Source organism: Leptosomus discolor, chromosome 3 (genome assembly GCF_034619465.1).
Source record: "Leptosomus discolor isolate bLepDis1 chromosome 3, bLepDis1.hap2, whole genome shotgun sequence".
Classification (NCBI taxonomy): domain Eukaryota; kingdom Metazoa; phylum Chordata; class Aves; order Leptosomiformes; family Leptosomidae; genus Leptosomus; species Leptosomus discolor.
Window position 1 is genome coordinate 72,275,961 of NC_141393.1, and position 288,358 is coordinate 72,564,318.

The 288,358-nt window shown below is 37.9% G+C and overlaps 5 protein-coding genes and 1 pseudogene across 11 annotated transcripts; 3 read left to right on the forward strand and 3 right to left on the reverse strand.

The window, feature by feature from the left end:
* Nucleotides 1–7,071: 7,071 nt before the first annotated feature.
* UCHL5 (ubiquitin C-terminal hydrolase L5) lies at nt 7,072–26,819 on the reverse strand. Of its 5 annotated transcripts, none has more exons than XM_086462561.1 (11): nt 26,734–26,819; nt 25,153–25,216; nt 23,313–23,418; nt 15,517–15,642; nt 15,373–15,434; nt 15,158–15,288; nt 13,482–13,545; nt 12,274–12,376; nt 11,697–11,807; nt 9,923–10,021; nt 7,072–7,683 (listed from the first exon to the last, which is right to left on the reverse strand). In XM_086462561.1, the coding sequence occupies exons 1-11, from the start codon at nt 26,813–26,815 to the stop codon at nt 7,639–7,641; spliced, it is 993 nt and encodes a 330-aa protein (XP_086318687.1). In that variant the 5' UTR covers nt 26,816–26,819; the 3' UTR covers nt 7,072–7,638. The 5 variants fall into 5 exon arrangements, with proteins under 5 accessions (XP_086318687.1, XP_086318686.1, XP_086318690.1 ...); XM_086462560.1 differs by having other exon boundaries at nt 11,697–11,810; XM_086462562.1 differs by lacking the exon at nt 7,072–7,683 and having other exon boundaries at nt 9,922–10,021; nt 11,704–11,810.
* Nucleotides 26,820–32,299: 5,480 nt separating this feature from the next.
* RO60 (Ro60, Y RNA binding protein) lies at nt 32,300–39,549 on the forward strand. Its single transcript, XM_009956591.2, has 8 exons — nt 32,300–32,879; nt 33,388–33,608; nt 33,865–34,011; nt 35,459–35,596; nt 35,908–36,024; nt 37,369–37,482; nt 37,949–38,095; nt 39,397–39,549. The coding sequence occupies exons 1-8, from the start codon at nt 32,300–32,302 to the stop codon at nt 39,547–39,549; spliced, it is 1,617 nt and encodes a 538-aa protein (XP_009954893.1).
* Nucleotides 39,550–45,692: 6,143 nt separating this feature from the next.
* On the reverse strand, nt 45,693–50,166 carry GLRX2 (glutaredoxin 2). Of its 3 annotated transcripts, none has more exons than XM_086463476.1 (4): nt 50,111–50,166; nt 49,448–49,517; nt 47,808–47,984; nt 45,693–47,276 (listed from the first exon to the last, which is right to left on the reverse strand). In XM_086463476.1, exons 1-4 carry the CDS (start codon nt 50,164–50,166, stop codon nt 47,157–47,159), a joined length of 423 nt encoding a protein of 140 aa, XP_086319602.1. In that variant the 3' UTR covers nt 45,693–47,156. The 3 variants fall into 3 exon arrangements, with proteins under 3 accessions (XP_086319602.1, XP_086319603.1, XP_086319604.1); XM_086463477.1 differs by lacking the exon at nt 50,111–50,166 and adding an exon at nt 49,943–50,008; XM_086463478.1 differs by lacking the exon at nt 50,111–50,166 and adding an exon at nt 49,729–49,884.
* A 2,805-nt stretch (nt 50,167–52,971) lies between these two features.
* Nucleotides 52,972–168,066, forward strand: CDC73 (cell division cycle 73). Its single transcript, XM_086462567.1, has 17 exons — nt 52,972–53,134; nt 59,129–59,234; nt 60,234–60,303; nt 61,309–61,371; nt 61,458–61,510; nt 63,293–63,381; nt 66,177–66,393; nt 80,304–80,402; nt 84,027–84,105; nt 94,692–94,756; nt 149,130–149,187; nt 152,299–152,334; nt 152,707–152,794; nt 159,889–160,050; nt 161,934–162,034; nt 165,224–165,365; nt 166,610–168,066. Exons 1-17 carry the CDS (start codon nt 53,004–53,006, stop codon nt 166,644–166,646), a joined length of 1,596 nt encoding a protein of 531 aa, XP_086318693.1. The 5' UTR covers nt 52,972–53,003; the 3' UTR covers nt 166,647–168,066.
* On the forward strand, nt 59,284–59,729 carry LOC104341876 (ubiquitin-conjugating enzyme E2 D2 pseudogene; annotated as a pseudogene).
* B3GALT2 (beta-1,3-galactosyltransferase 2) lies at nt 119,440–120,708 on the reverse strand. The gene has a single exon (XM_009958446.2). It carries the CDS (start codon nt 120,706–120,708, stop codon nt 119,440–119,442), a length of 1,269 nt encoding a protein of 422 aa, XP_009956748.1.
* Nucleotides 168,067–288,358: the final 120,292 nt, after the last annotated feature.

The following is a 288,358-nucleotide window of genomic DNA, read 5'->3' on the forward strand; positions in this document are numbered from 1 at the left end:
TCACACAGGCAAGAAGAAGTTTTCTCACAAGTATGTAGACAATATTAAGTAATAGTCTCTACCAGTTCCTGTCAAAGGGACAGTAACGTCTGTCTCACTTCCATGTATCAACATTCAATTCTAATGATTTTTTCTCCTTCATGTAATCAAGCAGGTAAAGCAGCGAGACAGATAGAAAACAGACAGATAGAAAAGTACATCCCTCACTCTCCTTTTACTTTTTACCAGGGAGTTGGGAATGAGTTTACATGAGGGAAAAGAAAAAAGTTCAAGGGCAAACTAGTGTATCTTCTCATGGCGGTAACTTTCAACAATATAAATAGTCTCTGAACTGAGAAAGCAATGGTTTGGAGGGAGACAGGAGTCACTGTAAAGATATCACTTCTTCCCATGCTGGAGCGTCAAGTTAAAAGATAAGATATATGAACATAAATGCTTTTGTCATCCCCAAGGCTATTGGGACAATCTACATTTCTCTTTTCCCTCTATCACTAGAGCACTTCCAGGATTAAAGTTACAGTCTGTTCCGCCGGCTATGCCTTTCTGATAAAGGAAATATCACTCACAGACATACACAGTTCTAAAGACATATACCCAATGATGCTTCATCACTTTAGCAGCAAATCCCTGCTCTCCTGTGAGTGGGGATGTGGAGCTGGAGGGCAGGGTGACATTTAAAAGATGGAACACAGAGAAAAAAGAAAGAAAGTGGCTGAAGAAGCTTCACTTTGAAATCTCTTCTTTTTCCCCCTTAAAACCAAACTGCATTTTCAACAGTAATCTAGGAATCTGTAGGCATGTTTAGATCACCTCTTAGTGCTACCACTTTTAGACTTCAAAGCAAATACTGAGCACAAATGAAATGCTGTGTAGATTTCTAAGTCATTGGGAAATGACCAAAGCATTATGGGGAAAAATAAATAGTGGAATGAGAAAGACGTGGTACAAGGAAAAGCTCATAACATCCTCTTCCACTATTGAAAAATGATTTTTCTGTTGAGAAAAAAAAAATCCTAAGACATGATGCTGTTTTATGCTTTGAAGCACACCACATAGTAACCATGATGAGTCAAGTCAGATGTGTCCGGACTGTTCAGGTTACTTTAAATACTATCAGCAGAATTTTGCACACGTTTTATTCCCTGAAGACTTACTCTTTGCATCTCCACCAACTGTAAAATCACAATAGCTTAATAATATCTTAACAGACTTGACAGGGAACATCCAACTACAAACTGTTTGGTCTTAAGTAGTACAATATTCTCCATTAAGGTTAAAGAGATCTGACTTGTTACTTCAAAAACTGTTTTTCAGGATTTGCTGTGAAGAAATGGTAACTCACATACACACTTGTGCACACATTTGCAGAAAGTGTTTCAAATAAGAGGTTGCTACTGGATGTTCAAGTCAAAATACTTTTATGAGAAACATCTTATAGTTTTTCCATGTTTTCTTGTTTAAATTGGGATACAGCAATTATCTTGGTGCCATACTGTCATCAATAATGTTAGCAAAAATTAATAAAAATATTTGCTTAAAAGTACACTCTTTTTCATTCACTGAACTGTAAATATCCCATACTGATAACGATGCAGTTGATTACTTATTGTCAGACGTAACCCTAGCAATTAGCATCGTGTATAGTTAAAAACAGAAGTCAAATATTAACATGATCCCCAATTGATGTAACTAAAGCATAAACAAACTGTGCAAAATATGGAAAATACTTGCTTATCATAGCAAAACATTTAAATAGACTTGCAAAGTGCCTTCGATATAACAAAACCTATTAGATCTTACTTAATAGAGGGAAGTGAGATTATCCAGATCAAACAAAAAGGTTCCACAGCTAAACTGTTTTTTGCAACATTTGCAGCTATTACACGTAATGGAGAAGTCTACCTCAACTTCACTTAACACTGTAATTGTAACTCTGTAGGAACAACTCTGCATTATTACCACATTCGCTAAATAAGAGATTTCTTGAACACAAAAGATGGAGAATGCTAGCAGAACTTACTGTGAGCTACGTTGCTATTTTTTGCTATTTGTGTGCTAGTTTTCTATTATCTGCAATGTTGCTATTTGTACGCTATTTTTGATCTTAAGGGATAAAAATACATTAAATGAAAAAAGCTACCCCCTGTATACAATGACTGATCTAAATATCCCTATCAGGCATTCACCAAACAAAAGAAAAAAAAAAAGAAAAGAGAAAAAAAGAACTACAACATATAAACATAACTATTTCCCTGACAGCTGTTTCCCTAAGTATGTACTTCTATTTATAATTTATTTCATGAGAACACTCAGGAACCTCAGAGAAAATCTGTACTTTATAATTGCACAGACTGATCAGCCACTTACCAATAGAAATATACAACATGACTGAGTTTAGGGTGAAATGTGAAAGGTTTATTACCTACCACACAATGTTTTGGAAATGCCTAGAATATAGAATTGTTTCCCTTCAAACCCAGTAGTAAGGCAACGTTTGATGAAGCTGCAGGATAATCAACTAGAAAAGATTTCAGCCATCCCAGGACGAGTTGGAGGGATGTATAAGAATGATTTAGTTTTTTACATTTATCAGGTCTAATCACAGAAACAACATAAGAATTAACATGAAACTCTGATTTACTGATATGATGTTGGGATAAAGAACACAGATCTCGGTCCATGCTGGAAATTCACACCTGAAGGCTGACAAACATGACACACACAGTAACGCGTGCCTCGTCTTGGGCAGGTAAATACTGTTATTCATCGCACTAATAAGTCCTATATCACTAGCCAAAATGACAGGATTTTTCTTTTCTGGCAAATGAGTATAACCTGAAAGCAGCAATAGGTGATTTGGTAGTTTGACGGTTTTGTGCCAATTCTATTACTTGGTCAGGGAATAAGGGAGAGTATCTCGAAGTTCGCAACCAGCGCTGCTGAGGAATGCTGCTTCTCAGCCAGTCGTCTAGAAATAAATACAGGTCTGCCGTTTCTGTGGCTGCACTACACAAACCACAGTAATCGCTCTTAAAGCTCAGGTTCATAGTGTCACTATTACGAATAACGTGAGCTAACACAATTATTCATGTATATTTTCCTTAGCCTGTAACAAATGCAAGGTAACGCGCTTTTACAACTTTCCTTAACAATGACAAACGCAGCTGTGCTTAAAGATTTCATTACTCACCGCAGTTAAAACACCAACTCGAATTATCATCATGTTGTCAGTTGTACAAAACTTCTTACAAGACAAGAACATTTCAAACAGCTCCTTCACTTGCTGATAATCACCCATTTTATGTAGTGCTATGACAAGACTGCCAAAGCCAACAGAAGATGTTAGAGAAAAATAATTTTACAAATCTTAGGGATAAAAAAAAATTACTCAGCTTAGTCCCATATGGTTGAAATAAATACACACTACCTAGTCACCCTTTCTGGAGTATTTTTCTATTTTTAGTCTCCATTTACTTAGTTTTCATAACCTCACTTGCCCAAAGGTCTGATCTTTGGAATATACACCACTACCTCAACTAAAATAAATTAAAAGCTTATTTTATCTGTTGCTCATTCACTCTTATGAGTGTACCAACACTGCAGATTTAACTAAGTCACTAGGACCGAAAAGTCTTGCAAAGATAAGGACTTCTAGCACCTTAATCCTGGAAACACAAGGCTAAATCCATTGTTAACTAATCAAGGACCTTCAATTATTATCCTGCAAGGTAGTAAGGTAACTCACACGCAGCAGAAGTTGCAGGAGGGAAGAAGGATAGCTTCCTACATGGAAGTTTTGAGGAAGCACAGAGAGGATTTATGAACATTATCTTAAAATGTAGGTTAAAGATAAGAATTTGTCACTGAAACTGACAAATTTCAAATATCATTAAAGATTTGTTGAAATTTTCCATGTTAAAGTAAATTTCAGAAAACATTCCAGAAAAGATATTCAAAAGGAGAATTTCGTAGAAATAAGTGAATCTATATAATACATTTACCATCTCCAAGGGGTTGGGTTTTTTCGTTTTGTTGGGTTCTTTTGTTTTGTTTGTTTGGTTTTTTTACACCTTTCTCTCCTTGAATTTGTGTGTGTTGGGATGAAACGTAATAATTTTCCTCTACCTTTTCATGGATAAATAAAGATTTCTCTATCATAGCAGTTGATCTAAGCCATATTCCCCTTTCATGTCTAAGAGATGAAAGTCATTAAGCACTCACTTTCTGGAGTGACCCTTTTTTTTTTTTTTTTACTGATTACATTCAGATAAATTGTACAGAAGTACCTATAGACTCCATATCCTCCATCTTCTACCTGTACAGCATCATGAGAACAAACAAATCTGCAACTCAATCTGACATTTGAGAAGCTGATATACATACGTCCAGACAGCATGATCATTTTCCCTGCCATGCCCATTTATTAAAAGCAGTGTCATGAACTTTAAAGAAAACCCAGACAAGCTCATTTCCACTACTAATGAACAGCCACTAAAGAATTATTTCCGTAGAAGTTTTAGATGTTGCAGTTCAGACGGAAGAACTGCCAGTAACAGGTCATTTTCATGAACAGATATAAACAAGTAAACACCTGTTCTGAAGATACAAAACCATCTCCCTGTCTCCTTTCATAAAGCAGACTGTGTCACCAGTACCGCAACCACCTGGAACCAATCTTTGCTCTAATACCTTGCTCTGCTCAGGGGTAACAAACTTCTGGTGCAACCTCATTCTATCTGACTTCTCTGTGACCAAGATTTTTTTTTTTTTTTAATTAGGAAAACCATATTTTTCTCTGAAGCAAATGCTTAATGAGTTTAGTGGTATGTCTTACCCCTTTCTCCTCACCCTCTTTGCCAAAAACCAGACTACTGCATTTTCATGTATCTTTGGTCAGCTATTCACTCATAAATCAAAACACTGTTGAACATGCAAACTTTATGTTAAATTTCTATCTGTACACCAAATTTGTATTTTAAAATAATTAATGTACAAAATATAAAATGTTACCCTGTGAAGGAAGAAGTCGGGCTACATCAGGATTCTTACATTTTTATGTCCTATGTTAAAACTGGCAGCCAGAGAACAACACTGTCAGATCACAACCAACTTTTACACTGGGATTTTATGTTAACAAACTTTTAGCAAATGGAAGACATACTGACCTCTTCTGGGCAACAGGAAGCAGCAGCTTTATGGCAGAATTCTTCACAGAAACTCAACTTATTGTTTATTCTTATTATACCCAAATTTCAGTTCTGACAGCTATGACAAACTGTATGTTTATACAGTAGAAAGCAGTAGCCCTTGAAATAAGTCAGAAAACACACTTTTCACCATTCTATATACAGCAGAATACAGTATCTTAAAACTGTAAGATGGATTAAGGCCCAAATCTCTATTTTGATTTTTTTGGCACCTTTAATTTGGTAATTCATCAACTGCATATACAGCTTTACATTCATGTGACGCTGTCCTAAAAGGAGGCACACACAAATAATTGCCTTTAAAACCAAGACATACATTACGAAAAATGGTTTTAAGCTTGGTGAAAATTGTCGAAAATTAGCAAATGGGTTTTGGTCAGGGGAAAAAAAGATTCTAAAATATAACAAAGTACACTAGTTTTGAGTTGTCCTACTTCTGCATTAAATACACCTTTTTTTTAAAAAAAAAAACCAACACATTTTTCACTCACACTTTGGACTAACAAATTTTGTTAAAACTTGATCTTTACATCCATTCTCTTTTTTCATTCCACAGATCCTGATTTGCTTGCAATATAAATTACTCTAATTAAAAAAAAAAAAATTGCCATTAAAGTTTGTTGAAAATTGCAAAAAGAATTTGCTGCTTTAGCAAAATGCCTTTTCCTCCTGTACCTGCCCAAGCATGCAAGTAAAAGGAGAATGGAATGACTTCAGCAGAACTTAAGTTGACATCTACTATGGAATAGCAACATTTTATTCTAGAGAACACAAAAATTCTCCAAGGCTGCCAGGGTGCAGCAGAAGTCATCGGGCTACCACTTAAGATAGTAAAATCTTTTAAACAGGTTGAAATGGAGTTTACAGTATAATTTTAAGATCAGAAATGCCTTTTACAGAGGCAGAGTCTTCCCCCTCCCCTGAACAATACCGCTGCAATGAATTACTCAAGTAGGGAACTCTCACCCACAGTTTATGTTCTCATCAACCCCATCAGTTCTGTACAAAAGACACATGGATCTCATGCTCTTTTCTAAAACAGATCTTACCCTTCCAGCCATAGCAATGACTCGAGTGGGTCCTTTCAGCAGTAGAAGAATATAGCATGTTTTACTTCTTCGGCCAAAATTTATCCTGTCAATATATATGAAGCACCAACAGATAATGGAACTGGTTTCATACCGGGTTGCAAAAAAATTCTCTAAATATAGCACAGTCTCATCATACAAGCCTACAAGACCGAAGGACCTCACAGTCCCATGAAGTATGCCTATAGGCAAAGTAAGTGAAACAAACATCTTTCACTGCTTTTAAATCTCTTCCAAACAATGCAAGTTCTTTTGTTTGTTTTTCTATTTCTTGTCCTAGTCTTTTAGGAAGAAACTGGAAGTTTTCTAAACAAATTTATATACACTATACACTAACAGTGTTTCAGTAATTCAAATATTATCTATTGTTACAATGGCCTGTTACTATCCTTACCAAAACAATCTGCTTATTCATACTTCACATACGAGCAGCACTAAAAAGGTGGGATACCATGTAAGCTCCATTCCCCTTTGGTCCATGGAAGACAGTTCAAGCATCTTCCATTACAATGTTGTTATCAACAACAATCTTCCATACACATTTTTTCTTACGCTAAACTATCTGAGGTCAATTAAAAAGCATTATTTTCAAGACTCAAATTTAACACACTCTGGAACAGTACTACCTTATATCCAAGAATATTAACTCCCCAAAACAAGAGCGTGCCTTCTTTCTAACCCAAATTTAGACTGCATACGCTCCAAGTCACAAAGCTGATGACAGCCAATACATATTCTAATCCTCTTATCCAATAATAAAATACCACAGAAGAACGTTTGCCAAAATAAAAATGGGAATATTTATTATCTTTTCTACTAAAGCAATGCAGATCTTTTGAGATTATACATTGGTCTTTGCAAATGTTTCTACAACTAAATTCATACTTTTAATTTTGTAAAAAAATTAGACACATACTTCATAAAAACAAAGACACAGGGCATGTCACTGAACAACTGGATAGTATAATTGTTAGTAGGGATGAGCAAAGAAAGCTCATGCTTATACTTAAACTCTGGCATTTGTATCATTATCATATATTCAAGTGGGACAAAATGGGTACATTTTCCTTGCACATTTTTAGGTCCACTTCCCAAGCTTTCAGAAATCAGATAGACTGTTAAATACTGAATTTGACCAAGAGAACCTAAACATTACTTAGCAGTACCACATGCACAAGATGCAGGGGAAGGAAGAAAATTAGACCCGTGCATACAGTACAAGACAAACTGTTACAACTGTCAAACGTGCGCTGGACAAAATTTAAAGTTTATGAAAAGTTTTATTTGTTGTCACGAAAATAGTTTCAGAAGCACATAATTGTATATATTTTGCAAAGTCATCTTCACTTGGCCTCCTGAACTTTCTTGGCATTCTGTTTTTCTTTTGCCTAGAAAACAAAGGGAGATTATGTTAAGCTCTGATAAGACAAAGATCATCTTTTTGGAGCTTTGAATGACTACTCACTACATTTTTGAACATTCAACAAAATATGCTGTAGAAACAGACATTTAAAATGTAATTTTAGACTCTTCGTAAGTACCCTATTTTACTAGGTTCATACACAAAATCTTTTAAGAATATATATAGTTTTAAATATATAACATGGAAGAAACTGTAACATTAGGTAACTTCTGTAAGGGAAAAGGAGAGGTGAAAACCAGCACTATTCACAGAATGGTAGGAGTTGGAAGTGTCCTCTGGAGATCATCTAGTCCAACCCCCCTATATTTAAAACATAATTTAACTTCCATTTTTCATACCTCCTTATTAATTTAACATAGAAATAACTCTTCCTAATTAAAACATTTTATGTCACAAGAAAACACTACATTCAGATACACTGATTATCACAAATTAAACTTTGAAGGCAGCAAGATCTTAGTTTTTTAGATCTTTCAAAAGACCACAGTGGGAAAAAAACCCACAAGAGTTCCTGCCCAGGTATTTGTGAACAGATTCTCACGTATCAACTGACAGATAGTTCAAATTGATAGAGAACTAGCATTTACTTCTGTATTAAGATTAGTCAAGAAGAGGGGACAACTGTGAAAAAAGATGAGGCAAGAAGAGGGGACAATTCAGATGCAAGAGTAGCCATCTTTCTGTCAAAACATTTGTTTATTCTGAATCAATTTGCTGCTTGTTACCACTTATTATTGAACAGAACTGGATCTAATTCAGTGAATTAGAATTAAGATCTGTTATCACCAGCCGCTTGGGGCCACTGGAAAAAAAAAGCTTGGCAGTGTTATAAAAAACTCCTGCTACCATGAAACTGGATTAAAACTCCACAAGTTACCCAAAGAAGGAAAAGATTAAAAACCAAATCCAAAAGTTACCGTCTTAGAAACAACTGGCCTGAAAAAGTACTTTCCTTAAGTAAATTCAGCTGAAGAATGTACTCATTAAATAATATTTCGCTCTCTTTTCATTATAGAGGTTCTTTTTCAGTGTGAGTTCAAAATTATGGATACTGTCTACGGCACATGAGTAGATACGCAAGCCAGCACTGATCTTATTACAACTGAAATACTTGATTAGCCATCCAGTTTAATAACCTTTCCACAGTGACAGACACATTTTAATAAACAGGCCTTAATACAAACCTTAATAGTAAATCAAGGTTAATAGCTAGACACCTTAGAAGGAGGAAAACAGTGGGCCAGTAAGTCAGCATAAGAACTGAGAAAATAAAGAGAACAAGTTTCAAGCTACCGAAATACCAGAACCTCTGTGCACAGGTTGCCATCTAGTGTTGACGGTAGATAAAACAACAAAACAGTATTAAGAGTCCAGGTTGGCAAAACTGATCAATTTTAGAATCATAGAATCATTTAGGTTGGAAAAGACCTTTAAGATCATCAGGTCCAACCATTATCCTAACACTGCCAAGCCCACCACCAAACCATGTCCCTAAACGCCACATCTACAAGTCTTTTGCACCTCCAGGGATGGTGACTCCACCACCTCCCTGGGCAGCCTGTTCCAACGCCTGACCACTCCTTCAGTAAAGAAATTTTTCCTAATATCGAATCTAGATCTCCCATGGTGCAACTTGAGGCCATTACCTCTTCTCCTCTCATTAGTTACTTGGGAGGAGACCAACACCAGCCTCACATCATCTGTGTATGTTCACATTTAAATAATCTTCAGTTCAAAAAGGGATATGAAGAAAGTGTGGGGAGCTCTTCCACATATTAATTGGAGCTACACATCACAATTTTAATAGGACTTCTACTTTCCTGTGTAGAAAAGCCCAAATCACGTGTGTCTCACTGTAGCACCTTATACCCTGTAATGTGACCATTTAGCTAATACTGAATTGCCTCTTCCTATACCACCATTAGAAAAATTTGTTTGGGTTGTCAAAGGGGAGATACAGTTTGCCTTTGCATAACAGTGCAAAGTTGGTTGGTCCCACATCTCCAGTCTCCACTGGAATTGTGCCTCTTGAGAAGTGCAAGGGACTATCAGGTAAATCAGCAATATATCTGAGTGTAGTGGTTTAAATAAACCCATGCCATTTATGCTTCCAAGATATTGGACTGCATTTTTAATTTTAAGTAGGAGGTATGAAGAATTATAGTAACATACTGTTTCCTAGAAGTCAGCTAGGAAATACTCACTTTTTCTACTAATGGTATTAACTGTTGGTGCTCTGCTAGAGTCTTTAATAATTCCATGATGAAAGGCAGGTAGTTATGTTTTCTTCTAATATTTTCAATCTAAAAATAAATTAAAAGCATTAACAGAATTACTATACGGCTAAACGGGGATTCTTCCCCTCCCCGTTGTTGTGTCTGTTGTCATGTCCCCCCACCCCCAGCCCCCTGGAGCTGAGTTTTTCTTTACATTTCAGATAGCCAAAAATAAAATTGAAGCAATAAAACTCTGAGCACACGGTGAGAAAGTATATGCCAAATTAATTTACTGTTTAGGGCAAATATTCTCCTTATGGTCTTCTCTCACAGCAGTTGAGCCGCCCCCCCCGCCCCCCCCCCCATGATTAAGTAGGTTATATGGTTTAGCAATGCTTGTCAGTGTTACAGCAGTGACCTAAACTATTCACTTTTTTCTCAACTTAATTTGCAGTTCAACCAACATACTTTTACAGTCCCTTGCATGGCTGTTGCCTCAGCCTAGACTGTAGGCTTAAAACGTTTTCGTAAGGCAAACGCGTAACTATTTTTGCTACGCTGAACACTTTGCAGCATCTACAGCAGTTCAGTCCTTCAGAAACGCAGGAGATGGTTTGGTTTTTCAACTGAGAGGAATGACCTTCATAGACCCCAAGCAGATACCCTCACATAAAAAAATGTGGGCTTTTAAGGAGTTTCCACAATATTTCTGTATACGATTATGAACCTCAAGGTTTTTTGCACCCCAGCTTTCATTTGTTTGCTTACGGTCATGCTTGGTAAAGCACATGCTTTGCTGTTGTGGGGTCTTTTTGTTTTGTTTGTGATTTTTTTTGTTTTGTTTTGTTCTTGTTTTTAATAGTTTCTTGAATTGCTTCCTGATATGCTGGGGAATAGAATGTAGTGACGCTGCTTTAGAGACAGATAACAGTAACACTTTATAACTTAATACATGTACTGCAGAAATATATTTGAAATTATCTTTAGAATTACTGAAGTCTTGGTCTGTACCTTCTAGAAACTAGTGAAAACATCTTTCATTTTTAGTGAAAACCCACAAAAACTAGTGAAAACATTTCTTTACCTTTTGATATATACAACTTCTATTTTAAAACTTATTTTTAATCTAGTGACTTACTATACCCCCACTTTGCCCCCAAAATAAGTTAAGAAATAAAAAAAAAAAAATGTTACCCAGCTTTTTTTCCCCTCAAAACATTCCTTTAAAGTATTAGGGAATTATCAAAGAACTTGCAAATGATGATCTCAGAGAAATTTTCTCACATCTCATTTTCACTAAAACCAGGCGTCATTTCAAAGAATGATACACTTTCAGTGCACACACAAAGTACTCATTTAGGAAAAAGCAGAATATGCCAATTGTGCCTTCACTGCTTCTCACTGTTACATACAGCAGTGACAGCACATTAGCAACTCCAGCAAGAAAATGCTGATCAGCCTTCTGGGGCACATAGAGCAACTTCTTTTAAGAGTTCTAGAACTCACTGTGCTTAAAACATATTTTAAGGTGAGAAAGGGAGCTACGGATACAAGTTACAAACTGACTTTTAAACCTTATGCTAAAAGGCAGCAAACTGGTAATTAACCCATCAATTCAGCAATGTAACACAAATTTATTTAACTCTTTCTCATATCCATCCAATTCCTTCAGATTAATTGCAACAGCCTCCCATAAATATAAAAGTTGGCTTTTTCTTACAACTTTCCCAATAATTTCATCAGAAAAACAAAGGCTACATACCTTATACCTTTTTAACTTTTGGTTCTCTTCTTCAATTAACATCTGGTATTTTGCAACTTCTGATTGTATAGAGCTTAACATATTACTGCTTTGATCTGTGTCCATAGGCTCCTCCTTCCACAAAACACAAAGAGTGAAATGGATGACATTATTGCATTTTTAAATTTTTTTTTTTTTTTAGATTAAAATAAGCCTTGTCTTAAGAATATTGCTATCACAGAATGATCCAGTTTTGCTTACAGTTATAGGAACATTCAAGGAATTTGCGGAGTTAATTACAGGCAGCTCAGGTACTAGGAAAAGAATTGTGCCACTACCACAGCAGATTAGTCAAGACAGAGCCCCACAAGGACACAGTCATACTGTACCCAGTGCCTCAAGCAGCTCACTCGAACTAACCAGAGCCGCATCGGTGCATCCACAACGCCCTGCCCTCTGCTGGACAGGTATGTAGCAATCCTTCCCTGCTTTTTTTAGTGATGCTCCATGTGGAGCAAGGAAAGAAGGATGTGAGTAATAAAGAGAAGATGCAGGACACTCAGAGAACTACTTCAGTAACATAAATACCATGGCTTACCTCTGCAAGTTGCTGCTGTAATTCAGCAATTCTCTGCTCATATATCATCTTTCTGTCGGACACAATAGCCATCAAATTAAACCTTATCTCACCTTCACTGTACCTAAACGAGGAACAAAAACCAAAACAAACAACCAAAAAACCCACTTTCAATATTAATCATAAACATGACAACTCAAAAACCTCCTCCATGATTTCATTATAAAGGAATGCATTTTGTGGAAAAAACCCTAAATGGATCTATTAAATTAAGTTGTGCTACAGATCCAATCTTGCCACAAAATAAAATCAGACCTCAGATGAGCACTATCCAACACGTAACTCCTAACAACCTTCTCTCCCTAGACATTACTACTCCTGTCCGCGGTCACAAAAAATATATATTGAAACTTTCCAAAAAAGAAAACAAAACATGATATAGTTGACAAAATTGCACAAGACTGCTGCACACACTATTTTTTTTTGTATTTTAAACTTTCGCATTACTGTTACTTGTTAGAAAATATAGGCGACTTCTTCATACAATGTGAGAAGTACATTCAACAATTAGACTAGCAGGCTTTTCAGAGTTTAAATTCTCCGAATGCAATTTGGCAGTAATGCTTTGCTTAAAGTCTTCAAGTAAAAGACTTTGAAAATTATCTTATAAAAATGGGATAAAATAAAATTTGTAACATGTTAGGGGCTGCAGTTTGGGGTGAGAGCTAAGAAGTAGGAAAACTTCTATAGTATGTTTTTCTAAGTTAAATTTCTAAAACAAGTCACATACCCAAGGAAAACTTGTTCTCTGTAAATACGAGCTATATGGATATAGTTATTATCTGGTATTTTTAATTATAAATGCACACCCAAACTTTATCCACGGTAATGGCACTCAGTTTTCACTCGCAAAGACCCACAGTTGTCTAGCAGAGTTAATAATCTTGCTCTTCCTTTTTCTGAGTACTAATAGGATCTCTCTTCACTACACAGATACCTACTTTGATTAATCACACAGGAACACAGCGTATTTGAGACTTATCTATCATCACATTTGGCTCATGTTGGGCAATAGGTTTGAAGTCACACAGTGATATGCACATAAAAATGGTGCATAAGCGTCATTCCTTAGCAATTCAGTTGAAAGCCTTTAATTGAAGGAAATTAAGAGTAAGGAATTTTTAAACATATATAAGGTGCTGTATTTTAAAAGCATCATGACTATTTACTTTTGTATACGTTTCTCTATGACAGGCCGTACAGCACTTATCCAGTCATCTTGATTGCATGCACCTAGAAAAAAACCACAAAGAAAAAAAATAATCTTCTTTGCAGAATTTCTTGCAAATTCAATACTTGTATAATTCAGGTTTATGCAGTATCTTCAGAGTATGTAACAAGTTTTTCCTTGGCCACTACAGTCTCAAATTACTTCGGTGATTTTTTTTTTTTTTTTTTTTTTTTGGAGGTGGAAGACTTTTTTTAATAAAAAAATTGAAATAGTGTACTGGGCAAGCACTGGTGCAAAAATAAATTTTAGGGGCATAAGCATCTAACATTTATTTTGTTGATTACAAGAAACAACGAAGGGGGGAAGAAAAGTATGTTACATAAGATTTTTATGACATAAAAGAAATTAGTTGGTACGACAACATAAAAGTAGACAGCAAAAGTATGAATAGTTACAGCTGTTCCACTTAGACAAAATAAGGAGTTAATACTATGTAGATGCAATACAATGTTAAAAAGAAAAAATATAAAAGCACATATGATAATGATTTTAAGATAAGCGAGAGAATAATTAAAGATGATTTTGTAAATTGATAAGGCCTCTTCAACAATTTCAAGACCTTAAAGCAAATTAAGACACTTGTGATCTTGTGACCATAAAAGGTACATTACTGGTAGGTCTGCAGGCTGTATAGTCTCTCTAGCCAAACTAAAGATGAGATTTAGCAGCAAGCCATTACTCCTCTTAAAAGTAAATACAACTGTCAATAAAATTGGGAAAACACTCTGGAAATGAAGTGTGGAACATACTGAGATTATACCAGACTCAAGAGAAAAGTGCAGACACGTGACAGGCACTGTAGAGCTTTTCGGGACACAAGACAGTACACATACCTCAAGTTAAGAAAGATTACAAGACACAAAGCAGGAACAAGACCTACAGAGGATAAAACCATGCTAAAAGTAGCTTTTTTTAAAAAAAAAATCATTGTGAAAATATTTGCTATCTAAGAAGAAAGAGGGCAGTGTGTAAACACCAGCCACGTAACGTATAAGAAGTGTATGGAGTCAGCTGTATACATGCTCCCACAGAAGAAACAAAATGATAAAATAAATGGATAGTTTATAATCCATCTGGAAAAAACTAGCTCTGAAAACATGACATGGGAAGTGTCTTGGGTGACAATACCACAAAAAGACAGACATGGGGAAAAATATTAGCAAAAGAAATTGCATGCTATCAGTAAGGAAAGTCAAACAGATGACAGAGTTTCACCAGGTTGTTAGAGACAGCTCAGAACAATAACACATTTCCTCAGGTAAGGAGAACAAACATGCACAAGAGGTGGGTTATGTAAACTTCTCTGTTGCAACAAAACTATTAAGGTATCAGAAGCCCACTGGATTGCATGACCTGTTCATTTGGTTATGGAATAGAAGGAGGGATAGTCAGAAACATGAAGGAAGCGGGGAGAAAATTGCATTATCAGACCAACAAAAATTAAAAAATACTTATGACTGCAAAGTAGTAAGAGCCCGAATAGCACATTAAGAAAATCTTAAAGATATGCTTTATTTTAATAAATAACTTGGTTTGACCTCTAACATACAACCAATTTGTTGCAAAAAGCTGTTTTCAAAATGAAGGATGTTCAGAAAAAAGATTTGATATTACCTAAATCAATTGGTCCTTCCCTTAAGCCATCTAGTTCATATAGCCGTCCATTAACAGGAACATAGCTTACAAAGTGAAATGCATCTTCTTCTTTTGCTGAAGACTTTGCGTCAAATTCAAACATCTGTTGTCTGCAAAAGAAAATTTAAAAAAAAAAAAATCTGAGATGAAAAAGAAATTGCTCAAATTTTGCCTTGATTTAAAACTCATGTTACCTGGCAAAACTGTTGTGAACTTGCCGAATCACTTCCGAGTTGCTTAGCGCTAAGCCTTTCATCTGAAAGTAACAAAATTGAACTGTAAGCCAACACACATATAACACTATAATACTTAAAATACAGAAAATAGTAGGTACTTACCGCAGCATCAAAACTTTGTGAAAATTCTTTAAATTCTGACAAAGTCTCTCCTAGATGGATATCTTGATGAGCACAATTTAATAGCACACTTACTATGGCTTGAGTTGCACAAGCATTATTAATTACCTAGAAAAAAAGTGTTGAGAATTTGTTTAGCACTGGCGATACAAATTTAATTTAAGCTGGGTAATTACAAACACACTGTCTACGGTGACTGACATTAGAGCTTCACTCTAAAACAGGCAGGAATTCTAGTCTGTGTAGCCACAGAAAAGCCCTTGCTGTAGGAGACTGATAAAATGAACACTGGATGGCTGTCATATACAATTCCTTGATAAAACTGGTATTTCATACCTCTACAGAGAAATTCTGTCATTCTACTGCTTCACCACCTCCCTAATGTGATTAATAAAGGACACAGAAGAAATACAGGAACCCTCTGATCTGAGTGGAAAAACAAATAAAGTACTATTCAAAGCAAGCTGCCCAGACGATGTCATATCTATGGTCTCAAAACAAAAAAGTAAACTCCCCCAAACAGAATGTCCTTCAAATAATCAAAACTCCTAGAAGCAGTAGGAGCTCAACAAAAATATTAATTTGAGGCAATAAAGCACATTATGGAATCTAGAAAATGTTCTGTTGGACAAAAAAATTCAAATATCCTAGGGATAAATGTTCCAATATGTAAAGATTTTTTTAAAAGATGGTTTGCTGAATAATAAGCCATATGAAATTTTAGATTTTTCGCTTGTTTCTTAATTTATGATACACCTATCCTTTTCAACCTAACATTTAAATTACTAGTTTATGTGACACTGTTCCTTAGACTTAAGCATTAAACATTCCGTTTTTAGAAAATATAAACAACCCCCTTCATACTACAGCCATGTCTTTAATGTTGCTCAGTAGTACCAAACTATTAGTATTTAAAGACAGGCACTACAGGATTATTAAAGACAACGTAAGATTTAATTAAAGGCACAGTAATTAAATGGTATAAGGCCATAATACAAGAAAGACTTCATATTAGCAGTTTTTTTCCTCAGTGAGCTATAGGCTAGGAAAAATATTTTATCTTCAGTCTATGAGACTACATTGCAACTGAAAATACTACTTAGGCATTAGGACTGGGAGAGAGGATGTTGATTTTGCATTAAAAAATGAAAATTAGTTCAGGGCTGTGAATGTGAAACCACTTCCAACAAGAAAGGAGAAAGAAAAAAAGAAAAAAAAAACCCCACCAACCTCTTTTACAATCAAAGCTAGTCCCTAATAAAGGAAAACCTAATATGTTAATGCTGTAAGCCACATCATAATTTTATATATACTTTTAACTGTTCTCAGTTCAGATTATGTCTGTATAGTGCAGATGATAAAGAATAACAAAGCACTTGAAGAAAAATACAATATAGTTGACTTAAATTTTAACCAAGGGAGTCAACTACACATAGAGAACAGATTACAGCAAACAAACTCAAACAACCTGCAGGCACAAAAGCTAAAGGCTAGAGTTCACACAATCACAAAATAAAGGACATAGAAGGAAAATCCATCAAGGACAGCAAAATAATGAACAGTGGCAGAAAAATTAAAAACCACAGACTACTAGAATGACATAATTTGAGAGAATCAATACTATAACATAGGAAAAGGAACCAAGAACTGAAGATTCTCCGAGAGGTGACTAGGGCATGGTATCAGAGACGGTTGTAAAAGTAGTACTAGGATAAAAGCAGTGAGATCTTAAGTGGATTAGAGTGGGCTAACTTGAATTGTTTGTTATAAACATTGTAATTAAGGTGATAGAGAAAGGAGAGAAACCTGCGATGAAGAGCTACTAGAACAGTGTTATTACAACAAAGGGAAGGCCACCACAGTGAACTGCACTTGTTAAATGATAACTAAAACAGGACATTATAGGGAGAGACAGCACTAAGTGGTAACTATTTTTACTGCAAAATCAAGAAGGAACAACCAGTCGCTCTGGCAGACCACCAACCCAGTAACGGCTTCAAAAAAGGGAGAGAAATTAAGCGATATTTTGTGCCTAGAGGCAAGATCAACACAGAAACTGTGCTGGACCAGCTAAACAGCAAAATTAGGAGGAAAAATTAAACTTGGCAGGGAATTGCTCTCATGGTCTCATCAAATATTTGCCTTTCAGCATAAATATATTTTTGTATTCCAACTACAGTATGAGAGGAGTTTGTTTAAGTACATAAGGACCAAGCTAAAGAATCTTGTCTTACTGCTGGAAAACAGATGCAGATCTCAAACCAGTGGCCCCAGCTGCTGAAATGGAAAACCATTCTAGAGCTACAAATACTCCTCAGAAAGTGAGAGGCAGAGGTAAGGAAAAGGCAGCAAGAACAGTCCTGCAGCGGAGGAATACAAGCAAGTGCAGGTGATATGCATAACACCGTGTGTTCCTGGATCTAGATGACATGAGAGCACTACCAAGATGGAAGGAGGAGGTACCTAGCCAGTGGGTAGCTCACGGGCAAGGTGAAAAGCAGGTGACTGCAGTACCAAATGTAGGTGAGTGTAAGGTTTATTTGTCACACAGTCACAGCATCCTATCACTGCACACGGCCAGTCCAGCACTGCTGTACACATAAGCTAGTGAGTCCAAGGGGGACAAACTGGTCAGGATACCCATTTACCCTGATTTCCAGCGTGCCTCTTATTTAAGGTGTTTCAGCGTTGGCAGAAAACATTTTCTGCATTTATATAGCATGACAATATATGCTGGTTGTCCCAGAAAGATTTTTATTTTGACTTGAGGAAACTTAAGGAATATTTTCTGTATGTGTCCAGAAATCCTAACATTTGCCTGTATATTCCTGTCCAGGAAGTCCTGGTGAGATATTTGATTGATCAATATTCAGGACTCCAACTTAAAGCAGATACCCATCCTTGAAATATTTTGCTAGCAAAGCTACAAGATCTGTTTAATAACATTTGAAAGAAAATAATATTTATGTGCACATAGCGAGATCTCAAAAAAACTGAGAAGACTACCACATCACCAAGTGAAGCCTAGCTTAAAACAAAGGAACCAGTTGAATAGGCTACTCCGGCACACTCTTCATAACTTCATAATCATGCACCTTTCCCTAAGGGTCCAATCTGAGCTTCTGGATCAACTTAAGGCTGAAGCACTTTATGTTCTTCCCTTGCATCCTCTATCTGATGTATTAAGTATTTTGCTTTTCAAACTGTGGACAACTCTGTGCTGCAATTGGTAGTATGACCAGCAAATCTCCACGATTCACTTACTAGGCATCCCAGCATTATGAAACGGTTGGCTTTGCAAAGCTCAACGTGAAAAATTCAGTATTAGGACAAAGTTCCAAAGCTTACTCTTGTTGAAAATTCCTATTTTTATTTACCTTATTCATTTGGAACGAAGATATAATCTTCCTATAGTGACATTCAATTACCGAAAGTCTCTTTCTGACTTCGATTAGATGTGTTGCAAGTTCATTTTACTTCTTATCAGTTATATGTTATCCCAAGCTTTAGCTTTAACACAGGTATCTGTTCTATCTTAATGTTACCAAACCTGAAAATGTCAAAAATTTGAGTTTGAAATCAAGTGAAGTATTGGAAATGTTGAAAACCCCACATATAATATGCTTCCATTAGTGGCACAAAGATAACTAATGACCAATGTTTTGTTATTAACAGTATCTGTTAGAAAATCCTCCTTCTGAAGGTATATAGAACTTATTTTCAATTAATGAAGTTAATGTTTTATTATCACAATTGTAATGTTCTATCATCTTAATGCAGCATAAAATAAATACATGGCACAAAACAAAGGCATGACACCGATACTTCAGTAATAAAACCTGAAAAAGTTATTAAACTAGAAAAAAATTAGTTCAGAAGTCTGCAACAAGGGCATTCTTTCATCAAGAGACACTTCCACTTCTGCAGTGATCAGCACAGAATACAGCTATTCAAAACAGTGCTGAAGACAGCTGAATACATTGAGTGGTACAATCATGTAGCCACTGTGTGTAAAAATAACAGCAAGGGCCTACTTAAGCAACACAGAAATCAGGAAATTCAGAGTTAAGGCTGAAATTGTATCCTTAACTCACCTTATTGAGCCTACGTATCCTAGCTCAAAGGGTATGTAAGATCATCCAGAGTTCTGTGGCCTCAAATAGAGGACCAAACCATACCTAGGCATAACAGGGAGGCCAAATTTAACATGAGTGCACATAAAAGTGACCATTAAAAAAAAAATCCTTTAACACGCATACATATTAGACAGACTTTAAAATTCAACGCCCCCAACATACTTGTGATTTAACTTTGGACAAGATCTGGTTGTCGTTTGGAATTCAACTACAGCATTGCTATGGAAGTGGATACGAGTAAAACGTTAGCATGCACAAGCTTCCTAGCAAAACTGTTTCCTAATGCAATTTTAAAGATGTTTTGCTAGACACAGTTCGAGAGCTGCAGCCTTTACATCTAACTGAACTTCCCCCCCACCATGAACCAATTTTTAAGATGGAACATTTAATTAAAATTGAAATGAAACAGAGCCATGCTGCAACAGCACCATTTATTTCCCACAACAAATTGTTGTCACATAGTAACAGCCTTGCTCACACCGGATGCAGAAGGACACTCTGAAACTTCTCTGCAGTAAAATGGATTGTATCAGATCTCTTTAGATGGTAACATTTAAAAAAATAAAATGTATGGGAAAGGAAAGAGAGCCAAAGACTTCTTGAGATTTTTAGGGCTCCAGTGTCACGTCAGTTTTGAAGATACAGATCAACAGACCAATAATCCTAAAAGTCAAAAATTTTGCTAACCCAGAAGATATCTATTTGTTCTGGGGTTCCAGCCTACAAATGAACACATGGCTATTTTATTCATCACTTTTGTAATTAAGAAAGAGAAGAAGAAGAAGAAAAAAAAAAGTCTTGACATTTGAGAAAGATTCTTGAAAGATAACAAAACCCCATTCTCAAAGGCACCATAAATTGGACTTAAAACATGTATAAAGAAAATAAAAAAGGCACATGAGCCCAGTTGCATGATAGCTGGGAGGAGTTGCTATTTTACAGTAGAAATATTTAATATTAACACTTGTCTTCTCTTGTGCTCCTGGGTGACTCAGAAGGCTGCAGACTGCGGTTTCAAGAAATGCAATAACCTCAGCACTGCTATAAAGAAACTTCTGTTCTCTCTCACTTACCTTTTACCAGCTTCAGCCTGTACATACCCACTGAACAAACACATCTCACAAGGCAGCAGAAGACTAGCCCAGAAAATGTGCACAGAGAATCTACAAAAAACCTGCTGGCTGATGAGCTGCACTGGCTCATGGAAGTTCAATGAGCAGCGGAGCTATTGCAAGAGAGGAACAGAACCATGAAGTCGAAAAGAGACAGGCTGGGAGGACCAAGACATCTTGCTCTCATCATCATCAAATCATCAGATCAGCCATTTGCTTGAGAAAACACTATCAGTCCTCAAAACAGCCTGTCAAGTGGCATCTGTAACTAAGGCTAACTTCCTCCAATGTGAAAGTCACCAGAGCTAAACTGGTATTACAAATCCCCCCACAATATCAAAACTGCTGTCATTTATCCGTTGACTTCTAATTTTAATTTCTTTAATTTCACTAGTCGTTCAGTCACAATACTTCAGTCCAGATAAAACTGAACCGATGTGAAACACAAGCATGTATGTCTACAAGAAATGTTTCAGTTTTGCTAAGCCACTGCACTTGACAGACAGACAACACTAAAACATGAAAAAGGTATTCTAACTTTAAACTTTTTGCAAGTTACTTTCGAAACATATATTCCACACCATTAAGTGCCATAACTAGGTACTACTATTTTAAAATAATAAACACTTCTAGAAATTGCTTACCATGCTGAAATTAAGGAATCTTAGAGTCACTCCAGCACACCCTCCTTAAAAGCAGCAGGTGAAGGAGGAGGAAGATTAGAAAGTTCCTGTGCCTCCAAAGAGGTTTCAGACTTAAGAAAACATTAAATATAAATGCTTCAAAGCAAGCTACAAAATAAAGACTTTTCATTGTTAGCCCTTAATTTTCTGTTTTTATTAGCAAGTCTAACATGATCCAAATTCTCTGACGTACATTCTGCAATCCAAACTTAAAACTCAATAAAAGTCCTCTCAGCTACATGCTTTTAAACACAGCGTCATGCTTCAAAAAGGTAAGTGGGGAGTGGAAAAAGCAAAAGAAGTGGAGCAAGCAGAGAAATGCTTTGAAACTTTTCAGCATCCATAAGAACAGCAATTCTGGGGGAACCTCATCTACTCACAGGAAACAAGAAAGAGGAAATCCCTTGAATGAGGCTTAACCTGCCTTGATCTCAGGAAAAAAAATTCTCTAGATTCATATCAGAGTAATTTCCTCCTGCCACATAACTAACTTTGAGGGTTATATCAAGTATTTTCTTTGCATCAAGGCTATTCTGTACCCATAGCCTACTGATCACTAACACCATGTTTGATTAGGTAGAAATCACAACCTAAACCAGTGTCTATCAGACCTTTCAACCCATGAAGACACTTGGCGAACACCTGCTGATCATTGTATCATAAGAATGGCAGACACTGCTTGGCAGGACTCGAGAGCTGCAGCAGGGCAAGAATGAAGAAAACAGTATTAAAAAAGACCAGGGAATAAAGTCACCCACAATAGCATGAAACAGTAAGGCTATTATAAAAGAAACAAACTAAAGATGATTGTCCGCACAACAGAAGCACATGTATAGAGTAGCCAGAAGAGCTATAGATCCACCTAATGCTTCCATTGCTTTCCATCTTTCCATGCTTTTAGCTAGAAGTGTGTGGAGACTTATTTATATCCCGAAGTTTACACACTAAACACTTCTGCCTTCGTGAAAAAAACCCCAACCAACCAAAAGAAAACCAACAAAAACCCCCCAAACCCCGAAATAACAACCAGTCTATGTGTCAGTCTTCATAGAAAGCCCAATAATTTGCCCTTTGGTATGAATGCTTTGTAATTAACACATGTAGGATTATGCTTCTTGTTCGGACTGTCACATTTATCACTGTTTGAGAAGCAGGTCTTGAAAAAGAACAAAACCCATGTTTTTAGTATTAAAAACTCCTACTTTCATTCTGGTTACCTTCTCTTGCTTTTCTGCTTGACAAAAATATACACAGCAGCTTGTCAAAGCTAACACAAAATTTCAGTACTACTTGCTATTTAATAAAACACCATGGATTACACTAGCAGAAACACTTTTTCCTGTGATTTCTAATTTACACTCACCTTTCTGATTTAAATACTTAAAACTTCCATGCCAAAATGGTCTGCAGACTCTTAAAGGTATTATCCTAGAGTTGTACAGCCCTGGCTGCAAGGCATTTGAGACACAAGAAATAAAAACCAGATCAAAATAAACATTTCTTCCTAGAATTTGTTGAAAGTGGTTTCAAAAATGTAATTTGCTCATTCTGCTGAGAACATCTGCCAAGTAATTCCTTATTGCACAGAAGAGTGAGTTACTCTTATAGGAGAGGGCTGACAAATAAACAAGAGCTTCGCTCTTCCATACCTGATGATATTTTTGTCTAACTTGCTTTGTTAATCACCTTTTAATACATAGTTCCCACTCTCACAGAACGTTAGAGTTATTTCACCTTGTAAAATGTTGGGCTTTATGTACATATTAAAAAAAACCCCATAGTTTATTTTTTGGTATTAAAAGCTACGTTTCATGACATATCCAAGAACAGTACTGAACTTGCCGTACCTGTTTAGCAAAAAATATTGTATCCAGTCTGGAATCCTGCACAACAGAACCTGCTGGTTCCTCCCCAGGCTGCCACTTGAAGAGGAAGATCAGCCCATGCACTGGTCTAAAAAATAAAAAGGGTTAGGAAAAAAAAAAAAATCACCTGTACTGATAAAAAACATCAGCCAGAAATCTGTGCTGTAATTTAACTGTATGCTGGTAGAATATTTGTTAATTATTTCTTTCTAAACACAGGGAACTTGCACTGAAACTTTCAGATATGGTCTTTAATTAGGCAGAACATCCTTTAGGCTTCTCTCCGTATATGTTAAACAATCCCAATCTGAATTAGCATTTAGTCAGCAATTTTCGTAAGTCGGGACCAGTTTTCCCAGTTACTGTAACTATTACAGTTGCATAATGCTCATTTGAATTTGTTAGTGATAACTAGCTATCAAAACATTTGTCAATCATATACAAGAGCTGGAATTAAAGTTTTGGTAATCCTTTTAGGCTTAAATGGAATGAAATACTCAAAAGGAGGCCCTTGTGAAACTTCATGCTTTGAGTTATCTCTTTGACAAGCAAGAGAAACCCAGTTTTTTCTTCTAATAAATCAAGTCTTGCTTTTCAGACTGCATGTCTTGCACAGTAAGCAGCATGTTGCAGCGTACTTAGTGTTCCCATAAACCAAAATTAATTAGTAAAGGAAACAACTCTTACAAAATCTATAGCTACATAAAGCAAAAACTTACTTTTCACATCAACCTGAATTTAAGGTCATTGCTACAAAGATGCCACCAAAGGTTTATCTACAAAACGTAAACATAGTACTGTACTGCATAAACTGCTGACCAAAAGTCTGAGATGCCTTTTTAAACAGTGGGTCCACTGAGGGAATTTGAAAAACACTATGTGTTATTATATTCTTTTAACTCTTGGTGTTTAAATTAAAATACTGTACATGTGCCCGGGAAGGAAGAAAGCTGGCCACCACTCAAGACTAGAAAGATATACATCTGACAGTACAAGCAAAGCTGTTACTTTATGAACAAAACAGGAAGAGTTCTGATGAAATACCATATGAAGTACATAGTGCAGGCAGCAAATAAACGACCTAACATTTCTGTCATTCAGGTGTCACTTGACAAACACCTTCAGTCAGACAAAAGCTCTAAAACTACATCTTCTGTACTAATTACTACATCTTCTGGAAGATTAATCGTACAAGAGTAGGATATCTGCACAGGAATAGAATACGGTCTGGATTAGACGACATTTTCCTCTTGAAATCTTGTCTGTGAACACAGATTAACACTTAATGTATCACGGACAAAATGGTAAAAGAATCAATATTGTCTAATGAGGACAGAAATTCCATATGATTATCAGTCAGTGTCAGTTGTAATGAGACTATTTGCCTTCACATACATATGGAAGTGGTTCTGCAGGAAAAACAAGTTACAAAAGTATGTAAGTACAGTAAATTATTTAAGGCAACATCATGTTATGTGAGGAAGAAAGGAGATAAAGCAAGGAACAGAAGTTTGCCAGAGAATTTGTCAAAGGATACAACGCAAGCCAATGAGAAAATCATTGGGAGTTATTGTCACATTCTAGCTGCTATTAGCAACTCTTTACAAAACCAGAAAAGCTACATTAAGTATCAAGGCATGAACAAAAAGTAATTTAATTGCCAGTTATTCAATTAAATCGAAATCCTAATGAACTTCTTGTAGAAACTGAAAACAAAACAAACAAACAAAAAATTGCCATCAAAAAAAAATCCAACACACTCTCTTTGAGTGACTTCAGACACGTGTGAATAAAAATCATGCAGATTAGAGAAGTGCCTTACTTCAATTTTTCAAAGTTTTCTGGTTCCAGACTCCATATTTCTTCAACTTGTGCTCCTCTACAACCTGAAACAAGGAAGGAATCAGTTTTTTTCAACTACCTCATTTAAAAGGAACGCAGCCAGTAAAAGACAGACACACGAAAGAACTGTGGTAACATTTACAACTTGTATGTCCGGGTTATGGAAAAGTCTATTTAGAGGCTCTACGTATCTTCATCAAAATCCAAACAAGACAGGTCAAGATAAATTATTTCAGGAACTTCTCCTGTGTACGGCAATGTCTTTATAACACAGCTGCATCAGAGGAGATTAATATATCTTTGGTCACCTCACATACTTTACTCAAAAGAAAATAATACTGTTTTTAAAGACATTGTCACCTAGTCCAAAGCAGAGCTTAACACACCTATATCCAGAGAAAGACCCACGGTAATAGACTGGAAACACTGTAAACAATACACTCAAGCAAGACATTTGCATAAGACAGGGCCCAAAAAACTAAAATACTTAAGTGCGTGGAAGATTAATCTATCAATTAAACAGAAACACGAGCAGAGAAGCATTCTTGGACTCCACTTATGAGGAAAAGACGTGACAGAAACTGTAAGTCAATGTAACCTAACATAAAATCATTTTGCTTCTTTGGCCAAAACCCTATGTAGACTTACTTGTCGTTATAACCATATAATCACAGTATTACCAAAGATATTCAATGCAATTCAACGCAAAATTTAACATTCTAAAAGCCAAAGCAGCCCCTGGAAAGCCACCCAGCCTACTGCCAAGCACCATAGCCCAGCTTGGTCACAGCCCTCTCCCATAACGTCCTCTCCCCGGGAGGCTCCGTAAGGGAGTCAGCCGGCACACGACCCGAAGGCGCACCCGGTCCTCTGCAGACGCTGGTACCCCTCACTTCGTGGCATGTGCTCCCCGAGCCCTCCGGCAGGCGCGTACGTGTGCCCTCCCTGGGCGACAGGACGGGCTCCGTTCCGCAGCCCGCCCCGCGACTGGGCACCCACCTCCCTGACAGCGGGCACGGCTGGGCCGCGGCGGGGCCCCCGCAGCCCCCCCGGGCCGCTGCCCGCCGCCGAGGCCCGCGCAGGCTGCCCGGGCAGGCCGGCGCTGCAAAGCGGGAAGCGCTCGGCGCTGCGAGCGCGGCCCCAGGCCGGGACGGCCGCGCAGAGGTCACAAGAGACACGTTCGTTTCTCCTCGCGTCCGTTCACCGTCACCTTCCACAGGAGCGCGTTTGGTGACACCCCCGCGGCAGCGCTCGCTCCGCCGGCGCCGGCTGGCGGGACGCGCCGGCCTCCGGCCCCAGCCTCCCCTCCGCCGTGCCCCACGGCCCCTTCCCCACCCCGCCGAGCCGCAGCCACGCCGCAGCGGGGCTCAGCCTACCGGAGCCCCGCGCCCTTCATCAGAGAACCGGGCAGCGCCCCGCTGGAGGCAGCCGGCGAGTGGGCCGGCCTTAGACCCGGGCGGGAACCGCGGCAGCCACCTGCGGGGCCGAAGCCTCAGAGCCCCCCCACCTGCCCAGCGGCGCGACACCAACGCCCGGCCCCGCGCCCGCCTCTCTCTCTTACCGAAGCCCTTGATGAGCTCCGTGAAGACGCCCGGGTCGCTCTCCATGAGGCACCACTCGCCGGCACTGCTCCCTCCCGACATGGCGGCGGCCCGCGCGCTCCCTCAGGCTCGGTGCCGCCGCCGGCCGGTTAAGCTGCGAGGCCCAGGCACGCCGCTCCCTTCCCGGCAGGCCCCGCGGCCCACGCCGCGCCTGTCATCTCTATGGTGAGGCGGGGCGGGAGCAGGAAGCGGCGGCAGGGACTGGATCCGGGGCAGCCGCCCGCTCCTGGCGATGGCACCGCCCCGACCGCGGAGGGGCCGCACCTCCGCCCTGCGGCTCCACGGCTGTGGCGGCGGAGGAGCGACGGCCGGCGGAAACGCCCCGCGCCGCGGCAGGGAGCGGTTCCGGCTCGGCGGCGCGGCTCCATCCGGGCACTGGGGTGCAGCCGCGGGGGGCGGTGGGCGCGGCCCCATCCGGGTCCCGGGGATGCTGTCAGGGCGCTGGCGGGGCGGGGCTGGGCTGGGCTGGGCTGCGGGAGACGCGGAGCCTCCGGCGGCCGGAGCGGGACCCGCCCTGTCCGTCCCCCGCGCTCGGAGCCGCCTCCACCACCGCCCGCCGTCCCGGGCGCCCTCCCCTCCCCATAGCCCGGCGGCCGCCGCAGCTCTCTGGGGCTGCGCCACTACTCGGCGTCGGAGGCCGCGCTGGCCCGGGCAGGCCCTGCCCCGCGGCCCCACCCAGGCCGCGGCCTCGCAGGCAAGTCGCGCCTCCTGGGGGAGCGCGGAGAGTGGGGGGAGCGGGCTGGGCCCGGCCGGGTAGCCCGCGGGGCGGCGGGGGGGTGGTCAGCCCCGGCGGGGAGCGGGCGGCCGCTGCGGAGGGGCTGGCACAGATGCTGAGGGGATCCAGAGGCCATCTCTGTACATGGCCACCTCCTGCTTGGCACCTGGGCGGTGGAAACGCCGTGAGGGGATTAAAGGGCGTGTCCTTTGGGGTCACTCGTCTGCTTCGGCGTCACTTCTGTTTATCACAGTGGAAACCGACCGCTCAACTCACGAGTTTTCGGGTATCAACTTTAGATGCTTTTTCCTCATAATTTTGTTCTACATCACCTAAACTACCTTTTCCCTCCAGTCAATAAACCTTTGAGCAAATTCTGTAGTAGATTTTTTTGAGCAAGTATGTGGTTCGTCTAGTCTGATATCTCCTGTGCAGCCGTCACACTGGTGCTGGTGCTGATTGTGGTTTGGCGAATGGTCTCCTAGCTTATTTTCTGAAGTATGAGGGTTAACGTTGTTGTCAGAGCTCAGATGTAGCGCGCGTGGGTTTTATTGCAACCATAGCTCAGTGTGATGGTTTTAGTCTCTGCTTGGTAAACTAGAAGACATTCTTTATATCTTCAGTTTAATGCTTATACAAAATTTTGGGAGCAAGAGTGGGACAATGCAGTTTGTTATAGAACGAAGTGTGTATGGCTTTGAAGAATTTGAAGACCGTTTGAAGTGTTGTCTTTAAAATATCAATGCATTCTTATAAAAGATCAAAATTTAATTCTATATGTTTTCACTACAAAGTCGATTCTTCATTGTTAACATAGCAGTTAAATTTAAGAACTTAAGTTAGAACCTGTAGTTCTATTAAAGCTTTGTGCTTTTATTTTATTTTTTTTCATATGTATCTGAAACTTGTACAGTAAGACATTTTGTTTCTTTGGAAAACCAGGGGTGAATTGTAAAAGTCAGAAAATAACAGGTTAACTCAAAACTCAATCATGTTATATTACAGCAACACAAAGATGCTGACTTACCAATCAAGATGTGAGTACTATATAGGCTGTTTCAGACCAGTCAAAGCCGTATTTTACTTATAGGTTAATCTATATGGTGTTTGGAATATAAAAAAAAAATCCCTTAATGTCTTTTCCCTTTCATTAATAATGGTGAGCAGCCATGAATTTTAGTTCAGTGGTTTTCCTTATAAGTTATCTAGTCTGTGACTTTCAAGACTTTTCACGTTGCTGTTTGCATTCAGATAGCTCAGAAACTAGAAATGCTTATGGACCCAGAATATCACTGATAGATCCTCTTTGAGTATTTGAAATTCAGGCTCAGTGCTGCAGCTCACCAAATGAAGAGTAGGGTTATGGTAGAGCATACATTAAATGCGTATTTGCATTTACCCATCTGCGAGGGTGACAGTTGTCTGTGTTGTAGAGGTGTTAAAGGAGAAAATAAGCTTGCGGTCTGGGCAGAGGAGAGGGACTGGTTAGAGGGAGGGAATAGATTTGAAAGCTTGAGAGGCTGAAATAGAAAACAGGAGTTAGAAATGGCCAATGTGATTTAAATAGTTCAATGCTGAATAAGTGCTTTTCCAGTAGGTCCTGGCAAAGTTTAAATTTGATCCTTCTAGTGTGGCTGTTCAGTAGTGAAATTACTGGTTTGCATCAGCTGTTGCAGATTTCAAGGGTAATTTTTGAATTTGTTTTAAAGAATTTGCAATTTATATTAGGATCCAAAAGATTATGCTGGTTTGAAGCTCTTTTTAAATCCCTGAGGCAGCGGTAAGCTGTTTGAGATAAGCCTGTTTTGTATCCTAGATTGCTTATCAGAAGGCATTAATAACTTTTTTTAAGGTTTCAGAAGACTTGTTGTAGGCATTTTTAATGAGATAAGTACTGCAGGTAATTCATTGCATTGTGAATTATACCATGTTCCATCTGAGCAGAGGACTTTGAGGGCTGAGTGAAAATAAAGCTTTACAAAAGGTGGGAATTGTAACAGCATCTGGTTTTGTAGCTTGTAGTATGTTCCTAAGAAGGCAAATTAAAGAGCTAAACTTCAGAAAAACTAGAAGTAACTTCAGAAAAACTAGAAGTATACATTTGCAACTGTCTTTTAAAATATGGATGCTAGCACGTACCTCCTTTCAGTGCTATCAGTCCGTACAAATATAAACATAAAAATTATCCGTTATTAGCATGTGTAAGTTAGGTTTGTTACATGGTGTAATGGAGAAGTGCAGCAGGAGAATTTTTTCTCTGATGGTTAGCTCTAAACTTCTTTAATACAATACAGTCACTGTCACACTGCATATCCACATGTAACAATGAAGTAGTGAACTGTTTGCCTTTCAGGATGATAGCTTTGGTGGAAATACTGATCTTGTGTTACAGTGTTTTATAAATAAATACAGATTTCAAACCAGATAAGCAGTAGTTGTAATTTTAGAAATGTGACAATTATTTCGTTTAGGTTTTGTTCCCATTCTCAGGGTGGTGATGACAATGGTGGCTAATTTGTGTTAGTAACTGTAAGTGTGTGAGGACAAGTGAGACTCCCCAAGAGAGAATTAAAATAAAATGGACATATCAGATGGAACCTGTGCAAATGGAAAAATGTAGGAGAAAACTGTAAAATAGTCAAAGTAGTGCTAGTATTTCTTAATTTAATCAGCAAAGTAGATCATAAATGTTTTGTTGAACCAAAGGCATGGCACTTGCAGATCGGTTTAAGTCTCTGTAATCCATAGGTGACTGAAAAGATTTTTCCCATTATTCTCATCTTAATGTAGAAATATTTGTTAGAGCAGGGGCATGAGAGATGCAACAAGAAATGATTCTCAAGATTTCATACATATGGAGATCTTGTTACTCATGAATGATCCTTTATGCTTCTCATTCTTATTTTTCTTCCAAGATAATGGTGTTTTTCAGTATCTTCCCATGTACCCTTTTTTTTCTGATAAATAAACTAATGGATGCGGACTGTGATTGCAGGATTTTTTGTTTGGGTTTTGTATGTTTATTATGAAACATTACCTACTGTTTAATGAAATGAGCTAATTGAAATGTGTTGTAATAAATGTGTTTAGACATTAAAACATACTGATACGGTATTCATGCATTGCAAATACCACCCTTGTTGTTTTCAGTGTATTTGCATGCTTCAGATGTCAGTGAAAAAGTCAGCTCAACCATGATGTGTATTTAAATTGGTTTGGCAGGAAACATGGTGACAGTATTTAAGCACTAGGAAAAATAGCTGAGCGGTGAATAATACAATGAAAGATATTTCTTAGTTATTTTTTAACTGAAAAAAAATGCATTATTAAATGAGATATCAGCATATGGCTTCTATTTTTATGATCTTAGCAGCATATAGAATATAATGTGAGCACTGTTGGTTATTTATTATTTAATCTGGGTGCACACAGCACATCGCTGCAGATAAACAAGAATGGAGGAAGGGTACATTTCTAGTAGCTTGCAAAGAAAGGAAAATTCTGTGTCAAAGAGAAAGTAGGGAAGTTGTTTGTAAATCAGCATGTTACCTAAACTGCGTGGGGGGAAATCTGTCTACATTAGTGACATATAGTTGTGCTAGCTTATCCTGGTAAATGAAGCAAAATGGCTTTTATCTTCAGTATCCAAACAACCATGTCAAAAGTAGGTATCTGCAATACTTAAATGTTAAGTGGCTTTCTCTGAAATGTCGTTTTTGTGTGCTCAGACTTCCATGTGTGCGTATTTTCGGATCTGTACGCGCTTTGATGGAGCAGAGTATTGGTGCACTTTTTTTTGTTTTTTTTTCTTTTTTGAAAAAAAGGACACCTGGGTGCTATTTAGTGTCTTTTTATTGTTTGGTGAGAACTGAGAAAACTGAATTTATTATTGTCGTATTAATGTTTTGGAGATAGTGATGATGATCAATTTTCTTCCCCTTACTCTACTGATTTAATTTCACCTGCATTTATTTCAGTTTAAATGTTACAGCTTGGATGTCACCATGCTCTTACTCTTCCTCAAGTAAGAGCAATGTTGTTGCCTACAAGTATTACAGCTGGATTCTCTTGTAACTCAAGAATGTATAAATACAACCACCTGAGAGATTGTGAAGTTTTGTGCTGTTTTTTGCTGCTCAGCCTCAAATTTAAAGCAGGACAGAATTAGTTGTTACGTCGGTGTGTTTTCATGGATCTCATTTGAAACAGCAGACTATTTGAGCCTATAACAAAGACAATTTTTTCTTGAGCTACTGACAGTTGTTAAAAAGCTGTTGTCTAAGCCTCACCAAAACCCACCATATTTAAACTCTCACAAAGTCTTCTGACTAAACAGTTTTTCAGTATTTCAGTTCTTTATTTTAGCATCGTGCTTCTTCAGTTGATCAGTATTACCAAGTCTTCAGCGAAATAGAATAGGGCAAGGTCTGAGTTTTGAGCAATTTTGTATGCAATCCAAAAATCTACCTAAGAAAGTGATGTAACATGTTAGTGGCAAAAGGACATAAACCCAGCCATGTTTTCTGTGTGCCACTTATTTGGGTTAAGTAGCTTCTAAGTTGGTTTTAAGGAAATAAATTTGTCACCATTGTAACTCAGAGGGTTTTTTTGTTTCTTTTCCCCTAACTGTTATGTATCATTGCGCACTTAGAGTACACTCTTATTAAATTTAGGAAGGAAAAATTACAAGTGGATAGATAAGATGTATGTACTTTGCTAAGAAGGGATAAAGGAGTAGAGTGATCAGATTTTCACAGTAGTTCTTAATAAACTTTGTTATTCTTTCAACAGACCTCTTGGAGGTGTAAACAATGGAGAACGAGGAAAACCAAGTGCAGCTCCTGAACGAAAAGCAGGTGCCAAACTCTGAAAGTGGTTACGTGTGGCATGTCACCGATATGAATCGACTGCAACGGTTTTTGTGTTTCGGTTCAGAAGGTGGTACCTATTACATCAAGGAGCAGAAGCTGGGTATTGAAAATGCAGAGGCTTTAATAAGACTGATTGAAGAGGGTAGAGGTTGTGAAGTTGTTCAAGAAATAAAGACATTTAGTCAAGAAGGCAGAGCAGCAAAACAGGAGCCCCTGCTTTTTGCTCTTGCAGTTTGCTCACAGTGTTCTGATGCAAAAACGAAGCAAGCGGCGTTTAAAGCTGTTCCTGAGGTGTGTTGCATACCAACTCATCTCTTTACTTTCATCCAATTTAAAAAAGATCTGAAGGAGGGCATGAAGTGTGGCATGTGGGGCCGTGCACTGAGGAAAGCTGTTGCAGATTGGTACAATGGGAAGAGTGGCATGGCTGTTGCTTTAGCAGTTACAAAATATAAACAAAGAAGTGGTTGGTCTCATAAAGATCTTCTGAGGTTGTCCCACCTAAAACCTGCCAATGAAGGTAATAAATTTTTATTTACCTGAAAATACTGTGTTTTAAACCTTTTATATTTACCGTGGAACTGTTCTGGAAACCCAAGTACCATTGTAGACTGATGATTTCTTAGTGATGGTATCGTGTAATAGGCACCTTAAAAACCTGAGTGGTCATGTCAGAAATTAACCTGTTTATCTTCAAGGTAAACAGAGTTTGTTCCTTCTTTTTCTTCCTTGTGTCAAGAGAAGATAAAATGATACAATTACCTCAGTTTGTTCCTGTTTGCTTACAAATGATGAAATAACACTTTCTTGTTATTTGGGAAGATGTTTCTAAATATGTATGGTTCCTTCCTTCTAAGGAGAATAATACAGTAATTAAAACTGCTGCTCTAAGTTGTGTGTGGCTGACCTTTTTTATAGCTGGTTGGCAGGTCTGAGAATGAAACCTATGAACACATTTGCTTGCTAGAATGATAAATACCGGTATAAAGATGATAATCCTGCTTGGAAAATATTTTTCTTTTCAATAGGGATTGCTGTAGTCACTAAATATATTACCAAAGGGTGGAAAGATGTCCAAGAGGCTTATAAAGACAAAGCAGTTTCTGCTGAGACTGAAAAACTCTTAAAGTATCTGGAGGCTGTGGAGAAAATAAAACACACAAAAGATGAATTGGAAGTTACTCATTTAATAGAGGAATATGGTCTAGTTAGAGAGCATCTCCTGACAAACCACCTGAAATCTAAAGAGGTAGGTAAACTTCATTAGCTCATTAGCTTTGTATTCTCTTTAGGGTAACGCTTTTCAGGGTCTTAAGTCTAGATTTCCATAAAAAATAGCCCTTATGCAGTTTTTCAAGTTATTTACCCAAGTAGCTAATGTAAAATAATGACAATCTTCACATAACTTGTATGCTTCTTTTATAATACACTTATTTAATGTACAGATATCAGTTCTTGTAGTTTGGGAATCTCATCTTTTTTGTCCCCTTCTCCTTTGATCATAGGTTTGGAAGGCATTGCTGAAGGAGATGTCCATTTCTGTATTGTTGAGAAATTTGGGAAAGCTGACAGCAAATTCAGTGCTTGAACCACGAGGTTCAGAAGTGGCAATAGTATGTGAAAGACTGAGAAATGAGAAACTGCTAAAAAAGGTAAGAACCTTTTTGTAATCAGTGCCAGCCTTTGTGGTTTTTAATCTCTTCCTAAGCTGTATTTGTTCAAGCAACCTCTTTACAAAATAAAAGCAATGTTCTTTGAAGGAAATATGTAGTTCATTCCTTTAAAAAGATGCAGTGGAATACCTGCACCTTTATTTTAAAAGTTGTATTTATAATTTCTAACGTGATTTCCCCTGCCCCTGTTTCTGAAACTTTTCTACAAACCAAGTCTATTGACAGCTAGAGTCTTTTCTTAAATTAGGGCTGTGGCAAGCTTTGCCTGTTGGGTTCATCCATTGCTTCTGAGTCTTGTAGTTTAGAATCAGCAATACAAGCTTAAAAAGTGGGTATAAGTCACTTGTGTGGGATCGTAGGAAGTGAGTGAAGAAACTAACATAGCAGATAAGAGGAAAAGGAGACAGAACAAGGAGTCTTCTTTCAGATTGCTTTACTATCCATCAAAGAGGTAAGAAAGTAAGAGGGAAAAGAGAGTTCCCCAAAGGGAGAACAAAATTTTCAGGAATTTAACGATAGAGAAGACCAGTGGCTTTTTCTCATCGTTTTTTGAGTTGGGGGGATTAAAATTAAGACACTTAACTTCTTCAAGACCACAGCTGAATTGAAAAGACCAACAGTAGATCCCTTTTTTCCCATCCCATTGCTCTTCACTTTCTCTGGTTGCTGCTTCAATCTTACGTAGTTACTGAGGCACTGAAGAAGGGAGAGCAAAGATGGTGGCACAATACTTTAATGGAAGAAAGGCAATGGACAGGCATTCAGATTTGCTAAGGTTTGCTGCTGGTAGTGATTAATGACTGAAACTCCCCTTGAGGAAGAAGATAACAGAGTATTAATAAATCAGTAGAGCAAAGATGTGGTTTGGAATACTTAGCACGTGGCAGCCATTGATTTGGTTTACGTAGGGAAAGCGGGGAAAAAAAAAGGAAGAAAATGTTTGGACTGTCGTCTTCTGGTAAGAGGAAAATGAATGCTGTATTCTGAACATAGTGTGATTGTCCAGTTTTAGTGTATCTGATACAAAACTAATTCTAAGTTTATTCTTTTCCTAGCTCAACTCCATTCCCCTCAGCAGGACAGGGGCTTTCTCTTACTGTAAGCCTGTGATAGAAAATAGCACTGGACAGTCATAGGTAGAGCTGTGAGATTTCACCAAAATTCTGGTGGTGGCGTTAGCGATGAATTCGTTGGAGGATTCTGGAAAGGGAATGAGGTTCATTACCAGAAACTGACAAGTATCGGTTCAAGCAACAGCTGTGTGAAGTCTGCAGGAACTCTTCAAATGTAACAAATTTCAAGTAAAAATATACTAAACCAGAGATTTTTTTAGTAGGAACTTATTTTTAGTTTTAGTTTGTTACTTTTTTTTTCTTTTAGGAGTTCAGATTTTCAAAAACTTACTGTTGATTTCTTTTGCCTGTAGGGTAGAATACATCCATTCCATATTTTGGTTGCATTAGAAACCTATAAAGCTGGACATGGAAGCAGAGGGAAGCTTTGGTGGCGTCCTGATGAAGACATTTTAGAAGCTTTAGATGCCTCATTTTACAAAACTTTCAAGGTAATACACTTCTTCAGTTTGTTAAGCTTTTTAAGTATTCCATGTTTTCTGAAAGCTTATAAAATAATCAAGGAAAGTTTCTTGATCAGATAAGAATTTTGAAACTTTATAACAAAAATCTTAGGAATTGGGATTTTATTAAACAAAGAATTTAAACTTTGTGATATATTCAGCTTTTGGCAATGTTATTGTTCTAACATTACCCCAGAAAATAAAAAAAGCCCCACTTCTGGAGTTGGAAGCAGAAGAAGGAAGAAATTAATATATTAATTACATTTACCTATTTTATTTTTTCTCTTTTTTCCTCTTAGACAGTTGAACCAACAGGAAAACGCTTCTTACTTGCAGTAGATGTCAGTGCATCAATGACACAAAAGGTTTTGGGCAGCGTGCTCAATGCTAGCACAGTTGCAGCAGCAATGTGTATGGTGAGGCATTAAACTTCTTTTGTTTATAACTATTTGCAGCTTGAGCTGCTCTTTTGATACAAAGGTGCTCTAAAGCTGCTTAGAAATCAAAAGGAAACTTCTCTAAGTCACAGAAGATGCGACCTTGTGCCTCACTGGTAGAGCAGATGCTTAAAGCTACTGGCAACCAAATTCAGAAAGGTCAATTGAGGAAGTTGGTTTCCAGTATAAATCAAAGTAGTCAAGACTGCTTTTTCACTTGTCTTAGTTGAAAATATATTTTAATTTTTTCAGAAGCATTCATAGAATAATACAGATTGCATTAAGAAATTTTGGGATAATTCTTGTGTGCATTTGAGTTAGCAATATGGCCTTTTGTCTTGGTTTGAAAGACAGGTGTCTGCGGAGGAAGGCAGGAGCCTCCCTTGAAATGGAAAGTGCAGCCCCCTTCCCTCCAAATTATTATAATTTCGAAATTAACGGGCCTTCAGGCAAAGATATGGGGAATAGGAATAACAGTTCTTTACTAATATATGTGTATATATATAACACAAGGCAGAGGAAAAAAAAAACAACCCACTGGTTTACACTGACAGAGTCAGAAATACAACCTGACACTTGTCCTCTGGAACTCCAGTGGGGGGAAAAGCTCCTCTGGGAATCCAGTGGAAGAAGGCTGCTAGGGTGTTGGAGATCTCCGTTTTTATTTGGCATGGACTGCTTGGCTCCTTCCCCCCGGGCGGAGCATCTCACAATGGGATGGGGAGTCGTGAGGCAGTTCCTTGATGGGCCATTAACAGGAGATAGCCCAGGAGCGAGTTATCGATGGGTCAGGCGATAAGGCATTGTTGTGCCCATTGACAGGAGATAGTCCAGAGGGGGGAGGCCGGGAGCACCGCCCCACCTGGTCTCAACAGCTCCTGAAGATGGTAATAGAATACTTTTTTTTTTTTTTTTTTTGGGCACATCTTACACTGTAACCTAGGACACCTTTGTATCACAATCACTTTCCCCTCAGGTTGATATTCTAAATCTTTTTGGGTATTTGTATGATAGAGGAGTCAACCTTTTGTTGGTGTTTAAAAATGTTTAGTGTTTTATGTCAGAGGGGAGGGAAGAAATATGGAAGTATCTTTAGTTACAGTAATTAGAGCAGTACTTTACCTCTGATTTTTTCAGTTTATGTGCAGTAATATTACAGAATATTTAAAGTGTAGAGTGAAGCACTAGTGCGTGTGAGGCACCATGGTAACTTAAATACAAGAGGATGTGTCACGTTGTGTGTTTGGTAAGGAATGCCTTGATTCTGACATTAAAAATTCTGAATAATATAACTAAATTATTTTTTGTCTTCCTCTTCCTCAGGTTGTAGCACGTACTGAGAAGGATTCCCATATTGTTGCATTTTCACATGAAGTGGTCCCTTGCCCAGTGACAGCTGATATGACGTTACCTCAAGTATTAGTGAAAATGTATGAAGTATGTAAAAAAAAAACAAAACAAAACAAAACAAAAACCCAAAAAATTAGGAATTAGGTGTTGCTAATGTCAGAGTTTAGAAGTCTCAGCAGTTACATTGTATTTTCTTTGTAATCAGTTCTAGTACCGTGTTTAGTCCATATCTGTAGAATAAAACACTGGATTTTTTTCTCTACCTTTTATTTAGAGCAAGTCCAGCAAATGTTGTTTCAACTGCCAGGTATTAAACATTGCAGTTTAGAATGGCAGCGTTAGGTCACAATGAGTTAGTTGGAAAAGAATATTAAAAAAATTAAACAAAAAACAACCCTGGACAAAACCTAAAATTAAATTAATAAGTGAACTGTTGTTTAACAAAGAAGCCTCTGTGTGTGATAAAACATGAAGTTTACGTAAAACGTAATTTTTCCATGGTTTATGAATTTCTGTATTAATGTGTTCCATGTATATATTTTTTTCTTTTAAGATTCCAATGGGTACCACTGATTGTTCCCTTCCAGTGATATGGGCTCAAAAAACTCAGACAGCTGCTGATGTCTTCATTGTATTTACTGATAACGAGACCTTTGCTGGAAATACTCATCCTGCGATGGCTCTTAGAGAGTACAGAGAGGTAAGTATGCTTCTGACTGAAAAATGGAGTACAAAACAAATACCAGTTCTAAAAATGCTTTAGAGGCTGAACTTATTGTGGCTTTTTTCAGTTATTGATTATATATTGTTAAAAACTTATGTAGTCTGCAGTTAAGTAGAATTAGTGCACATAGTGCAATTATTGTGCATATTTAAACCCACTGAATTGCCAAATGGATTTGTAAGTATCCTACTCTGATTGGTGTACTGCAATGTCAATGAAAATTCCGTTTGTTATTCAGGGAATATATGGATTTCTGCATTCTATGTATAATTGATTGAATAAGGTTTTTTATAGTTCTTACAGAATGAAATCTGGCTCACAGAATTAAATTTAACTTTGATGTCTGCAGTAGCTGATGCAAGTTTAAATGAAGTAATAATGAAGAGAAGCCTGTAGGGAAGGTGTCAGTAGGATGAGGTGATAGTGTCTTGTGAAGAAAGCTCATTATATTTTAAAGGGACTACTCTAAGCTGTGCAGCTTCAGAATTTTGAAACAGAACTAAGAAAGAAACCTTCTACAAGCACATTGCTATTAGAAACTTACTTAATCAGTAAACAATCTTTTATGCTTTAAAAGAACTATTTTTAAATTACAAAAAGTACTTTTTGACAAGCATGTATGTATGGATGTTAATTTTCATATCGTGTCCACCCAGTTGAAATTAATACCAAAAATCTTTGTTGGCCACTGTGTTTTAGTTTTCTTAGTTGAGATTAGCTGCCATTCCTAAATTTTTCTTTAAACAGAGTTCCTGCCCTCTGGCCTTCGTGCCACTTGCTTTGCTTTGCCTTACAGGTTACTAACGTGCAGATTCAGCTCATTGAGCAGACTTGTCCAGGCCACAGTTGTTGGTTTTGTTCAGCCAACATTTGGAAGTCCTTGCCTTGGACAAAAACATGCGCTTTGACTCCTATTAGATGATTTAATGATGATTATTGAAAGTTTTCTCTCCGAATGAACTGCAGAATAGCAAATGCAACATTTGCATTTGAAACAATCTATGAATCTTGGTATTGCAGGAAAGTTGTGCTAGTGTACCTCATTGTAGTTATTTCCATTTATCTAAATACTATCTACTGCAGGTTAAGTACAGTGTTTACAGGCAGACTGCAATTCTGGTTATGGCATATCTTGTTTCCATCAGTATGCCTATTCAGGCAATGGTTTATGCAAGGCAGATAGCAAGATTTGGCCCTCTGGCACGTTTATGTTGCTGTATATGTGTGTTCTGATTTCTTTTCTTTTTTTTTTTTTTTTTTTTTTATCCTTCCTCTAGAAGATGGGTATTCCTGCTAAATTGATTGTTTGTGGAATGACCTCAAATGGTTTTACGATCGCAGATCCAGATGACAGAGGCATGTTGGATATATGTGGCTTTGATGCAGGAGCTTTGGATGTTATTCGAAACTTCACTTTGGATTTGATTTAATTGTCTAGGCATCTGCTCTTCCCAGTGGGTCCATTGCTGGCAACAGACTTCACCCTGGGAACTCCCAGCCGAATATCCTTTATTAGAATATGGCACATTATATACATATCAGAATGTTACCTTGTTGTGAAGGGAAAACAAGAAAAGCAGATGAGAAATCCCTTTTCTTTTTTTTCCTGTTGCACACAATTTAAACCAACAGTGGGAAGTTCGCTAGAAGTAGCTACAGGGTTACACAATACATAATCTAATTTCATTTATAATAGATTATAAATACTGAGAGATTTTTAATTCCCCCCTACCCCGCGTTGCTGTGGAATGCTTGTTTGCAGTTGGTGAATTCCTCTTAGGATGGAGCAGGGAAAAAAGGGGGTTTGGTATTTTTACTAATGTCAGTTTAACAGCAACTTCATTGAGAGGGATTTTTCTTTGGCCTTTTTTTTAATCTTTATATTTTAAACAAGTTACTAAGGTTCAACGATTTCCGCTGTTACACTTCAAATCTACAAAAGAAGTATGTTCTGGCACGTATGAGACCATGTGACTGTGATGCAGTATAAAAGCTACCCTGTGAAATTTTATACTGATAAAACTGAAAGTGGAAGAGCTCATGCTAATCTTCTATCTAGATTATCATCTGGGTTTTCGGGAGTAAAGTGTAATTCTCTTTAGATTAATTGAGGGGCAGTTTCTGTGCAATGCAGATTCAGAAGCGCTATTTCAGAATTGATACGCTTTATAGGATGTTCTAAAAACTGTTTTTAGTAGAAAAAGAACTTGGAAACGGCTGGGAAGCCGTGTTCAGTCCATGTTATAACTTCAGGAACCTTCAGGACGCTTTCAGTGAGGAGGATCAACAAGTGCATGTGTCTTGGCCTGCTCTTGAAAACTGAGTGGTAACAACCAGAAACAAAAGCTACATTTTCTTCAAAAGAATGTATTCAATGATACAGAAACAATCTTCCTAACAGGAGAGTATTTCGTGTTTTAAAATCTTTTTGTAGATTAACGTTACTTCTGATTTCATAAATTAATTCAAGCTAACATTTTTCAAAACTACCTCCAGTTTATAGGGACCAATTCTTAAACTTTTATGAAATGTACAGTTTCCTCCTTCATGTTCTCAATCTTGTTTAGGAAGTGATTGAAACTGGATTTTTTAATTTTTTTTTTTTTGTTAGCCTGATAGTAAGAGTGCGAGTAAATAAGGAGAAAGCTAGTGAGTATCTTATCACTTTGGATGAGGAATTGATAGCAATTAATGTGTATATGTATTTAATTCTGTGTATGTGTTTTTATATATGTGTGTATAGGGGGGAAGTTAAAAGATCTCTTTAGTAGATCGCAATTTTAGAAGATGAGAAAGGTTGTTTTTTTTTTGGTGATGCTTTTACAACTTCCCTTAAGACATACGTCTGTCAGCCTCTTCTTTGCTAATTCTGGCTGTTTTAAACAGTGAATTTGATGTTAATTTGAAAATAATTATGATTTATAAAAATAACCCACTTGTGGTAAATGACATGCGAGACCGTATTTTTCTGCCTAAAACCGAAGCTTTTAAATGTAAAATTCAAGTTCATATTATACTTTTGATACTTGTAACACTTTTCATTATGCCTGGTACATACTGATTATAAATTCAAAGCTCGCATTCTGTAGGGTGGGTATCTCTCTTGGTGCTAGACCGTGAGGTTACATGTTGCTGAAGGTGTTCTGCTACATACTTATACTCTACCTTAATGAATAAATGAAAACAGTGAGGGAAGCCTGTTCTGACAATAAAACCATGGCTTAAAGAACTGATGGTGGGAATGTTACCTTTCAGTGGACATGAATGTAGTTACTTCTGAATTATCACTGCTCTTACGATACAGCTCTGAGAGAATGTTTGAAGAACACAGGACTGCCACCAGCTTGTGAGGTGACATCTAGAAAAAACAAGTGTTCCTACAAAAGCTGCAACGTAGCACTTTGAGTTTGAAAATTAGCCATTTCTTATGGAAAATTTCTTACCACTTGTAGTCTCCTTTCTAAATAAACACCGCGAATATGGGGAGTAAACTCATTTGCTCAATACACGTTAGAAATTATTTCAAGTAAATGCACTGATGTTTGGGTTTGGTTTTGGTAGTAATGTGTTTTAAATTACACAATAGTCAAACATCTGATTAGGTGTTTCCTTCTAAGCTAGAGATGTTGAAAATAACTGATAGATAAGTATGTTTTGCAAGTACTTTTTCTTATTTGGAGTAGTATTTGTGAAGTAATAGGAAATATTTTGGACTAAATATAATATGAAAACTTCAACAGGTATTTCATGTAACTGTGCAGTTAATTGCGTAAATTTACTGCAAGTAAGAGGTTAGATTAGTTACTAACAGATTGAATGAACGGTTATAGTGGTGTTGCGTCTTTGAAAGCAGTCCAGTTTAAAATACAATTCCTTGAACTAGAGTGTAAGTGAAGATGAACTTTTCCGTAGAACCTATAGAAAATGTAGCTCCCTGTATCTGTTGACACTGGATAGCTATGCACCATGTTAAAGATAGTCATCCATGCTGGAGTATGTAATATGCTCCTACATACTTACCGTATCTCTGTATTAAAAAATTCTGTTAGAATATTCTGAGTGGTTTGGTTATCCGGTGTAAAACTAGGACCAAGGAGATCATGTTGTCATTTGCTCCTCCTTTAAGATTTTCACAGAGAGGGGAAACTGAAGTACATGCTGACAGCTGAAACTTTATAGTGTGTTGACCTTTGTTTCTACTGTTTTCTGTCTAGTTTTGTTATTATCTTACAGTAAGGGGCATAGAGGAATGATGCTGCATATTCCTTTACCATAGACTGGATCTTTTTTATCTGCCCATATACTGCATTTTAGGGGACAGCATGACTCTCATGCCATAACATAAATTTGTCCTGATTTTTGTCTTTAGTTACTAAACTGATAATTTCCAAAACAATACCTGGACATGTGAAGAGGCAATAATTACTGTAATGTAAAACGAAAATAAATAAGTGAGCTAAGACAAAGTTGCTAAGCTTAAGCATTAGTTCAGTATCCAACAAATAACCTACCCTTTCACCGAAGAGGAGACACTGGCTCTTTCAAGTTAATAGTGTTGCTTCATTGGAGGAACACTGACTAACAAAACAAAAATGGGGTTATAATTGTGTGCTGCAGTTTACCAGTAAAAATTGAACAGGGACAAATTTAAAGATAGTTAGTTGTATTAAAAACATTAATTAAAAAAAAAATCTAAATGCAGAGTGCAACTGAAGACTTGGTGAATGCAGGTCTCCTGATATCTAACAGAATTAATAGGCTTTCAGTTTGATTGCCATTTCTCTGTGACCCTCTTAAAAATTCTTGAGTATTAGACTATTTTGTCTAAGACTGTAGTGTTCGGGCACTTAAGCTTTAAGAAAGAAGTTGTCATGGTTGGCAGCACAGCAGAGGTAGAGCAGCCTTCTGTAATGAAGGGCTGTAACGAATGGACGTCAAAGGTCAGGTTTCATTGTGGAAGGGATACAGTCAAGACTGGAGAGGGTAGAAGGCGCTCAAGATTTCTTAAAAATCATGCAATGCGTATGTCAGCATTGTGTAATAAATTGAGTAAAGACAGTAATAATTTTGCCAAGAAATAGAATTTCATTTCAGGAATTTTAGATGTGTAGCGAGGAGGAGGAGAGTTTGGGATGCTTATAGAGTTAGATTACAGGCAAAATATGGGTAGGTACAATCCTATGTGTTTAAAAAAGAGAAGTCTAAAAGTAGGTGTAGATCTGAAGTCAGCAGGGCCCACTCTGCGTGGGCCACTAATAACTGGCCCTAAAATATCTTACTGCTTAAAACCACCATTAGCCCTGTTTGTTAAACATAAATCATTAGGGGGCTTGTGTTCTTTTTCATTGTTAGTGTTTGATTGGGGCCCCAAAATGGGTATGGCTTGAAAAGGCTGTTCAAAGAATATATTCTTGGCTTAAAAAATACACCAGCTGTTTTGGAAATGTATTTTAATAACGGCACTCTCTGTAAAAACACTAGGAAAATGTTTTTCTCCGTTGCAAAATGCTGTGCTGCTTAATTCGTGTCTCATAGCCACCGTACCAGAAGCATTAGTATTGGTTCCATTTACTTTGTTTCTTGTATTACCTTTTGGCTTTGCTCTTCCTTTTCTCTGTTGGCTTTTTTTCCTCCTTTCCCATCTCCATGTCACCTCAGGCCTATACTTGAATCTCTTTTCACATACAAGCTCTCATCCATTCCTTTTTTTTTTTTTTGCCTCCATTCTTCTGCCTTCTTGCTGTCATTGAGTGTGCTAGCTTAGCTAAATAACTTAGACTAGAACTGGTGTCAAAGTATTCATCTTAATTTTAAAAAATTGGATAAATTTTTTCTTTAATTACGTAAATCTCTTATAAAACTTTTAATTTCATAGAACTTTATGTGAAGATGAGTGGCAAAGGTACACTTTGTTTACAAAAATCCAACATCTGCCTGTGAATGGCTTTATTTTTATAAAGTAGCCACTTAAAATTGGCTTCTCAAATGTAAAGTTTTTTTCTAGAGTTTGTTCATGGGTTGGAGCTTTCCATTCTGTTAGCTATTTTCAAGCTGCTGTTATATGCAGAATTAGGGAAACGTTTAAATGAGTATTCTCAATAAACGGGCAGCTTCTCTGCAGTATTGATTAGGGAAAATCTTCAAAGAACAGAATGGAAACGTAAACGTAAGCAAAGAATCATTTGTCTTGCTTGCGCTTTTAATCTTTGTTTTAAGCGTGTCATCAGTTTATAGGTTTATTTTGCTCTTTGCAGTGGTTTACAGTGGACAACTATGCTGTGGGCAAGCTGTTTTAATGACTTTATTGCTGGAATGGTAGAGATTGCATTTTACCATGATACAGTACCATATTGCTGAGTAAGCGTTACGGGGGAAAGGTGAAACACTAGGACAATGTGTTATGTATGTGCTGCTCTGAGCGCTCAGATTTCAGATTAGCTAACTTCAGCAGAAGGTGCGGTGTCTTTAAATATGTGTGCTTACATTTGGGTTTATAATTTTGATACTGTAAGGCGTGGTTTCTTTAGGTAGTTCTGCATTCTGAATTTAAGTTTAAATATATATATATTTGAATATATATATGTGGTATGTTGAGAACTTTCACAAATGCTTCATTAACAAATAATGAATATAGACAGCTGTTTTCCTAATGTTACCAGCTTCTTAGAGTTAAGCACAACTATTTACAAATAAAATGTCTTTTCTATTATGTTCTCCTCTAAAAGTGCAGTTCTACTCTTTAAAAAATAATTCTGTATGGAGAAGCAACAGATGGGCACGTTCACAGCTCTGTCTGCTTCGTTCAGTAACTCGATGTTTGGCTCCAGCTTCTCACGCTTCCTAGGAGCACGGTGTTGAAGCTGGATGAGCAGGTATGTCTTAAGTGTAAGTACAGAATCGTTTAGTGGATAATTTTTAACATTCAGGTCCCAGGGCAAGCATTATTTTAAGATTAACAGCTTTGTCATGTTTATCAGGACAATGCTAAGCAAAAAATACAGAAATTTGTAATGACTATTTTTGAGTACCTCCCTTTTTTTTTTCCGGAGTAGAACCACACTTTAACTGCTGTATCATGTTTAAATAACTTAAACATAATATGGCTTTGTGCCATCCAATAATGAAGGCACTGTCTTGCTGCTACTTTCTATGAAAAGATACAAAATTAATGAGAAACTATTTGGATGGGGAGCCTTAATATTGTTAAAAAGAAACATAATTAACCCTTTGAGTGCCTTAAGACATACCTTCTTTAATAAACGGGCACTCACTTGGATCTGCAGGCATACAGCGTGTTTTCTCAACGGTCGGAACAGAATATTGCCTTAAGTGACAATGCCCTGGGATTTCTGAAACTTAGAACTCAAAGGGTTATTTTACACTACTGGTTTGGGACTTTTTTTTTTAAATAGGGAACAAAATGAAAAGGTCTTTGAAAAATTCCTTTGGATATTATTGTTATTTTTACATGACGGATTGACAGGTGCAAAATTGTTACTCCTGAGAAAATATAACTGGCCTAAGAATTCCACACAGGGAAAAAAAAAAAAAAAAAGGAGTACTTGGTTACCACTGTATGTGCAAAATCAGTTGCTTTATTACATAGAAGTTTAGGGAGAGATACACATTTGTGTTTATCTTGATGAGTGTGCACTTGTAAACAAACTTGTAATAAGGCAGCGATGAAACTAGCAAAATACAGTCAGCCGCAGTAACAAAAGTGTAACAGGTCAGAGTGTTTAATTAGCTTACACGTTAAAGGTGCACAGTGCAGACACCTGCATACTGAAGGCTTTCTGCAAATGGCACGGTTTAAACTTCAAACCCGTGTCACAAAGTGAAGCTGTCAAATTTAAATGATGCTCTTACAGTCGTAGTTACCAGCAGCTGAAGATAGATGGGATGCTTTTTTTCCTTTGAGAGGAGAAAAAAGTAGTTGAGGGGCATGCAGTGCTGAAAGCAACGGAAGATGGGAGTCTTATTCACAAGAAGCAAGTAAAAATTGATTGACTAATATTTTTATTCTAAACTGTGCACCTTTAGTAGTGTAATGGTCCCTTTTACTGAAGAATGGGTTATAATGTTCTACTTGCATATGAACTTCCTTGAAATAACAGAGTCTTGGCATTGCCTGATTTGGCTTTGGATGTACATTGTACTGAAACTATTGAATTTTAGACATTTAACTGCAAGTTAAAATCGCTAGTAAACTGCATTCTGACTGTAGAACTTAAGTACTAAATAAACTCTATGCATATTAGACCCATGTTACTTGGCTGTACATTTTGTACTTGTGTTGGATTGTGGGTAATGGAGTTTGTAGCTGCAGAGGTTAGTGACAGCGAGCTGTCTGGCTCCCCTAAAAGGATATCCCTGAGTGACACTGTGTAGATGGAGACTTCACAGTGCAGGGTACAGAGGAAAGCAGTTACCCACCCCTCTGGAGCTGCAAGAATCATTATTCCCTTTTCTGTACCAACTGGACGTGCCATTTGGTAGCTGGGTGATCAGACACTGCAGTGCAGCAGAGGCAGACATACAGACAGCAGTACCACTACAGACTTGTTTGGCTTCCAACTTTCTTCATAATTACAATCCCAAGTTCAGAGAAGACTTAAATTTAAAGGAACCATTAAATTAAACTAACATTTATTTTGACTGTTGGAACAAAGCTAGAAAGCAAAGTAATTTGCAGCAAAAAAAAAAAAAACAACAAACCAGGATTCTTCTTGTACAGTCTATGCTTCTCCGGCACATAGTATTGGGATGTAATAGCAATAAAATGACATCACTCTCACACTTAGAGCTCCAAGAGTTACATCATGTTTTTTATCACCATTTTGGTTGTGGTGAAGCTGAGGCAAGGACACGAAGTGATCTGCCAAGTCCGTAAAGTCTGTGTCAGAGAATGATTGTGATTCAGAAATCCATGGCTTAACGTTGTTGAGTCCAGCTGATGCAGTGTACCTGTGTAATCTTCTAACTTGTCTGAAATTCTGTTTATACAAAGGAAGACTAAGCTAAGCTAGGTGGCTGCTCAGGACTTTGTTTTCACTTGACATTGATGAACTAACGGAAGCAGTTTGCCTTCCTCATGAAGCCTCTGAATATCTGTAGCACCTCCAACAAAAGTCCCATTGACAAACACTCTTGGGACCTTTCAAGAAAATTAAAGTCGCATTAGTTACTTCTTCAAAAAAAGATAAAAGCCTACGCCAGCCCACGTGGACTCCAGTACACACACACGAGTTAGGTTTTTACATATGCATATTTAATATTACTGCACAACTCACACTTTTCCATAGTATTTACTGAGATGGGAAACTTTGTTCACGTGCCCCTCAAAAGTGGGATAAAGTCACTGTATGGGACATTGTAATACATAAAATAATTGAGTCAAGTGAGACTATGTAAAATTAAGAAATTACAAGATAAGTGTTAAACACAGTGGATTAAAGATACCTATACAAATGAAAACAGTCTTGGATAGTTCAGTTATCTCAGTGGCAGTATGGAAAAGATCACCTCGGAGGGATAGCCAGAGGGCCTCAAGAGGAAGAGAGTACAGCACCCTGCTGCAGGACCTTGTCTTTAATTTAGGAGTTGTATCCCAAGTTTACTTGTCTCAAAAAACAATCAAGAACTTGATAAGCTCTTACTTTGCTTGTTACATGTAAGGAATACTTACTGTTCTGCCCCCAGTCATCTGTTCAAGAATGTCTTGGAACTGACTTCCGTTTGTATTCATGTCCAGTTCCACAGCTGTGTAATTTACATTCAGACCCTCAAGAAGTTTTTTTGCCATTTTGCAGTAGAAGCACGTTGTTTTAGAGAAAATCACCACACAGTTGTCTGAAATAATCTCCTGTATGTTGAAAAGAATGTTCAAGTCAGCGTGCTTTGTTTTCAAGCCAGTGTATTTTAGCAGTATTGAACAGTTAGGAAAACAAACACAGAAGCTAAAAATCGGCTGTTATGGTAACAAATACAGGAAAATTACTCTCTGTAAAAGGCTTTAACAGGGACAACTGAGGAGTTCCCAGCCATGCTACAGTGATAGCTGGCTACTTCTGAAGAATCTTCCGAAACACTGCACTTTATTCTTGTTTTTTAAGGTAAAGTGAAAAGCTTGTTTAGCTTATAAATTTTCCCTAATTCTAATTTAGAGCCACAAGAATCTTAAGGCAAGGAATTAACTACTACCCTTTAAAAACAAGGAGCAGAGCAGTGACTTCTCTCAAGGCATCTGTCAAGAAGATACCGCCCCCTGCATGGTGGGTGCGGAACAAGCCGACCCCACGTTTGTTCTGAAGACCTCTGTGGTGGCCTAGCGCCCCCTTTAGGGATGCTTCCCATCCTTTCACATCAGAATAAAACCTGCTTCCTACCTGCCTACCAAGAAACTCAAAAAGTGCAGCTGCACTTGGCCAGACCCCGAAGGGCATCAGCACGCAAGCGCGGTAGGCAGCGAGGCAAAACTTCCGCAGTTTGCAGGACTACATGGAAGATAAAGCGACTTCTCCTGCTCCACTTCAGCTGTTCAGTAAAAGGTACGCTCTAGTCTTTGAGTAGAAGACCTGGAATCAGTTAAACCTTAGCGGCATCTACCTTTCAGGAATGCTACGATCACCTTCTTGTGGGAGCAGAGAAACAGAGGAGAGCTGGCATTAACGATCTCCACCAGAAGCACTGCTGGCACCTAAGCAGCCGTGTGCGACCCGCACTCGACTCCAAACTGAGCAGAACGATTGTGGAGCACGTGGTATGACGGCCGTGCAACGGGGCCAACCCCAAACCCTCTTTTGCGCGGCAGCCGCAGACCTCCTCCGCTCTGCCGAACCGCCTGCATCTCCGTGAGTTACTCAGGACGCTCTCCCTGCCCGTAAGGCACACGGCATATGCTCGTGGCAAGCCGAGTGACACAAAGGGGTCTGAGTGGGAGAACGAAATACCCCTAGTGCTCTGCTGTAAATTCAAGTGATTTCAGGCTGTCGTTTAGCAGCAGTAAATTTTCATTAAAAAGAAAACTTACTCTTTAAATATTTACTTTACTTGATACCACTCATTTTACAAGGTTTAACCCCCAATACAGATAGCAGTACTGAATTTGAGTAGAGGTCTGAAAAAACATAAAATGGATGCAGCCTCGGAAGATCAGGTTCCAGGGCTGTAGATAAACAATGCCACCAGTATTACTTAATATAAGGTAAGAATCAGGTTCAACATGCAGAACTAGTTACAGAATTTCTTTGTATAAATCAGAAGAGCTTTTAAGTAATTATGGCTTTTAGAAAAGCTGAAAATACGTAGGAATTGCATAAATGTTACCTGTATTTGATTCACAGCAGCATCATTAGACAATCCTACAGAAGGAGGCAGACTATTCCCCATTCTAAAACTAGAAAGAAATTAAAAGTCAGATATTTGAGCTTTCAAACAAATGACATTTTATAGTTCACAAATTAAAGGCTGGCTTTGCAATGTTTTGTTTACATATTCAATGTGATTTCTCCAGTTTACATCAGCTGCAGTGCCTACAGCCGTGCTGGTTCTTACATGCCTGCAGGAAGACGAAAACAGAGATGGACCTTGCAGACCGTAAGACTAACCAAAGCGTCTGCCTTTACAAGAAACACACTTCCTTCTCCTCCCCAACGACACTGCAGATCCAAGTGTCCAATCTGACACTGGGCTGTACCACCGCCACCACCCGGCTCTAACAGAAGGGACCACGCTCGTTTCCATCAAAAGGCGTGCTGCTCCGAGGCCTGCACGTCCCGACGCCAGCCGGGCCCCGCTCCCAGCCCCGGGTGGCCCCGGCACCTGCCGCTCCGCGCCCCGGAGAGGCCGCTCCGCCGAGGACGTGCGTTCAAAAGGCACCAAAACGGAAAGCAGGCCCCGTCCCCTCGGGCTCGACCCGAGTCCAAGGTCCCGCCGCCGCCGGCGGAGAACCCTCGCCCGGCGCTGAGGGGCACCGACCAGCCGACCCACCCGCGCCGCAGCCGCAGCCCCGCCGCCGCCCCGCGCAGCGCCCTCTGCAGGGCCATGGCCGCCAAGAGGAAGGGGCGGGGCTTTCCCCGCAGTCCTCACGGCGGTCCGACGCCGCTCTCAGGCCCCCGCCCCGGCCCCGCCTCCCAGGGGAGCGCGGGGCTGCCCGCAGCGCTGCCGGTGTCCCGAGGCGCCAAGGGCCGGGCGGCACCGCCCCCCCCACCAGGGGGCGCGGCGAGCGGCGGGCAAGGGAGAGAGAGGGGCGGGGGGGGGGCGAGCGGCACCCGCCCTGCGGGGGCAGGCCCTGGGGGCGCCGGGCCGCCGCGGCCTCGCGGGCCGGGATGTGGGTGGTGACGGGGCGTTTTGCTGAGGAAAAACCGCTCTGCGTTGGCGACGCAGGGGTCGTGAAGGCGCTCCGAAGCGCGGTGAGGGGACAGGGGTGGGGTGGCTGTCCTGGAGGCCCCGGAGCCATGTCTGGGGCGGAGGGGGGTGGCGGCCGCCTCCTGCCTGTCGCGGCTGACTCCCGGGTGCTAAAGGCCTTTGGGCCGCGCCTGGGCTTTGCCAAACGTGACGCTGACTTTAAATCCCCTCCGTCAGCGTTTCGGTTGCCTGATTTTCTTTGCGTTTCTTTCCTGCGTTGCAGTGACTCAAATAGAAACAACCCCTTGAGGCAGGAGCGTTCGCCGATGACAAATGACCCATTGAAGGCAAACGAGCTCGTCCGGGTGTCTGGGCAGCTGCAGGAGCGGCGTGTTTGCCTGTAACACGTGCAATGTTTTTAGTGACTCCTGGGAAATTAATTTTCTTTTGCTAAAGATCTAATGAATTTGGAGTTTTTATTTTACGTGGGGGTGGGTGTTGGTTTTTTTCTTTCCCCAGACTCTCTAGTAAGAGCTGCTCGGCAATACTGTCTTGCTTCACCTCCACATGACTTGCTGTGGAGCCTGGATCACTGGTGGAGTGCGCCTGTCCTTGCAGAGCACACCGGCCGAACGTCCGCTGAGCCTCCCCGCTGCAGCAGAAACCTCTCTGCCCCTCTCTTTGTGGAGAGGAGAGGTTGTGCAGCGTTGTGCAGCATTGTGCCCGGGGTCACCGTGCGGTTGTCAGCCCTGCGTTTTAAAAAACAGCCCCAGGAAGTCAGCGAGTGCTGGGCTTTGCTTACGTACGTACGTATGGAAACGGATCTTGTGTGTTCAGATGTGGCACCTCTTGCTCCTCCTGTATTGTAAGGCTTGACCAGTCTTTCTTGGTTAATCTTAATGAACTTACCTGTGATGAAAAATCGCCAAACCTTGTTTTGTCTTTATTTCACGTAAAACACCAGCACGACCTGTTAGGACTGTAGTGCTGTTCAACTGGTCGTAAAACACAATCGGAACGTTGTACCTACGTGACATATTAGCATTTTACTGAACAGTAACGTGCTTTCTCGTTTCAAGTAAAGACTTGCTAGCCTCATCTCCTGTGATAAAACTGATAAACTCTCAGGTATCTAATGCCACGTGAAAGTAGTTTCTCTGACATCTCTTTCCAAGCCCTGATTTAGTGATAAAAATAATCTCACTCCCATCCCCAAAGCAAACCGCAGGAACTATTTTGCGAACTCCCATTTAAAACTTCTAATGAAGGCGTCCCCAAATGGAAAAGTGAACCAGAACTACCACGTCTCCTTGAAACATGAAGATAAATTTCTCTGCAGCCACGGGCTGCAGCTGGTTGTGCGCTGCGCTTCTGGAGACACAGAGCGCAGCGGAGCTGAAGCCAATGGCTTTTTGTGTTATTGTAGCATCATAACTTTGTGTCTTGCTGGAGAAAAGCATTATTTGTGGTCTAGCAGGCATCTGGGACGTGCTTCTGAAGAGGTAGTGCTGGTTGAGGTGATGCACTGGGGTTTTGGGATGAGGCGCAGAAACGGGACTTGGCCCGCTGGAAGCACGTCATGTTCCGTTCCAGGTTTTCCTGAGCTGTAGCTCCAGTGATCACCCCAAATGCAGTCGGAGAAACTATGTTCTGTTTGCTCAGTGCTGGGGTTGTCCGTCCTCAGCACACAAATGCTACTCCGTACCAGTTGAAAAATAAATACCGGAGGTGTAATTCACCCCGTTACTGGGCGGTGCGGTGTGTTTGTGTACCGGGCTGTTGCGGCTCCGTACGTGAGCTGTTACAAACACGCGTGCGAGGTTCAGCGTGCTGCGCGGCTCCGACGGGAGCGGTGACATCGCTAACGCCTTGCGACAGGAAATCGTGCCAACCGCGGGCTCTCGGTCTGTGCTGCCAGCCTCCGCGCGCGCTGCTCACGGGGAGGAAACGACGCCGTTTTGCCTGTTGCCGGTTCAAAACGGGATCAAGTTTTCTGGCAGTGTTGAAAAGCGTTTGGGAAACTCTGAGCGCGGAAGACGAGGAGAAGCCGTCCCGAGAGCGTTCTTCCAGGCCCGAAACCCCGGGGCTGGGTGTTCCCCGGGGGCTGCTGCTCCGTCGGCGCTGCTGGGGCAGGCGAAGCTCACCGGGAGCGCGGGGCGAGCAGCCCCGGCTGTGCGGGCAGGCAGCGGCCCGCCTGGGGAGCCCTGCGCGGCCCCGAGCACAACCTCTACCGACCGCGGCCCCCGGCCCCGCCAAGGCCGCTCCGCACCGTGAGGGCGGTGGGCGCGCCCCGCCCCGCCCCGCCCCGCCCCGCCCCGCCGGGGAGGCTCCGCCCTGAGGGCGGGGCCGCGCTGCTCCATGGCAACGGGTTCCGCGTCGCCCCCTGGAGGCGGCGGCGCTGCTGCTGCTGCTGCTGCTGCTCAGGCGTTCGCGGCGGGCAGCCCGGGGCCTGGCGGTTGGCGGCGGGGCCCTCGCGCGGCTGGCAGAGGGGCCGGGCCGGAGCGGAGCGGCGGCGGCCGGCGGCTCCCGAGCGAAGATGGCGGACGTGCTGAGCGTGCTGCGGCAGTACAACACGCAGAAGAAGGAGATCGTGGTGAAGGGCGACGAGGTGATCTTCGGCGAGTTCTCCTGGCCCAAGAACGTCAAGACCAACTATGTCATCTGGGGGTGAGCGGCGGGGCCGGGGCGGGCGGCGGGCGGCCGCTCTCCCGGGGAACAGACGGCGGGGGGCGGAGGGAGAAGTTGCCCCGAAGTTGCGGGGGAGCGCCCGGGGAGCGGGGAGGTGGGTCCCGTCGCCCTTCGCCTGCCGCTGCCGTGCAGGGAGCGAGGCGGGCGGGGGCGGGCGGCCTGGCAGCCGCCTCCCGGGAGGGCCCCTCGGGAGCGCACCGGGGCCGTGCGCCTCCCCTCCGCCTGGGCGCGGTGTCCCGGGGGAGGGGGTGTCCGGGCGGCCGGCACCTTTCGCGGCGGGGCGGGCGCTGTCCCCTCCTCTGTGCTGCCGGCAGCCTGGTCGGGCAGGGAGGTCTCGCCGGTCGCTTCGGGAAGGTTCCCAGGAGCCGGCCCGGTGAGCGGCCGGCGGGCGCCCCTGCTCGGGGCAGGAAGAGCAGCGGAGCCGGGGCAGGGCCGTTCCTCGGCTCTCGGTCCGTCCGTGCGACCCGGGCGGGGGGCTGGAAGGTCGCATCGGGACCGGGTCTCGCAGGTTCGTGCGATGAGATGGCAGGAGACAGCTTCTGGAAGTTTTTCAGGGGTTTGTGTGAAAAACAGGCGTTACGTACTTACTGCCTTGGCGTCTCCGGGCTGCTTCTCTTTTCCTGGGGCTTTGTCCTGGTGTGGAAGAGCCAGTGAGGGCCAAACAGGCGCTCCCTCCGTGGTCACCTGCGAGCCCTGTTGAACTGTGCGGGCGCTTTGCTCCTCCTCAGCCTACTCCTGGCTGAGGCCTCTTCCTGGGCCGGACCTGATTCAGGCGGTTTCCTAGTTGGTCTTGTCGTAATAAACAAGTAGAGGTAGTGTTTCTGTTGCTTAAAATGTTATATTAAATAAAATGCTGATTTTTAGAAAACTTCTGGAAAATGAGATTTTGTACCTGTTGAATTTTCTAGTGTGATATGTGTTTTTTACAGTGTGAGGGAGTTCTTCATTCTCCTTTCCTCTGACTTTAGCAACTGCTTACTTTTTATGTCCTCACTAGAAAGATTTCAATGAATCTCTTAAATCCAACAGAAAAAAACAACGCTTGTTATTAAATATCAGACAGCAAATGTTTCAGGGACTGATCAAAGAGAGTATGTTACCCTGTGAAGCTTGATGGAAACACAGAAGAACCTGCAGATTTCTGAAAAAAAAAAACCCAAACACTTGTAGTTCAGTCAATGACCAGGGATATATATATATTATTTTTTTTTTTTAGTTTTCATAATTTTGATATGAATGTAAGTATTGATCCAATATTCTGACTTCTGGTTTGAGACAGAAAGGAAAGAAACCTCTTTGTTCATGTTAACTTGTAGACAGATTTTTAATTTTTTTAAACTGATTTTACTTTGCACTGTTTAAAACTAGCAGTGTGCTATTTCATTACCTGCTTCAAGCTTTCAGAAACTTGTTTGGGATTTATTTGCACTTCCTGGCTGAGTGGTGGATACTGGTATAGACTGAAAAGGAAGAAAAATATTTGCATAAACAGTTTTAAAATTCTTGAAAAGTCTTGGTTCTATTTTTGCTGAGCAACTGTATAGACAGTTGTGGTAGTTTCCTTGCTACAAGTTGCTTTTCCCAAGCAGTAACAAGTAGTGGTTGACTAGACAGGCAAGTTTCATTGCTCTTCTGTAGGGAACAGAGAAACTGATGTGCCAGCCTAACTCTACTGCTGCTTAGGAGAGCCTGAATTAGGCCCAAGTTATTAACAAAAGGCAGCAGCTGGAGAGAAAAACTTTATTATGAACATTCAGGCAGTTTTGTCTTCATGATCAAGAAGGAACTGTGGGTGAACAGAGGATACTCTGAGCAGGACAGCAGCAGTAACCTCATAATAGTTGTTTGGGTCCTTGCCTCTTGTGATAGATGTTTTGTAGAATTTGGATGGGGTTTTGTTGGTTGGTTTATTTGAATTAGGTTAGTAAACCTTGGTTTAGAGCAGTGACTTCTGAACTTTTGGTAGGATCAGATTGCTGTCAATTCACAATGTTTCTTGTAAACCACTGTGGAGTTATATGTCTAATCATTAAATTGAAGATGCTGTAAAAATGAGACCAGTTCTGCAAGCCGTACTCAGTAGCTTTGATACCAGTTTAGGAGGTGTTAATTTATGTAATTGCTAGACTTATGAGGAACACTTTCAAAACTTTAAAGATTCAAAACCTTTTATATTCAGGTCACTTAACAGGATCCAAACTATGCTTGCACTGAGCAGTCGTTAGTGCCTTAGTCTTCCATGAAGCAAATCTTGATTCCTGTTTTAGGGGTCCACAGCACGGTTGCTGTAATTACACCTCTACTGCCAGTCTGGAAAGAGTAATGCAAGTCGGAACAGCGACGGTGGCATTCTGTCCCTGCTAGAATTAGAAGTAGTCTCACTAGACATTTAACACTGTGGTTCCTTGAGCAGCTAAGCTGGCAGAAGTTGGCAGTGCTGTGCTGCACGGCCTTCTCTCTATGCTAGCACAAGCGTCAGCCAAACAGTGAATTGGTCTGAGGAACTAAGCCAAGTTAAAAGTAACCGGGGTGGAGGGGGGGGGGGGGGGGGCAGCAGAAATTTATTTTAATCCAGGTTAGTTTCCACAAGAAAGCTGGAGAGGAACTTTTTACAAGGGCATGTAGTGATAGGACAAGGGGGTTTGGCTTTAAACTGAAAGAGGGGAGATTTAGATCAGATATTAGGAAGAAATTCTTGACTGTGAGGGTGGTGAGACCCTGGCACAGGTTGCCCGGAGAAGCTGTGGCTGCCCCCTCCCTGGCAGAGTTCAAGGCCAGGTTGGATGGGGCTTTGAGCAACCTGGTCTGGTGGAAGGTGTCCCTGCCCATGGCAGGGGGGTTGGAGCTAGGGTTGGAACTGATCTTTGAGGTCCGTTCCAGCCCAAACCATTCTGTGATTCTATGATAGTAGTTAAATGAATACCCCTGCTGGCACATGAAGGTGGCTGGATGGTCTAAGATTGTTTTGTGTGTTTTGATCTGATGGTTGATCTGTGGCCCCTGAAGAGTGATTATAGAATCTGTTTCAAAACTGAAGGAAGGAATTAGTCTAACAGAGAAACTTATTTGCTTTGTTTACCCAGCAGAGGGGCTTGTATGCACAGCTGAGAAGTTTTTAAATAGTGAGCAGCTGGTCATGGGTATTGTAATTGTGTGATACTCTGTGTGCCTACTCTTGTGTTTTTAAAGCTTACTGCTTTCTTTTGTGGATGAGACATGGGCCTTTAGTACCTCTATAAAAAAAAAATCATGCTTTGAAACATGAAAGAGGAAAAATGAATGAAGTCCTAGCACCCACAGGCGGAGGGTGAATGGATGAGCAGGAAATTTCTCGTGTTAAAAACAAGCAGATGAAACTTTGTCTTGCGTTATGTAAACATTTTCTCAATTTTTTTTTTAAGGTGGAGTTTTATTTTTTAAGAGCCGCAACTCTTAATGACCATCAAAGCAAAAATATAAGTACTGGACTTCTTGAGGTCTGAATCTTAACATTTTAATTTTTTTCTGAAGTGATTGATGCCATTACTAAATATGGGAAATAAGATAATTAATTTCTTTTGATACTTTGGATTTTTGTAAATTGGACAAAGCAAGCTACCTTCAGATCAGCTTGCTGTTATTTCTCTCTTTATTGAGGTGGTTCTCTCTGTCTGGAAAATCTGAAAGGAACACAAACTAATCCTGAAATGTCAGTTTCTACTTAGATTTTCTCCTTGCATACAACTGCTTGTCCATCTGACACTTTTCCTGTAATGTGCAATATCTTGTCCTCCTAATAAAATATCCCCTTAGAACCACAATGAGTGTGGGGATTTCTTGTGTGTGTGGTTTAAGTGATGAAGGACCAGCTGTGGCCTGCTGAGCTTTCGCATTGCCTCTGGCTTTGTAATACTGTATTTTCAAATTAATAGACAATAGTTCAGTGCTTGTTTTTCTAAATTATGTCGTTTATTGCTAAAAACTTGAATAGATGACCGGCTGGACTTTTTATATAATGTTCAGCAGATATGACATGCTTTAAAGAAATAATGAGTTATTCTGAAGTGAGATAATCTAAAAAGTTAGTTTTATAATGAAGTGATGACTGTATCATGTGACATAGACTGCAGTTCCGAGCCAAGGCTATGTGGTCTTCCATAGAAGCTTTTGTTTCTACCAGTGATCTGAATATGTTGAGATAACACCTTCTCAAAGATAGCAGTGAAACAGTAAAATAATCCGTTCCTTGCTAGTTCTGTTGGCTGTAATTGTGAAGCCGACTTTTGGCTTCTTAGCATTTGAAAGATACTGTGTATCTTCCCTTTCACCTTCAGCAGCTAAATGTGTACACTGCCCCCACACCGTGGGGATTACATTTTAGAAGAAGGACAGTGATAGAAGGATCCTGTATTTTACTGTTCTTCTGGTATTTTGTATCGCTTTTCTCTGCAAGTTATTCATGTATTGGTTTTCTCTGGCATTATTGTGAAATGTTTTCAACCTTACTGCTTGTAATGAGTTCTGAACAGGTTGTTGGATGGTTTCAGTCTAGATAATTTCAAAAAAGTAATAGCAAGAAAAGCAGTAGTGGAATTATGTCCACAGTACGGAGAAAACAGACTTACACTTCTGTTGCATTTAGTAGATGTTTTTGTAGCTCTTTCAGGTTCAAGAAAGTTATGATTGAGTATTTTTTATTTCCACACCATTCCCCCAGTGAGGTTGGCACTTCTGTAGTGTTTCCATGTTGACGGTGAGCCATGAGTAAAGCCACTGTACTTGGAGGGAATAACTCTTTCATATGGTTTTCATGGAAGTATTTCTTCCTGAAATCTGTGGTTTGATCAAAATTCTGTGCCAGTCTTAAATTTTACAGTTTTGGCCTGTTTCTTCTTGTGGGTCGCCTTCCTCAGGCTTTGAGGTGAGTTGACTGGTCGGGGCAGGGACTGGGCAGGGTGTAAGAGCCATGTCCTGCTTGGAGCCCAAGTCTGGGCAGTGGAGTCCCTGCTCTCCCTGATTTCCTGGTCCCACTGAGGGCTATGAAACTGATGGAAGGATCCATTTCTTAGAGCACTTGAAGTATTTGGGGAGCACGTTTTGTTTTGAAACTGGGACAAGCATTGCTTCCCCTACAGAGTCTTCTAGTAACAGCATAAAGGGCTGAACATGTGTGAGAGGGGAATTGTGTTCAATGCACATGGAGCCAAGCGGAAACTACAGTTTCTGTTTGGCCTTGTTTTGGGCAACTGTTTTTTTTAAATTGTTACACAGAACAGATTCCTTTTGAGACTTAAAAGGTGTCTATTTCAAAGAAGCTGGTTTGAAACTGAGATGGAACTTGATGCTGTCATGTTGCTCTGAAGTGGTCTGACCTCAGTATGGGAGTTCATTGTGATTTTGTAGTCTGTTTTGGTTTTACTATAGTTTTGCATGCAATTAGTTTCTAGTCATTCCTTCTTTTTATCTTTTGACACCATTTTGAACCTTTTGCTCTGTAGACTTTGTGGAATTTGTGTATTCCGAGTTCTTCACTGTGCTTTCTCTAAAGGTGAAAATTCTGTCCCGTCATACCTGAACAGCACATAGTGCTATTTTTTTTTTTTTTCACTTGCAGTTCAGTTACACCCCTCTAGCTGTCCCAAATAAGGTAGACAGTTCCTTTGATAATTGGAATAAATAAGTTTGAGATGTGGGAGAGTGTTTTCTTATAGTGTGCCAAATCTTGCTGCTTGTATGTGTTACAACCCGTCCAGCTCTTGTTTTGGACAGTTTTTATGATGCGTTCAGTAAAGAGGCTGCAAGAACAAATATCCCTTGCTCGTATTTGTTAACACAATTGATAATTCACTGGTTCGGCAATAGTCTGATAATGATATTACTGCTTGCTTTTTGAACTGTCATCTAGAAAGAAAAGAGAACTTTGCTAAAAAAGTGTGTGCATGAGACAGAGATGGAGAGGTTAAATGATAAAATCTTTGTTTTGTGATTTTACAGGACAGGGAAAGAAGGCCAACCTAGGGAATACTACACTTTGGATTCTATCTTGTTCCTGCTCAATAATGTGCACCTTTCACATCCTGTTTATGTCCGCCGTGCTGCAGTAAGTAGACCATATAAAATTTTACTTTGTCGTGTTTATGATAAGTAATATGTGCGTAGTTATCTTCAGGGAACGATAGTAGCATTTAAGCGTATGAATTTGGCTGGGGAAAGAGAAAAAGATATGCAATGAAGTGTGCATGTATGTTTTGAAAAGAACGCCTCTACAGAGGGATCAAGTGGCAGTCCCTATCAAGGTGGAAAGTTTTTCTTGACAATTCACTTCCTAAGTGATTATCCCTTCAAACCACCAGGTTGCATTTGCAACAAGAGTCTGTCACCTGAATATTAACAGTAATACCAGCATTTCTCTTGATGTTTGACGGTCAAAGTTATCTCCAGCACTAACTATTTCAAAAGTACCTTTGTCCATCTGGTCGCTGTTGTGCGATCCCAATCTAGATGACCCTTTAGTGCCTGAGGTTGCAAGGATCTACAAAAGAGAGAAAAGTACAGCAGAATAGCTTTGAATTGGACTCAGAAGTATGCAATCTAATTAAAGGAATTATTGCATAAGCTCTACAAATTAAGATAGGGGAACTCTGAAAGTCCTTTGATTTCCATTTGACAGTTTACTATGAGCCCATGCCTCATCTTCCCCTGTGCCACATGGTTGCCTGATACAACAGTGCTGTGTGTTATACAGACTTGAAACAACAAAATTGAAATACTCAATTTCTGCGTACCGGCATTGAGTCCTGGTAGAGAAGTGTGTGCGTGTTAAAAGCTAGTTCTTAATCGTATTTGCAAGTTTGAAGTGAAGGAGGAAAAAGGCTGTCTTCTCTTTCAGTTTTATAGTAGACAACTCGTTTCATTTTGTGTAGTTGAACGTTCTCTAGGAAGTAGTTGTATTTTTAAGCTTGATAGTTATGCTTTCTTGGGAGGCAGGACACATGTTCCTGTCTCTGTGTGAATGAGTAGTTTTCTATAAAAGTGAAAAATCTTCAGCAAGAGACTTTGAGGGAATAACCATTTGATGTCAAGTCTGCTGTCTTTTCAGACTGAAAACATTCCTGTGGTCAGAAGACCTGATAGAAAGGACTTGCTTGCATACCTGAATGGGGAGACATGTGAGTGGTGCTTTCTTTTAACTTAGACACGTAGTGCGCTTTACTGCTTCGTATTTATGGCACAAGTGAGGGGTAGGAGGGGAAGGGTGGTTAGCGATGGTCCGTTTGCAGCTTAACTGAATATGTTCAAACTTCTTAAAGTTAAGATTTATTTTTTAATTTTGTTCTGAAACTAACTGTTCTTATGGCGCTTAGATAGGAGCTGCATTCCTACATGCATGTTTAAAGTGATTTACCTTTTTATTATTATTAACATCCATTGGTTGATAGTTATGTGTTAGGATGCTTAGTGTTTATATTTTTTCCTTCTCTAGACTGTGAGGAAACTTACAGTAGTGTGTTGATCTTGATATACAATAAGCCTGTGGGATAAAATCTTCAGTATAGTGAAATATATGAAATGACTGCTTTGTCAGTCTGGCAGATTTGCCTAGTATTCCATCATCTTATAATTTTTGTTAACAATAGCCAGAGAAAAGAGGTTTCTCTGAGAGAAAGAGAAATATGGCTTGCTTTTGTAAGTAGCTCTGTTTTGTAGGTGGTCTTAGAATTTTAAGTATACTGGAATATGAGATTATTGCTGTAATATGAGCAGTAAACCATTTTTTATATGTATTTTAAAGGGACCAGCAGGTTGTCTTTATTCCAAAAACTAGACAAACTAGTAGATCTTGATTCCAGGTTATAAAGTAACTATCTATGTGACTCAGTTTTTCTTTTATGTGGTATAGACAGATCGTAGAATCACTGACTAATTTATGTTGGAAGGGACCACAGGAGGTCATTTGGTTCAATCCCCTTTTCAAAGAAGGGCCAAATGGCCCTGAGCAACCTGATCTAACTTCATGTTCAGTCAGGTTCTGAATATCTCCGGTTCCAATGTTTGACCACCTTTGCTACCTAATATCTATTTAGAATTTCTGTTGTTGCAATTTATGTGTCGTCCTTCCTTTTCTGCTTTTGCAAGTCTTTTGTACTTAAATGAAGTGTTGTGTTTGATTACAGCAACCTCATCAAGCATAGACAGAAGTGCTCCACTTGAAATTGGTCTTCAACGGTCCACTCAAGGTACAGTTTAACTAAAAAATAACTTTGAGGTTTATTTTGTGAAAGTCTACTACAATCTTACATTTATGTCCTCTTTTTTTTTGTAGTTAAAAGAGCAGCAGATGAAATATTAGCAGAAGCAAAGAAACCAAGAATAGAGGTAATAACAGTAACTGTCATCAATACAAATTGGGGGTGGTGGTAAATTGCAGTATTTATCTGTTTTTGTAGCAGTTCAGCTGGGCTACCTGTTCTCTGGGTGCACACCACGCTTCTGTTAGTGTGAACATGAACTGGCAGGAGTTAGAATTAAGCCTCTGACTTAAACTTTAAATTCTAGTTGCTAGATGTATGTTGTAGTTTGAAAGGGGAAGGCTTGACTACGTATCTGTAAGTACCTGTTGCATTATAACCTGTGTGCTAAGAGCTATGAGATTGGAGTAACGATGCTGTTTAATGACTGATTATGGTTATTTGCCATCCATGGGTTGGCATTATAACTTAATTGCCAGTCTTATCTCTGTCAATGGATACATATTTGTTTTACCTGCTATCATAGTCCCTTTATAGCAGTGTATGAAACTGTCCCTGTGATTACTATTTTCTGAAGCTATGTCTTAGGTGATTAATTTGACAGTGTATTTTCACAAGTGCCTCTTGAATAGAAGCAATGTGTCTAGTTATTACACATACTGTATTGCTTAACTCTCTCTGGTTTTAAAAACTGACTTTTTCTGATTTTTTTTTTTTAAAAATCTATATTTATCCAATTATCTTCTCTGTGAGTTACAAATCTGGCTGTATATATTTTCAGAGTACTGAGGCTTTAGATTTCTTCATAGAAGAAGAGTTATCAAAATACATAAAGTCCATTATTCAAGAATTGGATTTGAACATTGTTTGTGCTTAGCTATAACTGCGTAGGAATCATAAAAACGTTATGCATTCCTAATGGCATGTGAATAGATGATATCTGCAAGATGACCTATTAGTGATCTATAGATTTTTGTTCTACATTACCCTATGTGGTTGCGATGCCAGTATGTTTTGAAACTGTGTATCTTCACCATCATAATTTGGAGAATCAAGAATTCTGCATATGAGCTTAATGAGCTTATGGCCATCTTCTCTTTGCTTGTTTCCTTGCTGCTTCGGCAGCTCAGAGTCTGTAAAATCTGTTTTAAGTTATTTGGAGATTGGCTCGTGGTAGAGATTCCACGTCTCTCCTGATACATGGGTATGACTGGTTTTGCTGTGCTTCAGCCTTTCCAAAGAGCCTTTTAGCAATAGGACAGGCTTGATGCCCATTTAATTTTGAGGAATAAGACAGATTGAACACAAGTGGTACCAGCGTTAAGCAGCTGAAAAGATGGCATAAAATTACATCTCTCTTACTGCTTTCTCAAATTACACGTCTGTCTCAAACCTGTCTTGAGTAACTAGAGGCGTTCTTACTCTTGACTTATTTTTTGTACTTACTAGGAATGCCATTTATACAAGTTCTGCGTAAAGATATAACAGTTTGAACAGTTCTTTTCTTTTAAAACGTCACTGATTAAATATCTGGGTGAATTTGAGTGTCCGATAAATCTACCTTAAATATGTGTGCGTGTGTGTGTATGTATTGTCCTACCTGAATGTGTGCATTGTTTGCCAACTTTAAGTTCTCTGACTGATTTAGCTATTGTTCTCAATCACTGTCTGAGCAAGGCTCTTTACAAAGGAATGGTAGCTTCCTTTTCATTCTTCTAATTATACTTGTGGTTCTCAAGAGGAAATTTCCAATAGCGGTACAGTGCACAGATCAAAAATACTTGGAAATAAAGATTGTCCTTGCAAATTTCAAAGAAAAAAAAAAGCTTTAATTCTATTTGTACTTATTTTTTTAAAGAGAATGCACAGAAAATTAAACATTACAATTAAACTTTGCTGTTACTGCTAGGATGAAGAGTGTGTGCGCCTTGACAAGGAGCGGTTGGCAGCTCGATTGGAAGGACATAAAGAAGGTATCGTGCAAACAGAGCAGATCAGGTAGGAATACTTTTTTTTTATGGATAATCACAGAATGGTAGGGGTTGGAAGGGACCTCTGGAGATCATCTAGTCCAACCCCCCTGCTAAAGCACGTTCACCCAGAGCAGGTCACACAGGAATGCGTCCAGGCAGGTTTTGAATATCTCCAGGGAAGGACACTCCACAGCCTCCCTGGGCAGCCTGTTCCAGTGCTTTGTCACCCTTAATGTAAAGAGGTTTTTCCTCCTGTTGAGGCAGAACTTCCTGCACTCCAGTTTGTGCCCGTTGCTCCTTGTCGTGTCTCTGGGCACCACTGAGAAGAGCCTGGCCCCATCCTCTTGATACCCACCCTTTAGATATTTGTTGATAAGGTCCCCTCTCAGTCTTCTCTTCTCCAGCCTAAAGAGCCCCAGATCTCTCAGCCTTTCCTCACAGGAGAGATGCTCCAGCCCCCTAACCATCTTAGTAGCCCTCTGCTGGACTCTCTCTGATAGTTCCTTGTCCCTCTTGAACTGGGGTCCTAGAACTGGACACAGTACTCCAGATGTGGCCTCACCAGGGCAGAGGCGGAGATAACCTCCCTCGACCTGCTGGCCACACTTTTAATGCACCCCAGGATAACATTGGCCTTTTTGGCTTGGTTAAAGGACTGATAACAATTCTTGTGCTCAAGGCAGCCAGTTTTATTTCTGTCCAGCAGCTCTCAGTGGGAGCCTCCCTCACTTAGGTGCTATTATTAGTAATGTCTGAGGAGGCAGAACTTCGTGCCTGATCAGATTCCGTTCTTGAGTGGAAGTTCAGATGTCATGGCATGAAATTCAGTTTGTCTTCAGAAGTGAGTGGACAGTTGTCTCTTCCTCCCATCAAGTCTGCCATTTCTGCTTTCTTCTGCCATGGTGTTTATCTAAGCAGTTGAATACAATGAGCAGGACTGCAAGGGGTAGCTGATCATCTCTCTGTTTCAAAGAAAAATATCCTGTACTGACGAATGTCTTGCATATAAAAGGAGGAAGACATTGTGAGAACTGATCAAAGGGTGACACAACCTCTGTTTGACTCCCTACAGAGGTGAGCTGTTTGCCTCTGAAGAGGCAGTAGGCTACCAGAGGGTAACGCACTGTGATTGCCATAAGTACTAATCAGTGTTCAAGTGCTTAAAAACTTGCCCATCACCTTTCCTCTTCTGTTGTATACATCCAGAATTTTGCAAAGAATGAGTCTTTTTTTTTTTTTTTTTTTTTTGAGTTGTTTTGAGTCTTGCAGCATATCTTTCCAAAGCCAAGCAGAGAGGGAATGAAATTCTTGCAAGATCTTGTTGATGCTGGGGATCTTGGGCTTAACAGGATATCAGACTCTAGTGCATTTTGAAGTACCTGGGTTCAGAAGTCTTAAACTAAAGGCAGCTGCTTAATTTCTTTGGTGTGTCAGCTCCCATAATGTAAAATGGGAGTCGTGCTTCCTACAGTTAAGGTGTATGAGTGTGAATTAATGTACTGCTTTGTCTGCAATGGATTTTGTAGATAAGTAGTTTCACTTGATAGACCGACTGCATTCTTGAGAAATTTATCTCTTGAGCATAAACAGTACTGTGAATACTTGTCTGTCCTTTACTGGGATTAAATTTATACAGTTAGCCTTGCAACAATTAATATAGTAGAGTAGAGACATTTATAGAATCCATACTATACCTAACCACATGAAAAATACATATTTTGAATGTCTTCTTCCACTCTGTCTCTTGTATAGGTGTACTTAAAAGGAAACTATTGAAAAAAAAAAAAAAGAAAATCTGATTGTTATATCTGTCTTAAAATCAGAAAGTCTGAGGATCAAATAAATCAAACAGTACACACATTGTTTTGTATAATTTGGATACTAGCTTGAGTGTATCACAACTTTGTTTTGAAGTTGTGAGTCAGTGCTGCAGTGAGGATTACAGAGTATTATTTGTAATTATTTTGTGTTCTATATTTACAGATTTTTTTTTAATACTGAATGTAAAAGCCCGTGCTTTTTTAAAAAAAAAAGACAACATTTACAGGCAGTGAGTTTGAACTTTGTGCTTGTCATGTATTACTTTAACAGCAACACAATAAAAGTTCCCTTTCCAACAGCTTAGATGTAAAAGAATACTTCACCACCAGTACTACTTGTATTAATTGTTCAATGTAATCTCAACAAAAAATCACGTAAAATTGAATGGCTATGTGCAGTTAGGATTGTGCAATTCAGTCATTTTTTTTTCTCTTTGGCTCACCAGCAAAACAATAGGGTTTGCTGTTTGGCAACCAAATTCTGTATCTACAACTAAAAGCAAACAGATAAAGATGTTGCACTCTTGGACTGAACTGAGCTACCTCAGAGATTAATGTGGACAAAGTTACTACCATCTGTTGTTTGTTTGGCCTACCTGCTCTGAAAAGGTAACACATCTTCCAAGTGGCCAAATCCGTGTAACAGCACCTCAGCTGAAATTTAGATTAATGCTTTGAAAGCCTCAGAGCAGCAAGGGATTGGTTGACTGGACACAAAATTGTAATCCACTGAAAGTAACGGGGAGCTGAATGTTGTAAATGGTAGTGTCAGTCCTGATGCTTTACATTTGCAATCTTTACTTCTGCTTGTTATAGCTGGGATTTTTTGATGGTTTTTGTGCTAATACCAGGATAGAGTCTTTTGTCATGCCCAAAACAGCAATGCCAAGCTCCTGTAATCTTCCTGTAAACTTCAGGATGAAGTTACTCATTCACAGATTCTTTTGGAAGAATTGTTTGTGCAATTATTCAGTCTCTTCTGTTATTTTTGCTCATTTAGGTCCTTGTCTGAAGCCATGTCAGTGGAAAAAATTGCTGCTATCAAAGCAAAAATTATGGCAAAGAAAAGATCCACTATCAAAACTGATCTGGATGATGACATAACTGCTCTTAAACAGAGAAGTTTTGTTGATGCTGAAGTGGATGTAACCCGAGATATTGTCAGCAGGGAGAGAGTATGGAGGACAAGAACTACAATCTTACAAAGCACAGGCAAGGTAATGCTCTGGATACCAAGCTATTTTTATAGCTATTTTTATATTTTTTTTTATTTTTAGCTTTTTTTGTTCTGTATCTCTAGCTGGTTGACTACAGATGGCTGGGGGGATTATGCTTTGAGTTCTAGGTAAAGGTAGGCTTGGAGAGCTGTTGGCAGTGTGACAGAAGAGTTTGTTCTTACCTCAGTACAGTAAGTCTAAAATGTATTTCAAAATATTTGCTTCGGCCATTTAAAAGATATCGCTTAATTCCTCTTAAACAAAGCTGGCTTGAGCCCTACAGCTGGGAGGGCTGTATGAAAGTACCTGTGGGTTTGAAACGGACAAAAGTGGGGGGTAACTGGTAGAAGTAGCAACATGTGTACCTTGAAAGTCCAAAGGCTGCTAAACTGTGGAAGACACCGAAGAAGTAAGGAGAGAAAATGCTAGAATGGACAAAACCAGAAAGTGTTACCATGAGGAGGTTTTTCTGTATGTTTTTGTCCCTTCATACTCTTTTAACCCATGTCTTTAGCTGCACTTGGTTATGTGCCATCCAGAACATGGTTGCAAGCACAGCTGACAGCTCGCTCTCTTTGGACAGTTAGGCTTTCTTTATTGCAGTGATACTTGGCACTAAACTTCTCAAGGAAGCTGTAAGTCAGTTTCTAAAAGATAGCAAATATCTGTTCTGAGTTTATTGTCAAATTATGTCTGTTGCCTTCACTTCTTTAGGTACTGTAACAGGAAAACAATGTTTAGAAGTAAACTAGGTCCCAGTATTCATTTGTCTTTTTTAAACAGTATTTTACGTAGCACTCATTTTCACAACCTGGTCTCATGGCATTAGTGGTAGAGTAATTTCAATTGTGAGTTATCGGGTGATTCCTAGGTATGTGGCATCTACCTGCATGCTACATGCAGAGTGAGTGTTGCTGCTTTAGTCTGTGAGATTTGTATCAGTCTGTCTGGGTTTGAAAGACAGGTGTCTGTGGAGGAAGGCAGGAGCCTCCCTTGAAATGGAAAGTGCAACCCCCTTCCCTCCAAATTATTATAATTTTGAAATTAACGGGCCTTCAGGCAAAGATATGGGGAATAGGAATAACAGTTCTTTACATATATATATATATAAAAAAACACAAGGCAGGGAAAAAACAAACAACCCACTGGTTTACACTGACAGAGTCAGGAATACAACCTGACACCCTGTTAGGGTGGCAGTAGCAGTCCGATAAGATGCTGGCTGCAGTCCTCCTGAAGTGATGGGTGTAGTTCTGTTGAAGCAGCGATCAGGTAAAAGAGTCTGGTCTTCCTCCGAAGGTCCAGTGGTCGGCAGGTAGCTCTTGTCCTCTGGAACTTCAGTGGGGGAAAAAGCTCCTCTGGGAATCCAGTGGAAGAAGGCTGCTAGGGTGTTGGAGATCTCAGTGTTTATTTGGCATGGACTGCTTGGCTCCTTCCCCCCGGGCGGATCATCTCACAATGGGATCGGGAGTCGTGAGGCAGTTCCTTGATGGGCCATTAACAGGAGATAGCCCAGGAGCGAGTTACCGATGGGTCAGGCGATAAGGCATTGTTGTGCCCAGTAACAGGAGATAGTCCAGAGGGGGGAGGCAGGGAGCACCGCCCCACCTGGTCTCAACAGCTCCTGAAGATGGTAATAGAATACTTTTTTTCCTTTTGGCACATTTTACACTGTAACCTAGGACACAGTCTTGCTGCTGAGCAGTTGATATGTTGGGAAAATCCTTTAACGTTTTAGACATCGGAAATGTTTGTATGGAAGGAATCTGGGAGCTTTTCCTCCTTCAGCGAACCATTCATGGCATTCGTATCTGCACATGTCTTCCAAGGGAAGCTTGCGAAGATGCGAGGGAAAGAGTTGAGTGTTTTGTTATGGTATCCTTGTAATAACAGTGAGATGAAGTAGTCATTTTAAGCAGAACCTAGCCCGGGGAGAAAGACAAGAAACAGGAGTTCAGGTTTGTTCTTGGACTCCAGTGTGCAGTTACTTTGGCTAGCCTGATGGATGTAATAAGCATAATAGCAAGTCTTTGTGCAGAATTGCAGGAGCATTCTTGGTAGCATGGACAGAAATCATAGAATGTTAATGTTTATATTTTTGTACAAGTAGCAGTGAGAGTTAGTAGATGGGGAAACATCGCTTGTTACCCAGGGCTGTGATTTGTCCCAGAACAGCTCAGGGTTTTTTTGTTTGTAGGTCGGTTGGGAGGGTTTGTTTTGTTTTTAAAGAACTTTTTGTGAAGACCTTCTCAAAAGTTGTTAGGAAACTGAGATATGTTCTCTCAGGCAGATCATTCCTTATCTACTTGCCCTTTCATTTAAAGAATTTTGATCAGGGAAGCATGGTACCCCTCTCTGCAAATGCTGTTTTGACTTTTCCATGTGATACTTGGATTGCTAATGTGCTTGATAATTATTTTTTGGTGTACGTTTTCACTATCTTGTTGGTGTAGATTTATCTGAGTCTCTTGAGTCCTCCTAGAATGTTTAAAAACAAAACTGACTGCAACGGTAGTTTACATACCGTGTAGTAGCTGAATTTCTTAGGAACTCCTGGGTGAATGGTAACTAAGAGTGAGCACCCCAAAAATGTAAATTTTATTGTTTCTTTCCAAAAATTCCTTCAGTCTGAGGCAGCAATTCATGCTGTCTTCTCTGCAGAGAAAAACTCCTGTATGTGAACTTTCCTGGTGTTTTGCGTAGTAAATGAAGATAGAGAGAGAGCTTAAGATGCAAAAGCAAAATATTAGGAAGATCAGGCCACAATGAAAGAAAATACCCTATCGTCCTTACCAGCTTTCTGGTGGGTTTCCTCTGTTTTTGATGTGTTTGAAAAAAAGTACTGATTCCTCCAGCAAGATGCTCCTCAAAATTCTATGTAGACGGCAATCATCTTAACTATATTTATGGAGTATTTACTGTTTCTCATTTTGGACACGTTTTCTGATTCTGAAGTTTCCTTTTTGCTTCAAATAGCCTTTTTTGCTTTATAGAACTGTTCCAGGATTTTTATTAAAGTCTCCAGTGATGTAGTGCTCTTTTTTTAACATCTTTAAAAGTTTTCACAATGGTACTTGCATTCTGCCCTTTTAGATGCCGCTTTTCATAAATTTTTGATAGGATCTTCATTGTAACGTAGCTCCCTTGCTGAAATTAGTGGTGGATTTTTTCCTGGCTGTAGGCGTTCGTTGTTTTGTTTACAAAAACATTGAATTTGAGTGCGTTGTATTCCTGTTGTAGGATATTCTTCAGCAGCTACCTCTCTGAAGTAGGTACTATGGACTAAATAAAGAGGTGCTTTTCCTTTTGCGACTATTTTGGCCAGTTGCTCCAACAAACAGTTACTTGTGACAGCTAAAGAATTAATCACTGCGTTGCTTCCCTTCTTGACACTTATCCAACCTACAGAGTCTCTCATAATTACTGTTTTCTTCTTTGGAAGTGTCTATACTGTCCCACTCATGTTTGGAACTCACAGCCCTAGTGCTCTAATGATCTGGGACAGGTTATCACTCATTTACATTTCAAATTACAAACATTACAAACATTTCAGTTTGTCTGTCCTCTTTTGGTTTTAAGTTTTCTAGAATTTGCATTTGTCTGCTTGCTTACTTTTATGTTATACTTGGAACTTTTTCTTGAAGTATTTTTCCATAGTTTTCTGACTGATTGTTATACAGTTCTACATTCTCTTGGAAATACAGCGTTTGATTTAATCACTAGTGGGTGAGTCATCCTGAACTGGCTGTTTTAAACATCTGTTGGCCTTCCCCAAGTCTGTAGTGTAGTCTTGTAGATTTTATGAATAATGTGGCATTTTTATGTAATCACTTTTTGGAGCCAAATTGCATCTGTTTAGTCTAAGTTTTGGGTTTAGTTTTTTTTTTTTCCTCTTGTAGTAGCTTATTTTTAGAACTATTTGAGAGGATATATTGTTTAAAGCAATTTAATTCCAGGTTTGGCTAAAGGCATGCAACAGAACATTGCTGCTTTGAGCCAACTGACAGTCTAACCAATGGAGAATTTGGTCAGATTTCAAAAGCAATGTAAGTACTTGGTGCTAGAGCTGCTTCTGAATTCCTTTTACCGTTTTTTTAATAGCCACAATTGTTGGGGGCTTTAAGAAATTAATCTTCTGCTTGTCCTCACTCTTCATGCAGTCCAATTCTCGTTCTTCACAAACACGCACAAAAATCAGGGTAAGGGAATTGCTGTCTTCATACCTGGTACAGCTGGATATGCTGAGGTAGAGCAGCAGTACAGGTGTAGGGAGAGAAGTTTAAAGAGGAAAAAATTAAAATTATTTAATCTGTAGATTGATATTTGGAAAAGGTTTCTCGCTGCTGTAAGTGGTGGTCTTTTTTGTATAAAGCAGACATAATTTCAGATGCTTACTTACATCATGTTTGAAGGTATGAATGAATTCTTGATAACGTAGTCACAGCATTTTCTGTGGAACCTGTTTCTGGACAACAGGTTAAGTTTATCAGATTTTTATGTATGTTAAATCAGTTTGAACTGAAATGTTGTCTGGTGAAGATGTGTCAGTTAGTATCGACACTTTTGAAACTGCAAATCTTAGGAGAAAATTCTAACAAATACTATTTTTGTAACTTCTTTATTGAGAGAACATTTGTATATAGAACTGGATATCTTCTCCGGTACCATCATAAGTGTTTGGAGTGTTCAGTTTTGAATTACTGCTTTGCAGAGGTTTCAGTTCTGTTGTGTAGATGTTTTTAGATAAGTATCTGGCTGTTTTGTAAAACAAACCATTGAACACCTAGAAAAAACCCTGTGTTTAGACTGAAATTGATTCCTTCCTTTCATGTCCTTCCTCTATCTTTCCTTCCTGAATAATCCTTTGATTTTTATAGTCTCCCATAGCAGGCTTCAGCAATCTTTTCTGAAGGAAAAACCTCCTCATTACATCTCTACTGTAAATGTGTTTGTGGCACTTGAATTCTTCCTGTAGGAACAAATTAAAGTAGCCTAAGCAGGAGCTTCAGCATTCATAGATGTATTTGGAGGGAATATTTTTGTTGGTGACAGCTGATGTACTTGATTGATTTTTTTTTTTTTTTTTTTTTTTTAATCTCCCAGATTGCTCATAATATCTTAGGTAAGCAGCATGGTAACTGGGTGGTCTGGGTTGAACATGCTCTACTTGTGTGTAGAGAACCATTAAAACTGGAATCTTGGAAATGCACTAATAGTGGCCTTGTGAATTTATAACTTTTTGAAACTAGCCAGTGTTCCTGCAGGGATAATGAGCTCTGAGCATTTCTGATGTCTTCTAAAAAAAAAAAAAACCAAAACCTTTCATCCTTTTCTTTGTAGGATGTGGTGGGTTGACCCTGGCTGGATGCCAGGTGCCCATAAAGCCACTCTCACTCCTCCGTGGGATGGGGCAGGGGGAGAAAATAAGGTGGAGAAAACCCTTGTGGGTCAAGATAAAGGCAATTTAATAAAAGCAAAGGCCGCATGTGGAAGCAGAGGAAAGCAAAAAACTCTCTACTTCCCATCAGCCGGCGATGTCCAGCTGCTTCCTGGGAAGTAGGGCTTCAGTATGCGTAGTGGTTGCTCCAGAAGACAAAAGTTGTAAACAACGAATGCTCCTCCTCCTCCTCCTTTCTCTTAGCTTTATTGCCGAGTAAACGTTCATATGGTGTGGAATATCCCTTTGGTCACTTTGGGTTGGCTGTCCTGGCTATGTTGCCTCTCAGCATCTTGCCCACTCCCAGCCTACTAGTGAAAGGGGAATGTTGGAGGGACAGCCTTGGTGCTGTGCAAGCACTGCTCAGCAGTAGCCAAAACACGGGTGTGTTATCAACACCTTCCTGGCTACCACTGCGCAGCACAGCACGATGAGGGCTGCTGTGGGGGAAATGAACTCCATCTCGGCTAGGCCCAGTACATAGGGATAAGCTAGAGATAATTGCTAAAACTTTATTAACTCTTCAGTCATGTTTTCTTACGGTTGTGAGGATATTAGAATTACCTTTTCTTAAGTGAACTCTAACCCTACGTACAGATGAAATAACATAATCCATCCTGTCAAACATATGGGAAGTCTTAAAGGTTGTGCCACATAACCTTTCTTAAATCACTTCGACTAAGAAGCTGGAGCAGTGGCTCTACGTGCTGCGTGTACGTGAGTCCATACACAGACACATTTATGTATCTGGGTGCAGCAACAGCATGGGACTTGTCCGGCTGCTGCTTTTGTGGATTTTCTAGGCCTCTTTTAACAGATCTGTAAATCCCTTCTTTCCTCTCTTCCTTGAGCCTTGCGTTGGTCTTTTGAAGACACCACAAGGCGCTAGGAGTCCAGAGTGCCCCGTGCGGTGCCTTAACGTTATGGTGCACCTGGGTACGCTACAGGTAAAGGCACTGAAGTAGAACCGTGTGAGTTGGACATCAGAAATCTGAATTTGAGGTAAACATTTTTCTAATGGAATTAGCTGTGTATAAATTGGAAGAATGATCAGATGCGGTCTCCTTATGCAGGTATCAGTTGTTAACATAAAAACTATTTAGAGCACTAAAACTTGGTATGGGATCAGAGTTATGTAAAACTTGGTCCTTCTAGTTTCATAACCTTTGGATCGTGAAACTGTATCTCTTTGTCAATATAAGGTTGTTTCTTTATGTGCATATTACTTGCTAGGTCTAGGTTGAAATGTTGAAGCAAAGATCTCATTTATTACTTGCTGTTGCTTCACTTCTGCAGACTGACCAATTTGATTCTAGCATCTTAGAACAGTTTCCGTTGTAAGAGACCTCCAAGATGATAGAGTCCAGCCTTTGTCCTAGCTCTACCAACACCAAACCATGTCCCTAAGTACAACATCTACCCGTCTCTTAAACACCACCACCTCCCTGGGCAGGCTGTTCCAATGCCTGACAACCCTTTCAGTAAAGAAATTCTTCCTAATACCCAGCCTGAACCTCCCCTGGTGCAGCTTAAGGCCATTTCCCCTTGTTCTATCGCTTGTTACTAGGGAGAACAGGCAGACCCCCGCCTCGCTACAACCTCCTTTCAGGTAGTTGTAGAGAGTGATAAGGTCTCCCCTCAGCCTTCTTTTCTCCAGGCTAAACAGCTCGCAATCTGAGTAGTTAATCTTTTCCTTGCTTAATATTTACCAAAAAATTAAGAGAATATTCTCAAGTATGGCTTTTTTATATATAAAAGTTATCCTTTTTTCTTTTGAATTAAGTAGGAAGTAAGCCTGAATAAAATAAAATGTTTTTCTGCCTTAATCCTGGTGTTTTTTTATTCTCTGTTCTTATATGAAAGAGTTAGACTGGGCTATCCAGCACATATTTTTCTTAGTCTTTGTTTTGAAAACACAGGAATCTTATTTTGTATAACAAGCAAACTGTTTAAATAAATAACTTTTTTTTTTTTTTAAACTGTCATCATTTTTCAGATTTGATATCTTTTAGTTATTGCAGTCCTGTTTTAATATACTGGTTATCTATACTTTTCTTTGGAAAAAAAATGTTGATGGTGCCCAGTGTATCCGTAAAAAAGAACGTGAATACAGAAGGTAATGGACTCAGCTCTAACTTCATTTTATAGAGCATGACTGTGAGTTGTATGTATTAAATTCTGTAATCCTGATTTTATTTTCCTACCACCCCACCTGCAGCTTCTGGGTATGTTTGTGTGCATGGTGATGAGAAGTCCAGAACTGAGTAAGATGACTGGGGTTTATAGCTGACCTAGCTAGAGGGATTAGCGCTTTCCTGGTATGTGGCATTTACCTTGGATGTAACCCGCAATTGCAAATTTGTCTAATACGGTGTCTTCCTCTGAGCTATTTCAAAATGTTACTCCTTTGTGGTTTTCTGTATTTCTCTACATAAGTATTAAATAACTTTTCATTTTCCCCAAATGAGTCTCATCTTCATGGTGGTCAATATTTTTGGTTGTGTGTTGTCACCTGGAAAAAGTTACCGCTGCAGTTAGTATTGGTGTACTTCATTTTTTTAAATTAGTGTCTTTTATTTGTAGGGTTGATCCTTTTAACAGTAACGAACATATTTGAAGTAAATGCTGTGAGAAATAACTTTTCCAGTTACTTTCAGTTCTCATATTTTTATTCTGATACCTTTTGAGCATTCTTACAAGTGAAGTCACCTGTGAGGGTGTTAATAGTACAGTTATAATCAGAATTTCAGAAAATTTTTATATGATCTTGTAACTGGAAAACATTTAAATTAAAATAATTTTATAGCAAGAATAATAGCATTTTAATCATGTTTGACAACTAAAAAGTCTGAAGAGTAAAATTTTGGCTGTTTTCAAAAAAATTATTTGATTGTAAAAGCAACTTTATATATGGGCTCTAGGTGGCAGAATTGTTCTATGTGCCTGAAATTGACAGTAGTGGTGAACTTAATAGCAAAATTGAAAAGGCAAAGGTGTGCCAGGTTAATAGCAGCTAGTATCTTCATTAGTGCTTTCAAATGGAACAAGCGTATGGTTTTAAATGGCTGTGCACAAGTGTAATGGCATTGGTATAGCTTAAGTTCCCAGACTCCACTTTATCCTATATTAGCTTACTTGATAAAACTGGGAAGACTTGTTATATTGCTGCTGGGTACTAGTGTAGACATTTTGAATACAGCACTTGAAGGAAAGATGGGCCAGATTATAAACACTATATTGAGCAATAATGACTTCTGTTTTGTAAATGGGTACCTCAAGTTTGTCAGAAAAATCTGTAGTGTATTCTGCTATATTGCTGTATTGCATTGTTTCCTGAAAGAAAATCTTGGTTGGCTATGAAGTAACCACCACTCTTAGGCACTACTTCTATAACTATTAAAAAAATAGTATATCCATATACTGCATTCATAGGAAAAATAAACTTGCGTTATATGAGGGGGATTTTTGAGCAGATTTTATGCTGTCCTGTATCTTCAGGATATTACAGTGTTGCTGCTCTTTCATACTTCTGAATTACCTTTGTTCTATTTCAAATTAAATGTTTCAGTTGTCTTTCAGATAATACTCTTGCTATAAAGATTTAGTGAATATGGAACAAGTGAGAGTGGAACTTTTTACTGAATACATAGTCCACAAATATACAGGGCTAATAGCTATGTTTTCCATTAAGTACAGTTATACTTAACTATATATTTATACTTAAATGAATTTTTGACTGGAACATAACGAAATGTTATTTGATTCCCAGAGTAACTTTTTGCAAAAGCAAGTGTCTGATATTTATTTTTTCCCCAGCAGTTAGTACCAAGTTCAGTTTTATGAAAATTATTTTTAAGCTGTCAGATGAGGGAACCTATAAAAAACTAAAGTCTTGTACTCAGCTTCAGTTGGTTAGCTATATAAATTTCAGTACTTTATTGCGCATTTTTTAAGTAGTTTTGTCCTGAAAGCACAACTAAGACAACCTGTTTATTTAGGTAGTTCTTTTTAAAATTGTGTGTGTGGTAATGTGCTTGTTGTATGACTTAGTGTAGTACAGTATGTACCAGTCAAAAGTGTATGGAGAATAGTTTGAGAGGGACCATGAGCTCTCTGCAAACATGACTGCCAGTGCAGTTGAGCATCTCGTGCATTTTACGTGTTATTCAAATGAAAGTAAATAAGGAAAATGGGAGAGGTGTATGTGTATGTAATTCAAAAAGGAGGATTTACTTCATCACAACTATATAATTCGAGATCATGTTTCTAGCTGTAGCCTTTATCTGAAGGGTTCTGGTGTAAGGAGAAGAAAGATGCTGGCTCAGGAATTATGGAAATTTTTATGGTCTGAATATGCGCAGCACAGAGAATACCGATAGTTCATGTAGCCGTTCTACCAATGTATTTGCATGCTTGCAGTTGCTTGCGACTGTCCCTGAATCTCAGTCTTGCATATGTCCAACCTTTGATTCTGAGGGCAACCTAGTACGCAACATGAAATGCAGTGCTTTAGGACTATCTTTAAATTAGAAGAGCAAGGAGGAGAGGCGATCAGCTTCAGTGTTGGTGAACAGTTTAACAAGTTGAAGATACAGATTCCTAGGCATAGGAGAGTGATGCCTTAAATGAAGGACTCCAGATGTAAATCTTTGCTTTAAATTTAAACGTGCAAAATAATTTCTTTTAAATATACAGCTTATCAGTTCATGTTCCATATGTTGTTAATTTCTGCTGTACTTCTATAAGACCACCTGAATACTGTTTACATTTTTCATGTCATACGGTACATAGGAATTGCTGAAAATATGTGATGGGAATATTGCATTTCTGGGTCTGCATCATGCCTTTCAGTCTGTCGGTGCCTGCAAAGGACTTAGCAGTATGTCTGAGCACATCAAGTGAACATGTAAAGAAGTGTGGTAGAGGCTTGATTCTTCCTTCTCCAGCCCTACTAGAAGTTTGGACAATGTTCATAGCATTCTGCAGCTCTTGATCGTCCCGAGATGCATGTCCAACAAGAAATCGTTATTGTCAGCTCAAATAAGAGTTGATTTGAGTTTATACAGTTGTTTCTAGGCTCTTCTCTCTCTGCAGTGAAATAACAGAATGTAAAATCTTACTAAAAATTGGTTAAAACTTAGCTACAGGAAAGTTTTGAACCCTATAAGCCATGCTGTGTAACAGTGTATGTGCTTCTAGTTTAATCTTATTTTCGTTTAGATGCTTGAGATGAAATACACTTTTCTTTAATTTTTTGCCTCAAGAACTGTTTTCTATGAAGTTGAAATCAATATTTCTCCTTTATGATCATTGTTTGGAAATTTTTTTTTTCTTTTTTTTGCTAGCATGATAGAGCTGCTCTTGTAACTAGAAGTCTTTGTTAATAAGCATTGGGGTTATGGCTAGTTACGGAAATTAAAGACAGGTTGCAGAATGAATATTGCCGGTTTTTAGAATAAATTGTGGTATATTTAAATGGAAGTATTTTTATTACAAAAGGAGTCTTAGTGATGTAACTTCATTAAGTCTTCCCCAGCAGAGCAGGCTGATCTTACTTGCTCTGGCATTTCTCATCCAACAGCTTGGTGTTAAATTAACATCAGTGATAGTAACTTGACTTGGTGTATGTTAGTCACTATGTTGGCAAGGGACAGAGCATCTCTGCCAGTGAATTTTGAGAATGTACGTACTGTTGCAGGCTTTCCTAAAGAGCCTGTGGGATTCTCTTTCTGTAAGATGATTATGTTTATCTGACCATAGCTGCTGTTATTGATTGGTTTTGGCTACCATTGTTTTCCCTTCCAGTTTACATCTAGTGCATGAGCCTTCATTTTAGAGGTGGAATGAGGATGGGCAGAAAAATCTATTATGGTAGAGCTTTATTTAAGACAATATCAAAAGCCTGATTTGGTAGTTGCTGAAAAATTTTTCGAGGCCCCCCCCCCCTTTTTTTTTTTTTTTTTTTAAGACTTAGTGTAGAGAAGCAGGTACATTTTTTGTGTGTGTGTGTAATAAAAATGTTTTGCTTAGTATTAAGTTCGACTAAATCTAGGGCAGAAGCTAGTGGATATTCATATTCTGATCTCTGAAGGGATGAACAATCAAAACTTAGCAGTCTTGCAACTCTGCAGGGCTTTGTAAGTCCGTTCATAACTGCAGTGGACTTCCTGTTCCATCATTTTTCTGTCACAGTAATGTAATCCCACATCCCTGACCAAGCCAATGAACAGCAAGATGATGATACTAGTTCGAGTGCTTGTTAAAACACTGCTGTGTTTTCCCCTTCCGAACAGATATTAGTTGTGGCCTTGGGGGACCTGCATTTTCATGCTGTGGAAAAAAAGACATCAGCAAGAACACTTTGCAATTCGGTGCTTGTTAGTGACTTTTTTCAGCAGCTGGGAGAAAATCCCGTGGGTTTTTTTTTTTAGCTAATATAATTTAAAATTTGGTCCAGGACATGCAATTTCAAGCTATTAAAATCTGGGATGCTAAATGCCTCTGAAAAATTCGTAATTTGAAATTTAAGCTCACTTTAAGAGTATGTTAGCTGTAGGTTGTATGAATTAAATATGGTCATCGCTGGTTGTAGCTTGCTTGTGACTGGAAGAAGACTTGGCTTCTACATGGATAATCACTTTTATGAAATTCCTTCTCTTGTTATTGAACTAGTTTCTCCTCCTGAATTTCTGAAAACAGAGTAGCTTGTTGTTTCCAAGAGACAGTATGTGATAAAGCACAGCAATGACAAGAATTGTCATTGAGATGCTGCCCAGTCCACAGTTTGGGAGAAATCTCTGAGTTCCCAGTAAAAGCATGTAATTTAGACTTATTTTCTGAAGAACAGAGCTGATTTTGAGTATCCTCGTATAATTGATACGTACATGGCTCACAGCTCTTCAAAGGTGGTTGTTTTTTCTTTTTTTCAGGATTTTTCTGACTGAAAAGAACTTCAGATACATTTTGTGTGAGTTCTTTCAGTGTTTGTGAAAGGAACTGGATTTGCTTAAGAAATGCCTTTGCCTTTATAAGTGTTTTTTGGTGGTCTTCCAGTTCCTGCCCCTCTGGCTTGCAGCAGATTAACAACATGCTGACTGAGGTCAAGCGAACAAGCTTAGAGAAGCTTTGCATTACAGCTCTCTAAATGATTTCTACAAAATTCACCCCAGAAGTCTTTGTCTTGTAATTCATGCATTTGTTTTGTAATGCCAGTGGTGTTAATTAACACCACTTCAGTGTTAGTATACAATACTCTGGAAGAATCTAAGCATTTTGTGAACGCCTTATAATATTCTGAACCAGTAAAAAAGCTATTTTCCTTAATTGATAAAAGGTTTCTTTTACAGATTAACTGTTACTCAAAACTGACAGTAATGACAGACATTGTGTACATGTATCTCTATAGCTTAAAATGCCTATTGAGTGGTAGTGTAATAAGCATATGCCTTTCAAAAGTTTAATTAACGTTTACATTTTTGTTTAGAATAAAGCAGTCCTCCTAATATTACCACAACGGATGTGTTTTAAAAACCTTGATTGATATAATTTGTTCAGTTGTGCCTCAATGATTTGGTTATCTGACAAAACACTGCATGAAGTTATTAGAATTATCCTGGATCACTCTTGAATCAAGGATTTGTGAATGTGATTTCTGTACTTGCTTCCTCCAATTTAAAATTAAAGGCTCTACTGCTTAAATTACTTGGTGCCAAATGGAGTGAAGTTGTAATTCAAGATAAATATTAGAAGAACTGTACCACAACGTGACAGGGCTGTCCCTGTGACCTGTTAACAACCAGCTGAAGCACGTTCTGCTCTGCTCAAGAGCCTTGCTGGAAAGCGCAGGAGGTGGCTGCCTGTCTGCCTTGCCTCAGCTGCTCTGTGCAGGAGCAGGGGAAGCCTGCCGAGGATTTGTAAGGACTCTCCCCTAAGAGTAGTTGAGCATGCTTGGGTGGAGGAAAGCTTCTTGTGGCACAAGGTTAGGCAGACAGGGGAACTGTGCCTGAAGTATCTTGTCAGGAGGCCAAAAGTGAGCAGGCAGGCTCTCATTAGTGGATACACACCTGGGCCTTGGACATGAGGTTTGTTCTGGAAATCTTGAGTAAAAGGTTTTCCTTCTTACTACAGCATGAACAGTTACAAAGGGACAGTAAGGGCATGGTAAGCAAGAGGGGAGAAGGAGGTTACAAGCACTTTGTGAAGAGTTTGGTTTACCTTGTGTGTAATGAAGCCAGTTAGATGTAAAAAATTTGGGCCTTAAGGAATAGGGGGTAGCAATGATGTCTTAAAACTCTGTTTATGTTTGGATCCTGACACAGAAAAATAATCAGAAACCATCTATTTAGAAAATTGGTGCACTAGTTTTGTTTTCCTTTGAAGCACAGGTTAACCAAATGGTGTCTTCTTCCTGTGTTGTTATTACATGAAATGCAGATAGTCAGCAAGGTTCATGGGTATACAACGTGTTTTTCAGAACTTCGCCAAGAATATTTTTGCAATTCTTCAATCAGTAAAAGCCAGAGAAGAAGGCCGAGCACCTGAGCAAAGACCTGCACCAAACACAGCACCAACGGTAAGAGTAGCACTTTGAATATGAAGGCTGTGACACCAAAAGTGAGAGTCTATTGTCTTTATTAAATACAAAATTTGTTTTGGTTTAGTTCCAATGAATGTACAACTTTCAAACATAACTTCACAGATATTCTTTGACTTAAATTACATTTATTAGTATTTAAAGGGTTGAATGTATTCGTTTAATTTGTTCAATATGTTCTTACTTAGAGATTAAACTGCTAGTGCCAGCTTCTGCATCTGTCAAACACTAGCGACATCCTGCATCTATTTGCGAAAAAATGTATTAGATGAGACTACTGCCATTTCAAACAATGTCTTACTGTTTTTCTGACAGATAGGGTAGCAAATGTTTAAGAATCTGGAACATGACTCGTGAGTGGGAACAGCTTGAACCAGCTTACTTTTGCCTGTAATAAATCAGGAGGACAGACTTAGAGCTTTATTGTTTAAGTCTATCTAGGTATTAGACAGGATTTGTTTTGTATTGTGGTGTTTACTATTGAGTTCCATTAAACCTAATATATTCTTGAACTCAGTGGCAGTCTGCTATAAAAGCTATTTAATCATACTTGGATTTGTTTTTGCTGCTACTGCATTTAACAAAGAACTAAATTTAAATAGATTAATTCTAACATACAAATATTAGCTCTGTCTTGAATCAAGTCGGTTGTGCATGGGACTGTTCAAATCATAGAATCACAGAATGGTTTGGGTTGGAAGGGAACTTAAAGACCATCTAGCTCCAACCCCCGTGCCATGGGCAGGGACACCTTCCGCTAGACCAGGTTGCTCCAAGCCCCATCCAATCTGGCCTTGAAGACTGCCAGGGAGGGGGCAGCCACAGCTGCTCCGGGCAACCTGTGCCAGTGTCTCACCACCCTCACAGGAAAGAACTTCCTGATTTCTAAACTGAATCTCCTCTCTTTCAGTTTGAAACCATTACCACTCATCCTATCACTACTCTCCCTGGTAGAGTCCCTCCCCACCTTTCCTGTAGGCCCCCTTTAAGTACTGGAAGGCCATTACAAGGTTTTCCCGGAGCCTTCTCTCCTCCAGGTTGAACAACCCCAACTCTCCCAGCCTGTCCTCACAGGGTAGGTGCTCCAGTCCCCTGATCATCTTCGTGGTCTCCTCTGGACCCACTTGAGCAGGTCCATGTCCTTCCTGTGCTGAGGGCCCCAGAGCTGGACACAGCACTGGAGGGGGAGTCTCACCAGAGCAGAGTAGAGGGGGAGAATCCCCTCCCTCAGCCTGCTGGCCACAGTTCTCTTGATGCAGCCCAGGATACGGTCGGCTTTCTGGGCTGTGAGCGCACATTGCTGGGTCGTGTTCAGTTTTTCATCCGCCAGCACCCCCAAGCCCTTCTCCCCAGGGCTGCTCTCGATCCACTCATCCCCCAGCCTGTGTTTGTGCTTGGGGTTACCCTGACCGAGGTGCAGGACCTTGCACTTGGCCCTGTGGAACTCCATGAGGTTTGCATGGGCCCACCTCTCCAGCTTGTCAGGGTCCCTCTGGGTGGCCTCCCTTCCCTCCAGTGTGTTGACTGCACCACATGACTTGGAGTCATTGGCAAACTTGCTGAGGGTGCGCTCGATGCCCTTTTCCATCTTGCCGACTAAGATGTTAAACAGCACAGTCCTAGTACTGACTCTTGAGGAACACCACTTGTCACTGGTCTCCACTCGGACATTGTGCCATGGACGGCAACACTTTGAGTGCAACCAACCAGCCAATTCCTGATCCACCAAGCAGTCCATCAGTCAAATCCATGTCTTTCCAATTTAGAGACAAGGATATTGTGCAGGACAGTGCCGAATGCTTTGCACAAGTCCAGGTAGGTGACATCAGTTATGCTTCCCTTATCCACCAACACTGTCACCTTGTCATAGAAGGTCACCAGATAAGTCAGGCACCATTTGCCCTTAGTGAAGCCGTGTGTGCTGTCACCAGTCACTTCCTTATTTTCCATGTGCCCTAGCATAGTTTCCCAGAGGATCTGCTCCATGATCTTGCTGGGCACAGAGGTGAGACTCACTGGCCTCTGGTCAGATTGATTAGCATCCCTGGTCAGATGGAATTCTGTCAGGCCTTTGGCTTTCCTAACCTGATCCCTGGCTGCTTGGACAGTTCCTCTGTATTCCTCCCAGGCTACCTGTCCTTGCTTCCACCCTCTATAGGCTTCCTTTTTGTGTTAAGAGTTTGTCCAGGAGCCCATCGTTCGCCCATGCAGGCTTCCTGGTGGTTTTGCCTGACTTCTTTGTTGAGATGCTTCGCTCCTGAGCTTGGAGGAGGTGATTGTTGTATATTAACCAGCTTCCTTGGGCCCCTCCAGAACTGTATCACAGGGTGCTCCACAAAGCAGATCCCTGAAAAGGCCAAAGTCTGCTCTCCTGAAGTCCAGAGTAGTGAGCTTCCTGTGTGCCCTCCTTGCTGCCTTAAGGATCTTCAATTCCACTATTTCATGGTCCCTGCAGCCAGGGCTGCCCTTGAGCTTCACATTCACCACCAGCGCCTCGTTATTGGTGAGAAGAAGGTCCAGCATAACTTTTCTGTCACTTGTAGAAGGAAGTTACCATCAATGCATTCCAGGAACCTTCTGGAATGCTTATGCCCTGCTGTGCTGTCCTTCTAACAGACATCGGGGCAGTTGAAGTCCTCCATGAGGACCAGGGCTTGTGAACGTGAGGCTGCTCCTATCTGTCTATAGAGGGTCTCATCCACTTGGTCTTCCTGGTCGGGCAGCCTGCAGCAGACCTCCGCTATAATGTCTCCTGTCCCTGCCCTCCCTTTAATCCTGACCCATAAGCTCTCGGTCAGCCCCTCATCCATGCCCAGGCAGTGCTCCATGCACTCCAGCTGATCATTGACATAGAGGACAACTCCACCTCCTTGTCTCCCCTGCCGTCCCACCTGAAGAGCCTGTATCCTTCCATTGCAACACTCTGGGCACAGGAGCCGTCCCACCATCTCTCTGTGATGCCAGTGAGATCACAGCCCTGCAGGCGTGGGCACTTCTCTAACTCCTCAGGATGATTCCCCGTGCCGTCTGCGTTTGCATGGAGGCAGGCATCCCATTCCGAGCAGCTGTGAATGCAAACTAAGCCGTCCACAAAAAAAGAGTGAATTGGTGTTTAGTGTGCCTCTAGATTGGTGCTTTTTAAAAACTTTTTTCGCGGAATGCCTTTTTTCCTCCAAATTTGTTTTTATTCTGTAGGTTTAGCAGAATTTTAGGTTAATCAGGCTGGCAAGGAATGTTTTATGTGTGTGGCTGAAGACTTAATCATGAGTTGTCAGTTGACAGGTTTTTTCCCGCGCTAGTTCTTTAGACATTACAAAAAGTTAGTGATTTCGTAAACCTTACAGATTTTAGCTAATGTAGTTCACTACTGCTACTTTAGTTTTGCCTCAGGTGGTTGTTGCTTTCAGTATGTACTTCTAAGCTCTGTTTTTGTGAGATTCCTGTTGAAGGGAAACATACCAGAAGTTTTCAAATGCATTGAAACTCCTACAAAAAACGAAATAATTTTATACTCCTGAGCAGTTCCATGTAATATTTTATGAAGTTCAAAAACCTCCAAATATCTTTTAGTGTGTTTCACAAATCCTATTTAACCTGTTCTAGGATCCCACTTTACGAAATAAGCAACCTATTCCAGCTGCCTACAACAGATACGATCAGGAAAGATTCAAAGGCAAAGAGGGTAAGTTGACAGTAATGCTTCTTTTAAAAGGAAAAAAAAATAATTGGGTAATGAAACCGACAAGTTATAAAGCTTGGATTAGGGAATTTTCTATGCCATTACTTTTCAAACTTGAGAAAAGACTAAAAAAACCCCTGTAACTATGCCTAAAGATAGCTTTTCCAAGCAATAAAGTCTAAAAATATTATTTATTAGAAATTACTTCTTTCTGTCTGTTAGGAAGCAAACTGGAAGCTTAAAATCAGAACTTCTTATGAAAAAAAATAGAAATATGTGTTTGGGGAAGGTCATATCCAATTAATAAAAAAGCAGAACTGCAAATGCGACTGTCAGGTGCATAAAATGAAATAGATTGGCTGTCCTCAATCACAATTACTTCACAAGTTGCTTCCAGTAATTACAAATAAGTATTATTAGCTTGTTATGTCTCTTTAAATTACAAAGCAAACTGAGAACAGCAGTGCAAAATATTAGCTCGCTTCTGGAGAGAAGATACAAATAATCTGCAATATATAAGAATTCTCACTTATTTTAAAACAGGGTGGAAGGTTGAACTTGAGTGATGATTTGTCTAGCTCAAAATTTTTATTCTGTCCCTCTTGGTGTTTTTTTTTTTTAGCTTCTATTTTAGTAACAGTTCTATTTACTTCATGTTTGTGTCTTGCTGCATTTTTATTTTGTTAATCTTGTGTTTGTTGTAGTTGGATGTTTTTGTGTTTCTTGCAGAGGGCAGGGCAAATTTTGTTACGCTTCTGAGTTGCCTCTTCCTTCTAGTTCTCAAACAAAATCATTCTTTTCTTTAACGAAACTTCCTGTGCGTGCTTCTAAAGGCTTTATTTTCTGGCTGCAAGAACTCACATGCTGCTAAATGCCATTTTAAACTGTAGATGAGCAATTCAGCTTGCATCTCTTAGAGTATTTGGCTTTGCCCAAGTTAGTACTGTTTTTTGTTCAGGGAAACTGAATAATATTCATGTGCCGTGTATGTGAATTCTCAGATTTTATGGAAGTGGTGTACTGTAGCCAATTGAGCACAATTTTATATTGAAATTACTTGATCTTTTTTGGTATATAAATAAATAAAAAGCAAGAGTATGTTACGGTACTCCTTAGATATTTAGTTTTGATTGTAACTGGAGAATGAAAAGCATAAAATGTAACACCAAAGAGAACTTCACACCATAAGAAATTTGTGACGGTTATGTTTTCCATGCACCTCGTACTGGATGATGTACAAGAATTTCAGAATCTGACTGTAGCCATCTCTGAAGTTACTTAAAAAAAAAAAAGTTTTGTAAATGTGTGAATACATGCTTTAGATTTATGGGAGTTTGTGTGTGTGTGAAACTTACTACAGGAAATTTGGTCAGTTATTCTGTTACATCTTCTTGAAGTCTATTCCCTATTGGCCTCAATATACTTTTATTTCAGTGCAGTGGGTTTTATTTACATTGACAGTTGCATGGAGGGATTAGGAGAGGGAAAAAAAAAAAAACTAAGCAGGATATTTGCTAGCATTTTTCAGCATTGAAAAATAATCTACAAATACCATCCATGAAGAATTAATTGTTATAATAAGAGCAAAGGGAATCTGGGAAGGAAGGGAAAGAAGAAGAAAAAAACAACCAACAAACCAAACCAACCCTTCCATGTACATTTTTACTAGTAGTTTACTGGTTTTTACTACTGGTTTACTAGCAAACTTCTTCAGTTTGCTTCTGATAATATTTTAAATCTTCAAGTATTTGCCAAGTAGTTTTCTTTTTACTCCTATTTCCTATTAAGCGTTAAAAATAGTAAATATTTATCCTGGACAGTATGAAATAAAAAATGGAGAAAGAAATTAGTAGTGAAGTGTAATAGTTCAAGTGTACCAATGCATATAATTCGTTGCGGACTCTTTACAATAAGAAACTGAGTTAAAGGAATGGTCTGTGTCCTTTTAGATGACAAATTACATAGCTCTAGTAAACAACCCATGTGGACAACATCTGTACTAAACAGGTGGATGTATTTTGTGCTGGACAGGACTGCAGCTCTTGTTCCAGTTGAAAGGTTCCTTTGTGGTGTGGTGGTTATGAAATGCCTGAAATGGTCGTATTCTATCTGGGTAGTTACCATTAGCACTCGGCTTCTTTCTAGGACATGTTTATGTGCCTTACCTTTCCAGTTTCCTATGTTTGGTTTAGTCACATAGGGAGTTAATTTTGTATTTCAGTTTTTCTAGGTGTATTTAAAGAAAAAGGTAGTTTAAGAATAGCACTGGTGTAATATCAAGTTAGATAATTGTAGGCTAGCTTTGGAAATAAAAATTAGGTGTTTGAATGTAATTCAAGTACAAGATTGACTTATGAAAGGTACTGATACAGCATTTTATGGAAGTTACATAGAATTAGTAACTAACATCTGGATTTTTTGGGAGAGGACCTAGAGATATTCGAGATCTTCCTCAGCTACAAATTAACTTTAGAAAATAGCTGAGTATCTTATTTACTTCTGGGGTATTCTATTATAAAATCATACCTTTAAAATTTTAGTCCAACTGAAACTCACAGTGCAGGTAGCTGTCAAAAGCTCTAATTAGGTGTTAACATTTTTCTGTGCCATTCAGCACTGGTAATGTGATTCGCTTAAAACTGCACTATCCCATTGCTTGCAACTGTATCACAAGTGAACTCATTCCTTGAAGGATATTTAATTGCCCTCAAAATTAGTTTGTGGCCCCCAAATATTCAGTGCAGAAGTGAGATTGCAAGCGGAAGTGGTCATCAATAAAAGTGAAATAAGGCACTTTTTTGTTCCTTAAAGACTATTATTTTACAGTTACTCTAGTAAGAAATTTGCATTACATGTGTTTATGGAAAGCTTGCAGTATTGGGGATTTTGGGAAAGAAGTATGAAGGAAAAGGATCGTTCTTTAAGTTCTGAGTATCATAACTTGCAGTCTTTATACCATTGTATCCACGTTTATTAGTAATGATGGATAATACCTGAGATAAAGTTGAACCCATAGGTTTGTGTCACTCTGAAGGATTTCCACATCTTCCCTATATGACTGTGTATGTGGTTGGCTAGAGACTGTGGAAGGGAGGATTGTATGATGTGTGTAACGATGTGTGTAGTAGTGATTTTGGCTAAAGATTGAAACAGACAAAAGAGGCAATGTCTCTTAAGCTTTTGTCTTTGTGGCTTACCTGTTTGCTCTTTCCTCAGAGGTATTGAAACTGTAGGAAGGACTGACAGTAGTCCTCTCCTAGTTGCTTCATGACAGCAGCTTATTGTCTGTCTGCAGTTTCATATGACACTACAGTATTCATAAAGATTTTAAGTTTAGGCAGCAAAGAGGTGAACTGTTTTTTCTTTGAATATTTGTGTGGCTTAATACAGAATTTTTCCATTCAAAGTCTTGTTCTTAGTGTAAACAATTTAAAGCTCGTAAGGCTAGGGTAATAAATTTAGGATTTTTAACATGAGATGCATTAAGTAAACTGCTGAGTTGCAGCCAAATTTCTCTGCTGCTTGTGGCGGATCATTTTTTCTGATGTGGTGTATCAGGATGTCTCTCTGGTTGGCTTACTTAAAAGTTTTCATGCCAGATGGGACAGGCTTTGCTAGAATGGTTTAGATGCTTTAATAGTAAATGTGAGGGGGTTGGTAATTGCAAAGTACTATTCTTGAGGAGCAAATAATCAGTTACACCTGCAGTCAATGGAACTGCTTATGGAGCCCTGAGTCAGTAGGTGGTAGCTTTCTCTCAAATGGGTGTCTTGTTACTGCAGGAGAGAGAAATCTTTCTTTGACATTCTTAAACTTAAAGTTCTGTGAGATAGGCCATAGGGGGTGTAGTAGAATGTCTCTTGCAGTAGGGCTCGTACGTGCTAGATATTTCCACAGTGGAAGAACATGTTACTTGGCAGTGCACCCATCAGGCTGAGGTTCAAAAGGTTTTTGAGGTGAGGTGAACTCCCTGCAACTACTTCCGTTGACTGCGGTTTGTTTCCTGTTGGTTTTGTTTCTTTCATGCTGTCAGTCAGTGATGGTATCCTCTCTTCAGCAACGTAGAGCTACTTTCTGTGCTAAACTCTATTTTTCCCTTTGTAGCTTTATTCTTTTTCTTCATATTAATTCTTCTAGCTTTTTTTTTTACGCTTTACTGTCATTTATTAACGTGCATCTTTACTAGTGGTGTTTTGTTCGTGCCACAGACCATCCAGATGTTCAAACTACAGTCTGTCCTATCTTCTTGAGCAACATAATTTTGAAATCTTTTTTGGGATTTAAAAATCCTGTGCCCAGATGTCATTTGACACTCAGAAGGGTCTCGTGTCTTTTCCTGTGTGCCTCAATATTTAATATTTGATATTTAAAAACGTATTTATTATTGTATATGGTTTGTAGCTCAGCCAGTGGTATACTGAAACTTTGAGCTGATGTGATTGTTCTGTGGGACAGCCTATGTACTAAACTGGTTTGGATGCTATACCTTGTTTTTTTTCCCCATTTTTTGGGGTGGTTTTACCTGAGATCCTCCTTCTCACATGCTAGTTTCTTTGGTAATTCCAGAGTGTGAAATAGTGCTGGGATGATAATCTTGAAGATTGAATATTTTCATGATCCATTGAGTGCATCTCTCTGTATAGATGGCAAAGTTTTTCTGTGCTGTTCCAGGTGTTAGGTCTTTAAGGTGTGTTCCAGGACCGTTGCTCTTGTTTGCCTGCTATTGTTGTTAGCAAGGTTTCAACATAGCAGAAGCCAATTGTTATTTAAAAAAAAAACCAAAAAAACCAAAAAAAAACCCACCCAAAACAAAACAAAAAAACCCCTAAATTAAAAAAAAAAAAAACCAAACCACTCTTTTGGTCCTATTTAGTGTAAATTGGAGAGGGTCTTGCTGTACAGCCACATGATTTCAGTCTGTAATGGTGAAAAGAATATTGGTTGCCACATCCAAGTGTTTCTTTCAGGAAACCTTGCTGTTGACTTCCTGATAGTGTCGTTTTGTGTTTGAGTTATTCTTGTACTTGTGTTGGATTTTCAAACGTAGCTGCAGTTTCTCAGAAGTGTGCCTAGCATTCAATCAGTCATAAGTGTGAAGCCTGGGCAACAGAGGACTATGAAGTTCTTGAACTTGAGGTTACTCTGCACCATAAAAATTTTTCTTCTCTCTCCTGTGCATTGTTAAGAAAGTTACTTTATGAAGTATTTCTCATTATAAGTATTTTCTTTTAGATTGTGTGATTTCTGTTTACACAAGAATAGAGCTGGTAGCAGAAGATTCAGAGTTCTGAAACTCAACTGCCTTGTTCAACTTTTATTTATTGCATTCATTTTTAAAGTTACAGAATTCTGGTTTTTTTCTAGCAGAGAATGTGTGCAAGTATTCACATTTGGGAAAAGATTGTGGTCTGTATTTTCTGGCTTGATGTGACTGAGTAGTTTGATAACTTTCAGTACTGTACATTCATTTCAGTGCTGGGAAACACAGATTCATACTGTAATTTATTTTTATTGGTACTGTGAGAAACTCTTGAGAACTTGGTGTTAATTACTTGTAAGATTATTACTGAATTGTTCTATATGAACTGTGAAGAGAATTTTATAAACTAATTAGTGTAGCTTGGAAATGTAGGCATGAAACTATCTTTTACTTGTTGTAGTACTGAAGAGGAGTGTTCGGTAAACTCTTATGTAGAATGAAATTTGGTGTCAGTGATTTAATTACCATGAGTGTGAAGAAGGGTAGTGAATCATTTCCAGGCAGTCTGCAGAGCTGTTGCTATCTGGGGTTTGAAGACTATACAGCTGAAAAAAGTACTTATTCGATCTTATTCATCCACAATTCAAACCAAGTCTTTAAGTTGACCTCTTCAGTGTTCCAGAGACATGCTCCTTTATTCTGTGTCCATTTGCCTAGTCTTCCTTCCAGAAACTTAGGTTAATTTGAGTCTTTTTTTAAAGCAGTTATTGTTTTGGTAATGTATCAATGCTCAAGTTTGCACCTGGATTGGATGGCTAGAGCTGCAGCAGGTGTAGAAGCAAAATGTAGTGTGACCTAGATGGCCATAGAGCAGTGAGCTTTAAGCAGATGGAAGGCACTGTGAACATTAATGCTTGTATGCAAGGAAATGGAACATATGCCCAAATGGTGACAGAGAATACAATTAGTCCAATAAGCTGATGCATTAGGGTGCATATTTTCATTTCCAGGTCTAATTCTTTTAAATGAGAGAAGGCACTCAGATTGATGTTTGGTGATGCTAGAAAGGTAACTAGTGATGAACCACACTGGCAAAGTGTGCGATTGTTTTGACAGCCTTTGGGTCATTGAACTGTGAAATTGTGGTCACTTGCAATGAGCGGAGAAGAAAAGCTAGTCTTAATATTAACTGATTGTAGTTTATGTTTTTGAAGCATTAGAATTGATGATTCAGTACTACTTACTGTGCTTAGTCTCTCAAGATGTAGTTCTTAAGGCTTTTGTTAATGTGGGTGTTTTTAACAATGCTTATACGTTTATAAAATGCTGATTTGACAAATAGGAAAAGTTGCAATACAGTTCATCCAATACGTTAATGTTGGGCTTTGCTTGCTTTCTTTACCTCTGAGTGTCAGATCTGCATTTAAAGTATTTAATATGGACTGATTTTTGCCTAAAGGAAATGTGTACAACTTTGTAATTTTATTGAAAAATCCCAGTGTATTGAAGACTGTCAAGTAAGTTGTGGTTTTTTAAGAGTTCTGCATCTAATTCCAAGTTTAAAATTAAGTCCAAAGTCTTGCCATCATGATGTTTTTATTTAAAGGGCTCTTCTTCTTAAATACCCTTTTTTTAGTAGATGGCTTAAAATTTTAACTGCTTCCTCTCTTACTATCATTATTTTGAAACTGGAGTTAAAAAGTAATTCCTGGCCAGGCATTAATGTTTCACATCTGGTGAATGAGGTTCGAGGGGGAGGGGAGAAACATGTTGCTTTTGTGTTCTTAGTCAGAGGGTTTGATATGGCATTTGTGCTGATGTGTGCTGGGTGCATGTCCCCTGGTGCTCCAGGTTGCTCTGTGTTCTGATCCTCTCTGCTGTGCCCTGTGGTTCCTCTTGTATCCCGGGTCTGCTTTTGAGCAGCTGCATCAGGGTCAGCCACTGCCCTCGCAGAATGCTCTGGAAGAAGTGCATCTCTGCTTTCTATCCTGGTCCTTGAATGTCTTTTACAACCAGCTGCATTAACCTGGCTAACACCCTCAGTGATTTTTGAAGTGGGAATGCAGCTGTAACTGGGGAGTCCCTGACTGGGAAGCATTTGTTTTCTGCTTTGCACAGGCTCTATACAGTGAGTGGAGCTGAAGGTGCTACTGTATGTGGCCAAGTAAACAAACTGCTGAGGCCTTATGAAAAGGCACAAAAGTGGAAGTGGCAGGGCTCTCACTTGTAGCAGTGTTTATTTCTGTGAGAAAAGTTGAGTGGCTGACTGCTGGAATATCACATGGTGAATGTGAGAGGATCAGGTCAAGAAAGCTGTATTCCGAGAAGAGCTTCCGTGCTGTTACCAGTTAAAGGAGGGTTGCTGTGGTTACCTGGAAGCTGGCAATGCTTAACTCATTCACCAGTTGCTTGAGAGTTTGAGGCAGGAAATTTGAGAGCTGGTGGGCAGTTCGTGAGGTGGTTTCTTCTACTCATCCCGCCCTACGTGCAGGTAGCAGACCTTGTAGTGGCTGCAGTAACTGTTGGCAGGAATGCAAGTAGGTACCTACATTGTACTTTGACCCCTTATCATCTCATAGATTTACGTTAATAAGGGAAACTACTATGCCACTATTTACAGATTATCAGAACTGTTTTATTTACTACCTGGGTAACTGTTAAATATCATTGGAAGGCCTGTGTAGCTGCTGGAAATCTTCAGCAGTCAAGAGAGCCCACTTTAATGCTTGAAGCAACAGGTGGCTCTTTAGGATCAGAGTTGTTTGCCCCTCCTTCTAGGGAAAGGGTCAGCATGAGGCTGGGAGGAGGAAGCTGCTGAGAGCCAGAGCTTGGGTTAGTGGCTGTTGTGGCTTGTTAAATGAACCAGAACAGCTTTTATGAGAAACTTGGGGAGATTTTTGCAAAAGATCAAAAGTATTGGTGGTTGAGCAGAGCTTTGTTCCCTAACAGGTGCCTTTCTCCCGTTTGATTTACTTTGCTGGCTCTGTATGCCTTTATTCCCTTTGCAATGCTGATGGACACTTGGGTTAGGGTTTTCTAATTAATTGAGAAGGAATGCAAAGTTTTATTAGGAAAGAAGTAGAAAAACAGTCCAGTGGAAAGAAATAACTGAAACGGGGAACAAACACGTAGAACTAATTACAGAACCAGGATTTGGGCTGAAAGGAAAGAAACTGTGGTGGGCCAGGCACAATGGGAGATGCTGCTTTGCTGGTTTTATTGAGGGGTGTCTGTATTCTTTGGAGTTTGGGAAGAACTTTTGGTTGAAATAGTTGTAAGTTCTCCATGTCACAGGCAAGAGGAGTGCATAATAGGTCAGTCTGGAAAGGGGAAAGGTTCCTCTGTTGGTGACCTTCTGAAATTCACAAACATCTGTCAACCTAGATTATACACCTCTGATTTATGTCACTCCAGGTCAGCAAAAGCATCTCTTCAACTTAGGGGAGTTCTACCAAGTATTCTGCAAGGCTCCAGGCACCACCTGAAATATTAATATGCTCCCTGCCCAGAAACAGTGACCTATATAGTTGCAGAGAAAACTGTTATCCATGGAAGCATTGGTCAGGGGCAACTTCACTATCTTTAGCTGAAGTTTAGCTGTATGAGGCCTGAGCTAAGACTCAGTGCATAATTACATCTTGTGCTTGGGGGAAAGGGCAGTAAGGCAGTATCGATTTATAAAGGGAAGCTAGGCTTTGTTTTCTCTCTCTTTTTTTATTTTTTTTTTTTTTAATAGAAAAGACTGTATATGCCTGTACCTGCATTTTGGTTTCTCAGAATCAGCTCTGTGTAGTTCAGAAATGTTAAGTCTGGCAGAAGGGGAGGGATGACCTTGAGAAGCCGAGATGAAGGGCTGGAGCTGAGGTGACTCACATAGAACAAAACATGGTCAGTGACACTAGGCCTCTCCACTTGGTCGTTGGTGGTAGGTCTGGTAGTGTCATCGAGGGGCTGAGCAGGGGAAGGTAAAACCAAATACAGTGTTCAGAAAGTAGATAACTATATCTGTGGTGAGAGGAGTGTGATCAGTTTTCAACTCCTGGGTGTCTCTTCCTAGGCACTGGAGAGTTATTAAATCTGGGAAGCTTTTCTGCCTCATTTCCCACAAGTATCTGATAATCTTCCTCATCTAAGGAAGAACGGATGAGCAACCATAGATGCTTCTCAGAGCATCTGCATTGTTTTCAAGGTTGTCTGGGTTTCAATTTAAGTTAATTTACTCATGATAGGAGCAAGAAGCTCTAACAGTCTTGAAAATCTAATATTTTTCTTGGTCTTTTTGTAGGTTTAGGTATGAGCATTACTTTGATTCTGCATTATTTTTGGTCTATTATGTTTTTGTGCTGATGCATTGTATGAAGGTGGTGTAATAAATAGCAAAAATCTTCCGATTCCAAATAGCTGCTTCTGCACACTATCAGTTACCTTTTCCCAAGTCTGGTTGAAATAGCCCAAAAGTTGCTTAGGTGTAGAGACATGCTTGCTTAATGTGGTTTGACTGGTGATTATCGTGCCATCTTAAGTATTTATTAATTGGATCGTTGGTTGGTGGAGTCAGTTGAAGTAGATGCGTAGGCTAGGGAATTTACAAAAGGAAAAAGGTTTTCTTGCAAGTCCCGGTGACAATATTCAGGAACTGACTTTGATCTTAGAGCGCTGATAATAGGAAGACAGAGAAGCAGTGTTCAAAAGCAAACAGGCTAGTGACAGCAGGTTTAGTCACCAAGCACTTGCAGGCTTCTGGCACTTACTCAGCATAAATTCAATCTGATTAAAACTACTAAAAAGAAAAATCACTGAAACAACTGTTTTTATCACCTTTAGTCTGGTAGTGTGAATTTATGCAGATTCTATCCTCTGTATCGTGTGACAATGACATTGTTGCTCTTCTGCACTCCAGAAGTGAATTTATCATGTTAAGTGGCCACGGTTTTATAGTCAGCATGTAGAACGGTTTCTTATGAAGTATTTTTTTCCATTAATACAACTACAACTTGAGTATGTTGCATTATAATGCATTCTGGGAATATGAGGAACTTCTGCATTTTGTAGTAAAGAGAGTTTCTGAGACTATGTGCATGTTGTAATATATTTTCGCAAAGTTTTAAAATTATATGCTTTTTCTGGAGTGGTTAGAATGATTCCATGCAGTAGGAAAAGCTTACTCTGATTACAGAAAGCAGAAATACCAATTGGGCCTCTGTCTAAAGAAAAAACAGATTTCCTAATTACTAACCAGGTTTCGTATTGTGAACAAAACCTCAACCACTACCAATAGCAAGATGCGTTCTTTGCAAAAATGATTTCAAAGATACTTCCAGTGTGGTTCATCTATACGTGATGTCTCTATGTTCATAATTATTCACAAGAGCCTTTTTTTACTTTGCAGAAACGGAAGGCTTTAAAATTGATACCATGGGCACCTATCATGGAATGACTCTGAAGTCTGTAACGGTAAGCTAAAGGTCTTTTTCTTAAATATGTTTTATAGAAATGAAAGTGTCCATATCTACATCTATCTATCTATATATCTCATCAGCCTGGCCTAGGCTCTGGAAGGTCACTTTGGTTGACTAACAGAATTGATGGAAGTTCTTCTCTGTGAAAACATCAAACATGTTTTGATTTAGTCTGCATATTTTAGAGGTCTTTGCTCAAGGGATTTGTCTTGTGGTAAAAAGGTGTGCTGGGAAGGCTTTCCTGGCAGGCTCTTCTTGCAGAGGTGCAGCCTTTTTCTGCTCGACTGTGCTAAGATACTCAGAATTTTCCTAGTTTTATATATGTCTATGAAGGACTTCTTTCAAAATCATGCGTGATAAAACTATACTCACAAAACTGAAGTAATAAAGCTAGGCTTTGGAATATCGCTCTGTTTCCTACTCTGCATTTAATAACAGTAAATTTGCTCAGTGGTGGAAGAATTTGACCTCTGCATTACTATTAAAGCTTTCTGTGGACTTCTTTTGTCTGACAATGCTGTCAGTGGGAGTTGCTACATACACAGATGAGAGAGAGTCCCTCAAACAGATTTTTTTTTTTTTTTTTTTGGCCAATATTTGTCTGCTTTTATGGCAGTGGGTTGAATGCTGTCAAACAAGTGCTGTTTTGATCTGCTGGTAAGTAGGACAGATGCTACAAAAGTAATGTAGATCCCCCATTATGGCTTTTGCCATCTGCATACCTATACAAATCTGATGAATAGACGGCACTAAACACTCTCCTAAATCCATACACTACTTCCAGTTTGGACTCCTAATTTGAACATAAAATAATATCTTGAACGTAAATCTCTTAAAAACATTTAGAGATTTTCCTTGTTTGTTGAAAATTCTTGCCCAAGTCTTTCATTCCCAAACTCCTTTGGACTTAAAATACTTAAAAAGAAAAAAATAAAGGAAGAGAATATTTTAAGGAAGGAATATACATAGTTCTAAACAATGTTGTTTCTAGATTAATTCAGAAATTGATTGGGTGAAGGAAGAAAATAACCACTTATGTCCAAAGATTTGTTCTTGAACCTTGGACAAATTTAGGGCTGCTTTATGAGGGATCAAGCAGTGTTGTTGTACCAAACCCAGGTTTCTATGGTATAATGTATCTGTTTCGAGTGGTAGTGACTTGAAATGACTTAGTAAATAGGTTCTGTTTAAATTGCCCTGTGAGGAGGAAAAAGAAATCAGAAAAAAAAAAAGGCAGGATAACAGTGAAGTAGAAATGTTAAGAATGTTTTAAGCTTGTCAGTATAAAAGCTGTAAAAGTGAAGGGATGCACAGTAACTCTAAAAACTTTATTTCTTTTTTTAAGTTCATTAAAAAATAATTAAGGTTTTTATTCTAGGAATCCTAGCTCACGTATTCAGCATACTACCTAGAGTTTTGAGGTAGAGTTATTCAGCTGTCCTTTCTGGTTTCTTCCATTAAGAAAGAAAATATAACTGATATTAAATTACTAGTAAATCTTTTTGCAACATGAACTAGAATTTTTTTAAATAACTATTTAAGAGGTATTGCATGACTGCACATAAAGCATCATCTGGTGTTATGAGAAATATTAAAGCTCCATCTGTCATTTAGCTTTTTTCTAAGGAAGAACTTGTAAGAGATTTTTGGAGCCTTATTTTCCAGACTGTTAAAAAGGTGCCCTAAATGTTTAGCTCATTCATAAATTGCAGTGACATACTGATTTTGTGTTTCAGATGAAGGAGAAATTAATCTGTTAATTATGTGGCACAAAACTGTTCATCTGTTTTTGTCTAAACTTTGTCACAGTGATGGACCACATAGTTCTAACCGATGATTTTCAGATGTTTGTTTTGTATAGAATACTTGATCTCCTACCGGTTGAAAAACTTCGTGTTAGGCTTTTACTCAGGTTTTTTTTTCTGTGGTTTGTTCCTATTTTTTTTATGCTAGACAAAACTAGGGAGGAAATGGGAAAGTAATTTCTTCCCCTAGACATTTGATGGAAAAGTTCATTATACTCGTTGGCTAAATCATAGGAATATAGAGGACAACATCGGAATTGCATTCTGCCTACATGATATCACCTCCTGTTCTCACAGCATTGGTATAATCCCTTTTGTGAACTTATCAAACATTTCAAAGGCTCTGAAGTGTTACGTAGCTTGTTGTTGGAGGCTGTCTTCAAACTTCAGACCTCTGATTTCCAGATGAATGGTGAAATTTGAAAGGTTTATTTTTATGCCATTGTTCTCCTTGACTTTAGTAGCTCCTCTGTTTCTTCTATGGTGTTTGTTTCCATTAATGTGTCTATAGAGAGCAGTCATTTTCTCTTAAAACTTCTTGTTTTGCTTGTCTTAACAAGTCTTGTTGTGAAATAAGCTTTCAGTTCCCATGTCAGTTTTCTTTCACTAGCTATTCCAGCTAGAATTCCTTTTTTGAGCATGGAGAACTAAAATTTCATGGAGTCTTCTAAGTGAGATCTCACCAATGGTTTGTAGGAAGGCATTAAGAATGTCTTACTGCTTCTGAAATTATATATACTGCCTTGAGATGGGTGAATGATGTGTTTTACTCTATCTTCGTTCTTTATCACTTTTTCATATCTTATTTTTGCTCTACTTTCCAGTTTGGCTATGAGTTGCATGTTGGAAAAGGGTGTTTATCCTAGTATGGTAGTTCATTTAAGTGTTTAATTATTGGTGATACCATCTACCCCAACTTCTGTTCTCTCTGTGTTGATTCCTTTGGCTTCCTTGTCGCACATTGTCCTTTATTTTCTTTATCTGAACGAAACGTAGTTAGTTAGTTAGTCTCATCTTTAAAAGGCTGATGGAGCCATTAGCTTCCAAAAGTTTTGACCTTGTTAGAAATTAGAAAAAATTTTGTAGACGTATACTTCTTACCTGAAGTGTAAACTGAGACCCACTAACTGTAGTTGCCAACCTGCTTCTCGTGTAAAATTTGTAAGAAGTTTTTATTTGTTTCATGTTGTATTCCCTACATGTCTTCCACTTGCACTCTGCTTTACTGTAATTCTCTGTAATGTTTTTTATGAAATGTGCAAAACTTCTGGTTTGTGTTTGTTCTTGCTGAAATGTGAGTTGTCCTAGATGCTTGTTCTTTTTAACTGCAAAACAAAAACTTCTGCATCTTGACTGCTTTCTTTTCACCAGTGATGTTGGAAACTTTCTTAGCATTCAAAATTTGTGCCAGAACAGATGGTGAATGGTGGGCTTTTTCTGAAGTAATGTCAGCTAAAATAACTTGTGCTGCTGGCAGTTCTTCCCTGGAACAGGGTTTTTGCTTAATTGGCACACTTACTTTCTCTGAGGAAGAACTGACTTATTTAATGAATTTTTATTATGAAGGCATGATTTCATTATTCTGGAACTGGAATTGTTTATAACAGGACATCTTCCTCAGAAAGCCTTTTTTAATGCGTGTGACACCTTCTGTTTGCCTGGATTGATTGATGTTTTGGAAAAGAATAAGCAAGTGGTGATAGCTCTTGCTGTCTAGTTACCCAGCAGTTCATGTTGCAAATTGTACAGATGACTTTTAGAAACCTACATGTCTACCTGCAGGCTTCATTTCAAAGCATAATCCCCTGTATAGCAAGACAACTTCTTAGGAAGGTTTGTTGTTTGAGATGGATCAAATAAGAGCCATGGAAGATAACTTTGTTAGTATTTTTGTACCATGCAGGATGTGAGGGAATGCCGAGAGAGAATCTTAAGCTGATCTCAATGTGTTTGTTCTTACATGTGTAAATTTGACATGTTCAGGGCATTAGCCTTCTGCTTTTCTGAAGAGAAATGTTAACTTGGAGTCTAAGCCGGTGTCATCTAGTGAAAGCCTAGAAAGTGGGTCTGACCTTGTGTATATATAATGAAATTGAATTTTGGACTACTGATTTCTGTAACTAGAATATGTGAAGTATTTAACCGAAGTATTTAACTGTTACTATAGCTTGAGATGTCAAGATCAGAACAAACTAGCTTTCTGCACTTGTGTCAGGATACAGAAGAAGTTGCTTGTTCTGTGAGTGTCTGATAAAGCTGGCTGTTATAGATTGGTACTAAAGTGCATCTGCCAAGCCAAGGGCATGCTTTGTATCGACTGTGTGCACTTGCGAATAATACTTGTTTCTCTGTGACAATAATAATCATGTTGACGCTGGTTTTACTAACGTTTGTGGCTTTTTCTTAAGTTTTCATGTCTTTTATGTGAGAGAAAGGAATAGAGTGATAGCCTGTGGAGTCCTGTGGAATGATTTACTCTGAGTCCTGGCTGGTCGTGAGCTGCGATTCAGTGTGGGTATAAACTTGGGAGCAAGCAAATAAGATCTGCATAGCACTACAGTAGGCACTACAGTAGGCCCTTGTAGAAATTACCTTGTTGTCTTTTCTAATTGCTAGAAAGCTCTCTTGTTTTTTGACTTCTGGTCTTTTTTAGTATTCATTACTGCTGAAGCTCAGAAGCTTCCTTTGTCTTTTGTTTTTGCTGCTGGTAGTGGAATCTGTCATTGATCACCTGCACTCATAAGTGGCCAGAACTACTGTTGGCTTTTCTTTCTCTTACCGTTCAGTAAATAGGTGGATACAACAGTTCTTTTAGGTATTGAGATATCTTTACCAGATAGTTTGGGGCTACACTTGAAGAATCAGTGTAGTTAGTGATGGTTTCAGTTGAGATACTTTGCTTGTAGAAAACTCAAATGCAAATTTCTGCAGTGTATTCAAACATGTAAGTTTTATCTCTAGTAAGATGTTCTGTGTAAGTTTTCAGTGATTCTGAGTTTAGTGATAATGTTTTTCCTACAAATTAACAAAAGTGACATCCATCTTTCCAGTGTAAACTGCCAGGCTTTACAGTAATCTAAGTTGTAAAATTACCCTGAGTAAACATATAAGACTATCAGTAATGAAAGAAAACACATTACATTTCAGTCAAAACAAATACATTCCATAGTCTTTCAGAAGAATTGGAAGACTGCTTCTGCACCTCTGAGGTCAGCAGCATTTTTCCTCAGTTTATGGACAGTATTGGATTGTGAGCTTTGACTAATCAAAGGATGTTGCTGTTATTGCCCTTAATCTTTTGAGCGTGGTATAGTCTCAGTGATTTTAACTGAGAGGTTGTTTAACCTCGGATGTATTTTCAAAGGATTAGCGTGTAGTAGAATGAAGGGGAATGCAGAGTTTCTGGCACCTTAAAGACTGGGCCATTGGAGAGGAAGCATGTTGGGGCAGAAGCTATCAACATGGCATATGCACATATTTTATATAAAAAACTTCAGATAATCGATATGCTTCTGTGTAAGTAGGTAAGTACTTGAGATTTTTTTTTTTAAATTTATCATGAGGAATTGGGTTTGTGATTCAGTGTGAAAACTTGAAATGACTTTTCAGAAGCATGTGATGGAATAAGATGTTGTTTCTCAATATACTGGTAAGTTACCTTTAAAAAATAAATAAAAATTTAATATATCTTATGTATTAGATAGGAGAGAGAGAAAACTGGTGATGTGGATAAGTAGTTATGTGTCATGTCCTAATCTCATTAAAATATTTGAGAGCAGTGGTATTGAGGGAGGAGTCAACATAACAACAGACTCTTTGAAAGTGTTTGAAACAGGCTCTGAAGCAGAGCCTAATTTTCATGCAGTCTGTGCATAAACTGGTCATTATTCTCAATGCAAGTGTAACACCCGCCTGCCTGCACCCCCGCTCCCCTCCGTGGGCCAAGCAGTGTTCTGTGAACTCTACGTGTATGTTCAGTTTTTAACCATCAGGAGGAGGTGAGGACAACTGTAATAATGGTCTGTTAGAAGAGTGTTCCATAGATGATGCTGGAGGTAGAGACTTTCTGTTTTCATTTGTTTTGTAAATTTTTTTCGTGTTAAGTATATTTATCTGTAACTGTAATTCAGACATAACCATGAGGTTCTTGGTCCACGAGGGTTAAGGGCTAGAATATGATCACTATCTCTAAAAATCCTTGAGCTGGAAAAATGGCTGTTTCCCCAGAGGAGTATGCCAGCAACCTTACATGGCTCTGGGGTAACAAGACTAGAAGGCTTGGTGTGTCTGTATTTCTCTAATGAGAGGGGATGAAATGTAACCAAGTTTCTTAAGAAGTATTACTGTATCTTATATGTAAGGTCCACACAACAATTTCAGTGGTTGGCATTTCATTGCCTCAGTCCTGTTTCAAACATTAAATAAATTACTCTTCCTTAAAGAGTTTTAGTGCAAATAGTCAAGCTGATAGGGACCAAGGAAAATCACATACAAATGCTGCTTCCAAGAAAACATGTTGAACAATGCTGCACTTGTTTTCTCAGTGACTGTAAATCATGTACGTCTGTGCCAAGATACCTTGCCGTGGTACTGCATTATACAATAGAACTGCCTGTTTTGTTCCTTATAAGTTTAGTTTTGTTTTGAGACTGAGAACTGCAAATTCAAGAAAAGAAGTGGATGTTGTATAACCAGTCATGCATCTGGAAGTTAGGCATTGCTGTGTTGCCCAGTATGCTACTGAACAAAGGAGGGAGCAAGACCTGGAGCCATTGAGCTTTGTTACTGAATTAATGTGTCTGAACTCACTGTTCTGTGTAAAACTTGATTGTGTCAGCGTGCTAAGTGTGCTTGTGGCATGCCTGTCAGGTCCTTGAGTGGTTTAAATGGAAGAGTGCCAAGTATGAGAATCCAAAGTATTGCTGAGTATACATTGAAGTGGAGCTTTAGCCGTCCGGGGAGCTTTAGTTACAAAAGCTTGAGAGCCTTAAAAACTCTTGGTATGAATTTTAAGATGACTTGCTAGCCCTGTCTTGACATAAAGCTGAATGATTTGAGTCTATTTGCTAGCCCTATGGGTGTCCCTTGAGAAACTCATCTGCCATGTACACTGTGTGCTAGGACTGGGGTCCTTTATGAATGGTTCAGGAGTCACTCTCATTTGGAAACATGACCCCAAGTAAAAATGTCTAGGGAACTTCATTTGTGTTCTTTGAATTGGATGTACACTTTCTGCTCAAATCCTAGATAGGTGCTTAGGTTCATTTGTGTTTCTCAGGTCTTAAGATTTATGTGTAATACATATTAATGATTTTAGAGGACATTGCTCGATGATACCAGCTGAACTTGAGCTACAGATTTTTATACTATGTCCTAATGGTTCTGAGCAATCAAACATCATGTGCTTCACACAGCTTATGTGTTAAACAATGTTGTCACCATATTTCCCTCCACAAATTATCTCCAGACATCTACTGAATATGTAATAGCTGCATCTTCAACTGACAGTTCATCATCAAATTTCTTCTAATGGGGGAAGAACAACTTAGCTATTATGTGATGTCATAATTTATTCACAACTACTGAAGGTGGTATAAAGGTCTTACGGACCCAGTAGAAATGAGCGTGTTACATATGGGGGCCAAAAAGGCAGTCCACTTTAACATCCCTTCTCCCTGCAAGTTTATCCACTTTTGCCAACGTAATCACATGGGTAGCCATCCCATTGTCTTTGAATAAGAGGTTTAACAAAGTTTCGAAGGTTTCTACCACACTTTCCAATCGTGATACAGTAAATAAATCAAAGTTACAATTCAAGTATTTAATGATCAGCTGAGTCATTTATGTAACTATTCTGACATGACTGAGTAAAGATTTTCTTCTCTGTTCAGTTGTTGAGATTATAACATTTTCATTAGGCCATGTGACACTTTACTACTTGATTATCTGCTCTTAATATACAATTAATTATTTGTGGAAACAAGTTTTCTGCTTGGAGTACTTGCTTATATGTAACTTAGCATCATAGTTATACCTTTTTCTGAACTTGGAAGATAGGGTAGCTTGATTATTATCCTAGCAACATCCATAGGAACATGCCTCAAAGCCCAGCCTTGCTACTCGCTCGTGCTACTTACTGCTACTTACTATCGTTTACTTAAGCAGATCATATTCTCCTTTATGAGTTGTTTTTTTTTTTAATAAGTTCAGTACTTCATCCTTATTGTCAAGGCCTTCTTTGAACATTCTTAAGGGCCGTTGTTTCAATTTGTGGACTTTGTTCTGGAGTTGCTGTTTTAAAGGTCCACCTCCTTTCCGTCTTGCAGTTGTGGGTTTTTTTGGGGTGTGTGGTGTTCTCCCCACACACCCGCCCCCCCCCTTATACTGACCTGTCTTTCAGTATGTGGCTGTTAGTGTTTGGATCCATCCAGAGGGTATCTCAGTGTGGCAGACTTTCTTCACAGTTGTACAGTTATTACAACAGTGTGTTATAGGCAGGTGTTCTGTAGGTCTTGCATAAAAATGTGTAAAGCAAAGACAGTATTTTCTAAGCACATCAAACCTGCAGAGCTCAGAATTGATTCAGATCTTTGGAGGCAAATGTTAATGAAATGCTAAGGTAAGAACCCTGACTTTTGGGGGACAGATTATAAGTGATACCATTTAGCACTATTTTAATGTAGTGCAGCATCACTAATGAGAAGGTCTAGTTAGAACAGCAAAATAGATGATATCTTTAAGCCTTTAAGGTAATTCCTTCTTGCATCACTTAAGAAGGTAGTTGACTAAGGCTGTCTGTATTTTGGTCTCTAACTTTGTGATTTTATTGTTCCACCTAAATCCAGGTGGCAATCTGCCAGTGTCTTATGCAGACACCTGCAGTTGCTGTTGAATCTGCATCCTCACTATCGAGATGTTTAAACATGTTTTATTTCCCTTTGCTAGGACAATCTATAGGCAAAGCCCTCGTTTACTCAGGTTTGCTACTGGTGGTCCTGGATACAGTCTGTTTCAGTGTAGGCTTTCTCATTAGGTAAATGACTGTAAAGACTATATGATGAACTCTGCATTAGTTATGGCTCACTCAACTAGCATTTAGGCAATACTGATCCTACCTTCTGGAATATACCTGTGATTGCTATCTGCTGAGCTGCCATCTGGAGCTATATTTATGCTTTCACTGAGCAATATGCTATTGCGGAAACTGCTTGTATCACTGCTGCTGGAAGGGTGGTTTTTTGGTCTTCACTCATCTAAAACTCTCTTCAAGACACTGCTCAGCTAAGCTAAGCGAGTTAAGGGGAGACCTCTGTATGTATGAAAGTGCATATAGGTAGTTGTTGAAAGATGTATTGTCTGTTTTAATTTTCATTCACTACTTTGTTTTGCCTCTCTTTATTTCCAAAAGGATTATGGGATTTTTCTGGATGCTTTTGGTTCGGGGGTTTTCTAAGTCTCAGGAACCTCAGATATATATAGGACTTGTGACTTAGCACTGAAGGTACTGGTCGGGTAAAAAACCCATCTGGTTTCTAATCTTTGTGAGTCAATAAATACGCAGCATGAATGAATTTCTCTGAGATAAAACATTCTGATATCCTTTTAAAGTGTAAAAGCAATTCTCAGATTTTTGTTTGCCACTTTACGAACATATTAATCTTCTGTACTTACTATTTCAGATAGTAAAGGTCTGTCCAATGTACTTAAAATGTCAAATTTATCTAAAGCAGTTGGTAAATTGAAATAGATAAATAACTTTGAAAACTGTTTTTTTACAAATACATGTTTTGATTAGCTGAGTTATAAAACTTTTGGTTAGTCTTCATACGCCATGAATGTTAATAAAGCATGTTTTAATTTCACTTTATGTTACCATTGCACTTGGCAGACTAAGTTTTAGGATGTTGAACTATTCAGTTGTCTGCTGCTTTAGGAGACTTAGGATGTGCTATTGGAATGAAAATATCTTGCATTTTTGGCTCTTTGAGGTTAAAAGCAGGCGACACTTTCACTCCATAAAGGTGTATGAGTGGGTTTTGTGCATAAGTAACAGATAAGCTTTTAAAATTCAGTTAAGGTGTGAAGCAAAATTTTGTGTGACTAAGCAAAGTGATGTAGTGATGTGATAAGATTGCTTGTAGTTAGGTTTCGATCTAGTTGCTGTAATTTCATAGTACTTTTACTCTAGAATATTTTTTTTAAGTTCTAGGTTTCTTCATAGGGAATGAAAGTAATGTATTTTTTCCTCTATAATCACTGAAGTCTCTCTGCCACCTAAGTGAAGTGGGTATCTCCTCATACCCTCCCATGACCTGGAAGGAAGCGCAGTTGATGAGTTAGAGATGTTTGCTTTCGGGTAGCTTGGTGCTGCTGTTTTGAGGAGATAGAGAAAAAGTACTGCCTGCCTTTCCCTCCTTGGGAGCAGTAATTTGAGGGTTTAATTTCCCTGGCCAGCAATTTTCATAAAAAATGACAACGGCAATAACTTTTCTACAGGTTTTATTGAAATTGGAAAATAGGTTCAAAACATGCTGTGGAAGAAGGGAAGGAATCTTACTAAAGTAGGCTGCTGACAAATCTGTTTCCTGAGGGGGGGTAGGAAACACCTCTCCTTCTCCTGTGGAATAAGGAGACTTGAGGGTGCGTCATGCAGCAGTATTCATCAGTCCTACTTCTGGTTATCTTTGGAGCAGTTGAAGTAAATCAGGCAAACAGATTGCAGTATTACTGAAATTAAAATGGAATCCAGTTGTCATTAAAAAAGATAACCTGCCTGATTAATTCTGTTTTATTGTGGTTACTAAATAAAACAAAAGACTTCTGATTGGAGAGGGCTTTATAAGACCCTAAGACAAATATTTTGTAGCTAATAATATATACAGTATATTATAATATGCACAATATATACAGCTACCTCATTTGTCTATAAAATCCATTCTGTTTTAGGGGGACATTGTATGCTATAACAAACCATTGCTTTTATAGTAGGTTTCACATGTATAATTAGGTCTGGAAAATCATGTTATGAAAAAGCTTCCAAAAATATCTGGATGTGAACAGCAGGTAAAATGTAAATCGAAGTAGTAAAATACATATTAGGTTACTAAATGGATCATAATACTATCTTGGAAATTAAAATCTAAAGGGACTCTGGGCTGCCAGGTGTAACGTTGCATCTGGTTTTAAAGGGTAGTTTTGTAGTTGGCTGAGGTTTCGTATGTGAAATTTGAACGTGTAAATCAGCTTCTTTGTTCATACCTGAAAGTTTTTGAAAATTTTTTTCACTTGTTTGTTACAGTTGTCATTCAGGCTAATGAAAGAATAGCCTAATCAGGCAGTTTGCTCACCTTTATTTGGAAGTACTAAATATCTAATAAAGGCAACTTTCATATGCATGTTGTTGTACTATACAGCAAAACTACATATTCAAAACATTTCTTATATTCCTTCCCCTGGCAGTTCTCAGCAGGACTCTTAATGGCCTTTTGTTTTCCTCTCTGGAAAGCTGCCTGTAGTTGGCTTGTATTATCAAACAGTGTGAATTGAAATTCTTTCAAATATGAATATAGGTATTAGATGCTTTTAAACAGTGAGTACTGTAACAATAATCCTTATGCAGGGAGCATTTTATAGATGGAAATTTATAATACATTGAAAATATTTTCAAGTATTATTTTATCACTCTTTTATATGGAGCTGAGAGGAAATGAATACAAAAGGTAATAAGTACTCAACATCCTCCAGGTTAAGATGAAAAATGTATTAAATTTGAACAGTAGTTCTAATACACTAATATTTGTGAAAGTTCTCGGTTATGAATAGGAATCATACCTTTAAGGAAATTATGTAACTTTTTCTGATGCCTCTCATAAGTGGAATAAAATTGATTGATAAATCTGACATTTAATATTTGGCAAACTTCAAGGAGTTTCTGCCTTATGTTCAGTAAAGTGATGTTTGTTCAGTGAAGCCATATGTAAACTGTATTAAAATGCTACTTCGTAAATGTGGCATAACTAAAGAATGTTCACAGCTTTGAGAAATATGTTTGGGGTGTTGAGCCCCCCCTTTTTTTAAAACAAACAAACAAGCAAACAAAAAACCAAACCAAAACAAAAAAAAAAACCCACAAAAAAACCCGCAAAAAACCCAACCCAACCAACCAAACAACAAAAGACTCACTTTGGCTCAAGTAGGCTTGGCAGGTCTCTTCTACCACATTCCCCAGAAGGAAGCTAAATTAATTCTGTCCATAAGAAGATTAAAAGCTGATGGGGTGGGCAGATGTTTACTTTTCTCAAGGGTGAAGGAAGAAGAATAAGGTTCTCTGGCAAGTCTGAAGATGAAAGGGCGGGGAAATGTTTTGCTTCTAGTTAAATTGCAGAAACTTTTGGGGGTTTTTTTGGTGGGTGCGGGAGAGCTCTCAGTCATTTTTAAACTTACTGTGCTTTGTGACATTATCTTAGCAGAGGAAAAAGATATATTCTGGTTTTCTTTATTAATAGTTCATTCTAACTGTGATCTCTAGTGAATTTGTTGTACTTCAGTGTAAATTTAGTGTCGCTGTGAATGGTATTTTGTTTTGTGATTCTTTGTTTTTCACTGTAAAATATTTTAAACATAAATTCTCTGTGTAGAAAGGTATGTGTTTATCTAAATCTGGGTTAGGTTCTTTTGATTAATATTTTAATATTTTTATTTTCTGTTGATGAAGCCCTGGCTGAGGTCATGCTTACTCCTTATTACCAAGCTGCTGTAGGAGAGACTCATGGTGGACCCTGTGTGCTTTCTAGCAGTACCACAGGTGTTCTTCCTTTGATATAAACTAATTCTTAGCCACTGTAGCCTGTTATTCAGCTGTTGTAGCCTCCAGTCTGCTGCTGACCTGGGAGCTATTTAATAGTTTATGTTCACAAATTATCTGTCTTTTTCTGCATCAAATCTTCGTGGATTCCCATCTCGTTTAGGGGTTTTATGACAAATAAATAGACTTCTGGAAGTGCCTTTGCACTCATGCAAATGTTAAAGAACTATAGCTGTGTGTAGCTTTGGGGGAAACACCCGCCCCCCCCTCCCCTGTGTCCAAAACGTGACTGTATTCTTCCTGGTGGCCTTTGACTCTCAGTCAGCCAGTGCCTGTCAGGAATTTGAGTAGCTTCTGGAACTTCTTCCCAGCCTTCTCGTGTAGCTGCTGAGCTCCTCAATACAGGATTTGTTTTAAAGGGTTACAATCTTAAGTTATTTTTCATTTGTAATTGAATACCTCAGGCCTTTCCAGGGTGAAGCTGTTGCCACCTGAGCATGGCTAGGAGTCATTAGGAAGTTAAGAGTCTTGGACAATTGTCTCCATTTTCCTGTTAAAGCAAGTGCTTCTTAGTTGTGCCATTAAGAAATAACCTCTTCTTAATACAAAGGATGATGCAATCTAATATGGCAATATACAAGTATTCCTTAAGGCTATATCTAGATCAAGGCACTCGAGCGAATTAAAGCAAATTACCAAAGTGTACAACATCAACATTCATAAGTTATAATGCATTAAATTGCCATTGGCCGATGATGTCTTTAGGAATAAAATTACTTTAGTTAGCTGTAGTTTAATTTCCTTGGTTTACAGTGAATGAAGACCAATTTACTCCCGTATTAGAAAATTCATGTGGGAATTCAATGCATTTAAATAAATATGCTTTGACTTCTCACCTTTACTTGAATCTTTACAAACCTTTAGATCATTGGGTAGCCCATTAAGTTTGGGAGCAGCTTCCCTGCACTGTCATATGTGTTTCCTGCTTCTCTTGTTGCTGAGGTCATATTAATGCTGTGTGTGTGTTCACTACTGGCTCACATAGGATTACAGATTTGATCTGTATCGGAGCCACAAATAAAACTGTTACTCTTCGGTCCAGGTAGTAATGGCTAGATTATACAGAACTACAATGGTATTTATTAATCATAGAATCATAGAATAGTTTGGTTTGGAAGGGACCTTAAAGATCATCTAGTTCCAACCCCCCTGCCATGAGCAGAGATAGCTGAAAAAAACCCAAACCAAACCAAAACTGATCTCCTACAGTGGGAGGCTCTTCATTCTCCCATTAACTAGCCTGTACAGACCATGCGTTTTCCAGCATGTACAGATCAAGATCTTCTGGATTTCATGTAAATTCAGTACTTTTTAAAATTTTTGTGATGCAGATGTTCTGTGCATGTTTAAAAAAAAGTTTCAGAGGTCTTTTTAGCTTCTGCTTTTATTTTGATTGGCTAAACCCAAGGGTAGTTGGCTTTGCTTTCAGTTTTACATAGCACGTTTGGGATCTTTAAGCTGAGGAGGGAATAGGAAATTAAATTGCTGTGGATCTTTGATGGAGTGACCATCTATTTTAGGGCATAGTCACTCCTTTCACACTTTACTTCATTTGGCATTACACAAAGAAAAACATTCATTTCCAGTACTTAAACTGAACAGCTGAAGCCTACCACTTAAAATGCGTCCTCTCATTTACTTACATAAGCTGCTTAAGACAGAATTTTTTCTCTTACAATTTCTTTGGTGCTTGTCCTGCCTACGTACTTCCCCAGAAGCATGGCTTTCCTTGGGTTTGCGTCTTTTATCTCTCTGCTTAATAAAGAGATGTACTAGATGTGCTATGTAGCACTTACTGAGGTGTCTCACTTTTTAAAGTTTAGAATAATGGACAAAGTATTTTTACTGTTTGTTTGATATTTTTCATTTAATGTAGTTAGCAGCAGCACAGTAAATTTATTGATTTCTACTCCCATTCTGCAAATATGAAGGATAATATGGTCTCAGATTAAAACATCCCTAGAATTGAACATGTATTAGGTGCATATCTGTGTTCTATCCTCACATTTTTCAGTAAATGGGGAAATTCAGGTAGCATTTCTGTGAATAGCTGGATGAATTTTTATCAACTGTTTAGGGAGGGAATATTGTTAATAACAGGTACTAATCAACATTTATACTTACTGGATATTCTAAAATCGTTATTGTGCATTGGCAAACCGTTGAAACAAGTCAATTTGTTTTGGTCTAATATCATCTGATGCCACCGTTAAGCAGCGACTTGGTCTGCAATATATGACCCAATTCTCTGATATCTAAAGGACTCAAGCTTATTAGTAAGCTTTGAAAATGTTGTTCAGAAAATTCAGAAACTGTGGTTTGTATTTATCAGGTTTGACAGGTTTGTGTTATCTCTTCTGAATGGGCTCTTAAAAAAAGTGATGTTAAGGGAGTTAATCTTCACTTGTTTAAAACAAGACCAGTTAGAAATTTCTCTTGGGAGAGAATATTTCATCATTAGCATGTCCTTGATGTGTTTGGGTGGGGAGGGTGATTCTTATGGGGTTTGTTTAGAAAAATGCTTAGTTTTTCATGTTGTATCTTGCAGAGATTCATTTCTAGTGGGTGACCATGTGTCTTTTTGATAACTTGAGAAAAAGTTTAGCTGTGAAGATGTAGTTGTCAAAAGGGAAGTAGGACAGCAAGAAAGGAAAGCTTTCATGACCATTATAAAATTAATTACCTTTTTGTTGACTTCCTAAAAGCCAGGGACAAGCTATGAACATGGATTCTTGTGTCTGTATTGGCCGCTGAAACAAATGAAATGCCAAATTTTCTAGTTGGCTGTGATGGGAGGCAGTCTTTTTTTTTCCTATGGCAACACATCTCATTGTGATCATTTTTTCACTTCAAGTAACTGACAAAGCCAGTGTAAAATATGTTCAGCAAATAAGTAAAACTATTTTTGCCCAGGAGTCTTCAAGTGTCACAGAAAAAAATAGAAATTATGCAGCACCTTGCATTATACATCTGGATATGATAAACAGTGGGAAGGCCAGCTACTCAGCCTTCTGGCATGGTTGAATTACTCCCATCTTTTCAGATCATGAGCAGCATGCAACTCTACAATTTATCTTAGCTTTAAACTGGATCATAGTTGTATATACTGAAATGACTGTACCAGTGAATATTTTCTTTTCAGCACTTTAAACTGATGCAAAAGTGCTTTGCTGTATCCGAGCTAGCATGGTAGCATGTACTGCTTTCAGCAATTTGGATGGTGAGAAAAAAGAAAAGGCGCTTAATGCTCATGTTGATCAGTTTTGTCATGAACATGCTAGAATTCATCTGTTCTATGAGTAAATCAAGGTATTATGAATCCAAGTATTGTATTAGTATTCCAGGTGTTAATACTCACAACTCCAAGAGAATATTGTAATAAGAAATGGGGGGAAAAACCCCTTTATTCCACATAATCTCTTACAATGAAAATTTTTAATACAATTTCTTCTAGATTTTTTCTCTTACAGAGCTGGGAGAGGTAAAATATTAATATTTGATTGGTTGTTAGAAGGAGCCTTACATGCCACAAAAGCAGCATTTGTCAAAAAGGCTTGATTTATGGAATGTGTGCAGAACATGTTAGAGAAAGTGTGTGTTCATATGTGTGAAGTTTTTTGACATACAGGAGGAGGGATAGGGAAGAAATGAAATTGGGTACTTTGTTCATAGAATGCTTTAGGTTGAAAGGGACCTTAAAAATCATCTAGTTGCACCCCCCCTGCCATGGGCAGGGACACCTTCCACCGGACCAGGTTGCTCAAAGCCCCATCCAACCTGGCCTTGAACACTGCCAGGGAGGGGGCAGCCACAGCTTCTCTGGGCAACCTGTTCTAGTGCCTCACCACCCTCACAGTGAAGAATTTCTTCCTCATATCTAATGTAAATCTCCCCTCTTTCAGTTTGAAACCGTTACCCCTCTTCCTATCACTACCCTTCCTGGGAAAGAGTCCCTCCCCACCATTCCTGTAGGCCCCCTTGAAGTACTGGAAGGCCGCTATAAGGTCTCCCTGGAGCCTTCCCTTCTCCAGGCTGAACAACCCCAACTCTCCCAGCCTGTCCTTGTAGGGGAGGTGCTCCAGCCCCTGATCATCTTCGTGGCCTCCTCTGGACCCACTCGAGCAGGTCCATGTCTTTCTTGTGCTGGAGGCCTCAGAGCTGGAGGCAGCACTGGAGGTGGGGTCTCACCAGAGCAGAGCAGAGGGGGAGAATCCCCTCCCTCAGCCTGCTGGCCACACTTCTCTTGATGCAGCCCAGGAGGCAGTTGGCTTTCTGGGCTGTGAGCGCACATTGCTGGGTCGTGTTCAGTTTTTCATCCGCCAGCACCCGCGAGTCCTCCGCTGGGCTGCTCTCACTCCACTCATCCCCCAGCCTGTATCTGTGCTTGGGATTGCCCCGACCCAGGTGCAGGACCTTGCACTTGGCCTTGTGGAACTCCATGAGGTTTGCATGGGCCCACCTCTCCAGCCTGTCAGGGTCCCTCTGGATGACCTCCCTTCCCTCCAGCGTGTCGACTGCACCACACGGCTTGGTGTCATCGGCCAACTTGCTGAGGGTGCACTCAGTCCCCCTGTTATTTTAGTTTTTCCATTCTGCTCAGCTAGAGTAAATTTGGAGAATAAATCATTCAAACTTTTTAACTTCTGCTAGTAGAAAAATGAGGAAATGGTGGAAGGGGAAAAAAAATAAAAACTGGTTGAGGGACCTGGACAGTGCATTTTTTTTTTTTATAAATATGGCATCTTACTCGGGCTTAAAGCCCTTAAATTATTGGCAGAAGGTGGTCATTCCTTTATTAACTTTAATGAAAGTTGTGTGTCTTATTTGCAGCATCCATTTCTTAACTGAATTTTGATTAGAAAGAAATCATAATCATACCTTTGCTTGCCTACTTTTAAAAAGGGGATAATTCGCAGCTGCATAGTATGAAGTGGTAACTATGGCTTTAAAATTTTAATAAATTATGAATTTATTCATTATTATGAATAATATCAATTATAAATTTCAAAAAAAAATTGTAAAGTAAAAGAATTGTGATTATTATTATTTCTCTTATTTTTTTCTAACCATTTTGAGAATTCATGAAAAATAGCTTTTTTTTAACTAATGTGGTTAACTTCCTAAAGAGAGAAACCATCTCTAATTTGGTGAGATGACAGAAGTCATCTGCTGCATCAACTTATAAAAATAATTTCAGATTTGAAAGACAGAATTTTCTTATGACATTAATAGAGGCCTTATTGAAAATACTTCTCTGTTGAAGATACATTTATACAGGAACAATGTGGTTTCTGTGGGTTCATGGTTTTGGTTCGTGGTTTTTTGTTTTTGTTTTTGTTTTTTTTTCCCCCCCTTCGGTATGCCTCCATGTGCTTAGGGCATAAGCTTTGTAATTTGCTTTTTAAGGAACAGATGTGTTAGTTGTCCCCTCAGATATGTATATGATATTTACTTTTATTTTAGAGTCCTAAGTAATGTTGAGTACCTCTGAATTGTAATCTTGTTTCATTAAATTACTGGGACATAAAAATATTACCCTTTTCTTCATCAAAAACCAATCAATAAAATACAGTACTTCAAATTATTGAAAGATGATACAGTAAGAAATTGGTTATTTTCTTGATTCAGAAGGCTGGATGATTGAGTTGTATTTTTATGTCTACAAAAATCAATGCCTAGGTGGACTTTGGAGTAATGCCTATAAAAAGACTGGCATTTGCATTAAGTGGCAGTATTAAATTTTTGACTGAGTCACAGATGGTGTTTTCCAATGTTTCACTTTTGTTTTATCATCTTACATCAACCTATGTATTATGGTACAACAGGCTTAAATTATGACATAGAAGTTTGGGGTTTTTTTAATACTAAATTCACGCTTCTTTTGGAAGTGATGACAGCAGCATAGAAATCTTGAATGAAACCTAGAATCTCTCTTTTATTCTCAAAATATTTCTGAGACCTCAGCTTGTTTAAATGCAGAATATGTTAAATATTTAGTAAAGGCAGTAAGCAAGGTTTTTGTTTTCCTTGGTGACTTGTTTGGTATTTTATTAACAAGGATTTCTTGTGGCAGTTGTTTTTTCTTATTTTAAACTGAGCTTACTGAGATGTGGGAACACTTGGCCTTTCCACAGGAGAAGATGCAGTGGGGTTGGGGTTTTTCAAGTGAAGGGATTTGGTGCTTTCATGGGTGTTTTTAATTTTTAATTTAATACAAAACTTTTAAAAGTGTTAACAGGGAGAGAACTGGGAATACTGAACTTTTTGAGGACATTTCTACGTTGAAAAGATAAACCTCTTGCATCTTTGCAAGTATGGCTATTTCCTCTAATCTGATTTTTATCATCTTGGGAAATTTTAAACCTTTAAGGTTTTAACTCTTCTTAGTTTCTTCCTCTTTTTTGGTTGAATTAATTGCAAGACAGTATCAAAGCTGGTATCCTTAAAATGTTGTGATGAGAAACATTTCTCACACGCTTTGCTTTCTAATGAGGTAAAGAAAAAGAGACTTCTCAGTTATGCCCACACTGAGCATCTGGGAGATCAGAGTGGTTCACTGAATTTTCAGATTAAACAGTTGAAATGTCAATTAATATTAGATAAAGCTAAATGGGCTAAAAGGAAATGGATTGTGCTTGTTCTGATGCACTTGTCCTCAGAGGTGTATTTGTATATACCTCAGTACACTCTGGCCTCAAGTGAGGTAAAGCAGCTTGCAGTGTTTCCTTATTTTAAAAAGTGTATATTGGTTACAAACTGGTGGAGACTGTAGAATAACACCATTTTGCTCCTCCACCTCCCTCTCTTGGGCAAACGATACCTGGAAGATATCGGCAGCAATTCAGTTCGCTCTTTGAAAAGCGTATTCTTTTCTCAAGCTTTGCCCAGGCAAATGAAAACCTTTTGAGAAAAATCCCATCAAAGATTTCAGCAGACTTGCCTTCTCCACCCTGTACAGCGACTATGCACAAGTTAAGCATTCAAATGGAAACCTTTGAGAGTACGTAAAGCTTTAAGCCATGAGTATCCCCTGTGCTAGAGGGACTTGTTTTGAGAGTAGTAATTCAAGGTTACTGTTTCGGTCAGAACATTCTGACCACAAGCACAGTCTTGAGAAAAGCGAAGGGAATATTTCATACTCTGTGGTTTGAGTTACACAGCAGTTAGCTCACGAACCAAAATGCATCATTACTATCATCCAGTTAGTGTTATCAGGAAAACTGTCAGATTTAAATGCTTAAGAGAGCTCTTGTAACTGTTGCCATGGTAATATCAGAACGGCAACATGGCAGTTTTCATCCATATCCCATGTTCAGCTAAATTCGTTTGCAGTCATTTAACTGTGAAAGGAAGGTTCCGTATTGCACCAGGCTAGATTTCTTTTGAGTTAACCGGGGAAAGACGGAGACTGGAACTAACTCTTCCTTTGAATATTAAATGTAAGTCCGAGATACAAATGGTCTAGGTTTTTTTTTGCTTTGGCTTGACTGTTTGCTGACAGTCCTATATGTAAAACACTCTGCGGAGATACTGGCTATACATGCTGTCATGTCTTGTAATTACTTTGGTTCAGGGAATAATAAAAAGCATGCATTGCAATCCCAAACTGAAAATTTTGTTCGAAGAACGGATTTACCTCATAGGTTCTGATTTTCTGTGGAAGGGGGAGAATTGCAAACTCATATCACTAGAAATGCAGATCCTGCTCTCTGATTTGGCCTCACTGTTAATGCTTTTGCTTATCACTGAGCCTGTCCTATATATTTTTTTTTTTTTAAACCTGTGCGGTGTTGCTCAGCCGTTGTGTTTTTTAGTTTCACTCTTCTGTTTTCTGACATTTAAGAGTGTTTTTAAGGGACCTGCGATAAGAAGTTGTTCTCCACAGTCCTCCCGCAGCCTCCTGTCCCAGAAAGTCTTTGACTTTTCTCTTGCTGTGGGTACAAAGCAAAGACAATGTTCTCTCCTTTCTGACCTACATTTTCACAGTGCAGCACTGCATAGCTGGCAGTGCAGCTTCCCTGCCTCCCTCCTTCCCCCCATGCTCCCCTCACGGAGTGGCTAGGTCATGCGAAGCAGGGCCGGAGAAGGGAGGCAGGACTGGATGGGCAAGAGATGTAATCTGTAGTAATACAGCAAATGCCTTGTCTATTACGTATGAACTGCAATCTGAAATGATTTAGCAAGGGTGAGACCGTGTGCCACCGAAATCACATGCTGTTTTGGAAGAACAATCTGAAATTAAAAGGACGGTAATGTTTGTCAGGTTTGATAGGCGCACTTATTGTAGCGTAATTAAGTAGTTGTCCAATATTTATTTATTTGTGTTATTTGACAGCATAAAATAGAGATTGAGAAATGGGTTTTAAAATTGGAAAAATACATGAACTACTACTGATGCTTTTGCATATCAGTTACAACCCTGTTCTGGCTAATAGCACAAATGTAAGTAGTAGTAGCTTTTATATTAGCCTCTTCCCCTTGTGCATTTTCCATACTCAAATCTATTGATGTGGGACCTGCAAATAACCCACATCACTGTTTTAGTTGGAGTTGTGAATGGAACAGTTCTGTTGCTGGTGAATAACAGTTTTTTGTGGGACTTCATTTTGATCATCTAGTATCAGTGTGTAAATCTTTATTTAGTTGAAAGTTAAACAGGGAAAAATTATGGAATTCCAATTTCTATTACAGTGCCTCACTTTTTCTAAGATATTTTTCTTTGCCATAATGACGGTGCCAATGATGTTGTGTTTTTTTTCTTATAATAAGTTTTGAGTTGTTATGACTTTTTATTTTTGACCTGAAGCAGACACACCTAGAGAAGTAAAAATATTTAAAGCAAATGTTATACAAACTTCTATACCTCACTGAACAAGCTAGGTAAATCTTATTTTTTTTTTTACCGCATTGAAGACGTTAGACTTTTAGATACTAGATTGTATCCTATTGCTAATTAAAATGCATTTTTTCTCTTGCTTTATGGGGAAAGAAAATGAGAAAACTTGTCAAAGATTTTAATGATATAAATAATTATTGCACTATTTTTAACACAAACTTTTTATATTCTAGTAGAGTGAGCAAATAGCTTTAAACATAAGCTAGAAAACAGTAAAAACATTCAGAAAATGGAATGTAGATCTTTCATTCTGTAATTGCATATTTCATCATACAAGCTGTCCCTCTTGCTTCTGAAAGCTTTGTAACAAACTGCAAGAAAACAGTACTTGGATACAAACAATTCAAGCAGCCTTTGGCTGCCTTGATAATGACTCAAATATATTTGTAGAGCAGTTTCAACTTATACCCAAATATTAATACAAATTTTTTAAAATTATGTTGAACCCCTAAAAGGGCATTAAAAATGGCTTTTTATTTAACATCTTATACTTCTCGCTAGTATTTTAACTAGCAAGAAGTTTGGTATACTGAACTTGTAGGCGTTGTTCCGTAATTCTGCCAAGCTCGCGCAGATCGGCATCGTGCATGAGCTCCAAAGTGGAGTACCCGAGAGGTTGTTTGGCTGCCAAACTTTGATTCAAGTGCCAAACTATTGAAGGTTTAGTTATTAACCTCTTGGACTATACCCAGAAGCCAGTAACAGCATTTTGAACTAGCCAGAATTGGTAAAATCCAAGTAGAGTACGTTACAGTCTAGCCTGAAAGTGCTGAAGGCAGGGAGCAGTGTTGAAGCTCTCTCTGAGAGGATGGGCTGTGTTCTTGGACAGCATTACTTGGGGAGAGGCCACTTACAGGATTGTACATCTTCCAGAACCTAATACCTCTGAGTAGTAGCTGGCTTTCAACACACTGATTGTCTGAAACTTGCGCTATAGTGTAATGCTTGCATATAGTTAACTTCAGCCAGGTGGCTTTCAACTGGGCTATTAACTGTGGCCTGCATTAGCTGGAAGGAAGCAGGCAGATTGTGAAGAAAACTACAAATGGGTGTTGAAAGAACACTCCCAAAGACATTTTCTAATGCAGCTTTTATCTCTGTCACGTGAACACCAGTAGTCATCACAGAAACTAAGTGGATGCACTTTCAATCTCGTTGGAGAAATCTCTTATGCAAAGAGTTACTATTTTTACACATATTTACTTTCCCCAGAAATGGACGTTTCTACAATTTTGAGGTATCTTGGAAATGCACAAATGTATAAATATCATACCTCAAATACAGCAGATGACAAAATTTAGTGGAAGATCATAAAAAAAATGGTGACGGCCATATACCCATACCTGTCTTCAATAGGAGCTCCTAGAATTTCTTCAGAGGGCTAGTCTGGTGCAATACAACCTGTTCATGTGTGTGAGTTCCTGCATACACACAGCCTTAGGGCTGCTGATAATGTTCAGTAATAGGATTTGTCTTTTCATTACCAAAAAAAAAAAAAAAAAAGCTGTGATCTTCATATTGTGCACCAGGCTTTAAGAACTAGAGAACACTAGAAATGTCAAGTGATGCTAAAGCTAGAAATTTTGTTTCTTCCTGAGCAGCTTTCCCATAAAAAGTGAAGTCTGAAGACCATAAATATAACCAATTTTATTAAATAACAAAAGTACATCAAATATTTGTATTTTATCCAATTAAAAAGTCCCAGTCAAACAGAAAACTAATCACAGTTCCATCATTTGCTGCTAAATCAGAAGTAGGTATCGCTTACCCTGGCACTGTGACAAGCAGTAATAACCTGAATCTGATATAAGTCTGCTGTAACTGTTGGAAAATAAGCTTTAAAAGTTCTGTTTGTTAGAAAACTGGAAACCTGTAAATAGATCTAAGCTACTTCTCACAATTTATTTTCAGTGGTATCTGTTGTGGCTTTAACTTTTAAAATTGCTTAGATTGTGTTTTTGCCCATATTGCTATCTGAAACTCTCAATCTTACTATGACCTAGTCTTTTCCACCCATAAAGTAAGGTGTGTGGCTTAATTTTCTCTAGCAGACCTATTTTCACTTGACTGATACTTTTTTTTTTTTTTTTTTTTTTTTGGCAGGCAGGAAAGAGTAAAATCAATAAAGATTTGGTTAATTTTCTCTCTCTTTCCACGAAATGGAACATTTTCAAGACTATGGTGAAAGACGAAGTTCTGTTTTGCATTTCTGATCAGCCTTTGAGTTACCTTGAAGTTATGTAAGGAAATTAATAGCAGATTCAATGACTTTGCATGAAGGTGCCAAGATTAATGTTACTTGGCACCAGATTTTAGGAGCTTGCCCTATGACTTCCAGAGAATTAAGTAACTTTTAGTCAGCTCTTTGAGGAGAATGTAGTTGAATCTATGGTCGAATCTAGAACACCACTTCCATTTCAGAAAGTGATGTACAAAGCGGCAGTCTTCTGAACTTTGATTTCATATATCCCTCCTTCCTAACCAAAATAAGCAACCATCCCAAAACTGGGCCTACTTTAAGGGAATATTTTCTTAGTGATTTAGAGTTCATTGGCAGTGTTTTACTAAATTGTAAACGTGACATTGCTAAATGTATTGTACATTAAAGAAGCGTATAGTAATTTTAATGTGGTATTTGAAGGTGAAACTGACCTGCCCTTTGTGCATTTCCTTAGTTTTTAATTTCTCATTTTCTAGGAATTCTAGATAACAAGAAGTCATTACATTGAAGAGAACTAGAGCTATGAATGTATTTTTTAAAATAAAATTTTAGTGTGGAAAATATTCTCAGTTATATTTTATTGGCACATAAATCAGCAATTGTACCACCAAAGTGTGCATGCTTATTATTGCACATTAACAAAAAAAATCCTTATGTACCCTCTTCTTTTTTTCCTCTAATTTGCTGGGAAAACCTTTTGGTTATAGTTTCTTAATATTAGTGTTATCAAGAGCTCTACTTTTTTTAACTTAAAAAAATAATTTTCAGACTCCACTATGTGATGGGGATCAACTAAAGGCTGTCCCATTAAGCTCATCCATTTTCAATGTACATGCGTTCAGCAGTATTTACAAATTGCACGTGGAGTACACTTGACAGAGGGAGCGTTGTCCTAGTGCAGTTTACGATGGCGATACCTGCCTGCTTTTTCTTTCGCTGCATTGGCACAGGCATTGTGCTTATTTTGTTGTAAGTGGTTCCAGTATTTGATCAGTTCACTAGGTTGGAACTGATGGGAGGTAATTAGGTGGCTATATTTACAGCTGGAGTAAGAAACTCGCCAGTGATTGAAGACAAACTCATTGGGGGGAGGCATAGGGTCAATTCGCAGCTTGGCCAGACAGATCCCCACGTATACATCCTCTAAATGTAAACGTCTGATGCTTAAGGAGACTTTAAAGATTTTTTCTGCTAAATCTCCAGAAAAAACATAACCAGTTCCAGAGCAGAATACAGGATAACGTTCACTTGGATACAAATCAGGTGGCATGTACCACTTGCTATCCTTGTTCCTATTAGGTGCATAACCTCTCATTAAATAACCTGTAAAATACTTGTGCCTTGGAGGAAGTTCTGGTTTCAGAAGCTTGTGTATTAAATATTCAGTATTGACAAACATATCACTGTCTGTTTTCATAACATATGGAACATGTGGACAATAAGATGCAACCCAGTTCATTCCCATCAGAGTTTTAATGGTTAAATTATAGTAGGTGTCTAAGTATTCTTGTTGAATGATGTCGTGGTACTGTCTGCTTTCCTCTAGTATGGTACGCTGGAGGTATCCATTTATTTTGATGCTTAACCCCAGCAAAAAAATACGAACAATTTGTATGCCAGGTGTCAGGCTTTCATTACCCCAAGTTTGTCGAATAGCTTGTCTAGCTTCCACCTGGCCTGGCTCTGCAGCGATGAGCAATATTAGAAAAGGGGTCTTCTCCTGGCACTTCTCCGGCTCGTTGATGATGTATTTGAAATGATACAAAGCTGGATGCCCAGTGCCTTTCTCGTTGTAAATACTTCCATTGGCACTGAGGGTATTTTCCAAACCAGTTACTCCTTGCGGTGACAGATCCGTGTTGTTGGAGTTGGTGACTGTTTGAGGCCTGAGCGTCTGAGGTACAGTCTCTTTCCACGTGTTCCTTAGAGAGCTGTGGTTTGTCTCGCTTTTTGTAGATCTAAATCCTCGTATAGTGTAAGCCATGGGATTTTCTTTGAATCCAGCCCTGCCTGGCAGCCAGTCGTGATGATTAAAGAACAGAAACATAGCAAAAAGAAATACGAGAGAGATCAGGCCAATGAGGTGGGTGCGAAACAGGGACCTTTTGGTATTCCAGGTCATCTTTGCAAAGCAGCAGTGTCGTCTTCTCCACTGAAGCATGTTGTAAGAATCCAGTGATGGGATGTGAGACAATGGCCAAACAAAATGCTTTTCTGAATCCACTGCTATTCTTTGGTATTCATTTTTTTTTGTTCATGTTGAGTAATTGTCTGCAAATGGCTCGCTCTGCAGAGATTTAAAAGAAGAAAATCGGACATCTTTAATCTTGCACACATAATATAAAAGGTTACAATGAGAAACTAGAGATAAAAATAAAATTGAGTTCAAATTTTTTTGAAAAAATAGCCCATGTTAATATAAACAAGGTTTGATTTATGCTGAAAGCCAGCCTTGGTTTAGGATTAAAGTTGACTTGTTTCGTTAGCTTTCAAAAATGGTGGTTTTTTGTTTTTTTTTTTTTTTTCATCGTTAAAGTTTTGACAAACCTCCTGGGTACCAAAGATAAAAAGGAGAAAAAGAAATTGATCATGTTAGCAGAAAAAGTGTGAAGCGGCCGTAAATAGCTTCATGTATACTGACTGTAAAATCCTTGTACAGTATTTGAGAAGGACTGAATGAAAAGGCCTTGATACCAGATGGAAGGTTTATTGGCAATAATTAAAATTAATTTGACATGCAGAGGCTAGTACAGCTCACAGTTTAAAAACCCTTTTTGTAAAATGGTCATGTATTGGTGGTGGGACAGACGGCACAAGGTTGATTATGGCAGAGTTGTGTTAGTCACAGTACACTGCTTGGCGTGTTTCCACTGGCCCTGACTGTGTTCAGAAAGTCAATGAGAAGACGCACCTGTCAAAATTAATTTTCAGGGTCCAGTAACCTCGCTGCACAGCCCTCAGATGGTAACGCAGGATAACATTTTCAGTCACCTTTCAGGCACCTTTAACCTTCTACTCCACGTTGAAAGAAAACATTGAATGGAACACTTGGCTGTTGTGCCAGGCTCATATGCAGCTGGATCAAAATTAAGCTGGTGATTTTTTAGTAGGCAGAGATCTTGGGTCAATATTCATAGTAACTGGAAGTAAAATTGCACAGCACTAAGTTTCTGGCAAACTGTCTGATGAATGTGATCTTTTTTTTTTTCTGCTTTGGCCCTGTAAATGTATGTGTAACTGCTATAATTCTGGTATCATATGGAAAATTCAAGTATTGTTACCACCAGCTGTAACTGTACGAAAAAGTGCCAAAGTAGTCTGTGCTTCATTTTCTCTTATTTTTTTTTTCATATTCAAGAACAGAGTCAATATGGCAGCTTCATGATGCTGCATATTAAAAGCTGATCACATCATCTCATAAATGAACCTTTCACTGCACAGTAGCAATTCGTTTGTGATTTTCAATTTGCTCTAATTTATTTCTGGGCCCTAGGGTTTTGTATGGGAAAAAGAATGCCAGTTGAACAAGAGTCCATAAAAATGTTATTTCTAATATAAATGTGTAATTTATTAATTGCTTTGCAATCTTCTAAAACAATATTTGGATTAATTTCTGCATTTAAAAACTAAGTGACATGTTATATGAGGAAATTACAGGATTTTACATTGCAAGGAAGTAATTTAAGACGAGACAGCAGTTGAATAATACATTATTAAATTGTATGTGTGTGACTTAACATTCAATCTGCCTGGGTCATGTAAGGGAAAATTTGTATTTCAAAAGGGTAGGGAGAGACGTATAACTAAGTTTTATTTTAATTACTGTATGTCAGTTTATATATAAACAAAATAACATGTATGCAGAGGATGCCTCATTCACAGTACTGGAAGCAAGGGGGAGGTAGGATTGCACCGAGTCAGAATTGTCTCCCTTGCTAAGCTCCACTAGGAGGAGCAAGTAAGTGGGGATTTTAACTATAGTTTGTGACAATGTAAACTTATTTGAAAAGGTGACGCTGCTCCTTAATTCTCTTTCTGAAATAGCAAAATATTTGCCTAGTGATACATTAAGCTCTTCTCTGTTGTTGTGTTGTTACACAGCGTTCATTAATTTTGTTCCCAAACTCACTGAAAGTATTTCTGATTTTTATTTTTTTAATGACTTTGGACTGATGCCACTTACCGGAGACTGAGCTATCTTTCTAAAAATTCTTTTCCTGTCTACAGCTGTTAAACATGTGTGTCTGAAGTATGTAGGTTAAGAATTAACCTGAAATTCCACAGTACTCTTTATGCAGCTTTAACTTGGACATTATCATTATGTAAAAGAAAATAAGCCCCAAATGTGGAAGACTTATGCTTGTCTGACCACTTGCACCTGCTTTATGCATGCTTAGAAAATAAAAGCCTGACTTCAAAACTAATAACTTTTACATTCTCTGCAGTGTGCAGTGAGTTTTAAATGAACAGTCAGCTATTTGGGAAGAATATCTCTGCATAAGCAAACATAAATGTCACTTCAAAGGGTGCCGTCGATCTCAGGGAAATTATACCAGTTTAGAGGGCAACAGTGGGAATATTTGATTAATTGCCATTCCATTACATTTGTACACAGCTTAGCAAGAAAGTCAAAACGAGAATTTCGTGAAAGTGGAGTGGCAGCTAGAATTCGATTTAATTTTGTCACACTGAATTATTCCACTTCTAAAACTGCAGTTGTTAGATGCAAATACTTCAGCAAATCTGTACTACTAATTTGTGTTTAAATTTTAAGTGAGGTAGTGTTTTCTTGTGCACCTACTTTCAATAGGTGAAAGTGAGAATCTTAAGTTATGTAAATATTTGTGTAAACTGAAAACTGTTCTCAGGTGCTGTCTTTCCATGATGCACTGAGAAAGTGTCCCAGAAAAGGCAGTTGTAATGGCTGAAATATTTATTTTTTTTTTTTTTTTAATTAAGGCTGCATGTTCATATTGTGCACATTAGATAAGTTTTACAGTGAGGGACAGAACTAGAATTGTAAGAAATTTAAAGAGAGTAATTTCTCACTTGCATATTTCCTTGATTTTTCAATGTGGGAGTTCCCTAGAAAATCTTCAGTCTCTGTTTGCCCTTTAAAAAGGCATTGTATGGATAGGGGAAGGACCCACATCTATTTCTTAGCTTCATAAAACTATTGACTGAAAAAAACCAAATAACTTTGTGTCTCATTTTCTTTGTAATTCAGGTGTAAAACATTTCAAAATATACAGTGGGTATTAAGCATTTGAAATATAGCAATAGCAATTGCTCCTTTAAAAAAATACTACATGCTAGGATGCATTGTTTAAAAATAATGTAAGTGACTGTCAATATCTATTAAACCCACCATCAAATAGTATCATAAAAACATTATTTTTCTCTTGCTTTCTAATTAGGATTAGAGCATTACTGCTTTTGCCCAAATATTTAAAATTTTATTTCACAGTAGGCGTATGAACATGCACCAACCATTGGCAGTGAGTAAAAAAAACTAAGTGTAGCAAAAATGCTATACAATCACCTTGTCCTCTGAGATGCGTTGTTGCATGTAGCTCTGCATTTTGAAGATATGATTTATAATAGTTCTACTTCATTTTTGGCACTTGACTGTGCAGTCACTGGTGCATTATCAAATGCCAAATACATAAACTGTGAATGCCTCTTGAATTTTTATGTGTGATCTGTGCTCTGCTGGTGTTTCAGTTCCTTGTACTTTCAGTTCTACTCTATAATTATAGCTTTGCAGATTGAAGCATTTGACTTCCTATTCACACGTCCTGGATTTTCATATTTTGATTAGCTGTGTGGGCAAACTCTTTAATTAGAGGGAAGAGTTCAAAAGGCAGCCTGAGTCGGTATGCTGATAAACAGCAGCAGGAGTTGCATATTAGGCCTCACATAACGTGCCTGAGTTCTCTTACAAACTGCATTGATCTTTTGCACAAAACAGGACTCGAGATGAGGTTTGATGTGCAGGTTTTTAAATGTCAGATATGGGAGTCGCACCGCTAGCTAGGCATGCTTCTGCAGGAGTGTTGCCTGAGGGTAGAAATTTTTGTTTTAAAAGTTCTGGGAAGTGACTTGACCCTATAAATGTCTTAAAAGTGGTCTGAAACCAGTGACTGTTGTATGCTGCATCCTTAAGTTGAACTCTTTCCAGCTGCAGTTGTTTTAGTGCATGTTAACATTGCCTTGGGCAAAGAAAGCATATTTATATTGATATTTAATGATTTGTTATAGCTTATCGGTAGGTTCTGCAGATAAGCACTTTCTGTGGTGTATTAAATTGCTATGGATTTAGGTCGTAAATTTGTATTGCACATATTCATCTTGTTTGTTTGCCACTAGTGATGGAAGTATTTAGATTTCAACAATAAATAGAAACAAATGGCAATTAGATGGAATGTCATTTTACAATCCAAGTTAAACAGTCAATGTTTTCATATTAAACAGAAATTCTAATGATGGCATGAGAATAAGTTATGTGCTTACCATTTTGAGTGTATGGTGTTTGAAGGTTTCCTTTCGGGATGTCAGGGGAGCCTGATGTTACTTGTAAAATGTGGTGCCTGATTGCACTGCTGATGGTTTAATTTGTGTCCAGTCTTTTGCACGCTGCCAGTTTATGCTTGGTCAATACTAGCCTGATGACATTTTGCTTGTGTTTTGGGGGGGAAAAAACAAGTGTAAAAAGGTCTGAAGGTACTTTTAAGATAATGTAATTTGACTGCGTGGTCTGTTGTGATGGTTCGGTGCTCTCGGTGTGTCACATCATGACCATTTTACCAGTGCTTTAAGATAACTTCAGATTAGGATTAATTCTGACCTAGTTGGAGAGGATTTCTAACTGTTTTTTCTGTATTGGAGGCGTTTGAATTTTTAATTTCTCAGTTAAAAGCAATCATTACAGTAGCAACATTATCCCTTTAATCCTTCCTCTCTAGCCACGCCAACCTTGTGCAGACTGTAAGCAATGCATTTAGTAAGTGTAAGGTAGTGACATTACTTGTAGTAATGCTATGATAGTGCTGTGGGAGAGGAAAACCTGCTAGAATTCTTTCTCTGTGTTCAGAGACATGTTATCTCAAGGCTCTGGAAATTAGGAACGATCATTATCTGTAATGGCTGAAAAGGTAACAGACAATTGAATGAAAATCACACACAAGGATTTGACATACCTTCCTTGGTCAGGCCATTTATGGTGCGAGGATTATACCCACAGAAAATAGTTTTGGCACGCCATCACTTCAAAAAAGATGCTATCGAACATGCGCACATCCCCCAACAGTCTGCTGCCTGCGATTGCTTTTCACAGTATCCAATCTGTCCATCTGTCTGCTCGTTGCTGTGTTACCTTCCTTGCTTATAAGTGTTGTCCTTGTCTTGGGGCTTTTTGTTCATCCTTCAAACAAAAGGACAGTAGTTCTCGTTTCTGTTCTGATCAGGGCTGTCTGGCGTTCACGGCCGATGTATTGGAGCTTTTACATCTGGTGTTTCCCTTGTCGGACAATGCAGTGCTGTGTTCTCTTCTCCTCAGTATCCATATTTCTAATGGTAACGTTAGCAGGGAGTGCTAGCGCGTAGTGGTTCAGTAGCCTTCAGTAATAGGATTTCCCTCTATTCCTTCCTTCATTGTTGCTAGGCAGTAATAGAAATGGTTTTGAGCTGTTTTAACCGTGGATTCTGGTCTATAAAATCCATTCCGTAGTTCCTCAGCTGCTGCACAGGCAGGCAGCAGTTTAAATGTGGGCTTTGACAGATGCTGTCTTCTGACAGAGCAGAATTTAACGTCATTGCTTGGCTGAATCCCACGTGATTGTTTGCATTCATTTTGACTAAATCCAAAGACAGCCAGAAAGCTTTACAGGCTCTTGCTCCGATTTGATAAATGATACACGCTCGGTTCAAGTACAATGATAGGTGAATAGTATAAAAATTGTATGATTATTAAATGAATGATTGAGGGTTTTTTCAAATTGTTTTTACTTTTCCTTGACACTGTAACTTATGATTCTCTAGGGGATTTTTAATGCTAGACGTTCTATTCCTGTATTCCAAAAGCCGTTCTGCAGTGCAAAGGAATTATAAGCATTTAAATACCGAAGCTTGATTTAACCCATTTTGCTCTTTGAGTAAAATCTTCTGTTTCTTCATGTCAATGGAAAAAAACCTGTTTCTTCACTCATACTTCCTTTACACATGCTTGCTTTATAAAAGCTGCTTTTTATAATCTTAGGTGAGTCAATTAAGCTGGAAAACACTAATATATAAGCACATGCTGCTATGTTGCCTTTCTGCTGTTAATGGCTTTCTTCCTCAGTAAAGGTCGAAGTCTGGTATTGCGGAATCGGGGGCACTTGATTTCAATTATTGATGTCTAAAATGTCTTTTGTCTGTTACAGACATACCTATATTATAGAATTTGTGTTTGTGGTCCTAATGAAACTTGTTTTCCTTTCATTTCTCTTCTTTCAATAACTGACCCATCTATGCTGAAGCATCTTATTATATTTATTATATGTTATAAATAAAATATAACAGCAGATAGCTCAGAAAACAGAAAACTGCCAGCATACTTATCCAGGTGTTTATTAGTCACTGTGTTCGTCCACTCTGTTTTGAAAAGTTAATGACTAGCTCTTTAGAGTGGATTTTTTTTAATTTTTTCTTTTAGCCAAAGATTAAAGAAAATACGATTGATTTATCATATAATATCTCTGATTAGTAGGACTGGGAGCAGGTATGTACTTTACCAGCAAATAAGGCTTCCCCAGGCAGTCAGTGTGTTCTACTATTCTAGACGCATATTCTGATGATTTACTAGAAACATAATCAGATTTATATCCTCCTAACTATATCACCCATGTACCCCAACTTTCTCTGTTAATTTAGTCTTGTTTTTAATGTTTGCATTTCCTATCCTAATGACAATTTCCACAAATCCTGTGATCCTATTTGAGGACGTTTTAGGAGCATGAGCATATTCCCTAAATATTAAAAATAAATATAACATATTTTGCATATCAGTAAAGACTTGTATCTCCTCCACTGTAAAAATTTCATATTTAAATAATTAAGGGGGGGTCAGCAGGGCAGTGGAGCAAGAGAGGAGAGACCTGTCACTAGCACCACTTACTGTTTTGGGATGTTTGAGTAATTGAGAATCAGTGCTTTGAGAGGCTGCATGTGTGCTGAGTCTACTGAATTTTACACTTAAACACACAAAGCTTTCTTGTATTTACCAGATGTAATATACAGAACTTTATATATATAATCAGTTGCTGTGTGTATACAAATATGTGACAGAATATTGTCAATTTGCTGCATTCTGGGCTATGAGTAGGAAATCAAGTGAGATACTCATGTAGTTAATTTACCCATGTTGATTTACATGGAAGCAAGTAATGTTTTTTCAAATACCAGCATGTAAATCTGCCTCTGATTCCTAAATTTTCAGGTAAGACAGATAATATTGTATTCGGGAAACAAGTCTAAATCTCAACAGAACAGTTATTAAAATCCATAGGGTTTCCACTTAATTTATTTACTACTGCTTCACTATACCTAAAGTGTGTCTCCAAAGGTTTGTGAGTTATATGTAGTATGTTTACATACTGGGGTGGGCAGAGCTGTTTTTATTTTTCTGTAAATGCTTGTTACTAAATATTGAAGGTACAAAAATCCCAAGGGCTATTTTTTTTCCAAATATAATCTGTATTAAAGTAAATTTAGAAGGGGACAGACATCAGCTTTCGCTTTTAACTATGTGACCATACCACCTGAGCATAGCTTGTAAAGTTCAGGCGGAGCTGTTGCCTGTTGATATGTGTAAAATTTGTCATCTTACCATGTGAATAAATTGAGTATTGAATTCTTAAATCTTAAAGAACAATTTCTTTTGTTCACTCATTCTGGCTTTTAAAGGATGAGTAGGTCTTTGCTTATTTTACAGAAAAGTAAGGAAAAGCTTTGATTTTTCTTCTATCTATCTGGGTGTGACTGATGTAGCTTTAGAGAGACAAAGTTTCAGGATGAGATTATTTTATAGCACTTTCTTCCTTACTAATTTTATATGATACTGTATGTTTCTGGGTATTTCAGGAGGGCAGAGCTTGCTTTGTACTGGAAATATGACCTGAAGGTTTGAGTAATCTTGCTGGGCTGGAGGCTGGAATGAGCTTTGTTTTGGCTAAATCTCACCATGAAGGGTCAGTGGACTGCTTGTTCTTGATCCAAGGAGTAGTATGTTCTGTAATGTTACTATGGTTACATCTTAAATTAGAAGCTGCAATGTTGGTGTTTGAAATGCTGCCATCTATTAAGACTAAGAAGGAGTTACTCTGATGTGAAGGTGTGCAGTGAGTGTGTAAGGAACACTACAGAGTTACTGTGGCCGGTGAAAGCTTGACTGTTGAGTGAGTTCTGCAAAGTTAGAAGCAGATGCAAGGAGTCAGAAAAGATGTTTACTTAGAATAACCTGTGCACGTGACAGCTGTGAACTATGCAAAATTTACTTACACATAACAAAGGTGTGTAAATTTGGAATATTTCTTAAAAAAACTTGAACTTCCTATGTGTAATTTTTAGAGGCTGTCAGTACAATCTTGTCTAACTGGTTTTGAAATAAATCAGATCCTAAGGTTGAGCCATGAAATAAAGTTCTCTCTTGACACCATTAACAGAAGTTTCTCAAATCAATTTAGAGTGGTTGTGATAGTCAGGTACGTACTACTTGGTAATTTTCTGCCTGGAGGCCATGAGTGCCATGAAAGTTAAACTAAATACATACATCACAGCTGACCTGTCAACTGAACGTTCCCATACGGCCTGTGCTTTCTGGATAATCCCTGAATACTTTGCAAAGTTTATTCCATTTTACCGTAATAAAGTCTAGTACTATTTCAGCTGTAATGTGTTGAAAATCTTTCAAGAGACAGTTCAAAACTATCAATGGCAACATTTTCAAGGTTAGTTATTTTTGCTTTTAAATTTTGTCCTGGAAATGTGTTAATACAGAATGGCATAAATGCTTAGTTTTAACTTTCTGTGTTAAGGATTATTATGTGTATAGCCAGTGGCCATTCTGCTCTTTGCTTCAAAAAGAACACTACTTCCATAAGTCATTTAGAGTGGGGAGGACAGGGTTGTAGATTATTTGTGGTTTGCTTGGCTACTGTGTGATCCCAGTATGTTTCTTAACTGTCACAAAGCATGTTTGTAACTGTATGAAAAATAGCAATCTGAAAATGACCACAAGTGTCAGTATTGCCTGCCTTATTTTCCTTAGCAGACTCACTATTACTTATCTAGTTGAGAAAACCAGCCTACACTTGCTGCATTTTTTTATAAATGGTCAAGATTTTGCGTTCTAGTCGCAATCGCACCCAAGCCATAAACTTAGTGATTTTAATAATCTTTGAATGTCTTATATTTAAAACAGAATTGCAGCAATATAGAGCAGTCTGAAATGGTGATAGAACTAGAAAAGGTTTCCAGTTATTCTGAAACATACATATTTTTGTTCGCTAATGAGCAGTTGATAATCATTATATCGTTCAATAACGAATATAAGCACATCCCCTAGCTTTGCAAAGTTGTGAGAGAGAGAAAAGACAGAGTGATCTTTCCAAGTCAGGAGGGTGCTTCTTATTCCATCTACCTTAGGAAACATTGCAAGGGGATGTTTTGTAATTTTAAAGCTTGTATTTTTGTATTAAATAACCTGATGTTCTAGGTATTTAACTGGAATTTAATCCATTCTCCTATCACAGTGTGCTGTGAGGTTTGGAGTGCTTCAAAATTCACTTGAAATGCTGAAATACAAAATGGTTTCAGTCTAATTTATTTCTGTTCTGATTTTGTGTTATGCAAATCTTGCATATTGGACTACCATCCAGACACGTTTCTCTCCTCAATAATGTGTTGTTTGCTTTATCACATCTTCTTTCTTTTCTGTATTCCGATTTTTCATGTCTTCCCCCAGGCTTTGCATCTAATTATTGCTGATCAAGTGCTAAATGCAAATTATTTTTTTTCCAGGGGATGGACAGCATCGTTTCATTTGTGTTGTGCAGTATTTTTGGTTGTGCAGTTCTCCCCTGATGAACTGACAATCCAGTGCCAGCAGTAATATTTTCTGCCTGTCACTAGTGTTCCTTTCGCATTCTGAGAAGAGCAGGGTCTTTATGAAGCTTTGATTCAGCACAGCAGGGGAGAGAAGGCCAACCAGCAGAAGTACTGAACGTTCGCAGGCAGTTTAAAGAACAACTGTGGAAAATAAACTTCTGTTTTTCCCCTTACCTTATGACTTACCTCCAACAGCCACCCTTACACCCCCAGCATGAGAATTTAAGATGAAAACTTAAATTCTTACAGAAAATGAGACTTTGGGGAAGAACCGTTACTACACATCAAATCTCTTAAAGCAGGAAGATGGCATCCTATGGGAGTTAACAGACCAACAGCTCTTATGCCTAAGGAGAAAAATGCATTGTTCCAGGTGTTACCAGTTGTCCAGCCCCTTCTCTCTGCCCAATTCCTCCCTGCATCAGGCACAGAAAGACCCTTTTCCCTTATGCTACCTTCAGGCTCTTGAGGCAACTGGCACTCCTTTCCCAGTGATTTCAGGAGTCTAGGCCCATCAGGTTCATCACCAGGATGCAGACCTCCTGCCCAGCACTCTTCTTTGGGCAGCTGGATGAGCTACATAGATTACGATGATTTTTTTTTGTGGGAGTGATTAAGGGATTAGTAGCTCCAGCTGTTCATCTGCTTGCTACATTTTTTTTCCAAAATGTATATTGTTTGTATGTGAATATGGAGGCATTTTCGCAGCCTCAAAAATTCCAGTTTGAAGTTGAAATTGATGATGCAGGTGTTCAGTTAATGTTAAATAATGTGAAATTGAAGAGCTGGACTTGCAGAGCTGTCAGAATTTCGTGTGTCTTGAGGTTGAGAACTGTATTGACTCCTTCCATCTGTCACATTTCCTCAGTAGCTTTAGGACATTAATTCCTACAGCTCCATCCTGTAGATATCCTCATTTACAGCTAATTCTGTGGGACATGCAGGGTTTACACAGAAAAAAACTAAGGTTTAGCAAGTGTCTTAAATGCCTGAAGCCTTTCCTTCAAGCACAGATGCTTAAACTAGGAAAAACCACAAAATCTGTGGAAAATTCCTTTCTCCAGTGATCCAAGAAGCTATCCTTGTAATAAATTTAAGAAATATTTGTTCATATCCAACAGAAAGCTTGAATCATAAAAAGGAGAATAAGTCCCCTTTTAAGAGCAGTTCCTTGCCATCCTTTCTTTGACATGTTTGGAGTAATTTTTAGTTCCGCCAACACCCTGCACACCACTTAGTTTGATAGAACAACTTCAGCTTGGGCAGCCAGTTTCATCTATCTGTTTTTTCCAAATGTTGTTCCATGCTAACAGTTCTGTCAACTTGAAGTAGTTTTCAATCAGTATATATTAATGAAAAGCTGATTTTAATATGTGCTTGGTTTTATCATATAGTGTGCTTAATATCATTAAACTGATTTTCAGTTATTTCAAAATTAATTCTCTTTTGTGGCAAAAATCCTTTGGAAGTAAATGTTCATTTGTGTATGCTTCTGATGAACAAAGAAATCAAGTTACTATACCAAATGACCTTGCATACTCCTAGTTGCTACTCTGTCCTGCAGACTTCCTCTTTCCACTTTTGAAATTCACATTCAATTTAAATGATAGCATTCCTTTAGCAATGTCCAAGAAAAAGGAAACTATACTGTGGAAATCGTACTTTTTGTCTGAATGACTGTGTTCATCATGCCTTCTGTAATCTGCCTAAGATTCTAGATTAATCTCATGAGCCCAAGGATATTTTTTTTTTTTTTACATAAATTACTAATGAAGAGTCAGTCACCAGGACTCCTGGTCCTCAAATACCTGATTTTGGAGGAAATCCTTAGAGCTTGGTTTGTATTATCTTAGTTGACAGAGAATATTCATTCAGAACTAGAGAATTTTTATTCTTTTCTGCTATTCTAAACCATATTTCAAATTCTAGGTGTTTTGTTTTCTGTGATTTAGTGACTTCTAAGAATCCACAGAAGAGGAAATTGGAGACAGCTCTATTGCATCTTGTCCATCTCAAGACATAATATTAAGAATTACTAATGCACGCTGTAGGGAGATAGGTGTTTAACAGAAAAAAATACTGCATATATTTAGTGTAATAATGCTGAATTCTTAAAATTTGATCTAAAATGAAAGATTAAATTTTTCTGTAATTTAGAGATATATAGTCTTGTAACTCTTAATCAGCATCTGCAAAGCTTTCTATCATTGATGTGATTTACTGGAGTAAATGTAGGGAGCATCTGTTACCAAAAAAAAAAACCAAAACAAAACAAAACAAAACAAAAAAACCAAAATGCCAAAGAAACCCAAACCCAAAAGCTCTTAAAAATGCACAAAAAAATCCCTGTCATCCTCTTAAAAATTCCACAAATCTCCTGACCTTGGATGACGAGTTGCATATTACACATTCTTTTAAGTCATCTTTTTTCAAGGATTTGTGTAACTAAGCATTCAAACATCCACAAGTACTTTTCTGTAATTTTTGGTTAGTTCACTTTTGTGCTTCGCTCATTGCGAGTGCTATGGTTTACATTGCAGAATAAAAGAATTAATTTCTGGGAGACCAAACCTGACTTCCCCACCCCGCGCCTTTGTATCTTCATCTTATTGTTTTCCTTGGATTTACTTATTTTGCCCAATATAAAAAGCCCTGGGATTCTATTGAGATCAGTAAAAAGCATAATAGTGCAAAAAAAGTCAATAGTGAGTGGTTTTTTACTTCTATTGCATTTCTAGGTAAGCAAGCAAAGCAATAAAATGGAATAAAAATTCCTTCTTAATTTAATGAGGCCTGGATAGAATACAAAAAGGGAATCCCTGGTTGTTTTTTTGGTTTTCTTTTGTTTGGTTTTTTTTTTTTTGAGAATCTAGGTCACTTCATATGGCGAAGATTTCTGTGCTGTGAAAAAAAATCATCCTTTTTTTGGCCATTTTTTTCCCTCCTTTTTTTTTTTTTTTTTATCCTCCCTACAGTTGACCCTACACAGCACTGTCTGAAACTCTGCACCAGTATCTGTACTTTTCTACTGGGTTTTCCTCATGACAAGAAAAAGGTTTTTTGTTATGTGTAATTATCGTTCACTTATCTGAGGTGCACTGAGGGAAGGCAGTGGACCAGGAGATATGCCCGTCATGTGGGAAACACTGGATGCAGCGGGGAAAGTTAGAGCAAGTCTCTTGAATCTCTGTGCTTCTCTCACTAGCAGGTTGGTTGGGACCAATGCCAGATTAAAATTGGATCTGTGTATTCACATGATAATGCACACAATCTAATAAGCCTCGTGGAATGTCGACCGTTAGGGAATAGATGCATCAGCCTACTCTGAATGGTCTGGTGGAGTTGATTCAGGTCCCGTGTGGCTGGAGCTAATAAGCTCTGATGACTCTGGGTAGAATTGCTTGCTTGCTTGTTCTTGAAACAATGCTGCGGCATACATGAGATGCTTGCAAGATTTATAAATAGTAGCTCCATGCTGTGTGGCAGTGCTGCTCCTGAAGCCTTGCTGGCCTGGGAAGTGAACTAGCTGTGTTTCTATGAAGCTGCCCTGAGCTAATGAAATCGCTAATCTAAGGCACCTCTGTCATCTCGAATGGGAAATGTGCTACCTACAATAGCTGATCCCAATTGATTGAGATCTGATGGCAATAATAAATTGGGTTTTTTTTTTTTAGAACAGCTTTCATACCTTTAGTGCCTTGCCATTATTTTTATCTAATTTTCAGATGGTTTCTGTCAAACTAGGCACTTGTCAGTGACAAAAATATCTGTTTGAGAAGATAAGAGTTTTTGCTCTTCTTTCAAAACAGACTTGTATTAATTTACCCAAGAATATGAGAATGTAGAAGCTGAGAAATAAGGAAGAAATATGTAGTCTGGCATTGGCTCTTAACTAGTTGCTTTTTCTTACATTTCCAGAATGTCTTTTAGAAGAACAGGAATAAATAGAAATGTGTGAGGAGGCTTCTGTACTTATTACCAGCCTTTTGAGCTGCACGTAAAATTACTACGCTGCCCTTTCTCAAAAGGTGATGCTGCTATTTTGTTTTGGTGTTTTTCTCATAAAAGCAGAGCACCACCAGATTAAGACAAGGAAGTTATTGGATGAGTCTCTAAGAAATTGAATCTGTTTGTGACTGGTGAAGTCCTCCTAAGCACATACAGAAAATTCCAGGGTGTCATAACAGAGGAATCTTGTTGCACTTTGGGGGTTTTCTCTGATTGAGATCTTGGCATTGAAAGCCTAACTCTATTCCAAAACATTGTCCGCTCTTAGTGGCTTACTCATTTTTATTTCATGCCACTTAAGCGCTCAGTTTTCCAGTGAGGGGATCTTACTTTGCAACAGATTGCTGTAGAAAAAAAATCTTGTTTATTTTTTATCACTGACAGTAGACTTTTCAAAGGCGAAACAACTATTTGAAGTAACAGGACAGATGTGAGGGCTGAAGGAGAGCTGAAGAGGTCTTGCTGCTTAAGGCAGATTTCCTTCAGATAAGCTGTGAAGTCCTCAGGATTGTTATGGATGACTGATATTTGCTAACATGTGAGTAGCAGAAAAAATAGTTGCGGTGAACCTCACCTGTGTCTGCTGACTGGCATAGCCTGTCATCTTAGGTGTTTATTCACAGTGGGAAGTTCTTAAAGCTGAATTTGTGTGTGTATGTATGTGTTACATATGCAGGGGGTGTATATATAGAGTGAGGCAGCCATTCAAAAACTTTGAAAAGCTGTTTTAAAATACACTTTTGAGTCTGCTCATTTAGTCATTTATTTTTTTCTGCAATGATAGATGAAAACTGTGTAAAAGCCAGAACATAATAGGAAGATCCTGAAATTTGTAGTTTTGTATGGCCCTTATCCTGTCTTCATCTTTGAATGGAATGGCCCCACACAGTATAAATGAGACCTTGTCAGTTGACCTTCATTTAAGAGGACTGCATCTCTGCACTACCAAAAATACAGCTGTGCCCTAGCTATTTCAGAGGACAGTAGTATTATAAACCAGATCTCATAATGCATAGATAGAAGCTCGGAGATAGTCTATCTAGTGTACACGTTGTGTATAAAATGAAAAAATAGAAGTTGAATGCTGTCGTCTTAGTGCTTTGAGAAGGGCTTAATTTAATCTTCTCTACTAAAGAGAGAAGAATAATGGGGAATTTAGATATAATGCCGAAGGAAGCTGAAAGTAGAGGCAGAAGTCCAAGTGGAAAAATTCCTTTTTTGTGATACAGCCAGAATCTTCCTGTATTTTAACTTAATGCATGATTTATTGCCATTACAGTTAGTTTTTGATATAGGTATATAACATCATGGGCTTTTATATCCTATAGTAGGGTGAACGAATAGTATGTTTATTCAGGATACAAATACCAATAGCATTTTGCACAATCTATTTGGTATATAATATTGTAGCAATAATACACAAATTCTGATGCACGCATGCTAGCGCAAAAAATTTTGAAGGCAATTCTTTCAACCTAAATATTTGTCAAGAAACACGGAAGTAGAAAGCATTGTTGCTATGATGGAAATGATATCTATTCTTCTATTGTTTGTCTTCAATGTATGAATCCATAGTGTGTGACTAAAATAGTTTTGTGTCCCAGGTGACTTTGTTATGTGATGATTAATACTGTGATTCTGTTGCTTGATTCACATACATGATTTCTTTTTTAAGTAAAACAGCCCTATCAAAAGGCTGTGTAACTTTTGTCAAAGAGCCAGGCTTTTAGAACACACTTAAATGAAGGCAACTGAAAGTTTAACAGTTCATGGTCTATTCACTCTTTGGGTACAAAACACAAGGTTTTAATTTGCTGTAGTGTTTGGGGCATTATTAGGTTTTTTAATCTTGGAGTCTGTTGGATAAGTACAAAGGTTTAATCTAGGAAATAGGGAATTTTGGGTTCAGGCAGCTTCCTGGCTGTTTCTTCTGACATGTACAGTAGTGTGATTTAGTGCTGCATAGTAGTGATCCCTGCAAAATATTTGAACTTTTTAATCTCTTTGTACCTAGGGAGGGAAACTTCAGGCCTTCTAGAGTCACCCAGTTGCTCTGAGTGGAAATTTCTTGGAGAAAGGGAGCAGAGGAAATAATAAATATTTTGGTCTAGTTTGAGTGCTCCTTCATAACTGTAAATACAAATGTGTATTAATTAAATCAGAATTTTGGAATGAGAGTTCTGCAATGGAAAGTACATAGTGCAATGGATCTCATTGGAAAAGCTGGAGGGAGAGAGAATTGGGGAACAGGACCATAAATGGCATTTAACAGTACCAAAAATAGTGTGTTTTTATTCTAGATGTTTAATTACGATGGTTTAAGTGAAACTTTTACATAGTGCAGTCTAAGAAAAAGATCTAGGTAGTCTAGAATACAGTTTCAGAGCTGCTGTGACTGGTATAGGTGGGATGCTGTTATTGTAAATTTTGGAAATGCTCAAACTCCGGAATATTGTACTGAGAAAGACATGTTAATGATTTTTACTAGTGATGGGAGCAGCCATTTGAGGATACTGAAGAGTGCAAGTTTTTTTCCATGATGTCTTACTGTGTTACATATGTAAAGCATAGGAAGCTAGAGGCTATATAACTCCTGAAGCTTAATATTAAGGTTGAGGTACTATTCATACAGTTCTTAGGAACTTTGTAGGGTTGATTCTTGAAGTTTGTATGTATATTCTTTTGAATTCCAAATTACCTCTATGCCCTGACTTAAAATATGGAAAAATGTTTCCAAGGATCTGTTTATTTTGTTAAAACTCTGGATGTAAACATTTTGATCCAGTAATAGATGCATTTTCTTTGAAGTTAAACCTACTGAAATCTTATGTTTTACTTGATACAAGTGTATGAAATCACTAGGCAGAAATAAACATTACAATCAAATGTCAGCTCCAGTCATAATAGTTTTCAATGTAGTGCTTTTTTATATGGCACCATACAGCAAGCCTGCACATTGAAAATGTAAGCTATTCTTGTCTGTTCAAAATAGTTCATTTCTCTTGAATTTAGTATTTTTAGTGAAGTAAAAGTTTATTCACAAGATGAATAATAACTTTGTGTTCAGGGGCAGACTGTTGTGTGTCAGATTTCCCAGCTTCTTGTGATAAGTGTAGATCAGTTCTTCTGAACAGATTATCACCCTGTTGACAAAGACTGTTATGTTGTTGCATATGAAGAAAGGACTTGGGAAGCAGAATCTGGGGGAGCAGTGATGCAAGTCCCATCCCCTCAGCTAGAGGTGCTTTTACTGCAAAAACCTTTGAAGGTTTTGTTGCTGTTCCCATGCATTTTAACTTGCATGATGCTGTGTTTATGCATAGCGCTTGGCAAACAATTCACAGGGGCTTTTCTCAGTGTGCAAACTGTAAATGTAAGACTTAAATTAGGCATTTGAGAAAGGGGAAGATGACCAAATTTGTGTTCTTGCCATGGACAAGTGATAACCTTTTGCTGCCACTATGATCGGGAGTGCTTAACCAAGGTGTTAGAAAGCAAACAAAAAGCCTCTTCACCCAACATCCTCCCACCACCATCCACCAAAAAACTCTTCTTGCATCCTGACTTGATTCACTTCTCGTCTTCATGGTACACAATGTATTTTCTTCCTTTCAGTCCTTTTTTTTTTTTTTTTTTTTTAAAATGAGTTAAAGCAGTAAGATCTGTAGAGGAAGAGCAGGACAGAATTTATTGCGTGTTTTTTTTTTTTGTGAATGTGGTGTTTCTTTGGTTAGTTTTCATTCTTTGATATTTTTTTTTTCTTAAATATGACAACCTGTGAACTTACACAGCTGGGGCAGGACAAATATTTGGAGGCCATATTCTAGTTATTTTGTAAGCAGATTAAAATGTCCAGTCTGCCCAGTTTGGGGGAATTACACTGTGTGGATAACTACAGCATATGTAGAGCCAGAAATTTTAAGACTTTCATGCTGGACTAAATGCAGAAAATTTTGTAGCAAATTACTGTTCTGTTTCTAACTGGCTTGTCTGATGTTGTACAGATACCTCTTGTGTCTCAATATTTTTGTCAATGTTTTTATCACCATCACCCAAGATGGTGAGTCTGCTCTGTCTCAGTGGACAGTTTGTTGATATGAGGGCTTTAGCAGATGTTATGCTGAAGATTTACTACTGTTCGCAAATAGCACAGACAACTGGTTTAAATACACTTTTTTCCTTTTTATAGTACCTTTTTTATTTTCTCTGTGTACAGTTGCGCTTAACTTTGCTGTAACCAGTGAAGCAAGTGGGTGTCCAACAAGGCTGTCTTGGGGTGTCAGTGTACAACTTGCAAAGTAAAGATATACAAAAAGAGTTCAGAAGAAACTTTGAGATAGCATAAATTTCATTACCAATATTACTTGACAGCCTGGACAGATCTGTACTTTAGTGTTACTAGCAGCCTGTTCCAGTTATAACAGGCCTCAAGTTCATCATCCTTGTGGTTTAAAACCTACTGTTTTGCAGCTGAACTCGTGTAGCAGATTAGGTGTTGTTCATAAAGGAGGATGCCTTGAATGTAAGACAATCTGCAATTAGAACATTTTTCTAGACTTTTCCCTGGCCTGTGACAGTTCAAAATGGCCCTTTCCATGTCAAAGTGGTTATAGTACGTCATATTCTTACAATCATTACTGTCATCTCTCAAGCCCTCTTATCTCTTGGCTTGTTTATTACAATTTATTATAGCTGCAGCTAAAGCTTTTGATCCTGAAAAATCTCATGCCGGTTTTGAACTCAGCAGTTACTTTCCTAGGCAACACGAACAACTGTGAGTTCATCACTCTACGTTACAGCTTTGTGCATTGGCTCCTCAGGGAATACAGTTTCAGGATTTTCTCCTGATATTTTAAGTCTTCCAAGGTGATTACTTGGAAAATTGCTTTCATCTCTGTGGCCATGACCACCCATGATAATTATGATTTCTTGTAACATAATGTAATATATAACCATAGGGCTGGGATTACAAAAGCTGGTGAGGTACAGAAGAATAATATTAAAACTTCTTTTAGTTTTATAGAATAAAGGAGAAGATCACATCAGGATGAAGTACAACTTGGAAAAAGTGGTGCTGGATAATTTGTTGAACAAGCAGTCACAAAAAACCTAAGGTCTTTAATAGCTTCTTATGTGTTAGAACTCTAATATTACAGCATCCCCTGTTCTAGCAACAGCATGCAGAATAACTAAGGGGAGTCTGGAGCAAGCCTCATCAGTTTGTGTTGCATTGAGACATTGAACAACATCACATAAAGTTAATCAATTGCTTGGATCTTGGTTCAGTTTGGGTTTTTTGGAAAAAATTTCCCACAGAAGTTAAGGATCCATCTGTACTCATTTAGGTATGTGCAGAGCTTTTGAAAGTATTCTTCTTGCACAAAGCATTTCATGAGTCTTTCCAGAAGTTGCAGTGGAACCTTTCTGAGGTCTTTTAAGCCTTTTCCTCTGCAAATTTATTGCTCACTGTGGGTATAAGTGGGATCTTCCTGTTGCTCTGTACTAAGCAACATTTTCTTTAATGTACATATGACTGTTCCCTTGAATACCCTTTCCAAAGCAGGATCTGAATAGAACAATAGCAGTGCTTTTCTATGTATGTTTAGAGCTTACATGTCAGCAGTGCTTTTATGCAAATGAATTTTTTGAGCCTCATACTCTGTGATAGTCCTTGTGAAAACTCACTTCATACAAGTGACTAATACTTGTGGTTACGGGCAGTATTGAAAGTAGTGATTCGTGAATGCATGAAGTTGGAAGTCGGAGACTAAAACATTAGCAAAGTGTAGTAAATTCACAATTACGTAAATTCCGTTCTATCGAATTGTTGTGGCATGTTCTGATCCTTAGTATATAGAGAACGGGTAGCATATAAACCTTTGCACCTGACTTATAAGAAAGATTAAACAATCCTTATATTCTCAAACTGTCAAAAATCTTACCAATTGCCACGTAATATGCGTGAGGGCAGCTCGGATAATTAACCCAAAGGGAAAGAATTCTAAGCAAAGTAATGTTTTAGCGATATCTACTTTTGTCTCTTCACTCAGTTCAAGGGAATGAGTCATTTAAATAAACATAGGTAGGTGTGTTATAGGCAGGCCTTTATTTTTAAAACAAACAAACAAACAAAACCTCTGGAGTTCTCCTCTCAGGATTAAGAGGTTTTGTTTAATGAAAACGGCTTATCCCTAGGAAAAGGGAAGTGCTTACATGTTTAATCTGGCTTTGTCACCAGCATTCCTCTTGAACTCAAAATTGCTATTTCAATAGCAACAATCTGAAATTACGTGACTGATGTAAATTCAATGACAAAGATCTAAATTTTACTGATATTATGTGCAAGGTTAAAGATGGGAGGAGCTCTAGCACACTTCATTGAAGACTTCCAGGGATGTTTTGGAATCTTAGCTTTTGGGGTAATACTTAAGTTTTAAGGCATCTCAGTAATTGTTGCTTTCATTAACTCTCTCCAGAAGCATCTCCCCTAATTTTTATTATTATTATTCTTTCAGCATATTTGTATGGTTTTGTCCCTAAATCAGTAGTCACTACAGTATTCATCTAGATTCAGTTGCGGTTTGTGTTGCTTAGAGCCATTTTTCTTTGCAGAATTAGAATATTGCGAAAGCTATCTATAAGCAGTCCAATTAATTCAGTCATATTTTTCCATGTTTAAACTGAACTTCTTTTAACCTGGTTATAATGAAAAAGAAATTGCAGTGAGTATTTTACATGTCTCTCAATGACACTGATCTCCAGGTCTAACCTGCTACTGAAAAAAGCCCCATCGATCCTGTTCTTTATTATATTTTATAATGTCAGTGTTCCAGAACTTGAGTAATCTTGTCAGTTTTAATTCTATAATGGATTAATAAAAGACCAGATTTGTAAACAAAAGTTTAATTTGAATGCTGTTGAACCACAAGTATTAGTATTTCTAAGTTTCAGTTAGTCCCTTGATGACATCAGCATAGTTTATTTCTGCCACCCTGCCTTGCTTCGCCTTTCTCCCTCTGCTCCATCATTGTAATGCTGTACTTACTCAGAAGAGACTGCCTACATCTGATTTTTACACCTGTGAAATTTGTTGCATGTACTAACTTTAACAGTATTTTGAAAAACTTAATGAATCATAGAATGGTTTGAGTTGGAAGGGACCTTTAAAGCTCATTTAGTCCAACCCCCCTGCAGTAAGCAGGGACACCTTTAGCTGGATCAGGTTGCTCAGAGCCCCGTCCAACCTGACCTTGAGTGTCTCCAGGGATGGAGCTTTACCACCTCTCTGGGCAGCCCGTGTCAGTGTTTCACTACCCTCATTGTAAAAAAAAAATTCTTCCTTATATCTAGTCTAAATCTTTCCTCTTTTAGTTTAAAACCATTGCTCCTTGTCCTATCACAACAGGCCCTGCTAAAAAGTGTGTCCACATCTTTCTTATAGGCCTTCTTAAATTGGTCTGTAATGGGGTCTCCCCACAGCTTTCCCTTCTCCAGGCTGAAGAACGCCAACTCTCCCAGCCTGTCCTTGTAGGGGAGGTGCTCCAGCCCCTGATCATCTTCGTGGCCTCCTCTGTACCCGCTCAAGCAGGTCCGTGTCTGTCTTGTGCTGGGGGCCCCAGAGCTGGACGCAGCACTGCAGGTGGGGTCTCACCAGAGCAGAGTAGAGGGGGAGAATCCCCTCCCTCAACCCGCTGGCCACACTTCTCTTGATGCAGCCCAGGATGTGAATGGCTTTCCGGGCTGTGAGCGCACATTGCTGGCTCATGTCCAATTTTTGTCTACCAAGCCATGAAATTTGCCTTATCTTTGTAAGATGGGCTTCAAGTTTTCTTTCTTGCAACCAAATTTGAGGCTTGACAGTCTTCCATTGGTATTTTTCTTCAAACTGTGCTTGATAAGGCATGATCTTCAGTATAACCAGGTTTGCATTTTGAAATAAATATGATTTGTAGAAGTTTTACTAACCCCTTTTGTCTTGTCACATCAGTTTTTTAGTTGTTGAAGTAGGAAATAGTGAAGCTATGGTGTTATTTTCCTTAGGCAGTTGGTATCAGAAGCCTTTGACAAATAATAGTAAACTTCCTGCTTTTAAATTCATTCTATAAAAATATCTTTAATTCTGATGAAACTCCCACACTCTTTTTTAGACTATAAGGAATTTATAACAATGTAAACAGTAGAAATGACCTTTTTGTTAATATTACAAGCAATGGAAGTTAAAACAACTGTGATATTAACAGGATCTTAACTATTGTGCAAATACTGCTATCAAATTCTATTTTTTTTTTTAGAGCATAGTTTAAAATTAGGAAGGCAGTTAAATGCTTGCAATTTATTATTTAAATATCTGTCTTGGGGGACTGCATATGCAGATTTGCATGCATAGAAGTATGCAAATAAGCTATACCAGTTTCATGTGTAAATAAAATCATAATGTGAAACACTCGTTAAACTTAAAATATTATTAAAATTTTCTTGATAGGAACAGAAGTCAGAGAATTATTAGGAAGACTCTAGAGGCAGAGCAACTCAGTTGGATTGTTTTGCTCGTTTCTTTGAAAGATTTTTTTTTTTTTCCCCAAGGCTTTTAAGGGCTTTAAATTTTTAGAACAAAGCCCTATGTTTTCAAAATCCAAGCTAGTTATATGAAATAGACGTTTCCATCAAGCTTAAAGTAGGGCATCACGACCAGTTGTTAGATACCTGTTTTTGAAATCATCCCATTTTTTTGATTGTTTGTCATACATTGATGTATACACGATTTGATTTCTAGAAAAGTAATATTCTTTTTAAGTGTGCAATTGTTCTAGATTTTGCCATAGTTCTTTAGGCTGGCTTTACTAGAATTTTCAAAGGTTCAATACTTTAAATCACTCTGGCAATGAGTATAGTTGCTGGTAATTAAAATGAGTTCTTACAGTCTCTTCTGCCTTGTATTTAAAAATAGAGAAATTTAAGTCTGTTCTTAAAGATCATTTTACAAGCTTACTATCAGTGCGTATTTATTTTCTTTCTCATTTGAGATCCGAGTATTGCGGCTTTACTACGTTCATCTTTAGGAACAGAACAGTTCTTTGGTTGAATTGTCTTCAGTCATGGATGGTGAAGCTGAAAGCTGCTTTATGTTTTATATGAAAACAGTTGCTAATACTTGTTGCAGAATCAAATGTTACTTTTTACTTGTACTACTTCTGTACAGGAGCATGCCAGTTATATAATAATTTTGAGATTTTGGGGTAAAGATCTTGTACTAGTTTAAATGTTATAAAGGAACAAGACAGAAATTAAATTTACTAAATTAAAAAAGCCACAAGATGGCATCAAATTGTCAATTCTATCTGTTGCTGCTAACATTTTTTTAAAGGTCAAAATATTACAGACTGTATAGATCTCTACATGGAAACCAGGTGGAATGGTGAATATGCAATGGAATAGTTTGAGGGTTTTTCCATTCATTACTTGGACCTTGTGAAGCCACAATAAGAAACTTTTAATAGCTTTTTCTGTGCTTCAAAAGAGTAAGCTAACTTGGGTATATGTGAAACGTGCCTCTAAGAAAAAATTCTACCAATATAACATGCTTTATTGCTTAAAACATGAGGCTTCATTTTCTAAAATGTAGCATGAGTTATGTTCAGGCAATTTCTGGTTCTAATTGAGGAATCAGTGCAACTGATTGTGCAACTATGGATGTTACTGCTCATTTAGACTTAAGAAAAGTACAAAGTGTCTAAAATACAAATTTTTTTCTGAAATACAGAAAAATACTATCTGGGTCCTTGTATCAGGCGAATGTTGGTAATCAGTGATTTTTTGTGTATTATCACAAAGAATGACAGATGCATTTTTTTAATGGAAAAGATCAACAAACACTGCAGAAGGTTTTAAAATCTGTTAAAAACAAACAAACAGAAAACCCACCAAAAACCAAGCACCAAAACAACAGCCGCCTTCAGGTAACTAAAAACAGCTATAGATTGACCACAGTTTCCTTCTTTAGTTAGATAATTTTTGATGTCCACATAGATGGAATATCTCAGATTTACTATTGCAAGAAGTAGATCTTTTAAAAGGTGTTGAAATTTTTACATTAAAATGGGTTGAGGATGCAAGATATTGGAGGACAGACAAGTGTGGTAAGAATCTGCCCAAAACAATTCGCATCTTCATAATATATTGCAACTTGCCTGTATAATGTAGAAGCAGGGAAGGGAAAATGGATGCATATGTGAAAGGAAAGGCATGAAGTAAGCTGTATACAAAATGTACAAATTTAAGTGATTTTAAGCAATAGACCTAAATCTTGTTGTTATTGTAAACATAGTTTACACTTAAAAAACTTATCAGAGAACATAACAATGTCTGAATTTAAGACAAGTAGAGAAATTATATGAAGGAATGAGGGAAGAAAAGAACACACTAAAAGCTTAATTACCGGGGCATACAATAATAGTGAAGTCAGTCGTCCTTCAGGGTGTGAGGTGTTTTCCTTGTTTGACTGTAAGTGGGAACTGGGATTTTTTCACATGTACTAACCTGTTTTCTATCATGCATTGGTTTGTGAACCGGTTATTTTTAGGTGTTTAGATAGGACAGTGCTAAATAGCAGAAGGCATACACTAAAATAAAAAGAGTTATTGAGCAGACATTTTGTAAATGTCTAATATGATGGGAAACATTAGTGGAATTCATTACATTTCAGTACTGAAAAGTGTATGCAGTGGTGTAGCTGTAAATGATAATGTGAAATTCAGGAAAGTATGAAGCTTTTGGTATCTGTTTTCCTGATTTAATTCTATGTCAAGTTATTGCTTCTGAATGGTTAAATACTCACATTTAATGTAAGTTGTAAGTAAACTATATATAACCTTCTATGGTAAATTCGCACAACTAAACCAAGTAATATGTTTTTGATTAAAATACAATGTTAAGTGGTCGTCTTAAAGAAAATTTGTATTTTTCAAATTACATGGTTTTGTTACCAAATTAGTTTCAACTTATGAATATTCATAATATACTCCTTAACAGTCTCAAACGGCTTATGCATAAGAATTAGGTATGTCATCTTCGAGCAAAACTGTTAAGTGTTCAGAAACTTTGAGGAAATGAATGTTCTTTAAATAGCTAAACAGAGATTTCTGCTGCTTCTAATGCTTAGGGTACAGCTGCACAAACAAAAGCTCCCCTAACTGGAATTGGAATTTGCAGTGTGCTAGTTACTTAATAGTAACTTTTACATTAAAAACTTTACATTAAAAACGATGTGAAATATCTTACTGTGTGCTCACTCAGAAATAAGCTACTGTCTTTACAAGGAGTTAGAGCATGCAGAGGAGGAGTTGACTCCCAGTAGCTATCAGGCCATAAATTACCAGCAGCACTTACCTTGTGTAGTTGAAGGGACCAACTATGAAGTTTACTCTGTCAACTTAATTTTCTTTTCCTCTGGGAGAAATCCTAGCCTGTAGTTCTCTGTGGTTATACCTACCTTGTAAACAGAGCTTGTATCATAACTCAGTACGTTGTCATAGGAAGAACTTATGCCTCTATCTGAATGCTTTTGAAGAGCATAATTTTTTTATCTAAACTTAGCAACTTTTGTTTTCAGGACAACGTGAAATGTTAGCAAAATTATCCTGCTAATGACTTGCTTATTGAAAGCACATTTTCTTCTCCACTTAGTGAATCTTGTCATCCATAATTGCTCTGTACTTATGTTTTTTCCTTATCTTAATAGTATACTTTTCTCCTTACAGATCATTTGAGAAGTGTGGGGTTGAAATATTGATCAGGGTCTCTTTTGCTGCATTGTCTGCAGTTTTACATAATAGGAGGTGGTAATTAGCTCGGTAATAATCATAAAGAGAGAAGAGATGTAAATCACTTACAAAGGATAGATGTATGTAGATGACAATTGAGCTTCTGTGCTAAATATCACGAGTTGTGAGCTGAGGTTCATCCATGAAATTATCGTGGTCTCAGGCAGTGATTTACAGAACTAAAAGTGGTGACCTCCATCATTTATTGATTTGCAGAAATTGTTCTTACAAATAGAAAGGTCATAAGTGTGAAATTGGTAGCAGTCTTCTCTATCTACTCATTTAAATTTACTTCCTACCATTAATCAGGTATTTTCATGTGATTTTTTTTTTTTTTTTAAATGAGCTTCTTTTGTTGTTGTTTTGGGGTGTTTTTTTTCAGTTGCAATGTTCTCAAAGCCCTGCCTTTTTCTTTCAGGCTTCTGAACTAAGTTTTCCATTAATCACTGTAGAGAAGACAATTCAGGGGAAAGTATGAAAAACTCCCAAATAGCTAATTTGCCAGTTGATTTGTTAGGCTTGATTCTGTGTATATTCTGGTGCTTTGTGGACATTCTAGTGAAGAGAGACAGCACAAGCACAAATCATATGGGAACCAAAACAATGCAAGAATTTTCTAAAACTGTAGAATCCCAGAAGGAGCTCCTGGTTCCCTCCCTTTGTTGCAGCTGCTGTAGGACCTGCAGTGTCTATTTGAGACCTTGGAGGCACTGAATAAGTGGAAGAGGAGGCAGAAAAGTTCCGTTACTGATTTGGTAGGGCAGGAAAGAGGAATGGACGTGTGGGACTGCAGACAGTAATAGTTAAGCATCCAAGCAAACTGAATTGGGTTTACTATCTTGAAACTTAGCATCATACAGGAAGAGACATCTCTTTACCTTAATGTTTTTCGTTCCATTTCATAAAGTGTCATGGATTTTGGGAAACATTAAGGGAGAATTTTTCGTATTTCTTCAAAATGTTTAATTAATGCACCGCAGGAACAGTCTTTTCACACAGAAAATGACATTTTTCCATAGAAGCAGATGCAGAATGTTTTATTTCCATGTCCTTGGTTAAAAGAAAGGTGATGTTGTTTGAAATAACTGCAGTCTCTCAGTCCCAAAGCTTCTCTCAAAGGTAGTCAGCCCTTCCTGCTGCTCTTCCTTTACAGTGTGGTATTTTAATTTTTATCATTTTCTGTGTAATTATTGAGAAAGGACGTTGGCAAAAATACCTTTCTCAGATGCTAAAAAAGTAGGTCTTAAAATAACAGTTACTGACTCAAGTGCCCTACATAAATGTTGGTATTTTAATAAGCAGAAAAGATACAGCAAAATTCAGGATTAATCCGTTTCCCACAATGCGGGGTTAAATCCTTATACTGAAGATTAATAGGAGGTTGCTGACTGTAAAAGTCACAAAAGCTGTGCGCTGTACCATATGTCAGCTCCAGCCTATTGTAACTAATCATGGGTGGCTTTGACTAAAGGCTCAGGGAAGAGACATTTTGAGTAAATTTGTGGTTTTCTAAGGGCTTGTCAAGTGATCTTCTCTTCGGTTTGTAGTTCGCAGTTCTTGAGATAAAAATGGAGTTTTAACTTCCATGGTGGAAAATTAAAAGCACTTTCTTTAAACGTTATTTAAATTGTGGAACTTGAGGCTGCTTACATAGTCCCCTGCTCATTAGCTTTTTTTATTTTGAATTACAAAACTTATTGTTATTTACACATGGACATACAAATGTGGTAATGCCATATTAGAGTCCTTTCCAACAGGTTTTTCCGAGACTGGGGTTTCTGACCTTTCAGAGTGTCTCACAGTTGTAGGGTATGCTTCACATAGTGTTTAAGTAATTTTCAGATAAAATTCATGATTCCGTGTTAAAAGGCTTTCTGTCAGCCTTGCAAATTTAAGTGGCTGGAATATATAGCATTTTTTTAGAGTGTTAGTAATACTGTTAGTAATGTGTGTTTTGCTCAGGGAGGTTTCACAGCAGTAGCCGAGAACAGTTTGTTCTTGCAGGAATTCAGTGTTGGTTTGGAACCAGACGTGTGTGACCTCACTGTTTTCTTACGTGGTGTGTTGACTCTGCAGAGTTAACAAGAATAAATAGTAGTGCAGGTCTTTTGTTTGTTACATTAAGGTAATTGGATAAGGCATGAGCAGAACTAATTATCATGAGTGCTATTTCTGGTCACTAAAACACTTCAAGGCAGGAATGCATTGCAATTTCTTGGTCCTAGTTTTCCATCCAGAGCATGAACAGATCTTGTTGAAATGTATATAGCCAATTGCTTATATTTACATTAGTAACCCTTGGTGAAAGTGATCATAGGTAAAATGAAAAATAGAAAAGGTTTTTTTGAATATAGAAAAAAGTTTCTGATTGGCATTTGATGGTTAAAATGTAAACCTGTGAAAGCTTATGAGGTGGTCTGTCCTCCCTACGTCTAAAACAGAATCTGAAAATAGTTTTGAATATTTTCACTATTTTCTTTCTTCTCTTTAGTGGGAACTTATTGCTGTCATTTTCATGATACCTTCTGTAGCTCCGTGTTCATTTAAAAAACCCTTGTACCTGACAAGAAGGCTAGCTGTTAACGTTACCTCTTCTGTCTTTTAAAAGGAAGGTGCTTCTGCTCGAAAAACACAAACTCCAGCAGCACAGCCTGTACCACGGCCAGGTAAGGTAGCCTACTCTCATTTGTGCTTGTGTTCCAAATAAGTCTTACGTTTCAAAGAAGTACTATTTAAAACTTCGGTTAGCTGAAGAATGAAGTGGAGATCATTTATTTGTGGCCTTGAACTGCATATGTATTGGAAAAAACATGTAACTTTTTGGTTGATGTTATACCATGGGGCTTGGGTTCATTCTCTTCAGTGTGTTTTCCAGTTAGCCTATTGAAAAGTTGCACTAGTGAAATTAAAATGTGACGGACTTTTTGGTTGTCAGCTTGGTAGTTCATGAGTGCCAAATCAAATACATAATAAAAGCTGGTTAATGCTTCAAGGAGAAACGACCTAAACAGAAAAGCTAATCTCAAAAAGAGGTATGTTATTACTTCTATAATATATCAGAAATAAGTCTTTCTCTGAATTATTGTCATTACTTCTTCATGCTTAGCACATTAGGTATCTGTAATGGGGCCAGAATCCTCAACTGGCTTTTTAATTCCCAGTTAGTAGACTTTAGCTACCAAGTCAATTTTGTATGTCAGATTGAATCTCTAATTGACATTCAAAGGTAGAATGATATAGGTACTTTGTTTTGCTTTAATGAGAAAACTTTAGAAAGAGTTTTTAAACGAGTGTAAGAGTAAAGACAGTACTAGAGGATCAGTGTTTCCAAACAGCTAGGTGCATAACTGCACCTAGTTTACATACTATGAGAATTTCTGGTTTGGTGAAAGAAAGCCTCAAGTGAAAGGTGTTGTTTAAGAACAAGATGATGGTTATTGTTGTTATGAAAGTATTGAAAAGGGGACATTTTGGGTTTTTTGGAAACAAAGATTACCTTTTTAAAATAATATAATTTCTCTAGAAGTACTGCTAGAGTACTATATATTCTTGTTGAGACTACTGAATGCTTTCAATGTGTGCCTTGCTAATTCCTTGAGATTTATTAGTAGGATTTAATGCTAAGACTTAATATTGTAGAAATTATTCTCTCCCTAAATGTATTCTAACGTTGAATGTTCTCAGCATACATAAATGCTGTTGTGCACAGATTCTTCTGTTTGGTTATTTTGGTACTAGAAAGGTCATACTGCCTGTCATACTTATCTCACTAGCCCCGTTAAGCATAATAATGCAAATGGATTTGACAGACAGCAGTATGAAAAGGGTAGAAGTGGCAAGAACAGAAATCTGACTGAGCTGTCACAGCTCCCTACTGCTAACTGTGACTTCATGGGCATTAACTGGCAGAAGGGTATTTTTTTGTACATTATATAGGTTATACTGATACTGCCTTCTCTAAGGCCAATCTAATCCATTATCTTCTCTCTATAAAGACAGATGTAGTCTGAAGAAAGTGTGTACTGCTTCATTCAAAAAAAACCCAGCCAAACTCAAAATAAACCAACCAACCAAAAAAAAAAAAAGCCCAGAACACAAAACCAATTTATCTTTCTGTCTGATCTAGGATATTTTGGGGTTTGGAACTTTAAGAAAAACCCAGTTGTTCTGTTCTTAGCAGTCGAAGTATTTAAAGCATGCAATTTCCAGGAGGATGCTGCTTCGCACTTAAGAAGTGTTAGTTGAATTTTACAAACCGGTTGTAGAATACTGATTTGAAAAAAAATAAGACGTGCTTTTTAAGTTACAATTTTTTCCTGCACCTTTCTGCAGTACCAACTTTTCTACTAACCTGTCCTGGTACAACTGTCAAATTGCTACCCCCCACCCCCCCCCCTTTTTTTTTTTGGACGGGGGGGGGGGGGGAGCAGCTGACACCGCCTGTATTTCAGGAACTTTTTTTTACATTAAGGAAATACCAAGATTTAACAAAGAAAAATTAAAAAAAAAAAAATCATTGGGTAGGTAGAGTTCATGTAGTTCAATATAGTGTTGCCAATTATATCTGTGTGTTTGACAGTGTCAGGAAAAGATAATTAAGGATATGGTCTCAGTATTTCAACAATGGCAACTATGTGTTGTGAATATTTATACTGTTCTAGGAAGTTTCTGAAACAGTTGGTCATAAATAAACATGAGCAAGTTGGTGCTATGAAATTGGAAGTTAATTAATGAAATTTGTCATGCACAGTAGCAGTTGAGTTAGTCTGCATCAATCTTTCTACTACTCACCATTTTCTGATTTTGTGAATTAGGATAAACACCTATGATGATAATTATCAAGCACAACAGTTCTTTCCTTAAATTAGTGGTCCTGAAAACTGAACTATAAAATGTTTATTTGGAGGAGGACAGGTTATCCAGTAATAGCACCAAAGCAAAGAAAAATATGTGCTTTTCCAACTTTGGACTGAAGTACCTCCCATATTGAGGGGGTCCCAGCTTGGAAGTCTGAAGTGAAACCATTTTATTGGGGGGTGGGGCAGGAATTCCTTGATTTCTGTCTAGCCAGTATTGTTTGTGTGTTTTTGTTTGGTGGCTTGGAGGTTTTTTTGTTGGTGTTTTTTTGTGTGTGTGTGTTTGGTTTTGTTGTTGTGGTGGTGGTTGTTTTGCTTGAGTGCTGCCATATCTGTCAAGTTTTGCTGTTTCTGATGCCCAGAGAGCTCATGTAACTCAAACTGCAATAAAAAATTAGCTTGAGTCAGCCTGAAATTCAGATTTTGGTGGTTGAAAGTTCTATGTGAGTTAAGGATAGCTAAATCCTACAGATATCGTGTACAATAAAAACTACTAATGAAAAGGTGAGGGTCTGTAAAGATTAGTTTGTTGTGAAACAGTCTTTGGGTTAAGCACTATTGAACTTAAGATCTACAAGCAGCTTTTTTCAAGATTGGTGGCAATTTTTGTCAGTGCTGTAGTGCCCTGACCTTTTGAGGAGGAGGGAGAGGGGTGACTAGTTTCAGTAATTAGGAGACATTGACTCAACTGTCCTAACATCTGTTTCAGATGGTCAAAAGCTGTTTGTCTTCTGAATACTGAAACCCAAATTATAGAACTCTTCTCCAGTTTTGTGTATTGCATCTGTGAAAATGATCTGAGTACAGTGTAACTCTTCTCTGTTCACTCCTGCAGCTAAAAGCATTGAAATGTTGCCTTACAATGACATTTGTATTTGTGTGTTAGTCATTCTGACATATTTTCTGGGTTTTTTTTCTCAGTTTCTCAAGCAAGACCACCTCCAAACCAGAAAAAAGGTGAGTCAATTTTAGTTACACGATCCCCTTCATTTTTGTGTGAAGCACGCCCACTCTCTTTTGCCGGAACCACAAGCAACAATGTAAACAAGCGGTGGAAAGCAGTGTTCAGTTTTGCTTAATGTGGGTCCTACCTGTATTAGAGACTCCTGATACAGGGGTATGCTTTTTTGGTGAATGGAAACCTTCGGTTTAGGAAAGATTTGCTACAGTTTTCCTTGAATATTTTTCCGTTATTTTGATCTGCTAAGCAGGAGTTTTGGTTTTGTGTACAGTTCCTTTAGTGAAAAAAGGGAGGCAGAGGGGAAACCCGAACAACCAAAACCACAACAGAAAAGGCTGCAGACAAATGTAACTTTATTATCTCTACAGGATCTCGAACTCCCATAATCATTATTCCAGCAGCCACAACCTCTTTAATAACGATGCTCAATGCAAAGGACCTTCTGCAAGATCTGAAGTAAGTAGCTGATTAGAACATACTGTATAAAAAACTGTTTTCAGATACAAAGGTATACTAGTACCAAATTAGTAATTAAGCAAGAGGGATATATCTACTGTCTCATGACAAGCTAGTTTTACAGACCAGATTATAAAGGAAATTAATGCCTCTTGAATAGCTGGAAGGAAGCAAAAACTTATTATCAGAGTTTTTGTACAGTTGTGACCTGTGGGCCAGATGGGCAGATTGCGAAGAAAGTCTTACAGTACCGTTACTAATGTCTGTAGTGGTCTTCTTTTTTGTAACATATGCATACCTGTGCAACTAATCAATGAACCCTTACAATGGAAGGAGACTTACAGAAGATGAGCAAGGACAGTGTGCTCATGGAGCTCAGAAAAGATTTCAAGTAGTGACCACAGTTTTACTGTAAAGGAGAAGGCGACCAGAGGGTGGCCTCTGTTTTAGATAAATGACTGTATCAGCCGAGCAGGTCAGCTGGTTGTGTAAATAAAGGATTTTTTTAAATTTCACATACAACAAAAATAAGAATAAAGCATTGTCATTAAGTTATTGATGTAAATTCATTCAGGGAAATAATACTGAGTTGCTAAAATTTGTTTATTGTATCACACATCTGATTCTAAGATTTAATTCATTATGGCTGTATGCAATCAACACTGCAAATTATGTTCTTCATGGTAAGGTAAAATTCACTGTTGCGTTAAAAAACCCACAACAAAACAATAGAAAACCACCAACAACAAAACCCTCCAGCCATCTTTCTGCTTGTCCAACAGATCATGCTATTTAGATTTGCGTATCGGTTAATATCAGTTAATTTTTCTGAAACAGGCAGTCATTTTGATAGTGGAGCACACTGTTCAAGACTCTGCAAAAACCAAGGAGCTCTTCTTTCTTCCACCTTCAGCACTTTACTTGTTCTTTATGAAATTGTACATTGCTTTTCTCCAAAAATAGGCTGTCCTTACTGTGCTGCTACAGCTTTCACTGGAGTTGCCCTAGAATTTTTTAAAACTGTGCTGTGAGATACCAGTGCCTTCTGATCTCCAGCTATTTCTAGTTCCTAGATTACTGCCACATGTCATCAAAGATCCAGTAAGCGTGGTGGACTCCTGGTGCCTCTTCTGGAATATTCAATAGGAGAGAAGGCTGGCTTTTAACATTGTAGTTTAATGTGCAAGCAGTTACTGGACTGATATAATTGTGTTGACAGAGGATGTTGCTTGTTTATGTGGGGTTTTATGTTTTAAGAAAAAATTTCACAACTGCAAGCCCTGGATTTTACATCTATGTAATTTGTGACTTTCTGGTACAGGAAGACATATAATGGAACGAAGCACCTATATATGTCATGTCTAAGTATATCTGTGCTAGCAGGCTTGACCTTTTTCTGCTCCACTGGGGTAGAGCTACAGTTAACTTCTCAAGACCTGCCCCAAGAGGAGGCTGATTGGTAGAATACAAAGAACGTGACCCAGAAAAAATGAAATGAAGTTTAAGAGTTCGAAGGAGGACACTGATATAGTTAGCAGGTATGAAAGACAAAGTGAAGAGGTAAGGTATGTTAATGAATTGGAAGTGCAACAGCAGAATTCAGAAGAGCAAAATATTAATTTAGGCGTGACAGTTCTAGCAGTCTTCTAGAAAATATGCCACCTGGCCTGTAGTTTTTTGCATTCAAACTTATTGAAGTAGTTTATTTAGGAATGGCTGCAGGGTTTGCTTTTACTGTTCAGGTATGCCGAGTGTAGAACTAGCCTTGATGTAGAGTGATTGATAGATATGTGATGGTTTTCCAGGGAAAGAACACTTACCTAATTTCTGCCTCTAAGTCACCGCCTTCTTTAACTCATTCCCCACTACAGCTAAATTTGGCAGAAGAGTAGAGATTTGGAAGACACATGTCATTGCTAAGTTTTGGAATAAAGAAATGTTGTCCAGATAGAAAAGACACACCCAAATTAATACTCCTGCCCTTACCCCTGCTGAGGAAGATGCAGGTAGATTTGAATTTCTTGTATTTCTTGAGGTAATCAGCGTGATTGTATTAACCATCAGAGATCAATGATATAGCAGAAGGGGAAGGGAATTTTGGAGCTGAAAGTCTAAGAGATGTAGGAGAATCCTGGGAGAGTGAGGTCCCCAGGATTGTTAGGGTATGGAAGCTGTGATACATATGTGGCACAGGCTGTTTACAGGGCAACTTTCTTCCATGCCTGATACTTGAGGCAGCACAGTTCTGTGAACAATGGGATAATAAAGAGTATTTGGGTTTTATAAATAAAACCACCTTTTGTGATTCTCCCCACTTAAGTGTTTCTTTTAAAAAAAAAAACCAAGCAAACAAAAAGGTTAGCTGAAATTATAGAGATCAAACCATTTAAAATCAAAGTTACAGCTGGGAATCCCTGTCTTTTAGGATAGTCTTCGTCTAGGATGCTGGATTTCTTTTGTAAGTAACAGGACTGCGAAGCATTGTCACTTCGGATATGGGAAAAAGTAATCGCGGAATCATTGGCTGGTATTTTAGGTTGTTTACTGTAAAATAAACAGGACAGTGTTCGTCCAGTGCTGCAGTAGGCATTAAATTGTCAAGGACTGAAAGAAACTTATTAATTATACCAAAATTTATAGGAAGCCTGTTCATAGCTCTGTAGTATGTTGGGGTGTTTTTTAATCGCCAAACTTGCCTGACATTTGTATGATGCTTAGCATCTTTAATTCATCACTAGTGTTATGCTCTCTTTTGATGTGGAGAATATGGAAAGCAGGAAAGCTATCATGAGTAGAATGAAGTATATGGAATGATAAACTGGAAGCCTGTTACAATTTTTTTAAGATACCTGATTTGTCTGTTGGATTTGTTTGTTGCAGCTTAGATTTTGTAGGGGGACAGTTCTATATATAATTGTAACGTGTACAATTCACATGCTGATAACATGCAAATATTCTTGATAACCTTTTTTTGAAAGATTATTTTTCTAAGGAGTCAAATGTAAGATAAAAATTAAGAGTTTCTAAAATATAGAAAAGATACAATTTCCTTTAAAAGCAGATCTGCAAAACTTTGTGGTATATTGTGAAGCTTCTTAAAAAACATTTCTTATAATACACTTTATTCTTATTCGCTATCTGAATGTAACACTGGATATCATAATTATTGTGTAAAATCTGGCTTTCCTGCCTAAGTGTTTGAGAGTATCTGAAGTTAGGCTTTTCAGAGGCAATGCTTCTGCTTCAACATGGAACAAAAGTGAAGCAGGAATTATATCAGGCAGATGTAAATGATTAGATGATGATTATGTATTTTTATTATGATGATGCTTTTACTCATGGTGTGTTTCACCATATGTGGCCAGGCAACTTGCTGAGATATATCCAGCTTTGATATTGAGCAAACTATCTGAAAGATTCAGGGATGATGTATTGCAAGAAAAACTTTGTTCTTTTGCAAAAATAGGTGTATGAAGCTTTTGGTACTGTAATCCAACAAAAATATTGAGAGGGTTGTAAAAATAAGTCTCCAGTTCTAAACCCAATGAAAGGTACATTACAGTGATGTTACTGTCCAGCATTGGAGTTGCCTTACTCTCTGTTCATGGATTCTCAGTATACCTGAGCTGGGGGCCAGAAAGTGCCGACCTGACCTTGGTGAAAGTGTTTTACAGTTAGTGCTGGCAATTGAGGTGCATTTAGAGCCTGGGCATGAGCAGTGGGTAGTATCTTACCAGTTACCTCCCATAATTTGATCTTGTTCAATCGCTCACCTGTTACCTTAGGAAAGGCACCTGCTGTCATCGTAAAGTGAGGAAGTGCACAGTGTTTATGTGGATAATGATTCTGGCAATTAACAGCAAGATAATTGATTACTATTAATTTCCTAGTAGGAGTGTAAAAATGGATTTGAAGTAGATGTGGAAATGTTTTTTCTTTACTGGGGAAGAGGAATTTGGAGAAGCAACAAAACATTGTAAGCTCCTGCACAGTCAGGTTTCAGAACACATTTTTAGTGCGTTGGATGATTAAAAAGATGTCAAGTACAAATAGGTAGTTAAGCCACCAGCTATAGTATTGTGGCAAATAACTCTCAAGAAAAGATGGGGGTTTTATTATTTTCTTTAATACTCAGATTGCTTAAGCTTGTCTTTTATGTCCAGGTAGTGATGGAGTAAGGTACGATTATATCTATAATCATACAGTAATTTCTGTTGCTTCTCAGTTCTTGAGCACATGGCTTTTATTGTAGTTACTGAATCGACGGTTCTGGAAATGCAAGCATATTTTTCATAAACTTTCTGTAAGCTGTCATTTATTCCTGTACTCTGTGTGTGTACATGTATGTAAGCATTTCCTTCAATGCTTTCTTCGTGACAGTCATCTTCTCTACCGTTGCATGTGAAACTGCTCGTTGATATTTTTTTCTTCAGAAAATTCAGATGACAAGCTATTTTATGTTCTATCCTGGAGAAATGCATTCCAAAAACTCAGATTTTTACAGTAAATAAAACTGAAGCAAATGTCTAGAAGATACAGAACTGAGGCACAACTGAATGGTGCCTTAATGGCTATAATACAGTTTCTAGCTGAAATGGAGAGAAACTGTCAATAAACTAGTGCTGAAATGAATTCTTAAACACAGAAACATTTAAAGCTAGAAGTAGAACTGTTTCAGCCTAATTTGAGGGGTCTCAGATACAGTGGTGAAATTGTTAAGACTCTGTAGAGTACCAGTATTGCTTCTTGTCTAATTTGTCAAGGGTGGCTAGGTTTCCTGTTTCCGTTTAAAATGTGTTTGCTTCCTCACATTTACAAAATAAATTAAAAATGTGACCTTTTAGATTGCTGTTCATATGAATATTTGATTATCGCTGTAATAGATGTATGGCTGGTTTTCTTTCGTTTACATGCTCTGTAAGAGTTTGTTCTCATGTAGTGCATGGGACATGTAAGAAAGAGCAAAATTCTTCTTGAGTTCTCCACCATTTTAGGTGATACTGGCTTTTCATCTAGACCTTGCTACTTGGGTAAAAGGTTGAGGTTGTTTGTTTTTTTTTTCCAAGTGGGTGTGGTAATTAAAAAAAAATATTTAGAAATAAATATTATTTCCATCTTTCCAGCCTGTGTTGCTTAGTTCTTATGGTTGAGGAGAGACTCATGAACGGTTTCTGTAAAAGCTCAAGACTACCAAGCAAATCCTTATTTTAAGTTATAAAATACAGTTTGCTGTCAGTTAGTATTGGCAAAGCAAAGCCTGCAACATGTTGGCAGGACGGGCCATTAGGTATGCCCATGATTAACGTTGCACCTCATTTTTGAGTTTTTAAATTGGTAACTTGACTAGAAATACTTCATTCTGATGTCGCATTTGGTAACTTTTTCCGAAGCAGAGCTGAGTTGAACGCTTCTGTGTGTAGCACGCAATTGTGTGTGTCGGTTGCAGTAGATAAAATATATGTAAATATTAACTGTTTTCTAATTACCTCAATTACTGGTGAAATGACTGTCTTAACGGGTTTTTTATAGTGTTCTAGGTTGCCTAAGTGTACTTTTTCCCCAGTGTATACTGTATAGCTTTTTTGTCTGTATTTTCTTTGGGATGGTGTTGTTTTCCATGTACTAGACAGATAAGCATAACTTAATTTATAGTTTATCATTTAACATTTGTAATGCTTTTTCTGCATTTGCAATACTGTTCAACTTTAATGTACAATTCAGTGTCATTTGCAGGTTTTTTTAATTTTCCAGTGCAGTTGGATGCACACTTGAGAAATTGGTTGTGACTTTCTGTTTTTGAAACACTGTTAAAAAATGAGGAGTATAAGGAGGCTTCATCTGTTTATTTATGTTAAGGAAGTAAAATAGTTTTGCTTGAAGGTTTATTGACAGTTTCCATGTGCTGCCTTAAGACACGTTTGTTTGGGTTTTTTTTCCCCAAAATGCCACTTTCTCATTGGATATAGGATGTTAGCAAAAAACAGTATTTTCAAGTTGATTGAATAATGAACTGTACCTCGTATTTCATTTTTCATTCTTTTTTTCTGTTTTTCCAGTAATAGGAAGTGCAGTCTGCCTGTTTAAGCACATTCAAATTGGTTTTTAGTATTCAGAGAGAAGTAGGTCGAAGAGAACAAGTAGAAATAGTGCGAACTTATTCCAAAAATGTAGTAAACTTTTAAAAAGCACCATCTGTACTATAATGAAGAGGAATCTTACCAATTACGTTGAGCACTGTGTTTTTAAAATGTAGCGCCAATACTTGTGATTAACTTTTGCGGTTAAGTGAAACATAGTGTTTCTTTTTATCAGAAGTTTTGGAAATGCAATGTCAGCAGCAAACAGTGTTAGCAGTGCAGGTGGGTAGTTCTGAATAAAACATGAGGAGAACGTGGGTCTGAGCTCTGCCCTTTTGCTGGCCTGGTAGGTGATACTGGTCACATCAGCTTACCTTTCTGTGACAGTTGTAGTTCTGTAAAATGCGTGACTTTGTTATCTTTTCTTTTGACAAAATCCACCGAGATTCATCAGTAAAAAGGCTTACACTCACATTTATGATGCCAATTTTGAGAACTGTTCTGTGTATTTTATTTTAATATTGCCATAAGTAAGAGACTCTTGAAATGTAATTGCTTTTTTTTTTTTCTTTTAAGGTGAGGGGCTGAAAAATAAAAGATCTATGATTCTTTGAGGGCAGATCACATCTTAAGCATTTCTTTTTTGTCATACAGAGATTACATAAGGATGAGGATCACATTACCCTTATTTTCCAAGCACTTAATCTGTCAGAGAAGCTATTGAGGAAAAAAAATAAAATCCCGAATTATAGTATCATACATCACACTAACCAGTTGAATCATTGGTAATGTGAAATCATCATCACCAAAAACCAACAAAACACCTCACCTGAAAGCTTTTTTGACCAAATAAACTTTTTTTTGACCAGGTTTCTTGAGAAAACTAGTTCTGATGGCTCCAAGAGCAAGAGCTCTAAACTTTGCTCTGGGAAGCAATTGTTTCTTAGTGCCTAAGTATCCCCATCTTACCCTTCTCCATGGTACCTGTGTTTACTGAATATTTCTTTATTCCCCAAGGTTTGTACCATCAGATGAAAAGAAGAAACAAGGCTGTCAACGAGAGAATGAAACTCTAATACAGAGAAGGAAGGACCAGATGCAGCCTGGGGGAACTACAGTCAGCGTTACTGTACCTTATCGAGTAGTAGACCAACCTCTGAAACTTATGCCACAAGACTGGTAAAATAAATTTCCCCTTTATAAAATTTCTTAACCAGGAGAATGCAGAATTTCAAGGGGACCAATAAAATGCTACTAAATTCACTGAAAAGTGAAGATAGGATCTAAGAATTGATTTCGTTATTAACTATATGAGAGTCTTTTCTTCAGGTGAAAATAATATGAACCTAAAATTATTTAAAAGGTCTTAAGAAATCGCAACAATCTACATTTTAACAGTATGAGCAGCACAACTAATTTTATTAGGTTTGCCTGAAATGTTCCAGAAATTTGAATAGGAATATTTGTATTAGTTCCTGGTTTGTGATACTGTAGCTTGCAAGTCACTGAATGTGACCTGAGAGAAAAATCTTTGTTTCTTTGTCTGCTTTCTGAATGAGAGTCTATTGGGAAGATATGTTTGTATCTCCAGCATCTGACATTCTAACTTTTTTAATGTTTTAAGAAAGAAAGAAAACAACCACATCAGACACTAAGGACTGAACTGTGAATTCAGTATTGAATCAGATTCAATAAATTGGATTCAATGATGGAAGCTTATTTCTGAAGGGAGAGCCCCAGTTGGGGAAAGGGAATCATAGATAGCTTTTACTTTTAAGAAAAAGCTGAAAACAGATTATTTTGTCTGTAGCCTATTCTTCAATCCTAGGAAAACAAATTTCTGTTTGAGCAGGAGAATTCTGGATAAGCATCTTTTTGTTATTTGATGCAATCAGTTGGGTAACATTTTTACTTCTTCCTCACTAGTGTGGAGATTTTTAGACATGCATGCCAACATTTTAGGTGGTTTTGTAACTTCCATAGTAGACTCTAATGGAGAGGAATATTGAAAAGGTCCTGTTCCTAAATTAATTGTACTCTGTATTGAGAGCTAGAACTAATCAGAAATATGTGGTTTTAAAATTCTAACTAGGAAATAGCACTTAAAATGTTTAATGATCAAACTTTTAAGAACCATCTAAAATGATTCCTAAAGTGTGGGGTTTTTAGCTTCTTTTTGTCCCAGGAGAATCAGGTATTAGTATCTACAAATTAACACATTACTGCTGTGTGGTTTTTCTGTTAGCCATTACAAAACCTGCAGCACCGTTTTAAATAGTAAAGCTTAAGTCTGGCTTTTTTAAAAAAAAAAAAACAAAAAAACAAACAACCCAAACTCCACCTTGATTATTCTTTTCCCTTTGGGAATTGGTAGAATTAAATTTGGGGATTAGATTAGGGTTGTTATTTGTTGTAGTATGTGGGAACCACGTTTGGATGATGTAAAGTGTTCAAGGGGAAGATGGAGCATATATGGAAGGTCATTTGTTCTCAAAGGTGGAGGTTTTTTAACTTTTATTAATGTAAAAGCTTCATCTTAATCACAAATTTATTTTCTTGGACTGCAGGTAATGGTTACATACCCTTACAATAAATGATGCATTTTGCAGAAAATTAGCAGCTGTCTCTTCTAACAAATTTTTAGAACAGAAGTTAGCAGTATTCAGAATAAAGGCTTTTAAAGGGATACATCTCAGTTTACAGTGTTGCTCATAGAAGATTATCTCAAAGTGTTGGAGCACTTTCTAAAAGCAAAGTAATAATGACCAGAAATAAACACTATTTGACTTCTTGTAAACATAACATGAGAAACTGAGCTAGCTGCATTCTGCAAAGGGACAGAGCCAAAAGTCCAGAAAAATCACGATTTTAGGGTTTTTTTGGGGTTTTGTGGGGGTTTTTTTGGTTTTGCTTAACAGACGAAAAAGCAAGTGTGGTGTTAAATCTGCTATACTGCTGTTACTAAAATAAGAAACTATGCTAAGGTATATTGCCTCTTTAAGAAAGCATGTAATTTAAGTGTTCAAGGCCATCAGCATGTCCGACTCTTCCTGTGTTCGCAGGGATCGTGTGGTGGCAGTGTTTGTACAGGGTCCTGCGTGGCAGTTCAAAGGCTGGCCTTGGCTCTTGCCTGACGGATCACCTGTTGATATCTTTGCAAAAAGTAAGGGGTTATTTTGTTTTAAGTGTTTTGGGATTTGCTATTCTGTTTGGGGTTTTTTTGTGGGGTGTTTATGCTTATGGCAAAGTACTGCCAAGCACTGCCAAAGTGCTGTTGAGAAGACGGGGGTTTAGGTCTTCGCACAGATGGCAAATATTAATGTGCCCTCTGCGATTCTTCTGTTCTGACCTGTGGAAGCTGATGGAAATCTTCTCAGTGCTGTCATCTTTACAAGACTTTCAGACATAGCTAGTGTATACATTTACTTTCCAAGCTTCAAAAAAAAAAAAAAAAAAAAAAGGTGAAAAGAGAATATATATTCTAACATTTCATAGGTAACGTTGGTTTACAGGCTGTCTTGGGATTTCACTGTCGCTTTGAACAGAGGATTAATCACCCAGTATTTCACTAAGAAAGCTTTACAAATATGATCTGGTGTCTGACAAAACTTGAAAGTTTAATAAGCTATAAATACTTTTAAGTTGTGAGCTAGATGTTACCACTGTATAGATCTGAACAGGTTTTTTCAGTTATCACAATTATGCCTAGTATGCTTTGAGTCACACTGAACTTTCTTGCACAGTTCACTCTTCTGACTGTAAGGTGTGTGATATCTGAAGAAACTGTCACCTTCTGTTCTCTGTTGCTTCATTGTGAAGCTGCCTTAGAAAATAGGCCTTTTTATAGTGTCCAGTGGCTTGAGCTACAGATTTTTTAAAAAACAACGTATACACAGAAAAGTGCAAAAACCAAAACAAAACCCACACCAAAAAACACCTTAGTTCAGTCTGTCATCTTCCAGTCCGTGTGATGAGGAAACAAGTTCGATCAGGTTTTATGTGTGCATGTATTTGGTATGTGAAGTAAAAGCCGGCCAGAGAATGTTAGTTTGATAAGGAGCAAAAAAAGAAGACAATCAGACAGAAGGCTAAGGGTGTATCTGTGAACAAGAAAACAGAATGAGTTGCTTAAGGGGGGATTGAGAAAATGGAAATTGTTAGAAGCAAAACCAGAGAAAATGCTGTTAAATATTTAATGTCTAGCAAGTAGTTGAATGCTAGTTCCCATTTACTACTTTTAACATTATGTATATATAAATGTGTAGAGGGCCATAGGAATTGTTGAGATATGCTTTGACATTTTCGAGGTCTCTGCTATGCCAGAAGATCAAAATCGTAGCCGGTGTAATTCAGTCTGAGGTGTACACATCCTTACATTTTTCGAGTGAATGAAGGATGTCTGTTCTTACATGGCTTGTAAAGATACACTGAAATAGACCTTTATCTTAGAAATGCATTCCATTGTTTCAAAGTGAGGTGTTTTTAAAATAGTTTCCTGATAAAGAGTATCTCTAGGGCTTTTCCTAGTGACTTTACTCACTCCTTAAAACAAAAACCGTGTAAATGGAGAGAGCACAGGCAACATCAGTCTGCGGGTATGTGTTTACCTTTTCCTGAAGCTATTGCTTTGCCCGTATTTATAGTCTTCAGTAGTCGTCATGAATGTGGGTTCTGGGATCTTGTTTCATCTGCAGCTTGCATTTCGTCATGTCAGTCACTGGGTCTGTAGTGGTTAAGAAATACTCAAAGCTTATCATTGTCACTTTGGAAAACAAGCTTACCATAAGTAATTTCTCAATAAAATTTGTATAGGACCAGAGCCTGTCAAACTGGTTTTATCTGTTCAATTGCTATGTCACATACCATGTTGTTAGTTGAGTCTCTGAAATTGTTCTTCTCCAGTTTTCTTTACACGTCGTCTATGTTTAATTTTCACGTAGCAAACAACCTTATTTTCGCATCTGCAAGTGAATGTTTGAGAAATTTTGAATTGTGTCACTTTAATGAACAACTATTTCATTTTGAATGCCATTTTAAAGGTCTTGCTGCTAGAGCATATTAGCGCGCTTTAATACTGATTCATTTTGGATTCAGAAGTGGGTTGTCTTCTGCTCAATGTTGTTGATGCAGAGGCTCTGTCTGGTGTTGATTCAGTTTTCTGTAAATGCATATCCCTGGTATATCTTTATTTGCTTTCTCTGGAGTTACTTTAAAACACGCAACATTGTATAGCAAAGATAATGTATATGTATTGTTGGTTTTAATTCATAAGCGTAGCAGTTTATCTGGCAGTGGTACAAGCCAGGTGATCACTACTTTAGTTTGTTAATTGAAAAAAAAGCTAATGTCAGATACCAACCTTCTAGAAAGCTCCTAGATATATCATTTTATAGATTGACCTGTATCTGGACAAGGGGACCGATTTATCTATTTAGTTCGTTAGTTAGTTATTTGAGCCATTTGACTAAAATTGTAGGTGGATTTTGTGGAAAAAAAATTGAGCGTGTGGTACCAGAAAAGACATGACTGTGGCATTAAACACAACTAGTTTCCACAAGCCTGGTCAAATGCTTCTGCTTTACTTCTCCAGTAATATCCAAAATAGAAAATGTATCAAATTGGTTACCAGATAGGCATTGTACAAGACTTAAATATCTTGCACTGGATTATGTCAAAACTGTGATTTGGCTAAGGAAATCAAGAAGAATCGCAAGAAGATATTAAACTCACTGTGTTAATGCTTAGGCTTTACATAATTCACGTGTGACAATACTTCCCAAGAGCAAAATAACTGTTAATATTTTACCATTTTTAACTGAGAACCAGATCAGGGGAAACTGGCAGTTACTAAATTTCTCAAAATGCTTCGTGTAGTATTTGAGGGTGACACTGACATTCTGCTATCAGTCCTCCGCACAGACTTTTAGGAACTAGCCAGACCAGACTTCCTTCTCAATGGTCTAAGAAATGCTTTTTTGCCCTTTTCTTTTTTTTTTTTTTTTTTTTTTAATTAATTCCTGAACAGTTCAAAGATTTTCAGAAAGATGATCTTTGTTTCCCAAAGAAAATGTGCTTGAATTGACAATGAGTTTCTGGTATTCTCCTGGACACTATGCATCTAAAAATAGGGGCTGCTCTTTCACTTAAACCTGCAATAGCACGAGAGCCTGATAGTGGCCAGTGCCCTTTATTAACTAGTTGACTTTCTTGAGAGATGGACTCATTAATTTGATTCTCAGGCTCTATTCTGAAAAAAGAGGGACGGGGTGGGAATTCTCTTTGACTAATAATTAAACACTGTAAAGTTTGTAAAGTAATGTTTGTACACTAAATGTTTTTCTCTATCCTATAGTTAAAGCTTTTCATCTCAAATATGATGAAGTACGCCTGGATCCCAATGTACAGAAGTGGGATGTAACAGTGTTAGAACTAAGCTACCACAAAAGGCACTTGGACAGGCCAGTATTTCTACGCTTCTGGGAAACTTTGGACAGGTATGTTTCCTGTTGAACATCCTTTGTGCTTGTGCTTTCATGTTTAGTGGGAATGAAAAGTTATGGCAACAAGGGAATTGTGTACAACTTGGACATCTGAGCCATGTTCTAGCTTGAAAATACTGCTTGCTTAGATTTTCCCTGATGATAGTTAAATATATACCACTATATTTTATTACAAACTGTAAATAATAATCTCTAAAATGTAACAACATGCATGGATTTAAAGGAAGGTAGTTACCTTTAATCATCAATCAGTACCGTGATTCCCCACCTCCCTTTAGGCAAAAGGAAAGGAATGGAGAACGAGCGGGGTGGTGTAGAGTTTTCCTTTGCTTCCCTAGCCCTCCCTTTGGACCGCAGTTCTGAGCTTACAAGCTCTACTCCTTTCTTTCTTCACCTCACTAGATGACAGTCTAGAAAAGGTAAGAAACTACCTTAAGATAAAGAACTACAAAGCGTTATCTCATCCTGATGCCCTTGAGTCCACAGCACTGGGTAGAAGAGGAAGTAAGTCAAAAAAAGATATGGCACAAAATGAGCTTTGGACTGGTGATTCTTCTGTATCTTAGGGGCCTACCAAGTACTTAACCCTGCCTTTCGTGAGAAGTAAGGGATGGAGGAGCGCCAGCAGCTCTGTGAAGAGCAGCGTGGCTTCTGACTCTGCTTCGCTGCGGTTCAAAACCCTATCTGAATAGGAAGTTCATTGCAATACTTTTTTTGTGTTGTAGGGAAGAAACTTTCTTATCATGAAGCAGGTGAAGAAATATTGAGGGGAAAAGCCCATGCATTTCATGAATGTTTAATCTTTTCATGTTGATTGCACAGCAGACTGCTTGAATGATTGAGTGAACTTCAAAAAGAGAAATCCTATGGGAATTGTCAAAATAATTCCAAGCATCAAACTTTCTATGACTTCTTACTTAAAAGTCTCGGCTAAACTATATATCTGAATTCCCAGAATGAACTAGAATTATCTTAACAGTCTTCCAATGTTAGAAGTCATGTGATGCCTTGGAAAACATGAATTTTCTTCGAAGCAAAGGTTTTAGTTGACTTTTAGTGGGACAAATATTGTGCATAATACAGAGCTGTATGGTATGTAAGACATTGCATCTCTCTGGCAACTTGCTAGTTCTCTAAGAATTTTGTTTTAACAAAGTCTGGGCATATTATTCCTGAGAGTAAAATTTCTATAAATACCAAAAGAGTAATAATGTCGTCTTCTGTTCATTTTTTTTCAGGTATATGGTAAAGCACAAATCTCACTTGAGATTCTGAATCCTTCAGCTGCCATTTATTTCCTGAAGTATGGATTGAGAAAAATGAAAGGGGCTCCAGTTTGGAGACCAGAGCTCGCACTATATGATATGTCAAGAACTTTGCAAATGAAGAAGGGTCACAGTTTAAACTTTTTATAAAATCTTGTTTGGATGCTTCATGCTATGGCAGGTTGAGACCTGTTGTTATTCAGAAGCAAAGGGGTTTTGCTTAAAACTATTTTTTTAATGTTGTTAGCCTTCTAGTCTGCAATCCAAATTGTATATTTTGATAGCAGCAGTTTCTTCTCTGTTTTGTTAAATTAGCCACATTTTTAAATAATGTGTTTTGTTCCTTATTAGAGAATAGATTGATCTTCACTGCAGGTTACAAATGTGTGTGTGTGCATGTGCGCATGTGCGCACGTGTGTGTGTGTATATATATGTGTGTGTGTGTCTATATATATAATGTATAAAAAAAAATTATAGACACACTTATGCACACATAGATGTTACCAGGCTTTCTAAACCACTTAGCTTCTGAGCTTAGTTTTGGTTTTCTTTGCTTATTGTTTCACTTACTGAAAATATTTTGTTGTGATTGATACTACATTTTAGTCAGTAGGACTTGCAAACTGAGCAAAGTGAAAATTGTTTTGGATAAATCAAAATGTCAACCTGTATATGTATATTCTGTCAGTCTTTGTTGAAAAAGGGAAGGTGAAAAAACCTAGAAACGCTTTTTTGGATTTGTAATGTCCCAGTTTACTAAATCTTTCAACTTTATAATAGTAACACCTTCAAGTCATGTTAACTTTAAATTGCCATTCTCCACACAGGGGTCTCTATTCAAACTGAAAGTGTGCATGTGTACATTCCCGTCTATCAAAATACCTTTACATATGAGTCTCAATGTTACCTGGATTAAACAATGAATAGAGAAGGAGAGAGTTTGGATTTTTTTTTTTTCCCCGAAACAGCTACCACAAGGAATGAGTAATTTTAACTTCTTTGCATTTGTACCTCTAATACCACCTCTAATATTATTTTCTTGTGACAAAAGTAGCAAAGACTATGTCTACAGGAGTTGTAATTTTCTGAGATGAGTGGCTAATACAGCCTCCTAACAGTCCTGCATTGGAATGGAAAATGACCTTACTCCAATTACCAAAGAACAGATTTGTTTGATCTACAGTATAACTGAGGCCAGAAGACCTTGGTTTTTGTATGCATTTATGGTATCTCTGTATCTATTTAAAAACATTAAGTTGATGTTGCATACCAGTGGATGTAGAGAATGATCAAATACTGTAACACCCGCATGAATTTTTTTCTGGGATAGAAATACGTGTTTATATTCCTGTTCTTGAAATTCCAAACCATGTTTTTTAAGTATACTTTACATTTAAGGTTTGATGAAAGTAAAATATTCTACCTATTATTTTTTAGTTTTGCTTTTTATTTGACATTACCTTAATTTTTAATAAAAGCAGAAGGCACATCTCCTTAAGAGGTTAAAACTATGTCTTAAATTTATGAGGATTGTGAGGTCTGACTTTTATTTGTGTTTCCATCCCTGCTATATTAAGACTACTATCTTTAAATGATCTTAATGGAAATGTAAAAAAAAAAATAACAAACCACCAAACAAAAACCCCCAATGACTCCAATATTAGAAGTTGACACTGGATTTTTGAATAGATTCTGTGAAGTGTCTGAGAAGAGCAGGCACTACAGAATGACTGGAAGGTCTCCTATTGGCATGGGCAGTTGGGCAGTACCAAATGACTGGTTTTTCCCAATACTTAAGCTTATTATAAATATATCCATGTCGTATGTGAGTGAGCTAAAACATTCAATACTTTGTCTTAACCTGTATGATAATTAGAAAAGCTGTAGCTGCTACCAACACAGCAATCGCTGCCATGAGGAAGTGGTTCAATTTAGGGTTCGTTACTGCTTTAAATAGTGGGCTGTCACGTATGGGTTTTGTAACTCAAACATTTCCAATTAGAAATGTATTTTTTTTCAGACTACATCAGTACCTCATGGCCCATGTTTTAAAGAGACTTCTACAATGGACAGCAAACTTAAAAAGCAAATTCTGAAGAAATGTGTGCTTCCTCTGCGCTGTGATATACAGACTATATAATGATCTTAAAATAGGCAAGGTCCAGTTATCTTTTCTCTGTCCTGTATTTCACTTGTGTTTGAAACGCATATGTAATCCCAGGTCCAGTATTGTATACAGGAGATGGCTTAATTTAGATGTGAATTTATGTATATATTGGGAGTAACTCCTCTGGAAGTAGTGAAGTTACATGGATGTGAAGCTGGCAGAAGAGAAAAATCTGTGAAACCTTTGTATGAACTGTGCCATTTTTTTATGGTTTGAGCATAGACCTTTCACATCTTAGACTTTTGTACTTGCAAGCAATTTACGACACAAGTTGTAGGAGATGTATTCGTGAAGGAGTTGGCACCTGATTGTGCATATTTTTGTCAGTCTTAAAAGTAGTGATGTTTATAAAATGAGCCATTTTGCAATCAGATTCCTGCTGACATTATTGGAAGTTTAATTAGGTTGTCAGAATAGCATTCCTGCTGCCTTCATAAATAACTGCACATAGATTATGAAACTACTTGGACTTAAAAATTTAGCCTTACAGCAGCATTTTGCAGCACAGCTGGAATTTTAGACACTTATGTTATGCTTAATTTATCTACAAGTTAATGTAGAGTAATAAAGAAAACCGATACTAAGAACTGGGGAAGCTGGAAGATCCGACATCTGCTTTAGTGAGCTGCATTCTTATTGTTGAGCAAATTTGACGCACTACTTAGAGGTGTATAAAGTGTGTAAATTGTACTCAATTAAAATGCGTAACTAAAGCTGAGCTACTTCACTGACTGTGGTTTATTGAACAGTAGAATGATACTAGCATGGGAATCGGATATCAAATTGGCTGTTTCTTTTAAACATCTTAAGTGTCATAACTCTACACCGTTTCCTAAGTACAAGATGAACGAGATGAAACAAGATGAAAACTGGTTTGAAGTCTGCTATTGGGCTCCCATATGGTCGGCAGGTGATTATTTCTTTTAGTAGCAAGGTTATAGGGGCCAGTAGATATATCTGAAGTAACGACTTTATTTTAAAAACTAAAATCCCTATGATTTATACTGTTTGAGCTTTCTGAATGCTACCCTGAACAAAGCAGAAAAGGGGGGATTTTTTTGTAAGTTAAAGTAGGGCAACTGCAGGGACGTGCATACCTGAAGAAAGTGCAGATCAGCATCCTCAATTGAGTAGGCTCAGCTATTTAGTTATTACCTGGAAATTTTTGTAGCAAGATAGTTTCACAAATAGGTACTAAAGTCAGTGCTTGAGCTAGGCAATTTATAGAACTGTTCTGTAATGCTGTAAACCTTTTTTGTTTCTGAATACAGAAGAAAATGTAGATGGCAGATTGTGTGTTAAGTTGCCCTTGATTGTAAGTTGAACTATTATGTGATATTTGACAAATAAGCCTTTATCAGAACAGGAGATTTGTTTATGGCTTTCATTTGATATGCAGTCAGTGTATAAAATATTACCATTCTCTGCAGGGACCTGCAAAAGTAAGTTTTATTAGTACAGCTTTCATTCTTTTGCTAGTGAAATATGCACTTAGTTGCTAATTCTTGTGAACACTATGCGGGGGGAAAAAAAAGCTGGTCAAAATTAATGGCTTAGTGATTTTAAAATTTAATGTCATGAATGCATTTTAATTCAAAAGCCATAACTAATGCCAAGTACTTTATTAGAGCAATGTGTTCATGAAAAATTAAAATGCCTGCCTGAAGAAACTGTTGGCCAAGTAGGTTACAGTTCAACTAATCTGTGGAAAAATGTGCCGCAAACTGCAATCTCTGAATGTCGTATTCTGAGTTGCTCATTTGTTACTTAACTGATTTTTTTTTTTTTTTAAGAGAGATGGTAGTTTTGCTTTCGTTCTCTGAGCAGTGACATACTTCAGTAGCAATTGTGTAGTTTACATGCTTTGGTTTGTTTTTACCATAAGGTTGTTAACATGGCACAACAATTCTGAGACAGTGATGGAAAACAGTTCACTTCAAGTATGAAGTTGTTTAAGTGGAGCTCATACACTTGACAAAGATAAAGAAGATTTCTTAATGGAACTATGATCCAGTGGGTGACATCGCGCCCATTGTTCAGCTGTCATTGACTTGTCCGTAGATCATTCTTCTCAGTGGTAATGCTATCATAGAGGGCAAGTTTGAGAATGAGATTTAATCAAGTAAAATTCGTTGGTAGGTAGTACACAGTGACAGGCCATGCATCCAGACTGATTTACTGTGTTATTTTTTTGTTAAACAAAAATTTTTGTAATTTTTTAATAAGAATGCATATGCAAAGAACAATCTCAAATGTTTGAAACTTTATTGCAGAGACTAGTTCACCTGTAAAACAAAGATATGAGGTGGTACATAAAATCTGTAAGAAAAATATCTTGGTTTATGGTTTTTATTTGCCTCTGTAAATTCTTTTTCTCTAGATTCTTTTATTTCAAATTCAGAAAAACTGGTTACTTACTTCACAAGGTTCCTGCATGTATCACTGAAAAATGTCAGAGGTAAATCTTTTAGCTGCAGTTACTTGAAGGTTTGGTTAAATGAGTTTGTGGATTATGAATTCTGGCCTAACTGTGTCAGTGGGCCCGAATTTCAACAGTGGTTTTGAAGGTTCAAGTTAAAATGAAATCTTATAAGAATCTGATGGGGACAGCCACTATTGAGTGAAAGAAGACAAATTTCTTGTAAGGTTAAACTCTTACATAACTCTGATAAACTTGTGCTTAATGACTTTTCGATAAATCTTAAATTTTTGGATGTCTTGCCACTTGACCTATTATTTAAGATCTGGACTATATTATTAATGTCTTTATGGAGTTAATAGTTTAGTATCAGCTCAAGTTGAGCTTTTGAAAATTCTTAGCAAAAAATATCTTGAGGACTTGCAAAGGTGGGATGTCATTCTAAATGCAATAGTCAACTTCGCCATGAAAGAAGAAACAAAAACACGTTTCTCTTATTCCTATCAATCAAGACCAACCCTGTAGTTCCATAATACTTGAATGGATTTTTGTTGGTAAAAATACCCTAAAGAAACTGCTTCTAATTTTTCACTTAATCCTGTCCTCTTGAAATCCTATCCAGGAGACCCATCCCAACCCTCATCTCTTTCCCTGACTCATTTCTTCTGCTTGTGTCTCCCAAACCTGCAAGCTTCCTGAGGACCTCAGCTCAGCGCACATCCATGAATTATTCTTCTGCCCCATCTTCATCAGTGCACAAACAGGGCAGTGGAAGCACAAGGAGCAAAGCTCCTCCCTATTACGTATCAAAGAGTTGGTTACAAACTTAAAAAAAATCCAGCATGTAAAAAGACCCCTCATAAAAATGCAAGTGTGACCTACTGGAATACTTCATTATGCTTCTTTCTAGTTTAGTTTTGACCTGTAGTAATGAAGCTTTGAGGTTTTGAACATGAAAATATTGAAGGCATACTAGTTATTATTTCCTTAGTTGTTATTATGTCTCCAGTTATTCCCCAAGGATCTTTAACTGTAGATTTCACCGTTACCGTGGTTAAGTATTAGGAGCAGGATGGTGAATGGTTATCCTGAGCTCCACCGAGTTGAGTCAATGTTAACCCAAGACTGAATGAAATCTAAACAATTCCCTGACAGCCTTTGTTCGGCAGCTCGCAAATGATTTGAGAAGCACCACACTAGTTTTCTTTGTTATTGATTTTGTGAGAGACAGATCTAATGTAACAAAATTATGAGCAGTGAAGAAAATAAAAAATTGATACTTGTTTTTCAGATGCTATTCAATACTTGTCATAGTCAGAGCTACTTACAATTTTCTAAGAATCGTGAGATGACCACAGCAACTAATATTAATCCCAAGAGCAGAAGGCGTAGATTTGATTGTTTTCTAGGGCTGAGTTATCAATAAATTTTGCAGCATGCCCTTATAAAGTTCAGATGATGACAGAAAAAAGATAGTGTCGCTGAGTGGTACCTCACCGGCTGCCTCTTCATCTGTAGTGGGACATCTCAGCTGACCCCTTCCTCGATTCAAGCATTCCTGCTCGTGATCACTGCAGTGAGGAAAAGAGGTGATCTTTTGTACACTCACATTCCCTGTCATGGGGCTTGTTTTGGTTGTCTACCAGGCTTCTTCATTCTGGTATTCTTGAGAATGGCTGTCCTCGCTTTCTTGGTGGGTTTCAAAAAGATACAACCCAAATGAAGGGAATAAAATTATGTAGCGGTCCTCTGCTTGTTCTTATGGCAGGTATCACTGCTGAAGATCCTGCGAATAACCCAGATGTTAGAGTGGAAGATTAATTACTTCAGAATGTCAGGTATAGCCACTTTGGTAGACATTTTCAGCCATTCATTGATGTAACTGTTTAAATTCATTTGTTGCATCTTGTGTGAAACTTAGATTGCAGGTTCCACGGGAGAGAGGAGAGCTTTTTAGTCTGGAATAAAACTTGTATGAAAGAGCCTCTGTTTTCTGCATGATGGAAGCAATTAGTCTGGTTGCTGAAAAGCTGCTAAAAAGAGAGTAATGGGATTAAAGATGGGGAAGAAGAAACCAAGCCAAAAAAAAACCCCAAATATAGAAAAGCTTCTTAAAGTGAGATTACCAAACTGAAATACATTTACAGCAATTCATTGTCAAGTCTGTGTAGAACAAATTTTTTCTGTGTTCAGTGAATTAATGCTTTAACTTTTCCAATAATCTTGATTTAGCTTTATCAAATTGAATGATCCACAAATTCGCTTGATATAAAATCTCTCTTAAATTTGATTAATTTTCACTTTTAATCTTCTTGAGTTTTCTGGCTTTGGTCAGTACCTGTTGGTCTGTGCATCTAGCCTTTTCTTTCCCCCAAATATCAGGACAGCTGGATCATCTTGTAAGCACAAAATTAAGTAAGTACAAAATTACAGTTAATTTTGTGTTTATATGCGTGTACACTCATATTGTTATTCCACTGAGAAGAAATGTGCATCCCTCATAATGCACGTTGTAATTTTTTACATCATTACTTTTGTAATGCATGAAAATTAATGTGCAGTGCTCTCCATATGTTGAAATTTTTTTCAGAATAAATTTGACATTCGGCCATACAACATGAGACAATAATCAATATGGTCACTAAGCTACATAAGAAATTATGGGTAAGGAGAACTCTGCAGTTAATAATTTGTGTCTCGGGGGGCTTATTTTTACGCTAATGCAGACTGAAGGCGGCTGTGTTCTCTAGCCGTTCCCAAAAGCAAGAAATAGCCTTTGAGAACTGCAGCAGAACAAAATCTGCCAAAAATCTGATAAATGCATTGAATATGTCAGGGATTTATCCATTTCATACAAGATAGTCCTGAAATGTCATGCGGGTATCTTCAAAACACTCTCATCTTTCGCACAGTCTGCAAGTCAAAATGGTAATAAGTTTGCCATTGCCAGCAAGTTCTCTGTGCATCATATCATGCAACATACTTTTAAATGTGTTTCTCTTATATTCTGGAATCGTGATTTGTACTGTTATTTCTAGGATTAATGCCTTCAGCTGTGTTACCAGTCACATCAGGGGAGGGGGCGGGTGTAAGTATTCTCTGATTTTTAGCTCCTTAAGTGTACAGTATCTCCTGCAATGGGAAGTAGTGCCCGTTGCAGGTGGTACTGCCTCTGGGAAGACACTCATAATAGAAAAATGGAAAAATAAGTGGATTGTGGCCATTGCTTAATAGTGGGATTTTTGGGGTACAGTAGTACAAATGCATAGGAAGTTGCCATTCCCACACTATCTCAACCTGTAGCAAAGTTTTCTTGCATCCTGTCCGTTGGTTCTTTCACAGCATTTATTTCCAGTTGTTTTCTCGGTTCTCCCGTATTGCAGTACCTGCCCACTTTCTATTTCTGTAAAAATAATTCAGCTGACCAGTACTATATTGCTAGCCTTGCAGTCTGACCATATCGTATCCATGTCGATTTTTTTTTTTATAGTAGTGAAACATGAGATAAAGTTTATGTCTGAAATACAGAGATGAATGTCTGGTTTTCTTTAATGCTGCTCTTAACGTTCCATGCCACACTTAGCAATGCAGTGTATGGCATTGTCTGTAGACTAAAAGACTCCTTAAAACCCAACAATAACCTTGAAGCTTTTAGAGACAGAGAAACGGGGGTTCCACTGTGTTATAAAATGATGATAAGGTGGGGAGGTTCGGGACCATCAAAGGAGTCCTATTTCTGCAGTGGCTGCAGGCGATCATGATTTATCTTAGCTCAGCTTTTATTTATTTATTTATTTTGCTGTGGTTTTAGGCTCTGGAGGTTAGAGGAAGTGATATGTAGGTTTTCTGTTATCAGAAATGTCAGAAAAAGTCTATATGGGAACTTTCAGGTTAAGATTTACATACTCAAAAATGATACAACTTTTTCACTGTGCCATTTCCTGTATTAGAATGTGCAACTGAAACAACCTTAATGAAGTAGTTGTCTGACTCAGCTAACTACTGCATCTTTCTCCCTGGATAAGCTAGCTGACCCTGCAAAACCCTAATTTAGGTCATGAGGTAAATTGACGTAGCATGTACATTAGCTGAGTATGTAGCCAAGACAGCAGTTTTTCTACTGTTAGAAATTGATCACAATGTAAAATTTTATTAAGTATTTTAAAATTAGAAAAAAGCTGCAAGTCACACCTGTGTCTGAGAAAACAGCTGCTTGCGTAGGGCCGGATTAATTTTTCATCAGCAATTCCATAACATGCTTGATATAAATGATATTGTACAGTATTGAATTTGAGATGGATTATTTTGAATCTTTACATTTTCTAGAAATTCATTGCTTTTGGCCAGTGACACCAGTGTTGGACCAAGTTCTTTGCCTTCCTGTGAAGGCAGCAAGTCGAAACATCATATCATATATATATGCCTGGAAGGCAAAAATTCTGCCTGCTGTCTGCTGGAAAGTGTGAATGATTCCTGTTGTCTTATGCTTCTAAATGGCATGCCTTGTGCACTTTACAAAGAAATTCTGGGCTATTAACTGCTACCTTCCTGTTACACTCCTTTTTAACTCCAGTTATTTGAAGTAATATGTGCATCTTCCAGCAGAATGATAAACCTGATTCACCAAAGTTACTGGATAAAGTGCAAACCCTAATATCATTTGTGTCATGCAGAGCTAATAGAATTTTCCTATAATTTTCCAGATTTCATTTTAACTATTGTGCTTGAAATGGAGCACAAAGAAAATTAACAATGCTAGGCCAAGTATTTCCAGTATTAAAGTGAATTTATCTAACTAAATTAGTTGTGGAGAGTCTATGTAGCATGTGACAACAGAGTGCGAGCAAACTAAGCGGGGAACATTCAGTTTTTCTGTGGGAACGCATTCCTCATCCAAACCACACCACCAATGTAGGTGCACCCTTTGAAGCTTACTCTAGATTCTGCGTAAAATGGTCAAGAATGACCAACATACATTTAATGAAAAAATTCCATGAAACTTAGGCTCTTGCTCTTTCTAATTCAGTTGCTGTGGAAGGATTTTCTAAGCCTTCAGGGTAAGAGTGAAAGACTTGTAGTCTTAACTTGAAACCTGTATTCATCTAGTAGCCTTCATCTTGAGTTTGATCCTGGTGGGGGTTGCTTTGTGGCTAATGTAAGCCCTGATAACTAGTCTTTTTGGGGACGTCTATAAAGCATTGTTTTTAAAAAGGAGGCTGTATTTAGATGGCTCATTTCAACGGATTACTTTGATTTCAGTTTTCAGGGGTACAGATATATTTTGTCAGTGTTAGTTTTTTCTAAGAAGAATGCAATTAATGTTTGAGGGGTTTTTTATTTGTTTTCTTTTGTTTATGTAGTATGTTTCTCCTGTGTTGACTCTCCTTCTGAATTCAGTGTTGTTTATTTCATCACTGGAAAATAAATTAACATTTTTTTTGAAGGCTCAGGGAAGATCTGTGTTTTGAGTACCTGAAAGGTAGCTGTAGAGGTGACAGTGGTTCTTTCTTCACAAGGATGCATGGAGACAGGACGAGAGGCAACATGGACAAGCTGCTTCGGGAAAATTGTCTGCACAAAAGAAAAAAAGAAAAAAATATCATCTTCATTAGAGCAATTCACTAAAGGAATCGGTTGTCCACGAAGTGGTAGAAACTCATTTCCTCTCTGCAAGTACTCAAGATTTGGCTTAATTGAGCTCTGGATAACCTAGTCTATGGCCCTGGTTTTAAGAGGAGGTTGGACCTGGGTATCTCCAAAGTCACAGACTTTTCCATGAGCCCACAAATCCCTTGAGTTGCCTTCTTACTATCTCATGGTGTTTCAAGAGCACTGATCATTCTCGTATCTGGTAGGGATGCGCAATGTGTCATTCAATGTTAGGACCCAGTTAATCATATATCTGTCTTTAAATAGCAGCGCCTAAAGCTGGTCACACGCTGATGTGCCTTCCTGAGTCGAGGGCTTCTGTGACAAAAGACTTCCTGGTGCTTTCCAGGGAAAATGAACAATAACTGCTGCTCTGAAGCAAGACTGACTCCCTCACACGCTGATAGCGGCAGCAGATTGACTGCCTCCTCTTGGGGCTGGGAGGGCACCCCTGCCTCCGCAGGGCCCTGCAGGGCGGCAGCCAGCGGTGCCCCAGGATGCCCCCAGCCCCAGGACGCCCCAGGTCCTGGCCAGGAGCTGCAGCCCAGCCCCGGCTCACCCTTCCCTCGCAGGCCACTGACCCTGCTGCCCCCCGGCAGTTTTAACAAAACCAAAGTTATTTCTCCCCCCTCTCCTGTCGCCATGTCGGTGAGGTACCTGGCTGCAGGAGGAAAGCGGTATGTTTTGGCCTTCATGCCTGTTACTGCGTTTCAATTGTCTCCTCAGTTTAATCAGTCAGATTATAATTAGCAGAAGATGATGGTATTTAAATGTTGTTCTGAGTAATCTTCTAATAATGGCCAGGATGATTTTCCTATGTAAATATTAACAACCAAGTTTATTTGCTGATTGTTTCCACTGCCAATTAGTAGCATTGCTTAATTCACACCTATCTCAGCTTAAGCAGAAAAGTACTTAGAAGAACTACTTCATATTTTTTTCAGATCCAGATTGAGAAAATTACTTCTTGTAATATACTTTAAATACAAGCCTTTACCCATGATGTTTTGGGTTGTTTTTTTTGTGGAAAAATGTATCGCTGCCTTTTCAAGTGTTAGCTATGATTTTTTCCCTCGTTTATCAAGACAGCCACAAGCTTTTTTAATTGATATCAGAACCCTTTAAGAATAATAGTGTGTTTAGTCTTGTCTAACTTAATGTTTCTGTAAACCTTCCCCAAAACCAGTTTAGTACATATTTTTATATGTGAAAATCAAAACTACATCATGAAAACCCATTTTTTTAACAAGCTTTTTATAGAAATTTCATGTATTTTCAGCATTGCCAAGATGATTTGGATAGGCAACTTTCTATATAATTGGCCCTTGTTTATTTTCATAACTGACATCTGAAACACTTCATAAGCAACTTACTAATAGACTAAAATGGTAATTTCTCACAGAAATGGTAGGACTGAACTAGGTATTACTGCAAACTGGTGTGCCTCTGGCAGTAGTTGTGGGAGATGTAAGTGTCCTTCACAAACCTTAATGTATTTATATTCACTGAAAAAAATAACTCCTTCCACATGACATTTTGAGCACAGAAGTGAGATAAATTCAACTTTTTAACTTGAAGTCCAGATTAATGCTGACTGCTTTTTAATGAATAGTATAATCACTGAAAAAAATAGCACATGGTGGGAGAACGAAGCTAGTTGTGAAACAGGGGTAAATCTAGAGAACCGAGGTGAAAAGAAAGATTGGACGGTTGAACAGTTAGATGAAACGAAGAGGTGAAAGATTTTGTTTTCCAGTCCCTTCCTCTAATCCAGGTATATCAATGTGAAATAAATTTTATTGCTTAAAAATAGACCTATAAGTGGTAGAGATCCATTGAAGTGGAAACCTTCACACATACACATGTATTGTGGACCTGTGTGCTCAATGTCACATTGAACATGCTGATGAGAGGGCCAGGAGGCCACGATGCCAGAGTCTAAGGCTCCTCACCAAGCTCCTTGCTGTTTTAGCAGCTCACTGTAGTGGGAATGGGGTAACCTGATTTCTGTAGCTGCCTGGCCAATTTGACTGAAAAGGGATAGCAAAGAAGGAGCAGGGCCTTTGAAACCCTTGACTTCAAGTATTCCCCAGAACCTTTACATCCCAAATCAGTCTCTTAGCTTTTTTTTTTTTTTTTTTGTGTCACACTGCTCCCCATGTTTGCAAAGTCCTCCCTACATCCCAACCAGTTGTAAGCCTTGACAAGCTATTGTACAATTTTGATATTCATTGACAGAGTGATCAGTCTGAAGTGCCTTGTTCCTTACGAGCCACTGTTCAAGAGTGCGAGATGTGTCTTGTCACAGTGGTGGGACACATCCAGAGCTGGCATCTTTTCACCACCATTCCTTATCCAAATCTGTTTGCATGGCTGCATCTGTCCTGGGGTGGGAATTGTATTCAGAGAAACCTCATTGCAGTGATCAGCAGCATGCAGGGCATTTCAGAGGCTGGGGGTTTTCAGGTGAAATCCAAACAAATTGGCCTGAAATTTTTTCCTCTGTCAGAAAGTAGCTGAGCTCTGAGACTTGTGCACAAAGAATTAGTCCCATCTACCTGTTAGTTTACCTCCTTGATCCTCTAACTGCTGATGAATGAGTTGGGACAGTCTATGCTTTTTCTCAAGTGGGAGATTCTGCTCTCCTGAGGACATCTTTATTTAAGGTGTCAGGTTATTCTTAGAGACTTCTGTTTGTCTCTGATAGGGTAGCAAGGTAATCAGATTTCGCTTAAAATCTGAAGCCTAGTAGTCAGTAGTCTCTGCCAGTTATCTTCTTAGCTTGGTGTAGGTTATGTGCCTTCTTCCCCTCCAGCTGAAGATACTGACTGATGCAGGACAGAAGGATGGCTTCGATGGTTAGGGTGAGACAAAAGGCAAAAATCTGTAATCCAGATAGTTTTCTGCATCTTATGAACATTCTGAGATCTTATTTTCTGCTCCCAAATCTCACAGAGGTCTTGAAGTTTCACTAATCTCGTCTTACTGTGGTTTGTCTCACAGAATCAATCTTTTTTTTCTATGCTATTGCTCCTCATTGATAAAGATACTTTTCACTAGTAGTAAAAGATCTGAGGTACATGTACCTCACAAAGCGAACCAGGCTTTCAGCATTTCTCATTACTGGAACTGAGTACTGAATGTTTTGGATTAATTAAATTTAGAGATCTCAAATTTCTCCCTTGTATGCCAGCTGAAATTTAATAGAGCGCTCTTACCTGTTGTCCTGAACAGTGGGATCTTTCACCCAGTGTGCAAAGCCAACACACACACAGGGTCAAGGTATTTATTTACAAGTTTGCACAAAGCTGGAAGCTAGGTGGTATTCCACAGAGCTCCTTAGCTTGGTACAGGAGCCACAGCCTATTTATCTTGATACATGCTACAAGTTTACACTCGATTCTCTCCATCCTTGCTCTGCCTGTCTCTGTTTAAAGTCATGGCACTCTTGCAATTTACAGCACAAGCCCAGGGAGGGGTGGGAAATAGTGACCAGGGTGTTTCAGTTGAGTTGGTGGTCGTGATCTTCCCCGGCTGCGTTTACTTTTCCCCTGGTTACCATGGACATTGCTCACTTTGTGCTTCTTTGCTAATCACCCATTGGGCCTTCTGAGGCAGGACATTCCCTTATCAGTTTTTCCTCAAGGATGCTGCTGTTAGTGAAGCATGTGTTGCTTATATAAAGTAACTGGACCTATACAATACAACCACTTCTCATACCTGTCAGCCTGGCAGTTTCAGGAAGCATCTGGGTTTTCACCCTATTGTTTTACAGCTCCTGTGGAGGTTAACAATACAGATACCTCTACCAAGGCTGTTTTGTGGGGGAACTCAGTATGATTATACTTGCTGGGCCTTTATGTTAACCACTGGTAACTTACCTGCTTATCTTGCTATTGAACTGTTCTATAATGATATGTTTCCCCACAGCTATCACCTCTAACAATGTATTGGAGGTGATTTAATACCTTCTGATGAAATATCTTCATACAAAACATGGGGGGGAGGTGTTTGTGCTTTGGTGTCCCTTTGCTTTTCCTGATTACTCAAGAAATTAATTTGCCTTCTTTTCCACAGAGTATGTCTTTGATACTCAGTTCTTCACACAGGGGAGGTTAGGAAGGCTTTCTTTTACAAAAATACGTCTGTATTGCTATCAGACAAGTCCAAAACTATGGCCATGTCACAAGCCTTTTTCAAGTGCACAGCAGATTTTGCTGGCCTGCAACAAGGCTGCCAAATGGAACCTCCTCTTGTCTTTGTGACATGTTCCATCTGAACTCAGGCAAGGTCATGAACCTCCTGAGAAGCATCCCCATTCCTAACATAAAAGAAACTATTCAGGATAAGGCTTTCATGAGTCTTTCTGCTATTATTGAGGCACCATGATGCCTTGTCTGATAAATATGAGGATGTTGGATTCTTGCTTGCGATGATCCGTGATATAAATGGATATGTAAGGGATTACTCAAAGTCAAAAGAAAAATTCTAGATGGTTGCTTATTAGACACTGAGATTCTTCAAGATGCACATGGAATAATGAGTTTTGGAGATGAGTTAGATGTAGGAATGACAAGATTAAATTCTTTGATTTCTTCTGTGGGAAGCCGGGTGGTGGTCATAGTATCCTCTAGCCTTAAAATGAAGTGATTTTGAGAGTGGTTTGCTTTACTGTACAGAAAAAATTTGGAGAGATTTGCTTTACTGTACCAGAAAATACAATCTGCTGTAACTGTCATGAATGCCATTTGCTATCAAAGTAGCTCAAAAAAAGAAAAAGCAGAACATATGAAACATTTACATAATCAGACAGGTTTATTTGGACAATGTTAGAAGGAAACTTAGTAGAACAGGTTCATACATGTTAAAAATAACAATTGCTGAAACTGTCTTGCCCCTGAAAGATGTTGAGCTAGTTCCAGAGTTTACTCCTTTGATTAAGACTATCTGTTCTCTTTATAGGGAAATGCAATGGATCAAAATGAAGAAGTGCATTCCTGTGTGGGAAGGTGGCATAAGGTATGTACTATTTGCCAATGAAAGGGCCACTATCTGGCTTTCCAGAGCACATTGTCAACTAAGAAGTTTATCTTGGGATACTGATTTTGATTCTGGGCATTAGTTTTGGGATAGGGCTGGTACCTTAATAGGATTTGCTTAGTTCTTGAAGTGTTAGAGGTGAAAAGCAGGTGTGCTGTCTTTCCAAACATTGTTTACAGATGTCACCAGTACATTTGCATTAATTAAGTCTGCTGCCTTTATATATATATAATATTTAAAAATGTTCTCCCTGAGCTTTGCAGAAGTATTTTGTTACGTATTTCTAATCGTTCAAACGTGCAGTCAAGAAAGTTTTAGTGCTCTGGAATTTTGTAGTTATCATAATTCAGATAAACAACCAAGCTGTAATAATCAAATTGCAGCACAGATTAGAGGACATTATCATACTTAGAAAACTGCCAGTTAGCTTTGACCACAGTGAAGACTTCGTAAAGTGATATGGTCGTGTGTGCTATATTTCAGAGGCAACCACAAATTATGAATAACATCTAACCTCTTACTGATGTTGAATACTATTAGCCATAAATTTCGAGCATCAGGGTCCTTTATAGGTGTATACATTAGCTTGTAGTTGCTCCCTTGTTTTTGCCTCCAAATTATAAAAGGACATGCCCACACAATCTGCTGTATTTTCTTGATGCAGTAGCATTGTGTAAGAAAGATTTCTATGAATAAGAACAGAGCAGAGGAGTGCAACGGTTTTTTCTTTGTAAATTTTCCTCCTTTTTCCAAGTATTAGGTTAGAATAGAGACTTTAGAAAAGGAGTGCAAGTCAAATTCTTCAAAACATTTGGTAAAAGCAGCTGCTAAAAACTCTCATCTCCAACAGTTCTTCTTTTGTTAGACCCTGAAGTCTGATTCCAGTTATTCAGTGCACCTCTGTGTTGCACGTGATCGCCGAGCAAGTCAAAGGAGGCAGGACAGGCATAGAAATATGTGATGGAGATGTGTAATATCTGGAAGGGCCATTTCAAAGCTGAAGAATGACAGAGGAGTTCTTTAATAACATCTAATTGCAAGAACAGAATACTTCTCTACTGACTTTTCTGGGGGAGATGTTTTTGTTGTTGTTCTGTAACCAGGAAGATGCTGGGTCTCCCCCCTCACCAGGATGGTTTCTATCTTATTACTCAGATCAGGGGAGGTTTGCAGCTGAATAGAGATGAAAGAGCTTCATTGGCAGCTGAGGCCAAAGATGGGTTGCAGCTGATTCATGAGGTAAATGAGCTTTTGTGCTGGAAAGTAGTTCATGCTTTTATAGTAATGGGATCTAGCAGTCATCGGTTGAGATAGCAGCAGTTGGTGCTATTGTACTTCATTTAGGAGACTGAAAGCAGTTTTTCCTTCAGAAGTAAAAGGCAGCTTTCAGAACCAAATCTTTAGCATATGCATGTGGCAATATTGGTAGTTCTTTGTGCAATGTGGACTGCTTCAGATTCATCTCTTCCTAAAATAAAACTAGCACTTTACGGCAGCAACATATGTTTTAAATATAATTTCTGCCAGAGACTAGTGATTTGATGTGACTCAGTTTTCTCAAGAAGTGTCAGACTCTGTATGGTATCCTAACATGAGTGCCCCAAATCAACTTTATAAATATTTTGCTATCCTGATAGCTGGAAACAGCTCAACTGACATATCCGGCTGATCTCAAACTGGAAAAGAGGAGTGGAGAGGGGGCTGTGCCTTGGCTGTATCTGTCGAAGTTTTTCCCTGTTTGGGATAACTTCAGTCTCCCGATCCCTAGTGCTGTCAGTTCGGGACTGTAGTGCTTTTCCTCTGGTGCTGTATCCTCAGGGGAAGGCTAAAGAAGGGGCATACAGACAGCAGAAAACACCTTTTAAAATGAGAGCTGTTTATCTCATGTGCATTCCTTTGTGGAATTAAAGGCTGACAAAGCTTTGCTGTCCCTGCAGTCTGAATACATTAAAAAAACCCAACACCCCTCCCCAAATCCCAATAACAACAACAACAAAAACCCAAACCAAAAACAAACCACAAAAACCACTAAAGCCACAGCTTTGTGCTTCAGTCTGCGTCCCAGTTACACCTCAGCTTCAGAAGCCTTTGCAGAACTTGCATATGCCCAGAAGTTCTATCTTTACATGAGAGCTATTTCTATACTGTAAGGATAGCCCTCATTTCTAGCTTCAACAGCCTTTAAATGTCGAGTCTTCACCTTCATCTGACCACTGTCTTTCCTCAATGTAGACGCTGTGTGCTTTGCATTAATACATAGTCTTTGACATAGAAGAGTTCATGTTGAGGTGCTGGTTGGCTTCTGAAAGATTCAGCTCACAGGCAGGATCATAGAAAAATTCTGTTTAGAAGAAAGAGGAATGAACAGATTTATAGGGCATTTTTAATTTGGTTATTTCTCCCTGCACCCCCAAAAGAATTAGAACAAGTGGTTTTCAAACTCATTAGCTTCTACCTTCACATAGGTACAATGGCAAATTAAAATCACTCTTTGAACAGTTCTTGTATCTGTGTTTTTCAATGTCTGAAAAAATATGTAGGAGTATTCCTAACCGATGCGATTTGTAAGGGCATTAATTTTTGGTGCAAAATAATAGAGCACAAGCAAAACATCAGGAATTAAAGGGGACAGAGAAGGAATCTAGGGAGGAAAAAAGGAGAAGCAGGGGAAAATAATTTTTCAAGGGGCTTGGAACTTAGTCATTATCAATAATTTAGTATAAGCAATGCTACTGTTCATATTTGTTGACCAACCTAATAAAAGATAATGCTTAAGATTTAAAGATCTGTAATAAGAAAAACTGATTAACTTCTTGTAGTGTATTGATTAGGACTAAATAGATCGTAACTTGGTGTTTCCAAAAAAGGACAGGAGACATTACATGTATGTTGGTTTGCAGATGCGGGGCTTCTGGAAATAGCACCGTGAGTCTGAAAAAGCAATACAAATTTGCAGACTATGTTGCCAGTTTCATAGTGATTGTCATAACCAAGCAACAAGATACGGTTGTGTACTGCCTGCCCAAAAGGGGTGGTCTGATGCAATGTGGTGATGGGATGGAGACGTCTCAACACACTCTACTGATCCACATATAAGCTGAAGTTGAGATCTAAAATATCCAACCCATCCTATGTTTAGAGAATATTCTTTTAAGCTCTTTGCGGTGACAGGCACAGCTGTAGCTGACAAAAGTCAGGAACGGGAGCGGAGGGTCCAGCACTGTCTAAATTTATCTCTCTCCTCAGCCTTGCTTAGCAGACTCTGCAGTGGGGCAGGTTCAGCTAGCGCTGTTAAGGATTGCAGGGTTAAGAACAGCGCTGTCAGGCAAAGGTGGGTTTTGTTGCTTTATCTTTGTAAACTGAGGTCACTTTATGTTCAGCATAATATGGTGTTCTTCCTTACACCTTTATTGGATACACCTGTTTCTAATGCCACCAATGTCTGTGGAAGTTAAGCTGTTCTTTATTGCTTATCAAAGCAGCATGACTGTTTCAGAACAGTGGGAAATAGTTTATTTTTGTAAGCTGAAGTTCTCAGGTGGTCTCTGGACTGGAAAAAAAAAAAAAAGGCTATTTTATCATCCAGTTTCTATTCAGTAGTCATAAACCAAAATTTTGCCTTCCCTTCACTTGCCACTTGCCAAATATATTGTGGGTTTTTCCATAGCTTTTCATAGAGTAAAAGCTGAGCACACCACTTTTCAGTCACATATAAATATGTTTTGTCTTGTGATTATGAACTTGAAGTACTACAATGTGTCAAACTGTTGATCTGCATAGAAATTAGCATATGCAAACAATAGGAGAAATGAAGGACATACCTAGTTTGAAAATAAATTTCACCTTGAGATTTAGGAAGAGAAAAAGGCATGGTTTTTTAATAGCTTTATTTATACTCCTTTAAGGCATAATAAAACTCCCAGTATTCAGACAAGAGTGAAGAGACAAATGTTCTCTAAAACCTAAGGAAACCTAAAGAAAGAAGCAGTACATAAAAAAAAAAAACTGAGAGGAAAAAAGGCAAAACTGTCATCTCAATAAAATCAGGCATAGGAACTAAGCTTACTGGAGTTGGAGAGATTTTTCTATTTATTTGTAGAGGCTGTGTATCAAACCTTTACTATTGCAGTGTATATGCCAGGTGCTGCTCTGCTGGACCTTCTAATGAGTTGCCATTTCCATTTTCCAGCACTAAGGAATAAAAAACCAACAATCCACAAGATTTGAAATATGCAATAAGTTTAGCAGGGAAGTTTCTTTGTTTGCCTTCTCCTTTGAGGTTTTTAAATGGAATGCTGAAACACTTCTCAATACAAGCAGAAATTCATTTTTAAGTTCAAATTCTTGAAGCTATGGGAATAGCAGGAAAATGAATTAATATAACAAAATTCAGAAGTGTTGACTGAAATGTTAATCCTGAGTGGTTGAGCCAACACTGGTATTGATATTGATAAAGTGTTCGCAGTTTTTGGAATGAATGCCTTTCTGCTGGAAAACGCTGCATCCTTGAAATTCTGAAGTTCCCTAGAAATGCTTTGGTTTTGTCTGAGCTTCCAACAGAAATCAGGCAGGGAACTTGGGTAACTGAGAAACCATCTCTTCGGAGGTTTAGATAGAAGGCCTTTGATTTCAAAGAAATGTGGTGTAGGGGAAAGAAAAAGAAACTGTTTTGTTTTGTATTGTTTTGGGTTTTCCCCTGATTTCTTCTCACTCCTTCCCATGCTCAACTTTGACCTATTTTTTTAAGACTGGCTTTCCTGCACCCACTCCAACAAAACTGGAAAATACTTACCTTATATGGAAACTTATTTCTCTCTCTACCTTAACCTCTTAAAATGAAATTGCTTTTCATCGCCTCCCAAAGTATAAAATTGTATAAACTTCAGCTCAGCTTCCTAGTTTTGTCGATGGAAACCAATTACATGGTCTTTCTTCCAAACTTCTTTTACTTGCAATATAGACTCTTCACTCCAAGATCTAGAAAGTCTGGAAACTTTCCCATTAGTATTTTTTAAAAGAAAAAACACTACAAAATATATGCCGTAAGACCTTTTTTTAGGGGAAAAAACTGCAATGATTTTACTGTTGTAGTAAAGAATTGCAGAGAAATCTCTGAGTTAAAACATTAAAAAAGGAAATGACAAAACAGCTTTGAGGGCTCTGGAAGGAGCATGAGAAACTTAAAATCTTCATAGGGATTTCAGCAGGAAATGCAGTGGTGTGATGCATGCTACTCAGTGGTCAAAGTTAGTTTTGAGAAAACAAATTCCTGGGATCCCTGGCTACTTTTTTCACGATGCCTGTTCATTGTCATACAGATTCTGGTTCCTAGAAAGTTACTTCTAATGATTTTAATGTGGGCCTCTGCATTTTAATAACTCTTAAATTCCCAGAGCATGTTCATGAGTACTTTTAATCATTATATCTGTGAGGATAGTCTCGCAGATATGACCCAAGCATAATTTATAGGATCACAAACTACACAAGCAGAAAAATCAAAACAAGCTTACTCAGTTCCAGTTTTCAGATAATCTTATTCTTCGTTAGTCACACCCCAATTGAACTATTTGGAGTTCACAAATACTTTGATTGCTTAAAGAGCATATGCTTGAATATTTACATATTTATGCAGAACTTCTGTATCAAATGTAGATTTAGAGTTTAATCTTCCATTTGTGAAAGTATAAAACATTTTTGCCCTTCAATGATAGAGACTACTTTGGATATTATTTGGCTCAGTTTCTGGAAAGGTAATTTGTATCTTAATTTATATATTCTGGGTTTGTAAGAAGAAAGGAAGGGTTGGATATTAATGGAAAAAAGATGCAACCAAGCTAGATATACAGATGCTTTTTATAGTTTAAGCCTGGTACACGGAGCAGAAATAACATCTGAAATCTTACTGAGCTCCTGATATTAAACTGTAAAGCAATAGGAAATTGAAGATAGCAAGTTTACTGAATAAAGCAAAGTTCTGTTATCATTGGATGAAATCATATCAGGTAACAGTGTCTTGTTATAGATCTGCACCCAGCTACCCAGGAAAATAGAGCTGTGTTAGTCTTTTTAGTACTATGGATGTGTTTGTATGATCTATGGTGTAGTCTTGTAGCCCCGTAAATGTGGAGCTGCTGTTACTTGTAACTGCTCGCAGTGTTGTGTTAAACTAACAGTGCAGACTTCAACATCTGTCAGGCTTTGTTTGGGCTTGTCTTGGCCAGCCCAGAGATTTTTATTTTTTTTTTAGTTTGTTTGGCTGTAACAGCAATTACCTAATTGCTGCTAGATTATTATCTAGTGACCAGGGGACTATGACCTACCTCATTTTAGCTTTATTTTTGTACATTTGTGTGGCATAACACTTAATGTTATGACTAGTTTTTAAACTAATGCAAAGTATGGTTTTTCTGTGGAGAGTGAGCTATCTATGACTCTAGACCAGAGCAGAGGAGCACAGGTATAGACAGAGGCCTTGAAAGTACAGGTACATGAGGATACCAGAGGCCCCATGGCTAAACGAACTAGCCTGTGATCAGGTACTGGTCGGCAAAGGAATGCGGCCTTGGGAGCTGGTAAAACCAGTTTTAGGGGTAATAAAGAGAGCAGAAATTATTCAACATATGTGAAACACAACATATATAGTCAGTGCAGTTGTAACGCAGACGTGCCGACCAATGAAAACAGAGCAATGTGTAGAGCACGTTAGCCGACGTACAAAAACTTGCTTGTGACAGATCAGTAGCGGTAGGAAAATTTGAAAAGGAACAGAAAAGCCAATCTTGAGGTGACTTTTAAAGTAAATTATTAGTGACCTAGGCATACTTTACACAATGTTAAATTACATTGTTTACTTAAATATTTTTTCAAATACTGTACTACTAAATTAATAATTACAAAGCCTTTAAGATACTGAAAGAATATTAAAGTTGGACATCCCTACAAAACTAAGGCTTGAACTGAGCACTATGGAGGAGTTGGGCTGAAATAAGTCTAGTTTTGAAGCGTACGATGTTAAATATTGACTTGAAAAATCAGATGCCTCTGAGCTCAGGTAAAGATGTTCCCTGTGAGGTCAGATAATTGCTCACTTACGTATACTCTTGCATCATGTGAGTGGATTGGATTATGTGGAAGCAGGTAAAGCAGGAGCTTTTGGACTTTCAGTATCTTTCCTGGGCTCTGTCTAGACGTCCTCTGTTCTATGGCAATTGATCATGTTATCCAATCCTTTCTTTCCTACTTTCCCAGTCTATGGTTTCTTTTTCATGTGGGTTTTGTTCCACATTTGCTGCTCTTACTTTTTCTCTCATTGCCTTTAGTATCCATGTCATCTTTTTCTTCACTTCTCTTTGTTTAGCCTATTCCTAGCTTACTAACCTGTTCTTTCTTCCAAAGAAATAAGGATAAATCCTTGATCGCTCTGCTTTGTGTTTATATTCTTTTCTCTATCTGTTTGTCTTCTTAGGCTGTGTGCTTTTTGCTGTAATGTACTCATCTTTTACAGTGTTTACAATAGTGAGTCCTCACTCCCAGCTGGCCCTTAAATGTTAGGTTTATGGTTACACTTAAAATAGAGAGCAATTGCTTAAGATTACATGTAAATGCTAAGTGCTTAGGTGTCAGTTTTGACTTTGAAGAAATAATTTGAATAAATGGATATTCTTTAGAATTTGAATTGACATAGTGAATTGATCACTAATATTCTGTGCCTTAATAATGAATGCTGTGATTTTGAAAAAAATTATTTTAGATGCCTTTGAAGTAGGAGCCCTGATTATCAGAAGTCAGATTTTCTGTATCCTCTGGAAAGCAGCTTTTGGGGGTCTTAATGTGCCTAAAATTGAATGCTATCAAAATTACTTTTCTTTGCAAAGTATTGGCCTGCAAAATTGAATCCCTTTCAACTTCTGTTAACTTAAATATATCAATGACAACAGGGTGTGATTTATTTGCCCATTTTCTCCAATTCCTTCTTTGGGAATTCAGAGTTGCTTCCTTGCTCCACTGATTTAATCTCTACCTTTTCTGTTGGTGTTGAGTTATTGCTTCTCTAGTTGCAGAGCTGTATCTGTTGCAAAGTGTTTGAAGGAATTTGCTACGTGGGCCTTGTTTATCTATTTACTGCGTGGATGCCAGGACCAGGGTGGTCCGGTTTTGATGCTAGGATGCATTGGACCACAACGTACCATTTCAAAGAGAGGAGAGACAGTGGTGCTTCTTGCTCAGAACAAGGTCAGACACAGCAGCAGAGTGCCGAAGGACTCTTACAAAGATGCTCATTTAATGGTAAAACTCCAGTGCTCCTGCTAGAGCTCTGTTGTATATCTCTGCTTACCGTAAGAGCAATTGCTAATGAATCTTTTCTCTGGCAGGTGTTTCTGCAGTGTAAATGGATCACAATTGTGTTTTGATGTTGTAGGAAAATGGAAAGCTGAGAAATAGGACTGACTGAACTGGTGTGTGATCTGAGGAGATTAGAGCAATAGGTGATATAGGCAACAGTGTTTTAATATGACAGCTCCTCCTGGAATTGGCTCAGCCCTGTATGACTGCATTAGCCACATGCAAATATCCCAAAACATCAAAGCATAGTTATTTATATCAACATTAGGAGTCTCTGACAATTTCAATAAAAACTATGCTTTATTCACTCTTTTCTATGTAATTTATTCCATCGGGGGAATCTTGTCATGATTCCAAAAAGCAGACTCCTGTGTGCCTTTCTGCTTTCTCAGTGAGAGATAAAGTGATTAATGGTAGCCAAGAAATGGATCCCGAGTGCATGAGTTAAACTAATGGGAGCTCAGCTGTTACACCACAAGTAAATGGGAAGGGAAACTTTTCATCTTCCTGATGCTGAAGAGCCCTGCTTCATCATCCCTTTTTCTCTGCTTGTCTTCATTGCGAAATTCTCATTACAAGAAGTAGGAGCTGACATCTGCTGGAGAGAGTTCTTATGGATGACTCTTTTCCTGTTAACAGAGGCAAAAATCTGATGAAGGAAAAGGGAGTGAGACTATATTAAAATGCTGTTTATCTTGGGCTTGAACCAACAATACAAATCAAAAGACTTCTTTATCCTTTGGTGGAGAATAAATATATGTAAAAATTCAGATAGCTCCATCCCTATCCAACAGATCTGCTTAGATTTCATGAATCATCTAGTTTTTCTTCGTGTATCCATCTTCAGGGTTGACAAGATCAGAAGGATGGTTACTGGGATAAGCAATTGGAAGGACAGGCAGGTTTAGAGGAAGGGAAAACTAAAGGCATGGAGAGATGTGAGAAGGGGGCGACAGTGGAAATCAGTGGAGGGAAGGTGTGTACTAGAATGGGGAATGGTCAGATTTCACAGATGACTAAAGGGGAATTACACAGGATACGTCCGAACTTCAGAGCTAACTGCAAGGGAGACCTTTTGGGAAAAGGAATGTTGCAAAGCCAACAGTTCCTAGGTAGCCATATCAGTAACACTATGTAGGATTGAGAAGACCTTGATAATGGGATCAGAAATACCAACTTTGGGTACAGACAGTGCTGTGAGTTTATCTGGATTTCACACGTGATTAATGGGGAGTTAGGTGAGAGACAGTGAACTTCACAGAGGGTGGTACTGGGAAGCTTTGGGGGAGTGAAATCTTGCAATACCGACAGAACTTAGGTAACCCTGTCAGTATAGGGTAGAAAGCTTAGATGGTGTAGATGATGGGATCAGAAACACCAAATGTGGGCATGGGTGTAACAAAACTAAGACCAATCTGAAAAACTATGTAAGAGTGGGTTGTTCATCTGGGGGGAAGACAAGGGCAGATCAAAATGAATGGGGGAAGAATGAGCATGGAAAAATAGAGAGGAGGTGGGATAATAAAGGGCCGGTTAAAGTGCACGCAGGCTGATGGTCAGTACCCTTGCCTGTCTGAGCACTGTGCGTTTATCACAGTTCACACTATCTTCTTACTAAGGTGTATTCCTGACTGTGTTCTGTATGAGCGTGCTCTCTTCTGTGCATGTACCCAGGCACACTACTGCACTTGTCTGTGCCTGTGGTGTACCTGCTCAGCCCTGCCGCTGCCCAGACCCACGAATGGGAACTGTACCAGCTACCTGTGTCTGACTGGGGTGGGAGGAGTCCTGGAGCAGAGGCCACCAAGCCAGGCAGGGGAACTCCCCTGCATCCCCAAGCCCTCCGGATTCACCTTCACTTTGCAGCAGGGAAAATGTAACACGTTGTGTAAGGAGGGTGGGATTAAATGCGAATAACCGTCCCCTCGTGAATTTCCTGTCTCCTTGGGCAGTGTGCTGCATGCATCAGTAGTGATTGCTGTGGCATGTTACAGAAATAGCTCCCCTCCCTCGCCTCCAGGAACTTAAATTCTTGCAGCTGGGTGCACAGGTGTGGGAAACTGGCCTCAGCTCAGCTCTTCAGGGCAGCCAGCCACAGGCAGACTCATTTCTTGCCATTGCTGTCTGTAGCACTACTCAGAAAGGGCTTGAAAGAGCTCCTGTTAGAGCCAGATTGCCTCAGGACCTCTTCTCTTGACAGTGTGGCACAGGCACGAGTCTGTGCTATCCCTAGATATGCTCTGACAGAAACATCTTTGTGCGCTGGAGGTGATAGGAACATGTGAAAGAATTAGCAGTTGCCAGAAGTGAGCTGGGGAGGCAGGTAGGTGTGTTATGGTGAGTGCTGTGTAGGCAGAGAGAGGAGATCTCCTCAACAGGAGAAGAAAACTGGGGCTGGAAAAATGCAGGAGTTCGGGAGAGGACGTCATGCAAGAACAGCAGAAACAGGATAGCAAAATTTGAAAGGCAGGTGAATTACAGCAGTGAGAGCCTGGCAATGCCAAGTATTTTATCTCCTAATTCTGTGTGCCCTAAATGTCAAAAATCTCCATTCATCCTCTGCATGGTTAGGCTCTTTTTCCTGAAGGTCTGAAGCTTGTTCAAAATGCACAAGCAAAACACAATAAACCTCAGATCCAAGGCTACTGCATAATTGCATTTCCTCTCCTTATTTCTTTTGTTTAATTCACCCTAAGATGTTACATGATGTGTTTGTTACTCAAATATCACTAAGAACTGGGGACTTGTTAAAAGTGCCCCAGTATCCTAGTTTGAGGAATGAAAGAGTATCTTAAGCTTCTTTTGCATTGAAGGGTTTCAATAGATGTAAGATCTATTCTTGACTTTGTCAAAGGCTTATTTTGAGACTTAAAGCAAAACCTTTGGACACGTTAATGGCTCACGTCTTTTGTCTGTGAACTAGAAGATGATGGGAAAGAAGGCTAATGCTTGCTAAATGCGTTTGGGGTTTTGGGTGAATATGAACCATAAAGGCATTATTACCTTATATTTAATGAGATGTGCATTATTTTTTTTTGGTAATAGTTCACTACTGAAGCAATATATTTCTGTAAGTCATAACACCATAAAGTATTGCTGTTAATAATCTATATATTAATTTCTGTTGCTAGTATCTCTCTTGGAGTTGTTACCTGTGTTAGGATTACTCCATCCATCCTAAAACACACAGAACAATAATTTTAGCTCATTCAGTGACACAATGCAACTTGTTAGATGCACAAAAGATGTGGTGATATGCAGGCTTCCTAATCATGATGTCAGTAACATAAGAAGAGGTCCTTTTTGACACTATAAATAAAAATGACAGTCCACTTAGATTCTTTGCATGGTTTGTCAGTTCCAATTCTCATCCATGTTTCCAAGTATTCTCAAACGTGTCAGGATCACAACATACTTTGAATAACTTACAAAGTATGATTTAAAATCTAGCAAAATCTAATAGAGATCTGCATTCCAGTCTTACGGCATCTTGTGCTTTAAATGTCAGCTATGCAGAAAAACCTTACTATCCATGCATCTGTATTTTTTCCTCATTGATTTGTACACGTGCAATGCTGATATAAAACTATTCCAAAACCTGTCAGCAGAGTGTTTCTACCAACACTGTCCTAACTTAATAAATATTAGTGCAGCTGCAGCATAGTTGAGAAGAAGGACATTTCCCTCTCTGTCCTTGAATTTTGACCACATTATTACCATTAGTATCAATAAGATGTTTTGTTCCTGGTGTTCAAGACACATGAAGATTGCCATTGTTACCTAAGCTAATCTATGAGGCAACGTAAGCCACAGACTTTCACTTCAACTGGTCTGGGGGAGAAACTGGAATATATTTTTCAGACAGAAACTCAGACTTGGTTTCTAAAGTCTGAATAATGGAGATGCCAGCACATGCCGTGGTAAGGTGTTTCAGCAGCTGTTTTATTCTCAGGGGTAAAGAAAGTGTGACCTTCTTGTCATTAATTTTGCTAGATATTGTGGTATCTGAACATGCTGATTGTTGCAATGATGCTGAATATTGTCTGCTAGATTAAATAAGCCTTTCATTAGAAAATATCAGTGCTTTGCTACTTTAAATCTGTAAAATCTTTACCAGCTTTTACAGAGCTTTCCTATCTTTTTTTATTCACTCTTAATAAGCTAAGAAATGAAAGTATATTTGGTATATTTTAGTTGAATTTGTTTTCATTTGACTTTGCAAAACCGTTTGAAAGTTGTCTTTAGACTGTCAAATACTTATGCTTTGAATAAAGAAGGTCCTTATACCAGTCAGAATAGGTACTGTGCTTGCTTATTCTTTTTTTTTCTTTTTTCCTTGCTGCAAAACAATATTTTCAGAAAAAAAATATAAAGAGAGAACAGAATTTTTAAAATGTCTACAATTAATAATCTTCTGTCTACTTAAGGGTAGTTTTAGCTACATTTTAATACAGTTTGTTTCATGAGAGTAAAGTTCAGGATAACATACACCACAAGTCTCTTGCAACTGCCCACAAAAAATCACTAAGTTCAGAAAATCTAAAGGTAACTATACCTTTAAAATAAATATGAATTTAATAAAGTAGGCATTCTTATGGCAGCCAAGCAATCTTATTTGTCCCCTCACTAACCATTTAATAACCAGAGGGTTCATTTTCTTGACTGTGTCTAAGCTGGCTTATATCGGTTAAATATTGGGTTTCCCTTCCCTACCATTCATAGGAATGAAGTCAAGCTGTCTTTGGAGAAGGCAAAGGTTGGGTTATAAAGAGGAGGGGCAGAGAGAAACAGGTAAAAAAGGATTAAAGCAGTAAGTTTTCACATTCCTTTTAGTAGAAAACAGTAAAAGCGGGTAGCTGTTTTAAAACAAGTTTTCTTCAATTTTGCTACTGCTGATAATTCTGTTCTAGCAAGTGGTCGTGAGAAAATATCAATTAATCTGAACGTATCACGTGCGAAAGAGTGAGTTCTAATTATATGCAGACTTTCCTGAAAAATGCATTATTCTAATATTAAGATTTGAAAAAGGTAATGAGTTTGAACAGCCTAATTCTGTGTTATAAAAATAAACACATTAATTATTTTACAAGTTGGTTTTTTTTTGTTTTCTCCTTGAGAATGAGAGACCACTGAATTTTTTGTGCTGAAAAAAGAAGAATGAAGCATTGCCTTTAGTGCAAAAATCAAGTCAGTCTCAATTGTAAACCCGCAGATGACAACTTGCCTATTCCAGAAAGGAAAATGGGGACTAAGAGGTTTGGATATCATCAATTGACTGGGATTCAGTGCTATCTGTATTGGCTGATGATCCAGTTCTGCTAACCCAGCTGAAAAAGTTACCAGATGACAGGATAACTTACTTTAAACATTCATCTTTCCTCAGTTTAGGTTGTCTTTTGAGAACTTGGAGCCGCGCAATGGAACTAAACAGGAACAAAGCAGTGTCAAGGCATAGGAGGACTCTTCCAGAAGCGGATAGCAGATAGGGTTGGAGAAGCAAGGCAGCCGAGTTAATGAGGCCAGCATGCCAAACTGGCAACTCCATGCATACGAGTGTCTTAGAAATTAACTGCCTGGATAGAATGAAATGCTGGTATCCAGCAATACAATTGTAACAGCTAGTTTTTTTGTCAAATGATTAATTAAATTAACTGTTAATTTATTAGCGTGTCAATGAATGGACTAATTCTGATTGTGCTTCGTCGTCATGTATCAAAAGTTCTTCAGATGAGTGAACAAAAAAGAAAAAAGTGTCAGGAGAGTCAGAGTCAGATGAGGGGTTAGAATCTCCTTGGTAAAGGGTAGAGTTTCATTTTAGTGAGTGAGATTTTTTTAATTAATGAACTTTTGTATAGCTTTTTCTGCTTTTGAATAAGTACTCTGCTTTAACTTCCAAAGCCAGAGCATACTAAGGTTTACTGTAATACTGAAAAGTAAAGTTAGAAAGTTATTTCAAGTGAAATTAGCTTTATGACATAAATGAAGCATTCATAACTGCAAAAATGGTCTCTCTACGATGTGTGATGGTAGGTTGCCTGAAGACTTCAGGGGAAACTGACAACAGTGTGCTCTAAAATGAAATTATATTATTAGTATTTAGAAATATTTGCTTTCAACCCTAAATGTAAAAATAATGTTTAAAGTGTGTAACAATCACATTTTTCTTTTAGACACAATTTTAAATAGGCCTCTGTAACCCTCTCACTCTGTAAGCCCAGCTGTAAGCTTGCCCTCAACCTCCATGGGATTTGCTGCCTTTGTACCTAGGCATAGACACTAACATTTATTGCTATATATTTTTACTTCAAAAGTAGTGTAGATGTAGAGAAGCAAGCAATACAATAGTAACTTGCAAAGGAAATTGATCTTTCATAATATTCTGTCTCAATTTGATTCGAAGAAATTGGTGGTCTTTTAAAGGTTTCAGAGCAGCACCAGGCAACTGACTAGTACCCTTCAGCTAAAAAGAAAGTCATTACAGTGAATAATAATTTAATAATAATATATAATAATGATTTATAAACCTCGACATTACACTGTTGATTCTAGCTTTTAAATGCACTTGTGTTCTTGCTACTTACAAATACAATCCTGCACATGTCCTAAATTGAGTTTTAAAACTGATACTGTATTTGATATTGGAAATTACAGTTCAAAACTGTAGCACGGTAAGCATAAGTTGCTTTTCTTGTTCAAGAATGTTCTCTGGCACCACTACGCTTAAACGTTGCATAGTTAAATATTTCAAATTTAATTTAGGTTCTAAACATATTTGTTTTAGACTAATTGTCTCTTCTTGTCTGCATTGACTGATTTGTGTGTGACACAAAAGTCTTACACAATATTTACTGAGTTCTTAAAAAGGAAAGACTGCTCCAAGGGCTTCTGTAATCATATTTTTCTCAGAAGTAATATAAGCATTAAAACAAACTATACTTACATGTGGATATACCCTCTTTTGTTTTCAGCATTTCTGTCCTATATGTGCTAGACATCTGCTGTCACTTAGCAGAAGGTTAATGCTGGTGTTAGAGGTAAAGTATAATACCAAGTGCCTGAGAGTCACTTCATCATTCTAGCTTTCATCTGAGCAATATGTTCCTGCATTAATGCAAGAAGACAATAATATTCCAAGATGTCTTTATAGCTTGCTTAATTATTTCAATTTAATAAATTTACAACTAAAGTGTGTGCTTTCTTCTGACATCTCTGAGAAAAAGCTCAGGATGGAAAAGGTGATGTGTAGCTAACTCTGAAGTAGTAGATCATTTTTAGCAACCAATATTCTTAATAGATAATTTTTGATCATGAAAAAGAAGATATATTTTGTACATTCATATTGCTTGAAATTTTCATTCTCATTTTCTTCTAAAAAATAGGTTAATTATCTGTTTAACTAAACCGAAGAACAAAAAAGTAACAGGAAAGAACTGCTGTATATGTTACATGTATAGTTACATATAGACACCCAAAGTACTGCAGAAGTTTCTATTGAATATTCATTGCCATCCACGTTCATAGGTTTCACAGAGGTATTTTCCAGTAATCATATACCTGGTAGTAAAATCTGGACTGTTGAATTGTATACTTGCACTGTTGTTATCTTCTGCTATAAAGTGAGTTCTTTAGTGGATAGTCTTGACCATGTTTCCCACTGGTTGTAGTCCTTTCTGATTTAGTCCATATCATCTTAATACATCCAAGCTACTCCCCCACACTTGTGAGCTTTCGGTTTAGTTCAGACAGGTATTACTACATGGAGACAACTGTTCATTTTTCAAGCTGCTTTTCAAAGAGCCAATACAAAGAAAAATAAAGGTATTCTTGAAGAAAAATGTGGAAATACTTTTCATTCTATAGTTTTTTACAAAAATGGTTTTCAGATATTTGATTTTTTTTTTCCTCACAAGCTTATATGATAGAGCATCATACCTCCACAATAAATACCTACTCTGTGCGTGTGTTCATTTGTAACTTCTGCCATTTTTCCTCCTCTTTTTTTTTCTACCAGAAGATAGAGAGTGATACAGGAATGAAGAGGTAGAAGATTGTTCGGGGGAGCTTCTGGAAAAAACACATTTCTGTTTCCAAAGAAAGATCACCTTCTAACAGACTCGTCAGTGATGTGAATTAAGTATGTTTTCTTAAAAGTAAATGGAAGGTTTTGATCCATTTTGATGAAAATAGGAGCTTTTTGATCCCTGTTGGGAGCCAAGTTTCTTCAGTTTAGGTAGTGTGTTGCTGATGCTGCTAAACTGTTCGTAGGACTTGAGCTTGGCATCAATTTGGAATGTTATTCATGGCATGTTGCCATGCAGCCTTTAGACTAATTGCTTTTGACTTCTATCTGCTTCCAGAAGTGCTTTGTAGCCGTAACCAGTACAAACTGGAGTTACTAGTACTTACAGAGTAATTGACAACCATTGGTGTACTGGTCATGCTTGGATATCTGATCCTAAATACTAGCTGATACCTTGTCAGAGATCTCATTGCTGCAGTTTTCCGAGTGGAGTCATTGGACAAGGAGGGTAGGGCACTGTAGGAAAAATAATCCTGCAGGTGAGGCCCAAGCAATGAGCTATGTATGACCTAAGCATCTACATCTTCTCCTGCTTGTCTTGCTTTATTTATGCTGTCTTTGCTCAACAGGTGCCGTTCGACTTTTCACCTAAGGACTTTTCATCTTTTACATCTTCATTGTAACAATCAGTAGTTATCTGACTTAAAAAAAGAAAGTTTTTTTTTAATTTATATTTTAGTCATACAATTTTTTTATTGCTTACTTATAGGAAAATTAACTGTTTATCAGTAAGATCAGTAAGTATTTTCTTCCAGCCTTTTAAGAGAACAATAATCCTGTATCCCTACACGTAAGATAAATTTTTATGCAACATAAGGCATTAACATTTTTTGTTTCCCCTAAGCTGCAAAGTGATGCGTAGGTATAGGTACTAAGCATTAATTTTCGTTCTTAGGTGATCCCCAGGGAAACCCTTGCAAGTAACAACAGAAATATGAAGGTTTGATTTGCTCTCTGACAGGTTCCACGAGGTGCCACAGACGAGTGTCTCTAGCAGGATGTCAGCTGCTCGTGACTTAGACCTCCCGCTTTGTCTCCTCAGGAGTGGATTACTGCTTACGCTGTCAGTGTGCCGCACCAGACAGCCACTTAGAAATTGCAGTGACTGCAGATTGAAGCAGCTGTCTGCTTAGCGTGTTCTCACCAGAAAATACCACTTAGACCTGCATTTCCAGGAATCGTGCCAGTTTCTTATTGATTTGTAGGCGAAGTTCATGGCATTGGCTGGTTCTCATTCCTCGTGACAGTTGCGAGCACGTGGTGGTGGAAGGAAGAGCGAGTCAGAGCATGGTTCTTTACTCTGGAATATGCTGTCTACACAGCCCACTATCTCTGTCTTCTGGTAATGCTTTCTGAATGAGTAAAGAAGTGTTTTTATATTCTTTAGTTTCTGATTTGGGATACATGGAAGAGTAACAATTCTTGAGTGTTTGTCCTAAATGAACAGATTTTTATTAATAGTTTTTGCAATATCAATGTGTTCACCAGCACATGTGGAATAACTAGTTGCACACTACGAACATCTGTGATCCAGAACTATGCAAAGCTTTGGTGATAATGGCAAAGTTACCTGTTGCCTTCTTACCTTAGGTTGTGACATCTTCAGATCTCAGAAGTGGCAGATCTAACAAGCATGAAAGTGTATAAACAGGCAAGTCCAGGGTGTGATAAGACAGTATCAGACAGTGTTTTTCTTTTTGAGGCCGTTAAAACAGGAATCATAACACCTCTCTGATGTCAGAAGTTTCTGTACTCCCAAAGATACCGTTTTCATATATCTTTTCAAATTATGAGGCTTTGACTAGCTGAAATCAGTCAATATCTGATTGCACCTTAGAGGACTCGGTTATGAGCCCACTTTGTTTGTCACTGCCACTTTCTCTGTTTCAGCTGACCATAGTGTTTTTAATTTCCTGACCTGAACTGGCGCTTGGCATCACTGAGGGCTGCTAACTCTCAAACAAGTCCTTCACTTTTCTAATTTAATTTCTGATTTTTAATACCATAATTATCCTGAGGATATCTGAGTGACTGATTTACAGAGACAAATAGGTTTCTTTTATGAATTAAATCATTCAGGTCTTTCAGCATATTGGGATCTTCAGGATGCAACACAAGGATAGTAATGCATTCTGCCAGCAGTGGCAGTTGACAGAAAACTGGAGGATGCTTTTAATAAAGTTTTTCTGATGCGACTTGATGCTAATACAGTCAACAAGGCGAATACAATATTAGAAATTATTTGGAAGTAACAGAGAAGAAAATAGTTATCATGTTATTGTATAAAGGTATGGATGTCTGCTTAATCCACCAGCTCAAAATGTTGACAATATGCAGCAGAGAACTGTAAAGTGCAGGGAGAAGGACAATAAAGCAGTGGAATGTGTGGAATAGCTTCTCTTCTAGAAGAGATTAAACATTTGTAGGATTTCCAGCTTGGGGAAAAAACAAAAGTCACCAGAGGGCAAATAATTCAACGTTATGAGTTGCCTGGAGAGAGCGAATAGAGAACAATTATTTACTATTTCTCGCCATATGAGATATAAGGAAGATGAAATAAATTGATATAGCAGACTGATGAAAACTGGCAGAACACGGGGGTGAAACATGTTCCTTAAGAATCTGCTTCTGCTATGGTCACAGTCAGGATTCAGGGCTTTGGTATGGCTGTCCTAATATTATGCTCCCACTGTGAGGCAGAGAAGTGATACAATACTCAATTTATACAAGCCCTTAGGAACTGAAAGCCTAAGATCATGATGGGAATTTGAGACAGTGCAATACTTTTAATCTAGGTCTTTCTAAATCCTAGGTTAGAGCCTTAGTTGTATTTTTTTTCTTGTTTTTTTGAAGAAACAAAAAGCCCCCAAAATCCTTTTTTTGAAAAAGTCTTTGTTGTTTTTTTTTTTTTTAAAAAAAGTAAAGAAAAAAGGTTTGGGTGGATCTGACCACATAGCTGAGCCTTTCAGCCATGTGGTTTTAAGTCATCAGTTCAAGGGTCTTCAAACACAGTGCGTTTTGCAGGAGGCAGAAACTAACCCCTATTCATACTGTTCATGACTTGGCACAAACATCTGTGAATGTGCTTCTTGTATTCTGGTCTCATCTCTGCTAGCCGCTTGTTTGCCTAGGTTGTTGGGCTGCTCTGGCTGCTATTGTCTGAGCATTATGAAAACTAGGGGCTCTAATAATTAACTGCCCTTAATTACAGAAGTACGTGAATGGTACAGAATCTGCTGCTGAAATCCGTAGTACTTTGTTTCAGGTGATATGACATACATGCCTGAAATCAGGCTAGAGCTCTAAAAATGGATTTTAAGTATGCAAGGGGAAAGATAGGTCAGTGAAATTTTAGAATAGATGAAAACTGGGTTTCTTGCCAGTTTTTTAAACCAATGAATTTATTTATACTTGTATTTATATGTCCTATGGCAAATGAATTCATTTTGCAGTCTCATTTTTGCATCAGTGTTACCAGGCACCTTTGCTAGGAGTACATTTTTGTAGGTATACCTACTCAGAGTATTGCAAACTTGCCTGGTACATTTTGGAGCATTTTTTATTTTCACATGACAGTGTCTATTATCTTAAAGAAGGTATGAGAAAAACTACAGATTGTTGTTTACAGGTATAAACTCAGTCTTACTGCATTTCATCTTGAAGGACCTTTATGTTTGTGCAAAATCTCTGCCCAGGCATTCTAGAGTAAGGATCTCTAAGGGCAAAGGGGAGTCTGGTTTCCCCTTGTGAAAATGTGTGTAAACCTTATGGCTTCAAAAGTCAGGAAATCTTCGAGAGAGGCTAATTTTGCTGACAGAGCCTAAGGCAAGTTGTATTTTAAGCATGATCAACATTACCATTTGATGTTTGATTGTCCATAGGGATCTCACTTCTTTGTACAAGAATGATTATAGACTGATACTAACAACGTTCAGAAAGCCTGAAAGATCTTTTTCACAAGGTGGTTTTTTTGTTTGTTTGTTTGGTTGGTTTTGTTTTTTTTTTTTTGGCGGGGGGGGTGGGGGGGTGTTGTGGTTTTTTGTGTTTTGTTTTGTTTTAAAGTAGAAACACGGAGGAGGACAGTGATCTTCTGGATGTTTAAGAAAAAAACCAATTCTTATCTTAATGTAAATATTTGGTGGCGAGTATAAATAAAAAAAATCTGAATTAGGAAATAGAGCTATTACTGCATAAATACAGCAGGAAAAAGAGTATGGAAAAGAAAGCATAATATAAATTTATGATAATACACTGTATTGTTAATACTGATATTTGGCTGATATATATAAATGTATATACTGATAAGTATTGATATACCCATATATGTATATATATATATACATACACACACACACAGTGGTAATTGTTGATATATATTGATAATTATTCAATAGTAGTTAAATGTATTTAAACTTTGGGCCTGACTGGATCATTGACAGCAAAGACTGAATTACCTGAAAGTACAAGCCTTTGTTGTTTAAGCTAAGAAACAGATTTCTGTTAAGAAAAAAATATGCAAAATTTTAAATATAGAGGGACAGGATGTGACTTGAAGTGGATATGGATCTGTTATATTCTATCAATGGTGCTTCCCAACTTGTGGGCCACATATTGCTTACAAGATCATATGACGTTATTTGCATCCACACAAGCCACAATTTAAAACTGAGTGTCCTATTGCTTGTCCAGGAAACTCGAAGCGTGATGTTGCTATTTAAGCACATCATTCTCAGTCTGTGGACCAAGAAATGTTAGCAACTACTGTAGTAGATCTTGTTACAGACAGGGTCTAATTTACAAATAAATTCCCTGATCCAACAAAGGATCTAAGTATATGCTTTCAGTGTGTGAATAGTTTTCATCCCGAAATTCAGATTTAGCAAAGATATTAGTCACATTATTCAGAGTTATGATCATAGTGATTTTGTCCCTTGCTCTGTTTCTTGTATTTGTGTTGCTTCATTTGCATTGTGGAGATAGTCTCTTGATCAAAATTTGATGTTAAATCTTCCTCCCTCCCCTTTTCTACTTTTTCTGCCTCAAACCACTGTGTTGAGTAAATGACAAGTAGGGAAGATAGCAAAAAAGTAGTATCAAATATTCCAAGGTTACTTTGACATCCTAAAACCTTCCAAGGTGTTTGGTATGTTGAAATTTGCACTAGAATTTCATTTGAATGACTATGGCAGTTTTAGTCAAGAGGTTATTATTATGAGAAGAAAGAAAAAGAAAAGAAAATCTCTGGGCTATAACAACACTCTCTACTTAATCCTGTATTTCACTTGCTGTCTCTGACCCATGTAGAGAAATCTTCCTCTGAAGTTTCTAGTCATGCTGCCTTCATTTTCACATTAAAGCAGTCCCATAACAGTCACCATAACAATAACAGCATCCATGAAGAACATTACTATACTGAGAAAAAATTAATTACTGCATCTTTTGAGACAGGCAATAAAAATGTTGTTGCATAGGAATTCAGACCTTGAACACCACAGAGATGAAAAGGTTGTCTCTGATGATCAAAGATTTTTTTGGCTGAAGAAAATGGCCTAAAGTCCATGTGGTACTGACTTTGCCTTATGTTTTAATAAGTGTAGCCTCTTTTGAGGAAGAGTTTATAAAACAGATTGCTGGACAGTTATAGAGGAAGGTAAGAAAGGGCAATATAATATTTGAAAACAGGAAACAGTTCTTATACAGCCCATATAAATGGCTTGCATCAAGCTTTTGTAATCTTACACTTAAATGGATTTTGCTAGGATAACCTTTTTATAAACATAATTGTACATGGATGTAAGACTGAGTCTCAGTTGTATAACAGGACCAAATGGCAGAAGGAATATATGCTTTCTTCTGAAAATTTGAAATATCTAATATAGCATGACAAAAATGAATGTGTTGATGAGGAGAGAAAGTCGCTATATTTCAGAATTAATTTTAGTTGCTGAAAATAACTGACCTTTGAAGCATAAATACTGGTTTATTAAAAAACCAGCAAAAAGATATACCAATTTTCCCTCGTCCTGTTGTGGATATTAAGATACATTGCAATGCTGGTAAACTTAATAGTATTCGTAACATGTAGACATATTCAAGGCAATTTTTTATGTAGTTTACAAGTCCGTCAATTCAGTGAAAAGAGTAAGTAGATGCTGAAAAACAACATGCAGTGATATATCGGTTTCATATTTGTGTAAAAAGAATGAGTGATCTACTTCTTTACACAAAATAGGTAATTTTACCCATGTCTTTACTGCCATGCCACTGTTTGACCATGTACTTCTGAATAGCATTATTAATCACATCATAATAAAACCTTCATTCAGGCAAATCAACCACAAGTTTGGGGAAAGTTATCTTGGCAGATTAATTTTTGCCCATCTGTGTTTCTGTGCGTGGGCTGTAAATATTGTCATTGTCATAAGGCTTTGCAAAAAAGAAGTTAAACTGCTCTTTCATTTTCCATCATTTAAGATTGCTTTATGGTCCACTAAAACAGATTGCTACTTGCTACACTGAAGACTGCCACTGCAGTCTTTGTTTACGTGGCTGAACTGTAGCTTGTTTATATACTATGTTCTGTGAGACTGTCATGTTACATATATCAATCCAGGCTAGGATTTTTAAAGGACATGGAGGTGACTAATTCCTATCAGTGTTATCTTTACAGTTGATTATCTAAGGGTTTCAGTCTTTTCAGAGGTACACAGTGAGATTTCCAATTTCAGGACTGCCCTACAAGAACTACTTCTGGTTTTCTTTGTATGCATTGTTTTTTGGGGTTTGGTTTGGTTTGGTTTCCCCTTTTTTCAAGCTAGATGAGTGAGGCTTTCCTGCATGAGTAACAAACCACAGGAAAAAATGAGCATGGTCAATAGTTGTTTGGTAGAAGCATTTTAGTTAGTTCACACTCCATTCTGTGCCATTTTTCTTTTTGGAGAATTCCATTATAGGTCATATTAGCTCACCTAAGAGTGGCCGTACAGACGTTGTAATCAAGTCTTGTAAAACATCTCAGATAATGATGCAATCTTTTGCAAGAGTGACTCAAATTCAAGGCTTTCCATTATAGTAATGTTCTGTGGTCTAAATCAGCCTGAGATTAGCAAAGTGTTAGTGAGAACTTGTTGCAAATTGGATTTCTTTTTAAAACACACATGAAGATGGTCCTTTTAAAGTGGATGTATGCTTAATGCTAAAGTTGGACATGACTGAATTTAATATAGTGTGCCTTATGTATAGGAATATTACTGATTTTAAGAGTTAGAAAATATTTCATAGGTTTAAAGTCATCAGAAGTTACTAGCTGTTGGAGCAAAACGACTCTCATTATGAAATGACCGGTGAAATTTTTCAGAAAGGAAATGATGAAGGTGGTGCTTTGCTGAAATGCTTTGTATCGCCACTGGCTGCCTCATTCTGAGCACCATAACACATTACATTGTGTAGGTTTATTATCCATGACAGTAACTGTTTCTTGCATGGCCTTCTAACTGGTGTGTTTTGTGATGATTCATGCTGGGTTACATCAGTTTTACTGTGTTACCTCATTCAATGAGATATGAACTGACACAACCCATTGTAAGAGAAGCTGGAAATTTTAAGATAGAACAATTTTCTTTATAAGCCTAGTGATTTGAAGAAAAAAAAAGGTTTTCTTTTTCCTCCAGGAACTTAGGAGCTTTCTGTGTCGAAAAGGTAAATTTGGAGATGGCGTTATTATTCATGTATGTCTAAAGTGTAGTTAGTATATGTATAGTACTACACATTTCAGGCTACCAAGCTACCAAAGGATTTGAAGCATGTCTCATACAAGGAACAGCTGAGGGATCTGGGGCTGTTTAGCCTGGAGAAGAGAAGGCTGAGGGGAGACCTTATCGCTCTCTACAACTACCTGAAAGGAGGTTGTAGCGAGACGGGGGTCGGTCTGTTCTCCCTAGTAACAAGCAATAGAACAAGGGGAAATGGCCTTAAGCTGCACCAGGGGAGGTTCAGGCTGGATATTAGGAAGAATTTCTTTACTGAAAGGGTTGTCAGGCATTGGAACAGCCTGCCCAGGGAGGTGGTGGAGTCACCATCCCTGGAGGCGTTTAAGAGATGGGTAGATGTTGTACTTAGGGACATGGTTTAGTGGTGTTGACAGAGCTAGGGCAAAGGTTGGACTTGATCATCGTGCAGGTCTCTCCCAACCGAAACTCTTCTGTGATTCTATATGACCAAAACCCAGAGTTTATATCTGTTTATGTAATTAAATGTGTTTCCAACTGACAGCATGTCTGAATGTAAATGAGACAAATACGTATCAGGATGTAGAGATACGTGTAACAAGTTCTGTGTAGAAATGTTAGAAAAAGAGGTGAAATGGAACTTTCTCTTCACTCATAGCTTGCCTTCCTGCTAATTTTTGCTCGTGTGCCTAAGTCTGATTGCAAATGTGAGCAGGCGCTTTCTAAAGCAACAATAGCAACTTTAGCTTGATTTACAGTTGCAGTGGACTTAGGCATTTGGGAAGGTTTTGTATCCATAAGGTGGAAAGGAACATCAAAGAACTCCTATACAGTGACTAGAGTAATTAGTTTTGTCTTTCTGTCAGGTGTTAATTCTTCTGTTCAATCTTAATGCTTCTGGACTTACTGTTTCTGTTTGTTGGGGGTGAGTTATTCTGCACTGAAAAGTGAGTGCAGAAAAATCAGTCTCTCACTAATGGTGATGACAGCATGGCACAGTTTTCCCTGGCCACTCCACTGGCTATTGCTCGTTGCCGCTTTTGTTGCACAGAAAGAGCCAGGGGTGAATGAGAATTAGTCTTATGTTGTAGTGAGAGGGTAAAGAAGGCAATTGCTACTAAAAACATTCTAAACTCCATGCTACTAAAAACATTCTAAACTCCATCTCCTGTTCTAATAGGAAATTTCAGACTATCCCCTGGAAGGAAATGTGAGCTGTGAAAAAAAAATTAGACTGGGTACTTTCAGAAACTGGATGTATTTAAACTTTGAAAATATTGGAATATAAGTAAATCCAAAAATTGTTGAGTTTATAACACTCTCCTGAATCTATGTAATTCTACACCTTTATTTTATTCCTTCTGTGGGTAATGTGAATAAAAATATCCCTTGTTCTTTGTTAAAAACATTTTTTTTTATAGAGAAGGAAAGGAAGACGCTTCTCTTTCATTATTGACAGCCAAGCAGAAAGTGAGTTACTGCTGCTTTAGAAACACCAAGAGGTATGAAAGGCTTTTATGAATATTCCCTTGTCTTGGAGACATAGTAAACCTCTCTCCATATTTCTTCCCCTCCCTTCTCACATTGAAGATGACAGCCTCATCATAATGTGGATAGGAAATTTGTCATAATCAGAGAAACTCATGGCTCAAACCCTTTCACGAATTTTTATTTACTTTCCAGTGGAAATTTCTATTTCTCATTAAAAAAAAAAAAAAGTTAACAATTCTAAATATCCTTTTCTGACGTCTTGATATCTTTGTTCCCTTCTTATTGTAAACTGTATTTTGTTAGCATGCTAATGTTATCCCAAGCTGACCTCTTAAGACCGCTATCTTGAAATTGTATTATGCTACCTGGGGTTTAATTTATCAGTCTGAGATTGACCTTCATGCAAAGCTGAGAAAAAAAATTAGCCTCTAGCCAATGCTAGCTTAGTTTAGTAAAACTAATTTTTAAGGTCAATCTTTTTCCAGAGCTGTCTTTGTTCCTAGGAACATTAGGAACATATTTCTGTATTGGTCATGTTGATTAAGTGCTTCACTTCAGTTTTACATTTTAAAAAAAAAAAATCTTTCACTTGCATCTTAATTTCTATTTTGAACTAGTAAAATCCAGGTTTTCATCTTGTCACCATTCCTTTGTTTTCTCTGACAATCAAACTTAACCATAATTTGTCAGAAGTCCGAAATCACATGGACTGTACATTGGTAACCAAAAAGGATGAGCATGCTGATATCATTGGCTATCATTTAATTGTTGCTTAGCAGATATATAGCAAGAGGATGACTTACCTCATTTCTGTTGCATGTCCTCCAGTTTGGATATTTGCTGCCTTTTAACCATGTCTAGCTAAACTGGGAATCTACCTGTAACTTTACAAGGTACATAACAGCACAAGGAATTTTCAATGTAATTTAGTATTTATCAGTTTTTTGTTACATAAACAGTAGATTCTTCCAATTCATCTTCTTCCTTTTTTTTTTTTTCTAAACATCATTCTTTTCAGTACAAATTAGAAGGGTAGATCTGCTACCTAATAAAACGGGTTGCTTAACATTGCTGCTGCAGGAGTGCTCGCTGGATTGCAGTTCCTTGATTCCTAGCACTGGGCTGAGATCCTGACTTATGGAGCTAAGTGACAAAACTCAGTATAGTCCATGATTTTATCTGTTTCTAGGAACAGTTTCAGGAAAAAATGGAATATACATTTAATGGGACATGGCAACGTTCTAAAAATAATTGTTTTTCTAATTCAGAACAAAACCTGAAAATTCTGTAATTTGTTTGGGAACACAAATACCAAAAGGAAGAAACTAAAAGTGTAAAAATGTTGCATTTTTGATAGCATCAAATGCTATGATAAAACCTGACTCTAAATAAAGCGCTTTTTTGGTTTTGTTAAAGTGAATGACTTTTATGGGGAAAAAGTATTAAAAAATAAAACAGTTTCCTGTAACATGGTCATATTTTAAAAATGTTAGCAGATTTTGAATATTTCTGTAAGGTTACATTTTTATAACCTGAGATACTCCTTTTCAACGTCCTGTCTGGTTATTGCATAGGAAAATAACGTAGAAAGGAGCATGTACAGGTTCATTGATTTATTTCAGGAATCACTAGATACAGCCAAGAGATAACTCTCTTTAATGTTTTCTTTGTGGTTTTTTGGACCCTGTTGGACATTCTATCAATATTCAGTCTTTCATATGTTACTTTTTGTCCATCCTTTTTGACTCTTACTCTTCATATAGTGCCTGTACTTATATTATGTGATGAATGATTTTCAGCCTATTAGTTTTCAGAGTATAATCATAATTTAAAATAGGAACCATTCTCATTATCATGTTTTGCTCACACTTAGTTTTAATAAGAAAATATATTGAAGTTGTATTGAAATAATTTCATTATCATTAATTGAATTTACAGTTGTCGTTTTAAAACTGTATTACTAAGCCTACTTGTACCTTTTATGTTTTCTTTCCATACCAAGTTAATTTATATAAAAATTATATGTAGCTATCATAAAGATGGTTCACATGCTAAATGTAACCCTATTGAACATAAAAGTGCTACGAGCTGGCCATGAAAGAACATTATAAAAAGCAAATTTCATCATGATCATTGGAGGTCAATGGAGCTTTGTGAAGTGAGCTTACTAACATTTTACTTAGAACTTGCCAGAGATGGAATAGAACTCAAGAAAGACTTGTAAATTAATATTTATTAATGTCAAGCTTTCATATTTTATTCATGTTTTATTCTACAAATGTAGGAATATGATTGGTATTCTGCAAGGAAATTTGAATCACACAACAAGATAGCAAAAGCTGTCATAAAGTTCGCCAAATGTGACTTTTGATGTTAGTACAATTTCCATATAACCTTTTCAAAATTATCAGTACTGTTATGTTAGTAATTTATATAAAATCTATTTCTGTGACAACTGAAAGGAAAAAAGAACAAAAACAATCAAGCTTGGACATGAACTTTTTTCATAAGGTATTTTATTTCCTGAAAATATCAGGAAAGAAGCAGAGCCGACGTTCTTCCCTCTACAGTCAGTTCTATTAACTCCCGAGTTTGCTGATCACCTGGAAAAGGATCCAGATGAGCTGATTTTGGGGAGGAAAATTCTTGCTAATGTAAATTACTGGTTAAAATACCTTATTTTTCAGAAAGAACATATAGCAAACGTTATTCATAAAGATAAGTAAATTTGCCAAATGACAAGTTAAAAAAATATACAAACGTAATCTTTTCATAAGGTTTGTATTCCAGTATGTATTTATAATGTGACATTACCCATTATATAGAATTTTATTAATATAGATGCATAATACTAGGTGAATTGCTATTACAGGGCTTTCAGCTGAAGGAAACATAGGATAAAAATAAGATGAAAAATAAAAATTGTAATGATGCTAAGTTAAAAAACCCTCTTCTGCTTTAAGATGCTAATTTGCACTTTACAAACTAACTACAGGTTATCTATCTGCTCATACACATGCACACTTGTTTTATAATCGTTAACATGGATCCTGATTGCTCTAAGGTTTGTATAGCACTTCAAATAAGATGTTTCAAAGTCCCAAGAGGTCCTAATTTTCCTGACCTATAAAAACAGTTGTAAAGTGCTGACAGTGAGATGAGGCAGGTGATCAAATTAGTAACTCCTTAGTATTTGCTGTCTTTTATTTGTGGAAGCTCAAATTTTATCAACTGACTAAACTCTGGAGTTATATGCAGACTGTTGATGCCCAACCTGAAATGCAAGACTGTGCTCAGAAGAAAATCAAAATGCAAGGAGTTTGCATCAGCAATTTAGAAGGCAAGATTCCCGTTAATCCTTGAAACATTTCTCTTAAACTGAGGACTTGTGCTTCTCGGCAATTAGTACAGATGGCATTTGTAACATCTATTAATTTATATCAGTATGCTTGATGGCAAGTCCCTCTCTCATGGTGAGAGTTCTAAATAACAAGAATTCTTGAGGAAAAAGGGCTGCTGCCTTCTCTGAATCTTTTAAAAATCAGTTTTCCTAAGGAATTTGGTCTTTTAAAAATCAGTTTTCCTAAGAATTTTTGTAGAACTAAGTTTATTTAAAGAATGAAAATTCATTGGTTTCTGAAGTAAGGAGGAGGCAATATAATTTAATTTAACGCTTTAGGAGATCAAATGGATCTATAGGGAAGCCTTTAGAAATTCAGACATAGGGTTTCCTGTCAGAATAAGGCAAATATCATAACTTTTCCACAGTATAGTCTCATGGTTTCTTAACAAGTTATTCACCTGGAAAGAGCAGCTCTCATAATTTGTGTCACCTTCTTTAAAGTCTTTCAGAAATCCAGGCTGACTCTATCATCTTGATATACCTATAGACTAATTCAAGTAACTCCAAAGTATTTGTGAGACAAAATTTTGCCAATAAATCATGTATCCTGATTGCTCTAAGGTTTGTATAGCACTTCAAATAAGATGTTTCAAAGTCCCAAGAGGTCCTAATTTTCCTATCTATAAAAATAGTTGTCGTGTAAAGTGCTGACTATGGATCCTTTCAATGTATCACCTTTGTCCACATATCCATGGGCAAAATAGTATGTATTTTATTTCCTATCCCTTTTCCCAGCAAGACTGACAGTCTTTCTGACTGCTCCATTCTATATACCCATCTGAGACCCTTCTCAAAATTTGGCATTACATTTGCTGGGACTCAGAGGCAGTTTTAATGAAAAGGTTATTGTCAGTTGTTCAGACATTTCAGTTTGAGCTCCTTTAGATGTCTTGGATGAATATTATACCAGACAACTTACTAAACCCGTTTTCCGTTGGAAAGCTTGTCATAGAAGTAAAGAAATATTGGATTAAAATGTGGTTTTTATTGCCATGGATCCAGATACTGCAATACTGAAGAGAATGGGAATTTGGCCAGTAAATCTGGGAGGACAATCTAGGAGTGTTTAAAGAGAAAAATTTTACTGAATAAATTGGAAGTAAAGAAATTTGAAGTAAAATACCAGTGTCCGGGTCTGTGACAAGAAGGAATAGACTCAAATTGCATAAAGGGAAATGTAGTACAGCAGGAAATGTTTAGGATTTTTAAGGGATAGATTGTTCTGTCCTTGAAGATTTTTAAGAACAGAGCAGGCAATAGGTCTGCTGGGGAGATCACAGGTAAAACAGATCTTTCTTGAAGAACCAGGAGCAGAGAGGCACCTGTGGAAGTAGACTATGTTGTTGTTACTGAAGGTGCTGTAAATGGATGTAAAACCTCAAAATGTGATCTGTAGAACTGCAAGAAAGTTGTGAAATATGCATACGAAGAAGTGCAATGGATAGATGGCTAATGGTACCACGTACTAGGGATCAAGCTCTTGACTTTTGTCAATGCCCATTTGGCGTGTCATGACAATAACTACAAAATGTGTGATATTATAAAAGCAATAGAACTGCATGTACTGATATGCAAAGTATTGATTTGTTTTCGTCTCACTTTCTCAGCCTCCAGACAACATGAGATATGTAGTAGGGCTGTAGATCATTTTTTCCCCAAAAAAAGCCATGTGATCCATCAAACCAGTTGAAAAACTCTGATGTAGATTATTTTTTGAGGTGATCAATGTATTCTGTAATTCTATAACATAGAACATAGGCAATAGAGCTGATAATTTGCTTTTTTTAATTGTAAGTTTGCATGTATTTCTGATAACAGAATACAAAATTTCCACAAGGATTATTTTCCACTGCCAGGAAGGTGATTATGTCAACACCTTTTTTTTTATGTTTCCAATTTTTTCTTATTATTAGATTCTGTCTTGAACTGAACTCATGTTTGTATTTAAAGTTTGATTTTGAGGTAGGTAGAATCATCTGGGAGACAATTAGTCTGTCTTTGTACTATCAGTCCTTCCTTATGGATGGATGCTTGGGTCACTCTCACAAAGTAGTGAATCTAAATGCATAATTTGCCATTTGTTGACCTTAAAGTCTGTGCCCAACAGTTCCAAAGCAGTAACAGTCAGATTCTAGAAGCTGTATTTTGAGCACATTACTGGGTATCTAATGCTTTTTATGTATTTATGAAGTAAAGCATACTTCAGTGTTCATAATTGTCTTAGGGCTGGAATGGGGTAGTTTCTTGTGGAAATCTTCTTAGAGGAAACTCATAAAACAAATCTTTTTAAACAGTAAGTAAAAAAGAAATGTTCATTTTTTTTCTCCTTAAACCACAAAAAACCCCCCACAAGTCAGTCTGCTTAAACCCTAATTCCCTTTTTAGCATGTTGAACATTGTCACAAGACTTAGAAGGATATGTATTTTTAATGCCTAGATGAGATGGTCAGTCACTGTCTAGGAAGCTTCAAAAAAATTCTGGCTGGTTTTCTGGCTTAATTAAAATCCACATGTTCCTCTTTTGCAAGTAGATCAGTCCAGACAATTACACAGTCCTGAATTTAGGCTGCCTCCCAATTTACAAGGACATCTTCTCACGGTTGTTATAATAGGGATAATTGGAACTTCTTTTCTTATCTGTCGTTACAAGAGAGAATTTGTTGGAGGAGTGCAGAATTAGAGGTGTATAAGGTACAGTTATTGCTATTAGAGGCAGCTTAGTAAGAAGCAGTGACAGACAAACAGGAAAAGGATGATGTACTAAACCAACATTCTTAGGTGCCGTAATTATTTCAAAGTGAGTAAAGGAGTGTAAAGATGATGGGACATTTATGTCTAGAAGATAGTGAAATGCCACCCTGTGTAATCAGCCATTCACCTTCCCTGTAAAGAGCAATTGCCAGGTACTAGTAGGACTTCAGAGTTTAACAGTAGTGTCAAATTTACTGTCTTTCTATGGAAATACTATTTCAGTTGTACTGCATGACATATTCTCCAGCTAATTGCTGTCATGTGTTCCCTATAAATTACACCACAGTATGAAACAAAAATCCCATGGACAACTGGCCATGACTTTTTGAATATATATTATGTTTGAGAGTTGAAATTTGTTGATATAATAAGATCACTTTTTTTTTTTTTTTTTTTTTTCAGAAATGCACTATTTTGCTAAAGGTTTAACAGGAGATATTTCTTCAATTCAGGAAGGAAGAAATAAAAATGCAAAGGCAGACTAATTCACTGTGGAAGAGATCTGTAGTAGGAAGGACACCTTCCTGGGGTATAGGCCCTCATTCTGTCTACTTTAGAATAGAGACTTCAATCTGAATCTCTACACACTGCATTTTCCTCAGGGCGGTATAATTAAGGTGAAGTTTCAAGAAATTGCTGATAGTCCATGACTGAGGATGGGGCTGGATGACTTTTTTTTCTCCTGCTTCTGTGAACTTTATCTGTTATGTGAGCTCTGGTGCTCATCTTATTCCTTGGAGAGCCTGCTAGTCTTCCTAAGCTAGAAGAAAAAGAAGTTAAAAAAAAAAAAAAAATTTAGCTGAATAGGCTCACTGAGAAGCCAGGCAAGTACCAGAGATGTTTGAAAGGAAAAGGAGGCAGTTCAGGCCTGGGAGGATTGGGAAGGTGGATTTCCCCTTTGGCAGCAGCAAATCATTGGACTAAAAGTGAGACATTGTAAGAAAATCTGCCGATCTGCTCTTTCGTGCAGTATCTCCCGTTAGCGTGTCCCTATTTTATATAAACAAACAACTGTTTGGCTATAGAGCTTGTCTAACTCTAAAAAAGGTTTGGTTATTACATTAACCAGACATGTAAGAGAGCTTGATTGATGGACTTGTTTTTATGACATTTTTTTAATGATCTCAGTTCTATTCCAATAAAAGAAACACTTGTGTATATTTTAGATTTATTCTTCCTTAATCGTCCCAGTGATGGGGCCAATCTAGTGCAGGAAAATACCATGATGATTTTGGCCTAGGAAAAGGTTCTGAATCTCTGAAATGCCGTGAGACTGGTACACAAAATAACATACATTTCTCTTATTCCTTCTCTCAAAATTTACAGCTCTACCTGTCTGAAGTTTCCTTCTGTCTTAATGCAAAACTATGTTTTTTCTGTCACTTTTCTGTTTTTCAGTATATCCTTTCTGGGATCTGCCTTTTTGTCTCGTTTGTTTCAAAATAATTTCAGAATCATTGATGGTAACATCTAGACTAGCACTTATTTATGTGAGACTGTTGACTGACATTGTTTTTTCTGATTCTTCTTAAGTGTAGCATAAAAAATGGGATTTTTCCTTTCATTGATACCGTCCTTTTCAATGCTGTCACAGGGGAATTTTGGTGGGGTGGCCACACAAACAGAACCACACCACTGAAGGACTAGAAATGGATTTAAATTAAGTTATTTGAGGAGGAATAAGCTGTTGAAATAAAATTACTCTCCTGAGTCTAACTGCATCTTCTGGAGACTTTTTCAGTGTACCTGTTTAGACGGTGGTAGTGTGGATGAATCATACCCCCAGCCCAATACTGTAGATAGGCTTAAATGTCTTGATAGACTATCTAGGTGAGATGCTGAGACCAGCTGACAGCAATGGATGCTCAGTGAAATCAAGTCTAACTCTTCACTGTGGAAGAATGGGCTTTTTCACTTGTTGCCCCCCATAACGATTTGTACTGATCTCTGCTGTCTGAGGTGAACTAGATACTGCAAAGATTGTATTTTACTAATTTGTTTTTGTTTTAATATTTATGAACCACATTTTACTCTGAAATGCGTGACCACTTCTTTCACTGACACAAATACAGATATAGAAAATGTTTTGGGAAAAAGAGTGATAAAGTGTTTCAGCTCAGAACTTGCAATCTCAGACAGGATTCTTTTAGTTTGCACTGTCTGTTTCATTTTTTGATTTGGTGATGTTTTTATGTGCAGGTCATAGTGGTATGAGTGACCTGAGAAACATAAGGCACTTGGAGGATTTGACTCTGGGAGATTTGTTGGAACAAGGAGTGAATAATTTGGACTACTTTCTTTTTGGCAGTAATCACTACATCTGGGGAAAAAAAAAGGTGCCATTTTTGCATACTGTATGTGAGAGGTTGTCTTAAAACATAATGGAAAACATGTAAGAGAAGTGGTGAACCAGTATAGTGTTTGGATCGATAGGAAATCGATAGTCAGCTGATGAAGAGAGACCAATTTCTCAGCAGCCACAGAACTAACGTACTTAAAAGCATGTTATGGCTGTTGTAAACTAGTTAACACAGGTTATAAAAGAGCTAATCCCCTTGAAACCTAATGTTACTACATATGATTTTATTTTTTTTTTTAAAAATGTCAACTGCCTTCTGGTCAGGTAATTAAAATAAATAATAAACCAGTAGTTAATTGTACATAGTGGCCACTAATGCAGGGATTTCCACTTTAATTATTAATAACATGCTCTTTGCTCATCATCCTGAATATTTTTTCCTTCCTGCTTTTCCTTCATCCCACTTGCCACCTTCATTTTTCTGCATTTTTGATAGAGAGCACAAGTCTTTACTAGATTCTTACTTCATTTGATTTTGTCTCCATACTATAGTGCTATTGCTTGTCCACCTTTTCCAACGGAACAATTTCTATTGCTGCCTTTTCTTTGTATTCACTGATAGTTGTCACCATTTTTTCTGGCAGGTGATTACCACAGATATGTCACTGGATATCTCTTCTCCTTTTCCAGCACTGTGTTTTTAAAGAGTTCTGCATTATAAAAATCTTTATTTAGACATCACTGGGTCCTATAATAGACCTCCAGGACTGTGATTCACAGCCTGTGTGCTGGAAATTTCCACTGGTCTGTTCTTAGGCTTCTCTACAAAGCCAGAGGGTTGAGACAAGGGAATAAAAATCATAACATAACAAAATGAAAAGGTTCTTTTTACTAATTCAATCCAGAATTTTAAAGTGCTGTGTTTACAAGTGCAGACCACCGCACATTACTGTGGAAGTGGTTGCACTTGACAGGGTGGAGGAAGACAAAAAACTCCCCCCCCTCCCCTTTTTATATTTTTGCAAATAACAAAACAGACCATTGATTCTGTATTTTTTGTTTCTGACTTTCCCCTAGCTTTTTATGCCTATATAGAAGCCATGTGTACACTGATTGTGGAAGGCAAAAAGCTTGTATAACCTTTGTGGTGGCACCAAGCAGGTGTTGGAGGGTGTTCTGTTTGTTTCCGTTTGTTTCTTGAGGTGTTCTTTGTTATAGGTGGCTGGTGATTCATATCCTTTGATTACAGGTTTAGAGATTAGAGGAGTAAGGAAAATGCTTCTTAGGGTTTCTTGATGCCCTGTTGTGAAGAGGCTCAAAGCTTCTCTGGCATGGGTTACGCAATGACCTTTCTTGTGGCCTGGAATATCAAGACTAGAAAGGGGTCCTTAATGTGAACCATTTCTTATGGCTATGTCATTTAATGAGCATATCTTTCTATAGGAGTGTCAGTTTAAGTGGAATTTATATCTACGTGCATGTTTTGACCTTCTGAGCTGTGCTAGTACAATTGTTTGCGCAGCTGTATTTGAAAACAGATATGAGAAAAAAATTGGGGTTAATAGAAAACAAGCCAGAGAAAAAGGTTATCCCAGATCTATTACATATCTGTTTTCATTGCACAACCACAGAAATTGTTGTTCAAGCAAGAAGTAAGAAGGAATATACTTTGTGGGATGGGGATTGAAGTAATTTTCACAGGTGCTGCAGCTAAAACAACATCTGGTAAAACTGCAATTTTGGGGCATTAAGAAAAGGTGATGCAGTATGTGCTCTGATGATTGTACATGCCCCTTGAATTACCTTTGGCAGAGTGGCGTCCCACTGTCTGCAACCAGTGTGCGTGAGTAGCTTTGAATAGTCATTGTGAAAAAGCCACAGAAAAAAGTTTATTTCTTACTTCTACATATTCAATAATTTCTACCTGTCTTCTTGGAGCTACAGATCATTCATACTACAGCCCCTTTGTGCCAGCACCCTTCGATTACGCTAGAGTAAAAAAAAACCCAAACATTTATCAGTTACTTGTGTTATTGGTTAAACCAAAAAAAAAAGAAGAGAGAGAGAGAAAAAGACAGCTTTTACCTACAAGATTTTGGACTACTAAACACAAGGGCTTATGTCATCTTTTTATTTAATAAAACCCTCAGTTTTTTGCAGATGACTATTGAAATAAGACTTTGCTTCTCTGATCTGAAACCTGATCTTCTGAAAGGAGACATATCTCTGTTATCAATTGACAGGTTCAAACACGAAAAATAAGATAATGAACGTTGCAAAAAGTAAATGAAGCATACATAATACACCCAAGATTATGTATAATTTTGTTAAATTAATACACCATGTCTTAAAGGTAGCAGAAATACTGTGAAATGTCTTGATGAAATGGAAAAAGAAAATGTTTCATATTAATGCCATTCTAATGGAAAACCACTTAGAGCAAATAACTGTAATTTGCATTCTGATCCCTGTTATGTGAAGTGGCTTATCAGAAAGAAATACTCCATTACTTCTCTACAAAAGTTCTAATTTTGAATTAAAAAATACTTTTCAGGTGGATCATTAGACCCAATTCCATCCTTTAAAAGCCTGTCTCCCTTATCAGAGTGCAACTTGCAAAAATGCATTTTAAACAATTTCATTCCGTACATGACAGGCTAATTTTTGTGTTCAGGGGTAATTATTTAAACTTGTAAGATTCCTGTCCATTTTTTTCCTTTTTTGCACACAGAGACACTAAATTACTTGAGGAGCAACCTTGTTCTGTTCAGAGAAGATTTTTATAAGAGAGATTTTATTTAAAAATCTGGTGACAAAAGTATGTTCTTTAAAAAAACTGTGCAGAAACATATTAGTGGAGACAATACTACAGCTGATAAGAATTTAATAATTATTCTTCATTTATGAGCACACTATAGATTTATCAAGTTCCGTTCTTACATGTACTTTAAGTCATGGAGTTCCTACTCATTTTCGTCCTGTGAAATGACTCAGTGCTGATTCTTTCTCCTTCCCTTTGTTTTTTTTTCAAACAACTACTCGTTTTGGATGAGACTTAATTTCTGAATGGTTAGAAGGGGATGATTTAGATGGGACTGGTTTGGAGAAGGGAGACAATTAGCAAATGATGTTGGCCTTAGGAAAACTGCACATGAACATCCAAAAATGATCAGAGTAACTGTGCATCTGAAACTTAAGGAAGTACATATATTTAATTACAGATTGGCTATGACATGGAGCATTTTAAGATTTATCTACTATACCACATGAACAACCATAAGTAGTCTTTATTGCAGTTGCCTTTAGTTTTGGGGAGCTGAAAACCTGCTGTGCTCATCTAAGGGCAAGAACTTGTTATTACCATCTCTTGTTTTGACAGGCATCATGGCTTAAACAAGTTTTTACATTTGGAACTAATGCAGTGGTGGATAATCACTAAAAATGGAAGTGAGAAAATCAACCTGTTTAAATTAATTTCACTAAGTACTGGTAGGCAGCAGTGGAATGTTGTAATCGATATTTGCTTTGATCTTACAGCGTAGAAAAATGTTGCTGATTTGTTTACTTTAATGTCTAGCCTATTCGTGATGAAACAAATCTTACTTGCTCATTCTAAACTAAAATATGGTTCAGCCAATGCGTAAAACATTTTAAATGCTTGGCTTCTGTTGGCAGCACTGTAACGAGGTTGGAAATGCACTTATCTGTAGGCATTGTATAAAGCCTAAGTGTAGCTGTCAGGGTACCAGCAATTGCTTTGGAAAACAGATTTCTGAAACATTTAGGACTCTGTGGAATGCTGAATCATTTCTACTTTCTCTGTGAATGATTGCTAGAGACTTCACTAGAGCAGCCAAGTGGCCTGTTTTATAATAGGAGGGACCTGTGGCTCAGCATAGTATGAACTTTTCTGTACCAAACTAATGACTTGCGTACAGTATGCTCACTGGGAGAAGATGTATAATATGGACTAAGCAAATGCAGGGAACCAAAACATGTTCTAAATTAATAACCATGTCTGAAATTAATAACCATGCGTTAGTTTCAGGCTTAGAAGAGAGGGAGAAGAAACACTGGACAGATGATTTAGAAACTTCAATACAATAGTTTGAAATAGTTTCTTACAGAAGACAAATTTAGATGCACGTCAGGTAGTCTTCTCAGTTGAGTGTCACAAAATTTACCAGAGCCTTTGTCAGCAGCCAGGAAGAAAACAGTCACATGATTTGAAAGAAGTTCATAGTGAGGTGAAATCAGATTGGCTGGTATCAGGTGGATGTCTCATGTATGCTTGCCCTGCCCTCCCTTTTCCCTAGACTGTTATTTATGGCCACTTTCAGAGACAAGATACCGAACTAGATGACCTGCAATGATATTCCCACGTTTTCACGTTTAATTGTGACAACCTGTTGCTTGAGGGTCCAATCTTTTCTCCTGAGAATGGCTATACTGAAGTTAGCAAATAAATGCAGGAACACAAGTAAATACAGTAAGCATTTATGAAAATAATTAGGTGTGTTGGCTCTTTACAAATAAAGTAATCTTTTTGTTGTGATGCTTATTACTTGCCTATCAGAGATTTTGGAGGGGTGACTTACTCCTGTGCTGTTCTGACAATAAGTATTAAAATTCTATTTTTTATATTTACTTTTATACTTGGTATAGTTGAATGTCTAGGGTTTGGCTTAGCTGTATTCACTTTTAAGTAGGAGCCCACTAGTGACATTTCAGTAATGTAGAATGCTGCTGCTGTGTGCAAGTTAGTTAGTGAACAGCATCCTTCTTTTCCCTTGACCCAGGAAGCATCTCACAGTTGCAGCCTCTGCTTTCAAATATCTTAGATCATTCTTCCCACTCAGATTCCATGCCTTTATAATCAGCTGAATTCATTAGTATATCACATCAGACGTGCTGGCAAGATATAACAATACTATTTTCAACAGTGTAGAGCTGCATTGAATGACCCATTTAAAAGGGAAGGATTGTTTTTGATTTCCCCTTCCTTTCTAGTTTTGCAAGTGCTTCTCTTATTTTTTCTGTCAAAACCAATATTTCAAATGCCTTTTTAGTTTGGCTTAAAGCTCATTTGGCAGAAAGGACCATGGTGACTGGATCCAGAGTAGTGTGCTTTGAATTGCTCTTGACTGGAGACGCCAGGTTTTAGCAAAACTCTACCATACAACATGTGTCAATACTGTTGCTTTCAAGACAGGCTCTTACTAAAAGTTATGCTGTGAAGCAGTATGAATTATTGACAGACTAAACCCTTGTCCGTCACATGCTACCTGCTCCAGGTGCCTATATCTGCAGATGTAGTAGGCTGGATCGATTCCTCTTTTTGCTCCCTCTGTCTTTCTTCATCTCCTAATGCAATTGATCACTGCCCAGCCACTGTCTTCACAGTGTGTCCCTCCAGCAGCCACCTTGTGCTCTGTTTGTCACCTTTAGCTGACACTATTGATTGGTATTTTTCTCAGTTTCTCTTTTAAAAGCTTAAACAGTATACAAACCCACGGAGAGCTTAAATAAGTCAAAAGGAAAGAACCCCTTTCTTTCTTCTCCACCCTCAAAATGCACTTCAATGTGTGTGTGTGTTCTTGCCTCAGACAGATGCTGTTTCTTCTTGACTTACCTCATTTCCTAGAAAAAAACCCAGCAGAATCTCAAATATTAACACTGGCAGCTTGCAGTCTTGTGTTTCTTCTCTGAGCCTATGGGGCATACCTTAGGGAGTTCATGTTCCCTTCCAAGTGAGGCTTAGTGTGGTGCTTATTCCCTAGAGCCTGAATTGCTATTTAGTGAACAACCTCACTGCAGCTGTAAGGAGGAAAAAAAGTCTTGTGCTGAGGGAGGCTGGGGATTTTTTTGAGCTTGTAACTTTCTTGAATCTCATCCACTGTTCTGAAAGTAACACAGGTGATTAGGAAATCTGTAAGGAAAGGTGATGCCTTGGATTTTGTCATATCCACCCATGAATGCTCTATTCTCTTTCATGCTATCTAGAGGCTGACATCAAAATGGCAACTAATTAAAAGTAAAACTGTAAGCATCTTTTGAACTTGAGTGATTCTTCAGAGATGACAGAGGTAGCTGTCCTCAATATTTTCATATCTGCTTACTTTTAACTCTTAAGCTTGCTTGAAGTATGTTTGTGTTAAAGTCAATATTGTTGGCAGATTTATTCTGAAATAAAGTGCATCCACTAATTAGCTCACTTGCAGTGTTAGCTAAGGTGCTTTTTTTTTTTTCCTCTTTCCAGAATCTAGATTTTTTCTTTCTTCCCTAGAAATTATGGCAAAATTCACCTCATAGTAACAGTAAGAAAAAAAGTAAACAAACAAACAAAACCAAACCAACCTCCACCCTCAAACCTGGATTCTGACTCTCAGGTTGTCTGGATTCTGGTGGCTTCACTAAGATCAACAAAGGTTTGATTTGGGGTTTTTCTTTATAAGCTGATCATGAATATCCCTGTAGCATTGTGATATGCTACCTAATTGCTGCTATTCTTGCTTGTAAGAGGAAAAATCTGAAGTTAAGACCGAAGGTCTCCTTTAGTATAGGTTGACACAGAAGCTGGGATACTGTGCTTTTCTTCTTTAGGATGATCTTTCATTTAGTGCAACTTGTTTGGAATAGATCATCTGTTTCCCATAATAAATTCCTGTCATATGAAGTGTGATTGCTTTTTCTTCCATTTCCACACACACGACACCACACACCCCACCCCCCCACCACCCCCCCCCAGCATTTATATAGCTCTGTTCCTACTGGCCTAATCATACACTTAGGTTTATTCACTACTTTTCTTTTAAAGTGGCTTCTACTTGATAGGAGCTCCAGTCCTTATAGGAGTTAGAGGTAAAGCAGTCTTGTACAATCACACTTGCTAGCACAGGTTGTTTACCAGTGCACATTTTCATAGTATTTATCCAGGATATTTTTTTATTAAAATGGATTGATTAAGTCTATTGGGGAACTTTTCAAAAGTTGAAGAGAATTCCTGTTCAAATGTGTTTCGTGATACCCGTCACAACTGTATTCTTTATCCCTTATAACTCCTAATTACTCATCTTTCCTGATGCTTTAAAACATTTGTCAAGAATCTTCATCCTCTCTCACCTCCCACTTCTCCATATAACTATGTTGTCATGCTATATGTGTGTGTATATTGCTTTGTTTAGTTATCCTTTATAATTAAGTCTAAGTTGCATATCTATAAATTTTGCTGTTCTTCTCTGGCTTCTCTGATTTACCTATTTCTTTGCACTAATGAGATAGATAGAATATAATTAAGTTCAGAGTGCATTCATTCACAATGGAAAAATGTACAGAAAACCAGTACTTTTATGTTTCTCATTCTGTGCTCTATCTTAACAGTCTAAAATTGCCTCTCATGTCTATGACAAGGTGACATACTCAGTGGATGATGGAAAGGCTGTGGATATTGTCTGCCTAGATTTTAGTAAAGCCTTTGACACCATTTCCCACAGCATTCTCCTGGAGAAACTGGCTGCTTGTGGCTTGGACAGGTGAACTCTTCACTGGGTAAAAAACTGGCTGGATGGCCGAGCACAGAGAGTTGTGGTGAATGGAGTTCAATCCAGCTGGTGGCTGGTCCCAAGGGGTGCTCCCCAGGGCTCAGTATTGGGGCCAGTTCTGTTTTGATGTATTGATCAGTGATCTGGATGAGGGGGTCAAGTACTCCCTCAGTAAGTTCACGGATGACACAAACTTGGGCAGGAGTGTTGATCTGCTTGAGGGTAGGAAGGCTCTGCAGAGGGATCTGGACAGGCTGGATCAATGGGCTGCGGCCAATGCTATGAGGTTCAACAAGGCCAAGTGCTGGGTCCTGGACTTGGGTCACAACAACCCCATGCAGTGCTACAGGCTTGGGGATGAGTGGCTGGAAAGGTGCCCAGCGGAAAAGGACCTGGGGGTGCTGGTCGACAGCCGGCTGACCGTGAGCCGGCAGTGTGCCCAGGTGGCCAAGAAGGCCAACAGCATCCTGGCCTGTATCAGCAATGGTGTGGCCAGCAGGAGTAGGGAGGTGATCGTCCCCCTGTACTCAGCACTGGTGAGGCTGCACCTCGAATGCTGTGTGCGGTTTTGGGCCCCTCACTGCAAGAAGGACATTGAGGTGCTGGAGCGTGTCCAGAGAAGGGCAGCGAAGCTGGTGAAGGGTCTGGAGAACAGGTCTGATGAGGAGCGGATGAGGGACCTGGGGCTGTTTAGTCTGGAGAAGAGGAGGCTCAGGGGAGACCTTATCACTCTCTACAACTACCTGAGAGGAGGTTGTAGTGAAGTGGGTGCTGGTCTCTTCTCCCAAGAGATAGGACAAGAGGAAATGGCCTTAAGATGTGCCAGGGGAGGTTTAGATTGGACACTAGGAAGAATTTCTTCACCAAAAGGTTTGTCAAGTGTTGGAAGATGCTGCCGAGGGAAGTGGTTAAGTCTCTATCCCCGGAGGTATATAAAAGATGTGTAGATGTGGCACTTAAGGACATGGTTTAGTGGTGGAATTGGCAGTGTTAGGTTTATTGTTGGACTCGATGATCTTAAAGGTCTTTTCCAACTTTTGGAGCTTCATTTTTTCTGTCTATTTTGCTGTTTTGCACATGTGTCTTTACCAATGAACCTCATCTTGTTGATCCAGACATATTTTGAATCTAGCTTCTGTTATTTCAGCATTGATCTTTCCTCATTCTTGAACCTTAAACCTCCTGTGTACATCATAGCCAATCCAAGCACTCAAGCATCGTGAAATAAAAGGAACACAAACTATTATCCTTTAATCTGCTTTTATATTGGGTTGTCATCTGAGCTACATATTCAGGTTTTCCTCCCACAGCTGTAACAGTAAGAAACTTTGCATTACTTTTAGATAAAAGCTGGCTTGGCCTAGAATCAAATTCCACAGCTAGTGGCTTAGCTATTGAACCACTGTGATGGACACACCGATGGATTTAATGTAACAGTGATACATTTCTAGGCTAGTCAAAAGTCTTTAGAGTATATTCCTCTTGTAGTGGTTAACAGGAAATGGATTGAAATCCTAGCATTGGAAAGTACAGTGATACTTACACTGCTTACAGTTTCAATAAAGCAAAGAATGTCTTGTGTAAACTCTAGCAATTATCCTGTACATTTTATTTAAAAAAAATAATCCTATTTAGTGTATGTTGACTCTGAGCAGCAAGTAGTCAAGCCTGGATAGTTAAAATTATAGAGTGAAATGTGTAAATCCCAATTCAGTTGCTATGGCTTAGAAGCAGCTTATCTGTATTGAAAAGAAAGAACAGCAAATGAAAATGCTTTTATGAGAAAACAATGTTTAAGAGATATATTGATCCTAGTAGTGTGCTAGACATCCTTTTTTTTTTTTTTTTTTTTTTTTTTACTGTTTCTGGTAAACACAACTAGTTTTTAATGAAAAGGAAAACAAAAATGCTTTTTAGGTGTCCAATTAAACAACAGTTTATAATTCTAAAGAAAAATAAAACTTGTCCTGTATATAGAAATTGGCTTTTAAATACAGACCTGGAATTACTGTGATTTAGAAATAGGACCATGAGAGAGAAGTGCTTCATAAAGGAGAGGGCAGATTGTTTCAATACTTTGTATATTCTGGAATTATTCTGGTTCAGATCCCTTGGTACTGAGGGTTGTGTTTGAGTGAGGTGGTTTTTTTTTTTTTTTCCTTTTTCATTTATTCCTACTTCCTATTTCTTCCTTAGCTCCTTAATGCCTCCTCCTCACACATACTTTGCCTATTTGCTTCCAAGCTGTATCTCTGTAGTGATGGTGGGGGCACTCTACATCAGTGCTGAGGGACAGTAGAAGGCTGGAATAGAATTTAGACCTTTTCTCTGAAGGACAGATTACAGTATGATATCTGACATAAAATGGTTGTGCATTAGATGGAGATACTGTCTGTGTCTGGGAAAGTTCGTTTGGTGCAAAGACTGGGGAAAATATATGGCTCCTGTGTTCACATGAGAGGTGTGTACCAGCTGCAGATATCCCACCGGATGATCTCAAGGTCCTTTGCAAATCTGTATTTCTGTCATCAATGAGCTTTTTTTTTTTTACCCTAGTTTTCTCAGGAAGGAAAGGTAGAAGCAAGAGCTCAAGCATATGGTTAGATAGTAGAGAATCTGCAAAGAAGAAAACCATGGGAAATCAGGATTCAGAAATTCTGCTGCTGAATAAACTTTGATTCTTTCTGTTGTGTTTGGTCCTTAATTTTAGTCCGTTGGCTGGAACATAGTGATCTTGAAGTTCAATTTTCAGCACCTACCTGGACCTGATAAGAAATTAGTGGATATGAGAATCTGGGGATGTGGTGATATCTTTACATGTGAGGAGCATAATGGCAAGACCAGAGGAACGGATTTTCCAGCAACAGAACAGAAAGTAACTGGTGAACATGTGATTTTGTGAAGAAGTGCAAATAGTTTTAATCTGTACTCTAATATACTTTAACTGATGAAGAAGGAAGAATATTAATTTTAAGACTTGCCTCTAATCTCAGTTCTTCGGTCACCAGTAAATATAATTTTAAAAAGAGGATGAGTTTTATGAATTGGTAGTTCATGTCCTTTCATGATTTTAGCTCTTGTAAGGATGCACAGGCCAAAAGGCTCAATAGCATTTTGTTATTCACTATGGGGTGAGATGTTGAATGAAAGACGATTTCATTATCTTCAACAGAGCAATCACTTAAAACTTCTGTATTCTTTATGTTGAATTGTGCAATAATTCAGCACTTGTGGATTTGAGTAAAAGTATATGGATTTTTGAACATGTAATATTATTATTATATTGTATGCTCCTGTTATTTCTTTTCAATTGTCTGGAATGTAACTGAAGTTTGCACCCTCTTCATGCCAGCTGGCATTGTGGCTTCTCCTGTTTGTCCTTTATTGGGCTATTTTCCCATTTATGTTTGATGTATTGAGGCTCAGATAAAGTAGGTAAACAAAGTATTCAGAGAGGTGTCTATAATAGTGCTTCTACAATACTTCTGTTTTCTGTTCGGCACTGCTACATGATGAATATATGGATATTTTCAAAGCGGTGTCTTGAGTGATTTTTTTTTTTAGATATGGCAATCTGAGAGTGAACAAGAAATTTACCCAATGTGAATTATATTACACCTTTTTTTCCTTCAGTCAAGTTTAGCTCTGTGTTCTCTTAGAATATTTTACAACTTAGGCTAGTTTTGATCAATCCAAATAGTTTTACCAGACTACTTGGTTGACCATTAATCAGTGTTCCAGACTATATTTTGAAATATTTTCATCCAATACAAAAAGAACTGTAAATCAGACTTTAGGCCCCAGCTACAATTTTTACCTGTATTAAAAGTAGAATTTATCTTTGCATTTGCTTTTTATAAGCATTTGTGATTAAAAAAAAAAATATTTCTTACTAAGGCTAGAGCTGAATAATTTTCTTGTTATGTGACACTTCTGAGATTTAAAAACTCTTTCTGATCTGTACAGGGGTGAACCTGACTCCGTTCCAAATTTTCCATAACCCCCTGCCCTGAGACTCGGGACCAGGAGGTTACTCATCCTGTGAGGTAGGTAGGTAACATTGGTCCTGCCAGAGCCATTTCATAGCTGGCTGAACGTTGTGCCACAGAGGATTTCTCGCTATAGTCAGCTCCACTCATCTGCTATAAGAAACTGGAGTTCAAGTCCTGAGGTTAAGCAGGACTGAAGGTGGTTTTGACACTAGGCCTTCTCCATCTGTTAAGATTCCCTTTAAAACTGATCTCCTTCCTGTTTTGCACTTAGCATTTCTCCTTGTTTGACCAGACATTCCATTGTGAATACCAGGAACAATTTTCAATAAAAATGTCATCAAAACTTCCTCTATTAAATGAATTCTTCTATTAAAAATTATTTTCTTGGAAAACAGCTGACCACCACCTTTGTCTGCGGAGATTAATTTTGGCATACGGTAAGTGTCATTTAGTGTGAAGTACACAGCGTAAACTCCCTGCTGCCTAATTATCTCAAAACCTACATCTTTTTTTTTCTTTGTTTTTCTTTGCTTTTCAAACTTCTATGATTTGGTGATTGCTTTTCCACACTGCTGGCCATATGGAATATTCAGGTACAGAGAGTCTGTATCTACTGAAGTGCAGATCATCTCGCCCTGGGGCTTAATCTGCAGCCTTGAAATCTGCCTCGTGGGGAGGTGTGACAGCAGATAATTACAGTTGCTCAGGTGCAAACCACAGAACGAGTTATGGCTCAGTCATGACTATTTTCTCGATCCTTTTTATGATGGAAGCAGAAAAAAGGAAGCAAAGTAATTCACATCAATTGGCTTGTCTCCTAGCTGTCTACACCAGAGCTTCTCCTACTTTTTCCCTCAGTCCAATCTTTTACGTCATGCTTGTTAATTCTAGTGGTGAATATTCTCTCTCTTCCCTCCAAAGTCAAAAAACAAAGTGTAGAACTCACCTATTGCCATTCTCTGATACTGCTACATAAGACCATGATATTCCAGCTCTGAGTTTACTTACTGTTAAGAAATGCTTAGAAAAAAAAGAAATAACAAACAAATCACCCCAACCTTTCTCTGTTAAGAAGAATAATCAGTAGGGTGGAGTATTGTATGGACAAGATTACTTGTAGGTGTACGACAATGAAAAATGCAGCTAAATTGCAGAGTACAGAAGTTTAAACTGAACTTGGTGTAATGCAAAAGGTTAATAAGGTCCGGAAGTACAGTGAATATGCATAGAGTGTATGTATTTTACCCAGTTGCTTCTAACTTTTTTTAAGCTAACATTGGCAGCATTAAAATAATTGTCTTGACTGACAGCTAGAGTATGTTTCTATTTTTATATTTTCCCTGGAAACAGCACAAACCTGCAGTTTAATAAGCATTCCCTGATTAAACACTCACTGAATGCCTGTCTGCTGTAATGTGGGGCTAGACTGAGCAGAAAGCAGGCATACTCCTGATAATGGCTTCTTATGTTTGAAATTATTTAATTTGATTTGAGCATGGGATTCAGTGAAGCTGAACCTGCCAGTGTAAATGTATTTGTAAGGACATGTTTTAGAATAGTAAGTGGGCTTGGTTGACCTCCTTGTCAGAGTCTCCAAGAAATAATCCACTCAGGAATACACTCTTGCAATGCAAGGGCAAAGTCACAAGGATGTCCTGCAGTGTGCTGGTATGTTTGCTATGCTTGCACTTATTACAACTCTGTACACACTCATTTAATTAATTGGTTTCAACCCCTCTCTCTGTAAGTGGAACAGTTCAAAGATTCTGAATTAAAATCTCTTTTGTGTAGCGTTATTTGAACAGTTCGTCCTGCAATAGAAACTTAACCATTGTCAGTGCTGTTAAAACTAATGTAATTCTTTGTGCCAGAGGTGTGAGAAAGGGACCTGTGCTGGTGTTTTAGAATTGTACAAGAGCTTAATGCGTTCTCACTTAGCTGCTCTGTACCCTTGGCAAATACTTGCCTGGCCCTAGAGACGTAAAGGAAGATAATGAAATTCTTGCATTTTTGTTAAAACATTCACAGAAGAGCATACTTTAAAAAATATTTAAGAGAAGGCAAAAATAAATATCACGAAGTTTTAAATTTTGAAGGTAAACTTTTTTTAAGAGAGTCTGTTATAAAATTTAGTCCAGATTCTGAATACTTTAATCAGACTGAGCATTTATTAATTTCATCAATCCCGTTGTCTTAAATATGTACTTCATCATGAAATGAGATTGTGGAGGATATCTAAATTGTAGCAGCTGGAAAGTATTCACCTTTCCAGATGCCTGAAAATCTGGTCACCTGAGTAACTAAGGGCAGAGAGAAGGAAGGGGAGTCTACACTGCTTATCTGTGGAATAAAATATTCTGCTGTGTCTGACCTGGGGGGGGGGGGAGGCGGTGGGGGAAGGGAGGAGAGGGAAGATGGTAACCTAAATTAAGTGGAATAAGGTAACATCCTGATAGTTTGTACTTTTCACACAAGTGAGCCCTCTGAGCTGCAAAGGACATTTGACTGCAGCTGAATTTTTGCTGGAAAATCTGCCTGCCTTTATGTTTTACTACTGGCAAACAAGCTTCAGTTAAATTTGCAAAGCTTATTTCCTTGTTTAGACATTTTGGTGTGTTACAATCTGCTCGTGTGACCAGAAGTTAGGTTGAATACATTACATAATTGCTTGAGTAACTGGCAAATTACTAAGGGAGACAAAATCCTTGCTGCTAATGCTTACTTTTCATGACATATTTGTGTATTATTTCTGACTAGATAATTTTTTTGCTGGGAATTATTTCACTATTTAATTTTGACTAGTCTTGCAACTGAGATGAGACAACAGAGTGAAATCTGTATGTGAAGACATGCATGGGAGCACTATCTTTTCTCAACTGTTCTTGGGAATAATGCTGCCTTTTATTCTCTTCTGACAAGCTTGGTGAGGTTCTACTACTGCCAGGCAGGAAGAGAACTTTTCCTCTTCTGATATCGACTCTGAAAGTACTGGGTCCAAATGAGGCCATGGCAAAGGCAGCTGGAGACTGATGGTAAAATGGAGCTTTATTAATTTTTAATATTTTCCTTTTTTCTGTGGTAACATCTTTAAAATAACCTTGCCCTCAAGATGTACTGTGTATGCTCTTGATTTTACTTTTACCCTACTTTACTACCTATGAGAAAAATCCCTCTTCTTTCTCTACTATTTTATTGCATATAAATATTTTTGTTCTCAGATATACCAGATTACTTAATTCTATACTTCCAAGTCCAGTTTGACAAACATATGCCTATAATCCTGGAGCTCTAAGAATTCTCTTGGGCTTCTTTGAATTGCACACAGTTAATTACACCATTGGCCTATATTAGTTTTAAAAAAGCAATGGCCCAGGAGCGATTACAACATTAACTTTTAACAGGATAATAAACTTGCAAAGGCGCAGTCAATAGCTGCACTTTCACAGAGTATGTAATGTATCATGTGAGTTAAGAATGTTTTTTACTAATGAAAGCTGCGTAAAGCAAGATTTTATCCATTAATCTTGAATGACCAGCTAAATCTCAGAGTAAAACCTACTAGATGCTACAAAAGAAGTATTAAATAAGAATTTTGGTTTTAACTTCAATTTGGCTATAGCTTTACTTAAAGGAATACTTAATTGCTCTTGGAATAATACTTTTCTAAAAGAATAATAAGCTCCTTTCCTCCTGCCACAACAGAAATATTTAAGACTCACTTTTTATTTATGTCTAGATAAAGGAAATTCACTAAATTAAGTGGAAAATGTGTGACCTGATGATATCACAATACCATTTGTATTTTCATAAAACCACCTTGTCAAAGAACAAAAGAACTATTTTATGAGACTAAAAAAAAATTTCATCTTTTTTGGAACGCTATACTTAAAAAAGCTAAAACCAGGTATCTCAAAGGAAGCTGAAGCCTCCTTTTAATGACCACAGTATGCTAAACTGGACGTTAATATTTTCCAGAGCATTGTCCTGCAGTTAGAAAACTGGAGAATGACTTTTCGTATTTTTAACCAAGTTAACGTAGGTTCTAGTTTTTGTTATTCATTATGTGCAATATATACATGCATTAGTGTATTTTCCCTTACAGTATATCTGTGGACCTTGCACCACAGAACTAGACCAGAAAGGGCAATTGCAAAGCTGCTGGTAATTCTGTTTTCTCTACACAGCCAGATACTGCAACCCACTGCATACATCCTGCAGTTACTGCAAACCTGAGAGTGCTCTGCATCAGTTAGTTAGAATATTCTTTGTATGTGGCAAATGGAATTTGCAAACTTTGTGGGTTTTCTTTTTCCCCCCCTGAGGCCAAGGAAAAGAGAAATGATTATTTCATAATCCCTCATGGAGTGTAGAATGATCAAATTTATGTGCAATTAAACATGAATGTTCTATTTAATTCTGTAATAGCAAGCTAGCTTTGGAGATTGGATGTTTTAGGCTACATTTAGTCCAGAAGACTGTCAGATGGGAAGGTAGCATGACAGTGGAGGCAATCATCATAAGTGTGCTGACTGATCGAAGTCAAGTATAAGACAAATTGAATTCCATAAAGCTTCACTTTGTAAAATGTTTTGAGTTTTCATGAAATTACATTTTAAAAATTCAGTCTTACAAGCAGGATAACTGGTATTCAGCTCCTCTTTACGTATAGTATTTTTCCAACAATAATTTATTTGATAGAGGTATTTATAGTAGGCTTGACTTTGCAACTGTAGTGAAATACCAAAATTTCATTCCCTCTTTTTAAAGAATTTTATACTGGGTGCACACTGTGTGATTGTTTCTTAATCGCTAACGAACCTGAGGGCCTGACTGGTTGCAGTCACATTAAAATAAATCCATACTCACCTTGTTGAAAGCAAAAGGGTAACCTGGGTTGTTGCTGGACAGCATTTCCCTGTGTCTCAGGACAAAGGTGCGACTAGTTTGCTCTGAAGCACTTCTACATTTAATCCCCAGGGAAAGTAATTACTGGGTGACCCTGGGTGAGGAGATGGTGAAGACGTTATTTTTCCCAATATCCTGCTGAATTACTTCAGTTTACGGGCAAGTTCTAAGGATACACGTGTGAAGGATCTAACACATAGTTACCTGGGGAAAAGGGGAACAAAAGAAGTTGACTGCTGTGAGGACAGCAGTTGAAAGGCAGTGTTAGCAGCTGGCCTCATCCTTATGCCATGTGTGCTGCATTATCACATTTCCCATCAACTGTGTATGTGAAAAGAGATTGGAACCAGAATCAGTCAGACTCAGTAACCTAGTGAGGTTTGATAAATCATTGTCAATGCTTTGTATGATGTTAGTTTGTTTCTGTAAATAACGTTAGCTTTTGTTACACAAGCATTCTGAACAACTTTACATGTTTTGTTTATTACTGATTTTGCCCTTCTTCCCACACAGTAGAATAAACAATGTTAAGCTAGGAGTGCCTTAGTTATCTTAGTTATCTTCACAGTGTGCATTAACATGCAGATATTTTGTTTGGGATGGACACACAGAGAAGATAGTGGCAAAGCCCAGGGTTCACAGGGTTCTGGTGTGTTTAAATACTGTCCCAAATTACACTGGTGGTAAATGCACTCCATAAAAATTTTTAATGCATATTCTCTGTGACTGAAAATCTACTAGAGGATTTTCTACAAGAGGGGTTAGTTTGTATTTAGATTAATTGTACCATTTAAAAACAGTGATATATTATATATCATCAAACAATGAAAGGAAGAGGAAAAGGTAATTTAAAGTTGTGCTGTTTGTTTGTTTTTTTTAAATTAGGGTAACCACGCTTTCCATTTCTTTGGTAGGTAGAGAGAAATTCTCTACTGCAGAGCAGCAGAATTTACCTGCATGGTATCAGAGTTATTTGTAAGACTGGACACAGTCCCTGGATCTCATCCTGCCTCAGATAGCGCAGTAGTAGTAGTATTTTTCTTTTAAAAACTGATTATTGTTTACTTTCCTTGGTAATTATAGTTTTCAACGTTAAAAATATTTGCTAATATACTTAACGCCAATCTGTTAACAGCATTAAACTCATTGGCCTTTTCCTCTTGACATTTAAACATCAAACAAGTCATTAACTGTTATTGATTACTTAGTAATGGCTTAGAAATTTTGACCCAATTTACAGTGTTGTCAACAGCTTCCCGTTTGTTTTTCTCTATGTAAACTATAAAACAAACAAATCACCAGTTTTAAAAATTTCACTTATTAAATTTGTATATATAGCACTTTCACTGAAATTGTTGTGTCAGGGAATATAATGAGAGAAATCAAGGTTGCAGGAGGGTCAACAGAACATGTAATTCAGCCAGTCCAGGCAGCCAAGTCCAGTTCGTTTTTTTTTACAGAGCAGGACAGTGCTACGAGAGTCAGTTTAGAGGATGATGCATTTAGCTTTCAGTTGTGTCTGAAATAGCTTATACTTACAGCTCAGTTAGACTCACTTTTAGGGAAGGACTACCAGAAACTTTTCATTTTGCTATTCAATTATTCAACTTCTTATTTGATCAATCAATCGATCTTTCTTCTATGTTTAGATGTAAAAATGAAGGCAATACTATGATGTCTCCTGTTACTATGGTGCTTTGTCATGTTGCACACCTCTAGTTGTTTTCTAGTGCGTGTTCACATGTGCATTTATTTGGGGTTTTTTTTTGGTTTTTTTTTAGAATGGTTTGGGTTGAAAGGGACCTTAAAGTTCAGTTCCAACCCTAGCTCCAATCCCCCTGCTGTGGGCAGGGACACCTTCCACTAGACCGGGTTTCTCTAAGCCCCATCCAACCTGTCCTTGGACACTGCCAGGGAGGGGGCAGCCACAGCTTCTCTGGGCAACCTGTTCCAGTGCCTCACCACCCTCAGGGTGAAGAACTTCTTCCTAATACCTAATCTAAATCTGGTGGAGTCCCTCCCCACCATTCCTGTAGGCCCCCTTGAAGTACTGGAAGGCCGCTATAAGGTCTCCCTGGAGCCTTCTCGTCTCCAGGCTGAACAACCCCAACTCTCCCAGCCTGTCCTTGTAGGGGAGGTGCTCCAGCCCCTGATCATCTTCGTGGCCTCCTCTGGATCCACTCGAGCAGGTCCGTGTCCTTCCTGTGCTGGGGGCCCGAGAGCTGGACGCAGCACTGGAGGTGGGGTCTCACCAGAGCAGAGTAGAGGGGGAGAATCCCCTCCCTCAACCTGCTGGCCACCCTTCTCTTGATGCAGCCCAGGAGGCAGTTGGCTTTCTGGGCTGTGAGCACACATTGCTGGGTCATATTCAGTTTTTCACCCACCAGCACCCCCAAGCCCTTCTCCCCAGGGCTGCTCTCGATCCACTCATCCCCCAGCCTGTGTCTGTGCTTGGGATTGCCCCGACCCAGGTGCAGGACCTTGCACGTGGCCTTGTTGGACTTCATGAGGTTTCCATGAGCCCACCTCTCTAGCCTGTCAGGATCCCTCTGGATGGCCTCCCTTCCCTCCAATGTGGCGACCTCACCACACGGCTTGGTGTCATCAGCAAGTTTGCATAACATGGTTCTATTTCATGTGGGCAGAGTTCTTAAGCAAAAAGAATTACCCTTAAATCTAATTATCTTTTAGCTATTGTCGGGGTGTCTGATGAAAAACAATCAATAATCGTTGAATATATTTTAACATTGCCCAGCTAATATCAGCTAAGCATTCTCCAGTGGTCTTTCTGCTATTGACAATCAACTTCCTGATTATAATCACATGAAGGATGAATGCATTCATTAGTCCTGCTAAAATGTGCTTTGATTATCATTAACCCCCTACAGCAGGGTGATTCTATTTGTGTATCTGGGGATGTGGCCCACTGGTTCTTTCTAGCATGGTGAAAAGATAGACAGAACATATCAGCTCCGAGGTGACTCAAGAAAATTCTGAAGAATTTGCAAACCCTTGTGTTGGTATTTTCTGGCAGAAATATATGTTATAAGAAAGTATTTAATATTCTACCAGATAGCTAGTCTGGCTACAAAACTAGAATATATGGAACTATAGGAAAGATTATGATGATAACACAGTTATTCTGCCTTACGTGTTCTGTTTGTGTTAGGATGGGGCAAAGCAAGTCTTTTCCACAGGATATAAAAATAACCAAGAAGAAAATCTACATACTTAAAGAGCTTAGCAGGTGGAACCTCTGGGTACCTCTTTTAGTGAATGACATTTCATGTGTTGCTACGGTAGTTCCCACTGTGAAATTCAACAATGAATGAATCCAAGAATAAAGGTACCTATATCCTCTTTTCCTACCATTGAAAAGAAACAGTGACTGGAAACAACAGCACCTTTATTTCTTCAGTATGTTAAGCAGACTTCCAAAACAAATACGTTGTGGTTTTTTTTTTTTTTCTTTTTCCCCCTAAACCAGAGCTTCTAACTCTATTGGAAGAAGCTCTCTTCCATTTTGGAAATTTTTCTCAGTTACAGGGCCATTAATACATTATCTAAAACTTATACTGCACATGAAGCTAAAGACTGTACCAAATCAGATACAGGTGATAGCCAGCCTATGTCTTTGATACCAGTGAACTCCTCAATCACCTTGTATAAAAGGCATATACTGGGCTTAGTGTTCTGTTTACCTGGGAAATTTGTGCGGGACAGTTTCTTTGTCTGCTTCTCAAGAGGTGGTCGGTGTTCTGGTGCCTAGATATAAACCAGGAATGTCAGCAGCTTTGCAGGTGGAAACATTAGCGGAGGAGCTGAAAGTAAGAAGAAAAAGAAGAGGGAGCTGCCTGGGGAGAAGGATGAGAAATCAGTGGAACATGAATGGATGTCAGGCGTTAGATGAAGCTTTTTGTCAGGGATAATTTGATAGTGAGAAAAATGGCAGAAAGGGAGGTGAGTGTATGTAAAAGATGTGCAGCATCATTCACAACCTGAGGGCTGAAACAAATTATTAAGTCACATTTCTTGTTTTACCTAAGCGATCTATTAATCACTGCCTTGTTTGTGTATACTTAAGAAAATACCAGTATATCATTGGCCACAATGAATGAGGTATCATAAGTATAACTTTGAATATCCTAAATACAAAATTATTGAACCAAACTCTAGGATTTAAAGTAATCTTTGGAACAAGTTTAAATTAGGTGAAGCTGCCAAAAAAACAAAACAAAAAATGAAAGTGCAAATTGTGATGTATATTGCTCTGAGGCTGTATCAAGTGATTTGATATTTATTCAGTAGCATTTTGCTGTATGATTTCTGGCTTTTCTACGAGTCTTATCTTCAAAATTCCATTTATTCAAGGGCTCTGGTTGTTGTTATCAGGCTGTTCTGTGAGAGTTTATCCAATTGCTCCCTAAAGATCAAATTTAAGCATGAGAAGAATTGCTTGCTGTTTTTGGAGTGTTAGGGTTTTATACAATATTTTTGTAATTTGTTTGCTTTCCTATGCTTAAGAACAGCACAAAGTGCCTGACAGATGCGCTCAGAATGAAGTTGATATAAAAGTACCTAAATAGTTGCTAGGGCCATGTGAGTTTGATAAAGTCAAACTTATTTGTCCACTTTTTCTCACCACCACAAGTTCTTACTGATCACTCATAAGCCACCAGGCTCAGTCATCTGAAATTGCCTTTCCCCCACTTTGGTAAAGCAGGGTTCTTGCAGTTCAGTATGCATCTCTCACCTTACAAGGTAGGTACAATTTACTATAGTCTCTCAAAAGGCATTAAATTCATTAGTAAAAATCTACAAAGGGTGTATCTGGCAAAACAAACATGATTTCGGAGTTTGTTTCAATCCTCAGCCAGTAACTTGAATGTAATGTACAGGAACTGCACTGTACACTTTTTCACAGTCTTTCACATTTTGAGAACAATCTGAACCCTACCAAAGAAGCAAGACGTAGACTAAATATGCATGGTGCATGTAATTAATAATGGCAAGTGCATGGCTCTGTTGGCCACATCTCCATTGGTATCCCATGCAGGAGCTCTGGCTTGCATCCTGCACGCTGTTTCTCACACTCACCGTGCCTCCAGCATGGCACTTAGCTCATAAACTTTCAGGCCATTGCCTGCCTTTGGGTTGCAGTGCTCAACAGATTTCCATGTCTAATTTCACTATAATCTGTGGATGACTTCTGAGGAATGGGCATCTGGGCCTCTGGAAGAGCAAGTGGCTCTTTACCTAGGTCTTTTGATCATATTATATGTGTGTTCAAAGAGGAAAAGTTCAAATACTACTGCATAACTTCTAATTTTTTTATCACTGCCTTATTTGATCCCTTATAGGTATATTCACAAGGTGCAATGGAGTGTCATGCATATCTTCAGCACAGCTATAGACCAGTTTGTACCTCCAAGCAATATAGCAGTGCCACTTGTTACAAGCTCAGATTTTGCAGACAGAACCACATTAGTATTGCCATTTAGTGTATCACATCTCATGACAAGGCTTAGTAGCAATGCCATGCCGATATGTGTCTACTTCTCTAGTGTCTACCTCTAGCTTAGGGCTGTCTGCACCATGCAGTGTGGCACGGTGTTTTTATATCAGCACTGCACAGTAATTGTATTACTAGTTGATGAAGCCATCCATCAGTAAAAATGCAAGATTTCTTATTTCTATTTAGGGAACAAACTTCCTTTCACAAAACGTTTTACAGCTTCATTTTATAAAGTTTTCAATACACTGTTGCATGAGATGTCTAGCATAAGAACTTCTACTCCCAAAGCCAGACAATCATCTGCACAATGTCTAAAATGTATTCCAGAAGGACCAATAATTTCACAGACCTGCATGAAAAAAATTAACACTGAATGATAGGTCAATATCCATCTCATCAACCTATTTGCTGAATTTCACTTCAGCGTGCTTTAGAGAGCAATTTACTAGTAATTTCAAGTAAATTTAAGCTAGAAAATAATTTGTTCCTATTTATGGTGTAAAAATAAAAAAAGCAAAGGGCATCATTGCAGTATTGTATTGCAAATAATGCTGTTGCTTTACAGGGCCTCTTACTTTCTTCTTGATGCCCTTTCTGCCGTTTCATGCCAGTTACCTTTCAGCTCCAGTAATAAAAGATGATGAATTAATTAGTGCAAATGTATGATAATTATTGTCAGGTGAAATAATCATAAAACACAAATGGTTTATAACTAATCAATAATTATGTACTATGCTCAATCTTCAATATGCAGGGCATGTCTAAATAGCGTCATTACAATGAAAACTAAATTATTGCACAGCTGTGTTGATTATGGAGCACCATTATAACTTTCATCCTCTTCATTTGATTCCTGCTTAAGTCATGCTTTTGTGCCCACTTCTTAATGCTGGAAAATGTCTTTCTCTACTGTGCATTGATTTATATTTAATATTGAGGCATAAAATTTCCTATTATTGTGGCTTTCTCAAGGTCTTTCACAGGTGTTATACAGACAGGCTTCAAATTCTTTCACTGCAATAATATGGGAGCACAGAAGCAATACGGAAGATTAAAGACAAACTTAAATGATATATGTCCCTGTGTTTGGATTTAATCTGTGCCTGAAGATATTTTGACCGAAATTACCAAATATATTGCAGTTTCATAAGAGGCAGCTGCAGCCAGCTCATTCTGAGCTACTCAGATTTAACTTCATGGAATACGGACCAGGTAAAATTATTTATGACCCATTCAGTCTCCTGTTCTTGCTTTGGGTTGCACAGAATTCTGTACATTTGTATTCATATGTCATTTGATTATTCTCTTGCTTTGCCTAAAGAATTAAAGGAAAAAAAAGTGTGATTAATACTTGACAAATCTCCAAAAGTAAAATACTGTAGGGGTGAAATATTTGTGGTGTGTTCTTTCTGGCATATATTTAAGTTTGCATATAAAGTTTAAGACATTCTCTGATGAAAACACTACCCAAATATGCTAACATTTAAAATCCAAGCCTCGTTCTGGACCTGAAGCTTGCTTGCAAATGGTCTCTTACTTTATAATCAGGAGTCTACACCATAGTGCTCCAATAAAAAAACCCCTCTTAAGACCAGGATGAATTTCAGTGCTCATATACCTTTATTGTTTGACATGCAAGCACAAGAAATAATGTTATTCTTCTAGGCATTTCTTTTAAATTACCATGAATGAAAATACTGAGCTTGTTATTTGTAAGGTATATAGAATAATTATAGTACAGAATGCCAAAAGATCTTACGTTTTGTTGAAAGCTGAGCACTGACCGTTGAAAAAGGCTGTTAATACTTTCTGTGAGAATAAAGAGGCAACATTAATCATTTGGGCTAAAAGGGATCAGTAAAATCAACAGTTTGCCTCCTATTCTGCCCAGCACATTTGCCTTGGAGATGGCAGTCTTAAACCCCCTTAAAAACTGTGGCTAAGGTGGTGGTTGTTTATCTAATGGGTGACTTTTCAAAGAGCTTAATGAATGAGGCTGTTTCCCACTCAGCATCTGCTCGTAGGCTGCGCTGTCTCTGACTGGAATTGAAATTCATCAGTACTGATCTGGGTGGTAAAAATGCTAAGAAACAATACGTTACTAAAGAGCTTTCCTGATAGGCAAGCTTTAGAATTGCTATTGACAGATATTGCTAACACTTTTCAGATGCAAAAATGATTCTTCTACCGTTTTCAAGTGGGACAAAAAGAAAAATGAAAAACCCAAATCCAGATTTTTGCTCCCCTTTAGGTTGAATGTTTGCAGACAACTTCCCTGCTTAGCTTATTTTGTAACACAAATACTACCTCTTCCCCTTGGCCTTATCCTGTTGCTTTGTAGTGAATAAAACAGGTGTGGTTGATGTTATTGATCTACCTCCTCTGCAATTAAAATACCTCAGAAGTGTGGTTGTGGAAAGGCCTCTGTTGTAAAAGTTGAACATTGAGTTTTCTTCCAGGGTAAATTTTATTTTTATTCAATTATTTAAAAGGTATCTGGTGGGTGCAAATACCGAGACTGGGAACAGATTAACCTATGAAGGACTCCAAGGCTGCCAATTTTCTCTGTATTATATCCACTGACCTTCGGTCGATGTTTTGCCCAGAATTGTCTTTTGTCCCTTTCTGGCATTTTTATTTATATTTTGGTTGGGACTTTCTGCCTTTCTGCCTTTTCCTTGCTTAAAGTTCTGCTCCTGTGACTGTTTGGAGGCAAACTTTGGGACAAGTCTGGAGTGTGGCTCTAGCTCACAGGTCTGGATGCTTGCACAGCTGCCTTCATGGGCCCGTGACAAGATAGTGTGTTGCTTTTTACTTGGATGCGTTCCGATACACGCTTGTTGCTAATCACTTCACTAGCAGAGTCCTGAGCAGCAGGCAATGGGCTTCACCAGAGTCTCCATCTCATTCTGTTTGTCTCAGTTTCCTTCATGACTCCTTACACTTTCATCCTGTGTCCCTTATATCATGGTCATTTTCTCCTGTGGTTTCAAAGAGGTGGCTAATTTGCCCACGACTTTGAGCCTTAGAAAAATTATGACAGAGATGTGCCTAACTTGATTCAGTTTGTCTTCTCTGCCGTTTTTAAAAATAGAAATGAAGACAGCTTCTATGGAAAGTATAAATCAAATATCCTTTATTTATGTCTAACTTGTTCATTTAAGTAAAGTAACTTAATTTAGGAAACAAATTGAATGAAGAAAATGAAGAAACTATGCTACCTGAGTAATTAATTGTGTAAATAATGAATTTTAGCATAGAATTGCATATATTAATATGCTATCATGTATTCCATTAAACACGAGATTGAGATAAATGATTTGGTAGTATCTTTCTGAAAACAAACATCTATATGGATTTAAACAACACCGGTTAAAAGTCTGAGATGACTGGAAGGCAAAAGCTAGCACTGTTAGGTAGAGCTGTTTGGTCTTGAATAGACCAGATGCCAGCCAAATGCCAAGAAATGGGTGGGCAAATGTGTCTGCCGTAAGATTTTAATCCCAGAAGTGATGTTACGAGTATCTTCTCTGATTTCGGGTATCAAATCACCTGCAGAATTCCTTTTAAGCATTCTTTCAGACTTTGGGCCTTGAACTTTAGTAAGATGTTGGAGATGTAAGTCTCTGCATCTTTGCAGAAGATTTTGATTTTGCCATGTGACATTAGAGGCATGCTATACTGGTTATTGATAAAAACCAAACAAACCTATGGTCAAGGATAAAAGCAAATTATTATAGTTTTGGACAAAAGGATCAGGACAGGTTAAAGATCAACATTTTTATTGGACCAAATTCCTGTACTTTAATTGAAGCAATAATTGTATTTTTAAGCAATTTACTTTAAGTTAGGGATATATACAGTAATCAGAATTTATTAATTTTAAATATTTGACTAATTTATTGCCAAGCAAACCCAAATGTACTTACAGAGAAATACCAAATTCCACATGAAATTAAAATAATTCTATTATCTTAATTAGTAATAGTTTTACTTAAGGGTGCACAATGCTAAGCAAACCTGTATAAGTCACAAGGCAGACAAATGTCTAACCAGAGATTCTATGACTGTAGAAATTGTGGGTGGAGCATCAGTGGTGCTAGAGGTGAGGCTACGTACATTAGTCTATACTCCAGACACCTGTATGTAACCTTCTAACCTTGTCTTTTTGTGCTTAATATTAGTTTTGTGTTTACCCTGGAATTTAAAAATATTCTTAGAGGAATTTACTGTTCAGCTGAAATAAGCTACAGATAGCCAAGAATTCAAGAATGAGCAATGTTTCTTCAAAAAATGCTGAATACTTGAAATTGGAATATTTTTTCTGTATTCTGTAGTCCAGACTGAATTGCATTTGACAGGCAAGCATCTATCGGAAACCAGTCTACTTTCTAACAAGCACACTTGGCAAGCTGCAAGGTTTTACTGGCCCTGCAATACAGAAGCAGCTCTATGATTTGAGCTGCAAGGGCCAGGTAATGTGCCTTTGTACAGGCCCATCATGCAGAAATGCTAGAAGCCTGACAGGCCTAGGAACTCTGACTTTATTCCCAGCTCCTCTGCATACTGTGGGAGTATTTGGAAGAGTCCCACTGGGAACTTTGGCTCTCAGATAGCATCAGCTCTTGAAACTACAGTAGCAGGCTCTGGGAAGTCTGATGAATGCCCAGTCATCAAGGGCTGCACGTTTTGTTTCATTTAGGAAATAGAGAATTGACACAGTTAAGCGTTTTGTGCAGATGTATATTTTAAAGTTCCTTCTCTTTCATTCCAGGGCACAACAAACCTTCTGGTAAAGTCTGTGTGTAACCGCAAAAAGGGAAATTCAAGGTTTTGATGAGCTCCAGCTCCCCTGGGATGTTCAGAGTTCCTAACATTACATTCTTGTAAAGGTGTGGAAATGACCATGCAAATGCAAGTAGTGAAGTGAATTAAATGGACAAAGCAACAACCTTGACTTCTTGAACCTATGAAATTAAGTCTATAGGACTTATTTTATTTGTCTTTCAACTTCTAGCCTTCCTTCTGATTCCTATACAGTAGGAATCACTTTGGGATCATCAAATTCCTTCCCTTGAAACACAAAACTATCAAACAGTATCAAACCTTATACTATTGCAGGCCCCTTATTATATTCTCCTTTTCACAAATGTAAATAATACCATCTCTAAGGCAGGCAAGGTTTTCCTTCTGATACTCCAAATGGAAGACAGATCCAGTATGTTTCTCCCCTTATGGTTAAAAACCTAGCAATAATTCCAACCCTAAATGTACTGTCCAGTATACAGCCACTTCTTCATGGCCCAGCATTGCCTCTTAGTTATCGTATATTCTCCCTAAACGTACCTTTATACGTTTGTAGACATCATCATGTCTTAGTCTCCTTTTAGCTAAATAACGTAAGTTTCATGGGACTGGTGCCAAACTGATTACACAGAGAGAACAGCTAAGCAAGTTGTACCACAAAGTACATAAAATAAATGGAGAAAATTGATATTATTTTTTCTTCCATGATCTTTGCCTGAAATTGCTCTTAGATAATTTCAGGCACTATTAAGAACATTATTAGATAGAAACATTTTATCTTTGAATGTAATTTTTTTTTTTTTTATAACTGTGCTTTAAAAGTGCTGTTTAAGTACCCTCAGCACATACATCTTACCTTTCATAGGGCTGTATCTCTTATCCTTTTGTGTTTACAGTGCTGTTTTGACAGTTAATCCATTTTCCTTTTTATGTCCGATACTTCTTGAGAAACAAGGTCTCTCTGAAAATGTTCATTTCCGCCCCCCGCCCCCCCCCCCCCAGTATTTCTCACACTGCCTCTTTCTTCTTCAGTCTGTCCCTCTTCTGAGAGGAGCCCTGGAGGAGCTGTTTTTGCAGCATGCTCTGAGTGGTATCATTTCTGATGGAGGGATCAGTTCTGAACTCAGCGCTTCATTTCAGCAGTTCTGCTATGAATTCATGCTTGTAAAAACATGTATTTCCTGCTGGCTCGCAGGCTGAAATTTCCATATATTCTTCAGAGCAAACCTAACGGATGACATTAATGCTTTGTCTGGATGATAAGTTAGCCTGCTGGATAGCTAAAGGCTTGCAGACCACATCCTCAACTAGGATACTGTGGCACAGCTCTATTTGAAGTCAATGGAGCTGTGACATTTCACATCAGTTGGAAATCTCTCCTGTGAGTTTTAAGAGCTGTTGTGTGAATCTTCTTGCCTTGTTAGCAATGTCTCATGTAGTGTGAAGCAGACCCATTGGAGATGGTAATCTTATGCGCTGAATAAGGTATTACCTAGTGTAGGTTGGGGTATTTTGTTGAAGGAGGGGAAGAAGATACACACAGTCCACAGTGCTTCTGTCCCCCTTAGGAGTTCATCTAGTATACAGATATGTTCCAACAAGGCTATGTTGATTAGGGATGTCACAAGACATGGTTTATAATTAATAATGATTTTCCTAGGCACAAACTGAGATTGCAGTTAATTTTTCCTCTCTAATCCTTTGCTTTAATATTGGCTGTGCAAATTCGCATGGTTTGTTTTTTTTCTTTTCTTTTAATCCATTCAGTTTTGATTTCAGTGTCCATGTTAATTTGTGTCTGAGAGCAGCAGGTGTGGATGTCCTTGGGAATGTTAGAATTTCAGCTTGTCAAGTTTCCTATAATGCCTGATAGACTCTTCTTTGTTTTGTTACGTTCATCCTTTGTACTACCTTTTAAACAATACATTTTCATATTTATTCTCTCTGTACGGTCATACAGAAGGACGGGGAGATGTAAGAAAGTCCTGCAGCTTTATCCATAATGCTTCTGGCTCAGGAAATTTGAGGGAGGTGTATAACTGTGTTATGTTTGTATGTGTTCAGTTTGTCAGTAACCTTGCTGCCCTGTATTAGACTCAGGGAGAAGAAAATAAGCCTGATGGAAAGCGAGAGAATGCAAACCTAAACAAACATTTTCTAGTCTTCTCATTTGCTTCTAGTAATGATAAAAAGATGTTGTTGCACATATTTTTGTTAAGTTACTCGTGCTTCTCAGTGAAAGGCAGAGACATATTTATTCATGCAATGAAAAAAGGTTGTTCGGAGAACAGCTTTTGTTTACTAGAAACATTAAGAGTACAACTTACGTTTCTGTAGGTCAGCCTTTATATAAGCAACATAGATTTTTATTTCCTCTTCGTATAATAAATAAACTCTTAGATATTGCAGAAATGTTTATTTGTTGTGTTGGATTTAGATAAATTTCTGGTTTGGATCTGTAAACCACTTGTGGGTAGAAATTCCTAAACGAGAGAGAGATATGAATAACTCTGTGCTGTTAGAGTGGTTTTTAGACTATTGAAAGAAATATATGCCTCTTTTCCTAAACAGATCTGGAAACAGAGCTTCTCAGGCATAACTACCTGGCCACCACTGCCTGTAACAGTTAAATCTGTGACCCAGATGAAGGGAGGAGACAGCTGTGAGTCCATGTGGTCACAGTGAGATCTGACATGTGATGATATCAATGCAAGTGTAATACTACACAAAATGTTGCTAATGAGGGATAAAGGTAAGCATAGAAAAGACATAAAATTTGTTTTAAAACTGGTTTTGTAATTAATTTTTTTTGTGAATTTACTTTCGTGTGTGTGTAAGAAACATAATGAAGGAAAAGCAAGAGCATGTCACTGAAGTGTAGGCACTCTTATTAATTATGTATTTATATGCATATATTTATACATACACACAAATCTGTGTTAGTTATTCAGGTTGCACAGAATATTCAGAGTAGGTGGCAATAAACCAAACCAACATACTTTGAAACTCTACAGTAGTTTGGATTCATTTTACCGAAAGCCTTTCTTGAACGTATAAAGCTCTTTTGCATATAAATAAGATTACAGTCATGATTCTCTGTTTTGGCTATCAAGAGTGGGTGTGTGTGTGAAATGTAAGTTATTCCTTATCAGAACACCGTCAGTTTTGATTTTTAAGGTATGCCTAAAGCCATCCAATTTTGACGTAATGTTTTAATATTCTTTTGGGGTTTTTTATTTAAAGCCTGCAAGAACAACATATCATAATGCTAGCATTACCAGAGCAGTGAAGAGACTTTCAATGAGATGGTTCTAATTGTATCCAAACCCTCCACCTATTATGATTTTTTTAGATATCAACAGTGAAATCTATACTTGATGAAAGTGAGCAGCTTGACTGTAGAATACTAAAGAATAGCACCAGCTAAACTAATCTTGTGCATCATAGTTTGTAAGTATTGCCTGACTAGAGCAGGTCTTTAGCGCAAACAGTATTAAAGGGGAAAGTGAAGTAAATGAAGAAAGTAATTATGGAGTTAATAATTGTAATGACTAAACAAGAACCAAAATTTTGCTTCTTCGGCCAGTTCAAATATTCTTGAAAGTAGCATCAATGCTAGAAATAGTCTGTTAACTATATGTTCAAAGAGGCTATAATTAAAACAGATTAAGTGAGATGAAAAAAATGCACAAATAAGATATGCGTCATCAGCACACAGGGGTAATGTGGCAATGTGATGAAGTCATTGATACGTAGGCAGATTTAATTAGAGCAAAAACATATGATTCAAATGTCAGATCAGAATCAAGAAGAATTTCTGAGCTCCTTTCTGCATGGCAGGAATATATTACGAGACAATGAAAACAGAGTAGGTGCTTTAGTCTGCTGTCTGAGCAGATTCTTTTTTTTTTTTTTTTTTTTGCCTGTGGTACTACTGGCTGTGCAAAATTAGCAAATGTGTATTCTTTACCATGACCTTATAATACTATTTTGAAATAGTATTTGTGATTCTAGAACAATATAGAAATTCAGTATCATGCATGTAGATTGAATTGCTCATCAGAAAACATACACATCAAATGAAGTTTGAAAATTAAGAGTATCTATGAGCAGGGCCTTGTAGAGGTCAATACTTCTATTTAGAAAAACAGTTGCTCTACTCAGAATGAAACAGTAATAAAAGGCTAGTTGTCAGTTTCCAAGCAGCACTAGTACAGTGATTAGTATTTTGAGGAAAACCCTCTTAAGTCAATTTACTTTGTTTCATGTGCTCTTTACATTAGCATGAATAACCAACCACTGTACCATGTTACTTTCTCGCATTCAGGCTACGCCTCTCAGTTTCATCCCATTTAGGGCACCTTCCTGCACTCTATCCTTTATTCTCACATCTCTTCCTAGGGTAGTCGCATGGATTTTTGTCTCTTTTCCTCTGCTGCATAAGCTGGCACTATCTCAAATGCTCACATTGTTGTTCTCAGCCAGTTTCCTCTCTGTGAAATGTTGTTTGTTGCTATGTTCAAGAGCTTTGTTTCTCTGGCTGAAATGATTTGCTTAGAGGGCTCAGAGCAATGCTGTAGGCCAGCACATTTCTGCAGGAGAGGTTCCACTTTCTCTTGGTGACAGAAAAAGAGAGAGAGATCTGGCTGCTTGAAGCTGCCATCTTGTGCTGTGTGCTAAATGGTGGGTAAGGTAAGCGTAAATTGGCAGCGCTTTTCTTGCAGCAGCAGAAGCTTGCTCACAAAGGGCTGTGTATAATTGGGCTTATGTGTACAGGGAGAGAATAAAAAAACACAAGACATGTTTTTCCAAACCAAATCTGCCAAAAGCTTCTTATTCAGAAGGACTGTGCGTCCTAACCCCAGGAAATGATCTGAGATCAGGTTCCTTTTAGTGCCTGCAAAGCTAAAGCTTTGGGAATTATTCAGCTTTTTCTGTCAGAATATGACCGCTAGGTTTTGAGCTTGTGTTCTGTGTCTGCCTTGCTCAGTATGTATCTCCACACTGAAATCTGATCACGTTAAGTATGTTTCTGTGGCAGAAGATCTTTTTCAGTGCTAACAGATATTTTTTATTTAACTGACACTTGCAGTGACAAAGCTGATTTCTGTCATTGATTTACTGCATGGTTATGAGGTTTTTTGTTTGGTTGTTTTTTGATATTGGCAATTATAGATTTGAACATCTTTAGTATGGATCTTAATATTGTTGGTGAAATATTGCTTTGACGGTAAACTTTGTACTAGCATCTTTGGTGTGTATTTGTCTGTCTATCCACTCAGCTCTTCAATGCCGAAGCATGCGAATGGGGCTGCCTATGTACACGTGTGAAAAACAGCTGAATAGAACAGGGGTCTTATAGAGCACCTGTTGTTTCAAACCTTACTGCTATTTTCAGCTGTTGTGATTCACAAAGGCTTTAGTTACTATTTATAGTATAAAAATAATAATAATAATAATAATACAAAATTTCTCATTGATTCATTCTCATTGATTCATTTTGTGGATGCAGGCAGATCCTTTCCTAAGATGAAGCGGTCCTTCTACTTTTAAAGACTAGTAAAGGAAGAAGTGTCAGAAAATCAGCTTGGATCAACAATAAAAACTTGTCCGTTTATAATGAGAAAAATAATTTAAGGAAACCAGCCACACCTATGTTTGAATCCTGAACAATTTTGCTACATTTGCATAGAAAGATGTACAGAGTCAGGACTCATGCCTGGATATTTAATGCAGTTTCTCAGTGAGCTTAAAATCAGACAATGGAACAGCTTTTAACAGTGCATTAATGCTGGTCCTGTGAGGGCAAGTAGACATATAGGAGAGATCAATCACAATTTAAAAGTTGCCTATTTGCACATGTCAATGCATCCCTTTAAACTTCCACTCTGGCAACTGACTAAAATTCTTTGCATTCCTGTGCCTTTTGCAGATGATGAGAATGGGAGGTAGAGACAGCAGGAATCAGGAGGTGTCTTCTTGGTTCTATAGCGCATACAAACTTCAGCTGACTCTAGCTGGAATGGCCAGTGCCCAGTGCTTGTGAACATCATGATTTCTGTAACTCTCCCTGAAGGCATCTGAGGAGTTTGTTTTTCTTATGTTGCATATCTGAATAGGTGCGTGTCTCTCTGAGGCTGCCCATGCACTGGTGTATCTTTAACACATTTGTACTATAGAAAAAAAAAAACAGAAGGGGAAAGGGATGTTGGAGGGCTCATACGGAAACTAGTACACAATTATCAGCCTTTACCAGATTTTTACAAAGAAGAAAAGATAGTAAAATGGGCTTTATCCCTGAAATATGTACAGTTACTTGTCACCGGAGAGGAGAATGAGTAGAATAATTCACATGCTTCAGTGACGCATTGAAAGGTTCTTAAATATAGGTAAAAGCATATGTAAAGGGAATTGGCAATCACTAAAACCAACATTAATTACGTATCTGTGTGATTAGTGTTTGGTCTCTAGAGCAGACAACCTTATTTGGTGTATGGGTTTGGCAATAAATACGGAGAGAGTTCTTTACCTATGGTAAATCTAACTAAATTGAAATTAACAGTTAAAATTCTGCTCTCAGTTATGCCTATCTAACAGGATGAGATTGAAATAACGGAAAACGTTATAGGAAGCTGAATCTGACTATCTTTACAAAGATTTAGCAATATGTTTATTGGAGCCAGAAAATAGTTGATGTTACTATGGGTCACAGTTACTATATTTCACATAGGATTTGTGGGCATCAAATTTTCCTTTTCCTGTGTCTTAAAAACAAAGACTGGCATTCAGCTTCTGGCTTCCAGATTTAAAACACAATTTCCTGAAGGAAAAATGTCCGCTGGGTTTAGTAGAATGTTTCTGAAATTTATATTCTTTTTAAAACCAGTATTATATGCGTGCGTTCTTTTTAAACTGCCCCTTTTCTGTGGTTTCTTTGGAAATATTTTTGAAATTCAAAGGCTGTCAAATTTTGTATCTCATATCAGGCAATTTGAATACAAACTAGGAATCATCAGCCTTCAGCTTATCTGCAGCATGCCTACTGAAAATGATCCAAATATCAAGATGTTGATAAAAGCAACAGTCATTTTTACAAAGGAATCTCTTTTTTTTTCCTCAAATGGTTAAGACTTTAAGAAGCAGAAAGTCAAGACACTACATTGCTTGTTTAGTCAGTAAACTCTAATGTGTAGGTTTGGTTGGTTGTTTTTTTTTTTTTTGTCAGGTGTTTACATTTAATTTTCACGATCTCCAAATACTTGAGGACATTTTTGCTCAACTAGAAGGGATGTATATTTGCACAAATGTCTATCCAGCTTCTGACAGGAATATTTGCACAGTTGGTTTTTTTATTGTTTCTCTATTACAGCTTCCTCGTGTAGAATAAATTTGGCTATATCCATTAGCAAAAGTTGGGTATTTTTCACAGTATAATCATGAAAACAGACTTTATGTTCTTGTGGTTTTTGTAAGTTTTATTAAGAACACCACTAAAATGTGAATGTGTAAAATCTTGCTTTCTTACGTGCTTGTATTCTGAGTAACAAGATGAAAAATGTTTACATATGTATATGATTTTAAGGACAGCAGTTTAATGCTGTCATGAAGACTCCTGCTTAATGGAAAACAGGATTTTTTTTGCAAGCTGGTTCTTATTTAGCATTGAAAATCTGCGATGCTCATCCTTTGATCACCAGATATGGTTGTGTTATCTGTAAATAACCCAGTTCAAAGGGAAATTATCACATGAGCCTCTACACTTATTTGTGGTTTTGTTGTGCCTTACATTCCCCTGCGGAAGAAAGGTTTACACGTTGGCAAAACTAAAGCATAGAGAGGGTAGAGCTGCCTAAGGCCATACAATAGAGTACTGATAAAGGTGGAAACAGACACTAGATGTCTGAATAGTCTTTTGTATTTATATGCATTGTCAATTCTGCACTGAAAACACAGCCTAAACCAAAGTTCATCAATGTCAGAAGAAATGTTCTCTTTGACTCTGACAGGTATCAATTTAGTTTCATGGTATGCGGCCTAGGATGCAGAATCCTAGAGGTGTAAAATGTTCACATTAAGAGCAGAATGTATCCTCCAAACATCACTTTATTTTCATAACTCAGCCTCTCCCTCTTTAGATTTCCTATAATATAAATTTCTTAAGACAGTTAAGCTCTTTGAAACATGTGTGGGCGTGTGTGTAGAATCAGGCACTTTTTGTAAGGCTGGTTTCCACTTCTGTTACTGCTGCTTAAAAACAGGCGTTTAAACAAAAGTGGATTATTTTTTTTTTTCTCGAAAAAGATTCTGTGCTACTAAATACTTGCTTGTTTGTTTTCCTGTTTCTGATTAATATAGGCCTATCTCAGACAGAAAGGCAACAACAATCACGTTTATAACACCGTGTGATACATTGATCCAATCTTGAAGGTTGCCCTTTCAGTTCAGCAGCTTCATTGACTTCTAGATAGTATCCATTTGTATTTCCAGGCATCTTAGAGATGGTATTGCAGCCTTAACTTTTAGACTGAAGGTGTACAAGATTGTATGACAACTTTAGCATTGATTTAGCACTCATTTTAGATAAACCATTTGGAGTACCTTGTATTTCATTCTTTTATAGGCTCTGCACCTGAGGAAAGCAGTGCATAAAGTGTCTATGAGGAGAAAAAAGCTTAAATAATTTTATTTCATTTTTAATAACTAGAAGTGAAGGACTTCCAGAAGGAGTTCTGGAATTAGATGCCTTGAGTTCAGCTTCTTTCTCTAACACAGGTTGGTTTTATAAACACTGCTTAGCTTTCCTCTGTTCCTGTTTGCAGTTGTTAAAATGAAGGTAATGGATCCAAATCAGTTCAAGCAATTGATTGACTTTAAGCCTGTGAATGCAAATGTTTAAGCATTTGGCCATAAAAGGACTAACATTACTGATCCCCGAGAGTTATAAAGCTAAGGCATGTTTTTATGAAGAGTTCCATGGTCTTCAAATTATAGAACAAGCAGCTGAACTCCTGAGAAAGCATTATTATTAGCTGTGGAAATTATTCTTTCATATAATTCTGAAATGCCTTTTATCTATTTAAAAGCAATGATTTGTTAAGATATATAAGTTGCACAGAGGTAATTTGATTTTTTTGTAATTTATTATTGACTGTTTGATATGTTCAGCAGCTCAGTGATGTACCTCTGTGATATTGTAAGAAATTAGAAAAATGTCATTTGCATGTTTAGATATTTGAGCTTTACAAATTAAAAACCATACAAAATAGCTCAAAAGGGTTAACAAAACTCTTCATGGAATAGTGTCCAAAAGCGGTTAATTAATCTCTCCCTATACCTGCTCTCTATTACATTAGAAGGCAGAAAAAACTGTTGTACGTACTGCAGTAATCATGTATGTTATTGAACAACTATTGATTGGTACAGTGTTTGGGAATAAAAAAAATCCTTGACAAAGCTAAGTGAAAGGGCAGATACTGTTACTCAAATGAAAAAACTATCCATCTCATTACAAAAGCATTTTCAAGGACATAAAAACTTCAGTTCCAAATGGAAGTGGTTTATTAGGCTGCTAAACTTCTCAATTTTTCTGCAGAATTTTTAATTTTAGACTTAACTTCCCTTACAAAAAAAAATCTCTCTCCTTGAGATAATTTTTAGCTTTAATTTTTTGTGATTCCATTCACTTCCAAGGAAACAGGGTAAGGTATAGACAGAATAAAAGTAATGAGGTTCTAATTCCTCTTTGAGAGAGTCAGCCTTTTACCTTGAACTGCCCTACAGGGCCCGACAGAATTGTACTGAAAATACTGTTTTCCATGAAAAATTCTTTTACAAATGTCTTTATTCTTATTCATTAACGCATGCTCTGGAAATTTAATTATAAGAGCTTTCTTTTTTCCAAAACATCTCCCACTTTTTATTCCAAGATAATTTTTCCTTTTTAGTTTAGAATTAGCAGGACCATTTTCAATCAACTTGACTTCCTATCCACCTGCTAGGAGAAGTAAAGAAGGAAATAGTCCTGCTCCCAGGAGTGTCGGGACCTCTTATTTGTTACTTCATGTGGATGTGTAATGTAAGCCAATCTAATGCTAGATGATCATAGGTATCTCTGTTTGGTTCAGCAAATTCAATTGGTCCTGTAAAATTGGGAAAAGGTGTTTGGATATCCCCCGGGTTCATTGTACTGTCAAGTTAAAATTGGTTAGATCTGGAATTGTCATCAGGAAATGGTAATAGGTACACGTTTTCAGTTCTTTACAGTCTGTTACACACAAGAATGTCATTGCAGTAAGTAAAGCTGTGAGCGTGAGAGTTGCACAAGGAGAAAGGGACCTTGCTCAATCTAAACACTCCTGTGAGTGGCTGGAAACCAACATACAGATATAAAACAAAGGACAGAAAGTCTCATTCTTCCTTCTGCTCAAATAGCTTTGTATTGTGCAACATCATGTGTAGCAAGTTCAGCCAGAAAGTTCTTTAGGATGGAAGAGGTACTAGAGGTATAATGTGGAAGAATATGCGCTCCAAGGTGTTTATAAAAGTGAAAAAAAATTCACATCGTGTTTTTACAGTATGGCTTTTTTTTTTTTTTTTTTTTTTTGGTGGCACTGGCAGACGTGCTCAATGCTATATTAGCAGCACTGCCCTGACATCAGATACTTATGTTTCATTCATAGACATAATTTTTAGGGGTGTATGAGCTCTGCAAATTCCTCTTTGTGCACTTGTATAAACTTAGTAGATTGTAATAAAGAAAAGAATGGTAAATGCAATGAAGCTTCACAATACCGAGTTCTTGGGTTAAGACAGAGCCCTGGTTGAAAGTCATCGGTACTTTTTCTTTCTAGAGATAGGCACAATCTTCAAGCTCAATTGCCTGGAGAGAGTTCCCATCTCACTCTTTCTTCAGGGTATTCATGCTGCCCAGAATACAAGCTGCTTTCCACTGGTTTTATCCCATTCTGCTCAGTCTTTCTGGAAGTGTACAATGTGGGACAGCTGCCATTCACATATTGATGCCACTGGATGTTGGGAGGAGTATGTAGTTTTATGGGGAAGGAGGATTTTATAGAGCACTGGTGGAAGAGCTATAAATTCATCAATATTCCAGTATTATGGAATAAAAAAATACATTTTTCAGCTTTAAGGTGAGATCGAATAAACTTTGAAATGCTAGACCTGAGATGCATGTTAAAGGTGATTTTTTTTGTTTGTTTTTTGTTTTGTTTTGTTTTGTTTTCAGTAGGGAAGAGGACCAGAATTATTCCAGAGGAAGATGGACATATATCATTATGAAAGCTGAGATTTATGGTGATTATCTAAGTACTGATTGCTTGGAGATTGAAATTCCAGGTTTTTTAAAAAATGTTTCTTTTCTCTAGAGTAATTGTATGATAGACCATCAACACAACCAGAATTAGGTACAGAAATACCCTGGCTTTGAATTAGAAAAAAACATGCTAAGATACATTTTAAAGTCTGAAATTACATATTTATATATACTATTTAAAAGGTCTTCCCACTTCAAATGCTTTATCCTTGTCTTCCTACCATATTTCCAGTATTCATAGACATAAATTTATAGCCTTTGGTAATCCTACCGAGTCATGCATGCAATTATGAACAGATGTGTTGTTTGAATTGGAGCATAAAATACCAAGGGATAAAGTTGTTTGTGCGATGAATACACTTAAGGCTTGACTTTTCTGTCACGAAATTTTCAATTTCCTTTTGTCACAGGTTTAAAATTCAGTGAAGAAGAAGAAATAATAATGGCAATAACTTAGAAGTTTAGAAAGAATGTGTATCATGTCGCACAAACATTGCTATAAAGGAAATGCCCTATCCACGCTAGAGATCCACTTTATCTCCCACTTTCTTACCAGGGCTCTCAGCTAGCAGGTAAATTTTTTTTTTTTTTTTTTTTTAATTGGAGGCAATTCCAAGTTCAGTGACAAGTCACTGTCTGTATCTACATGTATGAACAAGGGTGACATCCTTCCTGTACAATCTGTGTGAGGTAAGACATGTTTGTGACTCATGGGGGTGAAAATTGGGATGTTGAGTTTGTGAAGTTGTATCACGGAGTGAATGCCTTGTAAGGGATGTAGTATGGTAGATACGAGGCAAGTAAACACACGCATGCTGAAGTCCAATTCTGTTTAGCAAAGTACATTGGACATGTATTCAAATTCTTATTTTCTTCAGTGAGACATCATGATTTGCAAATCAAGCAAACCAAGGCACACAGTAATTAACTGAGATGCGAAGTTGTTTTTCTGCCACTAGAAGAGGAAAGCCATCAAACACGGGCAGTTTCGCCTCTTTAGTGGAAAGGGTAAGGTAAGGGGCAGAACAGGATTGATCCTGTTTACTCACCACTGCAAATCTATTCTACATTAATGACTTATAGGCAATGATGCCTGTAAAGACAGGGGCCCCGTGGAAATTATTAGCAATGAAGACTAGTACTTTACCACCACCATGATAACAAAGTAATTATTTTTGGGTAGAAACTGATAAATTCTGTGCGATTCTGCGGCTTTTGTGTTCTAATTCTTTTTATTTGCTGCTCAGTTACAAGCAAGGACTAGCAAGGAATGCATTGTTGTTTACAGTGCTCAGCAATTTCATTTTATAGTGCTTCTTCCTAATGTGAAGAAAGAAAGTTTCTGCCTTGTACTGAATAAGTTTCTAAGAATCATATAGACAGAAAAAATATGAGTTGGGCATTAACTGATTAAGCTGCAACTAATAGGCAGTTATGCAATGGTCCTTTTAAATATGAGTCATGCCCCATTTAAAATCTAACTGAAATTACAGCACATTTCATTAGGAAACGTAATTACCAATTCATTCCTTCCTAAAAAATCAAGTATATATTACCACACATTTAAAATCTACCTTGACATTTAGAAGATAAATAGGGCTTGTGGGCTATTGACAAAAAACTCAAACGAAACACTAGAAAGTATTTTATCTTTTTCCAGTTTTCACTGTTGGAATGGAACGCTGGTGTCAAAGAAAGAAAAATGAAATATACGTAAATTTATTTTTCCAGCATCATGATTGAATTTCCTAAAAATCTCAAATTATAAAAAAATAGGGGGGGAGGTCAGCAGTGCTGCCTAAATATCACTTCCCTGTCTCCAGAAGGTCCATGCTGTTTTACAGTAACTAATGACTAGCTAATTGCTTTTTTGTTTCACTTGTGTTATTAAATTAGGCCGAAAAAGTTTTTAAAGACTAGAAATAGGAAAGAGTAGAACAATGTTTTAAAAAACTTCAGATACACAACTGAAATTAGAGACATTCCTACTTAAGTTTAAATGTGGTAGGAATGTAAACTCTTCTTTGTGGAAAATGGAAAACAACTAAATGTTTGTTCAAACTTTCACTCTGCCGTTTCCATCATACCAAGTAAGGAAACAATCTTGAACCATTAAACTCTGAATACTTGGTACTGCCAACTCTCACCAGGCCAGCGCTGCTTCTGCTGTTTCAGGTGCAGATTCTTTCATCATATAACATCACGTCTCCCCAGATTATGTCCAGTTATGAAATCCTGGCAGGTTTATCCGTATGCTCTAGCCTTTTAAAATAGTTTCAGTAATGTACAAAGACATAGAGAGGGCAAATCTTCTGCCAAGCTAAATCCAGAGATATCAAGGGAATTGTGCCAGCAGAGAGCTTGGCCTGTGGGAATTTAGAAATTTTCAGCCACAGGCAACAGAGGTCTTACAAACCATAGCAGCAGTTAAAAGACTGAGAACCAATCTGCCGAGGTTTATGCGAACAAGGTTGAATAACAAGTTGCTTTTCCCTCACAATTAGGAAACAGATTGTCCTCAGCATTACAACCTTTTAAAATTATTTGGGGTGGTGAGTGGGGTGGATGAGTGGGTGGTAACAGTGACAAAGGAGGGAGTAGAAAGTCAATACTGAAAGTTACAACAAATATGCCTTGAAGTGGGTTACTCTGAGATAACAAGGGATGAAAGTGGTTTGCTGGTGGAAGGACAGAAACAGATTTTCTTCCTTTTTTTTTTTTTTTTGTCTCCCCTGGCATTTAAGAACTCAGCTGGCAGAAGAGATTGGTAAGAGAGTTAGGGGCAAATGTAATCAAATCCCCCTGTAAACATTTACAAAAGTCCAAAGGAAAGGACTTGTGGTTTGGAAAGTACTTTGGTGGTATTCAGTGATATAACCTGGGAAAAAAAGAATTTAATACCTTTTTTCCTGCTTATCATTGACTTCCTAAAGCGAATATAGAAATATTTTTTCCAATTTAAACAGGGTTGTCATGTTGTAAACAAGTTGTGACATGAAAATGAAGTAAGGTGGAAAATGTGGTGAATTAGGTATGTGACTTGACTTCATAATGTTCTGCAGCTTCAATAAAACTTATGAAATCAGTCAAGACTGAAGAATTTGTGTTAAAATCTTTTGTGAGCTGGATGAATTCTTTAATTAAAGGCAAGACTTTCTCAGCCAGGTTGTGAAGGAGGTGCAAGACTATACATGTGAAGTACCTCCAGGACCTGCTTTCTCTCTTATTTAGATGGAAATAGACACGTAAGGGAAGGTGTTAACTTTTGGAGAAATCACTACAGTGAATGCTTGAACTATAACCTAAAGTGACACTGACATATTAAACATAAAAAGTAATTTGTAATTTGGTACTTGTTGAACATAATAATGGAAACTGGCAAACCGAATGTTTCTGTGAAATGATTCGACATTGTATGTAATCTCAGGGGCAAAGGTGTTCCTGCCCTTTTTCTGTCTCTGACCCTATATGCATGTGAGAAAAGTAGAATATGACACAGAAGGAAAGAGGGAATGCAGTTCTAGAGTTGGTTTAAATAAAACCTAATCCAGCCTAAAGGGTGAAAAATGCTAAGTAATGAAGATCCTTGTTATACTTATCTGTATGTTAGGGCTAGTGAAAAATCTGAAGATATTTTGTCCTGATGTTTCCAAGAAAATTAGCAAAAAGGTAAAATAAGGAAAATTAAATTTACATGAAAAAAAAATCTGTAAAATATTTTTTATAAGTCTAAAATGTTTTATTTACACAGTTTTGGTGAAAAGTTAACATGTTTCTACTGACAGTTCTTTCTCCAATGCCCTGTGGCTAAAAGCAAGTGAAAGCGAACGTATCTTGCCTCCAGCTTTTATCTGAGTGTCTGCAAAGATGATACTTTTGCTAGAAACCTGACATTAAGCCTAGTGTAACAGCCAGGACAGAAGGTGGGATGGTGATACCATGCCGCAGTACGATGGGTCCCCTCGCTTGGTCGGAGTTCCTCTCCCTCCACTTAGCACCAGTCCAGCTCGGTGCCTCGTCACTATGGACCTACCTGTCCCCCACTGGAGCATGGCTGAACCTGCTTTGGGCCCTGGGCCTGCTTGGCTCACCTTGCTCAAGAGCTGTGGGGCTGCGTCCCCATCTCCCCTTTGGTGGGGGCACAGCCCCGCCTGCCTGGCTGTCATCCGTGACTCCTGGCTCTCCTTCCCATGCAGGGCGGCACCTGTCCGTGCTGCACCCTGACACAGAGGCTGCTAAGCGAAATGAAGATCCATTGAATTAATCCCCTTAATGTCCTCCTCTGTGATCTGCAACTCATTTTACAGATCTAATCCTCACCCACATGGCTTTGACCATGCACCTGTTTTAATACACGTGAGTGTGCATGTATGTGTCTGCAGGCTGGAGACATTTCGGATCTCCTGTAAGGAACAGCAAAGACTTTTGGCTGATGTTGGTGTTTTCTAGGAAAGCAATACAACTTGTTCACTTTACAGAAAGCTTTGTCATTAAGCTGTTTTAGAATTTGTGAGACAAATATCAACACTAGGAAGGTCAATCACTTTAGATAAATCTCCTACTTCTAAACAGGCTTTAAATATTAAATGATTATTGGTGTATTTAGTAGTTCTTCCTGACCAGCATCTAAAGTAACTGTGATGCTAGTGAGAAAATGAATTTGCAGTCATTTAGTGTACTCAGCAGCAAAATTAATACAACGGCAGTTGTCAGATAATTTGAACATTGAATTTATAGGAGTAATTTTAATTTACGTCAAGCACTGTAGGCAATTTTTACACATCAATTTGCATTTCACTGGTTATACTCAGCTGAGGCAAAATGGTGGCTTTTAAAAAGTTGCTTGTATTTCAAGATATTTAATGCAACATTGCAAGCACTGGGGGAAAAAGATACTCTTTCTGATGCATTTTAAAAATGAAAGTTTCCAACAAAAAGAGCAGTTTAACAGTGCTTCACTCGTTTCAATGGAAAACATAATTAATTCTGATTGTATCCCATAGTCTATGAACTATCATGAAGTTTATTTTGCATTTTTAAACTGCTGCTCACTTTGTTATTTGTAAATTGGATTGAAAAATTTATCTAAAACACAACAAAAGTGGTCTGTGGTGTTTTATTTCACACTTAAAATGCAACATCTTAGTCCTGAATACATTAATATTGGAAAAGTATGGATGGAAACAAAAGACATCAAAATTATTGATAGCTCATTTGAATAAAACCCTCAGTTAAATTATTTCTAAAAAGTTTTGTTATTACATAACATGATAACATAGACAATAATGTCGAGTTGGTGTAGAGTGGTATATTTTCACTTAAGTTAGTTACTGGTGAGGATCCCAGTATTGTACTGCTACCAAGATCCTAAAAACTAAGTATCTCCACATAGCAAGCACAGATGCCTATGCAAATACAGGGAAGTATACATACTGGAAAAATTGTGAGGATTTTATTGGTGTTTTCAAAATGGTGATACTGAAAAAATTCCAAGTTATGTATTTCCAGTTAGCTCTCGGAGTACATACAGTTGGCCTTTTCATTAAAAATAAGGTTCCAGACGGTGTTACTGCAGGTAGTAATGCACCTCTTGCAAACGAGACCCATGTTGCAGCATTGGATGACTTGATAGTTCACATTTGCTTTTCACTTTGGAGAACAAACCACCATCATACTTTAGGTGACTGCATTTGACAGATGGGATTAGCTCAGCCTTCAGCCACACCTAATCGATGGATTTAGCTCAGCCTTTAGCCCCTCCTAATCACCCCAGGACTCCTGTCACACTATCTTGTAGAGATAAACCAATATGAAGGCAGAATAGGTTGTCACACTCTAGGACATATGTCCTTCCATGACAGCCTTGAGATTTTGCCACAGTGGTGGTAGGGGTAGCACCACATGAAGACAATCTCATTGGTACTTAGTGGAGTTTGTCTCGAGACCACAGTGCATCACACGTTCCATAGGTCCATGTATTTCTCTTTGTGCAGCTTGTAGCTAAGCAAGGTACTTTCAATATGATTAATGCTTCCTTCCCAGCATGCCAACAACTGAACATGGATTTAGGCACAGCACTTTTCAAGTTTCATTTTAGTGGCCATCACTGTGTTTCATTTTACGTGAATTATGCTTATCCTAGCACCCCTAATTAAAACGCACTGCTGAGGGTGTCCCTTATTATTATCCACTCCCAGCTACAGACAGTTAGACATAAAAGTCCTGGATACCCTTTCATTTAGAAATGTTATATTTCTATCCATTTTCCCACAGTAAAATGGAGCCACAGCGAAAATAAATGCCCGAGGACACACCACAGGTTCAAGACAGACTAAGTATCGGCATTACTCTCTAGTACCCTGTGAAACAGTTTTTATGGTCTCCAAAGCTGCATGTGCTCCGTTTGTCTGTGTGAAGCAATGACAGCTCATGTGTTCTCATTTGCCACTACTCCACTTTTCTACCGTGGAAAAGCTCTAGTAAAATCAGAATGAGTTCTGTTTATACCTTCAGTTCTCCAAAGGGTGATTATGTCATTATAGAAACACTACCTTTTATTTTTTAACTTTATTCACAAATACTTTTAATTTCTTTATATGTTTTGTAGCAGTACTGTTTGTCATGTTTTGTGTTATGTATGGCTCCCCAGGTAAGCAAAATACAAAAACTGATTCCTCTATATCTAATAATTTTTTTCATCCAATTTTATATCTTGGCTAAGAGAGGCAAAAGAAGCCCAGCAATAAAGTCAGTCCAATAATGTCTCAGTACCTAAGTACTGATGCTCTGTCATTTATCATTCTCTTTTTGTTTATTGTCCCTTAGTCAGTTTTCAGTCTGAACAAATCAATCTGAATGATTTCTTTTAAGGGAGATTATTTGACACATACTTTGATTTACTAAAGTCTGCTGTATTGTATATCATTCTAAACTACTCTATACCTTTCATCCACTAACTTACAGAATTATTTTGGGAATCCGTATGGTAGTTTTCATGGCAATGTTTGCTTTTTTGGAAATCCATGCTCTATAGTATATACCTCTAACACTGGTGGTGCATACATAGTTTTGGGACTGACCGGGTTTTTAAGCCCAGTGTTCAATTTGGAAGGAACTGCTAGGGCTATGGAATGTTGTGATTTTGAATTTTGTATTTGTTTTGAACTTAAACATTTTAAGTATTTTTCTTATTAACAAATGAAGATTTAAAAATTATTATTATTATTATTTAGTATTTTTCGGAGGAAGAAAAGTATGGAATTTTCAAGCAAAGAAATTTTCTGTCTTTCAGAAGCATATGTTGCTGTGGGATTTGAACACAGCATGTTCTATAGAAATACACAGCTGGATTATCTACAGCTCAATCTACACTGAAGTGGAGAACCCCTGAGCCTGTACTACCTGAAATAACTCCCTGGCAAGAAAGGTAAATAAAAAGAACTCAACGTACATCTAAATATTTTATGGTCTGTAGAGTTTTAGGGGGTTTATGTCCTCTAAGTTAGCAGTACTAAATATATGTGTGGGAAGCTCTTCCACTTCTACCCCAATACTTTCAGCTTTCTCCTGGTTCCACAAAACTTCGCCTGGAGTCAGTCCCTACTATTCCTCAGATCTCATTTTTAACCTCACTTCTTCTTCAGTTCTAACCTCCACCCCAACATTTCTGTCTTGAATTCGGACTTTCACATGATTCTCTTACGCCTTACACTGGAGACTCTGCTCTCAAATAAAACCCTCACTCACTCGGATGCCCATATCCTGTTGTCCTTGTCTCAGGTCCTTACTGCATCTAGAGCCTTTTCCTTCACGTAATCTTGGTAAGGAGATCAATAGCTCTTCTTCAGTGTGCTTCTTCCTGCTGAGCATATGCACTGCTTCCAGGATTGAAATTAATACCTTTGGAGTTTATAGCAAATGTTATTTCCAGCTTCTTTTGGGGGAAATCCATTAGAGAAAACATGGAGCAGGATCTGGTTAATTTGTCTGGAGGATTGCATTTGTCACGTTAAGCGCAGGATTGTTCACTGACTCTCTAGCACAGGGCAATGTGGCTTTATTTTAAAATAGTTGTAACCACTATTACGTTTCGCACTTCTTCCTGAAATAGGTATCTGTTATTTATCTTCTTTTCCTTTATTTGCTTTCATGGTTCCTTCTTGCTGTTTGTTGTCAAACGTCATTCTGTATACACAATATATACAACATGATTCGTTTAATTTTTATTTTTTTTTTTAGATAACTACTACAGCTCACTTTAGCCAGTAAAGCAATTTCTGAAAAAAGTATGGTCCTTTGGGATGTAAAAAGGTTACTATTTTCACAGAGAAAAGTAGATTCTGTTAGAGGAAGGGTCAAACTTTGCAATATATTGTTCTGATGATGCTTAACTTTCTTATAGCATACTTTACTGCTTTAGTAAGCCATCAAAATATAAGAGACTTTCTTACCAGAAACATAAACAACACAGAAATGTTCTCTAAAGTTTATCAGTTATAAGATAATGCCAGTAACAGGGGACTGTTTTCTGTAGAACAGTAGCTGATGACTGGCTCCTAGGAGTACATGATGATGAAGAAACAGATATTGGTATGTTACATCTTTGTCCTGTGCTCATGTGCTTATTTTGTTTAACAAGACATCAGTATCTCCATTCACAGAAACAGATGCAAAAATTCATAAAAATTTTACTCAGCTTTACAAGGCTAATGATCATCACAATTTCATGGGTCAGACTGCTAACGACGTTGCATGTGTTTACCTTTATTTGTACTCACAATGTGTTTCTTACAACAGTAGGGACAGCATATAAAATAACAGTATGTCAAAAAGCCAGTTCCTGAAATATGTAATATGGCAAAAACTGACACTGTTCAATACAGGAACCTATTTGCATTCACCAAAACATATAATATGTGTATAGGTTTGGCCAGGAATGCATTTAAGCCTTTATTTGTTTAGCTGTGTGTCCATTTAGATTAACTTTCTAGCATTTTTAACATGATAAATAATAATATTTTAAGAGACACCCGAGGTAAGTCTCTAGGGACACTTTTTTTTTTTTTTTCTGTAGAACTGCACTGCTCTGCATATTTAGGATTAAATTTACCATTAAATTAACACAGTTGGAGACATTATAATCTCTATTTAAATGGTGATTTGAAAAGCTTCACTGTAAGAAGGAAACCCAGCAACTTAGCCTGGCTGCGATGGTAACATTTTAGCGGTAACTAAGCCAAATTGCTTTCAGTAATTCAGGTGAAATCCCTGCTTTAGATATTTCTTCAAAATTGGGTTACATGGAGGAGCTGCAAAATCAGCAACTGTGCTCCACATCTCCCAATGATATAAATTAATTAAACTTAAGCTAGTTTCCACCAGAAAAAATATTCTAGCACGTACGATTAAAACGTAGATCTACTTACTGTTATTTTTGAGGCATTTGTAGTGTCTTCCTTTTGTAAATAAATGTCCTATGTTCCTCTAACACCAAATTAATTAAGAAATTTACGTACAGCAATTTGACCTAAACAAACACTGAGTAAATGATTTTTTCCTACAGTTACTAGCATGTTGTGTTTATTGGCCACAGATAGTAAATTTTAGCTCTGATCCCTTCTAGGAATCAGCTCCAGTTATGGCAACAACATGGGCAGCTGTTACGTCAGTGTTTTTTGGCTCCCAAGGCAGTTATGTGTGCTTTATCCAATATGGACTATGGCCCAGAGGAGACTTAGTTATGTGCTCAGCACCCAAACTCACAAATCTTTATTCCGAATAATTTTTTTCCTCACTTATGCAAGGGTCTTCAGCAATCAAACCCCACTACCAAAGCACACTTATTACATCTGTGATACTTACCGAAACACTGCAAAAGCGGGGACACTTAATCTTTTTTTTGAAAAACATACTAGCCTGACTTCAGTCTGGATTTGACTCTGATTACTTCAAACTTGAATTTATCCTGCAAATATGAAGAAGCATTCGTGTGTTCAATATTGTTTATATGTAGCGCACAGGCCTTTGGGCAGAACATGCCCTTCTGTGAAAAGATGTTATTCTGCACTTCATCTGTATGCCATGACAAATCTAGTTCTATGAAACAGAGTGTTGAATTGAATAGTAGTTTGAGATTTATATGCACAAACATGCCTCAATTGTGCTACATTACAGTGTTGTTATAGCTTTCCGTTAGGTGTGTGTAATTCCTGGGAACTTAAACCAGACTAAATACTGATACCCTTCATACTGCCTTGTGAGTACTCAATACGTGTATGGAGCATGGAGTGTGTGCACTGGAAAAGCTTTTGTATAATTTTAAGAATGGGTATAAAAGAAAATATACATAATATTTTAAACATTTCAAATTCCAAGATTCCCTCGATGTGTCTGGCAGGTCTTCTTGAACCTGAGAAGTGAAAATTTAGCCACATACATGAATACCAACTAACTGGGCTTCTTTTTGGCTTTGTGGTTTCTACTGAATTCTATGGTTCAGCTTTTCCAAGCAGCTTTCCCCTCAATATAAATTTTAAAATCTGACAGTTAAAGCCAGCTGCAACCATAAAGATGACATTTTGCAAATTGCTTCATCAGCAATTTCCTGTTTGTGTGATTGGCAAGGCATGCTGGCATTTTGAAAGCTCTTTATCACGTCCTTCTCTTGCTAAGGAAGGACCATGTCTTTGCCCATCTACTTCTAAGCTGAAGATGCTCCTGTCTTGGTCACGCACAACTAAAGACACAGTCCAGGAGAGAAGTCGCAACTACATTCCACTTTAGCTCCTAAGGAGATGTCAACTCGCCGCTCTGCAGAAAAATCAAATAACCACCTACATTTTCTCATTACCATTGACTAGCATGTCTGGAAGGCAGAGACAAGCATTTGTTCACACCCTGTCTTCTCTTTACCTTTTTCCTGTTTAAATATTAGCAAGTTTTCAGAATTAGTAAGTGTTCAGGCCTTGTACTGCAGTTCAACCTAAAGCTCAAGTGGAATAAATGGGAGAATGGAAGTGTGTGCATATGTTCATTTAACACCGATTTACTTCTTTGCATGGCTACATTAGGGTAGTTTATGATCTTCTTTAATTTTTGTCATAGTGTTGGTACATAACAACATAAAGGTGCTATTCCCACTAAAATATCCTATATGTACAACATACTTTCTGTTCACTGCAGGGGCATATTTTGCAGTTGTATCTCTGAGTAGTGGTATTTCTGTTTGATAGTCTTTAAAAATGCCATTTTGTATCCTATGCCTTTGTGCAAGTTTTGTAACCTCCCTGGGAACTGCACTTTCAGCATAAGCAAACATAAGTGAATAGTGCTAAAAATCTGTGTTTTCTATACCTGAGTACAGAATCGTAAATTGGTTGCCTCATAATTATTGCTGAGCACTACCTTTCTGCCTTCTAGTGCCCTGTGCAAAAGCTGGATGTACAAAGCACAGTTGCATTTGATTGAAATTCAAGACTTGAGCCATGTGAGATTTCATACCATATCATTACCTTAACTGAAAAGAGGCTGTAGTGAGGTGGGTGTTGGTCTCTTCTCCCAAGCAACAAGCAATACAACAAGAGGAAATGGCCTCAAGTTGCTCCAGGGGAGGTTTAGGTTGGATATTAGGAAAAATTTCTTTACTGAAAGAGTGGTCAAACATTGGAACAGGCTGCCCAGGGAAGGGGTGGAGTCACCGTCCCTGGAGGTGTTAAAGAAATGTGTAGATGTGGCGCTCCGGGGCATGGTTTAGTGGGCATGGTGGTGTTGGGTTGACAGTTGGACTTGATGATCTTAGAGGTCTCTTCCAACCTAATGGTTCTATGATTAGCCTGGCATATGCTTATTTTTCTTGAACACTTTCATAAGAGCCCTTTTCAGGTACAAAATATGTGAAATGCTTTTGTGTCTTGCATTTCTATGCTACTTTCAGATGACCTGTCTATTCTATGTTTCCAGAAGAAAACTCCCTTTTACTTCTCAAAATCCCTGAATTCCCATTCCTGTTTATTGGCAGGAAGCAATGGATTTTGAATACATTTTCCTAAGTTACAAACTCACTGGCAACAGACAACTGCAGTCCGATTTAAAGGAATGACTCCTCCTGCATCATGAAGTGAGGACAGAAAAAAATCTAGAAAAAGACAATGACATGCCAAAGAATATAAGAAACAGCAAGGTAGCTCATTACAACGACAGACATACATCCTGGAATGAGTACAAGGTCAAGAACAGAATTGCCACTTAGGACCTCAATTTCAGGAAACAAATCATATATGACAAAGATGTTGTCATGAAAGGTTATTTCTTGCCCCTTCATCAAGCATTTTATTGTATTTTTGATTGATTGCCTCAAATGCAAGCAACAATGATACCGCACCAGGCAAAATTACTGGACACATGTTTAAATAGTTTATAAATATGTGCATGAGTCAGGGTGCAGCTTAACCCGTCAGCTCAGAACTTTAAAAAGCAATGGTTCTTTTTCTGTCCTTAGGGCTTTCATTACTGCAACTGGAGCTTTCTATGTTCACAAAGGGACTGGGAGATAGTGGTGGAGACATTATCCAATTTATCTGCTCTTTTGTTTTCTCCATGCCTCTTTTCTCCCTTTAAGTCTAATACTGCGCTTACAGATTTCACATGAAGTTTGAAAGCTCAGTGGAAGTAGGGCTTTCACTCACAGTAGATAGTCTCTTAAGTCAAGTCTTCTTGCTTTTTTAAAATTTTTCATGGGAGGCTTTATTTACTCTTCTGCAGCAACATAGAATAATAAACTAGTTCTCAGGTTTTCCTAAGTCCATTTCTATGATTACTGCTGCTTCCGATTTGCCTCTTTTTATCCTAATCTTACCAGTTTTACTTGCTCTGGCTTGTATTGTCTGTCTGTCTTTCTGTCTCTCTCACTCCTTTCTTCATACCAAAGGTTCAGTGATCAGCGATTATTTACGTCCCTTTTACACTGTGAATCATCTTAATTCTCACAGCAGGAAAACTGATGGGGAAGGAAAAAAAAGTAAATAGTATTAAAGAGAAGTTTCATTTAAGTGACAGTGAAGTCTCTCTCCATGATGTAAATTACTCCATTGCCAGCACAATAAGGCACTCTGCATATGTGTGGAGGTTCCATGCTATTGCTTAGGAGAAGCTGCATGGGCTGCCCAAACTGCTAACGACTCAGTTGTGAATCCTTTGTTCAGACTACTGAGCAGTTAGTGATTCAAGTAGGGCCACTGGAGTGAAAGCAACTGTTCAAATATCTTTGAAACTATATATATATATTTATAGGCTAATAATTTTATGTTTATTTTAATTCCATCTTGATATATGCAACCTGAACATAGGATTCAACTAAACAAAAAGGTTCATTCTGACACCTTTCTTTAAAAATATTCAGGGTTGCATGCATACATTCCAGGGCAGTACTGCATCGTTATATATAATGTATAGAACTCTGCTCATGAGAAAGAGGGAGACTTAAGAAGGAGATGTGAAGGTGGGAAAAGAAGGAATGAGGAGAAGCCGCAGAGGAAGGACGGTGTGCCAAATTGTTTTCATCATGCACCTGAGACAGTTTTCGGAGGTTTCCTTAGTGGAAAGTAAAACAAAAATTTTAAAAGGTACTAAAACTTAGATTGTAATGTGTATAAATGTAATGTGTGTGAGAGAGAGAGGAAGGACAGAGGCAGGAAGGGTGGACTCACACATGCTTAGTTTCAAGCTTCTGTTCTTTTTGGGTCTTTCCCCCCACTATATATTCTGTGCAAAAGCAGTCAGCAGCATGGCTTTTGCTGAGCAGCTCATAATTTAGAAGACAAACTTGGAAAACCTCCAGTATATCTGCCACTCTAATTTATACCTATGAGGATTAAGATGTCCAGAAAAGCTGTGAAAATGACTAAGTATATTCCCACACGATCAATTACATCGTCTCATAAGAAAACATAAAGGTAATACCTACACATATATATTTAATAGATGTCATATACAACCTGGGAAATATGCATCAGCAATGAGTATATTAATTTAATAAGTCAGTTAACGTTTTCATTAAAAGAAACTCTCAAAATTATTCTTTAAAATGTTATGTCAGGAAAGCAATAAACACAAGCTAATTCACTAGTGGGTCAGACCCTGACTTTTTGATACAGCTGAGGTTTCTGTAGACCATGTCACTTGTCAATTCTTTGACCTAAGGTGAGCTGAGGGGAAAGAATTTAGTGAAAAGAGAGAGCTGGATCCTTTGGTAAAGTCAACTGGAGCAGTTTCACTGACTTCACTGCAGTGGCAATAATTTATGTAGGTGAAGATGCGGTCCAGAACCTGCTGCAAAGCATTCTTGTTTTCATGCAATTTTCATTTGTCATCTGCATTTTTGTTTTTCTCCTCATGTTTTAATTAAATTTTGTTTTCACTTCCCCTCTGCTACTTGGAAGAAAGAAAGTTTTTGTGGTTTTTTTTTTTTTTTAAGTTTCTATTTTTAAAAATTATATGTAAGAAAATTAAATTATCCTGTTTTAAACTAAGATGAGATGGTGGGTATTTTTTCCTCTTGCTTTTTTTTCTTTTCCCACTCTTTAAGAAAGAGGGAAAAACCCCTTCAAATTGTACTTTACCCATAGCACCAGAAGTATTAAATCCTTTGGTAGCTATTGCCTCCTTCCATATGCCAATGAGAGTTGCATAATTCATGTGTAGCAAGTTATTCAGAAAAAAAGTAGGCTGCAGAACAGAAAGTGAAAACCTTTTTTTAAAATGTTTTTTATAAGTTGATATTATTGCATTTGAGCTAAACTGCCTCCAATTCCAGTTTAGCAGACTGGAAAATAACAATAAAAGTAGTAGATTTCAGTAGCCAAATTTAATCTTTTCATTATGTTTTGAGCCAATGCTAAATAGGAGAGCTGCTAATACTGTAATGTTTATACATCCTGTTTCCCTATGCTTTTGAGATGCTAACTTGTGGTTACAGAAAGCTTAGGTATTCAAGATAACTTTTTGCAATTTAGGGCTTATTGTCTCCTCTGTCTAGAATGCCAAGAGACATGGAGTGGTATAACTCTGTTAAGGATCCCTTAGTGCCAGGAAATGCTATCTGAGAAATGGAAAAGAGACATTATTATTCTAGCCTCCTGCCTAGTGGGAAAAACTATAGCAGAAATCTACTGAATAGTGCTAGTCAGCTAAATTTCTAATTTCAAACGTGTCCCCACACCCATGCCAAGATTCCAGGGCAAGACGCAATTCCTATCAATTACCCGAAATGTGACAGACCCAGAACTAACAAATACAAGGTATTAATTCTTTTTCTATAAATTATTCTCTGTCTGTAACCTCAGTACCATCAGTCTTCATTTCTGACATGAACAGTGCCCAATGGTAAAACTGAGGGGACATCAAATTTGAGTGAAATGTAGTAAATTTGAAAATCAGACACAGAATCACCAGCTAGGAAGAGACCTCTGAGGTCAGCTCATCCAGCCTCCCACTCAAAGCATGGCTAATTACAGCAGGGTTGCTCAGTGCCTTGTCTAGTTAAATTTTGAGTATCTCCAAGGGCAGAGATTCACCAACCTCTCTCGGTGACCTGTTCCAGTTTTGAACACCCATATATTAAAAAAAAAGGTTCTTGATTGAGTTAGAATTTCCCATGTGTACGAACTTGTTCATCTTCTCTTCTCTTTCCACTCTGAGAAGCATCTCTGCACATATCTGAGAAGAGTCTGGCTCCACCTTCTCTGTGCCCTGCCATTAGGTAGTTGTAGAGAGCAACAGCGTCCCCTTGAAGTCTTCTCTTTAATGCTGAAAACTCATTTCTCTCTTTAATGCTGAAAGCCCATTTCTCTCTTTAATGCTGAACAAACCCATTTCTCTTAGCATTTCATCATATGTCCCATATTCCACCTCCTGACCATCTTGGCATTTGCCATATCACAAAATTAGGAACCATATCAAGGTAAGGATCGTCTGTTGCTTGTGTCTAATTCCCCTTCATCCACAATTACCAACTGTTACAATTTGGCTTTTGGATCCTGAAACCTGTAATTATGGCAATTTTTTTTTAGCAGAGAACAGTCTTCAAAATCTCTACCCAAATTTAGACAGATCTATTTTTTTTATTAATTCATTCTATGAGTCTAAATACATGTGAGAGAAGCTGTCTCCCTGGTAAAAGTGTTTAAGATATCATGCCAAACTCACCGTGGAGACACCTGAAGGGAGGTGTAATGGTATGGCTACAGGATGATCAATCCCAACATTTAAAGAACATTAATACCATGTAAAATTAAATGGGATTTTAAATTAGTTTGCTACTTCTAAAGCAGAACCTTGCCAAAGTTTGGGGTTTTTTCAATCGTTTTTTAAAAGTAGGAAAAAAAGAATACAAGACAAGGTGCTTTTCTAACACTGACTCATTCAGTAGTAATCTCTGATATGAAAGAGGTGTTTTGCCATGGTCTGTTGGACAGAATGAAGAACAATGCCCTCCCCAATGTCATTGCTCATTGATGTATTCAGTGATTGCTACTTTTTGATCGGGAATGTGTTCAATCATGTAATAGGCAGAATTTCATCTCTCTGAATGAGCTGCTGAAGTGGAGGTTTTCCATTTAGCTAGATTCAAGAGCAAGTCTCAGGAGCTTTCAAAGAATGATTAAAGTGGGTACAGAAAACCTGTGTACTGGAGAGTGATCTTTCTGCCCTTTTATGAATTATTGGAAAAATGGTCTACAAAGTGGGCAAACTGATGTGAAAATTATATTGTGAGTCCTAGAATACACATACCAAAACCCCTTAACTGCTATAGGAAAAGCTCATGTTGTGGAATCACTAGTCTAATTTTGTATACAGCCAGAGATATGCATTGATTAGGTAAGTCTTCAAAATTCTAAAATTTCCATCAACCAAAACCTTATGAATTACTAGTATCATATTTTTGGAAGTATTTTTGTGTGTCAGATAAATTTTCATGGAAATTATTTTGCACAAGCTAATTTCAAGACAGTTCACCATTGAAGAAAACTTAAAAATATCTTTTCCTCCCTCAAACTTTCCTATTGTCAAGTCAAACATACCTGCTTTACCTTCAGCTCCAGGACTTTATTTGTCTTTCTAAATGTAAACGCTAACTTCTTTCTGCACCCACTCATAAAACAAATGATATATTGTTTGTATTTAATTACATATTTACATATAAAATGGTTAGAAATTTATATGCAGAAATTCCACATTCACGTTTTTGTACTCGTGAATTACATATAGGTCTAAGTCATCATTCAAATGCCCTATCTGGACAACTCGTACATATACTGTTGTTCATGCTTGTTTTCTGCGATTACTGCTAGAAGAATTAACTTTTGCAAATGGTTATGTCTGAAAACAAAAAGTAGAAGTACAGCATGGATATTAAAAAAACCCAAACCCTACATTTTTGAACCTTCATAAGAGATTTGCTCTGGATATGTTGAGAAGAATTAGTGAAGATTGCTGCAGCTTTTTCTTTTATCTTATGTGGTTTTCTCCTGTCTAGTTAATTGGACACTCAATTGGACATTGAGTGGAAATTTGGTTGAAAACAGTCTTAGAAATAATTTTTTTTTTTTTTTCCTTTGGTTAGTTTCGTCCTATGTTGAAATAGAAGGTTACCGGGCTGATAGTGCTCTGTGCACTCAACTGCAATTAACTGACATATGGGAAAGATTATGAGAAGAAAAATAAGAGTTTTATCCTAAAACGAGCTCCAACATTTAAGATTTTTCTGGGGAAACAGGAGAAAGGAAGGGAGGGGTTTATGACTCATTCACCTTGTCCTTCCTTCACTCAAGTTTCATGCTTGTGTCTCTAAATATGGCAAAAGAAAAATCTTTCTTCACTTGCAACATTGTGAACTTTTATTTGCAGTACATTTACATGAGGTTTATGATACCTGGAAATTAAGTACACCATGTACTACTGGATTTTGCACAGAGATACTGTAACTGCAGTCTGTATGTTGGGCTAATTGTGCCACTGCTAACATCTATCTATGGCACTACCTGCAATTTAGCTTTTTTGTTGGACTGAAGGCTTCTTTTCCATTTGAAAACATAATACCAAACTACTCCTCCTAAACAACTATTCTTTATTTGTTCTGTAAAAAATTCATGTGAAAAGTAAAGGCAGAGTTCTTAAAAATAGAATGCACTCTCTCTCACAACTTGGATAGTGAACTAAGGGTTTCAGCCTTCAGGACTGCTTATACTTTTTCATATCTTTCATTTATTTAAAGTATCAGCCAAAGAACTCAGAACAGTACCAGGGCTTTCATCTACTCAAATTTCTTCTTCTTGTGTCCCCAGAAATTTCTCTGACAAACCAGAAACACAAAACAGCTCTCTCCTCCACAGATATCCTGAGTGTATATTTGGAGGTGGCTATGCTGCCTGACTGGAAGACAGTGATAGTTGGCTCAGAAATAAGGTGTTATAACCTTCCAGCCAAGAAAAGTTGCCACAGCAATGATGATATCAAGAGTAGAATTTATGGGCTATTGTGTATTTATTCACTGTCATTGCTAATCAGTGCAAGCAAACTAGCAAAACTCACATCAGCCATAGCATCTGTTAAGCTTTAAAGCATAGCTTCAAAATTAAACCCAGTGTTTGCAAATCCAGTGCCATGCAAAAGGTGCCATCTGGCCTAGATCTATTTGAGAGCAAATCTGTTTATTTTGTGAAACTGAGGAGAGACAGGCCCAAAAAACCACAAGGCATTTGCATGGAGAATTTACAGTAGTTGACATAGACACAAGAATCAATAAGAATCTTTTCTGTGTGACAGGACAGTGCAAAACAAGGCACTTGATCACACTATGACTCCAGAATAATCTCAGCAAGATGGAAGAAGAAGAAGAATCCCTATTGGGCTTTTCTAATGTTTTAACAAGGCATAAGGATTTTTGAAAAGGAGACGGATTTCTATAGGACATAATAAAGTGTCCTAAAACCACATGATTAAATTAGGTACCAGAACAAATAAAGACCGAATATTTCTGGAAATAAATAGCCTCATCTTACCTCCTCTAACATCTGAAAGCTGGATCAATTACTCTGTGATGGGAAAAGAATTTTCAGGCAGCATAAAGTCATCTCTGATCCAGAAGCACCTAGCAGTATCAAAAAGTTGTCACAGTTGGTCAGCAATTGGCTCATGGTGACAGAGGCAGCTTCTGGAATATTGAACTGGTAACCTTTATTTGACACTTTTTGATGGACTTCAGATATATGCCAAAAGCCTGAAAAATAATAATTACTACAAACTACAGCTATGAAAGAAGGTCAGAAATTTGAACTGGCGGTCAACCATTTTTCTGGATTCTGCATACACAAGTGAAAAACCCTGGAGATAGTATTCAAAGACAGAGACCAAAGGACTAACATTAGAGGAGTGAAGAAATAGTACGGAAGTTATCAGTCACAAAATGTTTCAAATTCAGAGTTTTTAACTGATAGTAGAGCAATGCCTTAGGAGGCAGGCTAGAAACAGCATTGATACAAAGTTGGCATTTTTCAGGTGAACCCCTGAGAGATACCGAATGCAGCTGTGCTGACAGCAGAAGTTGTGCCTGGCTGTGCTCTTTGGAATGGGACAAGTCAAACCATCTTGAGGGCATGGTGGCTGTGCAGCCTCATGCAAGCTTAATAGGATTCATCCTGAAGAAGCCTCTGCTGAGTAAATCCAACTGACCACACTGGGACCTTTGCGTTGTGATGAAGGGAAAATCACATGCTAATGGAAGACACATCATCTTCCAGAGAGAAAGCAGGATTTACCAACTAGTCACTTCTGGATACCTGAGAAGCCATTCAAGGCACTCAATTCTATGTTCCAGGCAAACAGACAAAACCCCTGCTAACAGCATGTGGTGAGATGGGCGCTAAATTGATTCATACTTCAACAAGTAGCACAATCTAAGATTTGGGAGAAATGAGGATTTCTTTAAAGAAGGTCAGGCAGCAACCTCAGCAGAAATCATGAAGTAGATGCATGCCCCACAGCTGGGAGCAGAGCATCCTGGAATGAAACCAGGACTGTATTTACAAGTCAGGTACGAGCACCTAAGAACAGGCATTAATCAGAGGAATCTATGTACAGTGGTTGATAACGGGAAAAAAATCTTTCCTCAGCAGTTCGCCCCTTAATGTCAGGAATTTTCAAGTCATGCTAAATCGTTTCTCACAAATCAGAAGTTTGATATGGAAATGGGGGGCTCATTTTTCATTTTAGGTTGCCGTGTTCCTGAGTTTCCATGTTCAAACAAAGAGAGACTGCGCTACTGCATGGTTTCTCTGGTATGCTGATAAAGTAAATGGGAAGGTGATCTCACCAGCTGAGAGAATCTAGCAACTGGTGGAAAAGGGAAAAATAACAGAAAGGGATCCAGAGCCTGAAATGTTTATCCACTGTCAGATATACAGTGACTAACCTGTAAACCAAAGGACAGATTAGTGGGGAAAAAAACTGTTGAGGAAGAGCAAGGAGATGAAAATCAGAAGACTGAGAACTTGGAGTTCTTTTCTGAAGTGGTTCTTTTGATTTTAGTAATTTTATCTCTTTGTATTTGTGAAGCACTGCTTCTGTTTACTCGTGTTAAAATACACGCTGTCGCAAGACAGGTGTTCTTTATTCTTTATTAACATTGTATGCTACAGAAGAAGCCTCTGAGCAGCAACATCAGAGACAAAGGTAGGGCAATGGCACAGTACATGTTGATGCTACATAGTGGGATCAGGAAGCCAATGGATTCCTGAAGAATTCCCAGGCAAGTGTCATTTGTGCTCATACCTTGCAAGTCTGATGTTAATGACTAGCGAGCCCCTGCCACCCGGCAGAGCTCTGCTGCTTACTTATAGTACAACATACATATATTTAAATATAACAAAGTTAAAAATTTTAAAAATGTTAATACCAAAGTAATTTCTTTGAAGTGGGCGTTGAAGTGGCACCCATTTTAGACTTCAAAAAGTTACTAATAAAAAGAAGTTTGTTCCTAGTACTCTGCAAGATTTATGGAGATTCTTGTCTTCAGACATGTGCATACTTTTATTCTAGCTTAAGGTTGTGAAGGATTTAAATCTTGTTTTTTAATACAATGGGTGTTGCTTATGGCCGTTTAATAAAATTTAAATAATTTATCAATTGTACTACGCTAAAAATTATAATTTGGTGTATTATAAATTAAAATCTAAAGTTGCGGTAGCAATTTTTTTTGACGTTATTTTTATAAAGCTCAGACAGACCTTACATAATTTTAAACCAAGCAATATAAAATCACTGATTCAAATCACTCCCTTACTGGTATGGCTCTTTCAGGAGAGACAGTATTAAAGAGCAGGGTTTTTTATGACAGAAATGTTTGAATATGTTTATAAGTGACTGCTTGGTGAGGAACTCATGATTCATAGCATTAAAGAAAGAGAAAAAAAATCTTGTAGCAGCGTTGTGGCAAAGCTTTTAAAGACAGAACAGTCAGGGCATGTAAAACTGCAGTTACTATAGTAACAGGATCTTAGTACTTTATAAATGAATGTAGAGAATTTGGGGATGTACAATCTGACATCGCAGCACTGTGAAACTAGTCACATTTATCACTCATCACAAATTTGTGCTACAGTAGAATGAAAGAAGCCTCATCTGCAGTGGAGTATGGAAAGGGGGTAAAAAGATTATACTAGGGATTCTGCATGTGTATGAGAAGATGGACATTGTTTCACAGAGCCGATAACGCAAATGGTCAATGACTTGGTGTGATTTCCTCAAACAAGATTCCTAGATCAACTGATGGAATCAACAGACTCATAGACAGGTTTCTGAGGAGATCCTCTGTATAAAGAAGAGGACTCAGATAGCCAAAGAATACCTAGAAAGAAAATTAGAGAAACATGGAAAACAATCCTGTTCTGCAGCTTGCAGTTAAATGTATTTCGGATCCACATGTATCACTACTGGGCCCATTTTAAAACAAAGGATGTGTCCTCCTTTTCTGAACCATTTGTAGCCTAGGTTAGGTGAACAGGGGTTTGGTTTTGCCCCCTTTTTTTTTTTTTAAGAATATATTATATATTATATATAAAAATATTTTAATATATATAATGTATATATATTATAGAAACATGTTTATATGTAATACATATATATATTTTCTACTGGGGGCATAAGGAGAATAAAATTGGTGGTATTTTTATGGGTTGTCAGCTGTTTAGAAAATGTATTTAATAAGTGTTAGGTAATAACAGTCAGTAATGTGTAGACAACATAATGAATCTAGAAGCCTGAAGCTATGATTTTATAATAAAATCTTTATGAGCAATGGTTGTTAGTTACTAAGTCTGCTATAACCTTCTAAAGCAGGTTTGAGAATAGAAATCTGTTCTGCCCCAGATTTCCTTATGCTGCATGAACCTGAATTTACAACATTTCCTCTGTGTAAAAGGGAGAAGAGAAAATAGCGGCCTTAAACACAGGGTGCTAAGAAAATAAATGTATTACAGAATCGGAAGCAATTCAATAACATGCTCACATAACATGCTTAGAGTAGTTCAGATGAGTGTAGGGATACCCTAAAATATACGTAGTTCAAATTTTTTATGCATTGGAAATGTTTCCTGTTAATGGAAACATAGCTGTACATACCATAACAGTACAGCACCATGTAATGTTATGGAAGGAGGGAGAGAAAATTAAATTTACTTTTCTATTCAGTTAGTTCTGTCAAGGCAGGAAGAGAGAGGAAAGAGGAGAAAAATAATACTTTTTCTTTTCTTCATATGCTCTCCATTCTTTCAAGTTACAGAGTTCTTGGGTTTAACAGGAATCTGCTATGAAAGAGGGTGAAAGAGGTTCACACCAGGAAAGGTCTGAAAGTGTAGATTTAAAGAGTATTATCTATTTCATCATCAATATGTTGCACTTAACAAAAAGGATTTCATTAATTTAAGTGGAATTTTACCTAGAGTTTTACCCAATTAACAAGCAGTAGCATTTCAGAAAGTTGTAACTTCTGCTCATTTCTTCTTCTTCTGTCAGAGTTTCACAGTATAAATGAAGTGTATAAACTTTTCACAATAACATAGTACTTGAAAGCTCAGGGGGAGTCCCTTGACCCGACTGGCTACTGGGAATCTTCATAAAGAGCCAGTCAGGAGATGAATAGTAATTACAAGCTTGAAAACAACAGCAATATTGTCATGAAATACCTCAGAGACAGATGTGAGCTGGGCAATTGTGATGACTTGCCATAGGTGAATATTTAAAGGCACACGTTAAATAGACAGGCTAATTAAACTGCAATGCATACATCTGAGCAGTGAAGTAGGGTGTTACAGAGTCCACTGGCCTTCCTGACTCATTGTCTGTTCCTGGTCTTTCTCTAGATATAGCACACAGCCTGCCATTAGTTTTTGAGTGCTCGTTGTGGACTGTTGAACTTTGAGTTAAGTTAAAAATCCGGTTGAGTAGATGAAACGTTTTCGTTATGCATTTACTAGAAGTTTGAAGATTCACACATTTTTGCCATAGAGTTAATAGGAAAAAAGAAGGGGAAAAAGAAGAAAAAAAAAATCCCTTGCTATCCATTTAGATAAGATTGAGGGAGGTTTAAAGTAGCAATAAAAATATTACGAGCTGTTGTATTCTGACAACATAGTCACTTACACTTCAGTGTGACTGGAATGAAAATTAAGATAATAAGGATGCTATTTGTCCCCAAAAAATAGGAATGTACTGACAATTGTATAGAATTCAGGCTGGCCACTTATCAGCCACTGAATGCAATCGGTATTTTAAACCAGCGTTAAATTTATATACATTAGTCAATTGAAGCTACTGTTACTTGCTCATTGAAAATAACACAGACTGTGGCCTGCAAGTATTCTGGGATGGATCTTTCCAATTTGTCCTGTCTTTGGCTGGGATAGAGATAATTTTTCTTCTTACTAGCTAGACTAGTGCTGTATTCTGGATTCAGTATGGGAATTGGTATAAGAATGTTGATAATATACCGATGGTTTAGGTTGTTGCTACGAAATCCAGGACTTCTCAACTTCCCATGTCTTGCTAGTGTGCAGGTGCACAAGAAGCTGTGAGGGAGGATAGCCAGAGCAATGGACCAAAATTGGCCAATGGAATACACCATATCATACAACGCCATGCTCAGTATATAGATAAGGGTGGGCTGGGAAGCTGGGGTTCTTCCAGGGTTTTGGTTTCAGGATTTTGCTCTCCTCTGGGATGGGTAGCCAGGAACAGGCTGGGCATTGGTCAGCGAGTGGTGAGCAATTGCATTGTTTGTATCTTCTTGTTATTACTAACATTATAATTATTATTTTAATTTTATTTTATTTCAATTATTACATTGTTTTTTATCTCAACCTACGAGTCTCCTCACCTCTACCCCTCCAATTCTCTCCCCCATGCCCTGCAGCGAGAGGAGGATGAGCAGGCAGATGTGTGGTGTTCGGCTGCCAGTCGGGTCTAGACCCCAACACAATTCTTCCTGTTCAAACTGTTTCACTATGTATAAATAGAGCACATAGAGAAGAACTACAACTTATGCTAAGTGGCTTCGTTTTCAGTTATCTGGAAATCTCAGCTGCACTATCAAAAGGAAGACACATAAAGGTGTTACAGGTCATCGAAACAGCATTACTCAAAATGCAATGTTCGGATTTTTTTTTTTTTTTTTGAGAGCTGGTTGTCCGAGAGGCTCAGGTGCAATTCCTAGAACTACATTAGAGATACTGGTGTTTCTTCTACTCACACACCTTCTCAGCATCTGAGAAATATGGATTCACCTCTGCTGCCTGCAAATTCAGAAGAGGGACAGGAACTTAGGTATATTGCTTTTCCAAGTCAAGTGATACGGAGTATTTGAAGATGGCTTTCTCTTAATCTTTCCTATTTAAAGTGTTCCACTTTGCAAAAATAATAAATTATTCATTGGACAAGAAAAACAGAGAAAGTAAGAACTCTGACCTGAAGCATCAATTATTCATGCAACTTTAGATCCCATGACTTTGAGTGGAGAGGTGAATAGTAGTCAGAAGTTTTTGACAAAAATCTTCTCAAGGATTATCTTTCTCGTATCTTTGTCCTAATTGCATATATTATATGTTAAAATTATCTCATTATTTGTATGAAAAAAGCACAATCATATAGTAAAAACATACTTTGGTATTGTCATTTTCTCCACTCTTTCTATATATGTGCTTTTTACTCACTTTTATCCTTCATAATATTGAATCTTTCTATGCTGTCTGCTCTTGTTTCCCAAATTTCTATAGATCACTTAGTAATTGCTTTTTTTCCCCAGTTATGGACATTCCAAATTTAGCTGTGTGGTTGATTAAAAACAAAGCTTTGACTCTGAACTAAATCAAGCCTTACAAAAAGTTTCTTTAATACGAGAAAAGTGAAAATCCTATGCAGCTGATCATTTGATTCAAGTATTCCTTCTCACGGGTTTACTGTAGTTTCACAGCCTGCCAGAGCCCCACAGAGTATATTAGCCAGGCTATTATACAACATAGTCACTCTTTTCAGTAAGACTTATTGTATAAATTTATTCCCTTATGCTGTGACTTAGTTATCAACAAAAATGTGGTATGCATGGGAGTTTCAAATGACTAAAGGTTTTGTGACGCAATCATTTGAACATGCACCGACTTTTTGAATATGTTTTTTTTTAATACCGCTACAATGTTGCATGACTTACAAAGGATTAAAAATATAGATATGTTAGTAGTAGCACAACACCTGTAAAATGTTAATACATATTTTATGGTGCATTCACAGTACATTATGAATGATAAATAGGTGACAATAGATGCTTTTATAAAATATTTATCAAGCACTCTGCCTTTAGTTATGCTATAAGCTCCTCAAAAGCCATCAACAGAAAGTGAACAGGGTTATCAAGGTTACAGTAAGCTATTTATAAAGAAATGTGCAAGCTTAATTTTAAGTACCACAAATGATGACAAAAATTTGTTAAGCTACAATTATACAACAAAATGTAGTCGGACACAGAATGGCCCACGGAAGTGTTGCATCTTTCTTTGAAACATGGAATAAGGAGCACTTGTATCAAATTTTCAGCCTTTGGAATATAGCAAAATGATACTGTATCCATCACAAATCCCCTAAAGAGTCTTTGAAGAAACATATGTAGTAAGTTTGAAAACAGAATTTTGTAAAATCAAGAACTATTTCTGTTGTTAAATGGCTGATTGATGTCCTACATATCACTGTGATACTGACAAAACAATTCAAAATACAGAATTTTTCAAATATGGATTATTTTTTTCTCTTTTTCCACGACTGACAAATGAGTTTTAGTATCACTTTTCTGACTCTATATAACATAATTCTTTTTGCTTCTCCGAACAAGTAACACAAATTACAATATAATTCGCTATTCTGAAATCTTTGTTTCAGTTTTCCTTACTCCAAAGTGATGGGCTTTAAAAGAATTTCAGATATAAATATTAGAAGAGTGTTAAGATGAAAAGAAATGGCAATATTATTTCATATTTAATTAGGAGACAAACCAACTCTTATTATACATATATATATACACATATACACCTTTTTTGAAAAATGACTATTAAAACGTTCCTTGAGAGATAAGATGTTAGTCTAGAAAAAATCTACTTACACTTCAGAGAGACTTTAATCTACAGATATTAGACCAAAAATAGCCTTTGTTTACATCACAGTTAAAGATCAATATTTACAAAAGAGTCTTTTACCTTGTGAGAGTATTTCCTACTGTAATCCTCTGGGCTCTGTTCTGCAGATTCTGTGGTCTCCTGGGAACCTAAAAGTTATTGTTAAAGGAAGAAAAAAATGAGTTTCTGTGTATGATAAGTTGATGGCTTGATAACATCAGAAACTGAATTTTTACTTAAAATTTCTAGAATGATCACTGTAGTGGAAACATACCTATGCTATCCCACTAACGAGCTCCAAACTGAAACAAGAAGGACTACTACTATGAAAACAGGTCATCAGCTTTTCCATGTCCATATAGCTCTTGACATGTCTACAGAAACTTATATAATGCCTTGAAAATAATTCAGAAATTATCAGCAGGGTCTGATATGTATATTCTGTCCTGAAGAAATATCAGAAGTGTCTGAAATACCATTTAAAAATATTCAAAGGAGATGAGTGTCCTAAACGTCTCTGAAATCTGGAGTGATCTAGGCATCTAACTTTCTTGGACTCTTGTAAATCTCTAGTGTCACTTCATATACAGTATCTTAGATAAGCTTTTCTTATTTCTTGCTGTTACAGAGACGAAGTCCGTGTTCCAGCAGCTAGGATTCCCTTGTTTTTTTAATCTGTATTGTTCTGTAAGACTGGATGGCTATAGATTCCTACATTATTTACCATCTTTTCTTCTTGCTATGGCTACAATGTGACACTGGTAAAGACTGTAGAATAGCTGGGCAGCCCAGCTCTTCTAAATAGTCAAATCAGGAAGTCCTTGAGCTGAAAATCATTGGAGAGTACTTATGTATCAAGTATACTTCTCCCATTCTTGTATCTTCTCTATATTTTTCTTGTAACTGTAAGGAGATGCTGTTTGATGTTAATTTGACCTTTGTTTTGGCCCAGCAGGATTATTCTTGTCTTCTTCCCTTATGTTCTCCTTGCATCTACAAATACAAGTAATTTTTAAAAAAGAACACTTCATCCTGGCTGTTTAATCCGCTGGCCTTATAACTGACACTGTAGCACTATAGTGTTGCCTAAAGTACTAAAAGAAGGAATTCACTGTGACTTTCAAATTTTCCCTCTCCTATTGTGATTTAATATTTCTTTTTCAGTAGCAAAATTTTTTCCACCTAAAATTATGCAGCTGGCAAAAACTAAAATAACAATAAGCTGTTAAGGATCTGGATCAGGACCTGGATTTACACCAGCTGACATAAATCGTTACAGCTCCGTAGTCTTCAACTGACATGCACCAACAGTCCTGACAGGGTGATTCTATTTATGCTTGCTTAATGAGATGTACAGCTTCACAGGAGGAGAGTCCTTTCTGCTCTGAATGCCATGTTTGTTTCCAGCTTGTTGAAATGTTCATGAACTATATTCAATTCGAATTACTTAGTCTTAAAATGTACTCCTGTTGCTAATTGCTTGACATAGAAAAAGCGTCATAGAATTGCTTCCAGGCACTGTATTTCCAGGAGTATTTTAATATTCGTATTCATTAGTAGAGATAGACTTTCTTTAAACTACATATTTTAAAGTGTCTTGATTTGCAATAAAGGTAGGCGAGTTGTCTGCCAGACTTTAAAGGTAAATAGTGAGCTAAATTCATATCCTATTAAACTCACACAGACAGGCCCTTAGCTGGTGCAGCAAAATCATATCAATTTTCTGATTGTTTTTATTGCTTATTTGTTCGAAAATGACCTTCAATAAGCACTGCTTTCCTTCCCACCTCCTCAAACAGAAAGAGGTCAGTAAAAACATGGCTGTCAAATATCTGTCAGAACAGATTTATTGTACTGCTTAAACCTGTTGAAGTAGATTTTTTTTTCTCCTTCTCTCCTATAATCCGACCCAGGGGTTAAACTCTCAAGTATTTTTTTTTTTTTTTCCCTCTTCATGACAACCTACATGAAACAAAACAGGTGTGAGTCAAATCTCTGGGGCATGGAGTGTTTGAGTGAGTATGAAGCTTCTTACTGGTGGCAAAACCGGCTTTAAAATATTACCTGGCCCCAGGTACTTTCATCAGTTGACTAAAAAAAAATAAATCCCATTTTATCTTGTAATTCAATTCTGGTATAAAACCGATGCTTCACACAGGACCCACTAAAGTCACAACACACCCCTTGAGCTGAATTTGCCATCCAGTCCAAGTGGGGTAAAATTTGGTAGGATTTCCTGCCTTTTCATCCTCTTCTTCTTCAAGGAGACCTGCTGCAGAATCATGCCTATGCCAGGTTAGCACTGGAAAATCTAATTAAGTTCCCTACATTTGTGTATAATTTTTTCCTCCGTAGAACTAGGATAACATAGTGAAAGGTAAACAAAATCCTATTGAAACAAGAGGGGTTGTGTTTACCAGTAACTGAGATCTGCAATTATTTCTTGTTAAGCTATTACAAAAAATCAACAAGTGCTTATAAAATACCCCTCTTTCTAAGATGTAAATTTAATTCCATTATCTCTTGTTTCAAGCATACATTGTGTTTAGTAGCTGCTAAAGACTGTCAGTTTGCAGAAACTCTTGTAAAACAGTTACTTAATTTCAGGGGGAATAATAACATATGGTAAACGCAGAAGAGGTCATTAGTGCAGCTACATGGATATTATCTCAACTGCCACATTGCTGGCAATATGTAGAAATTGTTTTCGAATGTGCTAAGCCTAGACACAGTATTCACTAATGTGATATTGAGAAGACTCATAATGGCAGGCAGCAAAAGAAGTCTAAGTTTATATTTGCACCTTTAATATTCTTTAGAATGATTCTCAAATGCAAGGGCTAGATGGTGAGCCACTGTTGATGAGAACAGCTTGATTTTCTTCACTGGTTTACTGCTCTTTATTACCAGCTAGTAATAATCTGGCTCATTCTATTTTCTCTGAGGCCAATGGGGTTTGTTTGCTAATGGGAGTGTTCCCGGTAAGTATGAAAAGGATAATAATGTCAGATGGTCAGATACTGGCTACCATATGATCGGATTTCTGTGAACATGATCACCTTTTTCAGGAAGAAATTTTGGAAGCAGCAAAATCTGCCCATTTGTCCAGGATGTCGAGTGCCTGACAAACAGCTGACAGCACACTCCACAGTGCACATGCAACATATCCAGTGTGCCTCAGTGTGTTTTGAATGAAAGGCTTATAAAACATAGTTACAGAACATAAAAGAAAAGGGAAACCCAGCAGCATAGACATGAAAGCAAATACTGACCTTCTAAGATAACAAGGATTAGGTAGGATGCTTCATCCAGCCCCCAGAATGGGCAGAGACTACAAGCAGAATAGGATGCTTCAGCATTGTGTTTAGGTAGACCAGCAAGCACCAAGAAGAATAATAAGCTATACCTGTTTTGCCGCTTTTAAAATAGACTTTGTATTTTTAAGAAAATCTTTTTGTGTTTCAGAGGAGCTGTTCTATATCACATGAAATCACAATGAATCTATTACAGGCCCTACCCTCTGTTGGACCTGCTGAACCAGGCTTTACATACCCTAGCTATCCTGGTATAGCTGCAAGAGCTCCTACTGAGAAGCAACGGCATTAACTAGCTCATGCATTTCTCACTGCTGAAGCAGTACGCTGTTTCTGCTATCTGAACTGCTTCTGTTGCTGTCCTCCTGGGTCTGTGCACGCTTCCCTGTGGTATATGGTTTAGGCATGTTGCAGGGTTGCACTTTGCAGGGAATGAATTCACAAGTGAGTGAATAACTAAACTTCACACCAGAAGAAGGAGCAGGTCTTCAGACCTGACATAGTGATGCAATGCAGGACCTCGTGAGAAGACAGCAATGCTGTTGGCCTGGTAACTGTGACAGCCGCTGTATGAGAGGGCCCTCTTACCCCTGGGGCTGCATTTTCCTTAGCTGAACGCACACCCACTGCAGTTTGCTCCCCCACCCCTCTGTTTCCCTCCCTATTTCCTCATTCCTGCTCTAGCCATGTTGTGCTGTTGTTGCCTATTAGAACAGTTAATCCTGCTTCTAATCTAAAAGCTTCCGAACCATTGAACCTAATGGTATCCACTGAAGATGTAAACATCAATTAGACTTAAAACTAAATTTGTTAATCCCATTAGGACCACAGCTCAAATATTGCTTAGCCACATGTTACACATATCTACACACCTAGGACAAAAGAACTTCTTAAAAATACTGTCTTTATAAAAGGTGCAATTAGAATAAGGATCATTAAAGTGGATTTCATAGTCATTTGGTTTACTGCTTTACTCACCATACAAAATTTAATGTAGCAGGTGGAAGAATCTTAGCCTGTTTGCCTGTAGTTGTATTTTGTACATTAGGAAAGATGGGCAACGGAGGTGAAGGCCAGGGTTGTATCTGCAGTGTAGTGTGTGGCTAGTAAGAGGCCGGTTAAGATTTGGGTTATTAGGCAGATGCCTAGTAGAGATATGAAGTTTCATCAGGCAGAGATGTTGGGGGGAGTGGGTAGGTCGATTAGGGAGTTATTGATTATTTTTAGTAGTGGGTGGGATTTACGAAGGTTGGGGGCCATTGAGAAATAGATGGGACGGAGGGGGTAGGGGGTTATTGTGTTGATAGGAGGGTGATGAGGATGGATAGGGCGAAAGTTCCTAGGTAGGTTTTGATGAGGCCGGAGTGTAGGGTGGTTGAAGTTTTTGTTGCTAGGAGTTGTAGATCAGCAAGTCCTTCAGGGCCTATTTTTTTGTATCAGGCGAGGTCAATTAGATGTGAGGAGATTTTTTGGCCGCTATTTAAGAGTTTTGAGTCACCCAAACCTTCCAATTACCACCTCCTCCCAAAATAAAAGGTGATAAATAGATGTAGAAAACATATTGACTTATATAAAGAAAATTGTAAGTACGAGACAGCTGAAAATGTAAACTGACACAGTGTCTGAAGACGGCTTTACTGCCTTCTGTTTTGTAAAGAAGGCTTTACTGCCTTCTGCCTTCTTTACTGCCTTCTTGTTTGCAAAGCCATTAATGCAATATTCACCTGTTGATTATTCCCAGGACTTCTTCAGTACAGCACCAACAGTGAAAACAGTTTTGGTGGGGTTTTTTTGTTTTGTTTTTTAAATTTTTCTTCTTGGGTTAAAACCTTAATTAAAATAATCTTGCTTGCAGGGTTTGATGTTCACGTGTTGAAGCACAAAACTAGTTTTATATAAACTATGTAGTATATTTGATACCATTGTCAGAACAGCATTTTATGGAGTGTCCTTCATAAAGTAACTTGTCACACTATGCAGCACATGAAAATTTAGTGGATGTTTTTATAGTACATAGGACTGAGGTAAGAAAGGAAGCAGAGATTGTAAGATAGATGGAGCTGCACAAGCAAAAGAATTACTATGAACTGTGGCAAAACAGGGTCAAGGGACAAACAAAGTCAGGCTTAGAGCACAATTAATGGGTGAGAGAGTAGATGGATCTAAGATTTGACTTACAGTGAAAAGTATAACCAGCTGGACAAATTGAAAAATTTCACAGTGTCCTGTGTGTCAGCAACATCCTTTTGCAAATCTAAGAGCTGTTCTGAGGCTTAAGAAACTAGGCTAAATAGTGCAGTTTCATTGATTGCAATGGGACTGTTCCAATTTACTCGGCTGATTCTCTGACTTACACAGACCCTTTTATTCTACTGAAAGCACCAGCAACTAGTCTCCCTCTCTTTCTTTCTTTCTGTCTCTGTTTCTCTCTCTTTCTCTCACATACACAAACAATGACAGAAAGGATGTTCTACCAAATATTTTTCTATTATCTAATTTACTCTTAAAGACCAATTGTCAGAAATCTGAAGTGTGAGAAAAGAAAAACTAAATATCTTCTAGCTAAGTAATCCCTGTGGCTCTCAGAAGAATTTCTACCTAGAAACAAGGATAGAGTCAGACCAAGGCCAGTCTAGTCCAGCATCTTGTGGCTGTGATGGTGGTCATCAACCTATGCAGGAGTATGGGGTAGACTAAGGGTCTGGGCAAATATGTAGCAGTATGTCCTCTAAATATTCTGCTAGCTTTGAGTGACTTCTGAGTCAGACATGTCCTGAAGAAGAGATCTTTGTTTTTAATGGGATTCACGGAATTTCTCTAATGATTTTGTCCAACGTTTCTTTCAGCCCATGTAGTCTATTGGCACCTGCTTAGTTCTTTGGAAAGTAACTTGTAACTAATACCTGACTTAAATACATGTTATACGAAGAAATATCTCACCATTCTACATCGTGCAAAGAAGTTTGCTCTGATCCTAGCCCTGCATTTTTGTTTGATTTCTTGCCTTCTCTCACTCCCTTCCCCCTTTGTATTGGAAGAAGCAGTGAACAATCAATGTCTATTCACTGTCTGCTTTCCACTCACAATATTATAGACCTCTCTCTATTCAGCCTTCTGTTGTCTCTTTTTCAAACAGAAAAATACCAATCTATTCAGTTGCTCCTTTTACAAAAGCTGTTCCACACATTTGATGATTCCTGTAGCCTTTCCCTGTACCTTTTCCCCCTCCACAGTATGCTTTTTGAGAGGAAGCAGACTCTGATTTATGCAGTGGCATAACAACATTGTCTGTTCTAGTCTTTATTACTTTTCAATCATTCCTAGCACTAAGTTTGCTTTCTAACCACTATTGAGCACTGAGCTGATGTTTTCACAGAGATATTTATTATAATATGAAAATCTCATACCTATGTGACTGTCAGTTGAAAGACCATCATTGCATAACAATGTTGGGATAGTTTTTCTCCTGGCTGCATCATCTTCACTTACCTGCCTTGCATTTTATCAGTCAGTTCCTCACTAAGCAACTTACTGCCCAGGGTCCTCTGAAGTTCTTCAGAAGCACTGGCTTGACATCCATCCTTAATGTAGGTAACAAAACCACTGTAATAGGTGCATGCATCATCCTTTTGGGATAAAAATGGTTTAATGGAAGCTGCATTTATAGAAACAAATGCTACCTTCTGACTGCTCATTCTGTGGGGATTCTTTTCATTTGATTGAAAAACATTAATTTAAAATGTAATGAATGCTTATCTGGACACTACGATGCAGAGGTATGACATGCATTACAAAGATGGTAAAGGAAATGAACAATTTCTCTATGGACCATGACTTCTTCCACAGTGATTCTGTAGTCTAGTAGCTAAAGCAAGAGATGAGGAAAACAAAGATCTGAATTTGAATTCTGTTGTTCTTTGTTGTCCAAAGTTTGGATAAATATTTCTCTCATCCTCTGCTTTCTTCCTGTTTGTGAACATACAGTCATTTATCTATAATTAATCTGAGATCTTCAGAAAAGCAAGTGTATATTTATTTTTGTTATTTATTTTACTATCTAAATAATTATTCCATAAATAATAGAGATATGCTGCTGGAGGGAAAAGGCAGGTTGAACTGTTGTTTAAGTTTTTGGTTAAGAGACTTATTCACAGAATCATTAAGACACAAAATGATAGAATAAGCAAACTACCTGATCAGATTGAATACATGGACATCTCAGAAATAATACAGAGGTACCTG

What these genes read in the sequence shown, in the direction of transcription:
- UCHL5 (XM_086462560.1), bottom strand. Translation starts at nt 26,815, where the DNA reads ATGTCGGGAGGGAGCAGTGCCGGCGAGTGGTGCCTCATGGAGAGCGAC. An exon ending in CAATATTTTTTGCTAAACAG is followed by an intron (nt 15,643 to 23,312) that starts GTACGGCAAGTT and finishes CTTTTTTTCTAG; the next exon opens with GTAATTAATAATGCTTGTGC. An exon ending in TACAGCAGCAACTTGCAGAG is followed by an intron (nt 11,811 to 12,273) that starts GTAAGCCATGGT and finishes GTTTTGTGGAAG; the next exon opens with GAGGAGCCTATGGACACAGA.
- RO60 (XM_009956591.2), top strand. Translation starts at nt 32,300, where the DNA reads ATGGAGAACGAGGAAAACCAAGTGCAGCTCCTGAACGAAAAGCAGGTG. An exon ending in ATGAGAAACTGCTAAAAAAG is followed by an intron (nt 34,012 to 35,458) that starts GTAAGAACCTTT and finishes TTTTGCCTGTAG; the next exon opens with GGTAGAATACATCCATTCCA. An exon ending in CTCTTAGAGAGTACAGAGAG is followed by an intron (nt 38,096 to 39,396) that starts GTAAGTATGCTT and finishes TCCTTCCTCTAG; the next exon opens with AAGATGGGTATTCCTGCTAA.
- GLRX2 (XM_086463476.1), bottom strand. Translation starts at nt 50,166, where the DNA reads ATGGCCCTGCAGAGGGCGCTGCGCGGGGCGGCGGCGGGGCTGCGGCTG. An exon ending in GGGCTGCGGCTGCGGCGCGG is followed by an intron (nt 49,518 to 50,110) that starts GTGGGTCGGCTG and finishes ATTTCTTTCTAG; the next exon opens with TTTTAGAATGGGGAATAGTC. An exon ending in CTGCTGTGAATCAAATACAG is followed by an intron (nt 47,985 to 49,447) that starts GTAACATTTATG and finishes TTCAACATACAG; the next exon opens with GAGATTATTTCAGACAACTG.
- CDC73 (XM_086462567.1), top strand. Translation starts at nt 53,004, where the DNA reads ATGGCGGACGTGCTGAGCGTGCTGCGGCAGTACAACACGCAGAAGAAG. An exon ending in ACCAACTATGTCATCTGGGG is followed by an intron (nt 53,135 to 59,128) that starts GTGAGCGGCGGG and finishes GTGATTTTACAG; the next exon opens with GACAGGGAAAGAAGGCCAAC. An exon ending in ACCTCCAAACCAGAAAAAAG is followed by an intron (nt 152,335 to 152,706) that starts GTGAGTCAATTT and finishes TTATCTCTACAG; the next exon opens with GATCTCGAACTCCCATAATC.
- B3GALT2 (XM_009958446.2), bottom strand. Translation starts at nt 120,708, where the DNA reads ATGCTTCAGTGGAGAAGACGACACTGCTGCTTTGCAAAGATGACCTGG.